The sequence below is a fragment of the Rousettus aegyptiacus genome, unplaced genomic scaffold (genome assembly GCF_014176215.1).
Source record: "Rousettus aegyptiacus isolate mRouAeg1 unplaced genomic scaffold, mRouAeg1.p scaffold_m13_p_6, whole genome shotgun sequence".
NCBI lineage: Eukaryota > Metazoa > Chordata > Mammalia > Chiroptera > Pteropodidae > Rousettus > Rousettus aegyptiacus.
Genome location: NW_023416309.1, coordinates 5,011,601 through 5,282,200, shown reverse-complemented (window position 1 = coordinate 5,282,200; position 270,600 = coordinate 5,011,601). Strand labels below are relative to the sequence as shown.

The 270,600-nt window shown below is 36.7% G+C and overlaps 1 protein-coding gene across 12 annotated transcripts; it reads left to right on the top strand.

Moving 5' to 3' along the window:
- The first annotated feature begins 35,818 nt into the window (after positions 1–35,818).
- On the top strand, positions 35,819–205,855 carry CCSER2 (coiled-coil serine rich protein 2). 12 transcript variants are annotated; one of them, XM_016130171.2, is made up of 13 exons: positions 35,819–36,022; positions 39,068–39,103; positions 71,606–73,061; positions 74,185–74,381; positions 113,660–113,750; positions 120,863–121,025; positions 133,217–133,412; positions 157,844–157,927; positions 163,255–163,341; positions 165,639–165,728; positions 189,052–189,136; positions 194,852–194,891; positions 201,064–201,265. In XM_016130171.2, the coding sequence occupies exons 3-13, from the start codon at positions 71,645–71,647 to the stop codon at positions 201,125–201,127; spliced, it is 2,514 nt and encodes an 837-aa protein (XP_015985657.1). In that variant the 5' UTR covers positions 35,819–36,022; positions 39,068–39,103; positions 71,606–71,644; the 3' UTR covers positions 201,128–201,265. The 12 variants fall into 12 exon arrangements, with proteins under 12 accessions (XP_015985657.1, XP_015985653.1, XP_015985658.1 ...); XM_016130167.2 differs by lacking the exons at positions 189,052–189,136; positions 194,852–194,891 and adding an exon at positions 40,694–40,789 and having other exon boundaries at positions 201,064–205,855; XM_016130172.2 differs by lacking the exon at positions 194,852–194,891 and having other exon boundaries at positions 201,064–201,306.
- Positions 205,856–270,600: the final 64,745 nt, after the last annotated feature.

Genomic DNA, 270,600 nt, shown 5'->3' with positions numbered 1-270,600 from the left:
CACAAAATGTGTTTTCTAAGATTTCCTCCCAGTCTAGGATCCATTGGTTTCAGAGTTTATTTAAGATCTTTGGCAAAGAAATATAAGGACAATAGAATAATACCCCCGTCCCATCCCACCTTCTTGTTTGGAAAGATGACTCTGCCTATTGATAAATGGACTTAAAGTCACAAATAAAGTAGTAAGTTGTTTCTGAGGTAAAGGAATAGACAATCATTGTCCTCCTCCCCAAAGTCCCCACTGGGAAAATTTTCCTGGGGAAAGGAAGGACTAAGTGCCGGATCGATTAGCAAAAAAATGGAAATATAAATTAATTATAGCCTAAAATATCTCTACATTTTTTCTTAAAATCAAGGAGATTTTGCAAATTTTCCACATAGATAAATAAATTCAACGTCAAGGTAGAATTTATTTGCCTTTCTCCTTACCATGAAATTGATGGCATTCTTCTGTTTTCCCTGTCAGAGATACTCCTAGTTCATTTCTCACAAATACGAGCTCACTAGCTCTCCTACCAAATTTCCTCCCATCTATACTCCCTATATCAGTAAATATCATCACTGTGTGTCCTGTCACATAAGCTAAATGAAGAGGGGAAAGCAAATATCTAATATGCTTATTTACCTGACAGGATAGGATGGCGTAGTGCTTAGTTTCTACCACAAGGTGGCAGTGCTATCTCAATGATAAATGCATCCTGGGCCTCCTGCACAGTTGGTAGGTGTCCTTCTGAAGAGCCTGGAAGTTCCGGGACAAGGCCAAGTGAGTGAATTTTTGATTCCTGCAGAATCTCAGACAAGATTTCTTTCCTCTTCTTGGTACAGAAGCCTCATGTCTAGCGATTTCCTACCTCAAATGATTTGATTCCACATCTCTCCCGGAGGGAACAGAATTGCATGCCGCTTGGCCAGAGGACCCCCAGATGGCCATATAGAGTTCCCCTTTTCTCTGACTACAGAATAGCCATTGAAAGTCTATCCAGAAGCAAACTTCCAAAGTCCTTCCATGCATAGGATTTGGGTTAGGGGGTCTGAATCTGGGTTTTGTTTCTGTCTAATCATGAGAAGTTGAGGTAGTCCCTGAATTTTTCTGACTTGGATTTTTCATCTGGAAAGTGGGGGTGATAACACCTTATGCTGATATGCATGTGGAAGTACATGCTAAACTGTGGGGTGCAGAATGGGAGGGCTTTCCAAGTACAGTGCCAGAAGAAGGAGTGTGAGCTTCAGCAGAAGTACAGTAAATGGCACTTGGTGATGGTAACGTTTCTAAGGTAACAAGTGCTGGAAAAGCCCTTGGTAGGAGCCAAAATCATAATCCCTAAATCTTCCCATTCCTGGTTGAGGTAACTTTCTGCTCCCCTCTTAAGCTGTTCCCTGGCCCTGACACCACCCACCTGTTATCCTTCCATCCATCCAGCTGCTCCTACAGTAGCCTCCACTGTCTCCATGCAAGGCGTCCTCAGCCCGGCTGCCCTTCCTTCTGCAGCTGTCAGAACACATGCGAGTCCTTCACTCTTTTAGGTGAGAGACAGACAGCATGGCAGCTTGGATAGCACTTAGGATTTGGTATTGGATAGACCTGGGCATGAATCTAAGATCTACTTTTTACTCTAATTGAGGCCAAGTTTGAGCAAGTGTCTTATCTCTGAATTTGTTCCACTCTCACCAAAGTGGACTCATCAAGGTGGATGTTTTAAAGCACATGGCACGGAGTAGGTGTTCAATAACAGATTCCCACCATTGGGGACCTTATCAGCTATTCCTTGTTATCCCCTGATTTTTTCATTAGTCACTCAAGAAAGGGTATATAGGAGAATTACAATTATATGCACCATGTGTCACATTTACTGTCTCATTTAATTCTCCACAACATTCTCAAAAGCATAGTCCTCAAACTTGTCTGCACCTTTGAATAGCCTGGGGCCTGATATCAGCCATTCATGGGTGCTTGTCAGAAACATGGACCCTCAGTCGTGCCCAAACATCCTGTATTCGAATGTGCTTTTTAACACCACCCACACCCTCACCCCAGGTTGGGAGTGATTTATATGCATGTTAAAGCTTGAGAAGCACAGGAGACCTTTACAGACCACCGATGTCTGTGTCCTTCCCACAGAGACTCTGGTGTGGTTGGTATGAAGGGCTGACTGGGCTGAAGACTTTTAAAACTTCCAAGGTGACTGATGTGCAGCCAGGATGAAGAACCACTGATTTAGGGAGTGTGGGAGGGTATTATAGACACTTCCATTTTATGAAGAGTGATTTAGCTGAGATTTACTCTGAGTCACTTCTGACGTCATTCTTTGTTGTTGTTTTGGGGGGGTATATAATATATATACTGCACATACATATATATGACATATATGCACATGCATTTCTTTCTATAAGTCCATTTCTTTGTTATTCACCCAAATCTTGTCCTATGGCTTGCTCTCATCTTTCTCTTACTAATCCCCCAAATCCCAAAGATCATAGAGGAGCAAGACAGCCTCGCTCAAGGCTTTTCATTTTATCACTATGAAACCATTTACAAGATAATAGGGTCACATCTTAATAAGTGATAGAGAGACTAAGTAAGACCTAAGGCAGTCAAACATACATGCTTAAGGTCATACAGTGTGTGAGGGAGCCTGGCTCCTGACTTTTGGCTAAGATTTTTGTGTTATCAGTGTGAGCAGTGCACATCCAGGTGGTAGAGAGCCGGGCTTATCAGATGGTAAGGTGCATACAAATCACCTGGGATCTTGTAAAGTGCAGACTCCTGTTCAGTAGGTCTGGGGTAGGGCCGGGACTGCATTTCTAACAAGCTCCCAGGAGAAGCTGATGCTGCAGAAGCTGTGGCATGTTTGGCCAGAGCAGCGCACTGTGATGCACGGGCCCACGGCCCTCCCTTCCCAGCAGCTGACTGCGGTGCTTATTCAGTTGCTCTCCTCTTGACAGATGATTCAGACCAATGTTTCAGCATCACTAGGCTGTGGGGACCCTTTGACCTCCATGCCAAGCCTCAGCCCACCACTGGGTGGCACCCTGGGAACACCCCCCAATGAGGTATCGGTTTGTTGAGCTCAAAAAAAAAAAAATGTGTTGAGCCTAATTATAAGTCAGGACAAGTTTAAACAAGACAGTCCAGGTCCTCATATGCAGCTTACATCCTCGTAACAATAAATAAGTAAGTGCATAAAATATACAATTACATATTATAATACGCACTCTGGAGGAGATAACACTTAAGACAGGAAGTGACTGGGAGAGGTGGTCAGGAAAGACTTCTCTGAGGAGGTGATCAATGTGAGTGAAGACTTAAAGGAAAAAAAAAGACAATTGGGTAGAGAGCTGTAGAAAAGCATTCCAGGCAAAGGGAACAGCCAGCGGGAAAGGGCTTGGCAGTTCAAGGAACATAAAGATTTGTGAGGATAGAGTGGATAGCATCAAGGAGAAGCCATAGGAAATGGAGGGGACACATCCAGCAGAGCTACGGGGTGGGGTAAGGTGGGGGATGGAGTGGATCAGAAGAGGGATTTGGTTTTATTTTAAGAGCAAATGAAAGCCTTTGAAAGGTTTAATCTGGAAAGTAACCAATCTGATTTCCATTTTTAACTGATTTCTCTGGCTACTCTGTGGGAACTACAGTGAATGGGTCAACGATGGAGATAGGAAGGTGAAATAGGGACTATTACCACAGTCCAGCCAAGAGCTACCATTACCTTGAACTACGGTGGTGGTGACAGCAGTGGTGGTAGTGAGAAGTGAACAGATATGGTATATGGTTTTGGAAGCAGATATGACAGAACTTGCTAGTGATTTCAATAAATTTGTCAGTTAAATGCTTTCAATTTCAGGTAACAGAAAATACAATGTTAACTCTTTTCAGAAAACAAAGACAACTTACAGACTTACACAAATGAAAAGTGTGATGGAAGTAGGCTTTAGGCAAGGTTTGGTCAGGGCTCTAGCCTCACTTTTCCATCATTCTCAGTCCTGCCCCATCTCTTCCCCATTTATCCATATGCAGACTTCATGTATGGTTACGAGAGACCTTCAAGAGCAAGATACATGCAGTGTTGCAAGATGGCTCCATTCACCTAGAAAGGAGGAGCGAGCAACATTTTCAACAATTATAAAACAAAAATCTTGATCTCAGGGTTGACTGAGCCATCTATGAACAAATCCTATTGCCAGAAATATGGATCAGATAGTTGTCTTCATACTCCTGCTGTACTTCTGTTGCCAATGGACTAATTAGCTTAGGTAGGAGTTACTGGAAATAATCAACATGGGGAAGGAGATGAAATTACCTTAGTTTGCTTGGACCAATGAAGGTATGGGTGTGGTCAGTCCTACCCAGATGGCATAGGTGCTATGTAGTTGGAGAGAACAGCATGGATGTTAAGGGGGAAAAAATTATAATTTCCATTGTGTGAACTACATGAGGAAAACATAAGGAAGACAATTAAGTTTCTGGAGGTGTCATGAGTTAATATGGGGAAGACAAACAGGCTTAGAGAGGAATAAATACAGATGCCCCTTAAACACTTAGTTATCTGAGTCCAGTGAGCATTTGAAAATATGAGCTGAAGCCGAAGGGAGTTGTTCTGAGTGGGGTCACCCACATTACATGGCATCCTCTAGGTGTGGGACAGAGTGACAAACTTCCAGCCACTGGCAAAGTTTCCCCTTAATAGACCAGGAATTAGCATGAGGGGAGAGGTGGCCTAGGATTCCGGTGGGTGGTTGAGGGCTAGGCCTCTCCAAATCAAAAAAAAAAAAAAGCCATGAGCTTCAGTATTCTGCTACTACTAAGGGAATAAAGAGAGGGTCTTAGTGAACATATGGATTGAAGAAAATTAGACTTAAAAATCTTTTCACATCTCTTATTTCTGTGATCCTTAGAACAACTAAAGGAGGGAATTAGGAAGATGATTTAGAGTTCCATTTTTTTAGATGAAAAAACTGAGATTGACACAAGTTAACTAATGAGATCAGAGCTGGTGATTTATCTCTATTCTCTTGATTCTAAATCTAGCCTCCAAATTCTGCAGATCCAAGCATCTATGATCAGATAAAACATTCCTAATGATGAGACACGTATGTGGCTCAAGACAGCACAGCTCAGATGCTGTGTATGATTTTATCTTCCCTGCTCAGGTGCTTGGGTTTTTTGAGGTGCTGTGAGAAGTGACTTAACAGGGTGGCAGCAGGTAAGATGGAAAGAAACCCTGGACTCCCAGTCAGAATAATACCCACTTCGGCGTTCCAGTTTTTCTGTGCTCTTCCTCCCTGACCATGGGTGATCACTGAATTTTTGGGAGTTTACATTTTTATCTAATAAGGGGTTTGAACTAGACCAGTTGTTCTAAAAGTTAAAAAAAACTGAAGCTTTTTTCTTTATTTTGTGTTCTTTCTTTTCTTCTATCTATCCATCTATCTATCTATCTATCTATCTATCTATCTATCTATTATCTATCTATCTATCTATCTATCTATCTATCTATCTATTATCTATCTATCTATCTATCTATCTATCTATCTATCTATCTATCTATAGAAAAAACCATACCAGAAGGTGTAAATGAACTAGAGAGACACCAACATAACTTGTCCCCTGGCCCATCATCCTGGAAGGTCTGAGGACTGCTCTGCTTTGCTTCTTGGAGTCTGTGGGTTGCTTCCTTTGCTAGGTAAGTCCTGGGGATTCCTAACTTCTCCTAGATTTAAAGCCCAGTGCTCCAGAAAAGTTTATTTACAGTCCCTGTCTCCATACTCGGCTGGTGCCACAAAGCAGCAGGTGTTTTCCATTCATAGTTCTGTTAGTGTATGAGCCCTGTGGATGGAGCACCTTGGTTGTTCTACCTGGCTGGGTTTCAGAGAAGGCTTTTGTGGAAGCTCAGGCATCAGAGAGCTATAGACACCATTGTTCGTCAATTGCTATTGGCAGACGCATTTGCCAAACCATTGCTCAGGTTAAACAGGAAATAATTAAAGGGTCTCTGGAGTTAGGAAAGACAAGAAGAATAAATACTCATAATTATGAGCAGCCCAGCCAAACACTGCTATGTGCTTTACATGTGTCATCTCATCTTATCCTCTGAACCGTACTAGGATCACAATGTTATGATCCTCTGCATTATTATCTACATTGTATATATGAGAAAACTGAGGTTCTAAATGATTAGGAAAACTGCCTTAAAACTCTCTATTAATAAGTGATAGAAACCCACAGAGCTATCCACATACAAATGCAACAATGGTTTTACCAGATTCTCTAAAATTGAGAAATAAAGGCATAGCATCCCAACACAACACGGAAATTTTTTCTCAGTGGTTACGTTCATTGGGGGTCCAATCACTCATTCTTTCAATAAGTGCCTGATACTTACCAAGCATCCAGCTTTTTTCTGGAAGGGGAAAATAAAGAGGTGAATAAGATGTAAACTTTTCCTTCTATAAGATCAAAGCCTAGCTGGGGAATAAAGAAAGTAATACATTACTATTTGTTACAAGTGCTATAATAGAGGCTGATTCAAAGTGCTATGAGATGTCAGCAGTCCTGATTGAATAAGAGTTTCTGAAAATCTTCTCCATAAAAGCAATAAGAAAAGTGCCCCTCCCCCACCCCCAATTTTCAAATCAATACTTTCATAGCCCTGGAAATTCATCAAAAGCTTGCAACAGTCTGGGAAATGTTTATTAAGGAAAAAGTTGATGAATCTCATGTTTAACAAAAAATTATAAGACATGCAAAGAAACGAGAAACTATGTCCCATGCCCCTCAAATAAGTAGTCAATAGAAACAGTGTTTGAGAAAGCTAACATATTGGACTTACTAGACAAAGACCTTAAATCAGGCATTTTAAACATGTTCAAAGAACTAAAGGAAACCATCTAAACAACTATAGAAAACTATGAGATTTATGTCTCACCAAATATAGAATATTGATAAAGAAAAAATATTAAAAGACTCAAATAAAAATTCTAGAGTTAAAAATCACAATAAGTGACATGAAAAAAAAAATGTACCAGAGGGAGGCAATATCAAATTTGAGCAGTCGGGGGGAAAAAAAAAGAATCAGTGAACTTGAAGATAGACCATTAGAGATTTTCCAGTGTGAAAAACAGGAGGGAGAAATGGATAGATTATCAAAAACCTATGGACATCATTAAGAATGCCAGCATGTACATAATGGAAATCCCAAAAATAATGAAGAGAGAAAGGGGCAGAAAGAGCATTCAAAGAAATAATGGCTAAAAACCTCACAAGAAAGCATTAATCTACATATGATCATCTTAATAGATGTATGAAACGCATTTAACAAAAACCAACATCATCTCATGATAAAAGCACTCAGCAAACTAGAAATAGAAGGAAATTTCCTTGAACTGATAAAGCATATCTATGAAAAATCCATAGTTAACATCATACTTAATGGTGAAAGGCTGAAAGCTTTTCATCTAGGGTCAGGAATAAGGCAAGGATGTCCACCCTCATCATTTCTCTTCAACATTGTACTGGAAGGCAATTAGGCAGTTTAAAATTAAATGTGTCCATATTAAATAGGGGAAAGCAAAACTATCTCTATTTGAAGATGAAATGATCTTGTATGTAAAAAATACTACAGAAGTCATAAACCGAAATAATACAAAAATTTTGCAGGATACAAGATCAAAATACAAGAGGCAATTATATTTCTTTACACTAACAATGAATAACCTGGAAATTAAATTTTAAAAATAATACCATTTATAATAGCATCATTTAAAAAATACTTAGGAAGAAATTTATCAAAAGAATTATAAGAGTTGTACACTAAAAACTATAAAATGTTTTTGAAAGTAATTGAAGAAGACACAAATAAATGGAAAGACATATAATAATCATGGATTGGAAGACTTAATATTGTTAAACTGGCAATAGTCTTCAAATTAGTCTAAAGATTCATTGCAATCCCTGTCAAAACTCTGGCTGGTTTTTGTTTTGCAGAAATTGACAATCTGATTCTAAAATTTATATAAAGTGCAATAGATCCAGAACAACCAAAATGATCTTGAAAAAGAACAACATTGGAAGGCTCACACTTCCCAACTTTAAAACTTACTAACTGTTACAGTATGCAAAACAGTGTGCTACCAATGTAAGGGTAAACAAATAGATCAGTAAACAGAATTGAGTTAAAAAATAAACCCTTAGAAATATGATCGACTAATTTTTAGCATGGATGCAAGACAATTCAACAGGAAAAAAAAAGTATCTTAAACAAATCGTGCTGGGACAACTGGATAGTCACATGTGAAAGAATGAAATTAAACCTCTACCACACTCCTAAAATTGTCTCAAAATGGACCATAGACCGAAATGTAAGAGCTAAAAAAATAAAACTCTAAGAAGAAAATGTAAGCATAAATCTTCATGACATTGGCTTAGGCAGTGATTTCTTAGATAGGACACCAAAAGCACAAACAACAACAAATATAAATACATAATATCTACAAAATTAAGCACTTTGGTGCTTCAAGGGACACTCAAGAAAATAAAAAGACAACCCATAGACTGGAAGAGACATCCTCAAATCATATAACTTATAAGAGACTAGTATTCAGAATATATAAATAACTCTTACAAATCAACAATAAAAGGACAAATAATCCAATTTGTTTAAATAGGCAAAGCATTTGTATAAATATTTCCCTAAAGAAGATATACAAGTGGCAAATTAGCCATAAAATGTTCATCATTAGTTATTAAAGAAAGTAATATCAAAATCATAATGAGATACCATTTCATGCCTACTAGGATGGCTATAATCAAAAAGATTGACAATAACAAATGTTGACAAAAATGTGACAATATTGGAATCCCCATACATTGCTGGTAGGAATGATAAACAATGCAGCACTTTGTAAAACAGTTTGGAAGTTCCTCAAAAAGTTAAACATGTAGTTACCATGTGACTCAACAATATCACTCCTAAGTAGATACCCAAGGGAACTGAAAACGTATTTTCACACAAAATCTTATATGCTAATGTTCATAGCAACATTATTCATAATAGCCAAAATACAAAAACCATCCAAATGGCACTTAATTGCTGAATGAGTAAACAAAATTTATTTGTGCAATTAAATATTATTCAGCCAAAAGAAGGAATGAAGTATGTATTTATGCTACAATATGGATGAATCTTGAAAACATTATGTTAAATGAAAGAAGCCATACACAAAAGACCACATTTTATATTATTTTGTTAAATGAAATATCCAGAATAGACAAATACATAGAGACAGAAAGTAGATTGGTGATTGCCAGGACTTGGTGAAAGGGTGGAATGGAGAGTAACTGCTAATGAGTATCAGGTTCTTAGAGGATATTGAAAATACTCTGGAATTAGATAGTGGAATTGATTGTACAACTTTGTGAGTATACTAAAAACCACTGAATTATATACTTTTAAAGGGTGAATTTTATGGGGTATGAATTATATCTCAATGTACGCCTTAACATATATCTCAGCTGCATGGTGTGTGAATTGAAAGTGCTAGAGGAGCTCAGAGGAAAGTTAAAATTTATAGAGAGGGTCCAGGAAGGCTTCCCTGAGGAGGTGACACAAGTGTTCCTCTTTCTTGCTCTCAAGGCTCTGAAATATTGTTGGCTTGCAATCATTTTCCAAAGCAATGCCTCACCAGGAGCAGTAAGGTCTCACTTTACACTCTGATACTGCTTCTTGTTGCCTTTCTTCCCTCTATACAAGCTTGACATCACATTCACAATGTCCTCCAAGCTTCATTTGTCCATCCATTCTTCAGTGGAAATTTCTTCTATGTCTGAATACACTTTTTCATAGTCATTTTAAAAATAATATCTAATAGACACCTTGCATGACAATTTTCACATCTTTCTCATATTCGAGGCTGGAGTAGGGTGGGAGAGAGTCTGCCCATGAGGATGTAGGGGAAGAGGATGCTAGGGACCACATGTCAGGGTGTAAGAGGCATTATCCTGTGACTTGTAGCATGATTTTGCTAAGCTCTATGCTTGCACTATGATTGTGTGCCATAGAAGAAGTGCTTATATGAAAACTGTGGCCTAATGCCAGGATCCATTAGGTTGTGTATTGATCAGAATGGGAGACAAAGAGAGAGAAACAATAAACAAATGGTGGTGGAACCATCCAAGGACACCATAGATGAAGAATAGATTTGGAAAGGGCTGGGAGGTGTGGAGTCCTAACTCTAGGTCCCGGAGCAGGAAGTGTCCATCTTTAGGTAAAAAAAAAAAAAAAGTGACTTTTCCTTATTCTCTGGACCTTAACACTGCCAAGTTTGAGAAAGTCATACCCTTTTAGTTGGGGTGTTTTTAAGACGAGAGAGGAGGCACTGATCTAAGGCCATTTGGACTGAATTAACAAATGAAAGAGGCCAATTCTTGAAAAAGCATAAGCTACCACAACTCCCTCATATGAAACAGACAATTTGAATAGCCCTACAACTATAAAGAGAATCGAATTTATAATTTTAAAACTCTCAGAAAAGGAATATCCAGACCCAAATCAAATGTTTAAAGAAGAAATAACACCAATTCTATGCAATCTTTTTAGAAAATAGAAGAGAAAGAAACATTTTTCAATTCATTTTATGAAACTCTTATTACCCTGATACCACAACCAAAGACAGGACATGAAAAGAAAACTACAGATCAATATACCTCATGAATACAGATGCAAATGCCCTTAACAGAATATCAGCAAAAAGAAATCAACAATATTTAAAACAGTTATACAACACGATCAAGAGTGTTTGTTCCCTGGGACACAAGGCCAGTTCAATACAAAAAAAGCTATCAATGTAACTTACCATATTAATAAAAATAGAGAATAAAAGTCACATGATCATATCAATAAAACATTTTATAAAATCCAACACGCCTTCATAATAAAAACTCTCAGAAAAATAAGAATAGAGGAGAAATTTCTTAACTTGATATAGAGCATCTATAAAAACTTACAGCTAATATTTTTATTAAAGGAGAAAAACTAAGATCAGGAGCAAAGCAGCAATGCCCACTTGCATTACTCTTTTTTAATGTAGTGCTGGAAGTTCTAGCCAGTGTGATCGAGGCACAAAAAGGAAGTAAACAGCATACAGAATGGAAAAGAAAAAATAAAACTACCTCTACTTTCACATGACAAGACTGTCTATGCAAAAAATCTCAACAAGTATACCAATAAATTCCTAGAACTGATAAGTGAGTTTGGCAAGGTTGCAGGATAAAAGAAAAATACACAGAAATCAATTCTATTTCCATATACTAGCAACTAACATGTGGAAACAAATTAAAATACACTATTACAATTGCTCATAGACAATTAATTACTTAGATGTAACTAACAAAACATATGAAGCACTTGTATGCTGATATACAATGCTGATGAAAGAAATCAAAGAAGATACATTGTGTTCATAAATTGGAAAACTCAGCACAGTAAAGATATTCTCTCAAATTGATATATAGGTATAACACAATTCCTATTAAAATCTTAGCAAAGATTTTTGCAGACATGGATTCACCAAAAATATATATAGAAAAGCAAAGAAACTTAAATTGTTAAAATCTTTGAAAAGGAAGAAATAGGGAAAAACTTTTACACAATTTCAAGACTCATTATAGAGCTGCAGTCATCAAGACTATATAGTATTATCAGAAGTATAGTCACTTAGAACAGTAGAACAGAGTAAAGAACCCAAAAAAGACCCATATCGATATGTCCAGCTGATTTTTGGCAAAGATGCAGAAGCAATTCAATGAAGGAAGGATAAGATTTTCAAGAAATGGTACAATTGAGCATCCATAGAATCAAATAAAGAAATGAAACTTGACCTAGGTCTTACACTGTATACATGGACATAGATGTAAAATGTAAAACTATGAAACTTTTAGAAAAAAAATACTTAGGAACAAATCTATGGGATATGAAGCCATGCACAATGTTCTTAGATATGAACATTTTTTTAAAACAGGAATATAATTTTATTTTCAAAAAGACAATTCATAAAAAGAAAACTTGATAAACGGGCTTCATCAAAATTAAAAACCTTTTCTCTGCAAAAGACTCTGTTGAGAGGAATGTTCCAAGAACACATTTGAAAGTTTCTAGGAGAAAAAACGGACACCTCACTTCAAGTGGATACAAATTGTCATTTGAAGCCCTTTGCAAACAACCAGTTATGACTCTTTCTACGATATTGCCATTCTGCCCCTATCCCTTACTTCTGTCTTCATGGTAATTAGAAGGTACTCATCTTGTGTTTTGCTAAAGTCCACATATCACTGTCTAAAGCAGTTCTTTAATTGGCCTGTCTAATGATCCCATAACAAATGCCTATATTGAGTCTGGCATGCCTTGTGCTTGGTGTGATTTTCTACACAATACACTCATTATAGGTGGATGAGAGAATGAATAAAAAATACTACATTTAAAGCATTTTTCTACAGAACCAGCTATCACAATTAGGAGAAAAACACATTTTCTATTTGAGAATCCTTGGATTTAAGTAGAGGAATCCATGGTATCTGCTTTATCTAAATCTTTTTTACAAGATGTAGATTTATTAACTACATATTTTTTTAGCTCTTTGCACTAACATTTTGAGTGAAAAATGCAGTCTGTGATGTCAAGGCAACAGCACTTCAGAACTCACTTATGCCATTTATATCTGAGTGTTAATAATCATAAATACTTTTTTATAAAACTATTTTCCCCTCTCTTGCCTTTATCGTACACTGCTCTGAAAATGTCTCAAATAATTCCAAAGACAGCAGCCCAGGGAGCAGTCACCAAGCATTCTCTTTCAACTTGGATGTTAACCCAGCAAGCAGCAGCTTCAGAGTTATGAACCTGTGATCAAGCCAAATGTGGTAGAAGCATCATTTACCCTTGTCTCATCGGAGATGAAGAAACTCTATTTTGTACATCATTCTCATTTTTTTCCATACTGCCTGCCCAGAGATCCAGCCCTACCCCGTTAAAAGGCCATCTATTCAATCCAAGAGACACAAAGTTGGCTTGTGCAAACCAAGCATAAAAGACACAAGAGCAATTTATTCTGGTTAATAAGTTTGGAGAAACATTAGAGGCCAATTGTATGGTGAGCACAAGAAGGGTTTCTCATCTGGAGAGTGTATAATGCTGTGGTAGATGCTGTCATTTGTTTGCATATCCAATAGCCGCTCACTTCACCTTTATTCCTTTAGAAAAAACTATCTGCTGCAGTTATCAGGCAGGTGGCCATGGGATTTAAGAGATAATGTTTTGCTTCCAGCCCTGACAGATGAACAGATTAAAATTTCTCTATACTACAAATTTTGGTAGGCAGCCTTTGAGATCTTCAAATAACTCTCACCTTCTGGCATTCAAACCCTCGTGTAATCTTCTCCTACACTGAATAGGGTTGATGTGTGACCCACAGTATATTATGGAAATGGCAGAATTTAAATTTTACTTCCAAAGTAAGTCATAAAAGATATTGTAGCTTTTATTTTGCTCTCTTGGATTATTCATTCTGGAGGAAGCCAGCTCTCACATCATGGAAACACTCAACAATCCTATGGTAAAATCCATGTGATCAGGGACTGAGGCCTCCTGTCAACAGCCAGCATAAATTTGCTGGCCACACGAGTGAGCCAACTTTGCTCGCATTCTCCAGTTTCAGCTTTATCTAAAAGGAAGCCCAGCTACTGTCTTGCCTTCAATTTTAATAGAGATTCTAATCCAGAACCACCCAACTAAATCTCTCCCAAATTCCTGGCCCACAGAAAATATGAGAGAGAATGTATTTTTACTATTGTTTTAAGCCACTGAATTTCAGGGTAATTCATTATTCAGTAATAGATAACTAATACACCAATACACTAACATACCAATCATGTTATTCCACTTCTTTTGTGTTGTATGTTGGTAGTCAGAAAGACACAGACTAAAACCCGCAGCCGTAAATGATAGCCCTTGATATAGTCTGTGTCTTGTTCTAACAGACTGGGCCAGTGGTGTGCTGGTAAGCTGTATTTCTAGAAAATTTTAGAAAGTCCTGATTTGTAGTATTTACTTAGTTCTATGGTATAAATATTCCTACCACAGTTAATCTCACGTTAACAACACAGGAAGAGGCGCATACAGTTGGCTCTCAAAAACCCCTATGAGTCAGCTCCATCCGGTGAACCACTGGATTGAACTAAGTAGAAGTAGATAGGATAAAGTCCTCTTGACCTCTGCCTCTGTTGCTAGGGACACCTTGAAAAGCAGCATAATATTTTCACAATAGTTTTAAGACCTAACAACCTCGGGTCTAACCGTCTCTGCTATTTTCTGGCTAAGTGGCCTCAATATATACTACTCACTAATAAGTGTCAAATTCATCATCTATAAAATGAGGATGACAATATCTACTTATAAGGGTTTGGAGAAGATTAAATTGAAATTAACAACAATAAAGTGAACAGTTATTGAGTGTTCAGTGTATACCAGGCTGGAGTCCAAACTTATTATATGTCATTGCTTAATTTTAATTATATACGTACAGCACTATATAGTGTCTAAAATGTAGTAGGAGATCAATAAGTGCTAGTTATCAGAATTGTTATTCTTATGACATTCCCAAGCAGTAAGATGAATGCTAAATCTGAAATTGTGGGAAATGGCCCATCTACTAAGTTCCAAACCAACTCAGTATCTTCCTCAGTTGGGCAAATGACATCAGTGAAGAGCTGTGGAGCTTAACTGTGGTGACTGACCAGAAGCCAGACCTAGGCTGACCACAAGACTTGTGAGCCAACCTGCAACCCAAGGAAGTGGAAAGAGGGGAGAGTAGTCAGGGGATCTAGAAAAGTGTTCTTCAGCACCATGGCCAGAAGCGGTTTCTCCAAAGGTTGGAATAAGGGAAAGCAGAGAGAAATTCCTGTCACTGATCTCAGTGCTGAATAATCCCATTGGCCCCAAATCTTCCCAGTAGCAGCATATACACTCAGTTTCCTCCCACAGGCCATGGGGAACACTGCCTAGCAAATCTGAGAATCTCTAGGGGAAAAAAAAAAGTCTCTTAAAATGAAATGAAAAAAACCCTGAACTGCCAAGACCTTCTGGCCTGATGCACCTACATATTTTTTTAAAAGGAGGAAGAAAAGAATGGACGTTGGTAGAATTTATACTCTATGTTCATCATTGGACTAGTTAGTACTTCATAAACATTTTGTTAGGTCCTCCAAACACTGTTTATTTCTCTACTGATGAAGAACCTGAAGCACAAGAAAATTTAAGTTAACTCTCTGAAGATAACCTAGCTAATTAGCAAAGGGGAAAGAATTTAATTCCAGGTGTCTCTTACTCCAAAGCCCCAGCTCAACTCTAAATGCTGCTTTTTCTAAAATATCAACAACACTGAAGACCTTTGACTTATCTAAGAAGAACTAAAGAACATTTGGATTAGGTATTAAATATTGCTGAATATTTATTATTATGATACTTTGTTTGAAGCCAAAGGATACTGTTTGTTACCTTTATATCCCACTTCTTCAGCCTTCAAGAGAGCTCCTTTGTGCTGGTAAGAGCCTGAAAATAGCTACTTTCCTATTCAGTGGGAGAAAGCAAGACCATCTCTGAAGACTTAGACTGGCAATGCTCTACAACAGTGACTTAAGCCAAAGAGTGTCAATGCTTGGCAGCAACCCAGGGATTTCCTGGTGTGTAGTTAGGAGGCCAGCAATCTATATAGAAGCTGTGCTGAGATGTAGTCAGTTCAGTAAGAACCACAATTTGGGCCAAAATAATAGGATGGTGGTTAAGTATCAACTCAGATTTTCTGCATTTGTATTAAGTTTGCACTAGCTGTATAATTTTGGGACATTTACATATCCATAACCTCAGTTTCCCCTATGTTAAATAGGTATAATAAGGTTGCTTGTATGCAATTGTATATGTTTTATGCTTGGCCTATGGAAAATATTCAGTAAATTGTTATTATTACCATTACTGTGCAGTGATTCAGTCACTGAAGGAAAAGTTGCAGATTTTCAACAATAAAAGGGAGACACTCCTTAACGTATCTCTGTAATCCCCAAAGCAGAGCTGGAAAGACAGGATGGACTTGGTCCCACTGCCCCAGGCCCTCCTCATTGGAGTGTCAGTGACATTCCTCTGCAGAGGAGCCCCACCCACAACCTGAACCATTCCCAGTTAAGACAAGAGAATATTATGGCCTCAAACTACCAGCTGTTCTATGGTTGAACTTCTTGTCAGATGCCACTGAATCTCAGCCACTCCTTCTCTTGTTCTTATCCATTTGACCAGATTTCTGACTGATGTCCTGGACACTGTCTGGTGTTGGATCTCCACCTGGATTTTGTGATCTTTCGCCCACAGTTTGGGGGAAGGAGCTTCCCATGCCCTAACATCAGAAAAATGATGACGTTATCTGTTTAATGGGTCAATTGTCACTGTGACTCCATCACCCAGATGAGCACTTTCCACACCCTTGCGGATCACCAGTTGCTTTCTAGAGAGATTCTCCAGTCTTACAATGACTTAATCTGTGGCTTTCTAATCTTCCCCACAATTTTGATATTGCCAAGGTGTCTGTAGATCTTGAAAATAGCTCACAGAGGATATCCTATACACACAAGTAGATTCTTGTAATTAAACAGTCCTGCTCTTCCATTCCTGACCCCTAATTCACACAAGATTGCAGCCAGATATCTGGTTTACCTTCTTAGGCCAAGAAAGGGTTCAGAAACTTTTCCATCCATTAGAGCTACCACCTTCCATTCTATACCACACTCCTTAGGAGAGAGGCAGTCTCTCTCCTTTTCCTGCTTGCTGTACCCCAGGTAAGCTCATGTACTATTCTTAATTTTAGTATTTCCGATTGCTGTGAGAATATAGGAAATAGCAACCACACGAGAAATGAAGTTTGACTTTGGGATATTACAAAATTCTTATAATAATTGGCCATGGGTTTTGGGTCTATATTGTTTAAAAAAATTATTCAGTGGACACTTGTTTAAAGATGGCAAAACAGTTTATTCAACACTATGGCAACAGGAGGGAGACAGCTGCAATAAGAGAGAGAGAAAGACGGAGAGACAGAGAGACAAAGAGACAGACTAAACTCGACTCCAAATACAAACAGGAACAAGTGGAATTTATGGCCAGGACAGGACAAAGGAGGGGATAGAATTTTACTAAGAAGAATTTGGTCAAGAATCAAGGGTTAGGAAGGAGAGAGCTTTGATCAACCATCAAGGTGAAGGAGGAGGAGCTTGGCTGAATATCAGTGTTTGTGTGTGGGGGGGGGAGTGGAATTCTATATAAACTGGCTTAGTAGGATTTTTTGTTAATATTAGGTTTAGCCAAGGATGAGACCTAGTCAAGGAGAGGGCTCGGATAAGCCTGACTTGAGTTTAGTTAAGGAGGAATCTTTGTCAGTATCAGTCAGAATTCTCCAGAGAAACAGAACCAATAGGATATGTATATAATATATTCTATAATATATAATATCTATCATATATTTATATATGGAAAGAGAAAGGGAGTAGTGAAAGAGAGGGAGGTAGAAAGGGAGAGAAGGTGGGATGGAAGGAAGAGGAAAAAAAGAGAAAAAGATTTTAAGGAATTGACTCATAATTGTAGAGGCTGACTGATCCAAAATTTATAGGGCAGACCAGCCAGCTGAAAACCCAAGTTGAATTTATATGTTATAGTCTTGGGGCAGAAACTCTTCTTCTCTGGGGAACCTCAGTCTTTTGCTCTTAATGCTTTCAACAGATGGAATGAGGTCCACCCACATTATGGAGGGTAATCTGCATTGTACTTAAAGTCAGCTGATTATACGTGTTAATCACATCTATAAAATACCTTCACAGCAACACCTATGTTAGCAAATAACTAGGTAATTGACACCATAGCTTAGCCACCTTGACATAAAATTAACCACCACAGGATCCAAAGAAAGTATGTGGAAGCCCAACTGGGCATGCTCAGTCTGCTTTGACTTCTGAGGGAGGCTTAGTAGTCTCCTGATTCCATTTTGAGAGGAGTAGTGCAGAGTACCTACCCCATCCCTCTATAATACTTCTCTTTAAAACCTAGAGATTAAAATGAGGCAGAAAATATTTGTTCCTTTACCTTAAATGGGCATCTCATACCCAGAGACTTACTCATCTGGGGACATCTGCCTCCCTCAAACCCTGGCTGTTGAACAATGATGTTTGGGGGCATTTCACATGGGTGCATTGCCAAGAAGGAGAAAACAAATAGTCACCTAAACCTGAAAGTAGGGTCTCAGTCCCAGAGAAACTGAAGCTTGGCAAAAACACTAACACCAATGTAGGCATCACAATGTTATTTGGAGATAAGAACAAGGAAGCATTAGGCCCCAGATCTAACAAACAGGGATGACTGAAGTGGAAAATCCTCCTCCCCATTGTGCCTTTGTCTCAGGAATGAGCTTTTAGACTTGGCAAGGTGGGGAGAAAACATATAGGGAGAAACCGCCACCATCCTCCCCTGAAATAGGAAATCGTGAGAAAGCATGCTGCTGCTCTGCTGAATTTAAAAAGCAATCCATGTAGTGAAAGCTAAGCTCTCAGAACCGTATTCACACTGCTGGATGCTGCTGCTACTTCGCCAAGAACCTCTGCTCCACTGGGATGGACTTTGCCTTGTTTTCACAGTGAAGCCCCTCTTGCCAAAGATTTTAAGTGGTCTTCAAAGAAGCAGAGGAATGCATATTGTTTCCCTATGTTCTGTGATGCATTTCCCTGGTAGTTATAAAGCGCGATGTTTGTCTTAGAAGCACAGCTCCTTCCATTTTACTTACAACATCCTGTTCTCTCAGGACCTGGCCATTAAAGGCTGAGCTGAGAGACGCCAGGTCTGGCTACCTCCCCGGTGACCGAGTTCCTGATTGAAACAGGCTCTGCTTGCAGGAATTCCTCCCTTCTCATTTACTCATGAGTATATTTTAAAAACATACTGTGTGTGTTCCTGCTGTCAGGTACTGCTCGAGATGCTGGGGATTCAGCAGTGACCTCATAGTCTCCGCCATCCTGGAGGGCCCATTCTTGCCAACCTCTGCTCCAGTCACCTCTGTCATCAGATATGGGCTCTTTATTGTTTCTATATATTTTTAACGTTTGTTAAATAACATCTCATGATAGAGACAGTTTCTAAAAACAGAAAATATACAAATGTATAAAAAAGAAAAATGATCACCTCTGCTTCCATACCCAGAAATAACAACTGGTAACATACTGGTGTATTTCTCATTTTTTTTCCCCCAATATGTATAATATTGGAAACATACCACACATCTTTATAATGGAAAGAATTGGCCATTAACTCCCTTTCCTTCAGAAGGTCTTAGAGAAAAAAGGCTCTTGGCTGAGAATGAAATGAAGGCATTGTTAGAAGGGTCATTTTATAGCCCCTCTAGGGGTAACCAAGGAAGCCTCCTCTGAGCATAATGTGGCTCCTTTAATTTTCAGGCCAGCCCAAGAAGAGGCAGGAAATAAGGCAAACATGACACAGCATAACAATGCAGCATACCGACTCACAGGAAAAAAGGAAGGTGTACCAATAATCATAAGGCTGTTCAGGAAAGCACGCCTTTCTCATTGTGGGTTTGGGCACTGTCTCTGACAACTAGCATTGCTGTTCATCCTTGGGACATGTGGGTGTTGATGCTTAATTTAAAAGGTGCATAATTTGAGGAAGCAGAAGAGCCCAAGGTCACACTGGTAGGGACGCGAAGGAAAGCTGGCCCCATGGCAGCATCCACCTGGACCACTGGAGGGCCAAGGCCCCTCTAGGCCAAGACTGCTTGGGGGAGTAGGTTGTGGGGTGGGTGTTCCCCATCATCCCTCAGAAGCCCAGGGAACTGCTTAAAAAGAAAGACCCAGACTTGGGGAAAGATACTGGAACCATATGAAGGGGTGGGTGAGGGAGCGGATCCTGTTCCTCAGATGGGGGCTGCATTGCTCAAAAGGAGGTTTATAGGAAGAGGCATCACCATAGTGGAGCAGGTGTGAGCAGGAGGCCCAGAGCAGGATTAGGTCGTGGTCATGCACGAGGGGCCTCCTCTGTGAGGGACTCATCTCCTCAGTTCTATCCCTTTGGATTCTGGGGAGAAGTGCTAATTACCACCTTTTACCTAGCGAATCTTCTTCCCCCATTGCCCCAAATCCCCTGAACGACATCAGGCAGCAGGCCCGGATCAGAGTAGGCAGGCAGATGCCATTGAGATGCCACTGAGAGAAGGCTTTGCTTCCTGGAAAAAATGGGAAATAGCTCTTTACCTGATACCATGGATGCCTTGTTTTTGTAGTTATTGTTTAATGGAAGAAACAAATGTTAGGACTTCAGGAAAGAAAGATTTAAAGCTATACAAGAAAGGAGATGTAGTCAAAACATACTCCCTATCTCTACAAAGAACATCACCAATGTAGACGTAATAAGGTAGCCCCTATTTAATGATTTAACCAAAAATAGTAATAGAACTACACTGGGAGAATAATGTAGGGGAAGGTGATGTAGAAGAGCTAAATCATAACCTATATGAAGTAAAGAGAGGATGTCTAAAATTAATAAATTATTATTAAAGGTGGTTGTCTAAGGAGAGCTGGGGTGTGGTCAGAGGTGGTACAGGTATTGCTTTATCGTCTTCATCCTCCTCCTCATCATCATTCTATTGGTACTCTTAGCCATATTTATGTATAACTTTGATAAAATCTTTTTAAATCTATGAAATTATTAAGAAAATGGAACTGGGCTTGCTTTGTATGGCTGGTGCTAGAAGAGCATATCCTGGGGACTGCAGAGGGACAGTGGGGGCGAAGGGCCTCTACCATATCTGCCTTGTCTTGGGTAATAAACAGCAACCAGGGCCTGGGTAGCCTGACAGAGACCAGCTATCCAGAAGGTTATAGCCAGGTAAGAGCTCCTGGTGCTGAGGAACCCCCTCCCACTCCATAAGGACCCCTCCTGAGAGGTATAGGTCAGAACTTCTGTGAAAGGAAGCTGGCTTTGAATGGGCAAGGCACGGTGTACCAGTCCCATCATCTGGGCTAGAACCCTGACTCTGTCACAGTCCAGTTGTGTGACCTTGGGGACACACAGTATTGGTTTATACCTCTGTAGAATGATATTAGTCTCATTTTAAGAAGTCATCCTAATTTTAAATTTAGGGTTTCTTTTCTTTAAAGCTTACTTTGATAAACATCCTCGTACAATTTTTTTTTGTGCAATTTAATTACACAAATAATTTTTATTCATTACAGGGAAAAAATAGACAATGCGGATAAATAAAAAAGAAAACAGAGTTACTTGTAGTATTACCCCCCCTAATGATAGCCATAATATATTATATGTATTTCAAGTCTTTTCTCTTTGTGTATATACATGCGCGCATGCACACACGCGCGCGCGCGCGCACACACACACACACACACCACTTTACAAAATGAATCTTGTGATACTATTTTTATATTTTTTAACCAGTTAAAAATAAGTCAAGAACACTTGAAAGAAAGAAAATTAACCACATAATTTTTAGTGGCTGCCTGTATTCTTTTATATGTTTGTATCATTCTTTATTAACACCCTCTGTCAATTACAAACAGCATTTATTATTTCAAATTATGTGTATGTGGTTAGGTGAAAAATTTGCACAGTCTACTCAGGTACAAAAGAGTACAGCTTTTAAATTCCTCTGATTACCATAAGATAGTCTCTGGGTATCCTTTGTCCTTTCTGGACATGGGGTCTAGCAGGCACCCAAAGAGGTCCCCCTCTTCTCCTGCAAACTCTCTGTCAGTCTCCTGACCAGACTATCTTTACAGTGCTTTTCAAACTTCAACATGCAGAGGAATCACCTGAAGAACTTGTTAAAAAAAGATTGCTGGGCACCACATCCAGCGAATCTGATTGCTGGGCTGGGGTTTGCATTTCTAACAAGCTCCCAGGTGAGGCAGATCCAAAGGCCATATCACAGCCTCTGCTTAGAAGTCACTTGGCTCTCACCAAAGTGGTCCTAAGGCTAGCTCACTGATTCTCAACTCAATTGCCTACCTTACATGTTACTGGGTGCTTAAGAGAACTTGCGGATTCCTTGCATTCCATGGAAAAATCTAGGTGGTATTAGGGGAGTGCTTCCTCTACCTTTCCCTCTGATAAACATTTCATGCTTCTTCTCATAAAATGATGTGGGAGCTCTCTGTGAGAGGCATAAATCTAAAGTACCAAACGGGAAGCTCCTTTTGCTTTAGGCTTTTGATCTGAAGGTGAAATTTTTCTGTCATCTTCCCCCATTTTAACATTAAAACCTAACGTGGAGAGAGGTAAACACAAGGTCACTGGCATCTGTTATCATTATGTATCTCTCTCATTTTGCCCTTTTCCTTCCAGAACCAGACGGGCTTTCTTTTACTTCCCAGTCTAGAAATTGGTTCCCTATTGTTAATGCTTCCTTCTTCCTGTGATAGACATTTGGCCACCTTCCCTGAGGATTGAATGGCAGGATGGCTTCTGGGGAACATAATTTAGAGAACATCTAAAAATACATAGCTTAATGTTTTCAAAATATTGTCCCTAATACATGTAGTAATTGTGTTATCTTTTTTCTTACATTTGCCAGACGTTGGTCTACTTGTTTATGCTCTTTATTTGGTTTTATTGATTAGTTCTACTCTCTTCTTATTCTCAAATGCAATAATTTTATTACTTTTATGATGTTCTTCATTTTTAAAGTTTTTTTTCTTATTTTTTGTAACATCTTGAATGGAAAGCTTAGTTTGTTTTATCATCTTTTAAATATATTTTAAATATATTTTTAAAAATATATGTCACACTCATATTAATATGAAATTTTATATAAATGGGATCATGTAATAAGTGCTGTTTTTATGGTGGACACCATCTATGTCACCCCTCAGTTGCATCATTCTTTTAAATTAGCACCACCCCTTGCATCTTTATTCTTATGTAATAAAACATTAGAGACTAGAAATTTATCTTTTCATATAGTTTGGCTATATCTCATTAGTTCAACATGTAACATTCTCACTGTCTTTGATTTCTACAAACATTAAAATTCTGCCATAATTTGCTCCATAAATTAAGTGAATTTAGATATAATGCAAATATTGATCTATTGAGATTGTTGCTTTATTTCTTCCCTACTCAGCCCTTTTCTTTCTTTTCGAATGCAGCAAGTTAAAATTCTTATGTTTTTTTAGTGGAAGAAGGATGTTAGATGTGAGTTTAGTTATTAAAATAAAGAGAATATGACCTCCATCTTGCTGGATTCTCCTGACCCATTGCCCCAGGTCAAATGGATACGAACCAGCTAAGCGATCCTGGGATTGTCGCATATGTCCTGGATTTCCAAATCACCCCTGTGAGTATTTAGGTTAGGGCAGCCACCTGCTAGCAGGTAACATTGATTGCAACCAAGACCTGAGTGGATTTGTGGGAGTCCCAGCTCTCAAGGCCTGACCCTCATCTGTTCATCTCATTAAACTCTCAATAACATAACCTTTTACATTTTACAATTGAATTTGTTAGATTCTTCAAAATGAATTATGGTGGGGTTTTACTATGGAGTGAAACATTTGAGTTCACTCTTACTCCCTACACTCCGAACACCCAACTCCCTGTCTCTAATGTTCATTCACCCACTGCTCCCCTTCTGGCTTGCTCACATCACACTGTGGGCCTGGTTCCTGGATTTTATGCATCCCACACCTTTGGCTCTTAATCTTGTCTGCCATTTCTTCCCTTAAGCTTTCTTATTTCAGCCAACAATTCTGATACTTTTTTAAATTGAATTTTATTATCCTTATTATCTAATTTTTATTTATTTCCTTCTCTGAATGGGTAGTTTATATACATGATACAGAACTAAAAAGCTACACAAGGTCATATAGTGGAAAAAAAAGTCTCCTTTCATTCCATATCTCTCAGTAATGAAATCCCCCTTCACAAAAGCAGTCACTGTTAACAATTTCTTGAATATCCTTCAAGAGATAGCGTTGAATGTAAAAATATTTGTCTATACACACAAACATTTCTTTTCCCCTTTTGTAGCCTACTATACATACTACTCTGTACCTGGCTTTTCTACCTTGACATCATGATTTGGAGAGAGCTCCATTTTAGCTCACAGAGCACTGCTCATTCTTAATGCCATTACACTTTTTTTTTTTTTTTTGGATTTTACTTTTGGAAAATGTCTTGGGTCATTCTGGGAACTTCCTAAACCTGCCCTCTGCTTTCCACACTGCAGCTTCCAGTAAGAGGTACACCCTACAGTCTACCCCACCCTCAGGGACTGGCACCATCCCTCAACTCTCCCCGGCTTTCCTGCCATTGGTGGAGAAGAATGAAGCAGTTCTAACCACAGCACTTTTATTTCTCCCACAGAACAGCTGAGCTGAGGAGAAAATGGCTCTTTCTGGAAGGGAATCTGTGGACCTTCAACAATGACATGCTGACGCCTGGCAAGAAGCCCAGAGTCACAAAACTTCCCCAGCCATAGCAGACAAATGGCATTTATACACGGAGGGCAAGGCTCAGCAATATGAAATCAGCAAGGCCTGCTTTATCTGCATGTTTCTCCTGTAAGATAAATAAGGGTTTATTTTTCATGAGGAACAATCAGCATCCTACTAAGGGACTAAAGCTGCAGGATATCTCAGTCTCCTTACCCCTTGATTATGAGGGTGATCATTGCAATATACTTTCTGAAAAGTTAGCTTTTTTCTTGCCAATTCAGCAAATGTTTTTGAATGCTCACTATAATACAAGGTTGTGTTCTAGGCATCACGAATATAACTGCATACAGGAAGGCATGGCTCCTATTCTCAGTCTAGCTTATGTTTGTTTGTTTGTTTGTTTTTCCTTCTCCAATCTTGCCTCTTATATGCTTTAAAAACTGCCTGTTGGCTGCTTCTTCCATAATATTTCCAGGAGAAACCAACTTGATGGGAAGGATAAAAAACTTTGCTCATTTTTTCTGCTAATTTTTTCTCCTGTCCCTTCCTGTAGAGATTTACACATATTAGGTATGCCAAGCAGATCCTCCTGGCTTTCCTGGCTTAGTGCCCTGGTGCTTAGGATAACGTAAAGGAGGAAATTTCAGGGAGAAGGAAAGAGACACTGTGCTGAAGTCATCCATGGTAAAAACTGTTCCTAATACACATTCTCCCTTTCTTCAGTAGCCATAGATTTTGTATGTGGGTACAGAATTGCAAAGAAGAAAGAACATATTTGCCAATCCGACCTCCCTGCAACTAAGTGTGGCCGTGAACTAAAGATTGACTGAGGAAATATAAGAGGAAGTATCCTGTGGCCACTTTCAAGAACCTTCCTTGACACAATGCAATAGCATGCCTTTTGCCCTTTCTTCATCCCAATGACTAAAGCACAGTTGCTGACACACCTTGGAGATGAGGGCCATATCATAGAAATGGTAGAGGGACTTTAAGAGAACTTGAGAGAACCAAGCCCCTATACCAACCTGGGACCACATAACTCCTGGCTTTTCCATGAGAGAGAAATACAGTTTAGTCTCATCGTAACTTCTGTCAGGTTGAATATTGCTGATTTTTTTTTTCATTTCTACCTCATCCTAAGTAATAAACTGCCTCCACTCAAAATTCTCAAGAAATAGATTTTAATGTTTATTTTAAAATCTCTGCTACTAGTAATGCCAATGGTTGATTCATAGAAGTTGATTTAAAAGCAATCAGCCATTCTCAGCCCCTGCCTTTACAATCTACATAGTAAATCCTCTAGCTTGAAACCTCAGCCCTAGTCAGTGGGTAAGCATGAGAAGGGGATGTGAGGTATGCATGAGGAGCAGGCAGGGGAATACAGAGCAGTTTGGAACTGTTATTTTGAGAGGTTGGATTCCAATATGCCCAGTTATTCAGGTCACTTTCTGGATACCCATGTGCTCATAGAACCTCAACCCAGCACCTGCCTGACCCACAGTGTCAGAAACAGTCTTCTTGTTTCTCCATCAAGAGCAAGTCACTTGCTCCTTGAAGGCACATATCTTCTTATGCCTGTTGGAAGAACTGGCTACTGGTCAGTGGGGATTCTCTCCGTGAGAATTCTCTCCATGATTGGTACCAAGTACCAGGGGAATTGGGAGCAGAATTGCCATAGGAGCCAGTTTGGAAGAGGTGGGAAAAGCAGCCCATAGATCATAAGCAATGCTTTCCTATCACTGGCATCAACAGTGGTGCATGGGCACATTTACCTAATGTAAAGGTCTGGAGCAATTAGTCTAGTTTCTGAGAGAAGGCTTTCTGGGTTGCTGGTTCCTGGCCTTCTGTACTCTTCTCAGCTCTAAAACAGATGAGTCTCTTGGAAGGGCGCGGCTCCTCGCAACTGACTTAGAGTGTCCATATTGCTTGGATAAGCTGCTTCTGAGCTCTATCCACTATACCAGACTAAGATGGACACTAGAGCACAATAAGTCACATCTGCAATGTTAACCTGCATGCTAATTTGCAATCCCTGCCCTTTCTACAATGTCCTCAGTGCCCCAAGCTGTGGACTCACCCATCATTCCCTTCTTTCTTAAAGAGAAAAGTAGAGAATAAAAGCAGCCATTGAAATATTGGGTCCTTTTACCCAGAAACAACTGAAGACTTCTTAAAAGATATCATTTAAAAAAAAAATCAGCTATGTTGAAGTTTTAAATGGATTAATATTTTAGCAATTTTTTTTACCTAAAAAATGAGCAGGTAAAGACTCAGAGGGGAAAGTCAGATTAGTTATGGCCAAATAAAGAAATTTAAATTTCTGTGTTGTTATGGGCTAAGTTGTATTTCCCCCAAATTAGTATGTTGAAATCCTAACCCCCAGTCTCTAAGAATATGATTGTATTGGACATAGGGTCTTTATAGTAGAAATCCAGTTAAAAGTAGGTCATTATGTTGGGCCCTAATGCAATATGAGTAGTGTCCTAATAATAAGAGAAGATTGGGACACAGACACAGAAGATCACGTGGAGACAGAGAGAAGATAGCCAGCCAGCTACAGGACAAGAAAAGAGGCCTCAGAAGAAACTAACCCTGTTGACACCTTGACCTTAGACTTCCAGCCTCCAGAGCTATAATAAAATATATTTCTATTGTTTAAGCCACACAGTCTGTGGTACTTTGTTATGGCAGTCCAAGTAGACTTAATACATTTGCATATTTGAATAATAGTATAAATAAATTTACATCTCCATAATATCTTTAATTTTTACATAAACTAGAGTTTACTATAATAATATCTAGTTATTTGGTACTTCTTATATGCCAGACATTGTTCTAAGGGCTTACATATATTAACTCATTTTTTTTTCAAAGCATCTTCATTTAATCCCCATTCAGATATGAACACTTAGGGTTCAGAGAAAGTACCTTGTCCGAAGCCTCACAAAGCACTACTGGCAAGTGGCAGAGCCAGGGTTCAGAGCCAGGTGGTTAGGCTCTATAGCCACACACTCCATCCATTTTACTTACTTCCTGGTAGTTTTCCATGTCAATACATGTATACCTACAGCATTTGTTTTAAGAAGTCCTTGGAATTCTGTGTTTTCTTCCAGGGTATAAAAACTAAAACCGCATTGGTATTTTTGCTGCTTTTGCATCCTGTCCATCCTCAGGAATAGTGACTCATCCAGAAAGAATTAAAGCATTTCCTGTCACCGCAGCAGGAACAGAGTGGCCATTGTGTTTCCCTCCTTAACTTACTAGACACTTTTGCATTGCTATCAGAGCTCCTTTTTGAGAAGCTTTGCCAGAAAGTATTTTAAGCCCTATAATGACAGAAAAGCAAAAGGAAGATTTGCAGAAGAGGTATTAGATGGATTTGAAGCTGGAACTCTAAGAAATGGCTGGGGGTAGGGGGCAGGAAAAAGACCTCTGGGTCCCAGGGTCCAGTGCCTGGTCTAGTCAATCCTTGAGTGTTTCCATCTGTGGTGTGTGGCCTGGAAAAGGTCAGGTCTAGTGTGAATGGGGGCAGAGGATTGTAGTAGGTTTTGTTGGAGTGTCCAGTAGGGATGTTAAACCAGAGGAGCTCTGTCCTGCACCCAGAGTCAAGTAGCCAGGTCAGGCTGCACAGTGGGGAAGAAAACTGCAGGAGAGAGCACTTCCCCTGTCTCTACTCTAAGACCCTGCCTGCCCAGTTTGGTGGGAGGGTCTAGTAAACCCTACTCCCACACTGAATTATCTGCCTGTAAAGGGCTTCCTCTTAATAATACCTTAGGAATCTGGCAAGTTTTCAGGAGATCAAATTAAGTAGTTTTTTTATCTCCTATTCCCAATATCTTTTTCTGTTTGCTTCAATTCTGGGAAATTTCCTCAACTTTATTTTCTATCCCTTTTATTGAGTTTTCATTGTGGCTTTATCTTTTTCATTTCCAAGGACTCTTTTGTGCTTTCAGAACATTTTTAAATAACATTTCTTTTTATTTAATAGATGCAATGTTCTTTCTTATTTCTCTGAACATATTATTTATAGTTTTAGGGGGACAGGAGTGTATAGGGGTATAGTTTTTTTCTCCCTGCAGAGTTTTTGGTTCCTTTAAGGTCTATTTTTTTGGCTTCTTTCAACTAAATTGTTCTCTAGCATCTGACAATTTTTGTGTTTTTTTTTGTTCCTTGTTAAGCAGGAAGGAGGGACTAATAGATTCTATAAAACTATAGTGAATTCTGTACCAAAAAAAAGAGAATATACCTTTTTGTTAAATGCACATGGAACACTCATAAAAATTAACCAAATATTAAGTCACCAAGAAAAATCTCAAGAAACTCATAAAATAGAAATAAACAAATAATATCTGATAATAATGCAAAAAAACCTAGAAATTAATGACACAATTTCTTAAAAATCTAAAATTTCCTTTATCCTGGTATTTTAGAAACACTCTACTAAACAACTCTTGAGTTAAATGGAAAATAAAAAATAAAATTGCAAAATTTCTTGAACATAATAATAATGAAAATGTGACCTAGAATTATGTGATACCACCAGAGCAGTTATCACAGGAAATCCTATAGCTATAAATACCTGGTGCAGTAAAAAATGAAAAGATAAATATAAATTTAACATCTAAGATGAAAAGCTAGAAAAAAAGATAATAAAATAAACCAAAAGAAAGAAGAAAGGAATTAATAAAGATAAAATTATAAATAATGATTTAGAAAACAGAAACGAGCAATACCAGAAAATTCAAAGCTATTTTTTTAAAACACAATAAAGCACACAAACTGTTAGTTAACTTAAGATTTAATAATAAAGAAAGCACAAATACACAAAAATAGAAATGTAAGGAAGAAATAGCATAAAAACAGAGACAACAATTTTTAAGAAAATACTTTATACAACTCTATGCAGATAAATGTGAAAACTTGGAAGAAATGGGTATGTTTTTAGGCAAATACAACTTACCAAAATTTGCCCTAAGAGAGACAGAAAGTCTAAAAAAACTAATTACTATAGAAAGAATGAAAAGGCTAGTGAGTATTTATAAAAACAAATACGTAAGATACACTAAAAGAATCACTAAGCCAAATGGTTTCACAAAGGAATTTTACATAATCTTTAAAGATCAGATGATTCCGTTGGTACTTAAACTATTTCGGAGCATTTAATTTTATAAAGCACATACAATATTAATTCCTCAACCTGGTAAAGACTGCCATGTTTTTATTACAATAAATTTCAAATTTATTTGAAATAAATCCTAAAGATTGTTATTCCAATACAAAGGAAACCACAGACCACTCTCACTTAAAAATTTCAATGCAAAAAATGAAAAACAAAACAAACTTAAAATAGAATCTAACAGCAATTTTAAAAGATGCATTGTGATCAAGTGAGGTCTATTTTAAGAATGCAAAGGAGTTCAATATTAGGAAATTCACTAATACGTCATCATTTTTGCAAGGAAAAGGTATTTGACAAGATTCAATGTCTATTTGTGCTTTTTTTTAAAAGCCAAAACACTCAGTAAACTGGAAATTGATATTATGTCCTTAACAAGATAAAAATATATATACTGTAGTTCAAAAGTCAGCATCTTTCTAGCTTTTCTGCTAAAGTAATGAATAACACTGTGATGTCCCTATGTCCTCTTCTATACAATGTAGAGTTGGAGGCATTATCCAGGGCTATATTTACAGAAGACATGATAATCTATCTGGCAAACTCAAAGAATTAATGGGAAGACTAGTACAAACAAGTTAATTTATTAAAGTACCAAAAACATCTAATCAAATTAGCATATAAAATCCAAAGTCCTTCATATATGCAAAGAAAAGATAGAAGACGTAATGGAAAAGAAGTCCCCATTTATTATAGTACACAAAATAGCAAGGTATAAATTTCACAGATATTTTCCAAAGATGGACAACTATAAAAGAAGATTCAACCTCATAGTGATGTTAGTTGTCACAAATATTTCTATGAGGTTGAATTCAAAGCAATTCCAATAAAAATACTATGGGTTTTTTTTTTGAGCCAGTTAAGTTGATTATAAAATGTATTTGATAGAGTAGAAAAGCAGAAACAGCCAGAAAAACCCCATAGAAAATAGAGCAATGCTAACCTTACCTGAGAGTTACCAGACATTAGAATATATTATACAGCTTCTATATTTAAAACATTTTGGGAATGGCCCATTAACATATAGAATAATCAATGGATCAGAATTTAAAAATCCAGAAATAGACATGATTGCATTTGAAAAGGTAATGCATGACCAAGGCGGCATCTAGAATCAGTGAGGAAATAATAGACTTAAAAAAATATTTTTTAAAAAATTAAGGAATAATTATTACACAAAATTATAGATTTTATTAGTATAGTCCAATGAATTTTGACAAATTTATATGAGTGGAACCACTAGGCTAATCAAAACATATAACATTTTCAGAACCCCAGGAAGTTTTCTCCTGCTACTTTTCATTCAACATCACCCCATGCCTACCCCCAAGGCAACCAACCATTCAACTATTGTTCTGGTTTCTAGCATCATAGTTGAATTTTTCCAGTTCTAAAACTTCATAAAAATGAAATCATATATTATGAGCCTGGCTTCTTCTATATGTATCAGTAGTTCATTTCTTTTTAATGGTGCTATTAAAATATTTTTTAAAATGGATCTAGTATTCCATTTATGAATATATAACAATTCGTTCATCTACTCACCTGTTCATAAATATGTGGTTATTTCCAGTTTTTGGCCTTTGTGAGTATTCTTGTCTGTCATTTTGTGGACATGTTTTTATTCCTCTGGAATAAATAGCTAAAAGGTCATAGAGCAGGGGTATGCTTAACTTATGAGAAATTGCCTGAATGGGCTTCACAATGGTTCTACCATTTTAAATTCTCACCAGCAGTGTATGAGAGCTCCTATTGCTCTACATTCTTTCCCAAAACTTGGTGTTATCAATCTTTAAAAAAATTTTAGCCATTAGAGTGAGTGGGAAATGTATCTCATTTTGATTTGCATTTCCCTGGTGACTAATGACGTTAAGCATCTTTTTATATGCTCAATCACAAACCCTCTTTTATGGAGTCTATTCAAGGCTGTTGTTTATTTAAAAATTTGAGTATCTTATCTTTTTATTATTGACTTGAGTGAGTTCTCTAATATTCTTAAAACAAGTTATTTTTTCAAATTCACAGATTTTTTTTCAGATTCACAATTATCTTATGAATATTGTTTCTCACTCTATGGCTTGCCTATTTAATTTCTCAACTAAGTCTTGATAAATAGATATTTTTTAATTTTGCAGAAGTCCAATTTACCAATTTATTCTTTTGTAATTAGTCTTTTCTGGGTTCTGCCAAAAAAAAAAAATTGCCTATCCTAAATTGTGACCATCTTCTCTTATGTTTTCTTTTACAATAAGTTTTGTTATGTTAACTTTCTTATTTAAGTTTTAGATAGATATCAAGTTTGATTTTTTTATTCCATGTAGATTTTTGGTTGTTCCAGCACCATTTGTTCAAAAAGATCTAGTTTCTAAATAAATGATGTTGAGATAACCAGATAGCTGTATGAAAAGGGAGAAAATTTTGTCCATTTTTTGAAACCAAACAACAGAAGATTTAGTCTTGTGATACCCATGACTTTTGACCTCCAGAATTATTTTTTCACTTCTAAATGCCAGTTTATTTTTTTATACTCGAATTTTTAAATAATAAATTTATTATTTCAGCCAAGATTTTTAAAGATATAATTTTGAAACATAACATTGTTTAAATTTAAGGTAAACAGTTGTGATAATTTGATACACTTATGCATCGCAAAATGACTACTATAATTATTAAGGTTAGTTAATACATCCTTTGCTTCACATAAGTACCATTTTGTTGTTGTTATCATGAGAATATTAAAGCTCTAATTTCATAGTGAATTTCAAGTATATAATAACAGTACATAGTCATCATACTGTATATTAAGTCTCCAGAAATTATTCATTTTATAAACTGAAAGTTTGTACCCTTTGACCAACATTTCACCATTTCCTCCACCACCTGGCAACCACCATTCCACTCTGTTTTTATAAATTTGACTGTTTTTAGATTCCACCTATATAAGTGAGACATACAGTATTTGTCTTTCTCTGTCTGACTTATTTCACTTAGCATAATGTCCTTGAGGTCTATCCATGTCATCACAAATGGCAGAATTTCCTTTTTTTTTTTATTAAATGGCTGAATAATATTCCATTGTGTGTATGTACCTCATCCTCCTTGTCCATTCATCCATCAATACACATGTTTCCATGTCGTGGCTATGATCAATAATGCCAGTTAACATTAGGGTGTAGATTTCTTTTCAAGCATTTCATTTCCTTTAACCAGATGTGGGATTCCTAGATAATACAATTGTTCTATTTTTATTTTTTATTTTCATTTTTATTTTTTTTTGTGTGTGAAAACTCCATACTGTTTTTCATAGTAGCTGCACCAATTTATATTTCTACCAAGAGTGCACAAGGGTTCTCTTTACTCTACATCCTTGCCAGCACTTGTTATCTCTTCTCTTTTAGATAAGAGCAATTCTTACAGGTGCGAAGTGATATCTTATTGTGCTTTTGATTTTTGTTTCCCTCATGACTAGTGATGTTGAGCAACTTTTTAAATATCATAAATTTGTATTATTTAAGTAAAAAATAAATAAATAATACGTACACACTTTCAGACATATACAAAAGGTTCCCAGGAATGTTAACTTCAAACTAATAAAACATGTTAAGGGTGTCTATAAGGTTAGAAAAATACACTGAAATGCTTTTGTGATTGTATTAAGTATGTATGAGAATTGTGAGACAAGTCTTTTTCTCATTTTGTCTATTATGTTTATACTGAAGACACTTTTTTTTACCTAACCAAAAAATGTACAGACTCATCTCCATACAGACATCTATAAATCAGAAGCCTCATCTTTTAGACATTCTGGATCTTGAAAGATCATCTGAATACTTGTCTCTTTGCTCTGATACCACTGAGCCCATCCAGAGAAATACAAACAGGGTTAATCAAACTGCAGACATTCCCACCACAGAATTTTACACCATCTGCTTCTAACTCTTCATCTTCTGTTCTACTCCTGCAGCTCATGGGGTTGGGGGCATGCCCTGAACTTCTCAGCTGTTATCTCATCTGCTTAGCCTGTGTTGAAGGTTGCCACAGTTGTAATATTTGTCCACAGGGTAGTCTGTGACGCTTGAATCTTTCTCTCTCATCAGTCCTTCAAGGGTACCTGGGAGATGGTCATCTCCTATCTGATTAGGATGATTGCAGCATAGATTGTTGAAGAGGTACTTTAGTGCAGTGGTTTTCAAGGTGTGGTTCCTGGGGTATCATTCCCCTGGGAACTTATTAGAAATGCAAATGTTGGGGTACCTTTCCTATTCCTGCTGAATCAGAAACTCTGGGGGTGGTACCTAGCAATTTGTGTTTTATTAAGCCCCTCAGGATATTCTGGTGCATGCTAAAACTTGTGAACCACTGCTCACTTTGGTCTGCCCTTTTATCCTTAACCTCAGTTATAAGCAGGCTTCAGAGCCTCAGAACATACATGTATATATTTAATATTAACCTTTTTCTATATAACACTTTGACGCAGCTGATAAAATTAATGTGACATGATAACAACCAAGGAAATTCTGAAATTTGGGACAAAGACAAAATAACAAAAAGAAAAATTAGAAGAAGCTGGGAACTATTCTTATACAGTAAGCACCCAGTAACCTTTGCAGAAGAGGAAGGGAAAGTTGACTTACTACTTAAGAGCTGCCAAAGAAAAGATAAAACATGATCACCTCAAGTGTTCAGGGAATCACAAGATAACCTAGCAATTTGGAGAAGCATAGGTCTTTCAGGTATTGGGAATTGAGAGATGTTTCTTTCCAGTTCCTCATATGGAGACTGTTGAGCATGTAGCTCAATTTCCATAGTTGAGCATGTAGCTCAATTTCCATAGATAAACTGTGGGGAGCCATTTCTCAAATCATCCCTCAGTTTAGCTCATGGCATAAACCCCAACGCCTGTGTTAGTAACTGCAGATCTTGAGGGACCTTCTTGAGGGGTGTTGAAGAGTTCAGTGTGGTGTTTGCCTTTCTAATGATCTGACTTAACCCAAAGGTAAATCGTAGTGTTTAGATCTAGTCTTTCGCAACATTTTAAACATGCACCTTATCGTTCCATCATCTCTAGGGGTTGATATTAAAAATAACACATTTTCCAAATATTAAAGTATATTATTAAATTAAATGTAGTTATGTAAATCAGGCATGTCCTCTCATCTCAATCTGGTAAGTCATACTCCCTTTCCCCTTAGAGTATCAGTGATTTGAAGACATGGAAGAAGTGGCTGTTTTCCAAGAAATCCTCCTTAAATGTTATTTCAGTCTAGCTGTTGATAAGTGTGGCCTCAAGGATTTTAGAGAGCAGTTAGTCTACCGGCCAGATGAGGGCATCCCCAGGGGTTTAAGACTCAGCCAGACCCTGGGGGCCTTCATGGTAAGGGCACTCAAAGCAGGCCCAGTCATCAAACAAGAAATGAGCGGGAGCTGTCCTGTAGGTGATAGAAGCCCCGAAGAGGGCCTGGTTCTTGGCAAAAGGCACCCAGATTGATGGCGCCATGGAGTTGCTCCAAATCTCAGCATTTGGGAGTGCTCCTTTCTTTCTTAAGGCTCAGCAAGATCTCCTCCTATTGTGGCATGGTAAGCAGGGTGTTTGGTTCAGACATACCCTAAAGCACTGGAAGGCAAGGAAAAGGGAAGGCCTTGCAAATACAAAAAGCTGGAGGTGTCCAAATCAACAAAAGAAGGGAGAGGAGCATATATCAGTTCCACAGCTCAAACTACTTCTCAATTTTCTGGGTTAGGAGGTGGAGTTGACATGATTGACTCAGGTCAACAGCAAATGTTAGTCCACACGGCTGCCTAGAGGTGGGGTCAGCCGCCGGACTGGCGTCACAAGTTGGCGGAGCAAACACCTGAGTCAGGAGGCAGAGAAGCAAGGTCAGGGAATGGGGGTGGGTGCCGAGGAGGGGGCGGAGCCTTGGAACGGCAAGCGGGCGGGCAGGGGCGGGGCCAGAGGTTGGCCGAGGCCGGAGTCAGGCAGCAGGGACGGGTCCGAAGGCGGGGTCTAGCCCCAGCGGGAGTGGGGGAGGCTCGCGCCTGCGCACAGGAGTCCCGGGGCGGGGCTGCGCGCGCGCGGTGCTTGGGCCCTGGAGGGCGGAGTCCAGGCGCGCGCCGGCCGAGGGAGGGGGCGGGGTGGCTCGGGAGGCCGGCGCTCCCTCAGGCAGCGGACGCGATGCAGAGTGCTGCGAGTCGGACGGCAAGGCCGCCAGGGATGTGACCCGTGGTTCCTCGCCTCAACAGCGGTCTTTGGGCCCGTAGGTCCTTGGGCGAGCCGCAGCTGGGCCGCGGCAGAGGAGACAGCGCAACCTCCGCAGGGTGAGAGCGTCGCTCGCGGCGGGGGTTGGCGGGGGAGCAGAGGCCGGTGTCGGGGTGGGGCGAGCCTCTGCGACAGCCCTGGCAGGGGGCGCGGTCCGGTTACTCAGGTCCAGGCGGGTTAAGACAGTAGCGTTCTTCGGCCTCTTGCCAGTAGGGTGACCCTCTTGAGACCCCCGCGAGACGCTTCAGGCGAGACAGTCTTGAAGCTGGGATGCTGGACGCCCCCCACCCTCAGGCCTGCAGACCGTATGACAGGCGCGCAGGAGTCGTCGGTGTCTGGGGCTGCCGCCTTTCTCTCAGGAGAAATCTCGGCGAGGCCGAGATATTCAGTGACTTCAGAGTCAGGATGCTGTGAGGATTGATAGGGGAAAGTACCGGGGTGCCCCAATGACAGGTTTTTAAAAATGTTTTTATTTTTTAAATTACTGAGCCAAAACAAAGGCACACCGTAAAACACATCTTGAGATGAAACTTTGGACCACACCGTTCAGGTGCTTCTCTTTCTCTCCTTTTTGGGAGCCTGCTATGTATACATATATATATATAAATATAATACACCGCCTTTTTTTGTGAGAGTAGAAGGAGAAATGACTGCTTTGAGATAGTCGTTGGTGGCTAAACTTGAGTTTGAATTTCAGTAATTGCAAATTCATCTTTGTAGGCTACCCAGCCAATTAGGCTTGCTGTTCCAAGACTAGGCCTTTTTTAGCAGTGTGGAAATGACTGATGCAGGGACTCTTAGTGGCCCCAGATTGGCTTGTGGATGTTTCACTACCATAGGTGAGATAAATCGAGTTTTCGACTTCTCACAATAGCTATTTGAACAGTTATTCTTTTTTTTTTTTCCTGAGTATTAAAATATAATGGAACCTATTTAGCCACTAAAATTTTTTTCTTATAGACAAGTTTAAAGAGTTTAGTGGTGGCGACAATTCTTTAACCAAAAACATTTTAAAGTTTTGTCCTGCAAAAGATAGGCACAAAACATGTCTTACCTGAAATCAATATATGATGAGGATTTAAACGTTTCTAAATATTTTGCCTGAAGTCAGTTTTCTTCTTTTAATTATAGCTCTTTAGTATTTTGTTGTTTTCTTTAGTGTTCACAACAATATTGATTTAAAATAATCTTTAGGTAGGGGAAAAAAACACTTTCTTAAATCTTTTAACTGTAATTCAAAATTTTACTTCAGTATTGTGTTAATATGCCATAGTAAGGAACTGCTAGAAGCCATACTGAAATCATGAACTCTGCATTTAAAAAACAAAACAAAACAAAACACAATTCTACCTTTCTACAGCTATACCTGCACTTTTTTGGTTATTGCCTTGACTCAGCTTTTTTGTTATGGTGGAAGAAGGGGACTTTGACTCTATGGTTAAAAGTTTGTGAGTGACTTTCCATAATCTATTTGATAGAAGTCCAAGTCCTTCACATTTCTGGTACTTGTGTACATTTCTAATTTCATCTTCTGCCATTTTGCCTTTTCTCTCTATACAAAGACTACTTAGATGTCTCTGAAGATGACATCTTCCTTTGTGGTTTTACACTGTACCCTCGGTTGAGAATTCTTCTCTAACTGGTAAACAACTTGCCTTTCAAGACTTAACCAAAATATCACCTCTGAATCTTGTCCAGACATTTTATCCTGCTACTCTTGACTGATCCAATAGTACATTGTACATTATGCAGTTAGCATTTGTCAGTTGGTAGTTAATGATTTGTTTATATGTCTGTCTCCATCAGACTTTTGAGCTTCTTAAGGGAAGGGACCTTTGCAACTCCAGCACATACTGTTGTGTGGATGGGTTTTCAAAAACTATTTATTGAATAAATTTTTGAGAAATGCTCTCATTTTGATTATAGCTTTAAGATAGGCAACATGTATTAATTACCTCTTTGAATATCAGAAAATTTAGAAAAGATGAATGCACAAACAAGGTACTTTTAAATTCCAAGAATGAAGTCAAAATTATTGTTGCTGGTTAGAAGTGAAACCTTGGTTATGACAAGAAACCAGGTGTTTTAATGCAAGAAGAAAAGGGCATGGCCAGTAAGGACTGCTGCTGCTTTGATCTTATGACTTTGGGGCAAAGTAGTTTGCCCAAGGTTATACAGGTAGAAAAGGACAGAGCTAGCATACAGTCCAGGTCTTTTGACCTGTATTTTACCTTTGCACCCAGTTTTCTAATTCTAAGTCTTAATAATTGTTTGACAATCTGGGGGGTTTTGAGAGGCTTAGGCATGTATTGGTACAGGGAATCTATTAAATTAATAGAATATTGAACTTGAAAGAATTAACAGATTATTTCGTTCTGCTTTTAAAATTTTACCCATTAAACAACTAAAGCTGGGAGGTTACTTAGAGTGGCCTTTATCTCATATCTGATTTAATGTTTGTGTATTTTTTATTACTCCATGATGCATTGGAAAGTTGACAATTTTCAGAGGGAGAGCAAATCTGCTTGCTGTTGAATACTTAGGTGCCACTCCTAGGGGCTTAGAGCCCTTGAGTAGCTGAGAAACCTGATAATTCATTTGGGGATATAGGAGAAACCTAAGCTTCACCATTCTGTTTGGTGGGATAGTTTTTAATCTCAGTGCTTGGAGACCCCTCTCCAAATGCCCCATAACAAGTGGCTTCTGCTCACCATATGGAGATCCCACATACAGTTACATTTTGATGGTAAAATGAGATTTTAATTTAACAGGGTTACAGCTGGCTAATAGCATGGCTAAAATTACATGTGTGGCTAGTTTGTATGTGACATGAGCCTATCTTGTTACTCAATGTAATACGTTTTTTGGGAAAAAATTGATAATTGTGTACTTACTGTGGTGGATCTGATTATAATTTTATGCTATAATTAAAGTATAAATGTAATGTTTAATATTTGCTTTCATAGTTGTTTTTGTACATTTAAATTATATAGTATTACAAGTTGAGTTGCTTATTTTTAATTATTGGACATCTGAGTTGCCTTGCCTTTTGCAAGTAATGCAGTTAATAAATAGCTGTCCTTCATTATGCTTCTTTCCTTTAGGCTAAAGTCCCAAGAAGGAGATCACAAAGTTAAAAGGTATGAAGGTTTTTGACATTTTCGAAATACATTGCCAAATTTATTTCTGAAAGATTATATTGATTTACACTGCCTTCTGCAGCTTGGTTTACCAGTTTTATTATACTTTTATAGGCTTTTGTTTTTAAAAGTTTGTTTTTTAAAAATATGTATAAGGGTACCTGCTGTCTAACATCACTATCTACAATAGGAAAGCAAATGCAGTATTTTTCGAGTTTTATTTTCTCCTTTGTATGATTTGTCCTTTGTGCATAAATTTACTGGAATCGTCTCACTAATTTTTATTAGCACATGACATCATAAATATGTTAATATCTTGAAATATGTTCTGATCTTTTTTATTATTTTTATTGTAGACTTTGCAGTTTTTTAAAATTTTTTTAATTGAAGACATTTTAATTTAAAAAAATCTTTCCCCCATTTCCTTCTCCCCTCTCCCTTCCCCCACCCTCTGCTGACTTCGTAGTTTTTAAAATTATTAAAATCATTGACTTTTAAACAAAATTTTGTGAGTTCGTCTTTTGATTGTGAGACTGAATAACTGTATGTCCACTATCTGAGGCACATTTTTATTAGGCTTCTAGAATTTGTTTTGTTATATGTATATATCTTCAGCAAATTACATATGCATTCGAGATTGAATTTATATGGATTTTATACTATAGAGAATCATATTCTTATAAATATCTGAGTTTCCACTGGTAAGCTGCTGCTGTTTTCTCAGATTTGAATAAGAAGCAAAACAAAACAAAACCTAGTTATTTTTTTAAGTAAATGAGTGCTTTTTAAAAATAAATTATAATAAATTTAGACAAACCAAAATTTTCATGAAAGCAATATTTTAGCTAGTTGGAGTTTTTGTTAGTTCAGGATTAACCAGAAGGCTATTTCTGATTTGACTCTTCCCATTAATCATTCTAAAATATGTGAAAGTAAGGCTTTGATTGTCTGATTCCTTTGGGGAGTGAGACATTTTACATAGATGAGATATCCCAGGATAATAGTTAATATTGATTGAGTGCAGGATACTGTGCTGTTATTTGGCATGGAGGTTCTTACTTAATCCTTTTAACAACCCCAGGAGAGGTAGGTTCTTTATTTATTCTTATTTTGCAAGTGAGAAAACTTAGAGAGGTAAGGTAGCTGCCAAAGGTAGCAGCTAGAAAGCAGTGGAACTGGAACTTAGTCTGCTTACTTTTTAAGGACTCTATTTGGAAAGTGTATTTTATCATCTTGTTTTTTTTCTGTTAAGGTTTTGAACTTTATCTCTTAGTCATTGGAATGATATTAGGTGCTTTAAAGCAAGAGGATGATATGATATGTTATACCTTTTAGGGAGATGGCTGATGTGGCAGTGTGGAAACATATTGAATTGTATTTCTGATCGGCAGTGTTTGAAACAAGTCACATGAGAAACAAAGCCTGAACTGCAAGGTGCATATGGAGATCAGGGGATATAATGGAAAGATACAGGACTTAGTAACTGACTTAAAAGAAAGTGGGAAGCTGGAGTGTTGATTTAGACAATATTGAATGGGGTAATGACAGATGAATATGTGCTCATAGTACTTTGTTATATTTCTTTCATAGTTTTGGCTGTGGTGTATTGCACCTAGTTTAGTGACACATCTACCTCCGCCACTGGATTATGTGCTTGTCAAGGATGGACTGAGTAGAAGGCACGAGGTAATACAGGAAGAGGGCAAGAGACTGAACTGCCTGTGGGAAACATTGGATCACCAAAATCAAAGAATGGATGGAGGAAGAGGAGCTCTAGAAAATGATAGCTGTCAAGGACTAGGGGGAGAGCCATCTGCATCAGATCAGGGGAAGAATATTAAGGAGAGAGCAGTATTAGCACAGAATGCCACATTTCAGGCTACAAACAGTTCTGATTGGTGTGGCCTAATGTGTGATGATGATGGGCAGTGGTTGTATACAATTGAGTTGTCTTTCCTTTATTCCAGACTGCCCTGCCTCCACTCGCCAGTACCTTTCTCATTTACCACCTGCCTCTTTTAGCCTCTAACATCTCCTTGCTATGGGTACTGATGCTGGGGCTTGACTCAGCCTAATGAGAGCAACCAATCAGAACCCTCCTTTCTTTTTAAGTGAATTGACCAATCAGGGTATGTTGGGTGTAATTTCTGAGTTTTCAGTTCTACTCTGCTAAGTCGATTGCTTTTGAATGCCCCCAGAGTTTCTTCTCTGACTTCAAGACTTCTAATTGGTTATTTTGAGATTTGGCACCACTGAGAAGCCAGGGGATTCTTAAAGCCTGGGTCCATGAAAGCTGAAATTTTCACCTGTTTACTTTTCCATGTTAATCAGTAGATGAGTTTAAATATGGTTGGGTCATTTTTGAGGATTGTTGGTTTTAACAATGCCCCAGGATCATCATTTCAAATATTTAAGAATTTCTGTTCTCTTTGTGTAATTCTATAGTTATCTAAGGTGTGTGGGCTTGTTTTAAGTTTTCTTGCTGAGTTCCTAACTTCATATGTCTGTTTTTCAAAGAATCACTTAGAAAAGGAATTTGTGCTTGATTTCTTCTGCTACTATTTTCTACAGAGCATCCTTACCCTTCACTCTGCCTTCTCCTTCCCAGTTTTCATCTGCTCAGTTTTTGTACTTGGTAAGTACAATGGGAAGGAAAAAGAAAAGAAAGTGGATAATTACTCCTCTTCTCCCTTTCTTTTTGTATCTGTCACCAGATTCCTCTCCCTAATCACTGCTCCTAGCTATACAGTTTGGCATGGCCTCCTACCTCATATTTTCAGTTTCATGTGTGGGAATGGAAGATGTAATACAGCTCTTTAGCTGAGGAATGCTGGATAGCTCAGGGTTTTGGTCCTTCTGTGATCTCTGTTTTGGTGTCTTCTTTGGTGTTTGGTACTGAAAGATCCAGGTGACATATCTTAGTAGGTGAGTAGGTGCTTTCAATTCCCTGGCTATCTACCTCTGTTTACAATGCAAAAAATCTAGGTCCTGTTTCTTTAAATTCACTCTCTGTCTCTGTCTCATATCTCTACCCCTGTACCAAGATATCAGAATCTTTGATGCCTGAGCCCTTAGTGAATACACTAGGGGCAACAAAGATAGCAGATACCAGAAGTTACTTTGAATTGTTGTTGTCATCTTATTAATGGTTGCAGCTTGAGTGCTTTGGGGAAATTCGAGAGCTTTCTCTGACCATTATGTCTTGGCAGCTAATGTTGGGGCTGGGAGTTACAATTTTTTCTGAAGATCATAGCTTAGAAAAGCAAGAACTCTTCCTCACAGCTATTTGAGTGTATAGAATGGATCTGATGATTTTTTGGCCTGAGTTAGTAAGCTAGGGAGTGAGGAGGCAGGGATGGCCTTTTTTAAAATTCTTCCTTTTATTTTTATTTAAAATTTTTTCTCAGGTTTATTTTCTTCATTTTAAGATAGTCTGGACTTGTCAACCCTTATTTATTATTGGCATCAGCTAGATTTTAGACTGCCTTTTTTTGTGGCCACTCTTTCCATCAGCGTCTTACCACGATTTTAGTTACATGCTGTAAATTCCCTCAACCCAAGCTTTGAGATCAGATACTGAGCCTGGAGTTTCCTTATTCCCTCATCCATCCATGCAAGAAATACCCACAGAGCACTTGCTAGTAATAGTGCACTGAGGAAAACATATTTTCTACCCTGTGAAACTTACATTTGAATGACAGCATATAGGAAGTAAATATATATGTAATGTCAGCAATTGTAGTGCTATGGAGAGAAACAAAGCAGAATAAGGGGGAAAGAAGACGTGAGGGGGATGCTGCTGTTTTATGTAAGATGGTCAGAGAGAGCTGCAGTGAGGAATGATATTTGAGGAGATAATGTGGAAGAAGTGAAATTGTCATCTAATTTGCACACATATTAGGGAAGAAAGCATTTGAAGATGGAGCAAGACTACAAATGTCCTTTTTGAGGAGTGGTAAGTAGCTCAGTAGCGGCATTGAAGGAAGTGATTGGTGGAAGACAAGTGGAAGTGGAGCGTGGGGGAATGGGAGAAGGGCACATAATAGATCATATGTGTTATAGGCCGGTAGGAGTTTGGCTTTTAACCTGAAGGTGGGAAGCCATTTATACATTTTGGGTTGTTTTAAATAGACCTCTCAGCTGTCGTTTAGAAAATGTCAGAGGCAGAGCATAAGGAAATCCTTTAGCATGCTCCAGCATTAGTCCTGAGTGGGAGACGATGGTGATTTTAGGTAAAGATTGGGAGACGTGCTCACATTCTGTAGACATTTTGAAGGCAGAGCTAACAGAATTTGTTGGTGGATTGGATATGGGCTACGGGTTTTGGCTGGAAGACTGGAGTTTCCATTTATTGAAATGGGAAAGCTGTAGAATAAGCAGATTTTTAGGAGGAAACAATTTCAGTTTGGGACATGTTAAAGTAGCATTCCAAGTAGTGATATTGTCTAGGCAGCTGGGTACACATGAGTCTGCAGTTCACGACAGAGGTCTGGGATGGAGATATAAATTTCCAGTATTAGGCATAGAGATTTTAGAATGGGTTAAGTTAGTTTGGGGAGTGAGTGTGGCTGGAGAAGTCTAAAGACTTCGCCTTGGGATTCTGTAATTTTTTTTGGAGGGGAGGACAGGGAGAAGGGAGAGTTAGAGCTAAAGCTAGCAAAGAAGACTAAGAAGCACCCCAGAGATGGAGGAGGAGAATTAACAGCGATTGAAGCCAAGCGAAATGTTTTAAGGAGGAAGAAATTTAACAGTTGCATCAGATGCTATTACTAAAATATGACTGTTAGATTAACAATATGAAAATCATTGGTAATCTTAACAAGTTCCTGGTGGAGTGGAGGAGCTGAAACTTGATTGGGGGTGGGTTTAAGAAATAATTGTCGGAGGGGAATTGTAGACAGCTAGTCCTTTTAAGGAGTTTGCTATAAGTCGAAGCTGAGAAAAGCAGGGTGATAGCTGGAGGGGCTGTGGAGTCAAGGATTTTTTTTTTTTTTTTAAGGTAGGCACTTTTCTAGTATATATGTATAAATAGAAAGTATTTGTTACTGTTGGAATGATCTGAGAGAGAAAAAATTACAAGAACCACTTCTTTGCAAAATAAAAGAAATTGGTTTTATCCTAATCTATAATTATCATATATATTATATACTAACCTATTTCTTTCAAGTGAAGATGTGAAGATGTTGGCTAGTGGGGAGAGGTGTTAAAGAACATCTCCACTCAATTTGGTGAATTTTCATCAGTTTAAAATTGTAGTTTTTATATGTCGGCAGCACATTTTTTATGAATTATTGGGAAGTGGGTTAAATGGTCTTTTTAGTCTTTTGCTAACCTATTTTTTTCTGGTAACTTTTATCTTTTTATTATCCTCAGCAGTTTTGCATAGTGCTTGCCCTATGGTAGATTATAATTTTTTATTTCATAATCTCTGACATTGTAGTTTTACTATAAGTACCTTTTTAAAAAAGAAAAAAATATTAAAAAATACTTTTTAATTGAACTATAAATGTAGAACTTTCAAGGGGAAAATTTGATGGCCACTCTTTTTCCTTTTTTTCTAATATACCTGGCCACACTTTTACTATAATTGCTTCTGATAATGGAGTTGCTATTTGAGATGAGTTTAGAAACTTATGCTGAAAGCTCATAATTACAGCTGTAGCACTTTGTGCCTCTTTCTGTGGTTCACTTGTGTTTGAGTAAGTGGTTGTCAATGTTTAGTGCTCGAGCATCACTGTAGTTGTTTCTTGATCTTCTTCATTAGTCTTCCTTCAGATTTTCTTCCCTTAGCCACTGATGCATGCTACAGACTTTGGATTTCTGAAACACAGATCCAATCAGGTTGTATTATTGCTTAAAAATCTTCTGTGGCTCCCTGTTGTCTGTAGAAATTAATTCGCCCTCTTTTGTTTTTGGCTTACCTCTTACCTATACTTGCCTTTGGGAATCTGGAGTGCTTCCTAGATGGTTCTAATGTACATCTCATGTTTCTTACCATGAGCTTTGGCCCTCACCTTCTGTCATGATTCCATGGTGATGAGAAACTCTTTGACATCTCTATGCTTTTGCACATACTATTCCTTTTTTCCATCAACTTCTTAGCCATCTTGTTAAAACACTTCATCTTATGAAAAGCTCAATATAGATGTCTCATTTTCTAGGAAAGCTATTAGGCATATTTTATGATGATTCCTGTACCTATCCTCCATTATATTCTCTGTTCTCTGTGTTTTTATAACATTTGCAGTTATTTAATTGTAGTATTTGCTGTATTTTCTTCTATTTGGTTTTGTGTGTAGTCCTACTTACCCCAACACAAACATATAATCACTCAATACATTTAGTTGAATGAGTAATTGAGTAAAGCAAATAATTACTCAACATTGACCTAGTTTTGATTGATCCATTTAATTGGGCTTTTACATCAATTTAATTTGTACAGAATATACAAATGAGCAATTCAGATGTCATGCTTAAAGACAATCATAACCCAAAGTGTCTTAGGAAATTGACATTTTATTAAACATTTGTTCTTATGAGCAAATAATGAGGTTTATTGATGATTTCATTATATATTTCAAGTGTCTATTTTTGTTTAAATATCTGAATATTTTTTTCTTCTGTAGTTTTATTATTTTCTCTGGTATTTCTATTTGGATATTGGCCTTAGATACTCCTCACCCTAAACATGTCTTGAACTTGTGCCCTAAACTTGATCATGACTTCTCTTTTAGTGCTTTCTGTATCACTGTCTTCTAAGTTACTTAGGTTCTTCTGCAGTATCTTTGTGTCACTTCTATATCTTATCATTACTGAGTTCTATTATAATTCAACAAATATTTTTTGGCCAATACTTGTGTTCCTGATTTGTTAGTACTAATGGTGAAAGGCTGAATAAGAGAGGGTCCCAGTCCACAAAGGATTATGATACAATGTGATAAGTATAATAATATAGTAATAGTGGACTATCTAGGGCACCCTAGAAGTAGAGAATATCTCTTTGTATCACTTAATTCTTACTTTGGCTGCTGCCAACCTCTTTCAGGCCCTCATTTAGATAATTTTAGGAAACTTAATAGTTTGCCCTGCCTTCTCTTGTCATTCCAGTTCATCATGGACACTGTCACTAGAGTAGTCACCTGAAAAAGACAAAAAAAGCTACATATCTTTGATCTTCCTGCTTACAGAATAAAGTCCAAAACAGAAAAAAATCTGGAATGCAAAGCCTTTGACCTAGGCTTCTTTCTTGTCTTCTGCTATATGAACTTTCCATGTCAGTGAACCTCTTCTACATTCTGTTCTAAACACACTTCACACTTTTCCTTTTTTTGCCTTGTTTGTTTGAGCCATTCCCCCTTTCAGCAATGTTTTTACTCTTGCTTCCTCTACTAACTGAAATTGTATCTATCCTTGGATTAGTTCCTGATTGGTAAACCCATTCTGAACCTTTTATATGATCATGACCATATTCTTAACATTCTCTCTTCTCGTCTTCATGACATCACTCTCTTCTGTTTCTCTTTCTTAACATATTCTTTTCAACTGTCTTTACTGACTCCTATTCCTTAACATTCATGTTTCCTGGAGTTTCAGGCTGACCTCATTTTGTCTTCATTTTGTTGTGCTTTTGTGATACATATTGTTTTTCATTATCACCTTTTTGTGTTCATTTCCTCAGCCTGTTTTCATCTTAAGTACTCCAGTCCTTAGGTTTGCTCCTTAGAATGCCCATCTGATTGCCCAGTAGAAAACCTGAAACTTAGAATGTCAGAAATTAAGCACATGGTCTTTTCCAGACCCATGAACTCACCTCATTTTTCTTCTTGATTGATGATGCTGCCAGTCACTCAGTTACCTAAATTAGAAACCCAGGAATCATCTTGGCTTCTATTCTCCTATATCACATTTTCCATTAGCTGCCAAGGTCCGCTGATGGAGCTGTTTCCTCTCCATTTCCTTTACTGTTTCCTTGACCCAGGCTCTAAAACCCTTAGTAGACCATTGGAAAAAGCCCCTTTAAACTAAGTCTTCTGCCTGGTCCTGGATATTCTATGGGAAATGCATGTTGGTTATATTAGAATATAATAGAAATGCCAAATGGAGTAGAAATGCCAAAGGCAAATAGTTTTGGGCCTGCCACACTAGAATAGTGCTTGAATTATAGACTAATCCTTGTGTATCTATTAAATCAATTTCCTAAATATTTTTATTAAATGACATTATTAAGAAATAGTTTATACTTTTTACAAGAAATTGCCTAAGGATTAAGAATATGATTTATAAGGATTAGAGGGGAAAAACAAGAAAAAATATATAGAAACAGAAGTCTGTCTGAGATAAGTGCCAGAAATGATCTTATAGGAGATTTTCTTAATGAGCTAGAAAAGAAATTAAAAGTTTGAAAGTGATGCTTGGAGTTTTGTGTCCAAATGCCAGTTAAAAGCAGTTAACTACAGGAAGATCTTGAGACTGAATAGACAAAAATGAGAGCTTTAGTGTGGGGAATTGTAAGCTGATATATTTGAGTAGTGCTTTGAAGAGATGTTGTTTAACTGTCAGTTAATACCCAGACTCCTGGTACCATTATGCATGTTCCTGGAAGATGCTGGCCTGATGTGCCAACACTACATTATGTGGTAACTTAATCAGTATATCTCCACATCATCTAATGTGTTTTGTAAGCACAAGCTATTTAGTGCAAAATCATTATTTTCTGAACCCAGATATAGCCATAGAAGTGCTCTTAGTTTCTTGAACTTTTTCTTGGTTTTAAGATAGTAGATTTTAGATAGACTTTGTCTTGCTTGTAACATTTAAAAAATTTGCAGAATAAAGTACTTTAAAACTTGAGTTCCTTATATTCTAAATGACTTAACACATTTCAAAATAATTAAATTTTATTTATTGCGAATATTTTGTAAAAATATTAAGTGTTTATATTAGCTTTTGATGTTGGCTATATTGATCTTTATTCATTTTCTGATGAATATAGAGTTTATGAGGCTGGCACTACATTCTCACTTGAATGTTTCCTTGGAAGATTTATTTGAACATTCTGTATGGCACTGTTTTGAAATTGAAATTGGGTATATCATTTTGGTTTATATTGTTCTGCCTAGGAGCTCCCCTGTGGCGGAGGAGGTGAGAAAGAAGAAAAAAGCTTTCATAGGGAGTTCATAAGATGGGCCAAGGTAGATGAGTGGCATTTTGAGCCTAGGGAGTAGTGTGTGGTCTGGTAAAGAGTCCTGAAAGACCGTATACTATGGTTGTGGATCCTTGGGAGGTTTGGTGTGAGTAGAAGGAAGTGTTTGTTGGGTTAGTGGTGGGAAAGAGCAGCTGCAAAGGAATACCAAAGCCAAATTTTAAAAGCATTTGTAATGTTAGTTGCATTTGCTTACTGTTTGTGTGTCTATGGACAGATTGTGATTTCTCCAAGTTTTAATTTCCTTAAATCTGCAAACTAAGAATAATAAAAATAATTACACTATAGGGTCGCTGTTGGATTTAAATGTGGTAATCTAGGTACTTGGCACACAACTGCTCAATAGGATTCTGCTGTTGTTAGTACGGTTATATGACATTTGTTCTTTGGAGGGTCACTGAAGGATTTAAATAGAAGAGCGACATGATCAGATTTACAATTTCAATTATTAACTCTGGGGTAAATATAAAGGATGGATTGAAGGGGAAGAAACAGAAGGTAGGGAATTAAGGACACATATTAGAATACTGGCTAGAGATGGTAAGATTCTAGATTAAGAAATAAGGTAGTGTTAGAGAAGATAGGATGGATTTCAGAATTATTGCAAATTGACATGCACATTGTATTTCATGAATTGGGAAGACCTAAAGGCAACTAGGAGAATGGACAGCAAGAATGTAGGTAGAGTACCCAGCTAAGTAGGAACATTATATTTTTCTGTTCAGAATAGGAGAGGGCTGAAGAGGGTGGTTAGAGGCACATGCTCATTATTGCCAAAGATCTAATGGCTGAGTTGGGCTGCCTGCCATTCTGCAGATGAGATGTGCAGCATTTGGGCAAACTCTAATTGAGTCCAGAGCAGTAACTTTGGGCAGCACACAGATTACGTGCCAAGTATCTGGGAGCTGTCATTGAGTCAGGAGAGAAACAGTCATAAATCACAAGTAGACTTGTACTGCGTATGAAATAGAGAAAGAGCTATTTCTTAAGGGGCTAAAACGACAAGTTGACAGTGATGCGTTTTATTTGGATTTGAATCTCTGGGATTCTGCCCTTTCTAGGTGCCAAGAAGATCAGGTCCTACTAGGGATTTACCTAAATTTTGTTAATCTTGCAAGCTCAGAAGTATCCTTTAAGCATTCGGTATTTGATAGTGTTACCATATAATCATTTTCAGCAAAGATACTTTTCTGCTTTATAGCTTTGTTTTTGCAGTACTTTATGTATATTCTCATTTAATCACATTCTCTTTGGCAAGTTTAATTGTAACATTTGAAAATCTCTCAGAATAAAATGATTAGTTTTTATTGGTTTACTAAGTAGAATATTCTTACCTTACATAATTTTACTTAAAGATTCTTTGAAAATAGAGAGCAAAGTTCTGTCTAGAATATTATGAAGTGCATGTTCTTGTCAGTGAAGTGTTCCTTGCGTTGTAATGACTAGTCACTAGTATAGGTTAAATATAAATGTACTTTGATTTGAAGGTGTGGTTGATTCTCAGGCCTTAGGCTGATACCTTTTGACTTTTTGTCAATTATATTTTATAAAATTGTAATTATTCGTGTCATGGAGGTAAACACAATTTTGGGATTTTGCATATTTATTGGCATTTTCAGTTCTTTATCAGCAACCTCTAGATGTTATGTCTCTTTTGATATGGAATTAGAGTAAGACTCATGTACTGCTAAACCTTTTAGTAGAACTTCAGTTATAACATATTTAGATTTTTTTCAGTAACTTTTCTTCACTCAATAGTGTTTATTGATTATCTTTTCTACATATTATGGTAGTCTTTAGAAATTTAAAAATCAAATATGTTGCGGTCTCTTCTTCTTGAGGAGCTCCCAGGTAAGGCAGCACATAGGAGGAGTACTTAACTGAGGCAGATGCCACACAAGCTTGTTAATTCTACAGTGAGATTTATTGTTATATATTATATGAAAAGTGAAAATATAAAATCAAAGAGCTGTCATCTAGCAGCCTGATATAGATCAGGACATAGGACATAGTACATTCAAGGGAACAGAGATACAGACATTGTACATTCATGTGAGACTGCAAATTGCAAGAAGTCTGTTGTTATAACCATCTCTTGTCATGCCATCTGTATAGAGCAATTGTGTATGCTTCTTGTCTCCCTAGTGGGGACACTGCTCTGGGTAACAGTAAAGACAAGATGGCTAGTTGTGGGGAAATACATATGAGATGGGTTGAAAAGAATTCAAGATAGCATAAATAAGAGAAGTCCAAGACGGACTTTTTAATTATATATATATTTTTTAAATTTAAAAATAATTCCATAGTCAGAAAAGTTATAAGAATAAGAGTAGTGCAAACAATATCTGATTAGCTTTATTCAGATTCATGTGTTGCTAATATTTTATGCCATTCGCTCTCTTTCTTGCATATGTATATGTATAGGCTTATATATATATCCATGGTCTCGGTGTCTATATATATATCCATGGTCTCGGTGTCTCTCTCTTTCCTTCCCTCTCTCTCTCCCTCCCTCCCTGCTTTACACACGCACACATGCCAAGCATTTGAGAATAAGTTGCATGCATCATGACACTTTACCCCTAAATGTATACTTCCATATGTGTTTCCTAAGAATATGGATTTTTTTTAATGTAACCACTGTACAGTATGGATTTGACTGAATTTAACATTGATACAATAATTTACCATTTGTATTCAGTTTTTTTTTTTCAATTGACCAAGTTTCCTTTACCCCTTCCACAGACTGCCTTTTAAAGAGCAGAGTCAATCATGAGATATTTTGGTAGAAATTTTGTATTAATGGTCCAAAAAAAATCATGGAGACTTAAAGTTGGATTCTCTTTTACTTCGCATCTGTGTCTCCCCTGGTCTTTCCATCTAAGAAAATGGTAGCACCATTTGATAAGTTTTTCAGGCCCAAAACCTGGAAGTCATTCTTGATTTCTGTCTTTACCTTTTCCCTCATTTCTTGCATTTAACCCATCACTAAGAGCTGTAGCTCCTATCTTCCCCCATGCATCTTGAATTCTTCTATTGCTTTCTATCCATCTACTTCAGCCTGCTTATTAGTCCATCATCATATCTAATCTTAGGTAGGATTCCTTCCAATCTAGCTTCTTAACTGATTTCCCTGCCTCCATGTTTTCTCTCCTCTAGTTCATTTTCCATCATAATAGTGAGAATGATCTTTTAGGAATGAAAATCAGATCATGCCACCTCCTGCTTATAATATTCAATGGCTTTTCATTGCTCCAGAGTCCTCATTGCATAGCCAGCTCCTCTTCTTTTAGATCACAACTTAAATATCTCCCTTTAAGGTGCCTTCTTGATGCCCAGTCTGCTATTTTCTCCTATAACATTTCATTTTTTTTCCTTCATAGGACTTATGTTTTATAATTATGTTTTTTTATTAATTTATTTATGTCTCCTACACTAGACTATAATTGCAAAAACCATAGGGGCCATGTCTGTTCTGTCAACCTTTGTATACATAGCATCTAGCACATTGCTAGGATCTTAGCAGGTAATTAAATATTTGAATACATGAATGAAAGGAAACCTAAGAGATTGTCTAGCCCCAGTGCTTACCCAATGTAGAATCTGCGGTATCTCTAGCAAGTGATTATCCAGCTTGTTTTTGAATGCTTTCAGAAATGGACAGCTTAGTGTTTTATGTGTAATCCCATTTCGTTGTTTAGTCTAATTCTTATATTTTGAAAAGTTTTTCTTACTTGGGGCTGAAAACTGCCTTTCTGTTTTTCTCCGTCCATTGAACCTAGTTGTGCCCCTCATTAACACCTTAAACTATTTGACAGCAACAATTATATATTCTCTGGATTTTTTAAATGCGTTACTTTTCATCATATGACATGGTTCTTCACACATTGTATATATGCATTTTGTCAGGGTAACTTTAAAAGTGGCGTAGTGAAGGATAAAGATGTTCATAAACTTTGGTCCAGTATTTCATAGTTAAATGATTTATAGCATATTAGTTCAATGTAATACATAGTAGTCATTAAAATAAATATAATGATAAAAATGTGGGAAATATTTATAAAATAATATTTTAAAATGTATAATATTAAATTGTATCCAGATAGTTATTATAGCAGACTAGGTATTTAGCAGTGATTTAGAAGGGTACCCGAAGTAATGAGAGCAGTTGTAATAATGTGGTGGAATTACAAGAAGTTTTTAAATAAAGATTATTTCATAGTTTAATTAAAGAAAGGATAAAATGTAATGCTTAGAACGACTAGACGTAAGTGAGAAACTACAGTAGTCTGCATTAACTCCCCTCATTTAGATACTGCATTTTTTTTAGTGTCGTTTAAGATAGCTTGTTTTTGTGGCCTTACCACACTGTTAACTCATTTGAACTTACCAACTAAAATTGCTAAAGTGAAACTAAGGCATAAAATTCGTTCCCTTGAGATTTAAAAACATTTCAGTTTTTCCTCAGTGATATATCCGATTGTCTTAGAGACCTGAGATAAACTGAATGACCTAGGGATTGTTCAGGGCATTCTTTGTTATCTAAATTATTTCCTGGAGGTACCAAAACCTCAGACTGCTAGTATAGTATTTGAATATTCTATACCAATACTACCATTCCTACTGTCCTGAAATAGGTTAATATTTTAAGATTATTTTCAATTAAAGCTAATAAGTGGTAATTATAACTAAAGTTTAGAAAGTTATTTCAGAGAAATAGCTGCTTAATATCACTAGCATATCTAAAAAACAAGCTTAAAAATAAATTCATTCTTAGTTTTTACAGAAAAATTTTTAGAATTGAATTGTAGTAATGTCCAAACTTAAAGATATTTATTTAGTACTTGGAAAGCTTTTTTCTCATAAATGTATTATTTTATACTTGTCAACCAAAAATAATAGAAAATAACACCATCGGATGTTAGTAATTAAATCCAGTAAATAAAATTGATTGAAATTATTCTCTTAATTGATATGTGAAGAAAATCACATTTTGTCAGATGAGTGTTAAAGAGACAAGTGGATATTTAGAGAGAATGAGTGGCTTGAGAGTAGAGTTTTTGTCTTGTTCTTTTTATCTAGTAATTTGCTGGAAATGGTTATTAAATGAATTCTAAAAAGATTTCTGGGCATATCTGTGTCAGAAAAGCTGGCTTTGTGATCAAAAAACTGTGAATGGCGATTCCCTTAACTTCTTTGACCTCAATTTTGTTTATGGTCTATAATATCCCAATTCTAAAATTCTAGTTCACTAAAATACATTATATGACAGAGTGGCATTTGCAAGGACATAAAGGTACACTTTTATTTTTATGTCTAATTTTATTTAAATAATTTTATAAGAAGCTAATTTTATGTTTATCTATTTTTCAAGGTGTATCTGTTTTCCTCAGGCATGTTTTTTTGATTCATAAATGGAATGAAGAAAGAGGCCTTTTTCCCCCTCTAACTGGGCAAGATTTGAAAAGACAGGAAGAGATTAAATACTTTGTTTTTTTTTGTTTGTGTGTACAACAGTACTGTCCCTTATGATAGCCCCTAGCCACATGTAACTATTTAAATTTAAATGAGTTAAATTTAAATAAAAATAAAAATTGAGTTCCTTAGTCATCCTAGCCAAATTCTAAGTGCTCAGTACCTACATGTGGCTAGCGGCCACTGTATTGGACAAGGCAAGTATAGAATATTTCCATTATTGCAGAAAGCTCTGCGGACAGCGCTAGAATAAGAGATTGTATTGGACAGGATTGCTCATGAGAATGAAGACAGACAAAATGGTGACTTGTCTCCTTTTAAGTCTAAAGAGGCTAAATCATGAAGGTGTGGTGAGGGAGAGGAGGTGTGTGAACATGACCCCAAAATAGAACAGTTCTTTGTACTTGCCAACAGGTAATCAGTATCTACTCAGGTCAGCTGGTTATGGCAGAAGCACTGGGGAAGCAGGAAGAATGAGGGGAACAGTTCTCTGGATGAGTGGCAACTAGTGTGCAAGAAGGTGTCTGTATATGCAAAAGTTGGTTTTTACATTTTAAGGAATGCAGAAAGAACTTCTTAGGCATTACATAAAAAATGTTTTATCCTTGGGTATTTTAATTTTATAATGTTCAGGACATTTTACATGCTACACACACATACATTACTGAAAGTGAAGTGTTATGGAAACACCCTCCACTAAGCATGATGCTATCTGCTATTTTCTATTCTGTTCTATTCTTATTGTTGTATGTGTAGAAAAGATATTGACTCATTATTAAGTAGGAAAAGACTGTTTTAGGACATTACTAGCTAGGTGCTAGGTATATCCTAAATATTATATTTCCAAATATAAAGTGATTCTGTGAAATGCTGCAAAATTAATTTTAAAACTCCAGCTGAACATTATAAAAACTGCTGTAACCATCTTAGGTTACAGACAAAATGTAAGCATTATAAGTTCTATATTGGTTTTCCTTATATGAGACACTTACAAAAGCAAAAATGTTTACATAATACAATTACATTTTAGAGTATTGTTTTAAGTTTTAAAAAACATTATAGTAAAGATTTTTACTCTAACTCCACTGAATGCAGCAAGCTTTGTTTCTTCGATCTGACGAATAAGACCATTACCCCACACAAATGGAGTCACTCCGTATGAAGAGACTGAGTTTGTCACCATTTTACAGTCTTTAATCTATTTTAATCTTTCATTGACGGCTTGATTATAGAATTTAGATAAAGCATTTTGAAGTAACTCAGATCATCTGTCCTCTTTTCTGGCATTTTCCCTTGTGGTGGTCCATTCCAGTATTTTGTAATTCACCCCAAATAAGATTATTCTTTTTACCTTCAGACAGTTTTGATTTTGATTTCTCAGTTATATTAATCAGAGTTTCCACTTGTGTTTTTCTCATTTAAACAATTATTGCATACATGTATTCGTATACTCTTTCAACGTTTCTTTGCCTTTTGTTTGTTCTTTGGTAAGTTTTAGATTTTTCTGAACTTCACCTCCTTCCTCTTTACAAAAATATCAGTCTTCCTTCATCTGTTCTTTTGTCTCACTAAAAGTATTCCAGTTCACACTTTCTTTATAGCTACTTTTTTCCTTATGTTTCTTAACTTCCTTTTAATGATGAAACTGACTGTATTCCAATTCAGTATCTGTCCTTTTAAGATTTCTTCCTCAAACTACTGTTCAAAACTACTCTCTGCGTCACCTGAATCAGCCAGTTCTACTTCTAGTGTTCTTATGTCATCTTCCTCTTTAGGATGTTGCTTTTCATTTTCCTCAGTGGATTTCTTAGCACCTCTGATTTCTTTAGGCGGTAAGAAGTATTGACTTAATGCACAAGAAACTTTAATTCTTTTTTGTTTGTAGTCGTCGTCTGATTTGCACGCCATGTGTTCCATTCTCTTGGCTTTAGCTATGTTTGCATAAGGAGTTATTTTAAGATACAATTCCTGTTCATGTAATTATTGTTAAAAAATGATTTTTTTTCTTACTGTGATATTCTTGACAAAAACTGTAGTTTTTTAAAATTGTAGTAGTTGTCATATGATATCACATTAGTTTAAGTGTATAACATAGTGATTCTACATTTATATACCTTACAGTGTAATCACCACAATATGTATAGTAACCATCTGTTATCACACAGTTATTACGATATTATTGACTATATTCCCTGTGATATATATTACATCCACATTGCTTATTCATTTGGTAACTGGAAGTTGGTACCTATTATTTTCCTTTACCTTTTCTCCCACTGCCTTCATCCATCAGTTTCTTCTCTGTATCTATGAGTCTGTTTCTGTTTTGGAAAATTGGCATTTTTATAGTTATTTTTAATTCTTAAAGAGGCCCTGGTAACTTTTTTTCCTTCTAATTTTGCATACTTGTGTTTGGTGACTACATTTTTTCTCTTATTAGAGTTGAAATGAGCATCTTCTTCAGTTTTCTTTTCTCAGCCCACACATTTTCTTTATATTCTTCTAAAAGTTTCTCCAAAGTATTGATTTCTTCTAACACTAGATTATTATTTGCTTTTTTTTTAATTGAAATTGATTTTACAGTTACTTAGAATAATTCTTAAACATTTCTCTTCCTGTTCTATACAAACTTTGAGAAGATACAGATTTTGATTTGTGCTCCACAAATAGTTCTTGAATAGTTTTATTGTTAAATTTGATTGTTTCCTTCCCCACCCATTACAAAACTAAACACATCCATTACATAATCTTTTCCTGCAGTTTGCCACCCCTAGGATCTCAGCTACCTGGTCCAGCACTAGAGAAGGTACTGGATAAAGAATGGGATAGTCTATTCTATTTTAGTCTTTTCATTTACAACAAAAACTTGCTTGTTCTAAAATAATAAGTTAATATTAGCTTAAGAAAATGAATTGGAGAGAGGCTATAGAGGGTAATAGTTAAATTTCAGTCCTGGCCCCCACCATTTACTAGCTGTGTGACGTTGGAAAAACTACTTAACTCTTTTACATTTAGTTTCCATGTTGGTAAAATAAAGGTTTATTTACTTCATAAAGTTGGGAAGCATAAATAGATTAATATACATGAAACCCTCCAATAGTGCCTAATACATGGTAAGAGCTATAAGTGTTAGCTGCTATTGCTGCTGCTGGTGCTGCTGCTACCACCACTATTTACCATATGCAGTGCCACTGACTCGGGTTCAATAGTCTTGGTTCTTTATTATCTATATGAACTTGGACAAGTTACTTAACCTCTGCAAACCTCAGTTTCTTCATCTCTGAAATGGGAATAAATGTACCTGTCCTGTATTGTAGTGAGGTTGAGATATGATCATTCTTATAAACTATGTAGTGTAGTGCTATGCATACTGTTGATAAAATTAGCTGTTATCATTAAGGTCCCTCATAGTTATATTGTCTGCTTTTTGTCTTCAGCAGGGACAATCAGATCTTTCTATCCTCCTGGTCCCATAAAAAGGAGAGTTTCTTGTCTAGGTCATGGAGGCACTGCAGAGCCTACCTTCCACAGGTGTTCCTGTCTCTTGGGATATCAGCCTGAGCCAGCCCCGGAACATTATTCATTTGTATAAATAGACTCCGTGCTAGATGCTGATAATTTTTAAATTTCATCTTTTAATTAAGCTACTGATTACATCATTTTGAAATTATTTGTGTTGTCCAAGTTCCCCATGCTTTTGCTGGTCGAATTTGCTCATAACTTTTAGTAAGACCTAGTCTTTGTCTTCTCCAGCCTCATTTAGCTGCAAGCACAATTCCCGCACGCTGCAGGTTCAACCACTCCTGAATGAGGTGGGTGGTTGTGGCCTGCAATTAATGTGTCTACTGTAGCTTCAGTGTTCAGTGTTCCCAGAGCCCTGAGTGATGTTCCTGTCACGCTGTTACCTTTTTCTCAACTTGGCTGTAAATCAGAACCTCTGCTTTGTTTTCCAGTCTCCCATTCCAGGTATCATAATGGGACTGGAAGCTTACCTTGATCTTATATCCTGTCTGATCTTGCTCCAGGTATCGTTCCCAACATTTCCTTTATTTTTAACTTTTTTTTTTTTTTTTTAGCTTTTCCCTCCACGTCTTAGAAACAGAAAAGAGGGTACAAAATTAGGAAAAATAAAACAAAACTATTGCCTTTATGTCCTCTTAAGTTACTATCTTTTTCTTTTTTGTCTTTGAAAGAATGGGTTGATTCCATTTCTTTATCTTTTTTTTTTTTTTTTTTTTACCCTTGAGCTCCCTATAGTCAGTTTTCTGTGGCATATATTGTCTCCTGAAACTACTCTGCACAGATGATCAAATTTGCAAACTACTAAGTCCAACCATTCTTTTCAGTTTTTAATTTTTCATGTGGAATCTGATACTGCTGCCTGTTATCATTTTCAAATTTTCTTGCATTTCTTTTCTTTCCTGTTGGATTATACATTCTCAGCTGTCTTCCCTCCCCTCCCCTCCCCTCCCCTCCCCTCCCTCCCTTCCCCTCCCCTCTCTTCCCATTCCTTCCCATTCCTTCCCATGTGTTTTTGATCCCCTTGGTAGTGTCCTTCAACTTTTTCTTCCCTTGTTCTACATCTTTCCCAGGTTACCTCATCTGTTTCTGGTGGAACATTTGACTTTTATTTCTGTGCTGACAATTCCTAAATCATCTTCTCCCATTTAGACTTTGTCCTTGTGTTTCAGACTCCTTTATGTGGCTAGTAAATACTCCAACCTGCATCCCCTGTAGGTACTTTAAAGTCACCTTGACATGATAAGTTCCTGACCTTTTCCTTCATATATAATGTTTGCCCTCAATTGAAGATACCACCCCTTTTTTCAGCCAGACAAGCCTGGAATCCCAAACCCTTCTTCTCTTTAATCTCCTACACCTAATCAGTCATTCATTCATCCATTTATTCATTAAATTTTTTGCCTATTATAACATTCTTAAGATTAAATATTGCTGATATCGTTTGTATTTGTAACTTTTCTCTAGCCTTTTTGCTATAATCTTTGCTATCTTTCTCATAACCTCCTTAACCTATCTCTCTTTCTCTTGTCCATCCTCCATATTGAAATCAGAGTGACTTTTTAAAATTGAGGTCAGATCATTGATGTTAAAACCCTTTGATTTCCTTACTGTTCATAGTAAACTCCAAATTTCTTTGTATGGCACATAAGGCCTCCCACAGGCTCTGTTTTCTCCAGTGTTCTTTTTCCTGCTCCATTTCTTTGAACCCTGTTCTCTACCCTTGTTTAATTTATGACAGTTTCTTGAATTTGCCCTGCTGGTTCTTTGCTTATGCTTATGCTCAGGATGTATTGCTTTTCACATTCAGTGTTTTTATTGTTATTTACTATCTGTCATTTGAGAGCCAGCTCAAGCATTGCCTCCTTTATGAAGTCATTTATGATATCCCCTTCTCCAATTAAGCATTTTCTTTTTTGTGACCCCATGTACTACCTCATACTCTCCCTTGTAGCAATTAAAGCAATTCATTGGCCTTTTATTGTCTATATGTTTTTTCTCTGTATTGGGGTGTCTTATTGTATCCATAGTCTGTAGCACAGAGTCTGGTTCATAATAGGCTTTCAATAAACATTTGATGACTGAATGAATAAATCATAAGTCATTACTGTAATGAGAACATTGCTTCCTTTCCCAGATCATGAGCTTCTCCTAGCAGGTATTATATCTTATCTTGTTTATTTTTCAGGATCTTGTCATAGATGCTGAATGTAAAAGTGTTGTAGTAATTAATCTGAGGTGCAGATATACAGTAGATTAAGCAGGGCTTCCCTGCAGAGAAGGAAGTTGAATTGTGTTGCCCCAAACACAATAAGATTATTCTTATATTCCAGGGTTCACATCTTAAGTAATGGTCAATTTATAGATGGAAACATTGCAGCTAACTTTAATTTCTTTGATGTTTACCAAATCAAGAAGATTCTGAGTGTCAGTATTCTGCAGATTGATTATATGTTAACTAGTTAGAGGATTTTTACTTTTTAAAAAGGTTAAAGTATGGGTGTCCTAGGTGCTATTAAAACCTGTGGAGTAATTATCTAAAATATTTTGTAATTAAATCAGACGAAGAGTCAGCATTTCAAGAACACAGACAGACTGTTATGTCCCATTTCTTTTTTAATTTAGTTTTTTTTAAAAAAAATGTTTTATGCCAAAAGTATTAGGCTTCTTCTAAAAAAAAAGAAAACTAAGAAGTTAGGTGTCATGGATATGGGCAGGGGTTGAGATTCCAAGTTTGAATAAATTATTAAGCAAGAAGGAAGCCATCAGGGAAGAAATTGGTTTGTTAATTGGGTTTAATAACACAGTGTGGTTGTGGAAGGGTAGGAAAAAAACTCAATATGAATTTGATGCCTGTTTTAACCTAGGAAAACAGGAGCTTATAAATAGAAGCTTATTAGCCAGTTCTATAGGACCTCAGATAGTGGTGGAAATATACTTCCTTTTAGTGTCAAGCTGTGTTAGGCTTTTTATGTGTTGATATTGTGGATTTGAGGTAAAACTCAGAGTTCTTAGCAAGACACTGTTAAGGCAAATGCTATTCATTCTTGCTTTCAGCCTTTATTCATAAAACACCAGTTATGTGCTAGGCTGTGTCCTAGGGTTGGAGTGAGGAAACAAATGAGTGAGTCATAGTCTGTGTTCTCAAAGAACTTGGCCTCCAGTGATGGGAACATAAACCTGGAGTGGTCTGAGGAACACTTCTTGGCTTGTTAAAGAGAAATAGGAGGACACAATCTAGCCTGATCACTTGGGTTCTACAAAGGTTGTGTGATGCTGTAAAGAATGTGTGAAGAATTAAGAGTCGTGCATTTCAGGCAGAAAAAACTCTATGTACAAACACATGTTGGTAGGACAGCATGATCTGTTGTGGGATCTGTGAGTCCCCAAACTCTTCAACAAATCAACCATGATGTAAGTAGTAGAATAGTCCATTGTCCATAGAAACCTTGAAAGTTCCCTGACCCCTCCTACTCCTTCCCGGTCGAACTTGGTTCTCAGGGTATGCCCTGATACCACCTTTTGATAACTATTTTTATTTTTAGCATATTTTATTGTCTGGTCTTTGCTGGACTTTTAGCTCTGTGAATACAGGTTCATATCTGTTTTAGTCACAGCTACATCCCCAGTACCTTTTACAGTGGCTGGCACATAATGAATGTTCAGTAAATACTTAGGCAACAAATAAATGGTATTATGGATAACACTGTAGTGTTATGGAAAGCATACAGTAATAGCTTTGTTGGAGAAGAGATTATGACTTAATGCATGTTTTTAGCTATGGCTTCTTTTCCTTTAATTTCAACCCAGATTTTTTTTCCTTTTCTTGCTAGATAGAGTTTAGCCTTCTAGACTTCATGGAGAACACACTTGTCTCTTAAATAGCTTACCTATGTTTCCCCTGCTTCCAGTGATTCAGAGGACATGTATAACTGCAAAATGGGACCTCTTGTGTGAGATAATGTTCAGTTAGCACATAGGTTGAAAATTTTGTAAAGTCAGAATTGCTCTTGAAAATCAAATGGTGACCTAAGGTTAACCTAATCCTTTTTTGTAGCTTTGCTTGAACATCATTTCAAGTTGTTGGCTTATTCAACAAAAAACTGTCTTCAGATAGGAATGTCACACTCTTGGTAAAGTAACATGCTCATGCTGACAGGCATGTATCACCTGAGATTTATTGAGGAAAAAGTTTCATACCTTCCCTGGTATGTTCAGTCTGTTTTGTTCACATTTACAAAAGCTTATGAGTTTAAAGTGAGTAGAGGAGCTTTATTTCCACAGGATTAGTTAATTTAGGCATTACTGTACTAATATTTTATGTGATTGAGACATTGACAGGGCACCTAGCTCTGAAGGATCTAGAACAAGGTGAATGTACAGAAATTTTGTGAGATCGGAAGACTGCAATCCAGCTATTCTTTTAGCTAGAAATCTCTAATCCATTTTTCAGTGAAATAACTCAGTCATTATAACAACTCTGAGAAAGATCCTGTGAATTTGAGGTGTTTTCTGAATCATCAAAAAAAGCTAACATTAAGTGTCACTGTAGGTCTAGCACCATGTGTATTATTGAATTCTAAATATTACTTACTATTTGGTTATCAGAACAATTTGTTCCCTGATTTCATCTGGTTGGTTTATTATTAAACATTTATTGTTAAGTAATATTTATGATTAATATTAAAATATGAGCTTTGTAATTTAATATAGTGTCTTGTATTAAATACTGTGCTTTTAAAACTTACATACAAGGGACTTGGGGATGTTATAAGACAGGCTTTGTGCCATGCTGGTATGAAACTGACAATGGATGTATCACATGGTGGCTTGGTTGGATACATTGTATTGTGACCTAGCTATTATGCAGGAAACATTTCGTTGTACTTAAAAAAAATATTTACTATCTCACTTGTGTAAATGACAAAGTAATGTTCTTTTGCATCATCTCTGAGCTTTGTATCAGGGTGGCACTCAGGTCAGTGATGCCAACTACTTGCTGATAGTGTTATCACAAAATCTCTCTTGGCAAATGTCAAAACAACAGGGCCAAATTGGCTTTATTGCATTAGTCTGTTAACCTGAAAATAGTGCAGCTTAAGATAAAAGCCATGATTAGGTACTATTATTTATACATAATTTATATATAAAAAAATGGATTTACAGAGACCATGTAATTTGTCCTAGGCCACACTCCTAGGAAGTGGTGAGCCTGTTTCTAATCTGGGCAACTCCACAACCCTCTTAACCCGTTACTCTTTACCACTCTCCAAGATAGTTTTCCTCTGGCTGGAACTTCCCCAGCCTTGATCAGAGCAGTTTTTGGTTTATGGTAATGCTAATTTAAGAGTCCTTTATCTTTTGTAGGAGGGGTTAAATGTAGAGATCCAGGCTTTGCAGGAGTGGGATGTGGGGGGAGGTGGAGGGGGTGAAGGAATATATGAGAATGAATGCTAAGTGGAGCAGGATAATGTAGAATGTGTGGCAGTTTATTATATATCTCTTTCTCTTATGGAAGCATCCTTATTTAGGGTTTACTTTTTTAAAAGACTCTTTCAAACATAATGAGAAGAGAAAACAGTATGGCAAACCGCCCAGTGTGTTATCACTCAGCCTGTAACAGTTATCAATATTTTTTTTAATCTAAACACCTTTTTTGAGGGAGAATAGATATTTTAATAGAGTATCTCAAAGCAAATTCCAGCATATAATTTCATGTTTTAAGACTGTGACATTTGGAGTGTAACTTAAAATACTTTTTTTTTTTTTTAAGTATGATCCTTATACTCTTATCACTCCCAAGAAAAACCGTGAAGTCCTTATTAATATGATTTAGTTTCCATTCCATGTTCAATTTCCCTGAATTGTCGCAAAAACAATTTTTTGTTACTGAGGGTTTGATTAAATTAAGATCCATAAACGGTCCACACATTGCATTCGGTTAATTTGTCTCTTAAACTTGTAACATTTCCTCCCCGTTTTTTTGTTGAGGAAAGAAATGGAATCCTTTTTGTAGAATTTTCAATTTTTGATTTGGTTATGTCCTTATGTTGTTTAACATGTTTTTCTGTTCTTTATCTTGCTTGTAAACTGCTACATCAATAGATTCAGATTCAGCTTATTTTGACAAGACTATTTCATACATGGTACTGTGTATTTATTTACTCTTATCCCTTAATGGGATGTTAATATTGATTCAGGTTCAGGTGTCTTTTTCACCTAATGGATTGATCTGGATTTATTAGTTTGTTAGGGGTTGCTTGGTAAACAATAGCATATATATCTGATTTTCTTATTTTGCAATTCCATCATTTTCCTGCATTTATTAGTTATGATTCTTCTGTGGAGAAGCCTTTCATCATCAATTATTTGATACCTTGAAATACAGTAAAGGTAGGAGGGTTTGCTGCCCCTTCCCCAGCAGTTTAAGGCTTTGCTTTATAGGATAGGAGGATGCAGGGAAATGAGCAGGGGTTTGTCCTGGTCCCCAGCATAGCCTCCAATCACCTTCTGCATGCTTGTGAGCTTGATGGGGAGCACTAGGTTGAGACCCACAGAGAAGAGCTTGCTATTCCACACTAACATGTTACTCCACACTTGGCTTTTAAGCATCCGTAAAAATGTAGCTTATTACTCTTTATGGTGGTCACTCTTTCTCTTGTACTTTTCCCTAAGTGAAACTGTTAAAATATCTTTGTCTCTCCTTGGAGGATCTTGGCTCCCTTTGGAATTTGGCTTACTCGGTTGCCTTATGATGTCAGCTCGCTCTCTGATGGGCTCAAGAAAAGTTAGGATTTTGAAGATTATCTGGCTCTTTCAGGTTGTTAGGTAGTAGCAAAATTCATTGCAGCTGTTTACATCCTAAGTGGAAGTGGAAGTCTTACCTTCCTATGTACACTTTAAGTATCTGGATTCTTTTATTTAAAGGATCTTATTAGATTCATCTATGTCGTTGCATGTAATCAGTGGTTAACTTTTTTAAAAAAATTATTATTGCTATGTTTGTTGTTTTATGTCAGAATTACTATTAAAATTTATTTTTGTATGATACTATATTTTCAGTACATATACATTTTGACAGAAATGTTTCATTTTGGGGTATTTATTGACTGTCATATATTGAACAAGCTTGGGGTTGTGTAATGTATACTGATGTATCAAACCCAGCCTATGATATCAGTGAATTTATAGCCTAGTAATTTTCAACCATATTAATGTTACCTAGTGACTGCTTACTCTGACGCTTGATCCCCCAAACCCAGTCCTCATTGCCTATTTAATTTAGGATCTTTGCTCTAGCAGGCCCTAAATAGACCAAAATGCTAAATAATTGCATGCTGTGATTTTTCAAGCACCTACTGTGTGTAAAATGTTTACGCTTAATTGTTATGCCTGTGTACTATTTTAAAAGGCAGAGTTACTACTCAGGTGTTAGGATTGGTCATTATTCAAGCAATTTAGCACTTACCATCTTTACATAGCCCTCGGCACCTTAATGTCATTTGCATGCCCCACACAATTATTTGAGTTTTACCTGAGCTAAATGATAAAATTTGGAGGGAGAGTTTTTGTGGTTTGGCCAGGGGTGCTTCTCTTTATCTGCTAGTATTCTCTTTGTCTTTTAAGTTTCAGGAATACGCCTGGAATCTACATTTAATAATATTATTTAATGTTCCTAAGCCACACATAGACTTAGAGCCTAACTTTGACAAGTTGCTTTGATCCACATGTGTCTGAACAAAAAGCTGTTGCTGGAGGACAAAAAGGTCACCTTGATAAAATAATGGGGCTTTGTTGAGATGGATGTGCTCTCTTTCAAACCATGAAGAATCTGTAATGAAGTCATCCTGTTTTAAACCTGTTCTTTCAGCTGCAGGTGTCATTTTTGCTTATTTATTTGATATAATCAAACCTTCGAATCAGCTTGTGCCACAGATGAAAGCCAGGAAAAACAGGGCAGAAAGGGATATGGGGGAAATGGTTGAGTGACACAAGGTGTTTTTTTTTTGTTTTTTGTTTTTTTAAATTAAGATAATAGTAATTTGAATGTGAGAGCAGGTTTTAAGAAGTGACTGGTTATGGGCATGTAGTCATCAGCATTGTTCAGTTAATTGATCTTGGAGTCAGTAGTGAATTTATGCATATGTAAATCCCTAAAAATAGGCAATTCATACTTTCTGAAAAAGCGATTTGAAAGCTAAAAAAGGAATGTGAGTAGGTGGTTCCTCAAATAAAGTTATGGATATGAAAGGAGTTTGAACAAGTGAAAGCTTGTTCGGTTTCTCTGCAAAATTTCTTTAATTAATACCTAGGTTCTTTGTATAGTCTTTATGCCTCTCTAACCTTGGCTATCCAGACCCTTCCTTTACTTTTGATCCTAGATATCAGTAAGCTTCTCATAATATTTCATTCCTTTGTCAGGAAGGCAATCTGCATGGACCCTAGAATCAGGTAGACTTGAACTTGAATCCTCTTCAGTCTTTTAGGAAATTGTGAATTTAGACAAGTATTTTAGTCTCTGAATCTTGGTTTGTCTACTTAACATGGAACAAAATCTATCACCTTATATTGTTTTGAAAATTAAACAACAAGGATAGAGCGGTAAGCATAGTACCTATTGCATAAATGCTCAGTAATGTTTGCGCCTTTTGCCTTCTTATCCAGCTCTGTTGATTTTTGTTTTTAAATTAAAAAACCCTTTGATTTATTATTTTTAAAAAGGAATTTATTAGTTTTGAAATTCTTTCAAATTCTTTCAAATTTACTAGTACTGTAAATGTGATATATTTTTTAAAATTATTCTTACAGAAGCTAGCTCTGAAAATAACAGACATTTCTAAGCCCTGTAATAGGTAGTATTCTTAGTTTAGCATTGAAGCTCGCAGGTAATATTGAAGTGTTTCAGAGAAGATTATATCATTAGATTTTGTAGCTAGCATGTACTTTATCAAATTATTATGAATCCATTATTTGTTTAGCAAAAGAGTATTTATTTATAATTAAATATATTGAGATAACATTGGTTAATGTTATATCAATTTAAGATAGAAAACTTTATAATTTGGTATCTCCGTACTCTTGAGTGCTTACCACCAAAAGTCTAGTTTCCTTCTGTTACCATATATTTGATCCCATTACCCAATTTGCCTGCCCTATCTAATCCCCTTTTCCCTCTGGTAACCACCGTTTTGTTATCCAAATCTGTGAGTTTATTTTTGTTTTGTTTTGTTATTTCGTTTGGTACTTTTTCATTTTATATTCCACATATGAATGAAATTATACAGTTTTGTCCTTTTCTGTCTGACTAATTCCACTCAGCATAGTACCTCAAGATCCATTTATGTATTCATAAAAGGCAATATTTCATCTTTCTTAGGACTGAGTAGTATTCCATTGTATATAAATACCACATCATCTTTACCCAATTATCAGTTGACGTATCAGGTAAAGTGCATCAAATGAGGCAGACTCACAACGTCTGTTTTATTTCATTTCAAAGTTATAAGCAAATGTAGGAGAAAATTTCATGAATATTTAAAGACAGAAGGTAATTCATCAACAAATGAAGTACAATAGTCATAATATAAGCAGATATGGAAACTTTACAGTTGAGCCCTCAGATTAGTTCAGACTTAAGACCATCGTCCAAGATGAGTGATACCATTTATGTTGCAATTATTTATACATTTAGAAAGTAAATATTTTTCATAGGAAACTGCATTCAGGCTCTAATCTTTTATTTTTTTCCAAGTGGTAGCACTGCAGACACTTTGTAGTAACAGTGTGTCTTTCTTGTGTGCTCTTTTTATTATTAATACTTAAGTTATTAATACTTAAGATGCTCGTGGGAATAATATACATTTCCTTTATTTTACACAGTAAAATAAAGGGAAAGAGTAGAATGTTCTGTCCTTGGTCTCCTTATGACAGTCAGGGAAATGTTAAAGCCTTTCTGACTCATAGACTGACTCACCAGAGGACAGAATCTTTAATGTGTGTTATTTGCAAAATGCCCCTAATATCTAATATCATTACCAGTTTCCTTATAGTTACCCTGAAAGTATTTGTAGGTGCAGGAGTGTGTTTTGTGGTAAAGACCATTATCAAAAATGGGGATGGTAGTCATTTGGCATGGATATTGTCACCGTCCTTTTTTCTGCTAATGGCAGATATTACTGTTTGATCATGGTGCTTTGTAATAGAGTCTACATTTGCCTTCAGAATCTTTTTCAACATATTGTTTAAGGCAGCTATACTACCAGTTAATCACAGGCCCACAAAACAAAGTTATTTTTCAATCTTGGCTTACTGTTTATTAAATTAATTTGCATGAGAGATTACGAATTTATTTAAAAGTTAAGGATCTATCAAGTTTGCGGTCCTATAAGCAGGCCCTAAAGTATATAGGACTCAGTTTATGCTCTCAACCAGTTTACTTTGTTATGGGTCAAATAGACATGCACACAATGTAATACAGACTGAGCTATATTATTGGTGTGAAGAGAATAGAGAAGGATGCAGTATTAATTTTAATTGGGAAGGTTCGTAGTATTGGGATTGTGGACATTGAGGGTAGGGCCTTCATGGTAGTCTTTATAAAAGTGTAAATTGTTGAAAATGTGGAATGGATGGAGTGACAAACATTACATTTTGGCTTGAATAGTACTGCAAAGATAGGGTACAGAATCAAATAGAGAAGCTTGATCTCTGTACAAGGGATTTTGGGTTTTATTTTCCTGTTCCTAGGCTACACATGGTTTTTAATCAGTAGAATTATATGATCAGAGCCTATGCTTTTAAGAGGATAACTGTTGACAGTTTGTGTTTTGATAATGGAGGAAGCCTTTGTAGTGATACAGAAAGAGATGATGAGGGTATAAGAACTAAAATTATGAAATGGAAAGTAGTGAATTTTAAAGACATCATTGGTAAGTGAAACATGCTAAATAGAGGTTGAGGTCTGGAGAAATCGAAATGGTAATTTATGAAGAAGTAATACCTATTGAATAAAAAAATCCTTTTTGTTTTTTGTCCAAACTTTTTCTATGTTTATGTCTTTAAAATATGTTTTATATAATAAATTTTAAATTTTTTTTTGGTTAGAGTCTTTTGGTATTGAATAAATGATTTTCATTTTAAAATGCAGGATTTTTTTTGTTAGAACTTTTTAAATGGAAAAATATGAGGATATTTATGTATTTAAAATGACTTAAAAATAAAGTCTTCCTTCTGTCTTCTCAGTTCTCTAATGGTGCCCACTATTAATATTTTGTTGTATTTACATATATCTTTATGTGATCTCTTTCTCCTCTATTCTTAGTTACTTTTATAAAATGGGATCTAGTGTACAGTTTCTCAAATTAGCAAAAATGAACATGTTTATGTATGTGTCCAAGAAGCAAAAGCAGATAAACTTGAAATTATGCTTTGTTATCAATGTTTTAGTGTTCTCTCTTAACTTAGAAATGATCTAGTGAGCCAATGATTATCAATTAATTCAATTTAATGTTAATCCAAGGTTTTAAAGTTACCTTTAAAGTTTTTGGAAGTTATCTGTAAGCTAACTTACTATAAAACATAGTTATTGTTGAAATAAAGTGTTTGTCAGAATAATTATTTAATTTAAACACAGGTTTACATTTTCATAATCTTTAACATTGTATGTGAGTAATACTGGCTTATTTGATCAGTAAGCCTATATACATTTCAGAAAAGTTACTCTAATGGCGTAAAAATGTACACAAATGAAAAATCAGAAGACAAACATATTTTATTAAACTAGTTTTGTTTGTCAGACATTTGCCTTAATTAGTGAACTTGGTTTTAAAACCTTTCTGACCTAGTTTCTATAAGAATAATTTTAAAAAGTTTATTTAACATATTTAGAAGATCAGTTTACTTATTTTCTGGCAATTTTGGTAATATTCAATTTATATAGGTGCACAATTATCCCTGTAAGCCAATCAGAACAGAGTTGTTTTAAGAGACTTTATAATACAATTTATTAGTACCCTGTGGAGAAAGGAAAGTATTATGTACTCAAAATGAGAGGTAAAGGCCTTTCTGAATTATAGACACATAGCCATGTAGTTTCTCAGAGCTTCCAATTCTACAGTTTCAGCCATGGCTAAAAAGTTAATACGGAAACACACAACTTGACCTGTCTAGGTACAAAAGAGCTATTCTCCTTCCTGTTGGCATGAATTTCTAAATTGATTTGAGCTCAGAATAGGTAAACAAAAGAGATAAATGAACATGTAGCTAATGAATTAGATTCTCCTTTTTCTCTCACCCAGCACAGACTAGATCTGTGTAAACCATTAGTTTGTTTACAGAGATCGCTAAATGGAAGTCCATAAAATCAAATTCTCAATCATTGTTATCACCAATGGGGAATAAGTTATTGACCATAAATAAACTAAAAAACAAAACAAAATTATAAAACAGGAAGTTAAAATAGAAAGACAGAGTTAGCAAAATTCGATTGTTCTTGATTCACTTCTGGAAGATAAACATGTCTGTGAGGTGTACTACTTTGGCAAAGAAATTACTCAGTTCTGTTAGGTGAATCCATTGAGTATCTTGGGATCTCCAAAACTGTTAAAGGATAAATTTTAGAAGAGAATAAAATCATGACTCCCATTTAGATATCAAATGAACTTATGTGAAAGATATTATTTATCTCATTATTAACAAGGTAGTCAGAGATGTTACAGCTGGTAAAAAGGAGAATGCAAAGAACAGGTCCATTTATAAATTTATAGATCAGAAATATTGAAGTAAATTTGCAGGTGGATGCAAAGCTGGCTTCTTCCACAGTGGTGGGGGAAAGTCAACTGAACTGGACAGAATTTATTTGCATGTCTGTAGATAAGAATTATTTGCATTACCATTAGTTCTCTGTGTGTTAATCACTGTCTTTACAGAGTTATGAAATAGTCCAGTGATAATTCCTGTAGGAGTGAAAGGCTGCAGCATTTCACTGGAAGGATCTCCAGTAATCTCTCTTACTCATTCCAAAGTTTTATACTTTCCTTTACAAAGTGATTTTTTTTTTTTTTTTTTTGCGCCTGTATTCCTAGAGAATTATTTCTTTTTTTTTTTTTTTGGCATTTTTTTCTGCTTAGCCTGGATATGTAATTGCATCTCTGGTTTGTTTTATTTTTCCTTCTCTTCCGTTGAGTTTTTTTCTCCTTTATTTTAGGAATATTTTCTATTATGTCCGTCTGCTTTTCTGTTCTATTTTTTTTTTAGTTATCCGGCTTCAGGGATACTAATCTTTCTGTCCAATCTCTGTCCTAAATCTTCTATCTAATTGCTTTACTATCTGCCTTTTTTTCTTCTCAGTACTCAGATTATCTTAAGATTTTTGTCATTGACATAAGTTTGATTTTCAGTTTTTGGTTCTTTTTTTTTTTTTCAAATTTATTGTTCTTAATTTCTTAGCTCTATGCATGATTATTCAATTTACCTGTTTTGTCTTTTCTTCTTTGAGCTTTTGTTTTATTAAATATATGTTTTTAGTAGGTTGTTTTCTGTTACAAAGAACTCATTGAGGGTTTTCTTATTTTCCTTTTTATGTATCTAGTTTTATGCTCTTGTGTGCATTGAACCTTTTTTGTGTGTTTGTTGTTTTGTATTTAAAATAAACTTGAGAAGTTGAGATTAATGGACTAGTCAACTTTCTTAATTCATTTTATTTCTCACCCTGACACTAACTATAGTGTCTTTTTATATTAATGGATGGAAATTCTTTTGAGGTCGTTGCTTAACATGACATCTGGTATTGTAGCTCTTAATTCCAGCAGAATTTTATTTTGTGTGCTGTTGTATTCTTTATATCCTTCCCATGATTCTAATAATGAAAGTTTAAAAATGTATTTTAGTTTTTATAAGATATATGTGCTTTTTAAAAAACCCAAATCACATGTTCATATTTTTTTAAAGGAGATAATATTACCCAAAGTGAAGAAATAATGTAATGGAAATTGGAAGATGTGCTATAGAAATGTTTTTTGTTTTTTCTTTTTATACAGTCTTTGGTAGTTTAATTTTATTATTTCTGGAGTTTGCTATCATCCATAGCCCAAGTTTATAAACGTGTTTATAAAAATGTTTTTTTATTTATTTTTAACACCAACTTACTCATTTAAGTAGTATATTCAGTATTTACTAAGAGTCCTGTAGAAGTCACGAGTAGCTTTTGGGCTTTGTTGCATTTGATTATATAAGAATACAAATTCCAATTATGTAATGATATATGTACTTATCCTTATTTAGGAATGTTTACTTTTTTGTCTCCTCAGATTCTGTCCAATTTTAAGAACAAATGCACCTTCTAGCTCATGGAAGAAAAAACACAAATCAAGACATTTTTGGGTTCCAAATTGCCGAAGTACGTAACAAAATCTGTAAGAAGTACACTGCAGCCAGTGCCAAATGGGACACCTGTTAATTTATTAGGAGCTTCCAAGAGTAGCATCGTCAAAAATTACATCAGAAATAATGGCTCTGATTGTCCATCATCCCATTCATTTAATTGGAGAACGGCAACTAAATACCAGCTTAGTGCACAAAGTGCTGAAGAGTCTAATGATACGGAAAGTTCATATGATAAAGTAATTGATCCTGAAAAACATGGGTGTACTCAAGGAATGTTTGATAAAAATGGAATAAAAGGAGGTTTGAAAAGTGTTTCTTTATTCACATCAAAGTTAGCAAAGCCGTCCACTATGTTTGCATCATCTACAGAGGAGTTAAAACAAAAGTCTTTGTCTGGACCACCTAATTTGGGTAAATTCACCAAAGGTACATTATTAGGAAGGACTTCATATTCTTCAGCCAGTGCTCCAAAATCACAATTGAATGGATTTTATGGAAATCGATCGACTGGTAGCATACAAAGGCCTAGAGCAAACTCCTGTGCCACCAGAAGCAGTTCTGGAGAAAGCTTAGCACAATCCCTAGACAACATTAAGTCTCTTACTTGTGAAAAAATGGTAAGGTCACAGAGTTTTTCACATTCCATTCAGAATTCATTCCTTCCACCTTCATCTATAACTAGATCACATTCCTTCAATAGAGCTGCAGATCTTATTAAGCCTTATCAGAACCAGCAGCTTCCCATTAGAGTGCCTCTGAGATCAAGTATGCTAACAAGAAATTCACGGCAGTCAGAAGTACTCAATGGGAATGAACGTTTAGGATATGGATTTAATAGACCTTATGCTGCTGGCGGGAAGAAATTGGCTTTACCAAGCAGCCCAGGTGTAACTTCTGCTCTGGGTTATAGGCTGGTTCATCCTTCTCTTCTGAAATCTAGCCAATCTCCATTTTCTGGAACTGTCACAGTTGATAGTAATAAAAATTCACCTGCTGTCACATATGTAGAAGAAGATGCTGCACTTTTGGCTAAGGAAAGAGCTACTGATAAGGACCAAGAACTAATTCAAAATGATAGTTATAGAACAGAAAATGGCCAGACCATGAAGCGTGATGCTAAAATTAGATACCTGAGTGATGATGTGGATGACATTTCCTTGTCGTCTTTGTCATCTTCTGATAAGAATGATATAAGTGAAGACTTTAGTGATGATTTTATAGATATAGAAGACTCCAACAGAACTAGAATAACTCCAGAGGAAATTTCACTCAAAGAAGAAAAGCATGAAAATGTACCACCAAAGGATATATTTGATTCCCCCAAGGAAAATGAAGAATCTTTCATTAAAACTGATGAGTGGATAGATATAAGTGTCTCTGGTAAATATTAATATCCTTAACTTTGTTATTTCCTAGATAATATAACTGAATTTACATTTAAGGATATCTTCTGATTAATTCCAAGATAAGTTATCTGCCTTATGATTTTTGCTCCTTGTCCCTTTTTTTTTTTTTTTTTTTTACTTTATGTGAAGCAACAGCAGTAAAAACAAACACACAAAAACCCATTCTTTTCCTAAGGTATCTTACTTTTGTTCTTTGACCATTATACATGGGCTTATTCCTACTTAAAAAACTGTTTCCCACTTCCCACAACCAGTGCCACGCCATTTTAAACTATCTTCCCTTAGGGTAGTAGTAGATCATTGCTCTTTGTTAAGAGTAAAGCTATACCAAAGGATAAATGAGCTAATATAGGTTATGTCTAATCTAATGAAATTTTTAGTTTTTTTAAAGGAGGACTTAGATTTCTTGTTTAGCAAACTTTCTAGCTAATACTTTCAGAGGAACTTTATTTTTTAATTGAAGAAAGTGAGATAGCACATGTTAGACATTTCCTCTTACACTTGGTTATTCTGGCACTAACTGCTGGAGAAAATTTATCCATGTGCCAATATAGCCTGAAAAAAGAACAAACTGAAGGGATTGGGTAGAGGCATGTGGTCCGGTCAGGGGACTAGGCCATGCCTAGAGATGTGCATAGCATAAACCCTTGATTCTCTGAGGGTCTTTTGATTAGGAGCAATTGCCAGGATGGACAGCTTTTTTCCTGCAACTTCGAGGTTAAATGATATACATGGAGTAAGGAGTTTCCTGGCTAGTACTTAAACATAAGTATCTTAGGAAATGTTAAAAGAATATTAGGCTTTATTTATATTTCTAGAAATGTAGCAGAAGTAAAAGATGGCTCAATGAATTTTCTTTGTCTATTGGGAAATATTTCAGTAGGTTATTTTTAAGATTTTACCTCTTGATTTTTTAAATTTTTTTTTTATTGGGACTATGTTTTAGCAGTTAGAAAATGCTACAGTTATTAATGCCTTTTTTGCTAACTTTTTTGCTATATCAAATTATTATAAAAATATTTTTACAACCTGAGAAATAATTATATTTTTGTGAGTTAATAACTTTTTTTCCTCTCTTTTTAAAAAATCAATTGAAGACAGGAGTGAATGTATGAAACATACTTCTGGGAATAACTTGATTTCACTAGATACAGACTACAGAGCTGGTTCTTCGTTTGAACTCTCTCCATCCGATAGCTCTGATGGAACATACATGTGGGATGAAGAGGGCTTGGAGCCCATCGGAAATGTCCATCCAGTTGGGAGCTATGAGTCCTCCGAAATGAACAGCATAGTATGTATGGATTTTTATACTCTTTTGGAAAAGTTTGTTTACCTTACTGTAGAGAGACTTGCAGTATTGATTAGATTATTTGTAAATTAATGAATTAGTTCTCCTAGTTTTAGAAATGGAAAATCATATCTTTTAAGGGTCTACAAAACATCTGATTTTAATACATAATAAAGCATATATTTGTGTCATATGACACTTGAGTTAAATATACTCTTGCATTTGTAATACGTATACATACAGACATACTGTATTCTTCCGGTTAAGGTAGGCTAGTGGTTCTCAAAGTAGGGGAAGGGCAATGTCGAGGTTTTTTTGGTTGTCATATTGAGGAGTTCTACTGGCAAATAGTGGGTAGACACCAGGAATGCTGCTTAATGTCCTAGAGTGCACAGGAGAGCACCCATAGCAAAAGAAGTATCTAGTCCATCTGATGTTAGTGGTGCTGTGGCTGAGAAACCCTTTACTAGGCTATACTGAGTCAACTCTCAGGAGCTTAACAAAATAAAAATTTATTCTTTATTCTTACCAACTCTGTTATAAGTATGGTCAGCTTTCTAGGGCAACTGCCCTCAATGTCTAAGCTGTTTTGACCTTGAGGTTTTACCATCTCCTTTTGAGGCCTTGTCACTGTGGTAGAGGAAGAGTGCTGATTTCACACATGCAATTACTTTCTTTGGCCTGCAGAGGGCACATGGCACTGTCACCCACAACCTATTGAACCAAGCTAATCTTATATGTAGTAAGCAGGCAGGAAGCAGGAATTATAATTTTCACATGTACCTAGCAACAAGGGAACCAGAGATGGATAAGCACTAAAAGAACTGCCATGCATTTATACATGCATATTTTAAGAAACGTTGCAAGTAATGTGGATGATATACTGTATGAGTGAAATGTAGTTGCTGTGTCTAAAGGGACTCATTGTACTCAGTATATAAAATGTGATTTCCCAGTAAGTGTATGTGGGAAATTTGGTAGTCTTTGTGAATGTATTAAATTCCAAGTGGATTTTAGGTGATGTAATTTTCTACACTCATATAAACCTGTGATTTGGGGCGGGGCGGGGAGGGCGGGGAACATTGTTACCATGGGCTTGTTAAGTTGCACAAACATAGAGGAGGCACACATTTAATTTAGAAAGAATATTCCATTAGAAAAAGGAAGATTACAGTTTAGGGCCTTATGTGCTTTCTTATTATTAGGACTTTTTAAAGCCAATGTTTGAAGTGGGAATGAACATTGTGTCCAGCAGGTGGCAGCAATAAGCGTTAATATTTGACATTTTTCAAAAGAGTCTACATCTTCAGTCCACCTTTCCTCTAACTTAATGATATGATAGCTTCTATGAGTTCAGAATGCACCTGGATTGTTCATTAGTCTTTTAAGATCTTAGATCTTTGGATCTAAGAGGAAAACTCAGAAAGGATGGAGAATTGGTGCAAAGTGTGTTAATATATGCTGATAGTGGATTCACTGTTTTTGCTCTGAAATTCTGTCAGTATTTTGCTTTTTATATTTTAAGTTAGGTGTGTATCTGTTTGTAAGTTTTTCCTGGTGAATTGGTGATCTCTGTCCCTCTATGCTTTATGTTTTAAAGCCTCTTTCTGATATCAGTGTATTTTAATATACCAATTTTATTTATATATTTTCTACGCTTTTATTGTCAGATTTTTGGATACGTAGCAAATAGGTTATTTTTAAAAATATGTCTTTTTATTTTAACTGATGGGTTTAGTCCCTTTATGTTTGCATTTATTGATATACTTGGACTTCATTGTGCTATCTTATTATTTTTATTTAAATTGGCTCACTTTTTCTGTTCTTTCCTTTTTTTCCTAAATAGTTTAGATATATTTAACTTAACCCCAAAAGAGCTTAAGTGCGTTCTCATTTTTCTTTGTCTGTCCATTGCCTCTCACCAGAGGCCTTTCCTGACCCTGTGTCCCTCTCCCTGCCTTTCCGCCCTGCAATTCCCCGAAACCACTACTAGAGTTCTCTACAACAGTGCTCATTCCAGTCCAGGTCAAGGTAAGGTGCTTTCACTGGAATGTATGTAAGTCATCTGTATCACTACTAACACAGTTTAGTTCAACTCACTATTTAGTTCAATTGACATTGTTTTCATAGCAAGACTTTTTCTTTGAAGTAAGTAGTATATTGATTGATACACATTGTGGTGCAAGCTCTTTATCTTGTCATGGACCTTAACAACACTCTAGAATGACTTCTTTGCATGCTTGGGTCTAGAAACTAGGCTTTTTTTTTTTAAATACAGTTTTGTTGACATGTAATTTACATACAATAAAATGCATGGCTTTTGCATACAACACAAGGGAATTTTGAAAATTTGTATATACTTGTTAAACGATCATCCATGTTTCCTTTGATTTCATTCATTCTTTCAACCTCCATGACAGCGATAATCGCTATTCCGGTTTTTATATCACTATGGGTTGGTTTGACCTATTCTTGAATAACATGAATAAAATAATAAACAGGTCTATTTCATGCCTGGCTTCTGTGAATCAATATTATGTATTTGCTAGTTATACTTTGTTTATTTTTTTTTGTTACATAATATTCCTTTGTGTGAGTGTACTTATTTTGCTTTTGAGGAGCGTTTAGGTTGTTTTCAGTTTTTGGCTATTGCTGCTGCTTTGAAGGTTTTGCTATATGTTTTTCGGTGAACATTTATGCATATTTGGTAAAATATGTAGGAGAGGAATCCATGGATTATAGATTATACTCCGTATAGATTTAGAACCTTTTCTAAAGTGGTTGTACTAGTGGTTGTACTAATTTACCATTTTTTTTCTTTATTGTTAGTTATACTCACTGATAGTAAATGAGCAGTCCAGAAATTCTACTTTCCAGTCAACACTTGGTGTGTTGTCTATTGAATTTTTGCTGTTCTGGTTGGGGTATAGTGTAGTTTTGCATTGAGTTTTTTGTCTTTTGTTTTGTACTCATTGAATACTTTCGAATATATTTATTTGCCATTAAGAAATCTTCTGTAACATGCCTTCTATTTGGCTGCATGTTCTATTTTTTTTCTTAATGGTTTGTAAAAATCGTTCATATATTTTGGACATAAATCTTCTGTATACAGACATACCTCAGAGATATGGCAGGTTAGGTTCCAGGCCTCTACAGTGAAGCAAGTTCTATTTTGTTTGCTGGTGGAGAGTCTTGTCTTCATTTTGCAAAAAAAAATGCAACATCTGTGAAGCACAGTAAAGCAAAGTGCAATAAAGTGAGGTATGCCTGTGTGTCTCACATGTATACATGTACACACATGTGAATATGTGTATATATGTATAATATATACATGAGGTTTGCTTTTTAAATCTCTTGATGTCTTTCGTTGAAGTAGAAGCTAACAATTTACCATTTTTTTTTATTGTTAGCTCTTTTTTGAACTGTGAATTTTTTGTTTATCCTAAAGACATGAAGATATGTTCCAGTGTTTTCTTATAAAATATTTACTTTTTAACCTTTCACATATAGAGCTACAAAGCCATCTAGAAAGTATTTCTGTATGTGGTGTGAGATAGAAGTCAAAATGAATTTTTTTCTGTTTTGGAAAAATCGTCCTTCCCCCACTCTATTGCAGGGTTATTTTTGTCAGAAGTCAGTGGCTGTATTTATGTATTTCTTGACTTTCTTTTAGTTCATTTTTCTTTTTGTTTATTCTTATGTCAATGTTATATTGTTTTAATTACTCAAGCTTTAAAACCTTTTCCAAGGTTTTCTTAGCTCGCCTTTTTCAATCTATTTAAATATTAGAATGAACTTATCAGTTTCTGCAGAAAACCTGAAGTATTTTTTTTAAATGAGATTGCATATAATTTATTGAACGATTTGGGTAAATTTAACATAGTTTCTATAGTGAGTCTTTCAGTGCATGAATATGGTATGTTCCTCTATTTTGGACTTCAGAAATATTTCTTGATAATGATTTATACTCTTCTGTAAAATTTAAACATACTTTATTTTAGATAGTTTGTTGTTTTAAGTGGTACTACTTTAAAATTTTAGTTTTTGTGTTTTTGTTGTGTATACAAATATACATGTGTTTTGTATTTTGACCTGTTTTTTCAGTGACCTCAGTAAATTTACTTTTATTAGTCTAATAATTTGCCTGTAGATATTTTTGGAATTTCTACATGTAATATCCAATCATATCATTTGCAGTCTTCATTCCCCCACCCTCCCTTTATTGCACTAGTTAGGACTTCTAACATAATGTTGATTGAAATGATGATAGAATTTCAGGAAAATTTTAATAGTTCACCTTCAGTTTCTGTTTGTGCTTGGGGATTAAGAAAGTTCTCTTTTTCTTTTGCTGAATTTCTGTTGCGAGTGAATATTAATTTTTACTAAATACTTTCTGTACATCTATTGAAGTTATCAGATTATTAGTCTTTTTTCTGTTACATATTTTCTGTTATGTGTGGTAGATTGCATTTCTTGATTTTCAGATATTAAACCACTTTTTCATTACTGGAATGAATTCACTTGGTTGTGATGTATTATCTTTTTAAATGTTGTTAGAATTGATTTCTTACTTAATGCCAGGGCTCAGTATTTATTGAGCAAGAGCTCAGTAAATGTTAGCTATTTATTTTTATTTTATTATCTTTTAGTTTTAATTATTTTACATTTATGACTTTAATGCATTTGAAGTTGACGTGAGACATAATTTCCTCTCATTAATATTTCTCCATAATATACTTGGGGAACTATACAGAAAAGACAATAAAGCAGGCCTGAGATTGCCTGCCGTTTGAAAGGCCAGTGCTTTCTGGTGAACAGTTCTCCTTCAGTCATATACAACTCTACCTAAGTGATAAGAATGACTCACTGTGCGTAAAGTGTACAAACAATGTAGTTTATGCTGAACACGTGCTTTCCTTCTGTAATTCTAGAGTTTTGGTATGTGCTAGGTATAAGTGCCCATGTAACCAGCCCCCAATTAAAAACACCAAATTTCCGAGGAATGTCTGTAATAGGCAATGCTTTTCCTGCATTGTCATAGCTTGTTGCTGAAGAAATTAAATCTGATCTGTGATTCCACTGGGAGAAGGCTCTCAGAAGCTTATACCTGATTTCCTTCAACTCTGCCCATGTACCTTTTCCTTTGCTTATTTTGTTTTGTGTCCTTTTGCTGGACCAAAGCTGTGAATATGAATGTTTGCCACATCCTATGATTCTTCCTTGTGAATCGCCTAAACCTAGAGGTAGTCTTGAGGACTCTGACATAGGTCCTGATTCCAAGTTACCTTTATTCACTTCATGACAGTATCTTTTTTTGTTCATCTTTTACATTTTATCATAACCTTTTGAAGAAGCTATGGACCAGTTTCTAACTACTGTTTCAGATTTGGATGAATTTCAGAGGAGTAAATCGGTATTGATAGATTGGGAACTACTTTACTAATTATTCTACTCTCAGTCTGGTATTCTTGATTTTTAGCCTTATACCTACTCAGGGTAACTGAATATTTTCAACTCCATAAACTTTTCATATCATTGATATTTAACTTTTTTGAAGATGAAATGCAGCAGTTTTTATCTCCTAGTAAATATCAGAATCATATTGTACATGTAGAGTTTTAGGTAAAAAACATTTTCCCTCTTGTTTTGAATCCTCTTTGCTGCAATGCAGTAAACAATAGGAGAGGTCTCATTGAAGAGGAACTACATGTCATCATGACTGATTTCCTAACACTAAAATATTTAGGAAGGAATAATTGTAAATCATCACATGGAGTGTTTTTATTTTTGGAAGGATTTTTATAGGAAGCCTAAAGTAGTGGAACCAGATGACCACTGAAACTGTCTAGCTTTATTTTTCTATTTTATCAGCTTTAACTCATCTTCACATAGTAGGCAAGTTTAACATCCTAATCATTTAAATAGAATCTTTTTCACTTTACAGTTTAGATTTAGACTCTTGCTTAAATGCGTTTGACACACCAATAAGTAGTTACGCCTTTAATTTTTCATGATGCTAACATATTTTATTACACATTTTCTTTCCTTTATTTTACTAAGGGAACAACTGGCTAGATTTGGCTTTCTACCTTGGTGACTGATTCCGCTAGACTTTATTGAGACTTTTGAATGTGTGCTGAATATAATATTCTTAGCAGTAGTTTTTTTGAAATGTGAGTTCCCTAGGTTATTTGTACTGAATTTTGAAATATTCTCTGGTCCAAAAATGTAGCAGAGGAATATCAAATCTGGCTTGTATTTGCCTCATTTAACATTTTTTTTTTTTAATTTAAGAGGAAATCCCAGGAATTTAAAAATTGTTGTCTAATTTTGTATCAGTGGTATTACTGTCATTTAATTTCTTCTGGGTCTTTTTACTTTAAAGGAAAGACTGGGGATGCTTTACTCTTTTTAAAGTATATCACATATATTTTCTCAGAGATGGTAGCAACTTTTCTCCATTCTGCTTGTTTTTCACTTCATTTAATAGTGTTTATACCACTTTCAGGTTGTTTTCCTTCAACTCTGGTGAGATAATGCTGCTGCTGCTTCAAATCTGTATCTGTGTTTAGGGGTCCTTTATCATATTGCTTCTCTTACCTGCATCCCCATGCAAAGGCCATTTGACATTATATTTCTGTAAATGCTCCCATTCTGAACCTTTGCCTATGTTGTTCTTTAGACTAGCATGCCCTCTTCCCATGATTCTTTTGCTTATCAAGTTTATTAATTTTCCAAGACTGTATTCAAACTTCTATGTCCCCTCCCTCTAAGGGTTAATTAACTGTTCAGTGATGAGACTCCATAGATCTTCTTAGATACTCCCTGGTTTTCTGCTTTCTTCTTTCTCTTATTTAGGTAAGGACTTCCTCTTTTCATCTTTTTTTTTTTCCACCTAATATGGACTTAGTATTATGTAGATAGGTATTAAGTAAATAGTTCCTTTCAGTTAGAATTAATCACTTCTTCCTTTATGCTTCTAACCATATTGCTTCCTTCTAGTTTTAGTACTTTATTTTGCATTGTAGTGTACTAGTTTTTATTTTCTCCCTGCATACATGGAAGTACTTTTGAAGGCAAGAACTGTACTGTGACTTATTTATCTTTCTTCCTATCCCAGGGTAGAACCTGTTGATATTTTGAAGCGCAATTAGGAACCTAGATAATTAAAGTGCCAGTGATGTGAATTATATATGGTTTTTAATTTAGTTTTGTAAAATTCTCCTTTTCTGATGTTTATGTCACTCCTCCCCCAGGTTTTATCATAGATCGAGCATCAGTATTAAGTTCCTGTTATTTATGGTTAAATTCTATTGTTTTAATTTAGAAGAAAGTCTCATTTTGGTCTGTTGACCATAAAGGTATTTTCATGACTGAACTTTTGTTTGACGTTATTCGTGTTTTTCCTTTCTTTCACTTTGTATTAATAGCCTTCTTATGATATTTTCTACAGAGGCTTCTGTAGAGACTTTATTTTTCCTCATTTATGCATATTTATGAAATAATGGTGAGAAGGGTGGGATACTCTACAAAGTACTGCAGAGACCAGTGTACTTGTACATATTAAACAGTGGTAGCATACAGTACAAATGACTCTATTTTTTCCTTGAGCCATTTGAGAGTTCATCCCCTACCTGATTTCCTGTCATTCTCAGATGCTTTAATGTATATTTCTTAGAAACAAGAGCACTCTCCTATGTAGCATAGTAAACTGTTGAAATCGTGAAATTAACATTAATATATTAGTACCATCTAATCATCAGAAGCCTGTCAAGTTTCTCCAGTTGACTAGTAAATACTTTCTGTAGCAAAGAGATCCAAGTTAGATTTTGATTGTCCTGGTTTTTAGTTTCTTGGACAGTGAGTGCTCCTTCTAGCTAGCTTCTGTATCCTTTTTTTCTATATCTGTCGTTCTTTGAGCAATCGCTTGTTTTCTTGTACAAGATGTTCTGGTTTCATCTTATACTTTATCTGCTCTAGACCTAGAAGCAGCCATTTCTCCAAGAGTCCTGGTTCTTTTTTAATGGAAAATGCTGTTCCAAAGCCAAATTCAGGAGCTATGTGTGCTCATTGCTGTTGAGAAGTTGCTACTTCAGTCTTCAGTGGACAGAACTAGGGAATATATATATGTATGTATATGTACATATGTGTGTGTCTACTCTCTCTTTTCCTTTCTCTCTTTCTGTATGAATACATATATAGACATACATACACACACACATATAGACATACGTACATTTATATCAGTATTTACATCGGCTATATGTATATATTGAAAACCATGGGTTCACACTCATACCTCTAATTCCAGTCCACTACCACAGGATTCATTCTAGTTTTCTCTCTTTCTGTATTTGTTATCTCCCATCTCTGATGGTGATACACTTGGCTTCTATTATCCTTAAAATATTTATATATTTGACCAACCTCCCTTTATGTAATCAATTTCCCTTCTTTGCCACCACTTCCTTTCTCCCATTGATGCCTCTTTCACCCTACTTAACTCTAAAACCCCTACAGTGAGCTACCACTATGCATGCATGGATAACATTCCTGCTCTGTTTGGGCTCTGACTTCTGACATCATGTTGTCCCCCCACATATATTTTACTTCAATTCTCGTACCCACACCAGGCCAACTCCCTGCCCCACATCTTCCCTCTCCACTCCTCAACATGAATATCATCATTACCCCTGATTTGCTCAAGTTCTGATATGCTAGACCAACTCGTACATGGATGCTGTTTTCGCATTACTTGGGTTCTAATTCCCCATGTTCAGCTGCCTCACCTTGCACAGTCTCAGACTCTTCATGCCTCATTGCCCACACACCATTCTGCCTGCCAATTTGAACTACTATTTATGGACATGTTCTTGGACATCTTAATCCTAATAATATAGATACATTGTCAACATTCCAAGACCTGTACATGTATATGTTTTATTATCAAAATGAATGACAAAAAGTTTTCATGAAAATTAGGAAAAATGTTTCTATGTGTAATAAGTTTTATAAGATCTGTAGTATTTCTATAATTAACATGGAAGCTTGGGACTAGAAATGTTGAGAGAGCTAAAAGCTTCATTTTTTTCAAAAATGATTAAAGTTAAAATTTGGTGTAAGCTACTCTGATTTTTTAGTAAATATGAATTAGATTATCATAATGGTCAGTTTATAATTATAATCACAGTACCTCGTTTTAGAAGGATTTATAAGAATGTGAGATAAGCTTAGTCCTAAAGATTTAAGAAGCATCTATTTCAAAACCGTTTCAAAGGGGAAACATTATTTACTTGGAAAAAAATATAGCAAGTTTATTATATATTACCATCTTTGTTGTGAGTTTGTAGAGATAAAGAACTACATAATTATTTTTTTTTAAAGAATCTCATTAAGGCATTCTGATTTTTGTTGTAGTTGTGTAAGCAGATTTACTTTAATGAAAAACATATATAAATCTGTTGGTGTATTAGTTTTCTCTTGTTGCTGTAACAAATCACCACAAACTTAGCAGCTTAAAACAACACAAATTTTATTATCTTACTGTTTAAAACTCAGTTCAAAATGGGTCCCTCAAGGCTAAAAACAAAGTAGGCAAGGCTGCATACATTCTTTTTGGATGCTCTAGAGGAGAATCTGGTCTTGCCCTTTCCACCTTCTGGAGGCTGCCCACATTGCCTGGCTGATAGTCTCCTTCCATATTCAGAGCCACTGGTGGGTTATGACCTTTTATCTCCCTCTGCCACTTAAGGGCCTTTCTGATTACATTGGCCCATCTGGATAATCCAGGATAGTATCTCTATTTTGAGGTCAGCCGATTAGCAACCTTAATTTTATCTGTAACCTTAATTCCTTTTTCTCATGTAATGTAACATATTAACAGGTTCTAGAGATCATGGTGGGTGGGTGGGGGAACATTGTTTTACCTAACGTAATTGGAGATATACTTTAAGTTTTTTAAAATAATGCTGTTATTAATTTTTAAAAATTACTCTTTTAAGGTTGACAAATTTAGCTCTAGTAAGTTGTAAATTTTATTTAAAAAAATAAAATAATGAATTGTAAGCACAATTTATCAAACTCAATTTTTAAATTTAAGTTAATTTAAAATAGTGGCATAGTTATTCAAATGCCTTTCACTAATGATTGTCACTGCGATAGCTAATCAGATTTTATTATCTGGAGATATTTGAATATTTTTACTCTTAATATTTAATATTTTATAATGACTGGAAATAACTTGTAGTGGCTTATATGTATGTACGTGTTTGTATTTTCTATAAGTTGACATGGAATTTAAAGAAGACTTTTTTTTAATTATTTTTTTTTTAGTTTTAAGTATATAATACATTGGTTAGACATCTATAGAGTTCATGAAATGATCCCCCCAATTGCTCCCTCCCTCCCCTGAGCCTCCACCTAGCCAACGTACTAATGATAACTGCATTCCCTATGCCTTGCTCCCTATCCCATGGCTATCCCTCCAAACCCCCTCTATTTTGTCCGACATCAAATTGTCCACTATATTTGTGAGTCTGTCTTTGATTAGTTTGTTCTTTTTATTCCTTAGATTCTGCATATAAGTGAAATCATAGTTTTTCTCTTTATCTGACTTAAATACCTTCTAGGTTCACCAAAAGAATATCTTTTTCTATCCCTTTCCTTTTCATATGTAGGGGTCTTGCTTTCTTATCCTTTCAGCCACTCACCTTTTGGTTGGAGCATGTAATTCTTTTCCATTTAAGGTACTTTCTGACAGGAATGTAGTTGTTACCATTCTTTATTCCTGTTTTCGATACATGTTTTTTCTTCTTAAAGAAGCTGCTCCAACACTTCCTATAATACTGGCTTGGTGGTAATAAATCCTTTTAGCGTATTTATGTCTGGGAAGCTCTTTATCTGTCCTTCAACTCTGAGTGATAGCTTTGCTGGATAAATTATTCTTGGATGTAGATCCTGAGTCTTCATCTTGTTGAATATTTTGTGCCAAGCCCTCTGTCCTGCATAGTTTCTTTTGAGAAATCAGCTGCCAGTCTTATGGGTGTTCCTTTGTAGGTAACTGTCTATCTTTTTCTCTTACTGCTTTTAATATTCTTTCTTTGTATTTAATGTTTGGAATTTTACTTATGATGTGTCTTGGTGTGGGCCTCTTTGGATCCCTGGTTTTTGGGATTCTCTGAGCTTCCTGGTGTTTTATGTCCATTTCCTTCACCAGATTCAGGAAGTTTTCTATCATTATTTCTTCAAACAGCTGCTCAACATCTTAATTTTCTTCAGTTACACCCATCAGACAAATATTTGGAGTCTTAATAGTGTCCCATATCCTCCTTAAATTATTTTTGTAGTCTTGACGTCTTTTTTCGTGCCATTCTGAGTGTCCTGATTGGTTTTACTGTCCTTTAGATAGGGTATTTGATCCTCTTCTTTAATCACTTTGTTTATTCTTTTGTTTATTTCATTTAATATACATCTCATCTCAGATAATGTATTCATTTCCATTTTTATTTTTTTTATCTTTGTTGAAGTTCTCTCTGAATTTATCTACACTTCCCAAAAGTTTATTAAGCATTTTTATAACCAGTGTTTTGAACTCTGAATCTGTTAGGATTACTTGACTCCATTATATCTCATATCTGGATCTCTGTTCTGTTCTTTCATATAGTTTCTGATTCTTTGTCTTCCCATTTTGGTTGGCTACCTTTCCTTGTCTGTTTCTATGTACTAAGCAAAGCTCTTAAGTTTCCCGGTCTTATTAGTGTGGATTTGTGAAGTAGGTGTCCAGTGGCACAGTCCTGAGAAGGGTTCAGCTACAGGTCAAATTTAGCCCCAGCCTGTGCCCCTCCAGGGTCACCTGTTAAGATTCAGCAAGCAATCCCCAGAAGGTGTGCTTATAGTGGCCTCAAAAGGCCACACCAGAAACCTAGGCTGCCTCCAGAGTGAATCTCAGCAAGGAGCACCTGATAGCTGAGGATACTCCTGGATGTGGCTTGGGGGGGTGGCGCGAGTTGGGGGAGATGGGGTTTCAGAGACTCCTCTGGGCAGAGCAATCTCTGTTATCCAGTTTGATGACCTCACAGCTATGATGGTACAGTGTCTGGCGCACTGGTAGTAGGGGAGGGCTCAACAGGGAACAATGGATACTGCAGGCACTTCGGTACTCACGAGTCTTGATTCTGCCCTCACTCCAGCAGTGTCTCCCTGTAAGTCTCTGGTGCGCAGCCAAATCAGCACTGGTGCTCAGAACGAGGAGGTTCATTGCCGTGAAAATCTGTTTGCGGATGTGGCCCCTTTAAGAGGTGTCTGCTGCTGCTGCAACTATGTCTTACTCAGCGGCTTGGGACTTCCTTACCCCGTCCTACCTTCTGCTATTGCAGGGTGTTTTCTTGGACCTCTCCCTAGTTGTATGGCTTGTTTCTGTAAATCCCAGGCAATTTTTCCTTGCTATTGCTCTTTGTTTTCGTCACAACTTTGATTTGGTTGCCAGAGAGATGAACAGAACCTCTATCATCTATGCCATTATTTTTCTCTCGAAAGATGACTCATTTTTAAGAAAGGCAGTTGAGAGCAAACAGGATGATGAAATCATTGGCCTTGTTTAGATTTTATATATTTTTAACTCTTTATTTCCAGGAAAAATTGTTTATAGACACTGATTTGAAAACAGTATCCAGTAGTCAAGTAAGTATAGCATTAGATTAGTACTCTAGAGTATAATGATATACTCTTTACTAACAATTTACATGATAAATAAACCTGTTTGATATTATTATCTTACATCAATAGCTGCTTAAAATACAGATCTAGATTCCTTCAACTGAGGGATAAAGTATGCTTTTCTTTTTCTTTTGTTTTATTCCTATGGGCTATTTTCACTCCTTTTATTATTTTAATTGACATTTCCATTGTGTTTTTGTCGAGATGTGACTATTCAATATGATTAAGTCTGGTTGCACTATGATTAAAATAAAAGGAAGATAGAACTACCTTATAATTCTCAGCTTTTATTTTCTTGGACATTGGACCTATATATATTCTGTAACTTTCAATTTATATATTAAGTCTGAATTTTCATTTTAGATATACTTATCACAATGGAGATTATATGCTACTTCCCCTCAATTCCCCCCTCCCCCCCCATTATTCAGTTTTGTGAGATTTTTGCATTTGCTTCCATTCACTTGGCCTTTTACTATTTGTCAAATCTGTAGTGTCTTTTATATACAGAAAAATTAGATGCTGTAGAATCAAGGACATAGATATCATTTAATCTTATCCACTCATTTTATAGAGATACTGAGGTACCAAAAGGTTAAGTCACACAATCACTTAAGAAACACAGGAATTTAAACTTGGAATAACTGGATCCTGGTTTATTGTCTCTGTTGTACCATATGCTACCACAGATTTATACTGAGTTTCTTCTTGAAGGTAAAGAAGTAGCTCTTTACTGCTGTTCTCTGTCTTCTGTTATCAAATGTCTGCCCTTTGGAAATGATTCATTTGTAATCTTAGTGGAGAATACCTATTTTGAAAATCAAAACATTTAGATTATTTACTTCCCCTCTTTTTTATATCTACATCAAACTATAGTAGACTGGGAGAATAAAAGAGAAAAGACTAATATATGGAGGACTTCCTTTTTATAATTTCTTTTTTTCGGTTCATTTGTTTGTTCACTTTGTATTTTCTAATTCCCACTGTGCCACCGCTACTCTAGTTACTGAGAAACATGTGAAGAGACATTGCTACTTCAGCAAAAACTCATGATCCAAATTAAGAGAGGAGACACTTAATTCTGACCGTTAAAGAAAGGTTCCACATGTGCTTCTAATTAACAAAGAGGTCAACTCCCTTCAAGTTCAGTTTGGGGAGGTTTGTATGGTACTTCAAGAAAAGCTTCTTTATGAATTTGAAATGAAAGATACATGTTTTTAAATTTTGCATTTGTTTAATTTCTATCTCCTGTTTATTTGGGATATATTAACAGGGGCCAACAAGCTACAGCTTGCAGGCTGCTCACCTGTTTTAGTAAACAAAATTTATTGGAACACAGCCATGCCCTTTAATTTACATGTAGTCAATGGCTGCTTTAATGTCACTGTAGGAGGACTGAGTAGTTGCAACAGAGACTGTATTGCCCACAAACATAAAATATTTACTTTTTGACCTTTAAGAAAAAGTTTGCTGACCCCCACATTAGAACACTGCACATAATTTTAAAGATTCAGAAATTTTTTAAATCAAATATCTGTGTAAACTTTTTGGGCATTCAATTTTCTCTTTGTTGTCATTCCTAGTACCATTTTTTCCTTTGGCCCCCAGTAGAAGGCATTCATCTGTGCATTCAACGTATTCAAGCAACTACTATTATGTTCAAGGCACTGAAGATACAGTGATCAAGACAAGTTACAGGTTCTGTTTTAGTGGTGCTTATATTCTGATGAGGCAGATGTAGTTGAACTCTTCATCTAACTCATTAACTAATTATCTTCAATTGATAAGTGGGGTAAGTGCTACAGAGGAGCATTACATGGTGTGAAAATATATTATTGGAAAACTTGGTCTGCTGTGGATGTTGGGTGAGGCTTTTTCAGGTAATGATGTATAGACTAAGTTGGCCCAGTGGGACAGTAGGTAAAAAGGGTACATGTCATTGGAAGAATGGTGTGTTTTTTAGTAAACGGCACGTGCGAAGGTCTTAGCAGAAGGTATATTTGAAGGTTCTAGTGTAGCCTGAGTACTGACAGGAGAGAGGAGTGACAGGAGAGGAGGCTGCTAGTATGAAGCTTTTATGGAGCTCAAAGGGTTTGGATCTTTATCCTAAAAATTGAAGGGAAGTTGTTGGAGGACTTTAGGCTAGAAAGGGACATAATATGATTTACAGTTTTAAAATGCTCTGTATGAACATTGAATTAGAAGAGCTAGACAGGATGCTGGAAACTATTGTTCCCAGGAATGGTGGTAGCTTGGGCTAAGGTGGTGGCAGGGTGGAGATCTAGGGGAGTGGGTAATTTTGAAAATGGGTTTGGAGGTACAGTTGACAAAATTCTGTTATTCATTAACTGTTGGGGAGAAAAGTGTCATCTCTTCACTTTTAGAAGAGTATTATTAGTTGCTTACATTTATTCTGCCTAAATTATCCTAAATTGTCAGTCTGATTTATTTCCTGTTGATTTTCCCATTCCTTGTGATGTTAAAGCTAAAGTCTTTTTTCCCCTCCTTACTCTCCGTGGTCTCTTCTCCCCTTATACTTGTCTATCTATTTGCTTTTAGTCTCCAGTTCCTACTATGTTGAATATAGTTAATATTTCATTATCTCTTTCATTACTCTTTCAGGTTTCTGTCATTAAATAAAAACACAATATAAATTTGTTGAAATGGGTGCCATTTCATTCAAAATAAATAAAAAAATACTTAAAGGTACTATTTAGTACTGTCCAATATTTTTCCATACACATTGTGACATAACCTATTTACAAAGTAAGTTTCTAAGGTACCACGTGTCATAATAGCAAGGTTCAAGTAACTAAAAATGTGATTTTTGCATAAATGTGATAGTGGAGGTGCAGCTTACAGAAAGTTGAGACCGTCACATAGGTAAATTAAAATTTCAAACTGATATTGATACTTTCAGATATGCTCCAATACAGAATACAGAACTTAAAGGCAGAGAAGGGATTTAATCCAGCTCATTTATTTTACAGAGACAGGACAGAATGAGATAAACTAAATTTTCTTTAATTCATATTTTTTGCCAAACTAATGAATCTTTCGTTTGCATTTATTAGCTTTTAGGTTTGTTATTATAAATTTTATGTTTGAAAAAAGTTTAAATTTATCAAATATAGTTGTGACCCTTTAAACAATAATTTTCTTTATTTTGTTTCTTATAGATTGTCTATTATAATAAGAAACTTAATTCTGTATTTATTGAGCTTCTGCTATGCCCCAGGTATAATGTTAAGTGCTGAAAATATTGATATAGATAAGACTGTTTTTGTCCTTAATGAATTTGAAGTGTAGTTTGATAGGTAGGTAGATATAGATTATTGTAGTATAGTTTTATAAGTGATATTATGCATGCCGTGATTTGTATGCCTGTTGTCTTGAAATAACACAGAAGGGAGGTTTAACTGTGTGTGTTTAAGAAGGCTTTGAAGACGAAGTGAATTTGAGTTGAGTTTCAAAGAATGAATAGAAAGTTGACCAGCTGGCCAAGGAAAATAGGTGAGCATTTTAGGCATAGGGAATAGCATGTATGCAGAGGTATTATAAAATGTGTGCTAGAGGAATATCAGCATTGTTAAGACTATGAAGTGTGAAGTGGAGAGTAGTTGGAGATAAAACTAAGGAATTAAGGTAGAAAGGAAGAAAAAACTTGTATCTTAAACTGAAAAGATAAATGGCGTTCGTTTACTTAGATTCTTTTAGTTCTCATCCCTTTCAGTGTGGTTGTGTTACTCATTTGTCATCCTGTTAGATTGCTAGTGTTTATATTTGAAATGTTTGCTAGTGTTTATGTTTCATTTTGATGCCCCCCCATATCATGGTTCATTTAAATAATAGATTGTCTTCATCTTACTTCATAGAGATCTTCCTCATTGTTATTTTTTTTTTTTACCACTGTATAAGTACTTCATTTTTGTAGATTACGTTACTTACTCACTTACTCTCCTAATGATGGGTGTTAAGCTTATTTCCAATGTTGTGCAGTTATATACTGCTTGCAGCAACTATCCTAGTGTATATTTATTGTTATAATTTAAATAAAAAATTTTCTATCACCTTACCTATCTCTATACTAGCTCCTATTCAATTATTTAGAAACTTCTGCATATGAAAGTATTACAGTCTGGTGGTTGTTACTTCTGCTGTTCTGTTTTCCTAGAACATTCCCATCGCCTTCCACTCTTATCCAAAACTTATGGTCAAATCTTTAATACTATAACTAATAAATCTATGAGGTTACCGTAATATATTCATACATTTCATCCTACGATGTTTTCATTACTACCAACTCCCCCCAAAAAAGTATAGTAAGATTTAAAATTCTACAGTGTAATGAAATGAAAAGGTGCTTCTTAAAAATATTTCTGAAATTCCATTTGCTGTAATATGCAATAAGTCTGATGCTCACTAAAATGATCACTCAATGATACAATGTCACTTGACTGGTTTAAGTATAGAAAATTTAAAAGAAAGAAATTCAGGCTACCGAAGGAATTTGGGCAATTAAATACGTTTTCCATCATCCAACAAGAGGACAAAGTCACGAGTACACTCATTTTTCCATTATCCAAGAGGACTGTACCAAATCACTAATGCACTTGGCATTTCGATTTATTAAACATTGTTATGATTTTGTTAAATAAACATTGGTTTAGTGGAGCACCAGGGTATCGATGGTGAGTCAAAAGACCACAAGGGAAATTGAGATAAAGAAGATTACTACTCACAGATGCTGGAGGAAGTATACCGCTCCCTTTGATGGGCTGTTTGAGAAGGTCAAAGCAGTAAACAGGCAGTGAGAGTGACAGGACCTGGGCACATGCTTTTATTAGAGTGCTTTAGGTTTTGTGGGCTAAGGCTGGATGGATCAATTCAAACCTGCAAGAGCCAAGAACATATTTTTGGTAAGCAACATGAGAGGTTTTATATACAAGTCTGACAAGGGGAATGGGCTGGGACGCAGGAAACTTACATTCATTTGTAACAACAGGCTATTATTTAGGGCTTGCACTTACATAGAGGTTAGTGTTAGTTTTAGGCCCTTGCAGGCTACTTGGCCAAAGGAAATGGATGCTAAGACAGCAATACCATGGAGTAGCTTAGCGAGACTCTTGAGAAACATACATGTTAGTTGAAATCTGCCACCCACCATTATAATCAGTGTGGCTAAAATTATTTATCTGAAACCTGTAAAAGCTAAATAAACTTTAAAAAGCTTGAAGTCTAGCCCAGAAAATTTTGACTTGGGCTTAATGCTGAGGTCCACAATATATTACAAGACTAGAAGGACAGGGAGAGTTTAGCTGCAGCCACCACAACTCCCAAACAAGATCACACAGATCCCTCTCTCCTTTCTTTTCAGGTGCTAATGTGCTTATGTATTGGCCTACCTCTTTCAGCCCACTGGGAAGTACTACAGAAAACAAGGAACAAATATTTAAACTATTAAAAGTATAGACAGTAGGGGAAAGGATTGGATTTAAAACAGAAGAAACAAGTAATTATACAATGGAAGGAAATGGAATATATTAGTTTTCTCTTGGTGCTTTACCAAATTATCATAAACTGAGTGTCTTAAAACAATACACATTTATTGTTCTATAGTTTTGTAGGTTAGAAGTCAGACACAGGTCTCGGTGGGCTAAAATCAAGGTGTCAGCAAGGCTGCATTTCTTGTGGAAGCTCTAGGGAAGAATCCATTTCCTTACCTTTTCCAAATACTAGCAGCTGCCCTTGAACCATGGTCCCCTATCCTCTATCTTTAAAGTGAGCAATACTGCATCTTCTCGGCCGTTCTCTTTTCTTCTCTTCTTTAGCCTTACTCTTCTACTCTAGGAAGTGTTTACATTGGACCCACCAAATAATGCAAGATGATAATCCTATTTTAAGGTTAGCTGACTGGCAACCAGAATTCCATCTGCAACCGTAATTCATTCCTTTTTTATGAAGTTACCTGACATTCACAAGTTTCAGGGATTATTTTTTTTTCAAAAAAATTATTTAATTTCTCCAGCATTTCTAATTTTATTGCAGTAGAATTTTTAAAATTGACAAATCATAATTTCAGCATAGAGATTCCAAAATGAAAAAGCAAGTAGCTCATTTCTTCCTCTGGAGCTCTTAGGTTTGTGATCTTATATGCTGAGTGTGTGTGTGTTTGTGTGTGTGTGTGTGTGTTTTTTTAAAGGTATTCTAGGTGTTAAGGTAGGTTTGTTTCTGGAAAGAATGGAGAAATATCTAAGGTAATTGTTTCTTGAGCGCAAAAGAGCAATTTATAAAGAATTAAGCTATAGCCGAAGTCTTCTTTTTTTCATTATTCACAGGGAATGCAATGGTGAACGGTTTTTTTTTTTTTTTAAGTAAAGATTTTGTTTTATAGAGTATACTTGGTAAAGAATTTGTGTAGACACATCAACAGAGCCCTTTTATTCTGTTCTTTGGGAACCAGCTCAATTTTAAGGAAATTTCTTTATAAAGATTGTATTGTGATATTTTATAAGCTTCTTTAAATTTGATCACTCTTACCACATATAGCCATTTGAGTTTTCTTTAGTGTTAGACTAACTGCCTGATCAACCTTTTTTTCCAGGGAGAATCCCATAGCAACATTATATCTTAACTTTCTCTGGGCAGGAATTTTTTGGTGTCAGGATGGGAATGGGACAACGAGGAAGAACACTGGGTTGGAAGTTACTGGACCTGTTAGTCTGTTTTTATTTATTTTCACTCAAATTAATATGTTTGAGTACCTACAAGGTAATAATTATAAACAAGATAATAACATTTTTGAACCCATCATAAGTGAGGAATTTGCTCCATTATCCTGTTTAAATCTGCAAGTTTTTTTTTTTTAATTTTATCCCCTCCATTGTTTCTGTGCCATTTTTGTAGAACTTCTGATAATTGGTTATTATATCTCATACAAGCCTCTTTTCTCTCCTATTTTCTGTTCATTCTTTTAACCTTTGTTCTTTGACTTTATTTTTCTTTGTCCTTTGTCTTTTTGACAGATTTCCTAGAGTTTATTTTCTGACCCTTTCTGTTAAGTTTTTAGACTAGGCAGTTAACTCTACGGAAAATTTTTAAACATACTCAAACCTAGAGAAAGAGTCATGGGGGTTCATTATACTAATTACTTAAACAGTGATAAAATTATGGCCTTGACTCATTTATATTCCTATTCACCCATTTCTTTCCCTCACTGGGATTAATTTGAGCAAGGCCTAGACATGATTATGATTTAAATGTCATATAAAATATTTATATGTAAATGTGTACTTGTATGTAGATGTTCCTAAATGTCCTCCTAATAGGTAAGTGCTGTTGGTAACACATAATTATAATTTTATTATTGTACCTGTAAAAAATTAATAGTAATATCTTAATATCCTTAACCCATTAAATGTTCACTTTCTGAGTAAACTCTTAGAGCAATTTAAGATTTATAAAATTATTACGAAGATAGTATAGAGAGTTTCTGTATACTGTGCATTTAGTTTCCCCTATTCTTTGCTATTACATTAATATGGTACATTTTTGCCTCATTAATGAAACAACATTGATATTTTATTACTTAAAGTCCATATTATTCAGATATTATCAGTTTTCCCCTCCTTTTTCTGTTCCAGGATCCCATTCGAAGTACAGTATAACAGTAGTCATGTCTCCTTAGACTCCTCTTGATTGTGACAGTTTCACAGACTTTCCGTGCTTTTGAGGGCCTTGGCAGTTTTGAGAAATACTAGTCAAGTTTTTTGTAGAAAATTGCCCAACTGAGATTTGTCTTATGATTTTCTTATGATTAGACTGGGGGAAGTAAAACCACAGAGGTAAAATGCATTCTCATTTTGTCATAACTAGGGTACATACTATTAATATGACTTACCACGTGATCTTAACCGTCATCATTTGATTTGAGATAATGTTTTGTTTGTCAGGTTCACCACAATAAAGTTGTTCTTTTTTCTCTCTTTTCATACTCTATTCTTTGGAAAAAATTACTATAAGCAGTTTATATTTAAGGAGTGGCTAGTTATACTCTACCAAGGTTGGAGTATCTCATAAATTTGGATTTCTACTGGGAGACTGAAAGGATTTGTTTCCTTTCATTGCTTTGCTTCACTTTGCTCTGCTCTTCTCTTTTTTATTTTCTTCCCCTCCCCTCCCCTCCCCTCCCTTCCCTTCCCCTCCCCTCCCCTCCCTTCCCTTCCCCTCCCCTCCCCTCCCCTCCCCTCCCCTCCCTCATTTCTTTATGTCAGTATGGGCTTATATATTTTATATTTTTGGTTCTTATCTATAAACCTATCGTTTTGTTGTTGTTGTTATTATTTTGTTTTTGAGCACTTCTTTTTTTCTTTCTGACACTACTGGATGCTTCAGGCTCATCTTGTATATTTCCTGCCTCAGTCATAGATTCAGCTATTTCTTCTGGCTCCCTTCATTGGAGAATGATATTAGAAACCAAAATTTGGATGTGAGATGTGCTTCTAGTTGCTGTCAGTTGAAAGAGCAGGACAGGTGTGGATATTAACCCTGTGTGTATGTGTATACATATATCTATAAATATTTCTGTATGTAACCACCTGTATTTTAAGCTTGACATGAATTTATATACTGATGTCTCCAACTCTGATCCATTACTACATTCATCATTCTTGCTTCTTCCCTGGGCTTGTTTTTAACCTCCCACTCACTCAGTAAGAAATTTGTTTCTTACCAGCAGCCATCTGTTTACTTAATTGCAATTCTAGAATACATGTATAGTCATTTCAGAATTGTTCATTTGATCCCCATAGGAAACATCATTATCTTGTAGAGTACAGTGCTCATTTAGAGTTCCTTTGCTTCAGTCTTGTAGATTCCATTCATTTTCAGAGTTACTTAGGTCACTACTTTATCACCCTCACCCACTTCAGTGAGGTGGTTTCATATATTTGTAATACATTTAAACTTTTGTCACATTTAAACTTCCAAAGACCCTAACCTCCTAAAAGAATTTTTTAAATTTTGCATGCTTTTAGGTTTAGTTTACGCTTTGTGCTGTAGGGTTTAGCGGATATTGACAAATGCTTAATGTCTTATATTCACTATTACATAATATAAAGAATAGTTTTGTCATCCTAAAATATTTCTTATATTTCATCTATTTATCTTTCCCCCCAGCGAACCCCTGGAAAACACTGATCAGTAGACTACTTCTATAGTGTTGTCTTTTCAAGCATGTTATATAATTGAAATCATATAGCATATAGCTTTTACATACTAGCTTCTTTCATTTTTAATATTCATCTATGTCTTTTTGTAGCTTGATATCTCATTTTTTAATTGATGAATAATATTATATTATATGGATGTACCACAGTTTGTTTATCCATTTAGCTATCAGAAGACATGTTGGTTGCTTGCAGTTTTTGGCCATTATGAATAAAGCTTCCATAAGTATTTACATGCAGGTATTTCTGTAGATAGATGTTTTTAACTAATTTGAGAAAATACCAAAAAATGAGATTGCTTAATCATATGGTAAGACTATGTTTAGCATTGTAAGAAACTGCCAAACTGTTTTGCAAAGTAGCTGTATCATTTTGCATGCCCACTAGCAGTAAGTGAGAATATCAGTTTCCCTGTATCCTCACTGACAATTGAATCTTTATCAGTATTTGGATTTCAGGCATTCTCATAGGTATACAATGGTACTCGTTGTTTTAAATTTGTCATTTCCTAATGACAAGTGATATTGAGCATCTTTCCATATGCTCATTTGTCATGTATATGTCATTGATAAAGTATCACTTTAGGTCTTTTGTTTATTTTAAAATTGATTTGTTATCTTTTTGTTGAATTTTAAGAGAGTTCTTTATATGTTTTGGATATAAGTCTTTTATCCGATATGCAATTTGTAAATATTTTCTCCCAGTCCACGCCTTGGCCTCTCATTCTCTTAAAAGTGTCTCTCACAGGGTAGAAGTTTTAATAAATTACAATTTATCAATTTTTTCTTTCCCAGATCCTGTTATTGGTGTAGTTAAAAAATCATCAGCAATCCCAAGGTCATGTGTTTTTCTACTTTTTTTCTTCAAGAAGTTTTACAGTCTTGTATTTTACATTTTGTTCTGTGATCCATTTTGAGTTAATTTTTGTATAACATCTGCGTTTGGGTTAATTTTTTGTATATACAGTTGACTCTTGAATTTTGAGGGGGTCAGGGCACTGACACCCCACACAGTTGAAAATCTGCATTATTACCTTCGACTCCCCCAAAACTTAACTACTAATAGTCCACTGTTGACTCAGAAGCTGTATTGGTAATATAAACAGTTGATTAACACCTATTTGGTACATTATTTGTATATATTGTGTTCTCAGAATAAAATAAACTAAGGAAAATGTTAAGGAAATCATAAGGAAGAGAAAATACATGGACAGTTTCTATTGAAAAAAATCCTCATATAAGTGGACTTACACAGTTCAAACTCATCCTGCTCAAGAGTCAACTGTAAGTTTGTCTTAAGAATTCCAACATGATTTGTTGAAAAGACTATTTTTTTTTCTTCATTGAATTGCCTGTGTTCCTTTGTCAGAATCAGTTGAATGTATTTGTGTGCGTTTACTTCTGAACTCTGTTCTGTTCTGTCAATCTAAGTGTCTGTTTTTTCACCAGTAACATGCCATCTTGATTATTGTCTTGTGTCTTACAGTAAGTCTTATATTGTGTAATAAGGAATTTAGCTGCATTTGTCTCCAGTTCCTGAGTGGGAACCTGTACATTTTCGGAATTTCCCAAGCAATAAGAGTATTTTTGTCTATGGTAGCCCTTATATTTTATGTTAATGAGGTGGCTCAGGCTGGGAGTAATTCACAATCCACACAAGAAAAACTAGATTTGTAATTAGAGGATTAGAGTGTTTAGTCATGTGATATTAGTCTGACCTTTAGGGAGCAGAGGAAATAGTAGGCTGTATCATGTGGCCAATGATTCAGTCAACCTTCTTATGTGATGAAACTAATAAAAACTCCGGACACTGAATCCCAGGTGAGCACTTAGAGTTAACAATAGTCTGTGCATATTGTTACTCCTCAGTGTGCCAAGGAGATGACCTATTCTGACTTCACAGGAAGAGAACGTGGAAGCTGCCTATTTGGGCCCATCTCAAACCTTGCCCTGTGTGTCTCTTCTTTTGGCTGGTCATGATTTATATCTTTCTTTTTGCTATAATAAAACTACAATCATAAAGTCTATTTCCTGAGTTCTGTGAGTGGTTATTGTGAATGATTGAACCCAAGGGAGTAGTGGGAATCTCTGAATTTGTAGGCAGTTTGTTAGAAATGCAGGGCATGGTAACCCCTGAGCTTTGGCTGGTGGTATCTGAATTAAGGTCAGATAAACATTGTGTCTGTAACTTGTGAAGTTTGTCCAAACTCTGGATGGTTCGTGTCAAAAGTAATTGTAGTTGTCATAAAAAGTGGAATTTGCTATATCAACCCTGGCTCACTGAAACATGTAGTTTGGGAAGAGAAAATATGAAAGGGCAAAGGATGAGGAATTTTTGATTCTTGGGTGGTTATCTAGTCACTCATGATAAGAAACTGCATCTGTGCTGTGATTCATTACTAAAGATAAAACTTATAGAATGGGATTTAGAAATAGTGGTAGATCCAACTCCCAATGAGATAGCTCACTGGATACATAAGGAAATTCAGAATAATAAAAAACAAACTAAACATATAATTCCTTGGTGGTTATTATGTGTAATAGCTAAAATGAAAGTAATAGAGAGTGCTGGGGCTGATTCTGGTGCTGGGCCAAGCTTAGATTTCAGTCAGTCTGAGCTATAACTAATAGCATTAAGGCCACCTGCAGTGGGAAAGATTATTCTAGGACAACAGACTTTGATTGCCAAAAAAGTAGTCTATCTGGGGAGAGGGCAAAACCAAGAAACTACTGAAATGAGGGATTATAGTGCCAAGGAGTGGTCTCATTTTGTGGATTGGGTATCATCAGTTCGCTGAAGACCCTATACTAAAATGAATTGTGAGAATGACTGATTTAGTCACAAAACTTTTGGTTTTAAGTGCTGCAGAATAGGAGAGAATGTTTGAGATGATACAGGACTCACAGTTCACTGTAGAAGAATCACAGATGTCATTATACAGCAGGGTATTCTTAAGGGAGCAGGTAGCTTGGTGGACTGGATAAAAGCTACTGTAAAGTTTGTTTACCTGAGAAGAGGGGACTCTTTCTCCTATAAATGCTGTGTGGAACACCCCAGATAAAGTGGTTGTACACTCTATGGCAAGACATGCTAGATTGGCTTTATGATGATTGGGATATTCATCTATGAACATGCCCCTTAACCAGGTCATGTTAACTGGTCTGATTAAGGGGGGGATACTCTTTTACATGGGCACCCCATGTAACCATACTGCTGTAAAACCAGGTAACTGAGAAACCTTGTCAGATTTGCTGCCATAGTTTTCCTTGTAGATATTAAAGATGCTTAAAAAAAAAAAAAATTAGAGTCTGTTGAAAGGGGAAAGACAGAAAGGGAAGGATTCATCCCATTAGGGATTGTTGTTTTTTAAGAAATGGGATGACTATATTGGACATTGATGAAGGTGAAGTAAAGGTGTTATTGTAGCACTATTTAAGATCAAGTGTACCAGTGGGAGCCAGTCTTGGTTCCAAAGAATTAAAGAGCCCCAAACAACTCTATTTATCCCAGTTTGGAGGAATTTAAGAAGCTGAAAGGCAAAGATGAAAATAAGAAACATGACCTAGAGTCATCTGGAACAATGGTTCAGATTAGTCAAGATGAAGATTAACAGAAGGGCCATGGTTCCTTGGCTCTTACCTCTTCCCCTCTGCAGATTTAAGGTCTTATGTATACAAATGGTAAAAGTGGTCACCAGGTATAGAAGAGACCTTTCTTGACACAGGAGTACCATGTGCTTTGGTATCAAAACCTGTCGATGGCCTAATTGGGGCCACTTTTAGACTGGAAGGATATAGTAATGCATGGGTTGATGGGATTAAGGTAAAAGTTCAGCTGAAAATTGGAATATTTAAACAGGCTTTATGTGAAGTGATTGGTCTCCTTTATCTGAGTGTTTCATGGAAGAAGCTATTATGTTATACTTAGTATTGTAAAACCAAACCTCTTGGTAAAGTCTTAAGGAGGCTACTATTAGGAATGCAAGGGTTGATGGGATTATTGTTTTATGAAGGTCTCAGAATAATTTCACCACCAACAATATAATTACTGAAAATAACTTTAGGATTTAAAAAAATAATTTTCTTCACTTGAAATTGTTTCTCTCTGAATGATTATCCCTGAAGTCGACATACAGTTGGGTTTGTGTATATCATTTTACTTTTGATTTTTAGAGATTCATTTTAGCACTATTTGTAATTGTAGAAGGTTGGAAGCAACTCAGACATCCAAATAATAGTCATATATATTATGTAAGAAAGAGCATATTGCACAGGCCAAGTAGGGGAAAGGGCATGAAGATGTAAATTTTTGTTCAAATTTCTAAAATTTATTTTTTATTACATTTTTTAAAGAAAAGTAAGCAAATGTATGTGTACGTGTGTGTGTATTTATATTATTTACTTCCCTCAGTGTCGAAGCATATTCATTATGCTTTTGCTATTATAAATAATTCATTGGTAAACATTCTTGTCATTTTGTATTTTGGGGATAGATACATAGAATTGTGTTAGTGGATCAAAGGTTAAATGTGCACTTAATTTTCTAAGATATTTGAGCAGTTTTTTTCAAAAGCACTTTTTTGAGGAGAGGGTGAAATTCACATAACATAAAATTAACCATTTTAAAGTTAACATTTCATTAAGTACATTTGCAATATTGTGCAACCGCTACCTCTGCCTAGAGGCAAAACATTTTCATCACCCCAAAGTAAATCTCAAACCCATTAAGTAGTTACTCTTCTTCCACCCCTCTCCAACCTCTGGAAACCACCAATTTGATTTTTGTATGGATTTACCTATTTTGGATAGTTCGTATGAATGAAATCTTACGGATATGTGATCTCTGTGTCTGGCTTCTTTTACTTATAATGGTTTTGAGTTTTATCCATATTGTAGTATGTATGTGGTAGTTCATTCCTGTTTAAAACTGAATGATATTTTATCAATGTATATTCCATTCATCCATTGTCTTCCTTTTGGCTATTGTGGATAGTGCTGCTATGAACACGTGTGTTTATGCATTTGTTTGTGTACCTGATTTAAACTTTTGAGGAGTATATACCTTGGAGTGAAATTGTTGAGTTAGGTGGTAATTCTGTGTTTAACTTTTTGAGAAACCACCAAACTGTTTTCCATAGCATTTATATTCTTGCCAGCAACCTATAAGGCCTCCAGTTTCTTTACATCTTTGACATCATTTGTGGTTTTCTGGTTTATGTTTTTTTTTTTTTTTTAATAGCCATTCTACTGGATGTTAAGTGGTATTTTATTGTAGTTCTGATTTACATTTTCCAGATAAACGATGATGTTGGGCATCTTTTCATATGCTTGTTGACTATTCGTATATCTTTTTCAGAGAAATGTCTATTCAAGTCCTTTGTACATTTTTTTTATTGGTAGTTTGTGATTTTATATATTCTGGATAATAGACTTATCAGATATATATGAATTGCAAATATTTTTCCCATTCTGTGGTTGTCCTTTCACTTTTATGATAATATCCTTTGATACAAAGTTTTTAATTTTGATGTCTAATTTATTTTTTCTTTCATTGATGTCATATCTAAGAATTCATTACCAAATCCAGTCAAAAAGATTTACCCTTATGTTATCTTATAAAAGTTTTATGGTTTTAGTTTTCATGTTTAGGTCACGTTTTTGTATATAGTGCGACATAAGAGTCCAACTTCATTATTTTGCATGTGGCTATCCACCTCTCAGCTCTTGAAGAGACGATTCTTATTGAATGAATATTGGCACCCTTGGGGAAAAAAATCAGTTAGTCATAGATGTATACATTTATTTCTGTTCCCTCAATTGTGATTTTTTGATTAGTATATCTGTCCTTTTGCCAGTAGCACATTATTTTAATTAGTTTAGTAATCTGTGGTTTTGAATACTTGACGCAAAGGTAAGTTTTAAAATCAAGAAGTGTGAGTTCTTCCAAATTTCTTGTTCTTTTTCAATACTATTTTTGGTATTTGGAGCCCCTTACACTTCCATGTGAATTTTAGGATCAACTTTGTCATTTCTGCAGCAAAGGCCATTCAAATTTTGAAAAAGATTACATTGAAAATATAGATCGTTTTGGATAGTAGCCATCTTAATATTATTAATTCTTCTAATCTATGAACACAAAATGTCTTTCTATTTAGCTAGGTCTTCTTTAGTTTCAGCAATGTTTTGTAGTTTTCAGTGTATAAGTCTTTTACCTCCTTTGTTAAATTTATTCTAGGTACAGTTGACCCTTGAACAACATGGAGTTTAAGGGTGTCAGCCACCTTCACAGTCCAAAATCCATGTAAAAATTAAGTCAACCCTCTTCATATACAGATTCCCAACTGCAGATCAAAATTACAGTTGACTCATGAACAACATGGATATGAACTGTGTGGGTCCACTTACAGATTTTTAAAACCCATGTATAAGTGGACTCACACAGTTTAAACCTGTGTTGTTCAAGGGTCAAATGTATTTTATTCTTTTGAATGCTATTGTAAATAGAATAGTTTTTTTCATTTCCTTTTTGGATTGTTTCTTTGGCATATAGGAAAAAAAACAGCTGATTTTTAAGTGTTGGTATTTTACCCTTCAACTCTGCTGAATGTATTATTAGCTCTAGTAGTTCTTTTGTGGATTCCTCGGGCTTTTCTCTTTCTCTAGGATGATGTCATCTGTGAAAAGATACAGTTTTACTTTCTTTCCTATTCATTTGCCTTTATTTCAATTTCTCATGCAATTATTCTGCTAGAACTTTTAGTACTTTTTTGAATAGCAATGATGAAAGAATACATGCTTGTTTTGTTCCTGGTTCAGGGAAAAACTTCCTTCACTATCGAATATGTTAGGTGTGGGTTTTTCATAAATGCCCTTTATCATGTTTAGAAGGTTCCATTGTATTCCTAGTTTTTGAGTATTTTTATTGTGAAAGGATGTTCAGTTTTATCTCATGCTTTTTCTGTATCAGTTGACATGATGATGTGTTTTTTTTTTTCTTAATGGGGTGTATTCCATTGATTGATTTTCATATATTGAACTATTGCACTCTTGGGATAAGTCCCACTTTTTTTTTGGTCTTTAATTTTTTTGATATGCTGATTGATTGAATTTGCTTGTATTTATTGGTGTTTTTACATTTGTGTTCATAAGGATATTGGTCTTAGTTTTGTAGGTTTTTGTCTGGCTTTCTTATCAGGTTAATTCTGGGCTTAAAGAATGAGGTAGGAAGTGTTCTTTTTCTTTCTTTTCTTCTTCTCCTTCTCCTTCTCCTTCTCCTTCTTCTTCTTCTTCTTCTTCTTCTTCTCCTTCTTCTTCTTCTTCCTCTTCCTCTTCCTCTTCCTCTTCCTCTTCCTCTTCCTCTCCTTCCTCCTCCCTTCTTTTCTTAATGAGCTTGGAAAAGACTGGTGTTAAATTCTTTCTTAAATGTTTGATAGAGCTCACCAATTAAACCATCTGATTTAGTAGTGTTCTTTATTGGGAGATACTTGAATACTGATTGATTGTGACTCTTGTTATTAGTTAAGATTTTCTGTATTTTTTTTGTTGTTGTTATTTTGGTTATTTTTATGCTTCTAGAAATTTGTCCATTTACCTTAATTAATTTGTGTACTGTTGTTCATAGTATTCTCTTAAAATCTTTTTTTTCTCAGTAAGGTTGGTAGTAATGTCCCGTTTCCCCTATGATTTTAGTTACTTGTATGTATGTGTGTGAGTGTGTTTCTTTGTTAGTATAGCTAAAGATTTGTCAGTTTTGTTCTTTTGTTCTTTTTGAAAAACCAAATTGCTTTACTCTCTTTTTTCTATATTCTATTTTTTTCCTGCACAAATCTTTATTTTTTTTCTTCTTCTAGCTTTGGAGAAGCTGCTACTGGTCTAGATATATAAGCTGTAAAGTTAGGTTATTGATTTCTAGATTTTTCTTCTCTTTTAACATAGGCATATGCTGTTATAAATTTTACCTGAGCACTGTTTTTGCTACATTGTATAAGTTTTGGTATGTTGTGTGTGTGTTTTTTTAAGTTTTCTAATTTCTCTTGTGATTTGTTCCTTTGATTTATTGGTCGTTTAAGAATATGTTATTCAATTTCCACATATGTGCATTTTCCAGATGTCTTTCTGTTATGATTTATAATTTCATTATGTTTGGACCAAGAATATTCTTCCTATGATTTTTGTCTTTTTAAAATTATTGAGAATCATTCTGTGAATAACATATAGTATATCTTGAATAATACTCCATGTACATATAAGAAAAATGTGTATTCTGCTTTTGTTTAATGAATTTTCATTATATATTTGTATATCTTTCAGGTCAAGTTGATTTATGGTATTGTTCAAGTCCTCTGTTTTCATAATGATCTTCTGTCCAGTATTCTATTATTGAAAATGTGGTATTGACTTTTTATATGTTGTCACAGAACTCTATTTCTCCCTTCAAATTTGCCAGTATTTGTTTTTTGTAACTTGCTCTGTTAATTGATGCATATGTGTCTATAATTGTTATATCTTCTTAATTCACTTCTTATCAATACATAATATTCTTTGTCTCTTGTAACAGTTTTTGACTGAAGTATTTTGTCTAATACTAGAGTAGCCACTCTGTCTTTTCGTTACTATCCACTTATGTTTACAGTGGTCACTAATAAGGAATGACTTAATTATATCATTTTACTGTTTGTTTTCTGTATGTTTTATACTTTTCTTATTTCTCATTTTCTCAATAATTGCTCTTTTGTGTTTAATCCATTTTATCTGTAATGTACCATTTTGATTCTCTTCTAATCTCCTTTTTATGTATATCTAAAATGTTTTATTTTTGGTCATCTGGAAATTACACCGAAAATCCTAAATTTATATCAGCCTAGTTTGAATTAATACCAGTTTAGCTTTAGTAGGAAACAAAAACTGCTTCTATGTAATGGTGTTCCCTTTATGTTATTATCACACAAATTATATCTTAATACATTATATGCTCATTAGCATGGATTTGTCTTTTAAATCATATAGGAATAAAAAAGTTATAAACCAAAAGTACAATTATACTAGGTTTTATTATTATCAAGTAGTTCTGGAGGGCTTTTTTTGTTGTTGTTGTTGTTGTTTTTTTGGTGGGGGTGGTTTGTTATGGCTTCAAGTTTTTTTCTGTTGTTCATTTATTTCTGCCTGAAGGATTCCCCTTAGCATTTTTTAATAAGGCACACTTACTAGTTACAAATGCTTTGGTTTTTTTTGTTTGTTTTTAATCTTGTTATTTCTTAATTTCTTCTTTATTTTTGAAGGATAGTTCTCCTAGACATTGAATTCTTGGTTGAGTTTTTTCTTTCAGCACTTTATGCCATTCCACAGCCTCTGACCTCATGCTTTGTGATGAGAAATTGGCTTTTAATCTTACTGTGGATCCCTTGCATGTAATAATACATTGCTTCTCTCTTGCTGCTTAAAGTATTTTCACTTTGATTTGGCTTCTGACAATTTGAAAATAATGTGTCTTGGTGTGGTTATCTGCATTTATCCTTTTTGTAATTCATTTTGCCACTTTAATATGTCAATTCATGTTTTTTTTTTTTTAATTTGAGAATTTCTCATCCATCTTTTTTCATATATTCTTAATTTTTATTCTCTCTTCCTCTTGAATTTCTCATCATACATATGTTGGACTGTGTTATGTGTCCTAGAAGTTTCTTGAGCTTTTTATTTTTCTTCATTTTTTTTCTTTCTTATCAGCCTGAATATTTAAAATTGACCAATCTCCAGATTTGCTGATTCTTTCTTCTCCATGCTGAAATCTGCTATTGAAACTCTCTAGTTATTTTTTTCCCCATGAAGACCAAATGAAGTAATAGAGTAATAGGCATGCTTACCATAGTACCTAGAATCAGGTAGGTATGAAATAAATGTAAGTTACAACTGTATAATTCCTCATTTCTTAAGAATTTTCAGTTAATTTTCCTTTCTTTCTAAATTTAAATTGTAGTAAAAAAAATTACATACAATTTACCATCTTAGCCATTTTAAAGTATACAGTTTAGTAGAATTATGTCCATATTTTGTGTAACAGATCTCTACTACTATTTTTTTTTTTTTATCATGTGTAACTGAAACTATATTTGTAAACAAAATCCTTTTCCCTCTACCCCCAACCCCGGCAGCCACCATTGTACTTTGAGTTTCACTACTCTAGGTACTTCATTTAAGTGCACTCATACAGTATTTGACTGGCCTTTTTCATTTAGCATAATGTCCTCAAGGTTTATCCATTTCGTTAACTGTGACAGGCTTTTCTTCTTTTCTTCTTCCAGTATATGGATATACCACATTTTATTTATTTATTCATTTGTTGATGGATATTTAGATTTTTACCTCATGACTTGTGAATAATACTGCAGTGAATATGCATGTGTAAATATCTCTTTGAGATCGTGCTTTCAATTATTTTGGATTTATAGCCAGCGGTTTAGTGAGTTTTCATTTAAGTTGTTATCCTTTCACCTCTAGAATTTCTTTTTTTTCCCTCCCTTTATGTTCTACTCTTCACTGATATTCTGTACTTGGTTAGATATCCTTTGCCTGTGGTTTTCTTTAGCTCTTGGAGCACATTTAACACAGTTGATTAAAGTCTTTGTCTATTAAGTTCAGTGCTTGGGCTTCCTCAGGGATCATTTCGGTTAATACTTTTTTTTTTCTGTGAGTGGATGATATTGTCTTTGCATGCCCCTAAGCTTTTGTTGAAAACTGGACGTTTTGAATATTTTAATGTGGCAACACTGGAAATCATGTTCACTGTCCTTAGGGTTTGTTTTTGTCATTTGCTATATGCCACAGCTGTTTGCTTTTTAGTGACTTTTCTAAACTACTTTTGTAAGTCTTCTTATTGTGTGTGGTTTATGAAGGCAGAGTTACTTTATGTGTGTATGTAGTATTTTATACAGAGATTTTCTTGAATGCCAGAAGCCGAAAAAAGAAAGAAGAGAAGAAGGGAGAGGAGAATGAGAGGAAGAGGGAGGAAGAGAAGAGAAAGAAGGAGAGAGGCAGGCTGAGAAAGAACAAAGAAATAAAAAGGAGAATTAAAAAAATCTCAGTCAAAATTTAAAGAAAACCTCTCATTGTCTTTGCATACTTGCTGTTGGGGTTCTCCTTCAATGCTTAGCCTGACCATTTACACTATATCTTAGCCTTCACTTGCTATGTATTCTGAGCTTAGAAATCAGCCAGAGTTGAATTAAGGTCTTTACTCAATGCATTTTACCTCAGTCATTTTTGTGGCTTTCTAAATTCCTCAGTATACATGACACTTTTGAATTACCTAATTTTCCTAAAAGCTCTCTCTCCAACCTTTTCTCTCAAGCTCTCAGCATACGTTTCAACTGTCATATTTTGGCCTATGGTGATTGTGGATTTTTGTTTGCCTTAAAGTGTATTTGAGTAATACCTGATGCTTTTCTGACCTGCATGGATTCCAGGTTAGGCAAAACAAAGACAAGATCTTTGTTTCAGTTATTCAGGTAACCCAGACAGGTTAGGGTAGAATAAGGTCTCTACTGCAACTCTTTGGAACCAGGGACCAGGGTCCCAAATTAGGATTAAGGTCTGCTATCTTGAAGTCTATAGTCAAGCTGGGGAGGGACATAGAAAATCCAGTCTCATTGATGTTGAGAATGCAAACTGTAAAGCAACTCTAGGAAATGGTTTAGCAGTTTCTTATAAAATTAAACATGTACTGACTTCATCACCCAGCAATCTCACTCCTAGGTATTTATCCTAGAGAAATGAAAGCTTATAGTCACACAAAAACCTGTACATGAATGCTCATAGTAGCTTTATTTAAGTAGCTAAAAACTGGAAAAGCCAAAATGTCCTTCAGTGAATAAATGGATACACAAACTGTAATATATCCATGCAATGGGTTACATACTATGTGATTCCATTTATATGACATTGTTAAAGATAAAACGATGGAGATGGACAACAGAACATTGTTTGCCAGGGGTTGTGGGTGGGTGGAGGATGTGACTATAACTGGATAGTACAATGGAATGTTTTTGAGTGAAGAAACTTCTGTGTCCTGATTGAGTTGTTGTTTATACAACTGTTGTCTATTTAACAATTCATAAACTATATGACAAGGAAAAATGAATTTTACTACATGATAATTAAAACTAATGATTGTGCCATTCATTTGTCGAAAACATTTAGACTTTCTCCAGTTTATTAGTGAAAAAAAGTTCTTGAAGGAAAAACTGGCCCAACATCTTGTAGTTCACTCTCTTTAAATGGAAAACATTCTCAGTGGCCAAGGGAGCTCTGTGGCAATTCTACTAATGTGTCTGCAGAGTTTTAATTCCAGTGAGTCTTGTGGGAGACTCTGGAAGCCAGTGAGATTTAAGTTTACATTATCATACACCCATCTAATGGTCGTGCTAGATGGTCTCCCAGTTAAAACAAGTGAATGTGGATGTTGACTCCCAACCACTATAGGCTTGCCAGTTAGAGAACCTGCCACAACAAACATGGAACAGAAAGTCTTTCCTATGTTAACCAATCCCCTTGCTGCATGGCTTCCTTTTTTCCCCTATAATAATGCCGTTCTTAGACTGTGCAGATGACTGGTGAAGAAAAAAACTATTAGATTAATTGTTTTCCTTCTCTCTTTTTCTGGTCACTTACTGAAAGGTCTTTTCATATCTCTGTTATAACTCTTCTCAAAATCTGATATTAGAGAAACAGAGACCTGTAAATATGAATAGGAGAAAGATTGTCTGACATAAAATAGAGTTCAGTCTTCTCACTCTGCACTGTTTCTCTTGTCATACTCACTATTGAATATCTTTCGGTTGTCTTCTTTATGGTGATGACTCCTCACACCACAAATCTCTTTGCCAACCTCCACAGCCCTCTATATTCAGTTATCTGCTGGACATGTCTTCCTGAAGATGCAGCAAGCATGTCAAAATATCAGGTTTTAAAAATAGGTATTAATTCTTTTATCTCCTACCAGATCTGGTCTTCTTTTTTTATACTTTATTTTAGTGGCTAGGAATCATCCATCTGTTTCTCAAGGCAGGAATCAAGGAGTCATTCATGGCTCCCTTCTTATTTCTCAGTTAACTTTGATTCTATAGAGCCTGACTTCTCATTATGTCTTATGACATTGATTAATATCAGGCCACCATCATATGTCATATGATTTCTGCAACAGCCACAAAACTGGTTTTTCTTTCCCACTTAAGTTTATTCTCTGCACTGCAGTCAGAATACTATTTCCTTAATGCAAATCTGAATTTGTCACTTCTTGAAACTCCTCAGTCATACCCCTTGTCATTGAAATAAAGTCCAAACTCTAATATGGCAAAATGGTTGTTCATGATATAGATATACTTTTCTCTTCCCCTCATACACTGTGTTCGAGTATTGTCTTAGCATGGGCTACTGTAACAAAATATGTAAACTGAGTGGCTTAACCAATAGACATTTATTTCTCACAGTCCTGGAGGCTGGAACTCTAAGATCAAGGTGCTGGCAGATTCATTTTCTTGTAGGGCCCTCTTTCTTTTTTGCAGACAGCTGCCTTATCAGCGTATCCTCAGGTGGCCTGGCGAGAAGGTGTGCTCTGATCTCTTCTTATAAAGACATAGTCTCATCATGGGGTCCTTACTGTCATGACCTTGTCTAAACCTAATTACCTCCTAAAGGCCCTGCCTCCTGATATTTTTATATTGGGGTTTAGGGCTTCAGTATATGAACTTGGTAGGGGAGGAGCACACATTCAGTGTTAATGAGCCACTCGCAGTTACTTGAATAGAGCATGTCAGCAAACTATGTCCTGTAAGCCAAATCTGACCAACCACCTGTTTTTTCACAGCTTGCAAACTATAAATGTGTTTTCTACATTCCAAGTGGTTACTCTTTAAATGGTTAGATAAGTACCTACATCATATACTTAATTTTGTCTGTAGGCCTGCAGTCTAAAGTACTTACTTCCCATCCTTTAAAAAGTTTTGCCAACACCTGGAATAGGTAATGCTTTATACTTTATGCAGAGGTATTCTCTTCATGTTCTGGAGGCCACATTTGCTTTTTCTTTCCATTGTCTCTGACTTGGCTTTGTTTTAGGTTGTCTCTGATTTGCCAAACTTAGATGTCCATCTATGTGCTCTCATGGTACTTGAGCAGTTACCATATTGTAAAGGAATTGTCCGTGGGAGACAGCCTTGGAGGGTTGTTGTGACTTTCTTAAATTAACATTTGTTAAGTAGAGCTCAGGGATGTTGGTTGGTGACCTCCACTTTAACAATAGACCGCAAGGGAAATTGAAATAGAGAAGTTTATTACAAGTCCTAGAGGAAATACATGGCACACCTTGAGGGGCTACTTAGGGAAGTACATAGCATACCTCAAAGGGCAATACAGGTGCAGACAGAGGCTGCATGTGCTTTTATTCGGGTTTGTGGCTGGAGTGTTTGGCGTTCCTGGGCTAAGGCTGGGTGGGTAAATTCAAAACAAAAAGAGCAGGATTGATTTTGGTCAGCTAGGAGTTCTCATCCAAAGGCTGCACAGGAGAAGGCTTTGGGAGTTGGGGGACACTGTTGCTTGCAAGAGCTGCTGGGGAAGTCATAATAGGAACTTCTATTTACTTGTGACTCCAGGGCTATTATCTAGGCATGTGCTCATAGGAAGGGCTAGTTTGAGTTCAAGGTCTCTGCAGGCTGCTTGGCCGAGCAAAATGGATGCCGATGCAGCAGTATCTTGGAGTAGTTTAGTTAAACTCTCAAAAAAGTTAAGGATTGTCTTTTTACTTGAGTATAACCTGTTCCCAGAATTGTGCCTTGCATATATTGATTTTTATCTCTATCGAATTATTGTAAATGTGTCTCATGGTTGCCACATGAAGAGGCAGGGTCAACTCCCTTCCTGCCACATTTGTTCAGATGTCAAGAACAGTGGTGCTGCACATGTTCCAAGAGAGTGTGAAAAGATTTATTACTCATATAATGAGATTTTCTAGGAGAGCAAGGAAGGTACCCAAACCAGTACAGAATGTAGAAGGGGCAGGTAGCTCTGGCTTTCATTGTGGTTAGGGGATAGGCTGGGTTGAGGATTCTTATTAACAGGTTAGATTTGTGTGGTTTGAACTTCTCTGTTGATGCCAAGGGAGGTAGACTTTTTCCAACATTAAATTTTGCTTATTATAAAAGTACTATATCCTTATTACAGAAAAAATAGATATGAAGAACATAAGTACATATTATCTCACATAATGGGAAATTATAACAATTCTTTGGTTTGTAGTCATCCAAATATTTAAATGTGTTTTCAGCATCAGAGATGGAGTCATGCATGCATATGTAGTTGGTCTCCCCCCACTCCCATTTTATAGAGCTTCTTTCCATGTTACTGAATAAATTTCTGAAACGACATATGTAATGATTTTTTGATGAGCATTAACTTGAGACATATGGATTGTTTTCCCTCCTCTGTAACTATTGCTAACTGCATTCCCCTTCCTTTTCCACTGTTTTTTTTTTAAAGTAACTTTTCAAAACGATATTATTCCCTCACTTTTACATTCATTAGAACAGGCTCATTTCCATTCCTTAAGACTGCTTTTTAAAACTTTTATTATAAATGAAACAGAAAACTGCACAAAGAGTTAGTTATTAGAAGTTGAACACCTTTTGGATGGACAGTGGTAGTAGTGCTCCTTTTGCCGATTGGTGAGTCTTAGCAAACCCTGCTCAGGACTTAGAAAATGAAGTTCTAGTATCTTTGATTCTTTGCTGTGTCCTTAGTTGTCAGATCTGGCCTGGGACACCTAGCATCATTTTGTTTCATATATACTCATATATACACAGTCAAATGTTTTTATAGAGGATATGATTTTGAGAGGTAAAATTACATCAATCATAATGCTTATTGTAGAAAATGAGAAAATACAGGTACTCTAAACAAAATAAGAAGAAAAACTCATAATTCTAAAATAGAGAGTTAACCAGTGTTTGGTTTCCTTCCAGCTTTTTTCTATGCATATTATAATTTTTTTTTTTTTTGGTAAAATGGATAATCCTGTACATGTAGTAATAGAGACCTATTTTTTTTTTCAATTGTCATCTAGGATTTTTCAGTAGAAGGAATTTATTTTTTCTTTTAAGATGTAAAATATCTTGTGTCATACTGATATTTTGCACTTATGTTAAAAAACATAGTTTTTATTTAATTTCATTATTTTTTACATTTTAATTTCTTTATTCCTAAGGTGAGAATCTACACACACCAATACAACTTCTTTCATTTATACCCATGTATAAACAACGATCTCAGACTAATAACTGTATTACCATCCATATTCGTAATCACTGAAAACAGGTTGAAGATTTTTTCCCTCACTTGAAATAGTTTTTCTCTGAGTGTTATGCTATCAACTTGATACACAGTCAAGATCCATTTATTTCAATTTACTTTTGAAATAAATATTTATTGAAATACTCTTTTTAAGAGCAAAAGATTAGAAACAACCCAGTTTTTTGTTTTGCCCTAACATCTTTCCATGTCCATAAATATATTTTTATCTTTTTAAAATAACATGATATTCTGTTGAGTATATCATACTTTTTGTTTAATCATTTTTCTATTCTTGAACATTTAGGCTATTTCTCATTTTTTGCCATTCTGAACAATGCTGCAGTAACCATACTTATACATTACATTTTCTGGATTTGTTTAGTTCTAAGTCATAAATTCTTAGGAAAGAATAGAATAATCACATTGTAAAAGCATTTTTTGGGTTATTTTTACATAAGTTGTTCAATCCCTAGAGATGGTAAAACACAACCTCCCACACCAAACAAATAAATTTTAGGAGATTCTTTACTATTTTTGATTATTCATGTTATCAGGGAAGTTGTTAAATACATGGACTCAGGAGGTAGACCACTTGTGTTCATATCCTATTTTTACCAGTTATTTAGGCTCTCTGCATTAATTTCATCACATAAAATATGGGAATTGCATTAGTCATGAAACCATAGGGTTATATTGAAGGTTAAATAAATATTTAATTTTGTAAGGTGCTTACAGCAATATCTTGTAGATAGTGAGCACTGTGTACGTTTTTCAAAATAAAATAAAAATCTGGTGAGGTGGAAGACACAGAAGGATGTTACACAAATAGCTTGATCAGGTAAACCAGTTGAATCGTCTTTTATTTAAGTAATTTTATTTCTAAAATCTATTCTTACAAGACAAACATTGAGTGGATTCAGATTATCATTTAGTCATATTTTTGGAATTAATGATTACATACATCCTTAAGCTAGGTTATAGCATTTTTTACTGCTTTTATTCACAGGATATTCTGAATAATCTTGAATCATGTGACCTTGAGGATGATGACCTTATGCTTGATGTGGATCTCCCTGAGGATGCACCTCTTGAAAATGGTAAGTAGTGACAATATTGAACCTCCAGAAACATACTTGATATGTGTTATTTATAAACTTCCCAGTGATGATGGAGGAAGCCTGTTCAGACTGAAAATCTATCTTAAGTGAGGTTAAATAGGTTCATCGCAAATTCATTTAAATGTCTAAAACCTGATTTTGTAGGTCTTAAATATAATTCTGTATGATCCAAATATTGTAAACCTGTACCACAAAGTAAATGGTAGACAGGATTTGACCTCTTGTCCTATATACATATGTAATTTTTTCTCCCTTTGTCTCATTTTGATTCTAAGAATAAATACATGTAGAAAACCGAATATCATTTGACTTGTGAAACCAGTAAAACTCATTTATTTGATAAATATTTTAAGAAGATAAACTCTGGGAAAATGGTGAATGAATCATTTTATCTTTTTTACTCCCAAATTCAGTCTGTCTTCTGTGGATCCCAGTAACTGCTAGAGTAGGACTTTAGATAATCCTTATGCAAGAGAGGCCTGGTTGCTCTTGTCCCCACTGAAAAGCATTTGTAGGATTTTCTATCTTAAGGACTGGTCAAGAACCAGAGACCAGCCTAAGAAAGCCCCCGGGACAAGGTTTAAAATAGGGCTCCTCTTAAGAAGAGGTATGGTTCCAGAGATCTGTGAATTCCCTTTTAGTCAACATTTGTTTGGTTTCTCAGCCTCCCAGAGACCAGGGATGAACTAAAAAGGGTGGTGAAGTCTTTTTTATACATAATGCTAGAAAAATGCAAGGATATTTCCAAGAGGGTATTGTGTTTGTTTTTAATGTGTCATGTGAGGTACTGCTTTTCATATTTGTTGTATCTATAAGGCTTTTTCTTTTCTTTTGCCTACTGCCAGGATGCTCTGTAACAATCTCAAAATCTCAATGTCTTTTAAAATGGAGGTTTATTTTTCTCATTCATGGATCTCTGAATTAGCTGGGTCAGCTTAGGCTATAGGATTGAGTTCATGTCTACTTTTTTCTTCATTCTGAGATCAGGACTACTTGAAGCAGGTTGCTGTCATTGCAGATGGCAGAAGGACAACAGGGTGAGCAGAAATATGCATGTATTTTATAATGTCTTCATGTAGAACCAGCACACTGTTAATTCTACACCAGTGGAACTGAGAGGTACACTATTTTCACAGTGAAAAGCTCAGCACCAAAACACATTGGATGTATAATTCTATTGAAGCAGAGAGTGAAGAGCTGAGAACACTATCTGCTCTACCACTGGGGGAGAGACTGTTGCACCTTCGTGTAGTTCTGCTGTCACTTGGGGTACTCCAGCAACTAGAACTGAGTTCCAGTCAACTGAGGAAGAAAAATCACTGAGAAGGAACAGAGAAAACAATAGAACTCCCAGAATTAGAATGGCCCAAGGAATAAAAATGAGAGCACTTAGAGTCAATTGCAGCACAATGCTTTCTGCATCTATTAAAGATTTCGCCACAGAACAGTTCAGTAGATGACAGAAAGCATAGCTGGTATTGAAATCTGAATTAGTGGCTCGAAAGATCAAGTAGAAAAATATTGTGGAACACAAAGGAAAATCATAAAGCATTGAAAATTATAGGAGAGAAAAATAATGAGACTTCATGATCCAGGAGACTTAATGTGAAGTTTTAAGGGCTGCTAGTAAGGAATGAGAGAGATTTACCTCCTTGGAGTAAATCACATCCTAAATAATGCATTTTACTTTGACAAATTTGTAACCACTTCTCTTTAGAAACCTTGTACCCTTTCTGAGCTAAAATAGGAAGTAGAGAAATAGAGTCAGTCTTAGAGCCTGCTTCATCTTTAGAATATAATAAGTTATCCACATATTAGATAAAAGTAGAATCAAAGGGAAATTTAAAGTGTTTGAGGTCATGGTTGGAGACTTCTGAAAAGTTGAGGGAATTCCTGAGATACATCCCACGTATATTACAGATTTTCGTAGAAGGCAAACAACTATTGACTATTTTGAACTAATGGACACCGAGGAAAGCAGAGCATGCATCTAAATATGTTTCCTCCAGGGCACCAAAGATAAAACTAATATTTAGGTTTGGTACTGCTGGGAAGTAGGGAATGACTTAGGCTTTTTAGAGCTCTGAGTTCCTGAACCCACCCACTGAAGTTTTTGATTGAGAGAGTAGGAATGTTAAAAGGTTTAAGGAATCTTTTGATATACTTTCAACTACTGGTTTTAGTTTCCTTTAGATTCTGGTTTTTGAGATTGTTATGCAAATTTGGGTAGAGTTTTTAGATGGCTCACTCTGAACCTTGATGGGTTTAGCCCACTAATTCTGCTGTTGTCATTAGAATTTTGGCCAATAAGAAGACTGGCACCTCATTGAGATCTTCAGTTTGGACTCAAGTTTCCTATGACTTCCTTATGAATAGGGGACTCTTCTATGATTTTGAGGAAGATGCCCTGAGGAGAATATTTATCTGGAAATCGCATTTGTTTGGTAAATCATTACCTATTAAGCCAACATGTGTGGTAGTGTAGAGGAGGAAAGAGTGTTTGTTGGTCAAATGTTTCTTGCACAGTTATGGGCTAGGATGTTGGAAATATCCATACCCGAGTAGTTTAGTGATAGTTAGGGGGAGGTTATGTAATAGTAGTAGGGTTCAAGGTTGGTATTGTAGTATCTGTATCAATAATTCACTTGCAAGGTTGTCTTTTAATATTTAGAGAAATTTATCTTTTGAGTTTTAAGGGTTAACCAGAAATTGGGTGCTTGATTCTCTACTCAGAACACTTTTATTAATCACTTACTTTATCTTTTTTATTTCTTAATGCACTATAAAACACTTATTTTTCAAATGCTCTGTTATTTACAGTATTTATAAATAAGTTGAGACTCCCTTCTTCCAGTGTTTGACTGTAGTAGAGTCATCTAGTTGTTATAATGAAAAACATCATTTTATTCTAAGTCTTACTCTGCCTTTTTCTAAGGTTCTCTCCAAGTACTATATAAGTCTGGCAATAAGGCTGTTTCTAGTATTTCTGCCTTAAGATCTTTCACCAAAAGTGAGTAGAAAGATAGGGTTATTTCTCTTTCAGAATCTATTCCTGAGTGTTGTCTAATAGCATTAGTCTATCCTTGAAGCCTGCAGTGGATTTATCTTTCCTTTACTTATAGAACTGAATAAGAGCCAAATCTATGTTCACAGAAAAGACTTTGTTGGCAGCCTCTGAGAGGCCTTTTCTAACCTCTTCTGGTTTTCTGTGCAATTGAGTTCAGGATACACTACCCTAAATTGAATATTGTAAGCTGAAAGAATTTAAGAAAATAGCAGAAGCAGTAAAGTCACTCTGACTCCCTCTCCCTTTCACCCTTGTTCCCTGAAATAGGTCAAAAAATCCTCATCAACCTTCAGGGGTTTTCCCTCCTTTGAAGGAGGTGTAACTTTAAGAGAAACTGAGCTTTCAAAGTTTCTGGCCAGCTTGGTTAGGGGAAAGGTCAAAGGGAGATATTGGGTGGAGAGAAATAGAGGAGCATGGAATGAGGGAAGAGGAGAAAGGACTTTAGGTTTGAATTGCAGTTTGAAGGGGATGTGAAACATAAATTGTTTTAATTGTTTTATATTTTTCTTTTACCTTAGGAAATCTCTTAAGGAAACAATTTTGGAATCTGTATGTATTTTGTTGGATCATTGGGTATTTGAGATTTGTTCTGGTTTTGTTCTAGTGTCTCTTAAATAAACAGTTTTGTTCTATCAAAAGCACAGTTGTATTGCTTTATTCTCTTGCTGAAGAATTTCTAATGATCACTCATTGTATATAGATTAAATTTTAGCATTTGGCACATTTTTAGTACAATACTCTTTTATGAAATTTCTATAATTGATACCTTATATGTGCTGTTTCCTCTGCTCTGGTTTTGAACCTTTTTGTGTTGAAAAGATGTTTGTTTACTTCCTGAATTTGACCCCACCAAGTTATGGTGCCTATTAAATTGTAGTTATTTCATGATATTTTTCCAAAGGCCACATTTTTGCTAAACTTTATATTACAGTATAGTCCTGTGAGGTTAGTAGTATTGTCCTTGACTGCTTTACTGTATTTTCTTGTGGAAATTTATTTATATTTTTTGTACTATTATGTTTAGTAATAACAAGTTCTTTTTTTTTTGTTTTTTTGTTTTTTGTTTTTAACACAAGTTTTTCTTCTTTCAAGACAATTTCAGTTAAAAACTTTCCTGATTAGATTGCAAAATCTCCAGCAAAACACATTTTTTTCCAGGATTTGTGATGTGTAATTTCTTCCTGCTATGTTCATAGCCAGTTGTTAGTTAACCTGTGTCATCCATTGCCTTCTTAGGACAAGGTACCAGAGAAATCATCTAGGTAACTTTTGGTGTCATATTTTGTTCCTTTATCAAATCAGAAGAAATGGGTATGTTGAATTTTAGACATAGGCATCCCCACATCCTCTACCTTTTGGTCAGCTATGTTAGATCCACTTTCTCTCTCCAGATGGTGAAATCCTGGTATTATCTTTTTGTCTCCTACTCATAATAATAATAATAATAATAATAATAATAATAATAATTTTAAAAAGCATACTAAAATCTGCTACCTTTTATGTTTCGAGCTGGCAACCTTTTTTAGGCCTTTATTCTCTAGTCCTAAACTCATAGAACCAAATCTGATGCGTAGTTTTAATCAGCATATTGGTTACAACTTTTTCAGACTAAGATGCTTTTAGGTGTGCCCCATCTAAGTATTACATATTCAGAGAGATTTATTTCCTTTCTTAAGTCTTATTTGTCCTGTTCCTCCATTGGCTCTGGAAACTGATTTTATCTCCATCTTGTAATTTTATTTGCTTTTCATTTTCTATATTTTTAAAATTCTGTCAGAGAACCCTTAACCTTTGCTAAGAAACCACCATTAATGTTATTTCACATTATCTCCTTAGTAACATTTTAAAATATATAAACACATAATTGATTGAACCCTCAGGTAGGAGTATAAGCAAAACCTTTCCTACAGAATCTTTTGGAGCAGTCATACCTCTGAGGAGTAAGTTTTCTCTGTCTCATTTTCTACCAGTAGTCTTTTATGGTCATGACAAATGTTCGTTTCTGGTGCTTATTCACAATTTTGCTCGTGTTTGAGTTTATATTTCAATAAAGTTTCTTTAACTTGAAGGCTGTGTGTAGTACCAGCAACCTTTAGCAAACACAAAAGCAGCACATTAATTTCTGCATTGTAATTTCCTTCAATATTTTACTCCATCTCCTGGCCTGTTTGCCTGGTTTGTTTGCTTCTTGTTATTCTGTGTGCACTGTGTTATCTTAATTACGTACCAAGTTCTTATTATGACAGAATTTCTTGTTTGGGGAGTGAGTAGAATTTATCTGCCTGAATTAAGAAAAAAATATTGATTCAGATCATTTAAAAGTGGATATAGATTTTCCCTCAGCTATATAGAGTTGTTCATACTGAAGTAGCATTTTAATGCCATGTAGAAATACTTAAGGAACTTAACAGAATCTATGAGTATACTAGAAATGTGAACTAAAATCAGTTTTAAGCCTTTTTAGGATTATTTTTAAATTTATTTTCTTTTGCAATCTCATTTGCTACTCATAATATTTTTGGGGGTATAATGGTTACTATGCCTCTACCTAACAGCCAGGTTTTCTATAATTGAACTCTAAAATATAGATCTTAACTTATCTCGATAAGATGACAAGAAATTGTTTAAAATAATTTCAAATGGTAAGGCTTACAAATTTTTTTCATTAAAAGTTTTTTTAAAAACAGTGTAAAATGTACAGTGTTTCCCCAAAATTGCCTCCTCTAATAAATTTAAACAAAATTTCAGTGTCTTTTAAAACCTGTTTAAATTATTATGCATTTAGAAGAGATATCTCACAGTGAATTCAGTGTATATGAGAACTGAGCATCTATATTTTAACTACATTATCTTTTCTTTTGAGTGGGGAAGTTTGTTTTTTATCTGGTGTACTATAATATGAAACACTTCATATTTCAAATTCACATTTTAGGTTAAGTGAAAACAATCATTTAAATAGTGAGCTTTTTTTTTTTTCAATTGGGGATTACATTGATTTCTAAAGGTTTTTTTTATCACAGGGAATTCTGAATATGCAGCGTTTGAACTTTCTCATGTAATAATTCTCAGACTAGAGAAAACTTTACTTTTCCTGGCCTGGGTTAGTGTTGAGTTGTATTTTTAGTAACAGTCCTAACTCAGTAGCTATGTAAGCACTGAGCGAAGATGGAGTCACAGGGTAAACTGGGCTTGCTTCCCACAGGGAGGGCTGGGACTCCAGCAGGAAGGAAGGCCTGTTTGTCAGTGCCTTGTGTGCAACTATGTCTGTGTAGGCAGCAGGCGACACAATGTCTCCCTTGTACAAAGTAACTCTCTTAGTGAGTGCTCAGATATGTGAGGAAAAAGTGTTTGGGTAAGTGAAAGAGAAGCTTGGGGTGTTTCAAAGAGATTCTTTTCGTGTTTTTGTGGCATTTAGATTTCGGGGAGTGTACTATTTGTTGCTGCAAAGTCCTGGCTTTGTTTTCAGTGGCATTTTAGACTTTTTGAACAAGCCCTGCTGCTGGCAGATCTCAGCCGCTTACTTTCTAAAACTGTGAGCTTAATTTAAAAACTATGATTTGTTCATGATAAAAAGTTAATTTGTGCTTCTTATAATCAGGGAAAATTAATTGTGACATTCATTTCTAGGAATGAGTTCTCTACTAGACTTAAAATCTTTTATCATTTTCATTCTGAATTCAGAACCAACTAGTAATAATGATGAAAACCACTTAAAACTGATTACTAGTGTTTAAAATGTATAATGTTGATTTAAATATAATTTGCTTGTTTTAAAACAGTGGAACTTCAAATGACTTTAATATGAAAGTTACTTCAGTTCGAATAACATAAACTTCAGTTTTACTAAAAGAACTGGTTATTTTTCTTATGGAAATCTTGGTTTTGTGATTAGATAATGCAAATGACTTATCTTTTTAGAATATTACTTTTATATTTTCAGCAGCATTTAATTATCAGGTTATAAGTAGTTAACTTTTATAGAATGTGTATACGTTTATAGTGTTTTGCTTTTGAATTTATCTAGTGGAGTGTGACAATATGAACCGCTTTGATCGATCAGACAGAAATGTTCGGCAGTCTCAGGAAGGATTTTGGAAAAGGCCACCCCAGAGGTGGAGTGGACAAGAACATTACCACCTTAGCCTTCCTGACCATTATCATCACCATGGCAAAAGTGACTTGAGCAGGTGGGTCTAATTTTCTATCTTCTGATTAATTTTGAGTCGTAATGTTCCCCCCTTGTCTTCTCAAAAAATATATATTTTTTAAGTCTGGTTTTTGTGGCACCAAAAATCATGTAAAGTTATATGTACTACTAACTGGAATAATATGTGTAATTTTTTCCCCCAAATCTTTTTTCGTTAACTTTATCATAAAAATGAGTATTATATTTATGTCTGCTATTTGAACTTTAACTTTTGGTATGATTTCTAGTTCTCACTTGAGAAGGATTAAATGTTGACTTTGTTAAAGTTTATTATTTTTTTAAATGTTTAAAATTGGTGCCAAGTGATGTCTTCTTTTGCTTATATTATAAATTCAGGTTTTAAAATTCTTTAAGTACTGTTAGAAACAAAAGAAGGTACTGTACAGTGGTGTAATTCTTTTCCTTTTTGAAATGTAGCGTAGTCTTTAATTTGATCAGACCTTAAGTTGAATGTGGCTCTGTAGTCATTCAAGCCTGGAATCAATCCTTGGCCTGGCATAAATTAGGTTTGTGAGCTAAGATAATTTATTTAACCCCTCTCTACTTCAGTTTACCATCTGTAGAACAGTTTATAATGCCTTTCTCTCACTGGTCAAAGATCAGGGATAAAGTAAAGTATCTGGAGCAGTATCTAAATTACATAGGCACCCAGTGGTAATTGTTAATTTTTTAACTTTCCTTCTCTCATCTTGTTCCATTGGGGATTTGAGGTCATTTTGGAACTAATTTACAATACAGATAATAAAATTGTGAGAAAGAGATAATGGAATGGAAACATATGGCCCCTTAGAGTTCGTGAAGTAAGAAAAAAAATTGGCTCTATGATTCCTTGCAGCCAAAGTAAAGAACAAAACTTGATCCTTTGTAAGAATTGCAGTGTACATGAGATAAAAGGCATGTTTCTCCTGAATTGATTGGCAGTGTTCAGATCTTAGCTTCCCAAAGTAGAAATAATGATAAATTCCTTAAGTCTGTTTCTTACTTACATTCTTCAATGCAAGCTACAGAGAACTCCCAAGTGAGAAAAGGCAGTTCTGCAGTGGTTCATGAAATGATGTGCAACTAAAGATTCTTCTGTTGGTATAATTTGATGCAAGGATAAAATTTAGAAGATCTGAAAGAATGCGTGCGGTACATATTCTTCCAGGCATTTTTTCAGCTTCTCTGTTTCTCATATCTGGGATTTTGATAAGGAATGGGCATCAGAGAGTAGGTATTACCAGACAAGAATCTAATGTAAATATAGTCTTCCCTCATCTTTAGTGGTTGGTTTAAAAGAGGGTAAACTTAAGGCCAACTTATGAAAATTCAGAAGTCTAACTAAAATGTGAACCATTGTTTACACTTCAGATAAGATTTATTCATTCACAGAAATTGAGAACCCATATGTTGAACTCTGTGCTCAATTCTCATGCTGGGATGAATTTGGTTATCACGTGAGAGTTGAAAGCTATGCATTGATAATAGCTTCTTGGAGCATTGTTTTGAGGACAATAAAAATAATTATGCAGTGTGTGAGCTCAGTTGGAATCACTGTAATACCAGTTAGGTAGAATATTCATCTGCCTTCTCCATCCCATACAAAGATGAGTAGTAGATCTTCCTGCTGCCAGGATGCTGAGTCTGTGGGGAGAGATAGGTATGTAGATAGTTACAGTATAGTATTAGTGCAATGCAATGACTGTTGCCTCAATAAAGTAATGTATATAGGATTCTAGAAGCATGCAGCGACTGGTTTCTGTTTGGATGTGATTTCTAACTCTAGATAGCAAAACTATCTATGCATTTTAAGATAAAGGGTGGCAAATTTCAGCTTAAAATATGATTATTAATCAGACTCTCCAAAATGAATGAATTACCTGGAGGTAGTAATCTCTGTCCCTGGAAATGATCAAGTTGAGGCTGATCAGAAAAGTTAAGCAACATTTTACAAAAACTATTCCTGGATGTCAATAAGTAAAGAGAGATTCTTAGATCAAATGAGTGTAAGAATGAACAAGTTAAAGTTAAATGAGTTTTTTTAAATAGTAGACTCCATAGTGCCTTTTATATATTAATACAGTATTATGATTTTGTAAAAGGTGGTAAAAGATAGAATATGTAACCATTTCCCAAAACATGATCACAGATCTCTCCTACACAATGTATTATGAGGAATCATCCACATTGCTAATTCTCAGTGAGAGAGAAATGCACAGCATTCTTAGGGGTTTCTAATCTGACTCATTCAGCGCAGAACTTCCCAACAAGTGAGCCGAAGCATACCACTATTTTTATAAATAGATTTGGATTAACCAGTTTATTGATCCCCTCAGGCTTTGATGTGGCTATGTGGGAGTTGGGAAATCTAGATCCCCTAGAGCCAATTATGGGGATGGATGGTAGAGAGAGAAATCTCATGCAAGACAAACCTTACTCCAGCATACCTTATAATTATCATTTTCTTTCTGCCTTGATTTTTAAAAATTTGGATGCACTGACCCCAGGGCCTTTTTAATATTGCATGTGTAAAAGTCCCTCTTCCCATTCTATGACTTCTTGAGTGTTGGTTCCCTTTCCTGTCTGTCCTTCAGTTCCCATCATTGTCATAGTTAATTATAGGATTATGTCTTATCCGTAACTCAGGAGACTGACTGGTGGTTCAGAACCAGTGATCTACTTTCTCTATACAGATATCGCTGAATTTACAATGGGGTTACATCCTGGTAAACTCATCATAAATTGAAAATATTGTAAGTTGAAAATGCATTTAATACACCTAACCTATTGAACATCAAAATGCTCAGAACTCATTAGTCTACAGTTGGGCAAAATCTAACATGATGAATAAACTATAGAGTATTGGTTTTTTATTCTCAAGATCACTTGGCTGATTGTAGCTGCAGCTTAACTGCTGCTACCAGCATCATGAGAGAGTTGCATCACATACTGCTAGCCGAGGGAGAGTTCAAAATTCAAAACTCGGAGTATGGTTTCTACTGAACATGTAGTGCTTTTGCACCATCAACAAAATGAAAAATTCTAAGTAGAACCATCCTAAATTGGAGACCATCTGTAATTTGATCATAATGCTGTGCTCTCTTTTCACCTGGCCTAACCTTTCACTCCTCTTTTCTCCCTAGATCTCCCTTTTCCCTATACCTTCCATTATGCTATATGGAATTCTCTCATATCATAACAAACTCACACATTGACTTATTTTCTTACATTTTACTGATTGTAACTGAAACCTAACTCTCCTAAATGTGCTAATTCCCCAGTAGCATTCTTAAATGAAGGATTCTTATTTTTTTGTTATTCTAGTACTTAACTGTTTAGAGGTGGGGTCTTATCTTTACTTCTCATTGTCACTTCTAAGTGAAATATTCTTTAGTCTTTTACCTTTGAGACTTTGGGCATTTGGCTGTATCCGTTTCTCCTTACTGTGTCTTACCCCTAGCTAACAAAATCTTATCTTAGCCTTTGGCTCACTTTCCCTCTTCATTGTAAGCTTTGCTACAAAATGAGTGCCTCTAAAGTTCTTGTGTGTGGTTCATATAACTCTCTGGCTCTTTAGTTCCTTACACTTTTTTGTATACAAGATCATGTCATTTAAGAATAGAAATAGTTTTACTCTCTTCTTTCTCATCTGAATACTTTTCCTTTCTCTTCTGCATAATTACTATGACTAGAATCTCCAGGACAGTGTCGAATAGGAGTGGTGAGAGCCACCATCTATGTCTTGTCTCTGATATTAGGAGAGCTTTCAGTCTTTTGCTGTTAAATATGATATTATCTGTGGGTTTTTCATAGATACTCTTTATCAGGTTGAGACAAGTTTCTTTTATTCATATTTTATTGAGTGTTTTTATTATGAGAGGGTGTTGGATTTTGTCAAATACTATTTCAGAGTCTGTTGAAATATTGCCTTTCCTTCTCTTTATGTCATGTATGACATTGGCTGATACAAACCTTGCATTTCTCATAAACTCTACTTGGTCATGGTATATAATTCTTTTATATGTTGCTAGATTCAATTTGTTAGTATTTTGTTGGGAATTTTTCTGTATATGTAACAAATATTGGTCTGTAGTTTCCTTGAGATGTTTCTTGTGTGACTTTAGTATTATAATCACATAGATTGAATGATGTTTCTTTCATTTCCATTTTTGGAAGAATTTGTGAAGAAATCCTGTTAATTCTTCATGGAATGTTTTGTAGAATTCACCATTGAAGTTATTTGGGCTTGGACTTTTCTTTGCGGCAAGTTTTTTCATTACTAACAATCTCTATGGATGTTCTATAGATGTCTGTTAGGTTTTGCTAGTTTGTAGAGTTGTTCAAGTCTTTTTTTCTTGCTGACCTTCTTCCTAGTCGTTCTGTCCATTAATGAGAAGAAGGTATTGAAGTCTCCAACTTCAGTATATCTTGTAGGAAAGGTCAGATAGCAACAACTCTCAGTTTTTGCTTATCTGGGAATGTTTTAATTTCTATTTAAATTTGAAGAATAGTTTTGCTGGATATAGAATCTTTGGTTGACAGTCTTCCTTTTTACATTTCGACCCCTAGGCTTTGTAATGAAAAGTCAGCTATTAATCTTATTGAGCATGTCTTCTACATAATAGGGCACTTTTTTCTTGCTGCATTCAGAATTCTCACTTTTTCTTTGGCTTTTGACTGTTTTAACTATGGTGTGTCTCTCTTATAGTTTATCATGGTTTGGAGTTTGTTAAGCTAATGATTAGCGATTTCCTTAAGTGCCTTGAACCAATAAGTCTTCAGCCATTGCTAAGGGGTTCGCTGTGTGTTCAGGGATGCCTTTAGGAACCTGGTAAACCATTTACAGTTCTACCTTTCCCTTCATTTTCTGTTTGCTCAGAGGCTCAAGGTTGGCCAAAGGTGAGAAATTAAGGCCTTCGCAGATATTTCTTTGGTGTGCACACAGCCCTATATATGTTTATGGCCTTCTCTATACCCAAGAATTCATTGGAGCATTCAAAGTCTCCTGTGGACATGTCATTCCTCAGGTTTTTCTTAGAAGTTTTTTGATCATCTTGTTTGTCCCAATTGGTATCACAATCTTAGGCAGCTGGAATTTTAAACAATCGTCACTGATTTTTTTTTCTCCATCAAATGTACTATAGATAAGGCTGTTTTCACAGAACAAGTTCTGAATCAGGTCAAATAAAACAACTGCTGAGAATGGGTCCTTTTTTAGGGAGGTACCAGTTAAGGTAAAATAGTAACAGTTATCTGGAAGTAGTGCTTTTTGGGGAGTTTCAAATTCAGTTTACCTCCCAGCCCATCCCCTAGTGATCACTAAATTTCGCTGCTACCATGTTTGGAAGGCTCTTGTTATTAAGCTTCCACAGAGCCTGGGAGATAGGAGATGGACATGGCAGTATAAAAATTAAAATGCCACAGAGCTTGTTTTCTCACCAAGATTTAGCTCTGTGTGTGTGTGTGCGTGTGTATTTTATAAAATAAGTGCTCCTTGGTTATTGCGAACATTTGGTTGATTTCCAGAGCTCTGCAAAATTTGATTTAGACAAATTTGCCAACGTCCTCAGTGCTTTTACAGAGGAGTGAGTTTGTGGAGATAGTTTGTGGAGATAGTTATTCTGCCATTCTGGAAGTACTTCCTTCTCTTCTGTCATTTTGTTTTTTGGTTTGTTTTAATAGACTTCATTTTTTTAGAGCAGTTTTAAGTTTACAAAAATATTGAGCAAAAGTACAGAGAATTCTCATATACTCCCTCACCATCTTTTATACAGCTTCTCCTATTATTAATATCTTGCATTAGTTGTTATAACTGATAAGTAAATATTGATATATTATTATTAACTAAAATTCATAGTTTACATTTGAGGTTCACTCTGCAAAGTCTTTGGGCTTTGACAAATGCATATTGACATATATCTGCTATTACTGTATCATCCAGAATAATTTTACTGTCCTTGAAATCCCATGTCCTCCACCTATTCATCTCTTCCTTCTCCTCTGCCGTTTACCCTAGCAACACTCCTGGTAAACACCAATTTTTCTATTGTCTCTATAGTTTTGCATTTTCAAGAATGCCATATAGTTGAAAACAATACATAGTGTTTCAGATTGGCTTTTTTTCACTTAGCAATTTAAGTGAATTCATTTAAGGTTCCTCCATGTCTTTTCATGGATTGATAACTTATTGCTTTTTATCATTCAGTAATAGTCCATTGTATGGATGAACTACAGTTTCTTTATCCATTCACCTATTGAAGGATATTGAATTGCTTCCAGAATTTGGAAATTATGAATATAGCTGCTCTAAACATTTCTGTGCATAGGTTTTAAACTCATTTTGGTAAAATCAAGAAGCACAATTGTTAGACCATGTAGTAAGAAGAGTAAATTTAGATTGGTGAGAAACTGCCAAAGTGTCTTGCAAAGTGGCTCTATATTTAACATTCCTTCCAGCAATGAATGAAAGCTGCTGTTGGCTGTGCATTCTCATCAGCATGTGTTGTGTTTTGGATTTTAACCATTCCAATAGGTGTGTAGTTATATCTTGCTTTAATTTGCAATTCCCTAATGTTATATAATTTTGAGCATTTTTTTTATATGCTTATTTGCCATATCTATATATTCCTTATTAGTAAGATGTCTGTTTAGATCTTGTGCTCATTTTTTTAATTAGGTTGTTTTCTTATTGATTTTTAAGAGTTCTTTGTATATTTTAGATACCATTCCTTTATTTTATATATATATATATATATATATATTTACAAATATTTTTTTCCAGTCTGCTTTGCCTTTTCATATTCCTAATGGTGTTTTTCATAAAGCAGACATTTTAATTTTATGCAGTCCAACTTGCCATTTTTTTCTTTTATGGAATGTATTTTTGTGTTGCATCTAACTTACTGCCAAATACAAGGTCACCTAGATTTTCTCCCTTGATATCCTGTAGTTTTGTATTTTACATTTAGGTCCTTGATCTTCAATGAGTTAATTTTTGTGAGGGGTGTATAAGGTCTTTTTTTTTTTTTTTTTTTTTTTTTTTTTTTTGCATATGGTTGTCTAGTTGTTCCAGTATCATTTCTTGAAAAGACTGTCCTCTCCCCTTTGAATTGCCTTTTCTTTTTGTCAAGGACTGTATGAATGTATTTCTCTATTTTGTTTCACTGAACTATCTATTCTTTGGTCAATACCATGCTGTCTTAATTACTGTCACTTTATATAATAAGTCTGACTTCTCTTCTTCAATAGTACATTGGTTATTTGGGGTCTTTTGCCTGCTCATGTAAACTTTAGAATCACTTTGTTGATATCCACAAAATATCTTGCTGAGATTTTAATTGAGATTGTGTTGCATCAGGCATCTAAAAAAATATAACCATGAACATAAAAATACACACATTCAACTTGTGATATACAGTTTCTATTAATGGTGAGAAAAGAAACACTAAAGGTTTTATAAAGTTAGATTGAGACTTGGATCAAGAAATAAGTGGCAACAAAAAATCAACTCATTTTCTCTCTCTTGCTCTCTCGCACTCACACACACACACCACACAAATCTCTACTTGCCTGTCTGACCTATGAATCATAAACCTGAGCACAAAATCACACATGGTAGTAATTAAGAACTTAGATGGAAGTGGAGAAGTATATGGATACAGCCACATAATTTGGGGAATCCCTTTAAAGCTACAATAAGTAATTGTGCAGCAATGTGATTATTAGGCATGTGGGTTGAATATCAGGTGCTGCTACTGTGTGTGGATTTATTTTAAATAGGTCAAAAAAGAAAAAGGGCTGATCTCTTAAAGGTTTCTTTTTGTGTTGTTATTTTGATCCTTTCTTTTTCTTACTGATTTTATTGGCTGTATTTACAGAATGATGTTAAATAATATTGGTGATTATGGACATTTCTTTCTCAAGCTTCTGTAACTCGTTTTTGCCTTCCTCCATACCTGAATTGGTTAAGTTCTTCACATCTGCTAGCCTGCCTAACCTGTGATTAGCCACATAGGCCACAAATGTACATAGGTTCTGCCTTTGCTGACACACCGCTAACCCTTCCAGTGTATTCCCCAAAGCAGCTTGCAGTTTTCTGTTGCTTTCACTGTCTTATTTTTCTACTGGAAATGCACAATTGTTAAAATTTGTATACAAGTACAAATTGATGTATGTTACCTTAATAAGAGATATCGTGTCTAGTAATTACTCTTTTGTCTCATGTTTATTTTTCTTCGCCTTCTTTATGTCTTCATCCCTGGATTTGTGTTTGCACTCTTGGAAAGTGGTTTAACCTCATTATAATTTAAAGATTCAGGTTCCTATATATGAACTGTATCATCTTTTCAGAATATGAAATCTCAAAATCTTCATTATCTTTCTGTTTTTTTATTCTCCTGTTTTAATAAGTGTCCTTTTATTTTTTGAAAATCACATCTGTTATATAGTTGCTTTCTGTTCCACCTTTGTCTTCTTCTGCCTCTTGGCCTTCTCATTTATACTCATTCCCCCCCGCCCCCAGCAGACTTCAGATGGTTCTCCAGTGAGGTGTTATGTTATTGTCAACTTATTGTCAGATGGTTTAGCAACAGATAGACAGGTATAAAGCGGTTGTGTCAATATATACCAGTTGGGGAATGTAGATGAAGATATATGGCATTATAGTATTCTTTTGACATTTATATTAGAAAACACTTTCAATATAAGAAGTTGTAAATTATCGATAATAACAATAATATAGAAATAAATGGTTTTTATTTAACATTTACTATCTATCAGGCATTGTTCCAAGCACTTTAATGTGTATTACCCCATTTAGTCTTTATACAAACCAACTTAATGTGGTGAGTACTCTTATTATCTTCATTTTATAGATCAGAAAAATGAAGCATAGATAAAGTAATTTACCCTGTGTGTTATATAGGTAATAAGTGACAGACTTAAGATTTAAACTCAGATAATCTGTGCAGGTAATAAAAAAATGAATAAGATATAGCCCTGTTTTCAAGGAATTTACATTTTAATTAGAGGTGATATGCATACATATGTCTTTATATTGTAAAATAAGTTAAGGATCATAAAGTATTTGTCTTATCTAGTTGAAGGGATCAAGAATGAATTTTGGAAGAAGTATTTCAGTACTAGGAGAAGATGTAAGTTTAGTTTGGATCTCATAGTGGAAGTATTTGAAGTGCAACCTAAGGCATATGAACTTTATTTGGTAGGCAGTGGAGAATATTGAAAGGTAAAGAAACTATAGTTCAAAGATATTAATTATTTTCAATAGCTAGTTACTGTCAGTGAGGAGTTAAACCTAAGTCTTAGACCAGAGCTGTCTCTTTAACACTGTAGTTTTTCTACATGATAATTCTTTTTCCCAGTATTCACTTAGTGATCAAGACTTGTTAATTCCTTTGAAATGTTTTTCATTCATTCATTAGTTTCTTGAATGTGGTTCTTGTTTATGTCAAGCTAATATAAGCCCTTAGTCCATATCAGATCTCATGCTGTAGACTTCAGGTTAGTCTCCTTCAGTCTTTTCTCTTGAAGAGGAATTTTCATTCAAAAGTCTAGTCAGCTCTCTGTTCTGCTTCTGTAAATATGCTTGCTACATGGGCTGTACTCGAAATTGTCTAAAGACTCACCTTCCCTTTTGTTTCCCTGTCTAAGCAACAAATGTTAACTGTACCTCCTAGCAACTCCTGTGCTTTGTAGCACTTTGTAACTGCTGGTAACTCGGGCCCTTTGTAATGTAATGTAACTACCTGCAACTATAGTAACTCCCACTACTTTGTAACAGTCTCAGGACAAATTAACCAATCGGCCCATGCCGAAAAGGGTTCTAATAAGGAATGTTGCAACTGAGCTGGGGGTGGGGAAGGGCAGATCTTTGGGGTGCTAGCTCCTCTGAGAGACTGACGTAATAAACCTGAGTTCTGCAACTCTCCGAGTGCTGCTTGGTTTCTTGCCAGTCTAATTTTGGATCTTTTCTGCAACACTCTAATATTTCTTTTACTCTTTGATAAAATAAAAGTAAACTTTAACTGGGAATTTTTGATGTGACTGTTTCCAGATAATACTAAAATATTGCTTTTTAATGTTATAACTAAAGAAGTTGAGACTGTCACAGATGGAAACTTAAAACAACAACATCATACTGGTTAAAATCCGTGCTCCGTATTCAGTGAAAACAACAGCAACAAAAATATACAAGCAAGCAAACATAAAAGCAGCTGTCTCTGATACAGGGGAAAAGAATATACAGTTTATGTTCTCACGGAGTTTCTAATTTGACATGTTTACAAACAGCACAATATATTATGACAATTAGTATAATAGGGCACAGTATAGAGCTGTATAGGGTCATCTGTGGAAGTAGCAAGCCCTGGTTTAAGAGATTAAGGAAGCTTTCCCTGAGGAAACGCCAACTAATTTAAGACGAAGAGGAATTATTCCTCAGATCAAGCATGCAGTGGGGTTCAGGATGGGTAGACTAGTCAAAAGTAGAGTGGTTGAGGACCAGGGGTTGGAGATAAGAGAGATTGTATTATGTTGGCAATCTCAGATAATTTGCAATGGATTAAGAAATCAGTCTGAGGGATGGATAAAATTGAAGAATAAATTGGATTCAGGCTCTTTGTGACCTTTAAACCATATTTAAGAGTCTCCTTGTACCTGAAAAACATGCCTTATACTTTGTGCCATTACTTTTTTTTCTTTTTCTAGAAAGCCTTCAACTTTCATTTCAGTCAAACTCAAACCTCATACTTTATAGTTCATCCCAAATTCTTCCTACCCAAGAAAATTTCTCAAAGTATGTCAACTTTTTTTCTCTAAAAACATAACTCTTATTATTTCTGCTATTCGGATGAGTCTATATTTTCATCTTACTATTTTGTTAACTTTTTATTACTATATATCTTTCACTACTCTGTGTATAGATTGATTGTCCACCTATTTAGTCATGGATGGTATATTTGTACTAATTAATCAGTATTTGAAATTTAATAATTCAACTATATTTTGAAGCAATAAAAGTAAAGCAGATTTTTATGTTAGTAAATTAGGGTCTTACCTATGGATCAACAATTTAAAAGTTTTTAAAGATCTTTTTTTGGTGAGGATTAAAATAAAAATCAGGGCCTGAAATAGTTTTATAGAAGTAATTTCAGAGAAAAATAATCTTGTGAAAATGAAGCTCTTACTGAATATTTGAGAATTTAGAGATTTGGGAATATTTGTTAAAAGCTAATAAAATTAATAGAAACCATATTTCTTGTTCAATATGGTTGAAATTTAATGCATTGTGCCTTTTTCAGATTTACTGCATCATAAATTTAACTTTAATCCTGACATATATAACATAGCCATTATATTGGAGAAAATACTTTTTTAGTGTGTTCTTGTCTCAAAAACCAGCTAGGATTGTGTGTAATTTGAATGTAGTACTTTTTAAATTGCTGTAGCTATGACTTCTAGTTAAAATACTGTGTTTTTCATGTCTGTGAAACATATTTTTTTCCTTGATCATAATTTATATTATTGTATGAAACTAAAGGGAAATTTAAATTTTTTAGAGTAGATTTTTAATGCAGGTCGAGATTAGGAAATATGGGGTATATGTATAAGACTTTTATAAAATCTTTTAAAATTTTTATTGGAAAAGATGAATTAACAATGTAAAAGTAAAAGTAGAAATAACAGTTCATTTGTCTTAATTGTCTGCTGGGACTTTTCAAGCAATAGGAGTCCAAGGGTGTGTCCAAATTGGGTATTACCATGAGTAGCAAAGTTATGGGGCTAAAAAAAGATGTGAAGTTTAAGAGGCCAATTAAAGTCAAAAGCTAAAAGGTAGATAATCAATGCAGAAAAAAGAAAATAAGTATAATTTTTTCATGGCAAGGCCTTTCCCCAGAGTCTTGTTTTTGTTCATGTTTCTAAGAAATAAGGTTTATTAAAACAATATATAAAATATGCTAATAGAGAGAGTGCAGAAGATAATAGTATTAATATTATCTGGATCTGATCAAATCTTTCTGTAGAAACAAATTAGTGTCTGAGGTAAATAAAAATTAAAGGCTTTGTGATAATGATAAATGACTTACAGTAATCACTGCAACAATTTTATTACCTTTATTTCTTTCTGAAATCGTATTGTGTATCTTTTCCCTCCAACTTCTCCTGCCCTTCTAGAGGCTCTCCCTATAGAGAATCTCCTTTGGGTCATTTTGAAAGCTATGGAGGGACCCCCTTTTTCCAGGCTCAGAAGATGTTTGTAGACGTACCCGAAAATACAGTGATATTGGATGAGATGACCCTCCGGCACATGGTCCAGGATTGCACTGCTGTAAAAACTCAGTTACTTAAACTGAAACGTCTGCTGCATCAGGTGAGTACATAATGACCATTTTTGGCTCTGATATTTTGAGTTGCAAGATGGATTAATTTTACTTTTTTTTTTAAAAAAGTTAATTTTTAGAATTCTATAGAAATAATGCTTGTAAATAGTACATAATAGAAATTTTTGTGGGAGGAAAGTAAATGGGATTCTGAATCATGGTCTCAATATAGTCCCCAACATTTATGATATTTAATAAGCCAATCTCTCTGCCTCTTTTTCCTCATTTTTGTAGTACCTAAGGTTATCTAGAAAACTGGAAATAGTAGTTATAAATTGAGAGATCTAATTCCCGAAACTTAGTAGGCATTCACTGATCAGTGACTGCTACTATAATTTCAGCTAAGTGGGAAATAAGAAACAGCATTTTTTAACTTACATGATCATAGTCATAATTTCACTTTTGTTTGAAATTTTCAAGTTTAATCTTTGTCAGTTCTTTTTGTTTGAGAAAATGTAGACTCATAACAATGATGAATCTGGCTTCTGATTCAATAATACTTTGAATAGTTTAGCTTTAACACAGGCAAGGTCAGATGCATAGCAGAAAACTAAGGAATAAAATACTAATTTGAAAATGTGGGTATCATTTGTTTAGTTTTAAAATCTAGATTTGTTTTTTGTAGACTAGCCAAATTTAGCTTAAGTTATGATTGGGAAAGAATATTCTGGCTTCTCTGCCCAATTTACATTCTGGGTTATCTTCCCTCAGGGTTGCATGTTTTAGGTTCTTAGGAGGAGGAACCAAAACTTAGAATTTCTGGTGGTGATCAAAACCAAATCATGATATATACTCATGAGGTGAAGGGTAGTTGAAGTTATTTGGTTATAGATCTTTGGGATAACTCTTCTCCATTCTTGTGGATGTTAAACTACTTATTGAAAAGAAACTTTGTTAAAGCTGGGAGCAAGAAAGTGGAGGATCCTTTTTGGATATGAAACTCTTGGACAACTCTTGTGGCAGAAAGAGATTGTATGTTTGAAATATACAGATGTCAAGCTTACAATTTAGTTTAACTGTAACTAGGAAATAGACTGGTTTATAATATTTCTCCCTTTACTAGACTAGAGAGAAGATTTTCTGATCAGGAACTCCAGAGTCAAAGGATAGAGAAGGTAGAGGTGGGAAATAGCTAAAATATATTAAATATCTTTTTTGAGTCAGTCACTGGGCTATACCACATACCCTCTTTTGTGTCTAAGTTTTTTGCCCTGAAACATGAAGCAGGATTAAATATTAGCTAATAAGACCAGACCACCTTGAGTACTGAGAGAGGTAGCATAATTCAGTAGAGAATAGATGAATTGGTAACCAATGATGCGTACCATAAAAATAGAAAACTGTTTTTTGAGATACTTTATGGGAAATCGAATTTCTTAATGTCTTTCTGTCTTTATGATCTCTGAAAGTACTATACACTGATCAAATTGACTTTCTTTATATAGTGACAACAGAATTATGAGAAGAAAATTGCAAAATCTTTTTAGGGCACCTTTAAAATTTCCTGGAATACTAACGGATGTTAAAAGCTCAATGAATCCAAGATTTCATGTCACTGCCTCTTAATTTTTTTCCTTTTTAATATTACTAAAATTTAAAAAGTTTAGTGTGATACATGGTTTAAAAAAATTCATATACTATCCAGAGGCGTAATGAAAAGATAATATTTCTGTCCCTCTCCTCACCTCAGCCAATCTTTGCTCATATGAATAGGTCGCTGTCTGAAGCTTTGCTAGAGCTGTTGTGTAGGGACTTCCTTTTGTTATATTCTGGGATTGGGTCCACTTATTTCCTGGATAACATATCTTTTTGTTTAGGTTTACTCTCTTCATTTTGCTAGGGTATATCCTTAATTTACTCCCTAAGAGAGGGCAAATGGATGGTAAATTTTTGTAGCTACTGCATTACTGAAAATTTCTCTTACCTATTTTCATTTGATTGATATTAATAATTTGATGGTGATGGAAGTGAGTTTTTTCCTTAATATCTGAATGCATTACTTTTCTAGGTCCAGTTTAGCCACTGAGAAAAGTCTGCATTCTGATCCATTTTACTTTGAATTTTCTTTGTTTTTAATCTCTTTGGGAGATTTTTGTCATCTTTTATTTCTATCACTTTAATCTTTATTTCTGGCATTCTGAAGTTCACAGGGATGTGCTGGGATTTGAGTTTTGTTGTAGTTGTTTGTTTTCCACTTGATGTATGGGTACATAGTGGGCTCTTTGGAGAGTCATGTACTGTGAAGTTTTCTTAAGTAATTTCAGTGGTTTTTGGTTTTTCTCTTTTTTTTTCTATATCTTTCTTGTATTCTTGGTAATCATAATCCAGAACTTCTGAATTGTTTCTCAGTCTTTTATTTTTTCTTTCAGATTTTCTTTTGAGTTTGATTATGAATTCTAGTATATTTCCTCAACTTCATATTCTAGCTCTCTGTTTCTGTTGAATTACTTGCTAATCATATTTTCAATATCCAAGAACTCTTTATTGTATACCATTCTTTATTTGTATTATTCAATTCTTGTTTTACCAGTAACTGTATTAAGTAGATTGTTTCTGTTATGTTTTGTTAAGATTTTTCAGGTTTCCTGCATTATCTCTTTCTAAAAATGGTCATTTTTGTTCTTTATGTTTATTTTGTTTTTTCTTTTAGAATTTTCACATATCTAGTGATTCTTTGTTGTTTATTAATATTTAGGAGTGAGGAACTGAAAAGTTGATTCAGCACTCTGTACATGAGCTAGCTTGTCAACCGGCTGGTTTTATTTTACAGCAGCGGTCCCCAATGTTTTTGGCACTAGGGACTGGTGCTCCTATGAGAATCTAATGCCTCATGATCTGAGGTGGAGCTGAGGAGGTGATGCTAGCGCTAGGGAGTGACTGCAAATAGAGCCAAAGCTTCGCTCACTCACCTGCTGCTTACTTCGTGCTGTGCAGCCTGGTTCCTAACAGGCCACAGACAGGTACCAGTCCACAGCCCGGGAGTTGGGGACCCTTGTTTTACAATAATTGATGGATGTTGATGGGTGCTCAGTATCTATACTAAGTGAAGGATTTTTCCATCTTAGTTTCTCCAGAGAAGAAACTTCTTGACTTTTTCTTTTTTTATTTGAAATAGAGATAGAAAACTGGGGGTCTGTTCTTGCCTTATGCAGACTTCTTTCTGAGCAAGTCCCACATTTTTTACCCTAATGAGTCATATGCTTAGTTGTTTATGTATCTAGCATTTTGACCCCCTTCAGGGTTTTGCAGGACAAGCTTTGTCCATGTTCTCCGTCTACACACACTTTAGTTGTGTCTTCCACCAGTCCTGCTAAATCACTTTTTAAAGTTTTTGTCTGCTATGTCCCCTCTCTAATTCTCTTCATCATTAACAGTTTATATGCTTTTAAAATTTTTTTACTATCATTTTAGTATAGATTTAAGAGTAAGAGAAGATAAACATATCTCTATTCAGAAGATCTCCCATTTAAAATATGGAAGAAATATTTTAAAAAGTACTTCAGTTGTGTGAATGCTTCTTCATGAAACTTCAGAGTGTCACAGCTCAAAATCTGACTTTATCCTTGCACACAACTAAGGTAGAATTTTATACTCATTTGCAAACATAAGAACTTAAGCACTGGCAACCAGTATCTGCTTGAGGCTACACATGAGGGGATCGATGTTATAGGGAGGAGTTATCTTTACTTCAGTAAACATGAAGCCTTATAAAATATGACTGAATACTAGGTAAAAAGGAAGTATGTCCACATAAAGTGGTAGTTATGTAATCTCTTTTGTTCTCTTACCTTGGTGTTCTCTCCTCCAAGTGGCTTACCCCAAGGCAGTATTCCGTAAACTCACCTAGAATTCTTGTCCTTGATTATTTTTAGCAAAGTTTAGTTAAGCTTTTTCTCTTATAAGATTGAATTAAATTTATATAAATAAAGAGAAATGACTTGAAATTATGAATAGCATAAAAATGATTTCTGCACCCTGATTCTTACTGGAAACAATAGAATTTTATAGAACTCATGAGAACTTAACATATAAATACACCAAATTTCTAATACCTAGTATGTTAAACTGATTTTAAGCAAACAATTTTGCAAGTACCTTACCTGCCTTAGTTGCTGATTGTCTCTTAATCCAGTGGCCTTTAATTGCTCTTTTTGTTTTCTTGATCCCTAGGACCCAATCAAGAAGCCCTGCTTGATAAGGATAAATGAGAAACCACTTTTATATTTTCCTAGACTTCCCTTTAGTGTCTGTTACCAGTTTGAAGGAATTATCTTTGGAACCAGTCTGGGTTTTCCAGAGAAAAAGACCCGCCCCCCCCCCCCGCCCCCCACACACACACAAGAGAGAGAGAGACAGACAGACAGACACACACACACACACACACACACACACACAGACAGAGACAGACAGACACTATATACCTCTTTCTCAAATTTTCTTGTCATCAGTTTTTCAATCATGTTTCTTCTAGGCCCCTAACCATCCAGTCAAACCATTGGCCACAACTCATGAATTGGTATATAACTGCACATCTGTCCATTTTTCTTTCTAAGCAAAGTGAACAACTAGATGCACTGTATGGTGTTTTGCCCACTGGGAGGATTTCCTTTCATTGCTGTTCTTCCACTGCTGTTCTTCCTTACAGAAAGGGACTATAGTCCTGCAGCCGTCTACTTTCAGATGTTATCTGTGTGTTGTATAGAATCATCTGTAAACTGGACCTGAGTCTTCTTTTCCTCTGTTATCTGATCATAGGGAACTCTCTCCTATGAGACCATAGTGCAGGCTGGGAGAAAGAAGACCTTGTAGTGGAAATGGAGACCATGGGCATTTGAGCCACTCATCATGTATCTTAATTATATCTTCAGAGCCTTCTTGGGCCTAATCACATTGATTCCACTTGCATTTGATGGTAGAATGTTGCTAGGCACACCTAATTTTATGGTTTTATGTGTCAGATAACACCCAGTTCATGATGGGCAGTTCAGTATTGTTAACTGGGTGGCCCAAGTAAGTATTTAGTCGACTCTGAGACCCAGTAGCAGGCCAGGAGCTGTGTCTCAAAAAGAGAGTAGGTATCTGCAGAGGATGGCAGTGCTTTGCTCCTGAAAGCCTACACTGAGATTCACCTATAAAGCTCTCTAAAATCTCCAGATAGCGTCCCTCTCTGCCACTGCCACTTCCAAGTACAATGGGAGGTGCTGCATCATATGACCCAAGTGGCAGAGGAACTGAACCTTTTGTTGAGCCTTCTAGGTTTTCAGAACTAGGTAAATGGGCCAGAATAACACACTCAAATGAGGAATATGTTGCCTCCAAAATTTAAAGAGGCCCACTAGGCTTTGTATTTCTTTGTGTTTGGAAGATCCAGATACAGCAACTTATCCTGCACCTTAGAAGAAATATCTCAATATGTCCATGGTCCCTACTCCTTCCATTTCTACAAACAGTTGTTTATATTCCTTTTTATGATCATGGCAGTAATGGTAAATTGATGATTAGACAGTGCTGTTCAAAGTAGCTTATACATGAAATGTTTGTTATTGATTCATGAGAGTTAAAGTAGCTCTTGTTAGAATAGAAATCAACATGTTTCACTCTTGTGCCACAAATTCTTACCACCAAAGAAAAAAATTGAGCCAAACTAAACTGTTTAGTGACTAGTTGATTGATAGTCTGGTGCAAGCTTTTATTGTGTTGCAAACAGGAAACAGTTTGTGAACCAGAACTAATCTGTGAGTAACACTGGTGTTGCTGTTCTTAACCCATAAAAGACAAGTCCAAAGGACAGAAAAGATATACAACTAAATATTATATCAGAGGTACCTGTATATAGTATGCAAGAGAGAAAAAATTGCTCTGGAAATGGAGATGAAGAAATTTGCTGTATGTCATTATAGAGAAGATATGAAACTGGAAGTTGAGTTTATCAAGTAAAGAATTTTGGGAAGATTGGGGAAATCAGTATGAGCAAAAGTGTAGGTTCTTAAAGTGTGAGCTGCACTTCTCACAGTGACTAAAGAAAAACTCATGGGCATCTAAAATATTCAAAGAGAAAGCCAGAAAAACCAGTGCTCATTTGATACACTTTGAGGTGACCATTAATACAGCTTCTTACCTTACAAAAACTTATTAATAGGAGAAAGCATTTTAGTTGTATTTATAATAGTATCTATATCTTCTTAACTGAAGAGGCCCTTTAAAAAAGATAATTCAACTTTTTGAAGAATGTTAACAAATTGTAGAAAGTGTGATAGAATTAGAGAAATGTCATATCAAAAACCCTGACGAAATTTCTGTTTTATGCCAGGATTATTAATTGTTGTTACAACCAATAGATGAATGGGCAGTGGGTTCCCAGACAGTTCATGTAGTGCCAAAGTCACACCATATAAATCACTTTATAGTTGCAAGAGAAAAAAACACATAATTGTTCATTGGAGAGATCAAACTGTCATTACCCTAATCCAGTGATCAGTTTTCCTATCACTAATGAGTTGGGGTAGCCAGATACTATGTATCTTCTGATGTGATACAGGGAATAATGTATACTATACATAATTATATATAATACACAGAATTATGTATAATATGTTCTAGCCAAAAACATTTATTTTTAATTCTGCAGATGATTACTTCTAGCTTCCTTTTTACATGATAAACAGATGAGAGAAGAATAAGAAGGAAAGAAACCACATTAATTTAGATTATTGGAAATTCTGTATGACAAATAGTGATGCTCTTTAGCTTGTTAGTGTCCTAGAAAGTTGGTGTGGAGAAGTGACAGTGATACATTAAAAGAAATATAGGAACCATTAGATGTAATATGAGATTCTGAATTAGATATTGGTTGGATAGATCAACTACAGAGGATATTTTGAGTCAATTGTGGAAATTTGAACATGGCCTATGTATTAGATGACATAGAAATTTACTGAAATGGAAAGATAGAGACTGTTGACTGAAGAAAGCAGGTTATAAAACAGTATATACATTATGATCGTGTATCTTTTTTTAAATTAAGTTTATTGGGGTAACTGGTTAATCAATTATATAATTTTCAGGTGTACATTATAATTTGACATCTGTGTATTCTATTATGTGTTTAGCACCCAAAGTCCAGTTTCCTTCAGCTACTATATATTTGATCCCCTTTACCCACTTCAGGTATCTTTTTTAAAAGTTAAATTTATTGAGGTGACATTGGTTAATAAAATTATAGAGGTTTCAAGTGTATAATTCTATAATACATCATCTGCATATTACATTGTGTGTTTACCGCCCAGAGTCAAATCTTCCATCACCATATATTTGACTCCCTTTATCCTTTTCTACCTCCCTCTCATCCTCTTTTCCTACTGGTAACCATTATAATGGCGTCTATGTCTGTGAATTTTTGTTTGTTTGTTCATTTATTGCTTTCAGTTTTATATTCTACATATGAGTAAAATCATATGGTTCTTGACTTTTCCTCTTATTTCTCTTGGCATGTTCATATATCTTTATAGTTATTTTATGTATTTATATCTTCAGAAAGATGTGCACTAAGGTGTTAATAGTGATGATACCTAGATGGTGAGAATTTACATTTTCTAATTCTAATTTTCTACAATATATATTTACTGTTTTGGAAAAAATAAAAGGTTTTTGGAAAAGTACATGTCCTATTCAAAGATTGGTTAATAATTGGATATGGTTAAAACGTTGGCTGTTAGAAAATAGTTAGGAATGATACATAGGCTTACAGCAGATTACAAAAGGCCTTCATGCTACAAGAGGAGCTTAGGAATTATTCTGTAGGCAGTAGTAAGCCAGTTAAGTGACGTGGTCAAATTGATGTTTTAAAAATATTGCTTGAAGGGATTTGTGGAAATGAATAGCAGAGGGAATGACTTAAGTAGTAATGTTAAGGAAGCTGTTGCCAACATCCAGGTTTTAGCTTGAAGTTGTTAAATTTAATTGCTTTGAAAATAGTTGAATTTTAGTGCTCTCTTTTCATGCATATGTTTTGTAGACTTGTGTATGTAAAACTTTGATATAGTGGTCATACATTGCATACTGGGCATTTTTCTAGCTTCTCTAATGCACATTACCTCTAGTCCTTGAAAAGTAGGTGATGGCTTCATCTATCTTGTGGTTGAAGAAGTTGAGGCTCAGAAAGCCAGTGATAAAAAAAAAAAAAGGACTTTTTACTCCAGTCTTTGTCACTCCAAAGCCTTTTGTACAGTGTGGTGTTCTAGGGGATACACTGAGGGACAACAGGGAGAGGGGAATGTGAAGGCAGTTTAGCACTCTCCTTACACCATCACCCTGTATCCCTTCAGACAAACCTAGAGCAATGGAATCTTTATTTTATTAAATAGGCATCAATTTAAGAGTTTCCTTGAACAAAGTTCTCATTGCACACAATAAAAATTTTAATTGTGAGCCATTTGGCCTTTGACCTATTTTTTGTTTTTGTTAGATGTTAGGTTACTTCACAATTTAAACAGCACTTTCATGTACTATATTTTCACAGCAATACTGTGGGATAGGGAGGACAGCAGTAATCCTATTTTAATAATCAGAAAAGTGAGACGCCAAGATTTAATTGCATTTCTCCAGGTCGTCCAGTTGCATACTAGTGCAGAATGTATTTTAAACACAGGGCTCTTGAAATATTTTAGCTTAATACCTCTTTAACCCATTTCCTATTTGCCCCAAGAATACTTACTCTCTGGCAGTGCTTGCGGCTGCAGCATTTACCCCCGAGGTAACTTGCAGATTACAGTCCTAACTTTACTCCCAAAGTTTGCCACTAAATATCTCACTTTTATTATTATTTTCGCATCGCTTTAGTATAGCGATAGTCTTTGGAAACAAATGACATTATTCTATTTATAGCATTCTGTTTTTAATAGTGGTATTTCCATTTACAAAATATAATAATATTGCTGAAATTGTCAAATTCTAGAAAACATAGCCTTCCTATACGTGATGCTAAATGAACACTGGCAGCAGGCTGCATTATTTTCTAAATGCAAAAAGGGTTAAAAATTTTTTTTTAATTTTTCAGTTACAGTTGACATACAATATTATATTAGTTTCAGGCGTACAACATAGTGATTAGACATTTGTGTAATGTAAAAATGATCATCCCAATGGTATCTGACATTATACGTAGTTACTACTGTTGTGGATTCAAATCTAAGAAAGACCCACGGAGCCAATTGAGATTACTCATGAGCCTTTATTAGCCAGCCAGCGACTGACTCTTTACCACATAGGGTTAGAGGAGATCAGCCTGGGGTCTTTGTTTGAGGCAGTTTATGAAGCCTCTGACTACATCTTAGAACAGAGAGAGTAAGGAAATTACAGAAAGCACAAGTTAACTGTTAATGTCCTTTATAAAGATAAATGTATCTGGGGAATTGCTAGATCAAACATAGCCTGGTAGACAGTCTTGTTATCTGTATCCTGGAATGTTGTGCCTCTTCTTGGGGCTTTGGTGCCTAGAGGAATCACCTCCTTGTTACTCATTTACTGGGAAGTCTTTACCCTTACATTCTCAAAAGAGGCAGCTCATAAAGCCTAAAACTACATCAAACAAGTAAGCAGATTATAGAAGCAGAAGTTGACCATTAACACAATACAAATACATCACCTCGTACTACATTCTGGTTAATAAGTGAGCAGATTACAGAAGCAGACACTGGCCATTTTTATATCTTATATAATACATTTTCTAAAACCACACCCAAGCAAGTAGGACAACTTCTGGTATCTAAAGATATTTCTTCCCTGTAGCTGACTTAGGTAGTTGGCTCACTTTGAAAATTTTCTACCCTTAACACTACAATATTATTGATTACATTCCCAATGCTGTAAGTTTAGTACTTCTTATATTGTATTGCTTAATTTAGAGAATTTTAAATAAGAACTTTGATCCTGATTTGAAGAAAATGAGGACATAAAGAAAAAATAATTTTTTTGTGGTATCTTGTGTCCTTACTTTAATTCCCTACATCTTACTTTAAACATTTGAAGCATAATATGCATATAGAAAAAGAATCATTCATAAATTTCTACCTTAGCGAATTTTTTAAAACTGAAAATGCTCATAGCCAGCACCCAGCAAGAAATAGAACATTACCAAAACCCCAGAACAGAAGCTTCTTCTAGTCACCACCTCACATTTCTCATAGTGACTGCCTGATTTCCGAAAACATAAATATGTTTACCTACATTTGAACTTTATGTAAACGAAATTATATATATGCTATTTTTTAATCTGGCTTCTTTTGCTCAGCGTCGTATTTGTGAGCCGTCTATGCTTTGCATTCATTCTCATTGTCATAATGAGTATTACATGATGTGAATATACCACAATTTACTTCATTTGTTCTATAGTTCATAGGCATTTTGGCAATTTCCAGTGTTTAGTTGTTTTGAATAGTGCTACCACAGTATCCACATATGTATACACATATGATGAACATATGTGTGTATTTTTGTTGTTGTATACCTGTGAGTAGAATAGCTGGGTCATAAGATGTGCAGATATTCAGCTTTAGTAGATATTGCATAATAGTTTTTCAAAGTGATCGTGCCCATCCATTTTCTTCCCTTTCATTTCTTTTCATTACTTTCCCTGTTCATTTTAATCATGTTATCACATTCAGTATCTATTTTGACCTCGGAGTAGGAAATGAAAAATCTAAGGTAGAATAAATAAGGAGAAAGGCATGATGATATCTCTTTCTGACATTTTCTTTGAGATTAAAAAGTATTTGATCCCTTTAATTCATGCACTGTCAACCTGTTTGGGGATAAAAATAAAGTATATAATAGTATTTAAAGAACTTTCAAGTCTGTTGTACAAATATTTTATTTCCACTCGCCTCTAGTGTTAAGAAACAACCAATAATTTCCCCTCATATAATTCTCTCTCGTTCCTTTCTCCTCTTTATATGTGTGTATGTGTGTAGTGGTGAGAGGATGGAATATTTAAAACAGTAGCAGCAGCATCTGGGTGAGTGCACTAAGAGTTAAGAAGCTAGTGAATAATTGCCACTAGTGGCAGAGAACCATAGAAAAGCCAGGGAACTTATGCTGCTTGTATCCCCAGACTTTTCTCATCACTCCAGAGGGGGAAAAATGTTTACGAAGTATACATAGAGCACATACAACAGAAAGGTACAATTTAATGAATAACGTTACCATCCAGGTTAAGAAATAGGACAGTTAAGAAGCTCTCTATGTTCTCCTTCCTGGCTGCAGTGCCTTCCCTTTCCATAATCTAGCATTTCCCTTTTTTTGTCTGTTTTAAACCACCTATGTTTGTATCCCTATGAATACTTGTTTTGCTTATTTTAGAACTTTATGGAAATAAAATTACATAAGTATTTCTCTGTGACTTCTTTCATTTCAGCATTTTCTTTAAGGTTCATTCACATTTATGTTTACTTCAACTCCATTAACTTTCATTTTTGTATTCTCTTGCAAGAAAAACAATAATTTCTTTGTCCATTTTATTCTTGATGTCCACTTGATTTTTTTCCAGAGTTTTTGTTTGTTTGTTTGTTTTTTGCTATGACAAATAATATTGATACGAACATTGTCCAGGTACACATGTGCAGAGATTCTTCTGGTGTAACTACTTAGGAGTGGAATTTATGAATCATGAGGCATGGGAATATTCTACTTTAGAAATACCAAACTATTTTCCAAAATTATTTAATCTGTTTTACTCCCCTCAAGTAGTAGATGTTATTTTCCTTTGTTCCACATCATCTTTGCAACATTTGGTATTATCCAACTTCTAAGTTTTTGTCATGTGATGAGAATATGGTCATATTTAATTGCAGCTATATTCTGCATTCCTTTATAAAACTTCAGTCATAAAGTTGAGTTTCTCTGTATGTTTATGGAATGTTTGTTGCCTGGTCATGTCTTCTGTCTATGTTTGCGCACACGCATGCATGTTTTTATCTTTGTGTGATTTAGAGTTTTGTGTATTCTAGAAGTAAGTATTTTTCTGGTTATATGTGTTGCAAATTTCTTCTGTGGCCTACTTTTTACTGTATGGTGTGAAATCCTTTGTTCTTTTAGAAGATCTCATTTAGGAAGTCCTTCCTTGGTCTGTGGTCACAAAAGTAATCTATTTTTTTAAAGTTAGGAGTTTAGACCTTTATAATTAAATTACAAATACCTCAGAATTGACTTTGCTATATGTAAGGTGTGAGAAAGAGATCTGCTTTCTTTTTTTTCCATGTGAATAATCTGTGGGTTCAGTACTAAAAGTATTAAAAGTGTGTTTCTTCTCTGATATGTAGTGCCTGCTCTTAAAAAACAAAACAAACAAACAAAAAAACAAATGCCCTTTTATGCTTCACTATCCTAGTGCCAAGTTGTGTAATCTGTTGCTTTTATATTAAGATTTGATAATATATCATGGTGTTCCCAATCTTGTTCTTCTAAGGTTTCTTAGCTATTCTTAGTCTTTTGCTTTTTCATAAAATGTTAGAATCATTTTATTGAGTCCAATGAAAAACTCTTTTGGGATTTTAAATGGAAAAGCATTGAACCAATAGAACAATTTCAGGAAAAATTAACATCTTAGAATATTTAGACTTAGTATCCAAAATGTGATTTATTGATTTAGTTTAAATAGACTACTTTTCCCCTTAAAAGCCTTGTATAATTTTGTTAGATCTATTTCTAGGACTTAAAGTTTTTGTTGCTATTGTAATACAATAGAATAGAATGTTGCTGGTATACAGAAATGTAATAGACTGATTTATCGAGTTTGCATACAGCAATCTTCATATCATTATTGTTAACACTAACAATTTATCATTAGATTTATTTGGAATTTTAAATTTAGGTAAGCATATAAGCAGTAATAATAGTTACATTTTCCCTTTCCGATGTTTGTGTTTCTTCCTTTGCTTTATACACTGGCTAGGAACTCCAATATAGTATTGGATTGATTACTCCTGTCTTGCTCCTGAACTTAACAGGAACACTTTCAGTGTTTGACTGCTACTATATCTATTTTGTGGATACTGTTATGAGATGAAGGAAATTATTTTATTTTCTTTCATCTTTTAATATAAAATTTTTTTTGGAAACATTCTCATTCTTACAAAAACATTTCAAGTACTTTCTTCACATTTCATGAAGTTTTTTCCTGAACCACACAAGAGTAAATTACCTGCTGAAGCACATAACCCCTCAGACATTGTATGTATTTCTTACTAATAAAGATTTTTCCCCTGTATAATCACAGCAAAGTCTCAAAATCAGGCAATCAACATTGATCGATTATTATCATCTAATATTCAGAGCCTGTTCAGGTTTTGCCATTTATCCCAGTAATATCCTTTATAGCAGAAGATCTAGTTCAGAATTACATATTGCTTTGTGAATGTATTATTCTCATTGGATCCAGTTAGATGGCACATGATTTTGGTTTGTTCCATTAGTGACATTAGCTTTGATCACTTGATAATGGTGTTGTCTGCTAGCTTTCTCAACTGTCAAATTACTCTTTTCCCCTATATAATTAGTATTTTGTAGAGAAGAATTTTGAAACTATATAAATATCCTATTTCTTGTCGAATTTCCAATTTATTCAGTAATTTAATATAGATTAGTATGCACTTGTAGTTTCTTACCAATCAGTTATAAATGGGAATATGATTTATTTTGATCTTAGACTGCCCAAGATTTGGCATTTGAGAACTCTTTCAGTTTGGCTTCTATGTTTTTGACTTGTGTACCCATCATTCTTTGATTCATTCTTTCCTTTTAGCAATACAAGATTTCCTAGGCTTATTTAGTATTTTCCCTAACCCAGCCTGGAAACAGCCATTTTTTTCAAGGAGCCCACTGGAAAATGGTATTTAGAAGCCAAGATCTGAGGGCCAGGTGTGCTTATTGCTATTGGGGTTTCAGTGCCCTTAAGCCCCTTTAAAATGAGCTTGTGTTTGTGGGTGTTTATATGCACACTGTGACTATATTTCTAATCTATCTATGTTGAAAACAATTCATATTCATACCTTTAATTCCAATCTAAATACATCATTTCTCTTTTATCATATTTATAACTCCCTTCTCTGACAGTGAGAAAATTGGTTTCTATTTTCCATAATATATTTACTCATTTGACCAATCCTTCTGTGTGTAACCAACTTTCTACCACTACCGTTACCTCCTCTCCTTTATAGTTGCCTTCCTCACCCCACTAAGATTATGAATCTGTGTGCATGGTGGCTTCCCACCGTCTGTGTACACCTTCCTCACCCTGTTTGGGCTCTGACACCCTGTATCAGTATCCCTCTCTATTCAGATGCCTTCTCACTCTGCTTGAGCTTGACATCACTTGTCAGTTGATGTCCACACATGGATGCCTTCTTCTCTTTACTTGGGCCTGATACCCAAGTAAGATAGAAAGAAGACACAATTCTTACCCCATACTTAGTGTATTGTACTTAAAGCTGCACATTAGAATTGGTTAGTGGGTTTTGAAATAAATTTTGTTCATTGTAACTGTAATTTTGTTCCTAATAAAGTAAAATACTATAGTAACTCTAAGGGAGTATCACATATAATAAGAACAAATTTTTTGTGTGAAACTGGTTTGACATGTGATATTTATATCCATCTGTCCATCCATTCATCCTCATTTAGATATAACCATACACATTCATGTATATGTGTGTATATATGTGTGTGTGTGTACTTGGTTGTAATATAAAATGTATTTTTTATTGTGAGTCATGATCCAAAAACAAACAACTAAACCTGTTGTAGTAGATAAATAGTATTATACTCAAGACTCCAAGGATAGTAAATCATAGATTTAAATTAGAAATAAATAATCACTGCATTTATGAAATATTGAATCATCAATAAATTTACCCAGTTTTTTGTGGCATTTTATAAAGAAAGCTTCAAAGCTTTGTGTAAAAGATTTAAAGAAAATTTTTATGTTCTGCAGAAGGCTAAATATTGTAAAAATAGATATTAATGTACTAACCAAGACAGCTACCTTATAGTCTAGGAGGACATACAAGTATTAAATAATGATAAGAATGAAGTGTTACAAAGGGCAAAGATAAGATACTATCTGAGTATATGATTGGAACTTATGATTCTTTCCAGTACTGTTTATAGTTATAATAGAATTTCAGGCAAAATCACAGTAGCCAGTTCATCAATATGACTCCAAAATTATTAACACCAAAAACTAAGGTTTGTATACGGTGAGAAAGACAATAGGGAAAGGGGCAGGGGTGAGGGCAGGAAGCCCTTTAGAGCAAGATATAGTATTGACTCCAATAGAAACAGAAGATATAGAAAACCCAGAAATATGTGCTTACCTACAAAAGATAAAAATTGGACATAGGTTTTTAAAGTAAATGTTAAGAAGATCTCAGTAGTATAGAAGTAATTATTTAGTTTTTTTTTTGTTTTATACAATAGTAAATTCAAATGTTTGAAGAGTTGAGTATTTTTATTAAATGTAAAAAAATTAGAAGAAATTTACAATTAATAGTTTTAAGTGTCAAAAGAAACCCGTGAAGAAGGATATTCTGATTCAGATATGCACAGATTAAATACTTAGGTTTAATTTAAAAATCTAAACCAAAGAAATTTGTAAATAATATTTGCTTAGATTACTTAGAGCCTATGCATACAAAACAACATTAGTCAACTTGAATGCATGGTAGATTTTTCTGTTTTAAAAATGTCTTCGTCCCAACCATCTGTTGGCATCACCTTATCTTTGAAGCATTTATTGAATACTAGACTTCATAAATCTGTATTTTTTAAATCCTCTCATATGCAGCTTAAATTATTAGATTTTTAAATCCCATAGGTGAATGACGGCATTACTCTTAATTTATTCTTAGTGCAGTCTAGATTCTGTGTGATGTGATATAATTTTTCATCCATGTATTTTTATTTTTAAAAAAGTGACCTTTCAAAAGAAAATGAAAACCAATCTCTCTTTCTCTACTTCCTTTCCTAGGATGCCTCTTGTGATTGTGTTGTAGCCTATCTGAAACACAGGCAGCTTTGTTGACATCACTGATGATGCTTGTCAGCAGAGATTGGTCAACACTGCCAAAATTTTTTGTTAGTCATTTCAAGTATTCATGTCCATTTCAGCTGCTCTGGAACTCATAGGAAAATCTCAGTTTTTGCAAACTCATGGAAGAACCACCTGGGTAAGATGGAGTTTATTATAGGGGTTTTCCAACAAGTTTATATGTAGGAGAGTTATAATATTAGAACAAAATTTTATTTTTATGCTATGTCAAAAAAAGTGGAAGATGGTTTGCTTACATTAGTCACCTGTTTCTCTTAGAATAGAGGAAGACTTATCTATCTTTTTAATCTTAATAAAACACTGTGACATAGTTAGTTAAGATTAATTGCATTCAGAGTTCAAAAATCTTAACTAGAATTTATATAGAAATTGCCGAGGCATTTCATTCAGCGAATCAGCCCAGAATTCTTGGACAATCAATTAGCTATGAATTGCTAATTTTTTTGTGCAGTGATGGGTTGTAGTTTTATGTGTTATTTCTGAATTTATTATGTAAAATGCTTACGACATTGCTCAGCACTGGTCAGTAGCTGGTAGCTCCTTAGTATGTGTACTGTGAAGCATTGACATTGCATGCATGATTATTCAATGTATTTTTTAAAATAGAAGGTTTTGTTTCCATTTTGTACCCCCCCCCCAATAAAAAATAAAAAAACAATGGTTAAAGAAACTTTTTTCAAAATATTTTCTAATTTTCGCTTGGATACTTTTCATCTTAGTCGAGGTTTAATAGAGAGTACTACCATTGGTCAGTGTCAAAGTTATTTGGAGGGGATATGGTCTTATTAATTGATCCAGTTAGAGGTTATATTCATAATCTTTAAGCTCTGGTACTTTGATGGAAATAATAACTTTTTCTGTTAAAAATGAGACTTTATTTTTTATTTTTTTGAGGCATAGAAGTAACTCAAACATTAATAACTCCTAGTTGTCTTTGGCTGTATTATAAATTGATTTTATTTAGACTAATTTTTTTCAGCTTTCAAAAATATTGGCTTGGTGTTATGGGGCTTTCATTTTTTTAATTGCTTTCTAATCTTAGTACAGTAATAATAAGGAATAATACTTATATGATATAAACTCGTTGGAATGTGTTGATATTTTCTTTGTATCCTAAAGCAGAGGAAAGGAAAAAAACTTTTCCTCAGAGGGCCACATAGTAAATATTTTAGCCCTTTCAGACAAGAGGCATATTTAAGGCATATCTACATAAAATACTTACAAAATCATATATAATGTACCCATTTAGAAATGTAAAAATTATTCTTAGCTCATGGACTATAATGAAAATAGGCAGCTGGCTAGATTTATCCAGTGTAGTGTAGTTTGTTAAAGCCTTTGCTTATACTCTGGCTTAGAGCATGGTCAATTTTTGTGACTGTTATGTTTGTTTGAATAGAATGTGTATTGTATTCTCTTTATATATTTTAGGTAGCAGTATGTCTGTTATATTTAGCTTTTAAATTGTTTATATTTTATTTATCCTTGTTAAATTATTGTCTTTTATCTATTGAGTTTTAAGAATAATGTTAATTTCCTGCTATAATTATGGATTTTTCTCAATTTCTGCTTTTAAAGCTGTCAATTTTTGTTTTAGTATCTTCAGGCTGTTTTATTAGGACAGTGGTCCTCCTTATCTATGGGTTTACTTTCCTTGATTTCAGTTATCTGTCAGCCATGGTCCAAAAATATTAAATGGAAAGTTCCAGATATTTTAAGAGACCACATTCACATGGTCTCTTTTATTACAGTATGTTATAATTCTTCTATTTTATTATTAGTTATTATAGTTAATCTCTTACTGTGCCTAATGTATAAATTAAACTTTATCACAGGTAGGTATGTATAGGAAAAGACATTATATAGAGAGTTTTATACTATTTGCAGTTTTAGGCATCCACTGGGGGGTCTTGGAACCTATCCCTTGTGGATAAGGAGGAACTACTGTGTATAAATTTTTGTGATTGGTACATCTTAGTGGATTGTTTGTCTCATCACTAATTAAAGTCTTTGCTTATACTTATTAATACTTTTCATCTTTAATACTACTTTGCCTCTTGTGTTATAATAATAATGCTATATCAGTTATATTTCTTTTTTTTTATGACGAAATTTATCTGGAGGTTCTCTTTTTGCTTGCTTTTAGTTTTTTTAGTCATGTCTTATATTAGTTTTCTAGGATCACCATAACAAAGTACCACAAGCTGAGTGGCATATAACAACAGAAATTTATGCTCTCACACTTCTGGAGGTTAGAAATATGAAATCAAGGTGTTATTAGGACCGTGTACTCCTCTGAAGGCTCTGAGAGAGGAATCTTCCTTATCTCTTAATATCTGGTAGTTGCTGGTGATCCAGAGCGTTCTTTGGCTTGTAGATACATTAACTCGAATCTCTGCCTCCATCTTTATATGACCTATGTGTCTGTGGGTTCAAATTTCTCTTATAAAAATACCAGTAATATTGCATTTAGGCCCCACCCTAACCCAGTATGACCACAATTTGATTACATCTTCAAAGACCTATTTCCAAAACAAATCACATTCACAAATTCTGGATTAGCATGAATTTCTAGGAAGATACTATTCTACCTAGTACAGTTCCATTGAGGCATAATTTACACACTAAAATTCAGACATTTTTGTTGTACAGTTCTGTGAGCTTTGACAAATGCATGCATTTGTGCAGATTTTATAGTCATACCCCCAAATTTCTTTAAAAAAAAAATAGTCAATTTCTATAGTGATTGCTGGCTCCTAGCAGCTGCTGATTTGTTTATTGTCTCTGTAGTTTTACCTTTTCAAGACTCACATAAGTGGAATCATATATAGCCTTTTGAGTTTGGCTTTTTTTCACTTATCATAATTCATTTCAAATTTATTTATGCTATTCTTTGTATTTGTAGTTTGTTCTGTTTATTGCTGAATAGTATTCCATTGTAGCATGTACCACAATTTGTTTATCCATTTATATTTGTGCCACTTTCCAGTTTTTGGCAACTATGAATAAAACGGTGTAAACACTCATGCACTCATACATTTTCACGTATGCATGTTTTTATTTCTCTTGGGTAAATACGTGGAAATGAGATTGCTGAGTAGTATGGTAAGTAATATATTTAACTTTTTAAGAAACTGCCAAACTGTTTTTCAAAGTGGCTACATAATTTTGAATTCCCACTAATAATTAATGAAACTTCCAATTGTTCTGTGTCCTTGCTCACACTTGGTATTGACAGTAGTTTTCAAAAGCCTTTCTCTTGGGTGTATGGTAGTATCTCACTGTGGTTTTAATTTGTATTTGCCTAAGGACTAATGATATTGAGCTTTTCTTTCATATGCCTGTTTTCCATTTATCTTCTTTGGTTAAGTGTCTGTTCTTTTGTCCACTAACAGAATTGTTCTCTGTTTTAATATGGATTGTTGATAAGGCTTTATATATTTATACATAAATCCTTTATGAGGTATGTAAATGATGAAACAAATGAATATTGAAAAATGGAATTAGATTTTTTGGCAGCAGTATATAATGTGAGTTAATGAAATCAGTTAAAAATCCTAGACCTTCACATTCTCATTATTTTGTTGTTGCTATTATTTAAAAAATAGCAGCTGCTATCTGTTAGTTAAGCACTATGCTCAGTGTTACCTAAATTATTAGAAATATTTTCTCCCAGTCCATGGCTTCTCTTTTCATTCTGTTAATCATTTTATAAAGAACAGAAGTTCTCTTGGAGTCAAATTTATCAGTTTTTTATGATAATGTTTTTGGTACCGTATCTAAGGAATCTTTGCCCATCCTGAGGTCACAAAAATTTTCTGTATTTATTTGGAGAAGTTTTATAGTTTTAAGTTTAACATTTAGGTCTACAGTCTGTTTTGAGACTTTTTGTAGATGATGTGAGGTATGAGAAACATTAATTTTATTGCATGTGGATGTTCTAGCACCATTTGTTGAAAAGACTATCCTTTCTCTATTGAATTACCTTTGTACTTTTGTCACATATGCCTTTGAGCATATATGTGTAGGTCCGTTTCTGGACTCCATTCTGTACAGTGTTGTCCTTTTGCTAGTATCACACTCTTGATTACTATAGCTTTATAGTGAGTCTTAAAATGAAGTAGTGTGACTCCTCCAACTTTTTCTTTTCAAAATTGTTTGACTCTTTTTTGTTTTTGTTTTTGTTACGCCTAACTACATAAATTTTAGAAGCAGCTTTTCTATTTTTATAAAAAAATCTGGGATTTGGTTGGGAGGGCACTGATCTATAGTGAATTTGGAAGAGAGTGATATCTCAACAAGATCGCGTCTTCCAGTCCATTAACAATATGTCCTCCATTTACTTAGGTTATGTCTGATTTCTTTCATCTATTTTTGTTTTTAATATAGTTTGTCTATATTTCGTTAGATTTGTACCTAAATATATATGAATGGTAGTCTCTTTTTTTTTTAATTTCAATTTTCAGTTGTTCTTTGCCAAAGAAATAGTAGATTTTTGCATATTGACATTGTATCTCGTGACTTTCCTAAATCAGGTATTAATTGTAGTAGTATTATTATAGATATTTTGGAGTTTTTTATACCAAAAATTGTATTGATTGGCTAGAAAATATTTTATTCCTTTCCTTCCTATTTGTCTTTTTTTTTTTTCCTCACCTAATTTCAGTGGGTAGAAACTCTAGTACAATATTAAAATAAGTAGGAGTGCCTTGTTCTGTGTTTTAGGGATCATTCAGTCATTCACTGTTAAATATGATGTTAATTGTAGGATTTTTTAGATGGACTTGATCAGATTGAGCAAGTTCTATTCCTACTTTGTTGCTGAGGTTTTATCATGAATGGATGTTGAATTTTGTGAGTAACTTTATCTGCATCTATTGGTATAATCATATAGATCTTTTATCTCTTGATATGGTTGATTACATTGTTTTTTGACAGTAGAACCTACTTTACATTCCCAGGATCAACCCCACTAGTTCATGTCTTTTCCTCTTCTTGTGTTGTTGAATTTGATTCACAGGACTTTTGTGTATGTATGTGTGTTAAGGACTTTTGTGTCTGTGTTCATGAAGGATATTGATCTATATAGCCTTTGGTAAAGGTAAATGCTGGCCTCATTAATTGATTGGAGTAATTTTATAATTAATTAGATTTATTTTTTCTCCAAAAAATTGTGTAGAACTGATATTATTCCTTTAAATTATGAAAGAATTTTCCAGGAAAATCTCTGTCCTTCAGTATTTCTTCTGTGGAAGTTTTAAACTATGCACTCATTTTATTAATAATCGCAGATCTACTCAAGTAGTCTATTTCATCGTGGATGAGTTTAGGCAGTTTGTGATTTTTGAATAATTTCTTCATTTTATGTAAGTTGTCAAGTTGATATGCTTAGTGTCACTCATAGTACAATTTTTCTTATTTGCTTTTAATACCTGAGATATCTGTAATGATATTCCTACTTTCATTCCTGATTTATGTCTTCTGTGTCCTGATATGTGATTTGTGCCTTCTCTCTTTAGCTCTGGCAGTTTTAGTAGAGGCTTTGTAATTGTCATAAAACTTGTATTTGGTATCATTGATTTCTCTCTCTTTCCTGATTTTCAGTTTCATTAATTTCTGCTCCATTATTTTCTTCTTTCTGCTTGTCCTGGGTTTATTTTGCTCCAGTTTTGGATTTGACATTTTTGTTTTAATGTAAGCATCTCACGATAATTTTCCCTCTAAGCATTTGCTTTAGTTGCATTCCATAAATTTTGATTTGTGGTGTCTTCATTTTTCTTCAACTCAAAATATTTATCTTGAGGCCTTTTCTGTTCACCTAGAGATGATTTAGAAGTTTGATATTTACTTTTTAAGTATATAAAGATTATTCTTTTGTTATTGATTTAGTTAAAGTCCTTTGTTCAGAGAGCACACTTTGTTTATTTTCTATTTTAAATTGAGCTTTTCAAATAATGAAGGTTCATGTCTTTCAACAAATTTGAAGTTTGTTTATCTATTATTTCTTCAAATATTTTTTTCTGCTCCACGCTGTTCTGTGACTTAGATGACATGAATGTTAGATCTGTTGTTGTTGTCCCAAAGCTTTCTTAGCAGGCTGTTTTTGTTGTTATTTGTGTTTGCCAATTTTTTTCTTTTCATTATTCAGATTGGATGATTTCTGTTGACCTATCTTCAAGTTCACTCTGTCATCTTAAATGCTGGCATTTAGTCCATTTGTTATATTTTAAAATTTGGTTATTAAATCTTTAGTTCTAAAATTTTCATTTGTTTCCACTTCATATTTTGTTTCTTTGCTGAAACTTCCTCTTTCTGTTCCCTTAAAGAATTTCCCCTTAGTTTTGGAAAATTTTTATAATAACTCTATTAAAATCTCTTCCAATTAATTTCAACTTCTTTGTTATTTTGGCATTGATGTCTGTTGCTTGTCCTTTTCTATGTGAGTTAAAATTTTCCTTGTTTGTATGTTGAATACTTGGATCTTTTTTAAAGGTTATGGAGAGTATTAATTTTTTTTTTTTTTTTTCTTAACAAGCCAACAGTCTAGTTCAGTTCAGGCCACTAGTTCCAGCTAGCCACCTTTAGAAATATCAGTTCTGTTTCCAAAGCCTTTGCCATACTCTTCAGATCTGTTCTGAATGTACTATACTTTCTAGAGGCTAATTTGGGACTTGAGCAATGGTCTTAGTTTATTTTTCAGAATCTTCAATATGCTATTTAGAATTGAATCCAAACAAGTGCTCCTGAAGGGTAAACCTAGAAATTCACATACAAATATTTCCTGTTCTGCTGCGCACTTCTCACAACTACACCCAGGTTCAAGGCAAAGTGATATGTGCTTGTATTGCGTCCCATTCCTTGGAGTTCCTGATTTGCAATGGGCAGGAAAATGTTATACATGTTTGGGAACAAGTCAATTTCACAATTCCTCTTTTCTCAAATATATACTTGTATGTAGTACTGGCCCTGGTTTTGTATGTCAAGGTATTTACAGCAGAGATAAACTTTGCACTGACATGGATCTTGTAAAATATCTTCTTTTTAAACATTTTTAAGGTTTTCTGAGAACTTTGTTATTCATTAAGACATTACCTCATCTATGCTGGAAATTTGGCAAAAACTTAATCTTCACTGTCAGTCAGTTTTACCTATTGAACTTTTCCACATACACATTCCTAGGCCCCATCCCTAGAGATTCTGATTTAGTAAGTATACATTACAATAAATAAAGAAGAAGGTAACCTACATGATATGTCTTCTCTTTTAGTACTTTTATTTCAGTGCAGGGCATTTCCATGCTCTGGGAGATTTTCTTCAGGACAGATATGTGTGAGGAAGACTGCAATAGTATTACTTCTTAAAAGTTATCAATTCAGTGAGTGTCCCAAGGCAGCTAGGTACCATCTGAATAAATTGTCCAAAGCAAATTTGTACTGTCTCGATCAAGGGCTCAGTCTCTCAGCATCTTCTCAGGCATATTCTTCACTGGTTCATCTTTCTTGAAGTTGTCTGTGAATTGTTGAACATGCCATTTCTTAGCTAGTGGTTCCTAAACCAATTTGACAAGGATTAGGACTTAATACTATCCTGTCATTTTCTTAATCGCAATTAAGAACAAAAAGTTTTAATTTTTAAAAAATATTTTTATTGAGATATGGCATACATCTAGTAAACTGGTTAAAGTGTACCCGTCTTAAGTATACAGCTCGAACCTTGCATATGTATGTACCCATGTAATCACCATACATTCAAGACAGAATATTTCCATCATCCTAGTTGGTTCTTTTATGCTACTTTCAAATCAGTAACCTCTTTCCCAAGTCAACTACAGTTCTTCTGATTTCTAGTACCACATATTAGTTTTACCTGCTCTCAGATTTCATGTGAAGAGACATACAATATGTATGTATACTCAGTTGTCTAATATTTTGTGGCCAAGCCTTGTCGAGTTATGTATTACTGTTCCTGACTCCTTTATACCTAGAACACAGATTTAATTTGACTTTTATTTTACATTTTTAGTAGTTGAGATAATCTTTAAATGCTTTAGGAAACATGTCATATTTCTTTTCCCACTCTAAAATTTTCAGTGGCTTTCTGCTTCACCCACTCATATAGTGTGTTACTTATTTCCACAAAGTATTCTTGCCCTCTTTTTTTCTCTTCCACATTTCCTTTGTAAGTGCATAGAGATGAAAAGATTTCTAAAATCTTATTTTCTGTTTGTTCTTTGCCATGCTAGCATCTGGTCTGTGATGAATTCAGATTTAACTGGATGTCTGTAGTTATTGTATTAATTCATAGTTTTCTTCTTTCTGACAGCATGATGGAAGTGGTTCATTACATGATATCCAACTATCATTGCCATCTAGTCCAGAACCAGAAGATGGTGATCAAGTATATAAGGTATGACTAGGTAGCCATGCTGAATTTTTTTTAAAAAAAATTTTTATTATCAAAATTATAAAGCAATGACTTAAAATATTTAATAATAAATTATTAATATCGCTAATTTTGCTGTCTTGAGTTTTAACAGCTTTGCTTTTTAACTTTTACTGCCTGATTAAGTTAAAATGATATCCCTGTGAGACTTCGATTTGTTTTTCAGTTGAATAATCATTTGTCTCTGTATTACTACTGGTACAAGACTCTTTTTTGTAAGTCATTGAAATTTTTAATTTTTTTAAAATTGTGAATAACAGTTTTAAAAATACAACTGGTGCTAAAAATTAAATGGTCAGTAGGTACTTCTCATATATCACATATCACAACATTGACAAAATATACTGAAAATGAGATTAATTTATCTTTTTCATGTTTAAAAATATAGAATGCAGATACATTTTAGTGAATGTTTGAAAGTCTATTTTTTATATTCTCATCTTTAGGTCTATTTTTAGTTGAAGAAAGCTCTTTTGCAACTATTTCTGAAGCACGTATTTATTTCTTAAGTACACCCGAGTATTTTTTATTTATTTTATATTCCCAAGTAAAATAATTGTTTGCTTTTACACTCTGTTTTCAGGGTATACTAGACAGTGTTTGTTAGTCGTCTTCAGTGACAATGTCAAAATATCAGTGACTTACAATAAGAAAAGTTTATTTCTCGCTTGTTACTTCTCAATACTTTACATATCAGCTGTAGATTAGTTGGAAGTTAGCTTCATATATCTTATTCGTTTTGGGATCCAGGCTGAAGATATCCTGAGACATAGTGCTTTTGTACTTGAGGAAAAAGAGGATTGGCAGAACAACATGTGGATTCTGCTTGTGTGTAGCATATGTTACTTCAAAATAAGTCAGGTGGCCAAACCTATTATTAGGGGTCTGAGAAGCTTAAGTTTCTCACAGGATATGGAGTGACTTACTGGGAACAAGATAGTATATAAAACATTCAAAAGAATGTAAGATAGTAGCCACATCTTGTTAATCTGATCTTGTGTTTTCAACATATTACTTGCGTGCTCTTGCACAAACTTCTTCCCATCTCTGGACTTCATTCAGTCCTATTGTGAGTATAATAATATTCTAAATCAGCTGGTCTGCAGCAAACATGTCTTAAAAAAAAAACTTACATATACACTCAGTTAAGAACCATTGACTTAGATAATCTCTGATTATCAATTCAGTTTTGCTACTGACATTTTAAAAGCAAAGTTGATCGCTTTTCCTGCATTCTTTTTTTCACGAAGTTTTTATATGTGAAGAAATTCTTTTCAAAGAAAAAATTTTACTTCCAACGTTTTTTACATAATTAGTATCTTCATTTTTTTCATGTTTCTTTCTAGTTTGTCTATACATTTAATGTTACATGATAGATATATCATAATACAGAATTTATTTCTTGTCCATTTTCTTCTAAGCAGATTGATTCCTAGTCTTTCTTCCTCTTTTTTCAAGGTGAGATGCCATAGCTGATTTGTTTTTTTTCCAATACACTAGACCCTTGCACTTTCATCAGCAGATCCCCAACTATGTCTGCTTCTCATCCAAAATGGTTTAGCAGTTCAATTTCAAATGATACAAATATGGTGATTTGTGTCATAACAAATTTAGTGTCTGAAATCTCCACTGGACCTGTCATGTTTCTAATCTGTCCTTTATCTCAGGAGAACTTCCTCTCCCATTGCCCTGATGAACTGTTCTGGACAAACTCACCTCAAGCCCCATTCTCAGCCACTCTTCTCAATTTCTGCTGGTAGCCTTTTGTTCATCAAACACAATCTTCTGCTACCTGCCTTTATGCCTTCTGCCTTATCTGTATCGTTTGTCATTCTCCTTCAGTTTGTTCCAGTTACAGGGGGAAAGTGGCCATGATGCTATGGAAGAAGACCCTTTCTTCTTGTGTTTTTGACTCTACTGTTGACATTTAGGACCTAACTACATCCACCTCTCTTATCTGTCTTCAGTGTGCTCTATCTACTTTTTCATGCTCAGTTTATGAATTTCTATATCTTACCTATCTTAAATTTAGTAAATCAAATAAACCTTTCCTTGAGTCTCCTTAAACTCCTTTCCAGTAAACATGGAAACCTGGAAAGTGAAAATAGATGCTGATTGTCATGGTGTAGACATTTGGGGTGACCTTTTCCTTAAAAGCTTTGTCCCTTAGTTTTTGTGTCACTTCTCTCTTAAATCTTTTATACCAATGATCCCCAACCTTTTTGGCACCAGGGACCAGTGTTCCTGTGAGAACAAAATGCCTGATGATCTGAGAGGTGGAGCTGAGGTAGTGATGCTACTAGCACTGGGCAGCAACTGCAAATACAAATGAAGCCTCACTCACTTCCTGCTGTGTGGCCTGATTCTTAACAGGTCATAGATCAGTACTGGTCCATGTGGACCCCTCGCTGCCTTTAGCATTTTGTCTCATTTCCTTTGTAGGTCCCTTCTCTTTTATAGAATGTAGATTTATGTCTTTAGTTCAGTCTTCTTTTAACTTTTTACTGTCATTATTTCATGTATGTCATGTGTATTGATAGCATATAAAATCTCTTTCATACTTGGTAATCCAGTTGCCAACTGGATTTTTACTGTATGTCCCACCCACAGATACTCACAAATATTCCTATTTGGATATATTTCTCCTTTATTCTTCAGTTCTTTGGTGGCACAGCCAGTCACCGAATCTCCCAAGCTAAAATATAGATATCACTCTTTGCTCCTCTGTGCCCTTTTCGATCTCCTAATTTTGATTCTTCTCGTCTTCCTCCTCTCCTCCTATTATCACTTCTTGGGTCATGCTCCTGCTCTCATCTGGAATATTACATCTTTATAATGAGGTCTATAGCCTGATTTTGTTGTTGTCAAATTTGTTTTCCAAACAGCTGTCAAAGTCACATCAAATGCAAATTTATCTGTCACTTCCTGACTTTAGGCCATGCTTGATTTTCACGGTACTCTGTGATCTGGCCTTTGCCTAGTTATTAAACACATTGCTCGTAGTTCTCCAGGTGTACTATGTTTGTCCTTGCCTCTGTATACTTAGAATCCCTTACCTTAAAATCCAAAGCCTGCCACACTTGTGTGTCTTCTGAACTTTTTCTCATTCTTTAAGACTCCCTGGACTTACGCATTCCCTGTTATATTCTTCTTTGCTTATCTTCGTATGTAAAATCCTTAGAGCAGTGCCTGTCATAAAATAAGCATTACATACATGTTGGTTATTCATGTTATGACTACATTGTATTTTGATTTCCTCCAACAGCGGCAGAACCTAGCAGTGACTGAATGATAATTTTATATAGTTTTTCATCAAGTTGCTACGTTGTATTTCAGTTGTTCCATTATAGGACAATTACAAATTTGTGAATTTTTAGATAATACATTGTTGTAAGTTTTCTCATACTTAGGATTGTATCTTTGGCATAGATTCCTAGAAGTGGATAACTGAATCAAAGACTGCAAGTATTTTTATGACTCATGTATATAGCCATATATTTGTCCAGAAAGGTCAGTTGTGGTGTCTGATAATGAACAATATTTTTTCTTCCAATCTTGTTAATCATACTGAGTATTTCTCCCCCACATTTAATACCTGTAAAATCATACCTTCAGTATTTTAATTTACATTTCTTCAACAAGTCCAGTAGACCATTTTTTCCAATTATATGTATATTTGCGAGAACTGGCTATTTGTCTTTTGGGGCCTAGAAAATGATCTTATATTTTAGAAGAGGTTCTTAATATAGTTGAAATAGAAATCCTTTGTCATGTTTGCTTAGGTTTTCACTAGCTTTTAACTTCAATGTTAATTGTATAGATGCTTTAAAATTTTATGTAATTAAATGCATTTATCATTTCCTAATAGCTTCGTTTGCAACATAGCTTAAAAACGTATCCTTTATTATCTGCAGTCTATCTTTTTTTGTCTTGATTTATGAATTTTCAGAGTTCTTGAACTCTTTAAATTGAACTGGAAATAATTTTTATATATAATAAATAGTCTTTCCCGATTGCAGTATATGTAATGGCATTAAAAAAAAAATCTTTGCTTCCCCATCGTTTGTGATGCTTATTTAATGTTAACCCCGTTGTATAATGTCTGTTTCTGAACCGTTGTTAGAGAGTCAGCAATTTTTTTGATCTCAACATATCTGAAGGAATTGGCATACTTTGCTCAGTAATGACATAATTATTTGCTTAAATATTTTTCTCTCTAGAAAGATAAATAAAGATAATTAATTCTTACTCATGGGCAAGAATTTCTCTAGACTAGACTATATACCTAGGTAAGCTCATATTTAACTCATAAATAACACAAAAATATTTTCCTAGGTGGTTATATGAAATTAAATTCATGCCAGCAATGTAAAAGAGTTTCCTTTACTATATATCCTTTACTATATATTTCATGCTTTAAAATTCTTCTTCTGGTAGGTACAAAATGACATATCATTTAGTTGTATATTTGTGTTTCTTGATTGAAATGAAGTTCATCATCTTACGTTTGTTGGACTTCACTGTTCTCTCTTATATAAAAATGCCTATTCATAAAATAAAAATGTGCTATCTGTAGGATGATGATACTTTATAGTTGGAAATATAACTGGGTTTCCTGCTTAATTTACAGTAGGCTTCCATTAAATACTATTAGGAATTTCTTATAGATTAAATTTTGATAGGATATTTTTTCTTTGATTCAGGCAGCTCTCAGTAAAATGACTCATGAAAAAATATCTTCCATGTTACCCTTCAAGCACATTTATCTTCTAATTTCTGAACCAGCCATAAAGTGACTCTTCCTTTAATTACACTGTTCCCTCCACTTGTTGTGCTCTTCATTTTCAGTGGCAGGCAACTCTTGCACATCCCTTGAAATCTAGCTGGACTTACTGTTTTGTATGTAATTTATTTTCCTGTGCGGCCTATGTCCTAGTTTTCTTATCTGTAAAATGAGGATAATATAGTACCTGCCTTGGGGTTATAGTCAGGATCAAATGCTTAGATACCTAAAAGTACTTAGTTTTTGGCACTTGCTAAGTACTCAGTAAATGTTGCACGTTGCCGCTGTTATTGTTCATCGTTTACACGTCAGACTCCATTAGACTATAAATTCAGAGAAGACCAAAATGGGTTGTTTTTATAAGTTAATAGCTGACATATTTAAGAATTTTTCTCTGAAATAAATAAATTGTTCATTGTTCAGTTTTCATCATTGATTTAACATTCTTCATTAGGGTATTTTAATAACAGTTAAATGCTTCATGTTAAATTTTTTTTAAATGTTTCAGAATGAAGATCTGTTAAATGAAATAAAACAACTTAAAGAGGAAATAAAGAAAAAAGATGAAAAAATCCAACTGTTAGAACATCAGCTTGTAAGTATTATAGCATAGTAGGTAAAGTGGAGGTTTTTTAAATTGGAAAACATATTTTTTAGTAAACTGTAACCAGAATTGAAATTTGACTTTATTTTTGGCTTTTAGAGTTGCACTGTTGTATTATTTTAGATTATATACTCTCTAAAAGTATGGATTTAATGGTCAGTCTAAGTAGTAAGTATTCAAGGTGAAAAGAAAATCTTTGTCCATCCATTTTTGGTGGTATCTGTTTTGGGCTTTTGAAATTCACCAATTTACATTCATTTTATTGGTGAAGGTAGATATCTTTTCTTCATGTATATTTAAAGAATGAGTACTACTGGCGAGTTAAGAACAGGGCATTTTTTTCTCTCAGAGTGAATGAAACTGGGTATCAGACTTAGGTAACTGTTCAGCTGTTTGTTAGAGTGAAGGCTGTTCTAAGAAAATGTTTTTTCCCCATGGATAATGATGGGTGATCCCTCAGAGCAGAATCTTTGTAATTTTATAATTGTTACAGTTTCAGGTGTTAGTCCTGTATCATAACAAAATGTGCATCGTCTTGAAGTTATTTATAATATAGTTTGTAATAATATAAAAGGCCAAGATAACATGAATATAATGGCATACAAATACCAACAGGCCAAGGAAAATCTTTGTTGACAGTTGAAAGCATATCACCAAAAACTAGGTTATCCAAAGTATGAAAATTCATTTATTTACCAGATCTTAACCCTTCATAGATTGCACATAGACACAAAAAGGAAGTATTTCCATAATAGTTTAGGGAAATACTTAAAATTTTGCAGTTGTAGTCCGTATATACCATGTATTGCTGTGTATGTTCTACATACACACTACTGTATATATTTATATGCATAAATATAGTAGTCAAGATTGAATAAATAATGTGCTTACATTAAGATAAATATTTTATCTTTTCTTTACATACCTCCTGTATATGTTAAAAGTTAAGTTCTATTATAGTGTATTCCAAGAGACTCTCATTTGACCCTTGAACAACATGGGCTTGAACTGTGTGGGTCCGCTTACATGCAGGTTTTTAAAATAAGTACATATAGAATTATAAATATATTTTCTCTTCTTTATGATACTCTTAATAACATTTTCTTTTCTCTAACTCACTTTATTGTAAAAATACAGTCTATAATACATATAACCTACAAAATATGTGTTAATCGATTATGTTATTATTAAGGCAGTAGACTATTAAGTTTTGGGGGAGTCAGAAGTTATATGCAGATTTTCAGCTGTGCACCTAAAGCCGGCATGGTTCAAGGGTCAGCTGCATATTTAATTTTATTTCAACAACTGTCTCATTTCTTCAGAATGGGAAATAGTACTACAGAGATTTGGGGTTTTCATTAGATTTTATTTTGTATATGTGACTTGGAATGATCTTGTTGCAATTAAGATATTGGATATTGGTAAATATGTTTAAAGTAGAAACTTATAATTTTGTCGTGATGCAGTCATCAAGAATTTGTTTTATAGGTTTCCTCTAAGAAAGTATATTTACCTCCCTTGGGGTTGTTTAACAAATAATATGGTTCTATTTCAGCTTTACACTAAGGAGAAATTCTCTTTATCAGTCTTTTTACTTTTTTTAAAAAAATGATATTTATTTGAGAGACTAAAGTTTATGTATAGGTACATTATTTTGTGCTGTGTAATTAACTGAATGAGTATGCTTTGAGTAGAATCATGTAGAGAATTCATTTGTGAACTGAGATGCTCAGATGAATCTTGTCAAAGGGCAGAGATCCTTCAAAATATTCCAGTCTATTGAAGTCAACACATCATTAAAAGAGCTTATAAGCACTGGACATGTGAAGAGACAGTCTTTCTTGTGGACTAATGGTATTTAATATCTAGTATAGTCCCATTAAAAACGAATTTAAGAAACTGTGTTTCAGTGACTGTAGTACCATAATAGTTTAGGGAAATACTTAAAATTTTGCAGTTGTATTCCATATATACCATATATTGCTGTATGTTTTACATACACACTACTGTATATATTTATATGCATAAATCTTAGGTAACATGTTTTATGGATAACATAAGAGATTGTCAAAGGTGTTTTTGACTATGCAAAATTTCAGCTTTCTGGCTCCATAACCCAATCTCTAAATAAAAGGGGAGACTACCTAATAGACCTTGATGTTTGCCTTTTTTTGTTTGTTTGTTTTTTGTTTTGCTTTTACCCATAAGAAAGACTCTAATTACTTTGTTTATATATGTTCAAGTGTATGAAGAATTACACCAATGTGAAAGTTTGTGTTTTTGTTCAGGCAACTCGGTGTAACTGCCACCAAAAATCTAAAGAGGAAAAATGCACGTATGCTGATAAATACACCCAAACACCGTGGAGAAGAATTCCTGTAAGTAGCATATGCCCTTAACCTCTCTTCTTATTATATACTATATTGATGTTTTATTCCATTCTTTTTACTCTAATCTCTAATAATTTGAATCTGTTATGGCTGTTAATTTTTTTAAGTAAGTTGCTTTCTAAAGCTTCCCTTTTATGTCATATAAAAATGAATGTGCATTTAATAGCTTTTCCATTGTGCACACTGTAACCCATTTTGTTTGAGTGTCTAGTCTCCTCTCATTAGATGTGTTTATGGAAGTATTTCTCCATGCCCTAAAAGAAACAGAAGCCCAAAATGCAATCTCCCCTCTTTAGCAACATGTGACTCTTTGAAAATAAATGAGTGTATTCTTTTTTTGGTTGAAACTTTTGAAATATATTCTATTATGATTATTCAAATAAATGTTAGCACTGTTTGGAAGTATAAATACATTAGGATATAGACAGTAAAAGTTATGTTTTGGTCACAGTTAGGGAATAGTTTATTTTGAACAGTAGAAAGTAGCCATGCAGGCTGTACTTTTTTGTTGTTTTTCAAAAACGTTATATTTCAAAACACTAAGATACACTGACCATGCTTTAATCTGAGTTTTTCTGAACTCAGTTCACGATGTGCCTGAGCCAGAGAACCATCATATGGCTATCAGTAATTATCCTATTGTATAGTGCCAAGTAATAGGTGTTTCTTGTTAAGAAAATGCTGAATAAGCCAGCCTTGACTCACCTTTTGCCTCATTTTAGCAGTGGAATCCTAGTAACACAGATGAACATAGAACCATAATAATCAAAAATCTAGCTTTTAAAACTTAGGTATGGGCCTCTACATTTTATGAAATACTTATTTCTTTTTATCGAATTAGTAATTTTCTGTGTGTTCTGTATAAATACGTTAATAATTAATTTAATGAACAAAGGTTTGGTGAGCCTCTCCCGTCTTAGTTATTAGGCTTCTGAAGTAGAAGTGGAGAATCAGGGAAGGAAATGCGCAGATGAATAAGGATTCCTCCATTAGCAAGTGCTTATTAAAGGAACTGGTGATGTGATATAAAATATAGAAAGTTCTGTAAGGTTCAAAGATTGGGAAAGTCTTGTTGGAAGAATCAAGGAACTTGGTGAAGAAGGTGACGGTAGGGTTTGTATCATAGAAAGCAAAAGAGATGAAGTAATATTTCTTTAAAGTCAAAGGATGTGGAAACTTATCTGTTTGGAAATAACTGCAAAATGAGAGATCATGCCTCTTGCATCTAGATGGAGGTCTGGGCTTTCTAAGTTTCTCCAGTTTCCTCACAGGGATATTTGTGCATTCCGACATTATTACTAAGTAGGTAGATGATTTCATTAAGTGTTAGTAGTTCCATTTTGCCATCCTTCTAGGAGTCTTTACTAGAAGTCCCCAGCCTTTTTGGCACCAGGGACCAATGCACCTATGAGAATCTAACGCCTGATAAACTGAAGTGGAGCTGAGGCGGTTATGCTAGTGCTGGAGAGCAGCTGCAAATACAGATGAAGTTTTTTTTGCTCACCCTTCTCATCTCCTGCTGTGCGGCCCGGGTCCTAACAGGCTGTGGACCAGTGGTTGGGGACCCCCCCTTTATATCATCTCTGGCTCTCTCAACTTCACTTTTCTGGAAACTGGCTATTAGTAAGCCTACTCACCAGACAAAAGTAAATGGTGCTGCAGAACACTCCAAGACATTTCTTAATATGTTCTTGAGTTAGTTTTACTGTGATCTTGGTGAAGTGAATGAAGGTCAAATTTTCAACCTACCACTCCTAACAAACTCAGACTTTAGGCTTCCTTGTTATTTTTTATTATAGGAATAACCTGGCTTAATACTTCTGTTTCATAGATAAGGAAACAAAATCCAGGGAGATTAAATGACATATTAAAGTTTTGATAATTAATCAGTGGCTGAAATAGTATTATTAACTTCAGACTGCTGTTAGTCCACGGTTCCATTCCTCAAAAGTACACTGAGGAGCCTTGAAGAACTGAGAGAGGCTTTGCAGATTGGAATGGGAGAAATATCCTTGGCAAAAGGAATAATGCAATTAAAGGCAAAGAAGTAGGAAGATACAGTTGGGTAATAATAAGTACATATTATTTTGGCTGAAACGCAGACATTTGTTTAGGGAAATAGTTGAAGTTAGTGTTAAAGTTCATTTAAAGGTGGAATTCAAAATTTTATCCAGGAATTACTAGTAAAGTCGTTTTACTAAGTTGTACTTATTTAAAGAAATTGTCACATTTATTTAATTAAATGTTAAATATTAACATTGAATATTGAGTTATTCTCTGGTTTTTATGTTCTTTGGACTTTGTTGGATTCATTAAAAATAATAAATTATTTTGGAAACTATTCACTATAACAAAGATTTTCTTTTAAGAAGTTACACTTGACTTTACATGTTCTTTTTTGATCAGGAACCCAACATATTTAAACAAGACGTTTTAGTAATAGGGTGGGGAGATGTCGTGGGACCCTTCTTTGTCAACATCTAGTTTGTTAGGTGGTGACTTGAGGAATCAAAACATGTTTTATTAAAAAATCCCCAAATTTAATGTAAATTTTTTTGATCTGGCTAAGCCTTTGGGAAGATTGAAAGCTACAATCTGAGTTTATAAAGTTCTTCACCATTCCCTGTAATATCTTGGGACATTTAAATGCCCTTCTTGATACTCTCATAGTTGAGGATTGTAGAATCTAACTTAGAGATTTGTGAGACATATGGAAATATTTCCTCTGAACGTTTCCTGGAATTGGAGAAAGAAATCTGGCTGCAAAGGAAGGCAGAGAAAGATGGTGAAGTGAGAAAGATACTGCCTCTAATACTTGTTGGCAGCCATTCAGGATGTGGAAATATGAAAAAAATAATAATGTAGACATCTCAATCAGCACCTGACAGAAGGAGGAGAATGGTAGACCACTAACAGCAACAGAGCAATGAACATTTGAGTCTGTCGAGCCCAATAAAAGTTTTCATAAATGTGTCCAAAGAATTTTAAAGTAGAGAACCAACAGGAAAGGAGAGAATGGAAATAAGTAATAGAATAGGAAAAAGGAAGAAAAGCAGATATTCACTTACTCATTCACAGATATTTGTGTGCCTACTCTGTTCTAGACACTGTCCTAGTCTGAGAGTGTAAACATGAAAAAGATACATACAGTCCCAGGCCTCAGGATGTTTATAGAAACTCAGGTGCACCTAAATTGTATTAATCTCACTTTTTTCCTACATGTGAAGAAGCTAAGATTAAGAAGTGACTTGTGAAAGTACCTAAGCAACTTATATACAGCAGTCTTATACCAGAAGCCAGATTTTCTAATTTGTAGGTAACTTCCTAGCTTCCTCCCTTTGAAGTGGCTATAGGAGGTAAGATGAGTAGAAGGAATAGAGAGAACAACAGAGATAGAGCTTTGAGAACGGAGGACAGAGGCTTGAGCTCAGTGAGAAGACATGAAAAGGACTTTTTTCCCAAAGAGAGAAACAGCTGCTCAGGTTTTTGCTATGTGGTAGATTTTAGTAGTCCATTGTGATAATCCATAGAACTATATCTGTGGGATTTAAAATTCATGGGAGAAAGTATTTATGGTTGAAAAGGCATAGTTTCCATATGAATAGAAAAGAGAAATTCTCCACAACCAAGTTAGGTTCAATCCAGTGTTACTATGAAGAAATCTATGGACATAGTAGATTGCATAAGTAATTTTCTCAATATAAAGAATTATAAAATTAACACCTTTTACGGAAATGAAAAAATATTTAGTGCTGAGACTTTATGAATAACTTAAACCAGAAAATATATATGCTTAAAAGAGAAACACACAAAAGTCCCTTTTTATCAAGAAGTAACTGCATCCATTCTATAGCAAAAGCAAAGAAGCAAAACAATTTAAGAAAATTCTAAATTATTTAAATCATACTAACCACTGACAACCATTGTTAACATTTCATATATGGTCTTCCACATTTTTTTGTAATGTCCATATATGTGTTTGTACAGATCTTACTGTCATATCTATCTAGGTAAAATTTTGTTGTACATGCTGGTTAGGTGGTGGCGGTAGTTGCTATTATTACTATTTTGTTTGTTTGTTTTTTGCTAAACCTAGATGGAAAAAAATGCATTATTTTTAATAAAAAATGAATTCCCTTAGTGGATGTTTTTTTTTCTTAAGTTCTTGAAATACATTACCACATTTTTTTTCCTGAAAGGATTATACACTTTGTACTACCATTAGCTAAGTTATGATCAGAAAATTACTTAATGGGCATGATGTTAAATTGAATGATTCAGGTGTTTGATATTATCAGGTTATAAGAGCCTACAATATTTACCTGTACAAAAGAGAAATGCCTGCTGCCTTGACAGGACAGACCATCTCAGCCAGAATGGTTCCCCTTGATCCCCACATCATCACTTCAGGTGGTACTGAGAGGCCACTCCCAACTATTTGGGTTATGACTGTTTCTGTTTTGTAATGTTTTCTTACCTTACAAATTCTGTCTTTCCTCTTCCTTATCCAGGAACCATTTTATTAGGCTCTTTTTATCATATACCCAACCTCAGTTTCTATGTATTCATTATATATTTTGATCCTTAGAATTCTGCGAGTGTCTTTCTGCCTGTAGTAGTGTTTGGCTTTCATGCTACAGGTACTTTTGGTATTGTAGCTTTACTGATAGAGATTCAAACTGTTTTGGGTTTAGTTTGGATGTTATTTGTGAAATTGAACCCTAGCAAAGGGATAATAGTTAATCACCTGCTGGGTGCTGTTAATTTAGGGTATGACAAAGGTGTCTGCTGGTATAGGGAGCTGCCTAAGACATGCTGTAGGCATATTACAGGACACTTTTAAAGTATAGTTTGTGTTCAAGAACTGTGTTTACAATATTGAGCACAAATATGAAGAACCTGTTACTTTTTTAAATAAGGGGTATGCAAGGCTATGTTTTGCTTGGGAAAAGAATAGCATAGTGCGGTAAACTGCCCAGGGCCATGCATTATAAAAAGAAAAGAGATATAGGACTGTTCTAGAATTGAGAATGAGAGACTAGACTGCAGCAGCACTCTTCCACAGAACTTTTTGTGCTGTCCAGTGCAGTAGCCATAAGCTACATGTGACTATTAAATACTTAAAAATGTGACTAGTATAACTGCAAAAGAGAATTTTTAATTTTACTTAATTAATTTAAATGTGTATAGCCATATATGGCTAGTGAATACCATATTGAACAATACAGCTCTAGGGCTAATGATGTCTACTTAGATGGATATAGGAAAGCCACCTAAAACAGTAAGTAAAGGGGAAGTGAGTGAAGACAGTTTTTAGAAGAAATGAAGAAAAATGAAGAAAATGCAGGTCAAATTTAGGTAGAAGGGAAAAAGAGGGAAAAGAATTAGGAATGAGCTGGATGAAAAGATAGTATGGTCAGAGGAGAGTGGATAAATCTGCTTCTGACTAATATTCTCATTTGAGGGATAGAATACCCCGGTAAAATGCTGAAACAGATAACATGGAAAGAAGAATAACAATGTGGCAGGTGCCTAATTATTCTTACAAAAATAGTTGAAGAGACTAGGAATACTACAGGGAGATGGTGATTATGTGAAAAATCAACGTTCATTTTAAATATATAAACTTATAAAACTTTATTTTAAAGATAGTATAAGCATAGTCTTATAAAACATTTAACATCAATATTTGAAGATTTAAAATAGTTACTTCCCTCTCTCTCTCTCTATCTCCCTCTCTTAAGTTTTCATATGTACTTTTTATAGAGCATTTGTTTGGATATCTTTAATTGAAACCCCAAAATTAAAAAATTTCTAGACTCACACCGTCAAATCTCTGATTATTTATCGTCTTGAATCTGAAAGAAGGTATTGCAAACAGGACCCAGAGGGATCCACCTGTCCTGTCATTTAATGGCATGGCCAGCATTACTCTGAAGATTGGTTGCAAGAATAAACACTGTTATATCAGTATCAGTGAGAAAGCTGCCTATCAGTTAAAACTCAGAGTTTGCACAATTTGATCTGATGCTAGTTTTCTCTCATTTCAAGAACTAATTCTATTATACATAGCAAAGGGGTAAGGAACTATGATTTTATATGAATTTTAAATTGCTCTGTTGAAATTAATACTAGTACTAAAGCAAAGCTTAATCCATTTTATAGCATATGTAAATAGATATGCATATAATCTATATAAATTCAGCAATTGGAATATGGTCAGCATTATCAACAACCCTTTGTGCTCAGAATTAGGTTCTCATGCCTCAGATTTAATGGTTATGCATTAATTTCAAAATATCATAGTCAAGTATCTTCCTATTATAACCATTTATAAAATAGAAAAGATAAAGTTAGAAAACTTTATCATATACTTATCACAAAGACCATATCAACTGTTTGTAATTCCCAAAGGAAGAAGAGTTTACTTAGCAATCAATATGTGTAGCAGCAAAGAACTCTGTTTCTGTTTCTTTGCTCTTTCTCTCTCTCGCTCTTTCTCTCTCTCTCCCTCCCTCCCTCTTTCTCCCTCCCTTTCTCCCTTTTCCTTTCTCTCTCCCTCTCCCTCCCCCTCCCCTTTCCCCACTCCTTGCCCCCCTCCCTCTCTCTCTTTTTTTCCCCCTGGGAGATAAGTTTAAATGTTAAATGTAAGGAACAACATAACCCAAAGATTTGTCTTAAGAGTGCTCTCTTTTATACCATATGTCTTCCTGTTTTGGAAGAGGGCAGTATTATTAATTAATTTTTACATGAGATTAGTGTCCTTATTTTAAGTTTAGATGTGCCGTTTTCTCCTAATTGGAGAGATGTTAAGTTACTATTCATATATATTTCCAGAGAGAATTAAGGGATTTATTTCTTTGCCAAGGTCGGTCTGTCTTTCTTTTTCTTTCTTTCTTTCTTTCTTCTTTCTTTCTTTCTTTCTTCTTTCTTTCTTTCTTTCTTTCTTTCTTTCTTTCTTTCTTTCTTTCTTCTTTCTTTCTTCTCTTCTTCTTCTTCTTCTTCTTCTTCTTCTTTCTTTCTTTCTTTCTTTCTTTCTTTCTATTTATTTATATTCACTATTACTTTTATTTAAAATGTGCCACTAGAAGTATTTTAAGTACATACACACATACTTTGGTATTTAAACAAGTAATATTTATGATGTAGTCATAAAATTCTTTTTAATTGTTCAATGTTTAGTTAGTATTAGACATTGACCACTGAATACAGCCTGAGTTTCAGTTAGCTAAGCTTACAGGAGCCATCTGTGTTGCTGAAACATTATATTCTAGCATACATGTATTTCTGCAACACTTCAAGAATTCTATTACATGTGTCTTTTACACTGATTTCTATAAAGAGTAATGCTATAACTTTCATAGATAAAACTAAAACCCAGTAACTGAGAAATAGAATTGTTTTTTAAGGCTAGGAGCAAATTAAATGTGGATTTTACAGCATTTGATTTATCCGGTCATGAATTTAAGGGTATCTAAATCTGTATCCTCAAATACCAAATATCAGAACTGTAGAAGGCATTTTTGAAAACATTTAAATAAGCAGTTTTTTTTTTTCAGTACAATTAGAAAACAAAAGTATACCACCAAAGTTTTCTACTGCTGAGATCCATTTCATTTGTGTAATTGCAATTGAACTTACTGACTCATACATCAAGAGTGCAGGCAGTACATAGCATTAGGATTTAATATTAGACAGCAGTCACTGAGACATAGATGATCTTGTTAGCCTTCTAAGAAACATCATGATCAAATTAGTCTTTCAGAAGAAATTAATTAGCTTCCCTAAGAGATAATAAAAGAGGTAACCAAGTTGTTCCTCTTTTAGTCTGTGCTAGCAGAGTGATAATTTATTAGACCTTATTTCCTGGAACATCTAACTTTCCTTTTTCTTAGGTAATTACAAAAACATTTCTTCACATGTTTTAGAAAATTACTATTTTTTAAATGTCAAATGTAACTGAAGTGTTTTTTTTTTCACTATAGAATGTCCCTTTAGTAGTATGCTCTGAGAGTTCCTTTAAAAAGCTATATTAATATTTCTGATAGAGCAAGAATATTAATACCATTTCTTTTTACCCAGTCCTAAAATTTCTAAACAAATATAGCAGTCCTCATCATTCAGAACAGTGAAAGGTCAATGACCTTCAGCCAAAGCCCACCAGAAACACACGTGTGAAACAGGTTAGGTAGATTACTTGTGGCCAAGAAGGAGCCATCTTTAAAAAGTGTGTCAGAAGGAAGCTTTTATAGCAGCGGTCTCCAACCTTTCTGGTACCAGGGACTGGTGCTCCTATGAGAATCTAATGCCCGATGATCTGAAGTGGAGCTGAGGCAGTGATGCTAGTGCTGGGAAGCAGCTGCAAATACAAATGAAGCTTCCCTTGCCCGCTGCTCACCTCCTGCTGGTTGGCCTGGTTCCTCACAGGCCACAGACCCATACTGGTCTGCAGCCCTGCTGTTGGGGACTGCTGTTTTATAGAATTTTGAGCTTTTCTTGGGTGATTAGGGGGAAGGACTAAGGAAGCAGGGGTTTGCTCAGATTAAATGCTATCAGAAAGTGGATAAGTCTAGGGTATTTTGTGAATAGTTACAATGACTTTGTTTTTATTCTGTACTTAGACAAAACTATGAAGCAGTTTTGTTTTGTTTCATGTTATTTCATGTTATCATGGTCTCAGAGTAACGTTGAATTCTGTGAGATTGTTTATGAGATCAGTTCTGGAGACTGAGGGCTGCTTGTTATCTCTCAGAAGGAAATACACCTGGCATAAATTATATAAAATTTTACTAACCCAATGAGATTTCTTCTGTACAGATGAAAAACTAACATTTGGATTGTTAACTTTATGTTTTCAAATTACTTACTGTACTTTGTCATGTTTCAGTGTTCTTTGGTGGTGGCGATGGTAAAAGTAATGATTACATGAGAATATTGTGAAGTAAGAGAGAAATTTGGAGAGTTACACTTGGATCACATTATGGAGACTTAGATGTTAAACCGAGAACTTTCTATTTAATTCTGTGGCCAGAAGGTTCTAGCAGGCTTAACCATATTTTGCTGCAGGAAAAGTAATGTGAGAGGAAACACTGAGTCTCTTGAGGCAGGAGCTGTGTCCCGTTTCTCTGTGTGTGCTTAGCACATGATTCCAGCAGGAATGAATTAATCCCATTGAGCACAGAAGGAAGGTAGAGAAGGTTATTATAATAGCCTAGGCAAGAGTTGATGAGGACTAACCTATGATAGTTGATCTCTCATGGAGATGCAGAGAAGGTCACTGAGGCAGAATCTTGATAAGTGATTGGATGAGAAGGGTGTGAGAGGGAAGGTGATGAATATGTTATCAAACCGGGATGACAGGAAAGATGGCATATCAGTCATAAAAATTGGAAAACCTGGAGAAAGGATATTATTAGAGAAGGAAACTGCTGAAGGTTTTAGGTATATATTTTCATCTCTTGAGTTTGAGATTCTGGCAGAACAAAAGGTAGAGGAGTTTGAATATGTAGGATTGGAACTCGAAAGGTGCAGGAAAGTTAGGTAAAAACATAGGTTGAAAGTGTGTGGAAGACAGAAATCTTTAGCAATAAAGCTTTATCCACTAGGAAAGCTCAGTGCTACAATGCCAAGTGCTACAGACCCCTTTGGGAGCAAATAAGACCCTTCCAGGAAGCTTCTTAAGCTCTCATAGAAGAGGGGAAAAATATGTAAACTAATCTTTATGAATCATAAAGTTTTTGTCTCTTCATTGTTAAGCTAAAAGTTTCCCTTTCTCTAACCTCAAGTGGTAAATAACTTTCATCTGTTCCCATCGCTGATTTAAGGAAAAGCAGCTCTTCGAGGGAAGAGCTTCAGTTGTTCTGGAGGACTTGGCTCACAGCTCCTTGTCTTATCCCTTAGTTAAAGTTCACAGAAATGTTTTTTTTTTATTTTTATTTTTTAATGTGAAGACTTGGACTCTATAGGCTTTAACTTGAAAGAAATGAACAGTTTCCTCTAAAACCCTGAGTCCAGACACTCTTGATTTTTTATATTTTGTTCCTTTATATTTTTATTTATTTTTTGCCCTACCAGTTTAAGGTATAATTAGAATATTATCCATGTGGTTAAACTATTTGTCAGATATAAGTTTTCCTAAAAAGTGTGTTCCCCCCTTGGATGGGACATATGATCATATACTGTTTAATGTTGAAAATAAATTCTGAGAAATGCATCATTAGGCAATTCATGATTGTACAAAATCAGAGTGCACTTACACAAACCTAGATGGTATAGCCTACTACACACCTTGGCTATATGGCATATAGCCTGTTGCTTCTAGGCTATAAGTCTGTGCAGCTCGTTATTACAAAGAACACAAAATTAAATCCAGCACAAGAAAAAACAATGTAATCAAGAGATGTGGTAAACATAAGATGTACGAGGCTGCTGGCATAACATGGCATACTAAACTTTTTTTTGTAGAAAGAGTACACTAAAATTAAACAATAAAAAAGTATAGTATAGTAAATACATAAACCAGTAACATAGTCATTTATTATCATTATCAAGCATTATGTATAGTATGTATAGTAGTTTCATTTACACCAGCATCACTACCAACACATGGGTTATACATTGTGCTCCAACTTTATGATTGCTGTGACATCGCTAGGTGATAGGAATTTTTCAGCTCCATTGTAATCTTATGGGATCACTGGTCATATATGCAGTGGGTCATTTACTGGAAGGAACATCATTGTACACCACATGACTATTCAGGTGCAAACCTACTGCTTTTGTTTGCATACACACCTACTGTGGTTTCTTTAGCAGAAAGCATCTCATATCTACCACTTCATCTTAAAAGTCATCAGAAAATTTAAAGTAGACTCAAATGAGCAAAAGTCTCTTTTCTGGCCAAAGCTTAGGGATCTTCATGGCTTCTATTAAGAAAGAATTTTATATACTGTTCTGCCCTCTAGATTAGTGCAAAAATCGAAATGTAATGTGAGCTGCATGTATAATTTAAATGTTCTAGTATCTAAAGTTAAGTAAAAAGAAATATGCAAAATTAGTTTTAATAAAATATTTTATTTCACCCAGTAGTACCATTTGAATGTATAATTAGTATAAATAAAATACTGAGATATTACATTCCAATTTTTGTTTTTATCATCTGGGGTGTATTTGACATTCATAGCACTTTTTAACTTAGACTATCCATATAGCCCTCATGTGCCTACTAGCAGTCATATTGGACAGTGCAGCTACTGTATGGAGGTCATTGGGTTAGACTTTAAACCTGAACTAAACGGCAAGAATTGACTCCCCCCCCCCCCAAAAAAAAATAACCTAGTAAATTCCTTCAGCTTTTAAAACAGAGCTCCATTCATTCATTCATTCAGCAAACTTCGTCTAGTTTTTTTCTATATTTCAATCCTATATTTCAGTGCTAACAACTTGATACTAAATCAAAGACATTACCTGATTCTTAGTTTATGATATTCATGGATGGACAGCAGAGGGTAAACCAGAGATAGCAGGACAGTGGGCCCTGTTTATGGACCAGAGGATGCTAGACTTGTCTTTCAGATATGGGGACTAGACCTTTTGCCTCTTAAATCTGTCTTCAAACTGCCATAACTTCTGGCAGTCTTCAGTTGAGGAGCTAGTGTATTCCATCACTCACTGCTGGAACAGATTCATTCATCTGGGAACTTTTTCATTCTTTCTTTGTGTTGTCTTTTTGCTCAAGCTCTGGTCTCACACTCTTCCTTTCCATCTTACAAATCCTGAATCTTCTAAGTTTCTAAGTATGCTCTTCCCTACAAATTCTCTTTTTTGGTAGGAACACCTCCAGTAGAAATGGAATCATGGGGAGCCAATGCATGCTGTTTCTTAGTGCTCTGCTTAGTGTTGCTAAGATGTCTGGTGTCTCTGAACTTGCCTGGTCGCATGGTTTAGTTAGCCTTATCACATTTTATAGCTAGTTCAGTTTTTGTTTGTTTGTTTGTTTGTTTTACTGTTGAAAGGAATACATAATCTTTCTTCTTTTCATACGCAGGGAAATTGTCTTTAATTTATAGAGATGAGAAGGTCCTTAACCATGTTTTTTTGTCTCCCAAAGAAAATATGACCCTACCAATATAGTGAGCATTTCAAATAATTTTCTGTATTACTCCGATGTGCATTATGGTATTATTACTCTTATTTTTTTTACCTTTTATTTTAAAATACTTACAGATTTACAAAAAGTTGCAAAAATAGTACAGAAAGATCCTTCATAGCTATCACCCAATATCCAAATCACAATGGTTACCTATGGTTATAGCACAATATCAAAACCAGGAAATTGACATTAGTGTATGCATAGTTCTATGCTATGCCATTTTATCATTTGTGTAGATTCATATAACAAATACCACATTTAAGGTACAGAATTATCACACCATTACAAAGTTCTCCCTTGTGTGCTGCCTTTTAATAATCAAAACCATTCCTTCCTTCCCCTACCATTCCTAACTCCTGTCAACCAGTAATCTGTTTTCCATATCTATAATATTGTCAAGAATTTTATATAAATGGTAAATAATGTGTGAGCTTTTGAGATTGGCTTTTTTACACCCAGCATAACATCCTAGAGATTCATCCAAGTAGTTATGTTTGTCAGTGATTTGTTCCTTTTTATTGCTGAGTGGGATTCCATGACATGGATAGTCCATTGTTTGTTTAACCACATCTGTTAAAGAGACATTTTAATAGTTTCCAGTTTTGAGCTATTAAAAGTAAAGCTACCGTGAATATTATGAAGATCTTTTATAGATATAAATTTTTATTTCTCTGGGTTAAATGCCAGGTAGTATGATTTCTGGGTCATATAATAGCTGTATGTTTTATTTTTAAAGAATCTTCCAAACTGTTTACCAGAGCAGCAATGCCATTTTAGATTCTCGTTAATATTGTATGAGTGATCCATTTTCTCTACGTCTTCACCAGCATTTAGTATTCATTGTTTTTTGTTTTAGCTATTCTGGTAGGTGTGTAATTGCGGTTTTAATATATATTTCCCTAATGGCTAATTATGGTGACATCTTTTCATGTGTTTATTTGCCATCTTTGTTGAAATGTCTCTAAATGTCTCCCCCCCCGCCCCCGTATTTTCTAATTAGATTGTTTATTTTTCCACTGTTACATTTTGATTTATTTGTATATTCTCAATGAGTCCTTTGTCTACTTTGCAGGTATTTTCCCTCAATAGCTTTCTTTCATCCTTTTCAAAGTCTTTCACAGAACAAAATATTTTAATTTTGATGAGGTCCACTTTATTGTTTTTTTCTTTTATGAATTGTGCTTTTTGTGTAATGTCTAAACTCTTCACGCAGGCAAAAACATTGAAAATTTTGTTTTCTTCTAAAATGTTTATAGTTTCACATTTCATATTTAAATCTATGACCCATTTTATAGTAGACTATTGGTTACCAGAATGTAAGGAGAATGGGGTAGGTAGATGGAGTTAAAAGGGTCAAATATGTGGTGACAGAAAGAAATCTATGAGCTGTGAACACAGAATGCAATATATATATATATATGACTTACTGTTGAATTATATACTTGACACTTAATGGATTTTGTTAATGTCACAATGCAAAGTAAAATAAAATAATGTTTAAAAAATTTGTGATCCATTTTGAGTTAATTTTTATATAATATATGAGGTTTAGGTCAAGGTTCATTATTTTCCTACAAATATCCAGTTATTTTGTACCATTTGTTTAAAAGACTGTTCTTTCACTATTGACTTACTTTTGTATCTTTATAAAATATCAGTTGATAATTATTTGTGTGGATCTGCTTCTGGATTCTCTGTTACAGTGATCTATTTGTCTGCTCCTACACCAATACCACCTGTCTTGATTGCTGTAGCTATTTAATAAATCTTAAATTGGGTAGAGTGATTCCTTCTATTTTATTATTCTTTCTCAAAATTTTTAACGTATTTCTAGTTCTTTTACCTTTCCACATAATTTTTGAATAAGCTTGTCTATATCAAAAAAAATTTTGCCAGGATTTTGACAGAAAATGTGTTATACCTAACTGTCATTTGGGGGAAAATTGACATCTTTAATGTCTTGAGTATTCGAATTCATGAATGAGGTATATCTCTCCATCAATTTAAATTTACATTGATTTCCTTATTCACCATTTTCTAGTTTTCAGAATACACATTCTCTACATGCTTTCTTAGGCTTATTAAACATTTAACTTTTTTGAGTGATTATAAATTACATTGTATTTCTGTTTCAATGTGTTAATTGCTGGTATTTAGAAATACAATTGATTTTTGTACATGGATCTTTTTCCTGTGAATGTTTAAAAATCATTTATTCTGAGAGTTTTTCTGTAGATTGGGGTTTTCTACATGGACCAACATGTCATCTGCAAATAAGAATAGTTTTCTTACTTTTGATCTACATGTCTTTTATTTCCTTTTCTTGTATTATGCCACTGTTGAATAAGAATGGTGAGAATAGGCATTCTTGCCATCTTCCTGCTCTAAGAAAAAAACATTCACCATTTAGTAAAGGTTAACCATAAACATTTGAGATATGCTTTTTACCAAGTTGAAGAACTTAACCTTTATTACTAGTTTGCTGAGTTTTTATCATGAATATGTGTGTTAGATTTTGTTAAATGCTTTTGCTATACTAATATATGTGAACAAGTGATTTTTGTATTTTAGCATATTGATTGCGTTGATTGATTTTTGAAAATTAATTGTTCTTGTTGACTTCAACCCCACTTGGTCGTGGTGTATAATTTTTTAAATATATTTCTGAATTTTATTTAAGTAGTATTTTGTTAAGGATTGTTTATATCTGTATTCATGAAGGATAATGGTGTGTGTGTGTGGTGCTTTGGTTCTGTGTTTGAGTAATTCCATCCTCATAAATGAGTGGGAATGTGTTATTACATCTTCTGCTTTCTGGAAAAGATTTTGTAAAATTGGTGTTAATTTTTAAATGTTTGGTAAAATTCTCCAATGAAACCATCTAGCCCTGTAGATTTCTTTTGGGGAGTTTTTACATTGGTATAGAACTGTTCAAATGTTCTGTTTCATCTTGGGTGAGTTTTGATAGTTTGTGGTTTTGAGGAATTATTACATTTCTTCTGAGTTGAATTTATGACTGTAAAGTTGTTCATCGCATTCCATTATCATCTTCTTAATGACTAGAGTATCCATGTTGATATCCTGTTTCATTCATGATTTTGATAATTTGGGTCTTATCTGTTTTTCTTTATCACTCTTAGTTGTTTCTCAATTTTTTTTGGTGTAAATCCTTCCAGTCTTTTTAATATATTTGATTTTACATACTTTTTAGAAAATAAAGCTGCAGCACAGAGCACTTGCTGTTCTGTAACCTTTTTTTTACTATATTCCGGACATTTCCTCATACTACTCAGCATCTTTCTGCTCTGTCACAGAACGGTTGCTACAATGCACAAGTGTTATTGAACCTTCTTTTGAGCGGTGTGCAATGCATTTGTTTCTCGCTTTTTCCTGCTTTAAACCGTGCTGAGTCAAACAGCTTTGCAGATAAACCTTTGCCACACATTTGTAACTATTAGAATACATTCTTAGAAAGCAAGTAGTAACTGAGCCAAAGGGATGTACATTTTTAAATTTTTTGGTACCGTACCAAATTCTGTCTAGAAAGTTTGTACCAGTTGGTGTAACATATAAGAGTGTTCCCACCCTTTCCACTTCCCAGTAATTTTTGACTCAACTATGAAATATCATTTATTTTTAAAGTGAATAAAATTATAAATATCATCAATTTGCTTTTATCTTTGGACAAAATCCTTCCTTTTCTCTGTATTTGTAAGCATCAGTATGTAGGGGCCCAGACCTTTTGGCATGTCTCTTGTACATACTTGCCTTTGGCCTAGAGAACTGTGCTGGATATTCTTTTTTTCTTTTTTCTACTTTAAAAAATATGTATTTAATTAGTTTCATGTATACAGTACATTGGTTAGATATCTATATAGTTTATAAAACAATCTCCCCAGTTGCTCCCTCCCTCCCCTGACCCTTCACCTAGCAAATGTATAACACCCTCCCCTCTGTCCGTCACCAAATTGTCCACTATATTTGTGAGTCTGTTTTTGGTTAGTTTGTTCTTTTTATTCCTTAGATTCCACATATAAGGGAAGTCATATTTTATTCCTCTTTCTCTGACTTAAATACCTTCTAGGTCCATCTAAGCAATATCTTTTTTCATCCCCTTCTTTTAGTGTGTGTGTATCTTTTAATCTGAAGTGAGTCTCGTATAGGCGGCATGTAAGGGTCTTGTTTTCCTATCCATTCATCCACTCTGTCTTTTAGCTAGAGCACTTAATTCTTTTCCATTTGAGATACTTATTATAGGAATGTAGTTGTTACCATTCTTTATTCCTGTTTTTGATACATGTTTTTTCTTCTTAAAGAAGTCCCTCCAACATTTCCTGTAATACTGGCTTGGTAGTGATAAATTCTTTTAGCTTATTTTTGTCTGGGAAGCTCTTTTATCTGTCATTCAACTCTAAATGATAGCTTTGCTGTGTAAAGTATTCTTGGTTGTAGATCCTGGGTCTTCATCACGTCAGATATTTTGTGCCAAGCCCTTCTGTCCTGCATAGTTTCTTTTGAGAAATCAGCTGCCAGTCTTATGAGTGTTCCCTTGTAGGTAACTATCTACTTTTCTCTTGCTGCTTTTAATATTCTTTGTATTTAACCTTTGGCATTTTAATTATGATGCGTCGGTGTGGGCCTCTTTGGATCCCTGGTCTTTGGGATTCTCTGAGCTTCCTGGGGTTGTATGTCCATTTCCTTCACCAGGTTAGAAAAGTTTTCCATCATTATTTCTTCAAACAGCTGTTCAACATCTTGTTTTCCTTCAAGTACACTGATCAGATGAATATGCTCCTTAAATTCTTTTTACAGTCTTGGCATCTTTTTCCTTGCCATTCTGATTGAGTGTCCTTGGCTTTTCCATCTTCTAGGATAGGTCATTTGATCCTTTTCTTTATTTACTTTGTTTATTCCATTTAATATACTTCTCATCTCAGATACTGTGTTCTTCATTTCAGACTGGTTCCCTTTTATAATTTCCATTTCCATTTTTATGTTTTTTATCTCTTTGTTGAATTTATCTACACTTCCCAAAAGTTCATTAAGCATCTTTATAACCAGTGTTTTGAACTCTATATCTGTTAGATTACTTGACTCCATTATATCTGGATCTCTTTTCTGTTCTCTCACATGGTTTCTGCTTCTTTGTTTTTTCATTTGGCTGCCTTTCCATGTCTGTTTCTATGTATTAAAGCTCTCAAGTCTTCCGGTCTTATTAATGTGTATTTATGAAGTATGTTACCAGTGGCACAGACCTGAGAGGGGTTCAGCTGCAGGCCAAATTTAGCCAAAGCCTCTGCCTCTCTGGGGTCTCCTGTTAAGATTCAGCAAGCAATCCAAAGATGCTGTGCTTAATAGTTGCCTCAAAAGGCCACGCCAGAAACCGAGGCCAGCTGCATCTAATGTGAGTTTAGGAGCTGCTCAGCAAGGAGCACCTGACTCACTGAGGATATACCTGGGTGTGGCTTAGATAGGGCCATGAGTTGGGGGAGGCCAGGTTTCAGGGAGTCTTCTGGGGGGAGCTACCTCCGTTATCCAGTTTGATGAGGTGTTGGCTATGGTGGCCCTATGTCGAGGGCACTGTGAGAGGGGAGGGCACAACCACCCTTCTAGAGAGCGAGTCTCCCTTTGGCCTTCACTCCAGCAATGTCTCCTGTCAGTTCCTGGTGCCCCTTGCATGCAGCCAAATCAGCACTGGTGCTCAGAGCGAGCAGGTCCGTCACCAAGAAAATCCGCTTGTGGACCTGGCCTCTTTAAGAGACATCTGCCACTGCTGCTGCAGCCTTCATCTCACTTGAGACTGGGCAGCCTAGCGTCCTCACGCTGTCCTACCTTCTACCGTTGCAGGGTTATTTCTTGGACTTCTCTCTAGTTGAATGGCTTGTTCATGTAGATCCCAGGTGATTTTTCCTTGCTACTGCTCCTTGTTTCCTTCACAACTTTGATTTGGTTGCCAGAGAGATGCACAGAGCCTCTATCATGTACGCTATTTTTATTTCCTGTTCTGTTTGTCAGTTTCATTGACCAAAGAACCAAAATTCGTTTCCTTAATTACCTTTATTTTTCTGTGTTCAATTTCAGTAGTTTTCACTCTATTTATTTCTGGTTACTTTTGGCTTGTTATTTTCCAAGTTTCTTAAGGTGGAAATTTAGCTTAATGATTCGAGATTTTTTTTTCTCTTTGTGTCCTTGCTTTAACTGTGTCCTGTAACTTTTGATATTACGTATTTTTTTTAATTTAGTTTTAATTTCCCTTGTGTCTTCTCTTTTTGACCCATGAATTATGTTGTTTAGTATCAAGTTTCTGGAAATTTTCCTATCTTCTTTCTGTTGCTGATTTCTAATTTAATTCCATTGTGGTCAGAAAATACATTCTGTATTCAATTCTTTAAGTTTATTGTAGTTTGTTTTATGACCTAGATCATGATTTGTTTTGATAAATGTACTGTGGACTCTTGAAAAGACTATGTAGTTTACTGTTCTTGGTTGGAGTATTTTATAAATATTGATGAGATTCTGATTGTTGATGGTGTCCTTGAGCTCTTCTTAATCATTGATGATTTTGTCTAGTTTTCTTAGTTGTTGAGAGAAGGGTATTGGAGTCTCCAGCTGTAATTGTGGATTTGGCTGTTCTTTTAGTTATGTCACTTTTGCTTCATGTGTAGTTCTGTAGTCTGGTACGTATACATTTAGGATTTCTATCTCTGTTTGATATATTGACCCTTTTATTATTTTAAAAGATCTCTTTTTATACCTGGTAATTTGCTCTGAATTCTTTACTTGATAGTGACATGGCTACTCTTGCTTCCTTTTGATTTATTTGCATGGTATATGTTTTTCCCTATTTAACTTAAAATATCTTTATAGTTACATCTCGTGAATTTCACACACCATGCATATAATTGGATTTTGACTTTTTTAATCCACTCTGTCAATCTGTCTTTTAATTGGTATCTAGACAGCCTTTATATTTAATGTCGTTGATATATTGGGGCTTAAGTCTACCATTCTGTTTATTTTTGTTTCACCTCTTCTTTGTTTTTATTTTATTTTTCTTTTTTGCTGTATGTTACTTATACGTCTTTTAGAATTTCATTTTGATTTACATATAGTATTTTGAGTGTACCTTTTTTTATGGAAATGTTATGATTGTTCTAGATATTATGTATTGGCAAATGTTCAGAAATAACAGAGGTAAAACCAGTGAATCACCAAAATAGTAAAATTAGTAAAAGTTTATTGTGAAAACACCAAAAAGACAGTTCCAAAATTGGGAATATTCAACCCAAAACATGGATTGAGACTCAAGGGTACATTGTTATAAAGCAGCCCAACCTTGGGAAACAGTTCAGGTTTTACTTATGATTTCCAAAGGCATGAACCCATGCCTTTGGAAATGAACCCATGTCAAGCTAATCTTGCCAAATAAGCTAAGTTAAACTTTGTTTATATCATTAAACTGGCTTTGTCTACTTAGGGAATTTTTAAGGCTAGTTCCATTTTTTTATCTTACCAATATATATAAATTTATGTAGTTTACTAAGTATAGAAATCCTACTTCCCTTTAAGTCCTTTCTTTTCCTCCGTTTATAAATGTCTTAAATATTTCCTATACATATTTTAACCATATAAGACAGCATTAGAGCCAGATGAGGGCAGAATCTTAGGCTTCCCAATTGGTTTTTTTCTGGTGTGAAGGCAGCTGGGGATGCAGTTTTTCACATGGCATTTAGCAAATTATTGTGTACAAATTTTGTGTATTACTCTGCTGCCTCTTTCCTCATAGCACCTTTGGCAGATTGCAGGTTTTACCTGAGACCTTTTTTGTTTTTTTTTTATGTCTGCGCTCATTGGCAATTCTGGGTTCAGGCTTCACTGTCACCTAGTCCAGGATGTATTAGGCAAAAAGAAAACCCAAGAATTCTCTACTATGTTTTTCCTTAGATTTCAAGGTCCATAGCTGGTCTGTTTTCTTAGCTCCACCTTTTAGAGTTTTATATTTGTTTTATATATAATATCCAGGATTTTTGGCTGTACTTTGCAGGAGAAAAAGGGAAAAGTATATCTATTCCATCTTATGCTGGTACTGGCAGTCCCACTTCTATTAAATTTAACAGTATTAAATTCACAGTATGTTGTTTCTACTCTGTGTAAGTCACTTAGCAAGAAGCTGTAGTTGACATGAAGAAAAGTAAGGAGGCTATTATTCTAAGAGTGGTTATTTTTAATAGAAGAATTAGAAAATATTCAAATCAGCATAATGAACAGAGGAAGAAAAATTCCCTGAGACAAATATTCACCAAGAGATGTGGATGCTTATTAACAAGATTGTTAATTTAGGTAGGATCAGTAGAAGCTTTTAGGAAATGGGTTTGAAGTTAGAAAAGTGGAAGGAGGCATTTTAAGTGGCAGAAATAAAATGAATAGCATTCTTTGCCTTTCTAGGTATAAACTCAAATTAAAACTATTTAATGAGCTTAATCAATGGGTGGCCCTTTGTAGCAGCAGGCAAAGCTCTAATGTATTTATTTCACAAGGTTGTCTTTCTCTTTTTCTCATGATTAGGCCTATCTCAGAGATCATCTTTTATTGGTCTTGGGGGAGTGAAGATGGGTATCATTGTTTTTTAAGATTCTTAGGTACTTACAATATGTATCCAGGCCTAGATAAACACAGTAACTTAATTCAGTTTAGATCAGTAAACAGTTATTCAGTGTTGGCTGTGTGCTGGGGACTGGTAGGCAGAGAAGGTGGGACATTTAACATCTTTTAAAACTCCCGCCAGATTCTAGGCATTATGACAGATACTTTTACTTAAATTATTTCAAAGACCTAACAATTTATTAGGAGGGGCAATTTAATACAAAGCTGATTTTTTAAAACGCCATATAAATGGTTATAAAATTAAAGGATAACAGTGACTCTAGATGAGTGGGAATAAGGACAGGTATGCGATAAACTGAATTATAAAAATGAAAATTAATAAGTTTCTTAGAGACAAACCATTCTGTCTTAATCCAGTCAGGCAACTCTAACAGAATAACATAGATTGGGTGGTTTATAAACAATAAAATTTATTTTTCACAGTTCTGGAGGCTGGGAAGTCGAAGATCAAGATGCCAGCAGATTCAGGGTCTGGTGAGGGCCAACTTCCTGGTTCATAGACCAGCAAGCTTCTCACAGGAAGCTCTCTGGGATTTCTGAGAGCATTAAATTTCATTGATGAGCACTCCACGCTTATGACCTGGTCTCTTCTTTAAAGGCCCCACCTTTAAACCGTCACACAGGGCAATAATTTTAGAGGGACATAGATATTCATTCAGCCTGTAGCATATTCCAACCCTGAATCTTACAAATGAAGAAACTGAGGTTCACAGGAGATCAGTGGCTTTCTCAGAGCTACAGGGCTTATGGAAGATCCAAGGAAAAACAGTTCCCCTGACTCCCAGTGAGTACTATTTCCACAAATCTCCAGAGAGAACTTATTTCTCTGACTGCTAGTTGGCCTTACAAAATCCCTGTCTGAAAGTTTCTTTACTCAGTGCAATGGGTAGAAATTTGACCCTGGTAAAACTAATAGGGAAGGAAGTGTGTACTCCTTCTTGGTTAAGGACTTAATTTGTGTAAAGCTTTTGAACCTAAACATTTTGAAATAGCAAATTGAGTTTTATCTGATAATATGTATGGAGAGTACCTGAATCATCACCCATTAAATTTTTCCAAGCTATTTTCTCAAGCATCTATGGCTAAATTAGTGGAGAAAGTGTAATAATTTCAAAAGATAGGATCTTTATTTACTAGGATATTCTAAAGGTCATTAATTCTATTTAGTTTCTCATAACTATGTTTTCCCTTCATCAACATAAAAAATGGATTTTTTGTTTTTGTTTTATAGTGGGCTATGTAGGATTACTCCTGAAGTATCTGATTATACTGAACCAAGCCAAGGAATGTTGTTGATACAGAGGTGGCAGACAGTTTATTTGGATGTTCATGAAATCTGTAAACACCAACAAACTACATTAGTAATATTCTAATACATCATTTCTCTGTCAGGTTAACTGGTCTGAAAAATTATGCATACTTTTGTAGAATAAACTGGGTATGATGTTTTATGGGCTCATTTTCTTTGGGGATAGTGAGTGTTTCAAGTTTTATGTGTGGGTAAGTTTCAGTCACTGTGAAGAGGCTAGGAATAGAGAGACACGATACCCACCCAATCTGGTTATATTTGTGTGAAACTGAACAAATACTTTCTTGAAGACCCAGTTTTATCTGGAAAGTGAAGACATTGAAGTAAATGACGTTCCATATGTATTTTAATTCTGATAATCTGTGATTAAAACTGGGAGGGGGGAATGGGAGGTAGATGGGGTAAAGGGGATCAAATATGTGGTGACAGAAAGAAATCTAACTATGAGGGGTGAACATACAGTGTGCGTATGTGTGTGTGTATACACTTACTGAAAATGTACAGCTGAAACTTACAATAAAAATATATAAATAAATGGATTTTAAAAATAATAATAAAATAAAATAAGTAAAACTAAGAAGCCACTAGTTATTCAAATTAAAAAGCATGCATATATAATTTGTGACCTATATGTCACATTCTTGATATAGTACTCATTCTCAACAGTATCCTAAATATTTTTAATGCTGCATTGGTTCTCCAATCTTCAGCTAATGTTTTTTATGTTACTATTCTGAAAACCTCTGATTTAAGAAGAAATATAAATTTTGTATGGTAATTTTTTATTGCCTGATTTATAATTGATGCAGTGTCTGTGTGTGTAATACTTGAAGTCTATCTTTCCTTTTATATGCTTTTATTTTTTGCAAAAGACTGGAACCTGCTACTTTAAAAAAGAGATTTGTAATGACAAATATATACCAGAAAGAATACTTTGTTTCTTATGTATTAACTACAAATGTTACAGGAAAATATTTTTTCTTAAAATATATGAAAAATAAATAACGTTTGGAATTATGTTGTATTTTTTTAGTAATTTGAACTGCCTATATTTTAAAAAATGAAATCTACCTTCTCATTAACACTATTGTTGTATTACTATTTTTTTTTAAAGTGTGACTTTGGTTTCTCTATTTTTCGGTTCCCTTTTTTATTATACCTCCCTACCCCCATCTCTCTCTACACAGGGTGGGTATTCTGCTCCCTCCTTCTCTCCTTGGCAGGGCTCCTTCCAGGGGATCCCACGGACTGTCCCGCCGCACCGCAGACAGAGTGAGTCTGTGCCTCTCACTCCTATCCTGCTCTGCTTCCCTTTCCTGGTATTTCCCTGCTGCATGATCTGTCCTTCCTCAGCCCCTTCTCCCCTTTGAGAGTGATCTGCAGGCATGTGCTAAAGGAGCACTCCCTGGGCTCTCCTCTCAATTAACACTTCCTTTGCATGTAAATAGACTTCCACTTAGAGCCTTAGGAAAACTCTCGGAAGTTAATGTCATTCTAAAGCTGTTAAACCTATTGCCAGTGACCTTTGATCTACTGACATGCATCTGTCTTTAATGCATTTTCTTTTCTCATGACTTGAGATATGTGAATAAAGATCTAGTTACGTTAAAGATACACGTACTATCAGCAGTGGTATAATGGACAGATGCATACTGTTTATGGAACCATTGCACATTTCTTTAAATATTTCCTAATTAAAAGGCTTTGATTTCATTGTCTTCTAGAAGAAAAATCTTTTAAATCATGTTTCAAAGGTGTTTTTTAACAACTAATATGTACTAGTAATTTATCAGCTGCTATATAAGTACAGAAGAATGGCTTTTGAATATGCATGGTTTACTAACATTTCTAATGATTTAGTAATCGTTTGACTTTCAAAAAACTTTGATTACATTAAATTTGCTTCCAAAAACATTATTTTATATTATGTACTTAAGTACATATGGTAAGTTGGTTATATTTTATCTTTTTTGAAAAGTCACCCAAAAAAGCTACTTTGAGAAAAAGATGTAAATATTGTCAGAGTCACTTTCACGCCTTCTCCATGATTTGTGATTCATATCTCTTGTTTTCACAAATTATCCTTAACTATGTGAAATATCAAAGGTCCAAAGTGAGAAATTTTAAGCAATTAAAATTAAGAAATGTGATTTATTCAAATAAAAATTTATTTTTTGAATTAATCAAAATTATTAGGTACGAATATAAACTTGAGACAGGGGTTGAAGTTTATGTTTTGCCTATTATGCCTCTCCCTTTTGTACTGTTTGTTTTAAAGAAAAATAGAACAGAGTTTATATAGGCTTTTATATCAAGTTATTTAGTAGCAAGTTAATTGTTTAGTGGAAGCAGTGAGAAGAGAAATTTCTTCTTCTCCATGTCCTTTTCTAGCCCCTACAACCTCTGTATACCCTCCTTTTTACTTCTCTTGTCTTCAATAGGTTGATTTCTTTTCTCCTCTATTTAAAGATTCCTAGCATATAAGATATTGCTAGTGAACTAATCTGAATTTCAAGTGTGGTTATAATAAATGATAATGTGTTTTAGGCTTGTACCCAGTAAACAGCATGGTTTGACAGACTTACTCAGATTAACACACCTACCTTGAATATACTGAAACCCCCTTTTAAGCCTTTGTTCTTTACTTCCAACATTTTTCTCCCCCATTCTCCTTCCCCTCAGCTAGCTGTAATATGGGATTGAAGTTTAAGGTTAACTGTTCTGTATTGCAGATAGTTTTAGATTTATTTTTAAAACAGGTTTCTCAGAAATATCCATTCCATTAGTTTCTTATTTGTATAGCTTTAGAATTTTCTTGTCCCTCCATTGAGTCGTTGGCTCTCCATTTTCAAATGCTTCTTCCTTCTTTCCTCTTGGATTCAAAGCTGTGTTTTTCATTTTCAACTATAAAACAGCACTGCCATGCAACACTACTATCAAGATCTGTCTTTCTAGCTTTTCTAGATCAAACCTTCTTACTCAGCATCTCCAAGTTAGTAAAGGAAGTTTCGAATGTGTTAGCCACCTTGAAGATATATATATATACATTGGAGTCTTCCTGGCTATGTTCTCATGGCTTATGCAGCTAAGAAAACTGCCCCTATTTGTAGAAGGTGATGACTAGAAGACTTTTTCATAGCTTTTTAACAGCTCTTTCTGAGTTTGAAAGGTTCCTTTAGAAGAGAAGTATGTTCTAAACTACTACACTATTTTAGATTTACCCTGAGAATAGCTGAAGCAGTTTACCAATAAAATCATCATCATTATTATTATTTAGTGATATAGAGAAAGAGAAGGGTATGAAATTACAAGAGTAAATCTAGCAGTTTTGAAAACTAAACATAGTCAGTAAAATAATATTTGTCTCCATGTTTAGTTAGTATGTGATTCCTGGTGCTGATTTTTGGAGAGTTTAATTCTGTAAGTGATGGTAGTTTTTGAGAGAGTTATCCTATAATATAACACATTTTATTAATATTTTCTTTCATATGCCTTCTTAAACATCAACTTTTTTTCCTAAGTGTAGAAGACAAGTAGGCTTGGCCATTAGTCTTCAGTAAGGCAATTTGTTATTGGCTTTTTTATTATTATTATTATTCTGTTAAAAAGATAGCCTGCTCTAAATATGTAGAGAATGAAATAGTTAATGTTTACATGGAATATTTAGCTCTGGTCACTCCAGAAGCTACATTGGCCAACGATGCTCTTACTGAATTTAAGAATAACTCTAAAAAAATACACGTAAATGGAAAATCCTAGTCCTTAAGTATTTTTTTTTCTTTCTCAGGACATTTTGACTCAAATTTATTTTCTTGAGTATATTACTCATCAAAACTTGAGGATGCTTGTCTTCCGATTTCAAATTAAATTTTTCTCCGGGTTAGCAGAAAATATCTACATGTGGACATAACAGGGATCTTTCTGTCATGAATAGGCACTTCAGATTTAGTCCGAACTGACTAAACTGGAATTGGCTTAGTCTTTCTAAATTCTAATTGTGTAAAGTTAGAAATGATAACTTTTCTCATAGTAGAAAAATTTAATAAAAATAATTACTTTTTCAAGTGAAAAGCCTTAATGGTAATCTCAAATAACATTTCTTGCTAGAGCATATGCTTCTAGGAATACTTGACTTTTCTAAAGGTATATTTTGAAATATACTGATTTATTATTTATGCTAAAATGACTTTAAACTTTTGCTCTTTAACACCTTGATTGAAAGAATTTAGAAATCTTATCACCCTTTACCTTCTATGTGCAATTACTTACATGGGAAGAAGAAAATGGTTTTGAAATACCTAAAAGAATAGGTATTTCTTACGAGCCCAGCATTTTTTTGATGTAGTGTTGCTTGATTTCTAAGTTTATATTAAACTAATTGTATTCACTAGAATTACAGTAAGAATGATGATTATATTATCTTATATCCTCCTCTTAAAACTTTCAGATGATGTTTCACAAACTTTTAAATTCATTTTACATTACAACCCAGTATGTAGTTACTGAATGAAATGTTTACAACTATGTTTGCAACAAAAATATTTACAACTATATTTACAACCCAACACATTTATGTGTATATTTAAAATTCAGATAAAATATTCATAAAACAGTACTTTCTTTTAGTATGTATAATGCTCTCATATTTGCTTCTCAACTTTTTTTTCACATATCATCATGTGAATATTTTTCGTATAGTAAATATTTCTTGAAAATATTTTAATGGCTTCACAATATTACATTTTGTGGATATTTTCTAATTTAATTTTGCTGTTGGACATTAATATTGTTTCAATTTCTGCCTATTAAATAGAGATGTTATTGCAGTTCAGGTCATTCTTGTACATAGCTTAGTGTCAACATCTCTCTTTACTTAAGTAGATTCCTAAAAGGATGTTACTTAATTAAAAGGTGTGTGCTTTCTAGAGACACTTGATGTGTATTGTTGAACTGTCAAACATGCTCATTAGGTATCCATTAAAGTGGCTCAGTCTGGCTCCACCAAGTGACTGTAATTAATTTTATATATAAGGAGCACATTCGCTTCAGTGCTTTAATGAAAAATTAGCTCTAAGAGTGACTTTTCATAAAAGTAAAATGATTTTCAGTGAAATGGAATCTAGGATAACTCAGTAAAAACTGAACAAAATTTTATAGCAAGCCATCTTTTTCGGAGTGTGATTAATATACAATATGGTACTGTGTCCATTTTTACAGCTAATTCAAGTAGTGTTTAGTCAAATGACTAGAAATGTACATAAAAATCAGGTCCAAGAAGCCATCCTTTAAACCTAGACATGAGTTATTTTCTCTCTCAACACCTTGCAATTATGAGAAACACTCCAGTTACTGTCTTCTGTATAAGCCTTTTATAACAACCTGCTCTGCAGATAGTGGGATTCTTTGGTCAGCTGTATTTGTTGCTATACTTACTGCCTGCAGTATCCTACTCTGGATAAATACACCATGCATATTGTCATACCAGTGGAAATGTCTAGTATGCTATTAGTTTTATTTTCTGAACTACTCTATCTCAGAGGTAGATGCCGATGGGTTCCGTGTCTTAGAGATACATAGACCCAAGAAAATTAAGCATCTCATACTGATTATGCCTATGTAGTAAATGCTTACTTAAGTCACAGTCACCTACTGTGATAGTTAGTAAAAGCAGTTAACTGATCAACTTAGAAGAGCCATCGAACTCCTTATTTCAGACTTCATGTATTTATAATTTATATTTATCAAGTATCTTTTCTAAGTTCTCTGAGATCAAGAGGCACCCTCTGAGATCTAGAGAAATAAGAGCATTCCTAGTTCCCAAGAAACATTAGAAGCTGTGATTGGGTTCATGTGAATTATAGAGCAGAATTTGTTTAATCTACAGTAAGTAGTTCTTCCTCATCTTCAGGAATATTTCCAAGACTCCCAGTGGATGCCTGAAACCACAGATAGCACCAAACCCTATGTATACTGTTTTTCTTCCTTTCAGCTTAAGGAGGAAGCACTTTACAGCTTCTCTTTGGCACATACCCATTGCCAGCATCACTACTCTTGTGCTTTGGGGCCACTATTAAGTAAATTAAGAGTTACTTGAACACAAGCACTATGGTACCATGACAGTCGATCTGATAACCAATACTAAGTGACTACCTAGCAGGTAGCATATAAAGCGTTGATATGCTGGACAAAGGGATAATTCATGTCCTGAGTAGTATGGAGCGAGATGGCACAAGATTTCAATGTGCTACTTACAGCAGCACACAATTTAAAACTTATGAATTGTTTATTTCTGGAATTTTTCATTTAATATTTTCAGACCATGGTTGATTGCAGGTAACTGAGACCACAGGTAACTATGGAAAGTGAAACTGCGGATAAGGTGGGGGGGGACCACTGTCATTATGCAAGGGTTCCAGTTATGTCTTGCACCTCTACAATGATGTGTGGAGCCTCACTTATAATTTAGAACATAATATTTAAGAGGTACATGAAGATCAGATTATACTTTTATTGCTCTTTAATGCAGCAACAGTCATAAAAGTAAACTAACAAATATTGAGTTGTATTGAAAATGTGGAAGACTCTGAAATTATTAAAAATAATTTCTACTTCATAAGGCATTACATTTAGCTAAATGTCGTTATATCTTTGGAGTATGAATATTAAGTTGTGCCAGAATTCTTCTGTAATTAATTTGGTAAAATTCTTCAAGTGATTCCTTTTAAGTGGGAGAAGTTTTATAGATACAGTACTATGGATATGAATATTTGTATTAACTTCCAAGAAAGTATAACACTTTAGCAAGAAAGTATAAATCTATTAAAATATGTTTTCATAAATAATGATGTCTAGAAAAACACAACAAAAGCCAAGCAGATACTGTTGGCTGCTACCCAGTCATGGCGATTCCTTGGTGTTTTGTGTAGTCTCTGACACCATTGTCCTGTCTTTTTCTTGTCTCTGCTCTCCCATTATGCCATTGGCAAGGAGTTGAGAAGTTAGTCCATTACTTCTCTGACAAAGCGTGGTACAGTACAATTTCACATTTTTTCCTACCACCTTCCTCAGTCACGTTTTTGTTTTTGTTTTAGTTTGCATGATGCATGTCAGAGCCTGCATGAAATTACAGGCATGTTACAGATGGTGCCATTATCACCCTTTTTTTAACCTTTAAAATGTATTTAATAATAATACCAAGAAAACAATTTTAGGTAATTCCTGTTTCTGTTGTGCAGTAGCATTATTATACTTGACAATATTTACTGCTTTCTACCTTATACACTTTGGCATATTTTACTTCATCAGAACTTGATGTTTCTAGCTGCCATTGTATTGTTGGTGATTCTAGAACAAGAATGTTTACCGAAACTGATAGTGTTTTTTCTTATGGTAACGCTAGAAATCTTTGAAGTGGTATGAAATGGTGAAGGTGAAGTTTTTCTTAGTAATGAATGCTAATTTGCCTTTTCTTGTGTTCAGTGTATTTCTTCAAGTAGGTCACTTGGAACCATTTTTTCCCAAACAGAGTTGCTCTAACTTGGTGTCTGAGTTATGCTGTGTAGGATAGATCAATAAGAAGGAAATAGGGCATTATCCTGGAAAGATGGTACTTGAGTGTTGGTACTGGATATGCCTGTTGAGTTTTTAAAATAGTCATCTGGCTGTATTGCATATTCTGAAAGTCTGTGAACTCATTATAATTAAGTAGCACAGAATAATAAAATTTTTAGCACTGCATTTAAAACTCTCTTTTGATTCAAATTCTGGCTTTGCCATTTGCTAAAGTTTGTGAATTTGGACATGTTACTTAAGTTCATTTAACCTCAACTTACTCATTTACTAAAAGAAGACATTACCTTTCGCCTAGGGTCTTATGATAGTTAGAGATCATACATGCAGACTTAGAGTTTGGCTATCTACCTTTGGAAAGAAGAGAAACCCTCTTCTATCAGAGCCCAGACTATAACATTTCTCAAGTATTTGTAATGTGTCAGGCATACTAAGCACTTGTATGCATGTTACTATTTATAATGATTTGGTTAGGTATAGATACTGCTATTATCCTCATTTTATAAATTATGAAATTTCATTTCAGAGTAGTAAGATAATTTATCCAGTATCTCACCAATAATAAGTGATAGACCTAGGACTCAAACCCAAATCAGTCTGACTCCACTTTGAGAGAATTGTACAGCTAGCTTCTTCATATGGCTGTATGAAGTTGTACTAGCTCCTTCATATAGCCAAATGTAAATTTTCAATAAACTTTAAAGTTCCTTGCATGGTCTAGCTCTGGTTTATCTCTAAAAAAAACACTTAAGAAGTCTTTTGTGTCACATCAGATATGCCTGCTATGGATTTAAAAGATTTAAATATGACTGACATTATCGAAATAGGTACTTGGAGCCTAGAAACCTCTTATTCTGTAGTAACTAATTTATTATTACACTGCTGTGGAACTTGCCTTTCTTTTTTTTAAGACCCAGTTCCAAAAAGACCATAGCTGAAATTAATCATTTTTATAATTTTTAATAATCATAGCTAGTATTTATTGAGCAATTTTGATGTGCTAGGAGGTTCTCTACTAAGTATTTACATGTAAAATGTATTTAATTATTATATTTAGAAATGGAAAATAGCTCAATACTTGTTAAAACAGTTTCACAGCTCATTTTATCCAGAAATGTCTACTCTCCAATAAAAAGAATATGTGGCTTTGCTGGTAGGCCATTATGAGAGGTGCTGTATCTTTCTAAACATGAATCATTAAGCTAACCCCAAACTTATTTAGAGAAAGAATTTTTTTCTATTATAAGATTTTTTTCATTAGTGTTTTTTTATACTTGTTTTTATTTATTAGTACTACATCATTGACCTAATAGTAAAGTATCATTTTGATAATTTATTACCAAAGAAGCAATTCTGAAATATACCACTCACTAATATTCATTTATTTATCATGTTATAGATAGTGCCATTTCCATCTTTCTTTCAACCTTTAAAATATATTTAATAATAATACCAAGAAAAAAATATATATATATAATTGCTACTATGTACCAAATACTGGACATAACAACTTCAACAGTCAAAGATGAATAAAGCGTGGTACACGCCTGTAAGGAGCCGTAGTCTCTGGTTATCTTTGTAAGCAGCCCAAAATAATCACTGAAGATGCCTATCAATTGCTGGCACTCTTTACCTTGATAGTTGTAACCATTGCATCTGATGATTCTCAGAATAGTGTGCTGAAGTATATGTATCTAACTAAAGTAAGACTCGAAGTTACTTATTCCAGTTAGAAACACTTGACTCCTTATATCTGGGGATGGATCCACATTTTAAAGCTTTTGCAAGGATGGAAGAGTACTCAAGTTCTACTTATCTGTGACTATAAGAGTTTCTTGAAGTCCCCTCAGCAGTGGGGGCGTGGATTCCTTTTGCCCTGAGATTATGGGCCGCTTCCTCAGAGGCCATTAATTAATTAATTAATTTTGATACACAGCAGTTCCTCATCTTGCATCTCCAAAAGCCAGAAACGTGGATGGAACTCATCTTAAATTCCTCCCAAACAACCTTTGTGTGTCCCAAACTTCAATATTTCTTTCAATTCTTTCTAGTTTTTATTTTAGTTATCCTAATTTTAGACCCCCATGATTTATCACCTGGGCTGTTAGCAGTATCATATTACCTGGCTATTCTGTTTACAATGTCATCCCCTCCCCTTACATTCATCACTGATCCTACCAGAGTGACATTCTAAAATACACATCAGATCTTAATGATTCTGCTGCTTAAAATTCATCAGCGTCTCTCATTATCTGCAGCACAAATCAGACCTGCTTAGTCTGACGTGAGTTCCTTTATAGGCTGGCCATTGCCTACACTTTCCACCAGCATTGTGCTCTCCAAATTCAGTCTAACAAATTGAAGTTACTAAAACATACTGTGTTTTTTGTTGTTGTTGTTGTTGTTGTTGTTTTGTTGTTGTTTTTGTTTCATTTTGTTTTGTTTTGTTTTGCCTCTGTGCTCTGTACTGGTTACCTAAACTGAGTGTTCTAACCTTTTTGTCTTGGCAAACTCCTACTCGTCTTCAGATGTTTGTGATTCCCAGATGCCCTCTGCAACCTCTATCTAATTTGGCATGTTTTCTTCTTATTCCCTTATGTTGTTTATGCTTGAGACATGGTCTCATTTGTTTATCTATCTCTCTCACTAGGCCTCTCAATCACAAGAATACCATATTATCTTATACCTAGTGCAGCGTATGATACATCATAGACATTTGTAAAAATGTATGGTCTTTGATATCCCTTCCTATTGTCCTTATCCATGAAAACATGGGTTCTTTCTTTTTATATTTAGAATTCATTCTAAAGATGTCTGAGGGCATAGAAACAGTAGTGAATGTGGGCAAGATGAATTGTTAACATTTTGCCTTTATATTAATACAGTTGAATATTTAGAGTTTGGAGAAATTGTACTTCAAGCAACAAGCTATCAAAGCACATCTCTGCTTTGTTTGCTGGATGTTAAGAGGCATCTTGTTGTTCACCTTGCCAGTGGGTAATTAATGACAATCCAGTCCTTTGTGGGTGATCAGTTCTACCTAATCCTTCACCTCTCAGGAGCAAGTCGATTTCTTGGTTCTTGGTCTAGTCATTTCTTTGCTCTTCAAAAGATTTTTCTTTACAGTAGTAGAATTTCCAAACTAGTTTTCAAATAAATAATAAAACAATACATTAACTTTAAAATAGGGAAAATATATCATACCACTAAAATATACCTTTAGTAAAAATATAAAAAACATCATTCATCATTTAGGAAGCACTGATTTATTTAATGTAATTATGTGGTAGTTTAGACTTTTTGATTTTTAATATGATTGTTCAATCTAACTCCTCAGTTAGACTCAAAATTTTGTTATTTTTAAAAACCTGATTATTTTCTAGTTCTTTTATATTTGATGTGGAAGTTCATTGCATTAATACAAGCAGCACATCTTCCTATCTGCTGTGTTTTTAGTTCTCTGATAAGCAATGGTCAATTGAGTAATATAAGTAATCAGAACAATGCAAATGGATAGTTTATATACAGTTCACAGTGTACCTTTTCTGGAGATTTGGTTACTTTAATCAGTTTATTACTTTGTCATAATTAGAAAATCATAACTTATGATTTGAGCTTATAGCACATATTTATACCTGTTTTTCTTATTGGCAATAAAAATTTTAATAAAGTAATTTTTTAAATCGTCACTGATATTTTCAAAGGTCTTAAATTGCTGTAAATCTTTAACATGAGACTGCAATATCTTACTGTTTTTGAAGGTGAAAAGAGAAAACAGATACCCATTTAATCAACCATTTGATGCCCCATCTTTCTTTCCCCTCCTTGGTTGCTTTTGTTTTTCCTTTGGTAGATTTAGGTTTGCTTAATAGGGTCCTGCTCTATATTTTTACTTATTTTCTAAAGTGTATGAGCACTTTGGCATGGTCATTCTTTTCCTAAGGGAAACCAAGGAGAGTTTTGAATTAATTATATGGTATTTTTAGTACTTTCATTTTTGAAAGACAGTCCATCCATTTCTATGGTGATTTATTGTGAAAATGCCCACTGACTTTAAAGTCTAGAACATTTAGCTTGAAGTAAAAACCGAGATGGCTTATTTATTTTGAACACTCTAAAATAAGAGTTTAATGTAGTATACTCTCTGAATTAATTGTGAGTAGTCATTGTCTTGATTTTATTATTTTTTAAATAGCAAGTCAGCCCTCTACCATCATGGCCAGCCATTACCCCATGAGTCAGTGAATTTTGTTCTCAGTCTCTGGTAATCCTGCCATAATCTAATCCCTAATTGCTGACCCTGGCAGCTGTCGCTCAGTGCTGGTCAAGGAGGTGAAGTGGCAGATGATACAGTATAAATAGATTCACCCCCTTCTTTTAGAGAGATTAGATACTGTGTAAATTTGTTTATGGATTAGCATAGTTTTAAAAAAGTTATTTTATTAGTAAAAATGGTCCTTTAAAGTACATGTTTCAAAATCCTTGGCCAAACTTATTGACATTTTCAGCCCACGTTATTAAATTGAAAGTGTGTGTGTGTGTGTGTGTACATTTATAGCAACCACCCCTTTATCAGGATATAACCAATAGGCTATACCCTATATAAACTCTTTGGGCCACTGAAAGATAACTTTAAGATTCATATTTCTTTACTGAATGCACAAAAATAATGGAACGTGCATTTCCTCTGATATCTATGGAATATACCTACACAATGAGCTCCCAAAAAGTGTGTGCAAGGCACATTGGTCTTAAGAACCTTGCTATTGTAGGCTTTTGAGCTTTAGTTCAAGTTACAGGCAATTTCAAATTTGTTCTACTATCAGCCATCATTCAAAAGGCTGATCATTTTTAATTATATTAAGTGGATGTTTACTCTTGAGCAAGATAAATTTGTTTTCTATATATCAGCCATAACAGATCCTTAGTTGATCCCTCATATGGCAGTGAGACAGAACAAATAAGCTGGGAAGACATTTTTTTCTGAAACTTTTCAACAAGAATATTAAAGGTAGGTTAGCATTAGCTAAATGTATGGACCTATTTTTGTTTAATTAGAATTCTACATCAATTGAGAATATAATCTTTAATCCTCGTTTATCTGCTGGTAATTTTAATTCTTGATAGAGGTAATTTGACACTTTCATATTAATACTTCCTATAGTTAAGTGTGATTAAGTGATACATAACTCTATTTAAAAAAAAAAAAACCTTAAAAATTGGTAATAGTTCGAAGATCACAGTGACTATCTGTGTGCTTAATGGATATTAAATCAAAGTTCTATAGAAACTATTCTCATATGTAATATTTTAAATACATTAATAAATCAGTTAAGGAAGGTACCTTTTTTTGACAATAAATCAGTATTTCAAGATTTTTCTTTTCTCCTATTTGATTTTGGATCTTGTTTAGTGTTAATGCCTGTATCATTTTTGTTTGCATTATCACTCTTGTATGTGTCTCATGAATTCACTTGAATATTGCAATTTGTTTTTTAATTTAAAAGAACCCCACATGTTTCTCATATTAAAAAATAATAAGCACCAATACAGCCTAATTAGAACTTATATTAATTTTGGGTGACATTTCTAAAATAAATTGTTTCTAATGTTGTTTTTAATTTTAATAGCCTCAAGTACTACAGCCTTCCAGCAGCCTTCCCAGACCAACAGACCACGCCCAGGGAAAACTAATAAAACCCCAACCTATCGAGGCCCACATTGAATACACAATCCAGGGCATACGTCAGGGTGTTGCACATCTGGATGAAAGCATTACACATGGATTGCAACAAGAACACAGCTGTGGTCCAGAAGACCAGCCTTTTTTGTCAAGCCCGCAATTCACTAAGGATGTGGCTAAGAGTACACCTTCAGAAGAAAACTTGAACATGACCGTGGATTCTCAAGAGCCTTATCATTTGGCAAATAATCAGATTAATGACATGCAGTTTGTTATACCCACTTCTCTTCAAACACTTACCCAGTCAAGTACAGTAGACCAGGCTAAGAGAGTTGGAAGAAATCAGTCTTCATCAGAGGACTACCCATCTCAGCCCAAATCCTTGCAGCTTTTTAAGCCATCCATCTTGAATTCTTTGGTACCTCCTTCAGTTTCTGAATCATCTCCAAGTAGAAGTCCCACTTGTAAGAACTCACCAATAATTACACCATGTAATTCAGCAAAACTTCAACTAACATCTAGTCAAACAAATCTTGCAAATAATACAAATCCAAAAGCATCTAAGCTCCGTCCCCCTTCTGGCTCTTTCAAACAAAAACAAATAAGCACCCCCAGACTAGAGCCTCAAAACTTTCCGGCCAAGACAAGCATCCCAAGGCCACTAACAAAAAGAAAAGAAATCATGCAGAATCCAAATGGTAATTTGAATTCTGGGGATTGTTTGGCCTCTAATCGATATTCTCGTCTTCCTAAACCAAAGATACATTAAATACATAGCCATCACCTGCCAATTTGCTTTTTTAAAAAAAACCATCTGTTCTGTAATAGCTTTACCTGCAGTTTGCTGCCATGATGGAGGTTCCATTGAAAGCATGCAAATCTTAAAAATTAAAATGTGGAAGCTTCTACTAGTTTGGGCTCTTCCATTTTATATCCTGGTTGAAGTACATTGTATTTGAGTATATTTGTCTCAGGTAAATGCAGAAGTTTGCTTACCCATCTCAGGCCTACAGAAGGCTATAATCATGTTATCTATCCTCTGCACATCAGAAAATTCATAATATTACACTCAGCAGGCAAGAAATATGCTTTGCTGATTTAACCCTTTTAAGGTCTATTAATTGTGGTTCTCAGAGCCTCACCCTTTTTCACTTGCCCCTCCTGTAAATATGGTTATTATTTTAACTAAAGATTTGGTGGTAATGGAAGACAGTAGTCTGTAAGTCTATAAGCAGAGTTCTGGCCAGTGATTTATATATATAAAAGGTCTATGCAATGGCTCTGTGATGAATAAAGATCAGGCTTTTAATAGGAAGTCTGTGTAAGTTTTATTTTTCCTTGCTAGAATTAGCAAGCAAGCTATTCTCAATATTTATTTACCAGACAAATTCTCCAGGCTAAAATGTTTCATATTATATATAAACCAGTTATATGTTACTTTAACATCTTGTTTTATACACACACACACCATTGTGTTTGTTTTTGCTACTGGATAACTTTTGGAAAGCTTGAGATACATCTTGAAACCTGTTCCTAAAGATGTATTCATTTATAACGGATGTTGGTGCTAGAGTTTTGCTGGCAATTCAGCTTTGAACCCTGTAGGCTTATGGAACCCTGATAGCTGTTTTAAAGTTCCACAGCATATATTTTAAATTAAGTCTTTACTGTAATATGTATATTTATTGACTCTGCTAATATCTGTGGACTGGAATAATGGACTTGAAATGTTTGCATAAAACTTTAATGGGATATAAATATTCCATATATGGGGATTTAAAACTATTTTCTGTAGCAAAACAAGTAAAATATTTTGAGAATAATTATAAAGTAAGATTATCTTGAGAAAGCTAGGATTCGTAATAGTTTCGTTTTGCTTAGTTTCCATATTTCCCTTTTATGTTGGTATATGTTTGAATGACAATGCCTTGAAAAGTAGATTTGGGGAGAAAAATAGAATTAGAAAGGGGAAATTGTGTTTTATTAAAAGATATTAGAAGATATTTCAGTGGCAATATGCTTATTTAATGTGCTAAGAAGGTAGCTGTGGAACCACCAAGGGACCAGATGTACTGACCTAATCATGCTGTGGACTGCTCTTCAGGTGGTTCAGTAAATTTGCCCTCTTCTTCACACAAATCATGTCATCTTTAGATTGTTCACCTGTTGCTGCCTGTATTAGAGTTAATGTCTTAGCCTTTTAAAATGTAAATTTTTATTGTGATCAGCTGACCAAAAATGTATCAAAAGGGATTATGGCCAAAAAGTCACTCAGATTTCTAGGGATTCCTTTTAAAAATATACATTGGTAAAAATTGCCTCTTTCTTGAGAAATAACAGTAAGTATGTTAGTGGAAATTTTGGAAGAGGCATTTACTACCAATTTGATGCAGCCTTCCCTTTCCATTTGAGTAAACTTGCCATTCACTGGTTACAAACCATTCTTGGTTTTGATAACAGGTGAGCATCACCAATCTAGAATCGTACTCTCATTTGACAGCACTTCTGTATTATGTATATATAATACTGATGAATTAGGCTTTTGGTTGATTTGTAAGTTGATTATAGACTCTTCAGGCACATCATGAGAAGGCAGGATTCTTTGGAAAAGACAGTAATGCGGGGGGAAAATAGAAGGCAGCAGGAAAAGAGGAATACCAAATATGAAATTGGTTGACTCCTTAAAAGAAGCCATAGGCATGAGCCTACAGGAGATGAGCAGGGCTGTTGAGGACAGAACATTGTGGATCTCACTCATTTAAGGTCACCAGGAGTCAGAGTGGACTCAACAGCATGTTACTCCTACACACAGACTCTTGTGAAATGTTATTTACAAGTAGGCCTTTATCTTTAAGGGAAAAGTTTTAATTTTTTCTTTATTTTCAGCCCCCTAGTCTGAAGGAAATGCCTTTGTCTATTATATAAAAATGATGACTTCTGCAATTTGTTTGTTCTAATCTTTTCCTGCTCAATTTTTTCTCCCTGACAAATTGCAGAAATAGGAGCCTATAAGTTCAACCTCTCTGTACCTTTGTTGAGCCTTAATCTTGGCAGAAATTTAATCAATATAATTATGAAGCATAATGTATTTAAGAGAAAAAATCTAGGATGCTTGCACAAAACAACAAAGTACTTGGCCTGCAGTTTTCTTTGAAAGCTGCAAGAATATTATGCTAGGCTTCTCCTTAGTAAATGTTAAATCAGAAATGAGGTGAGGATGTAGCTCACCTAAATAATCAGAGACCACTCCTCAGATTTGGCTTAATCTTTGTTTACTGCTTCTATAGGTCAGCTCTGCCAAATCCCCCTCCACAGGAACTCAGATCACTTTTTTCCTGAGTTCTTGTGATTTCAGTGAAAATGGTGGCAGTGTTGAATTCCAAGTCCTGAGGAAGAAGTTTCCTGGGGGTTGGTTAAATTTCACATTTGTGAAAGAAAATTACTAAGAGTATGTAGAATTATACATTGGCTGTTAACGGGACGCATATTGATTTCTTCAAAGTTGGCCTAAGGAATTTTTATCAGTACAGGTGCAGATGATTTTAAGGCATTAAAGAATTACATAGCTATATCATTTAGAATGTTTCTAAAGACTGAGACCCTCTAGCATTTTTGTTTTGGAGTCTCGTTTTGTTTTGTGCAATATTTTCAGGCATATAGACTATTCATTGTATTTATTAGATATTAGGGAACTTACTAAGTACTTTACCAAGTAAAAACCTGAATATAAAAGAATATACCAGATTTGCACTTTAAATGAGCTTAATTGCTTGGATTTGTGCCTGAAATATCAAAATGCCTCCTATTGGGTGTGGCTTTTTAAAAAATAATTTCCCTATAATTGTTGCTGTTTGAAGTACAGCCTATCACTGAATTATATCCTTAGCATATCACTTTTCCCATTAAAGCACTGTTTTTTTAATGTTTTATTGTCCCCTTAAGTATTTTACTCAAGAGTAACATATTCAAAGAGAACATGATCCTCCTATAGCTATCATTTCTAAATATTCTTGTAGCATAGATGGTGTTAATGGACACAAAGGTACACTTTGTGAGCAGAGTTGTTATGATGGTTTCTTGGTCTCTAGGGTTATTGAAGATGTAATTTGGAATCACCAAATTAGGTGATTAGACTTGCAATGACGATCAGTAAGACTGCAGCACAGTTTCAGTTTACTTTCAATCTTATGCATTAGTTTTCGTGTTTATAAATTAGTTGGGGTGGTTGGTTATGTTTGCATGCTTATGCACACACTTGAAAAATTATAGCTGTAGTACAAATACCTGATGTTCCTCCTTGGGGATGATGGCCTTGCTATTTTTCTTAATTCTGATTCTTGAATTATATTTTCTGGGTTTCTTTCATACCTTCAATTTTTCTGCTGCAGTAATTTAAAAGAATACATTTAGATAAATGATTATGATGGGCACCAGTCTACAACTGTGCTACTGATTAAAACATACATCAAATGTTTTAACCTTGTTGGTGAAAAAGTATCCACTTTCTCATTGGTAAAGCATTGCCATAACAAAATAATACTGACCCTAAGAATATAAAGTCTCTAAGTCATTACTAACTAAAAAACACCACAATTTTAAAATCTGCAGTATTGTTTTCCTATTGATGAAAAAAAAGTTCAGAGTAAATACTGTATATTTAGAATTTGCTTGTAAAACGTATGTAAAGTCTCTTTACTGAAAATGTTGGCATAATAAATAAAAGTTCATAATTATAATCATTTTCTTGTCTGTCTCAACATTGACTTCACAGTATACTTTTTCTTGGATGTATTTTTTTCACAAAGATCTAAAATACTGTTCATTTCTTTGATTTTTTTTTTTTTTGCAAACTTTATCATTTTACATAGTCTCTTCTACACATTGGTCACACCTAAGTCCTGATTGAGTAGGAGTTGGACAACAGTTGTGTTTTCACAGAGTAAGTTATCTAATACTTCAGTTTAGATTTTAATAAAATAAACGCTTTATCTTAGAAAAATATTGGGAATGGATAAATGTTACTTAAAAAATATTAGCACCTTGAATTAGAATGCTACATAAAAGGGGGCAACATTGTAATTTTATTTTATTGTTTTTAAACATCACATGTGCAAAACAGCATGAAGCAAGAAGTATTTAATGCATTTTTATGTAGTGTTCAGGAACAAAAGGAATAGAGAATTTAGAATTTTTCAATTTAACTATATGATAATATATAACAATGTGAAAAGTTGATGCACTGATATATCATGTTATTAATCCAAGATGGCTACATAAATGCTGGAAAAAGAGAAGGAAATTTCATTAGTAATAAATTTGATAACGACATTTGCCACTGCTTAAGGTACCTCTATCAGTTTTAAGGCCCTCAAGTTATTAGCAAGTATTTTCTTAAACTAACTTGAAATTTTTCCTTTTTAGGCTGTTATCAAGTGTAGTCATTTCAGTTATTTCTCATTATGTTGTTTGTTTGACATTTTCCACTCTGAAAAAAAATTTTTTTCCTCACAGAAAAGACAAGTACAAGCTAATTCTGGCTTCTTCTGTTAATTAAGTTTTAGTAATTTTGATTGAATGTCTTATGTAGTCCAGTCAGTTACAGAGATTAAGACACATTGCCCCGGCTTTTTGGAGTTTAAGGACACACGGTGATTTTTAACTTCATTTTATCCAGTTCAGGAGTGCCTTTGCATGTCCTGTTCATCTTGTTTTGAACATTCCAGTAAAGCTTGCTCCCTCATTTTTCATTTTATTCTCATTTAATTCCCTTGCTTTGGTTCTCATCTTTGCTTCTATATTATGTTAATTCTTGGTTACATGCCTTCATTTCCCTTTGTAAACCTGGCCTTTTATAATCTGATTTTATTCATGAACTTCTTTAGCCATATTAGATATTCTTACTATGCTTTTTTTTTTCCTTAGGTGCTTAATCAGGATTTAATTTTGAGGTTTCTCAGCTATCATAAGCCACCTTCCCATTTAGACCTCAGCCCAGAAGACCTCACTTTCTGAAGTCTACTTTTAACATTCAATTTATGTCCTCTATTTTTCTTCCATCCCATTCTCTTGTACAGGCATAAAACATAATATGATCTAGTTCATATTTTCGGTTACCTGCCATTTTTTGTTTTTTGCTCTGTATTCGCAGAAGAAATTTAGGTCATCTTGAAAAGCCTTTTCCTCATTTGTGAATTCCCCCCAAACAACCCTCAAATTACCGTCTATCCTATTAAAAAAAAAAAAAAAGTTCCTTATAGGAATTTCTCTGATTTTTCAACCATAAAAGGGGTATTGCTATTTTCCAGATTCCGAAACGACCCACTATTTAATCTACACACAAATTCATTCAGATACACATCCATTTTGAGTTTGATGCTTGCTTTAACATTTTAAGTGATTATGGTTTTCTGAGAAAGTACATTTCAAATGTTAATATGATGAAGTGAAAGGTAACTTTTTTCTTAAAATAAAAATTGTTGAAATGCCTACTGTGTGCTAAACCCTAGGTTTAATTTTGTGGTAAGGGTCGAGTGAGACTGAGTCCCTTTCTTGGAAGCCATCAAGATATCCCAGCAGGACAGGCAGAATTTTAAGAGGGCTAAGGGTCCAGTAAAGAGATGTTTGCAATCACATGTGAACATACCTCCAAAACCATTCTTTGGCAAATGTGCATTTGTGCTAGAATTTAAAATAAATAAACAAACAAATAAATAGAAGGTTCATTATCATGTAATCTGTAGTAGGTAATGATGCATTCAACCAACTTGAGACATTTTAAAGCATATGATCAGTTCAAAATACTTTTGAGTTACAGGGAATTTTCATGACAAATTTTAGCTGAGGCTTTACACTTCTGTATTATAAATTAAAGGTACTTCAAGTGTAAATATGAAATGTAGTGAAAGGCAAATGTAGTGAATTATGAATGCAAGTTGTTTCTTAAATTGTGTTCCAGGCTAATACTAAGATGCAAACACATGCACTCCCAATTCCTTGCTACTTCAATCAGGTTCAAAGATCCAGGGCTAGACAGAGCTAAGAGGAAGTGTTCCTCTAAGAAAAGGCTTGGGCCCAACCTGGGCAGTTTATTTCAGCCCACCTCCCACATCGCCCAGATCTGCCTTTCGGAGCTCCCTAAGAATTTAAGAGAGAAGCAGAGGAGACTATGGACTTCTATTTGATAATATTGCAAAAAGTATTAAGGTGCAGAGTGGACCAACCACAGATAACAATAAAATGAAAAATTGACCTTTCTAGTGGAAAGATACCAAATCAATAGTGCTCTTAAAGAACAGCCATATTATAACAATATTTACTCAAAATATAACAGGAAAAAAGCAAAATGACAAAATATAGTACAATCCCAATATGTATAAGTTCCTATATAAAAACGAGGTGGTAAGAACAGTCATGATTACTGGTGGTTTTATTTTTTATCTTCGCCCTACACATTTTCAATTTTTTTTTTTTTAATAATGAGACTGTGCTCTTAGAGAAGAGTTATTTTTATTTTAAGTAGCAGAGTCGTATCTATTGTCTAGGCAACATTTCTAAGGTACCTGGCACATAGATGTTCAATAATTGGTCCCCCTTCCACCACCCCATTCCCTAACACTATTTTGAGCCTAACACAGAAGTCTTATGTGAAGAGAGAGTTGGGTCACCTTGTTCTTGTGGATTTCTAACTTTAATCATGGCTATCACCACAATCTTATAGTCCTCATTTAAGTTTTGGACCCAGAACCTTCCCTGAGCCCGCCAACATGGCTATAACATAGTAAAATGAAGGGGAGATAAAATTGTAAAGCTACAGGAAACTTTGGGCCAGTCAGGCTTCCTCTAGGCCCCTGGACCTGGTTTGCTTTTGAACTAATTCATTTTTTAAGACTCTGTTTTTGTCCAGTCTTCGCTGACCCCCCAAGTTTGCACAGCAACTAGAAGCAGCCCCGTCAGTCGCATCCCTTCCCACCCTGGAGGGAGCCCCTCTTGGACTGATGTCCACACCTCTCTGTCTGGTCACAGGCACATTTGTTACATGAGTGGACAAATATAAGGTCAAGACAGGACCTGCATGAAGTGTGACCATGAATTTAAAAATCCCCTCCTTTCCTTAACCATTTGAGCCGAAGGTGAGAAAGGTGAGGAAAGGAGCAGGGCATTTGATTCTTTAAATTTTTTCTTATTGACTCACAAATTAAAACATTTGAAATGGAGGCTATTTAGAACACGATATCTAAGAACAGAATATAACAGCATGTAATGACATACCCAAATTGGCCTCAGCAAAATGTTACTTTATGGTCTGCACCCCACCAGACTTGTCTGGAGTGAGGACGTGTGTCTAGGGGCTATTTGACACAAACTGGAAATGTTATTGAAATCCATGGCATGCAGAATTGTCGCATTTTTTTGTTAGCTTCATTTACCATGTGTAGCCACTCTACAAAATGAGTGAAACCCTAGAGAGGAAGGTACTCAAAAGAAATGGGATGAGACAGATAGTGATGATCCTTTGAGACAGAGCCAGAAGAAGAAAACAGCAAGAGCTTGGGAGGCCTTGTCCCCCAGCCTCTGTGGGCCCCTTTGTCCTGGCGATCCTCGGTGCCCAGTCAATATACTGGTCATTATCTCTTACAGCTGATCCCTTTCATCTTCCTGCTGAAATCTGCCTGTCCCTCTCCCCTTCCCATGGTTGCCAGTACCCTGTGCTCCACCACACTTCTCAGAAGGCAGGAATACATGTGTCCTAGGCTGCCTCCATCTCTCTCCAGGGGCTCCAGGCACAGCAGTCTCTGCTAGTAGGGACAGCCACTGAGTTAGTGAGCAGCAGTCTTTGTTCACAATGTCCTGTTACAGCACATTTAAAGTCACTCATGCGAAGATACAACTAATGGCAGGTTACCTGATGCCAGAACTAGCACTACTGCACCATTGTTTTACTCCTTTTTGCATTCAGGTAATTGAGGCTGGGAACACATTACTCCATGCATCAGAGAAAGGTCCACCAAAAAGGACAAAATTTTCCCCAAACTTGAAAAGTTTACATCCTTAGCATGCACTAGCTAGACCTGGAAATAATCATCCTAACCTACACCAACCTAACCTTAACCTAACCTTCTCCATTTAGGATTTTCTAATTAGTCATCAGTTTCATCTATACACTCCTAAATGGTAGCATACGAGAGAAAATCTGTATAGATTGATTAACCCTTGCCTGGGTCCTGCCGCATTGTTAGGCTGTGGGATGCCTTCGTATTTTGACTGGACCTTCATGCCTAGCATAAAGGACTGTATCATGCAATTGGATAGATTTCAAAAGTATGGTTAAATAATGCTAGAAACCAGAACAGACAAACCTCAGAGCTTTGCCCTTGCCACCCTTTGGTTGCAGACTTGAGGACTCCTCTGGTTTGTTCAGTTACAGCCCTGCTGGCCTCCTGACTCCAATTCTTAGATTAACTGAAGAACAGTCCACCCAATTCTGCTCGTTTTGAGCCAAGAAAGGAGACCCCAGCCTTTAATTATACCATTTATTGTTTCCTTAACACTAAGCTTTCACTCTGGTTTGAGGTCAGTAGATAAGTTTACCTGAGTCCCATTGCCCAGCATTCTGCAGCACAGGGCTGGTGGGAGCGTCCCTGCTCAACGACACCACACACAGCTGCGAGAACTAGGAGAGGCAAGGGCCCCTGCAGGCTGGTGGAAACCCACGCTATTTCCCCCTGTTATCAATATATTCTTCTCTTTCTTTATTTAATGCAAGTTAAAAAATTTTATTTAAATTTATTGGGGTGACATTTTTCAGGTAACATTTATTTTTCTGTAGCTGGTGGCCAAACCTCACACTTTTCTAATAGTTTCTAACTGCAAATGAAATTATTCGACCAATGATTATTTTTCACCACCTAAGAAAATGGCAAATTTTCTCTTTTTTTTTCCTGACTAAGCTCCCCCATGCTTAACTATTCTGTTCTTCTACCACTCAACAATTGTAAATCAAATGTGACATGTTCAGAGCAATAAAGACAAGTGCCTTTACACCTTGTGCATTCAATGTCTGGTTCTCTGCTGAGCCTGAGCAGAGAGAAGAGACTTGTGCTCACAGTAAGATGAGCTGTGCGGATCCTGGAACGGGTGGCTCTGCAGTGTGACCTTTAGCTGGAGGAGGTGGGAGTAAGGAGTTGCTCCTTCTCCTCCTCTGCCTGAAGTGAGCAAGAAGACACAACACTCTTTCAGCCCCTTTGCATCCATGTTGCCTATACTTTCTCACTCCAGCTTCTCGATATTCTCAAGATTTTACCCAGCTTCCTTCAGTTTTTTGTAATATATGTTAAATAGGCATCTTTAAATAAGGAAGGTATCATTCCCCTGCCTGTTCCTCTCCCCTATACTTGACATTCACTGATAGGGAGTTAAGTTGGTTGATGTTTCAAAGCTGTGTACCCTCATTTTACTTTTTAAAAAAATAATTACTTTATCAAGGCTTATTTTACATATCATGTAATTCGCTGTTCCAAGCACATGATTCAATGATTTTTAGTTAAATTTGCCAGGTTGTGCAATCTTCTTTTAATGTTAATCCCTGCCCGCTTTCCCCCCCAGCCACCCCAAAAGTCCCAGACATCATTAAACTATTTTCTGTTTCTATAAATTTGCCTTTCCTAGACTTTTTGTATACATGAAGTCATACAAAATGTAGTCTCTTGCATATGGTTTCTTCCATCTAGCATAATGATTTGAGGTTTGTACAAGTGTTAGCAGGAATCCAGTTCATTTCCTTTTATTGCTACATAATATCCCTTTGTATTACATACAGCAGTCTGTCAGTGCCATCAGCAGTCGAGGCATTTACACTGTTTCCAATTTTTGGCTGCTGTGAATAATGCCACTCATGACTCTCATGTTTGGACATATGTTTTTCTATCTCTTGGGGAGATGCCTTAGAATGGAATTTTGGGGTCATATGATGAGTTTATGTTTAACTTTGTAAGAAACTGCCAAACTGGTTTTCCACCATTACAACACCATTTTAACCAGTGATATAGGAGGGTTCCCATTTATCCACAGCCTTGACAACATTTGCTATTGTCTTTCTTATTATAGCTGTTCTACTGGGCGTGAAATGGGATCTCTTGGTTTTGCTTTGTAGTTTCTTAATGACAACATGCTGAGCATCTTTTCATGTGTTTATTCACCATTCATAGATTTTCTTTGGTAAAATGTTTATTCTAATATTTTATACTCCCCCCCTTTTTTTTTGTGGGCTTGCTTGTCTCATTATTGAGGTATAAGGATTATTTTTATTTTCTAGATACAAGTTATTTAGTCCTTTATCAGATATGTGTTTCACAGATATTTTCTTTCAGTCAGTTGCTTATCTTCATTTTATCAATGTTTTTTGAAGCACAAAGGTTTAACATTTTAATGAGGTCAACTTTATCAATTTTTTTTTTAATGTTAGTATGGTTTTGGTGTCATAGCTAAGAAATCTTTGCCTAACCCAAGGTCTTGAAGATTTTCCCCTATGTTGGCTTCTATAAATTTTGTTTTAGCTTTTACATTTAAGTCTGTGATCCTTTTTGAGTTCATTCTTGTGTAGGGTGTAAGTTGAGAGTTTAAGTTTATCTTTTTGCATGTGAATATCCAATTGTCTCAGCACCATTTGTTAAAAAGGCTATTCTTAACACAATGGATTGTCTTGGCATGTTTGTTGAAAATAAGTTGTACATAAATAAAATAATCTTTTTCTGAACCGTTAGTTCTGTTCTGTGCATCCATGTGTATGTCCATATACCAAGACTATACTATCTTTATAACTGTAGCTTTATAGTAAGTTTTGAAATTAGGAAGTTAAAGTCCTCCGACTTTGTTATTTTTCAGAATTATTTTGGCTATTCGTGGTATTTAAATTTCTATATAAATTTTAGGATCCTTTTGTCAAGTTCTTCAAAAGCATGCTGGAATTTTGATAGAGATTGCATGGAATCTATTCAATTTGGGAAGAATAGTCATCTTAACCTCAGTCTTCCAAATGAAAAATTTCTTCAAGTATTCAGATCTTCTTTAATTTTCTTCTGCAATATTTTGTAATTTCCAGTATATAAGTCTTAAATTTCTTTTGTTAAATTTGTTCCTAAGTATTTTATTCTTTTGGATGCTATTGTGAAAGGAATTGTATCCTTAATTTCTTTTCAAATCGTTCATTGTTCATATATAGAAATACAATTAACTTTTGTATATTGGTCTGGTATCCTGTAACTGAGTGCACTTCTATATTAGTTCTAATAGTGCTTTTGTGGATTCCATGGAATTTTCTACATATAGGCTCATGTCACCTGCAAATAAAGACAGTTTTACTTTTTCCTTTCTGATATAGATGCTTTTTTCTCTTCTCCTTTTACTTGTTTGATTGCACAGCCCTCTTGAGGCTGATGCTGTGAATACTGAAATATACTTGAGAGACTCCTTATGGCCACAAACCCCTGCTGTGGCCTTCAGCTGTGGGGGAGGGTGGGGCAGAGTCAATACAGCCTTCCAACTTTAGGGGGCAGGGAGGGTAAAGCCCATGCTCATTTGTCAGAGGCCTGTCACACAAGCCATGCGGCCAGGAAGCACATAAAGGGTGTAGGGGCCTCTGGATCCCCTAGTAGGACCCCTTAGTTCTGAGAGCCCTGCTGAAGATGTTAAAGGTCTTATTCTTATCTCATTCTTCCAAACGCACATTGCAGCAGCGGCCAACTGCCTGGGCACTGAATGGTGACCCTAAATTATTTTAATAAAATTCATCTTATATTTTCCCTTCTCAATGAGGGAAATAGTAGGAATCTTAGGAATAAGGCAGTTGTTGGGAAGCTGGGTGTGACAGACTGGAGAGTTTATGGTTTTGAGATATGTTCCCAAAATAGAGTGTAGCACCTCATGTCTGAGTGTGTGTGTGTGTGTGTGTGTGTGTGTGTGTGTGTATGTATATGTATGTATGTATGTATGTACGTGTATATGTGTGTGTGTGTGTGTGTGTGTGTGTGTATCTCACAGGAAAAGGTATAGAGATTGGGATGGGAGAGGAATTACTTTTCATGGAAACCAAGGAAATATAGGGAAGGTTAAGCTGCCTTCACTGGGGTGAATTACAATGCCCAACTGAGGTATAATTTAAAGAAAGAATATTCAGTTCTATAATTTGAATTTTGTTTTCCAAATCTGAACTTCTTTTGCTGCATTATACACCAAAAAATTAAATTCAACAAAATCATCTTTGTTATTAACTACTGCAGAAGATACGAGTCTCAGAGGAAATGCTGAATTTGGATTTTCTACAGTTCCATTGGTGCAGACGTTGCTGGAGAAATATCATTATTCTGGCCTATAGGTTGGTGTGGAATGAGGAAGCTTGGTCACATAATAAGAGCTAGTGTTTGCTGAAGGGTTTCTATTTGCCAAGAACAGAGTTAAATAATTTATAAATGCAACCATTATAAATAAAAGACCCACCTTGTTCGGTGCCAATGCAGGGTGCAATGGAAAATACAAAACACCCAGAAGCCAAAAGTAAGTTCACAATAGTGTACATTCTTCACTTGCTTTGTTTAAAAACTGTGGTGGAATCCAAATACTTAGTCTATACAGGAACATTCATGAAGAGGTCTGTTCACCCATCCAGCCCACTGCTCTGAGGCATCTTTCTTCTCTGTTCACCCAACACATTGCCTCTCCACATCAAGGCCCTTACCCACAGAGCAGTAGGGCCAGGAGTCAATCCTACAACTTCACACACAGGAGAACCTGTGGCCTAAAGGGAGGCTCCATTTCAAACATCCTAGATACTCACAGGCACAGTAGTACGAACCTTGGCGTCTAAGTAAGCACTGTGCCAAATACTCCGATGGGTTCTTTATGTGTTAATTACAATGATAATAGCTAATAACATATGATGTTCTGTGTACTCCATTGTTCCAAGCACTTTATATACTAGCCTTTAATTCTCACAACAGTTCTATGAAGCAGGCACCAGTATCTCCATTTTACAGAGAAGAAGCAGAGGCTCAAAGAAGGTAAATAACCTGCTTGCAATCTCACAGCTATTTAATAGCAAAATAAAATTTGAGACCAGGCTATCTGGTTTCAGCATCCATGCAATTAATCTCAAGGCTATTACCCCTCCTCAAAGGATATTTCGTCTCAGTTCATTTTCACAATAGCTTTTCTTTTCTCACTCGATAAAATAGACTAAGGGTGTTAAAGATCACTTGCTCAAAGTTACATAGCTATTAAATAACAGAATAGGCCTTGGCGAGGGTGGGTGAGGCTGAAGCCAATATATTCTATTATATAATGCTGCCATCTAGTGGTAAAATGTGGAAATCTCCTTAGATTTACATACCCTGCCCATTTTCAAAAGACTTCAGAATTTCTTAAGACTTCAGAGGAAAGAAACCCTGCAAAATCCCAAAAAGATTAAAATAAGAGTGAAAGGACTATAAGTAGATAATTATGGAGATATAGTTGAGGCAATATCTTTCAACTGAGAACAGACTTGGATCTGAGTTTCTTGGCAGCCAAGGCAAACAAGGAGACTTACACGTTCCATCGCTCTCATTGCTCAAAAAAACATAAATTAGTTCATCACAAGAGTTTTTCTGGTCCTAGACGTCATTATTAATTCAGCAACAACAGTGCTAAAAATGCTGGAGGTGCCCTCTATGTGGACATTCATTTACCTAGAAAAGATAACTTAAAGTCTCAATGGAACAGATGTGCCAGTTTATACAGAAGCCTTAGTTCAGCCTCTTCCTTCTCTCCATGGGCAATTGCCCCCAGAATAGGAATGCTATGTTAAGGCCTTAGAAAGCTCTATTCACCAAGTCTTTCAGGCCTAGGCTCCCACATGTACAGTGCTTTGTCCATGTTATGTTTTGAAAGCATCACTGAGGAGCCGTCACCCTGCTTTGGACTTTGGAGAATGACAATGATGGTGCTCAGTTATGTCGTGATCTCCCAGAGATAGACTCTCAACCTACATGGTCCGATAAAATAGCCATAAGCCACATGTGGCTGCTGAGCATCTGAAATGTGACTAGTTTGTGTTGAGATGTCCTGTAAATGTAAAATCCACATTGGATTTCATATTTAAAAAGGTAAAATAGCTCATTAATAATTTCTATACCCATTACATTTTGAAATAAATAATTTCATATTGAGATAAATATAATCTTATTAAAATTAATTTCAATTATTTCTTTTTAAAATTTAAATATGTCCTCTAAAAATTTTTACAAATTAGGGTGGTAAAAAACTTACATATGTGGCTGGTATTCTATTTGTTAGACAGCACTGGTCCAGACCATTCACCCTCCTTTTCCTGGTGCCTGCCAGAGGGCACATGGACTAGGTACCATAGCCTCCGTGTGCAATGCCCAGGATACCTAAGCGTCTTCAGTGCCATCAAGGGGAGGAACCTTGCTCTGCTCTTCCAAATACAGGCTGGATCCAGAGGGGATTTTCAGGACCCTGATGTGAACCACATCAAAACACAGGGGTAGAGTTAGAGAATTTGGCTAAAATGTCCAGTAGTCCCAAACAATATTGTTCTGCCAATTTGGACACCTGATTGTCTATATAGTCTGAGAGGAGGGTATTGCCAATAGTGGGCAGAGAGGAGAAAGGGGAAAGCAAGTTTGTTTTTCCAACCAGAATGAACAACCCCATGTACCTGAAGTGGGTGCTCTTTTGAAAGGGTCTTGCCTCCCCACATGTATGTTGCTCAGGGCTCTGCGGGGTCTAGATCTGGGAGCAAGGATTTGGACTCTAATTTGCTATTACATCAGTTATGACTTTCAGAGGCCAACTTCCTCAAATTTCCTTTGGCATTCGAAATGGCTCGAGGCAGATTAGAACAGAAGGTTTTTGTAAACTATCAAATCCTGAGTGCATACAATACAGACATTTTCAGCCATGCAGGAACCACAAACCCCCAATCACATAACCGAGCTCATTGTTACTGTGATTTCATTTTTTTCTACATCATGTATTACAAGATTAAGAATCAATTTCCTAAAAGTTTTAATGATCTTTCTCTGACTGAGCCAATTATATCAATAATGAACTCTCATGGTCACATCAAGTGATTGTCAGCTGATCCCATAGCACCATGCTCCACATAATTACTAAATGAAGAAAAATTCCTTGAGAGTCGTTGGAGGATAACAGAGCACAGCAAAATCCAATAGATGGCATGAAGCTCTTCTGTGTATCCTGGATAGACCAGCCAAAATGTGAAGGCTTGGATGGGCTTCTTCAAAGTGTCCGGTTTGCTCCTAATCCATCTAAAGTCACACTCCAACTCTTGGTAAGATTAGGCAGGACTGGTATCCACCCAGGTGTGTGTGCCTCCCACGAGTCGCCCCTTCTTAAACATGAGTTGCCACATCAGAGGTACTGGAGACTGAGGAGCCAGATGTGCATGAGGCCTTTTCCTGGAAAGGTGGCCACGAGAGGCACACAAAGGGCAGGGTCTGGACCTTTGGTAAGTCTGAGTTTCTGTGGGTAGAGTTGAAAGCCTCTCCTAGCCGTGAGAGCAGAGGACCCCAACCCCTGGGCTGCAAACCAGTACTGGCCTGTGGCCTGTTAGGAACTGGACCACATAGCAGAAGGTGAGCAGTGGGTGAGCAAGAGAAACTTCATCTGTATTTGTAGCTGCTCCCCAGTACTAGCATCACTACCTCAGGTCCACCTCAGATCATCAGGCCTTAGATTCTCATAGGGGCACCAGTCCGTGGTGCTTAAAAGGTTGGGACCCTTCTGTAGAGGACACAGCTTCAGAGCCTCCCAGGGTGACTGGCTCTTGGTGGGCTCTCCATAAGTCCTGCTGAATGAATGGGTGAATGAAGCTGAATAAACTGTGCTCTATCTTGTTACCTGTTACTCCATGCCATTTCTTTGGAACTGCCTCCGAGTCTTCAGGGCAACCCTAGAGGTGCCTTGCACCTTGATCAGGCTTGAGCTCTCATGGGAGGCAAAGTTCCTGGGCCACAAGGTGCTGTTAGAGTAGGCAGATAGACAGATATGAACAGGAAGGTGAGAAACCCATAGGGCAAGGTGTGGTCTCCATGATCCTTGATAGGCCCTTAGAGGAGCTCAAAGCCCACAACATCAAAGCCAGACATAGGTGGTCTTTCCCACGAAGACACATGCGCAGATCAGGCCCTGGTCACCTTTGACCTAATTCTTCCATCATTGCGCAGCTATTATAATAAACTAGCATGGCGGTCAGTGCTATATCCACAATACATCTGATGCTGAGACAGTTCCAAAAAACCCAGACATGACAAGAACAGGGACCTCTCCCCAATTCCAAGAGAAATCACACTCTTTCTACAGAGACCATCCAGGTTCATGAATATTCCACCCTTAAGTTAGATCCATAGGTAAAAAAAAACCCAAATCCACAATAAGTTGGTGCAACCCCCTCTTGAGTTTGCCTGCTCTCCCAGGTCTGAGAGTATACTTTCACTTTTAAGAGTGTACTTTTGTTTCCAATAAACTTGAGTTGTTGATTCATCACCTCTGCTGCCTGTCCCTAAATTCTTTCTGGTGATATTGACAAGAACCCGGTCACCTGTCTGGTACATCGTTATATGAGCCCGCAAGGGAGAGAGGACCCTTGGGGCTCGGGCGTGGGTTTATGGCACCCAGCAGCCCTTCCTTCAGGTAGTGGCTATCTCATAGGAGATCCCATTCCGTCGAGGGCCTTCCAAATTGAGTAAGACCTGTCGAGGAGCTCCAGGGCCCTCCTTTCCTCCTCTCCAGCCCCTAGGTGTCGCTTCCTCCTGAGGTCCATTTCCACACACCCCCACCCACCCCTCTCGCCTCTCGCCTCTTGCCTCCCGCCATCCCTGAGCCTGGACCCGCCCGGTTCCAAAACCTGCGTTTCCAGGTAGGGCCACACGGGGGCGCGCGGCTCCCGCTCTGCAGCAGCTTCATCCTCAGAACAGAGAGACAAAGGCGGCCACGCTGGTTTCCAGGAACGTCTCCTGTTAGAGTCGCAAGAGTCCTGGGCCCCCTTCCAGGATGCCTGTCTGAGGGTGGGACCTTCCTTGAACATCTGAAGGGCGATGCTGTTGCTCTTGGAAGGATTTTATTTCCAAGCACGCCTAGGACTACCCAGCGGATACCGCTTGGCTGCCTGACCGGCCGCGTAGCCTGTGTTCCAGCCCCGTTGTCTATGAATGGTGATGAGAGCGCCCTCCCTGAAGGCTGTTAAGAGAAGGAAGATTCTGAGAGTTACCAGGGCACGCTTAATCTTTCTCAAGTGCTGAGGAGATTGTAGAGGGCCTGTTCCATAACAGATGGTGCTGGAGCGTGGGGGCCTTCGGGGACAGGCTGGCAGCAGGGCAGAAGGCGGGGTGCTGAGGAGGTCTGAAAACCCCAGGGATCCTCTGGAGTCTCTGCTACTGCCCCGCCCCTAAGTCACCCCAACTCCGCATGGGCCTGTCTGTCTGGAGTCAGCAAGGCCCTGGCCAGCGCCCCCAGCTGGGGAGCTTCCACTGGAAAATGAAGGGCTGGCTTCTAAGTTGTCAACTAAATCAAGGGTTCCTGAGCCTCAGTCCTGTGTTAGCGATGCAGGAAACCTGCCTCCAGGCTCTCACAGGAGAGGCTGGAGCTCCCAGGCTCTACCCAGGTACAGACCAGGCAACAGAGGGTCTGGTGTGCTGGTTGGAAGAGGGGCCTGCATAGTAAGGCTCTAGCACCCCGCACTTACTGACAGCCAGGCACTCTATGCCTCGTGTGGTACTCAATCCCATCGCCACCTGGGGACATAGGTCCTTGGAGTCTTGGGTTTACAGGTGAGGAAAGGGAAGCATAGTCAGCTTAAGAAATCTTCCCATAGCTACCCAACTTTAGGGGTACAGGGCTCCTCCAAGACCCAGAGGCACTCAGGGTCTCGCAAGTCAGCAGGCAGCTTCTCAGGTTTCCTATCTGAGCTTAGCATCCTTGTATAACACTACCTAGGCCTTCCAGTGTTGGGAGTGAGGGGGGAAGAAATGAGGTTTTTGTAAGGCATGTAGGGCAGGTCCAGGCCCAGAGCGGGTATTCAGTTGCCCGCTGGCTCGCTGGACAACCAGGTGGGGGCTGCTATTTTCTGAGGCGATGCCAGCTACTCTGAGACTAGGGATTCTACCCTTAGTGAGGTGGAGTGTGGGGATGAGGAAGATGACACAAATCCCTACCTTTATAAAGCTTACATTCTGGTGGGAAAGACAGAAAATAAGTAAGATAAATGAGATAAGATAAACACACCTTTAAATGATGACGTGTGCTATAGATAGATAAAAGCAGGACAGGAGAGGAGTTTGTGTATGAATGTATTAGTGTGGGATTGTTTTTGATTGGGCAGCCAAGGCAGGCCTCACTGAGACAGTGTCATTTTACTTGGTCACCAGGGATGGGCAGTGGTGAGCCAGTGACCCCACCCTCAGACCTGTGACTACAAGGCTGGAGAAGCACAGTTTATAAGCCCTGGTGCCAATGAGGTGCATATCGAGGGCCCCGAGTGCTCAGCTCTGGCATCTGCAGAAAAATGATGGGTCATAGTTTCACAGGCTCCAGAGTCTGCAGTTTTGTAAAACAAATCCTAGAATGTGGAGACAAGAAACTGTACACAAAGTGAATGCTTTCACGACAAATAGCTAATTACAATTGTAATACGTTTGTACGATATGCATAATTTAAAACTTTGGGTAGCAGACAGAAATACCTGAATTTGACCTTCAAAAAGTGTTTTATTTAAAAGCATTAGAAGTTCTGCCAGCTAATGTGCTGAGGAGGCAGTTGCAAGGCCCCCAGACACATGTTTGTGTCCCCAAGGTCCAGCAGAGGGCACTTACGGATAGGCCTGCAAGGGGTCACCCCATGGTGGCTCTGAATGTTAGGGCTTCCTGTCAGCATGACTCTCACCATCTCCTGGCAGGTGGATACCCTGGCCCTATGAGCATGAGCACCCTTCTTTCTGCGATTAGAGCCAGGAGTGCAGGTCCTGGCACAGTCCTCTGCTGACTGCCCAGAGGGTGACCATCCCGTCCTGATTTGGCCTGGCTCTAGGACTGAAAGTTCCACCACCATGGAGGTCTCCTCAGTCCTGGGAAAACCTGGAAGATTGGTCCTCTTGTTGCCCACTGACCTTCTGGGACTAGTTGTCCTCCACTGGACTCTGCCCACTTTCCATCTGTGACTGATGGACAACCACTGAGGGCCTGCCAGTTGGTGCTGCATTTGGCTGGACTCAGTCGAACTTAGGCCCCGGGCTCTAGGGTTCCTCAAACATCACTCTAGACCAGAGCTATAGATATGGGATTTTGAATTCTGTAGTCCAACAGACTGAGATCAAACTTGTTCTGGGGCCTTAAGCAAGTTACTTGACCTCTCTGAGCCTCAATATTCTAGAAATAATAACAAGAATAAAGTGCCCAGAAAGGAGAGTTTCAGGAAATGTTGTGGGTCTCCCTCCCCTGCCCCTCTTTGAAGGCCTCTGGGCCACTGCACGAATGGGCTATCTCTTTTGCAGGTAACTGTCACGCCTCCAGCTCCCTTCTCTGCTCTGGCATCACCTCATTCAGGAAGCAGATCTCTAGCCCTCACTGTGATGGGTGACCAGCAGCTGTGCTTGTCCTGCCTCCACTCCCTACACAGCAGTCAGGCTGCCAGGCTCTGGCCTGCTTTTCAAGCCTGTGAGCTCCATGAGCTCTGCCTGTCATGTGGGCTCTTTAGCATCCACATTGTGAGGTTTCTGTGGCATTTTCCTCTAACTATAAGATCTGAAACTCCCTAGATTTTTCTCTTTCTGGCTGACATTGAAGGCCTCCCCCACCTCACCACCTGCAGTTCTGGAATCAGTGCCCCGACCCTGGTTTTTAGGGGTGAGATCCAGCTTTTCCATATAGCTCCAGGTCTGGTGGGCTCTGCACTACCCAGAAGGCCCCTCCTCCACACCAACTGCCTGTTTCACCTGTCTGGGGGCTCATGAGCACTGCAGGGCCTGTGTGTGTTGTTGGATGTGGGCAGATCTAAGCTTCTAGATTGTGCAATGAGTAGATGGAGCCTTGGGGTTTTTACACATATTTCTGTATGCATGTGTGATTTGTCTTAGTGTGTATGTGTTTCTATGTATGAGTTTATGCATGTGTATATGTGTTTCTGCATGTATGTATATGCTTCTATGTGTGTGTGTTTTTACATGTGAATATGTATGCACATGTTGCCATGTGAGTGTGAGAGTGTGCATATTTCTCTGTTTCTCTGTGTTAATGTGTATGCATGTGTTTGTGTAAGAGTATGCATGCATGTGTGTTTCTCTGTGTAAGAGTGTGTGTTTCTCTATGTGTTCCTGTATGTTAGTGCGTATACATCTGTGTTCTGTGTGTGCGTACCTGTTTGCATGGCCATGAGCCCAGCAGCAAGGGTGCAGTTTGTCAGGCTCTGTTCCTCATTTTGCCAGAGGTCAGGACCCTCTGATTCCTCAGCCTCGGTAGTCCCCATTTACTGCGTTTACCTGAGGACTAAGTAGAGTCTCGGGGGGAGGGGGGGGCACGTCCAGTCCTGGACCTGAGGCTGCCATCTGCTTTCTCCTCCCTCAGACTGTAGTGTGAGGGGCACAGGCTGGGCCACAGAGCCAGCACTCAGGCTGAGCTGACCCACTTCTTTGGGCACCAGAACCCACCGCTGGAAGCAAAGGGAGAGTAAAAAATACTAAACACCCAAGGGAGAGGCTGGACTGGGCCAAGCAGGACAAAGGGGCATGAATCTGCCTTGGCCTCTAAGCCTGGCATGGGGGCATCTCAGTCTCACGCGGCAGCTTCTGGATTCCTTCCCTGGCCCCTGGGCATCATGGCTGCCCTGCCTCTCAGAGCTCAGCCCCCAGCCAGGGACAGCCCTTACCTTGCTTTCTCTTGGCTATACGACAGGGGCAGACCCCATCTGGGCAGCCAGAGTGCCAGCGTGAGGAGACAATGCTGTCTCGACCTCTCTGGCGGGCCTGCCTTCCTGTTCTTTAGCTCGGAATGGGGTACGAGATTGCTGACTGGCTACTTCCTCTGCCAAAGGGTGCTATGAGCCCCTGCCTAGCTCAAAATTAGAGGGGCTGTCTGTAGGTGGAAGACATAGAGAAGCTCTTTTCCCCTGTGCTGTCGTGTGTCAGGAATTCTGCTGGGGCCACTCCTCTGGGCTCTCCCAGGCCACCAGCTTTCAGCTTGGACTGGCTTCAGCAGAGGAGGGGCCCAGGTGCAGGACCAGAGCTGGCCTTGGGGTCAGGGGTCTGGGCTGCAGGGACTAGAACCAGCAGGGCATGCCTGTGCCTGGTCACTCTGTCCTCAATGGGCACAGTGGCTTTGCTCCCCTGCAGATGGGCTCTCTGTGTAGGGGGGTAGGCCTAACTGGGGTTCATCTTGGACTCCCCTCCTACCAGAGGAGGTTGTGGAAAGGGAATGGGGTTTCCCCAGCCTCAGTGTGGGAACCCCAAAGGAGGGCTCTGCTTGTGACCAGCCAGGAGAGGGCCGCCCCTAGGAGAAGGGGTGCAAGACACTGCCACAGAGTGACTTGTATATCAGGGACCATGTCTATAGACTGATATTATTATCCCATTTTACAGAGAAGGGAGTTGAGGCCCCTGGAAAGAAAAAATACGTGATCCTTATCACATGGCTGGGAGCAGTGAGCTGAGGTTGGAAATTAGGTCCAAATGACTCCAAAGTCCTTTTTCCTTCATACTCTAGGCCACTTCTGCCATGTGGAGGGCCAGTGGGCTCCTGACCTCTTAGGGCAAAGGCTGGGCTCTTGATTCTGCATCCTCTGCGTCCAGGCCTAGCTTTCTACATGTCAAATCCGTCTTCACCTCTAGGTGTCGCCCTCCTCCACATCTGCTCTTGGTTTAGCTATGCAATCCCTTTGGTTGGCCTTTGTTCAGGTAGAAGGGCCTGGCCTCCCTCTCATAGAGTCCCAGGGTCCCAAAATGCTGCTAGCACCCCAGGGAGTTGCATGTCTGGGGTGTGAAGGATGGGAGGAGCAGGACAGTAGAGCCCACGGAGGGGAGGGGTGTGGGCAGCACAGTGACACCTCCAGGCCCTCATCCCCAGAGCCCCACAGGCCTTTCGTACCCCACACAAGCTCAGGTGAAGTCCCATCTGTCAGGTTGGGCACAAGAGCTGGTCTCTGGTGGAGCAGCCCCACTGCTCAGGCTTCACTGATGAGCAAATTCCAACTTCTCATTATTCTGGTCCGTCTTTTGGCTCTTGTTTGCCAGCTCTGTAGCTCCTGCCCACTGGGAGGGAAAGCCCCTGGTCATTCTGGTCACTGCCCCATCTGTCCCTGCTCATAGGGTGCCCTCCTGGCTCCTTGCTGAGCTCCACAGCAGCCAGCCAACATGTACTCTACCCTCACGGACTTGCTGTACAGAAATAGTTACTTCTCTGCAACAAAGTTCTGCATGGCTCACAGCCGCTATTTCCACAAGAGAGCTGGCACTTTGACAATCTGAGAGGTAAGTCAGTCACTTTTCATTTAAATGCAGTCAGTCACTTTGGGTGAACGCCTCCGTTGGTTGGCTTGAGAAGAAGCTCTTCTTTCTCCTTTGTTTCTGGGTAGGGGTGACTGTGGTGGAATGGCATCTGGTCTCAGAGCACCTTCTGTCATGCGTGCCTCTCCACCCCCTCCTCCCCCCACCGCCCTGCCACCTCACCTGAGGAGTCGCTGGTCCAGCCAGGATCAGGTAGCCTTGTGCAATCTGCACTTGGCTTTCCACCATCTTCTCCGCTTTGCCTCCTTTTCATCCTAGCCACATGGCCTCTTCCACCAGCCTGCTTATGAGGATGAGCACAAGTGCTCCAAACAGGTGTCACTTGAAGGGTGTGGTGCTGGGTCCTAACAAAAGGAAGGCCTTCTTCTGCACTGTTTGATGTTTTAACTAGTAAAAACCCAAACTGCTAGCAGTCATCTCTCACCAAAAAAATCCAAGCTAACAGTGACACCAATGGCATAAAATTGTGCCTCACTGGGTGCCCTGTCTGCAGGCAACATCTTCCTAATTCTCAGTGGCTCACAGAAGCAGGTGCTATAAGTGTTGTTGACTATATCCCTTGCTGAGCAGGGCGAGAGCAGGTTATGGTCAAACCCAGACTCACTAGACTGCAAGCCCAGGCTTTCCACAGAATCCCCTGGGATTTCGGGGAAGACCGTAATTAGAGGAACCTCCAACAATAAATTGAGCCGGTGTTAGCAAGGAGGCCGTGCACTGAGGGATAATCGAGGCAGCTCCACGGACACCCTGCCTCCTCTTGGTCATAGTCCTGGCCCATCCCAGACCCTGGAGGAGAACAAGGTAGTGTTATAGAGATAAAACTGAAAAGTGAGCAGAAAGTAGGGGAAGAAGTAAAAGAGCCCAAAGAGGACCATCCTTCTGCCCTTTGTGGGGAGGTCCAGTTGTTCCTTCTGGGCGTTGGGGGTTTATGCTGTGTGACCATCTTGTCCATTTGGGCTGCTGGAACAAAACACCACAAGCTGGGTGGCTTACAAGCAACAGGTATTTATTTCTCACAGTTCTGGAGGCTGGAGGTCTGAGATTAGGGTGCCAGCATGGTTGGGTTCTGGTGAGAGCCACTTCCTCACTGAATGCTGTCTTCTCACTGTAACTTCACTAGGCAGAAGGGGTGCAGGAGCTTTCTGGGGTCTTTTTTAAAAGGCACTGATCCTGCTCACAGGAACTTCATCCACACGGCCTGATCACCTCTCACAGGCCACCTCCAAATGCCATCACATTGGGGATTAGGATTTTAACATAAAATTCCGAGAGGACACAAACATTCCATCATTAGCAGTGACAGAGCTGGGATTCATCCCTGTCCATTTGTGAGGAGGTTGCCTGGGGCATGGTCTTTCCCTGAGTTCCTGGCTTAGGTGCATCACTGGGACCTAAGGACCAGCCTTGAGACAAGTCTGCAGTCAGAACGGATGGATCAAGCAAGCCTAGATCCCCATTTAGTTAGGCCTATCCATGCCTCCTGAGTACAGACTCAGCTCTGAACCTTCCCCCACAACTCACCGGCTGGGGTAGACAGACTCTGTTGAGTGGATGTGTGCAGAGTCCCAGAGCTGATTGTGGGTCTCTGTTGCCTCCCACATCTTAATACACAACCCGTGCTGTCTGTGCCCACCCCTACCCTGCCACAACCCATTGTGATAAAGTTTGTTTCCTCCATCTGAGTTTTTGAGCTCAACTCCTGTCAAAAGTGCCCCAATTAAAGAGTTGATTTTCTGCATTGTCCCCCATTTTAAGCTCCTGTGTTCTTATGAAAGTATTTAGTGCAAACTGACCACTTAGAAATTCAAGGATCTCACCCATAAAAAGCCTGAGATGCTACTGTAGGTAGATTGACGTATTGGTCTTGATTCTTCACCAGTCTGTTCTAGGAGCCTACATCCATCATGCCTCAGGCTGTGCAGAGTGCACTTCCTGGCCCTGACTGGCTGGTGGAATGTTACAGGCATGAGGTTAGCAGAGGCTTTGTAATGTGCTTGCAGATTGGCTTTGCCCTCCTGCACTCTGGGCATGGAACATGAGACCAATTTTGCCCGGCAGCTGCTGCCCTTTATTCTGGGCCCCAGAACACATGGAATAAGCCTGAGCACAAAGTTAGGGAGATCACAGCTGAAGCAGAGCTTCACTGCTGAGCCCAGCCTTGACCAGCCACCCTCTGTGGCTCACATTCTAGCATAAGAGTAAATGCTGATTGTCATATGCCATTGGGAGTTTGTAGTGGTTGTCCAGCCCAACTCACTGACCAGTGTCATGTCCTTTTGTGGGTCAGGCCCGAATGAGTTATAGCTCAAATCCATGATGTAAAGAACATCACAGATTCAATAATATTTTTAAGCTATACAAGCCAGACTTCTATAGGGTTTCCTAGGAGAGGACTTTTTGTTGTGTGTGTGTATGTGTGGTGTGTGTTTTGGGGGGAGAGGACACAGTCCCCAGTTAGGGCTCAGGCAGGCAAATGGCCTGCGCACCAGTGTGAGGGTGGGGTAGGTTCCTACCCAGCATCACCCTGGGATGGAATTCCTCGTGGACTCTATAGAGCTCAGCTTGATACTACAACATTCCTAGTCATCTTGCAGTCCAGCAGTCTTCCACTTATGGAACAGCTGACACCCGTAGATAGATTCTGATTTTGTTTTCTTCCCTCTGTTGAGTGGAGGTAGGGCAGTTGTCTCTTCTTCATTCTGGAGCCATGGAAGGTGCTGTTGCACTTAGGTCAGTGTTTCTAAGCATTGCAAACTTCCTGGTCCTCCTGTAATTTAAGCACAACGTCATGTTCTAAAGGTCCTGGTTTGCCTTAGTTTATATACCAGATAAGTGGTTTTCTTTCTAAGAATCATGAAGCTCTGTGGATGGGACCTGAGAGCCCAGGACAGGTATTCCACAGTAATTACCCGTCAGCCAGGGAAAGCGATTACATGAGCAGTGGGCCGAGGTATGGTGGGCAGGCCACATCCTCTGCATTTTCTCCATTAGAACTCAGAGAAAGTGGAGGTGAGGCAGGTTTGAAAGGTTCCACCCTCTGGTTTGAAGAATAGGTAGACATCCGTTGGCCGCATGTGGGATCTTAAAAGCTGGCCTTTGCCCATCACTGTGGCTTTCCCTTCCTCCTTCATTGCCAACCTGGGCATGGTGGGTGACTGGGAAAATTTCTGGCCGTCTTTGAACTCCTTCCCTCTCAACCCCTTCTCCACCCAGCACCACACATATCTTTCCTGAACATTCCTTTATGCAAAGCCAAAAAATACCAGGGGTTGCCAGAAAATGTACCCCCTTGCAGAGGCCCCATAGGCTTCACAGCTTTTGACATCCAAGCTTCTTTTCTGAAATGTTGTTTCTAAAACTGAAAAACAGAAGCAGAGTTTCAGCAGCTACTCCAAATCTTCTTGGAGTGATGAAAGAATGAGAGAGAACTGCCCTGAGACATCTGACAGAACATTTCTGTTTCCAGTTTACCCAAATAACAAGATAGTTTCATTTATAATGAGATAAACAGAGAGAGACGCTCGAAAAGGCTTAGTGTCATTATGGAGCTATTTCTACGTTAACAGCAATGAGAAGAGAATGCAGAAATGGCTGTCACAGATTGAAAGGGGTGATGTTAAATATGCCTGTTGCAATGTAGCCAGTGTGGAAGTTCCTATTTCAATAAGGATGATGAACAGTGTGTGACTTGCATGTTTCCTGGAAGAGGTTGTGTTTGTGTACCTTTGAGCCTCAACCCCTGGAGTCTTTCAAGCAATCCCTTTGGTCTTCTCTCATTAGGCATTTGGCCCTCTAGATATAGGGACAAGAGTTCCAAGCGATGACCCAAGGAGTGTCCTTAGAAAGATGCAAACCTGCGGTCGTTGGCCTGGGCACCAGCAGGCCAGGGAGGGGACTAAAAGGGCTGGACACAGGACTTGACATTAAAACAGGGAAACTGACTCTAAGCTGGGCAAGGGCTGAAGCCTGAGACTGATTCAAGCAGATGATGGAAAACTAGATCCAAACCGGTTTAAGCAGAGGGCATTCATCTGTGGCTTGATCTGGGCATAAAGGACACCATACCAGTACCATTTCTAGTTTTTGCTTCTTTGTGCTCCATTCTCCTCCACACCAGGTCTTGTCTCAGGCTCCCTGTTGTGGTTGGGCTCCTGCCCCTGGCAGTGCAGCCATATCCTATCCGGCTCTGGGGAGAGGGAGAGCCTGTTTCTAGGGTCTTCAGTAAAAGTGTCATTGCCTATCTTTGACTCCGGGTCATGTGCTCATCCTTAGAGCAACCCTCGTGCCAGTCAAAATGCTTGCTCTGCTCCACCAGGCCTGGCCCATGGATTTTACCTGCATCACATGAACCCCAAATGTTGGTTTTCCATGAGTCACTGAGAGAAGACTGGTGCATCATACTGATAATGCTTGATGTCAAGGAGACCGGTTTGATGAGGCAAGGGTAGGCCCCAGCCCACTGGGAGCTTTCAGGGAGGCAATCAGCATAGATCCAAAAGTGAGGGATTCCCTTCTACATAGCTCTTAGGCCGTCCTCTTTCCTGCTTGCATTGCTACTACCTTATTTTGTGTCTTCATTTTACTTTTTTCCCATCTGAATCATTGTTGTCTGAGAAACCTTTGAGGAACACAAAACCTGAGCATACCACTCCTCTTCAAATAACCCAGTGGCTCCACTCCTATAGGATGAGGCACAAGGTCTTGAGTGTGGTGACAGAGCCTTCCCTGGTTAGGCCTCTGCCCCTTCAACCAATCCAGGTCCCCTGAACATCATGCTTTTCCCATGCTGCCCTTTTGGCATGCATCTGCCAGAGGTGTCCAGCCACCCTTCCCTCCCGACAGCTAGAACACTCCTCTGTACTCCTCAGGACTCAAGTCGTGTCTCCTGTCTGTGATGCCTCCCTCAGCTCTCCCGGGCATTTGTCCACACTCTGGCTTTCTCTTTGCTCTTTATTAGTTTCAACAGCTACCTCCTTGCCTCATGTCCCCAGGAGCCTGGCGCTCCTTAAGGACTGTGCTATAAAATATTCTTTATATGTTTTATTATGAAACAATTGAAACATAGGATAACCACAGAAAATAACAAATATGTATTCATAACCCAGATTTGATAGGTATTAATGGCTTACCACATTTGTTTTATTTTTCTCTTTGAAGAAATAAATATTACAAAGTACAACTAAAGCCCCACTCCCTCATTCCCTTCTGCTCCCAGGCTTCTGTAGTGGATGGAATTTCTATTCAACATTACACTCTTGAGAAGTCTTCATGTTGATTGGTGTAAATATGCTTTGTTCATTTGTACCACAATGGTGTGCTTTCGATGTTAAGAATAAACCATAATTAACCTACAGCCATGCCACCCTGAACATGCCCGATCTCATCTGATCTCAGACCTGTTTAGTACTTGGATAGGAGACCATCTAGGAATACCAGGTACTGTAGGCATTTAAAAATAAATAAATAAATAAATAAATAAATAAATAAATAAATAAACCATAATTTACTTACCCTTTCCCCTTCTGATGAGTGGATTTGGTTTTGATTTTTCAACATTATAAACATGCCGCAGGGGTGTTCACATGTGTGTCTTCTAGGCTCATGGGTTTCAGCAGATAACCTAGTGGTGGCATTGTTGGCTCACACGTATGTTTGGCGTGCGCATCCTTAATTTCCATAGGTGTTACCTGAGTTCTCACCATGGCGTTGTACCTATTTTCATGCCCCAGAGGAATTTCACTTCTGGGCTGCCCGCAAACCTCACCAACACTTACTGTTATAAGACTTTTAATGTTTTGTCACTTTGACTTGAAGAAAATGATATTCTGTTTTATTTGCATTTCCCCATAACTGATGAGGCTGACCCTCTTTTCATATGTTCATTGGTCATTCAATTTTTCTCTTCTGTGAGTTGCTGGTTTTCCCAACAGCTCGTCTGTCGCTCTGTGTCTTGGAGCTGACTCCTTTGTCTGGTATCTGTAACCATGTCTTGTTTATTTGTACATCCCTAAATCTCTCCCAGTGTAGACACAGGGCTAGACCTTGGCCAGTGTTTTTTGGAAAGAGGGAAGGAAGGAGCTGAGCCACTGGAACCAGGGAGGCTGACTCTGTGAGGGGGGTGGCCTACATGAGCACAGGGCCTGTTAGGAGATATGTCTGCCTAGAAACAAAGCTCTAGAGACTAGAACTGAGAGACTAAGAAGGAGGTGATGGCTAGACAGCAAGAAAGGAAGTCAAGGCCCCGAGAAGAGATCTGAACCAAGGGTCACAGGCTGTGCTTTAAAGAAAGCCTCTGTGGAAGAGTAGATTGAGGAGGAGAAGTGGGGAAGCGGCTAAGCAGGAGCAGCCTACACCCATGAGGAATGAGGAGATCCTGGCCTCCAGGAGGCCAGGACAGGTTGGGTGTAGAGGCTGCCCAGTCCAGTGACTTTCTCAACTTCACCTTCCATGAAGAGTCTCTGGGTCTTGCTCACTCTGATGACAACAGTTATTCCAGAGTCCTTCCTAAGCTCTTTGGGAGGCAGTAAGAAGTGTGCTGAGACAAGCCAGGATCTCAATTCCCTTCCCAAGGTGAACCCATTTGTAACAATCCTCAGAACTCACGTTCGGACATTTTATTTCCAATTCCTTCCTATTACACTATTGTTCTGAGTCATTAAACAGGCTCTCAGGATCTCTCCATTTGAACATTCACTTGAGGGAGGGCAGCTTCTGGGTGCTCTGTGAGATGGTGAGCAAACAGCTCTGTATTCAACCTGGGAGAAGTGGGGAATGAAGTCCTGAGTCCAAGTCATGTCCTTGCTTAGCAAAGACCCACTTGCAGCTACTGTGCAACCAGAATTCAGCTATCATGTACATGGAAATTATTCTTCAAATAAATAAAGTTTGAAATCAGCTTTGAGAGGGCAGGAACGGTGGCTGACATTGCCCGATGTCCCAGCATCTACATTGCACTTGGCTCACAGGAGGCCCCAGTGAATGAAGAGACTGGAATAGTCAACACTCCAAAGACAGCAATTCTCCCTGAGTTTGTCTATAAATAAAATTCCAGTTAAAATATTATCAGGGTTTTATTTATTTTTTAACATTTAATCAAATTATTCCTAAAGTTGATTTAATGTAATGAACATGGAACAGCCAGGAAAATCCTGAGATAAAAATTTTCCAGATATTAAACTTCCTTCAGTATTAAACCTATTACAAAGAGACAATAAGTGAAAGAATATGGATATATTAATGATATAGCCATTAACGGATATATTAATGGACAATATTAAATGCAGAAATCTACTCAGGTGATATCAGAATTTAGTTCATAATAAAAGTGGCATTTCAAAACAGTGGAAAATGATTATCAAACTGATGTTACGATCTCCGGCAAAACATTCGGAAAACTAGAGCAGCTGATGCTCGGCCTCACCGTGCACGAGAATGAGCTCCGGGTCCTGGACGAGGGGATGTCTTCTAGAGTGTGTTTCTAGTTCCCAACAGACCAGGCTACCTTACCTCCAGCCCTCTCAAAATGAGGTTTGAGGACTATCCCCACTTCCTTGGACTTGTCATGAAGAGTCATTGCTCCTGACAGATGTGGATCCATAAGTCCATACCTCCCTTTCTGCTCAGGAGGTTTCAGTCCTGTGTGGTATGAGGGATGTTGGGGGGCTGATCAAAGAAAAAATATATGACCATGAGAGACAGTAATACACAGTGAGCTTTGTCGGGTGATGCTTGGATAGGTTTGTATGTGGGGAAAAGTGTTCTGGGCAACAGGAGTCTGTGTAGATGTTATGGCAGCTCAGGGTCACTACTCGGAGGGGAGGAGGGCCAGGGAACTCTCCTGGGAGAGAGGGGAATCAGAGAAGGGCTTATTGTCTGGTGAAGTGCTCAGTGGCATAATGGAGAATATGGGCTTTGAGCCCAGAAGGGCCTTAGCAGCTTGGAGCCTTATGACTCTCAGGCCCCATCTTATTAATATGTAACAGCTGTTAGGTGAGGTGGGGTATACATAGCAGGCAGTCTCTAAAAGGCTAAAAATATGCTTGTTTAAACAATTTTTAAAATAATTGGATGTATTGAAATTTGAGTTTTGGTGCTGGCAGGCTTTTGAGCTAAGGGGTCTTGGCCTGAAGTGAAGAAAATAAATAATCTAGAGGCCAATATATACAGCCCATCTTTGGCTCATTTGTCTAACAGGTCTCCCTCAGCAACCTAAGTGGCAGTGGCTGGTTGGACCACCTCCTCCCTTGCTAGAATTGCTGTATATGAGTAAGCCCTGTGAGGCCTTAAGGTTTGGATTTTTTTAAAGTTCCCCAGGTGATTGTGTCGTTTTAGCTTCGTTGGAAACCGCGGCCACAGGTCGATGGCCCTCAGACCTTGCTGCATATTAGACTATCCAAGGTGGAAGTGAGAGTGGTGCTAGAGATGGAGCTTTCAGAACCGATTAAAACCTGGACTCTGCTCCCAGAAATTCTAATTTAGTTTCGAGGTCAGGCAGGGCACAGGTAGTTCTTTAGCTCTCAGGTAGCGAAGGCTGAGAACCATTGCCTGAGGAGGGGAACTGGCATGGGCTTCTACCACGAGGGTCACGAAGCCCGCAGTGCAGGGAATGACAGCAGCCAGTTCCTGGCTGCTGACCCATTACACCTGCCAGGCGTCGTGCTGCTTGCATTGTCTCATGTGTCCTTGTATCATTTTATACAGGAAACTGCTTCACATAGCCTCTTCCCACTCTCCCCCGCTCCTTTCTCCATGTCACTCAGGCTTTCCCAAGAGTTTCCCTTGATTGGCAGCCACACTGTGCAGAGCTGAGACCCCTTCAGTCATCATGTCTGCATAGTCCCTGTTCCTTCCATGGTGTTTGAAAAAACTTGCCCTTTGCGTGAGCACACCTCTCCTCAGCTTTTTGGGGAGGGTGATCAGGAAGTGTTTTTGCCCATGGGCTCTGTTCCAAGTGGGAAGTGCCACTGGAGGAACCTGAGGATGTGGGAAGGAAGCGCAGGCCATAGACTTAGCTTTAAACCCTGAGGACAGAGTGGTCAGTGAGGCAATAGGAGGATACCATGTAGACTTTGGGAGGAGTTAGGAGCACTGGCCAGGGTTACGTACCAAGGCTGCCCATGCTCCCTCTGCTCACAGGCTTTAGTGTCAGGCAGGCTGAGTAGATCACTTTCTTATTACAACCTTGACTCTCAAGGCAATAGCCAGAGGTTGCTGGCTATGTAGTCTTGGGCAAGCTATTGCACTTTCTGTGACTCACTTTCCTTACTCCTTCCAATTGAGCTCTCCTAATGATCATCATGATTATGATCAAGATAACAGTCAGCCCATTTTGCACATTGCTGTGCCAGGCACTCTGCCAAATGCTTTCACATATCACTAAATACACAAAGCAAATTTATAAGGTCAGGACTTGTATCACCTCCATTTTACAGATGAGTAAACTGAGGCATAGAGAGGCTAAGCAACTTGCCCAAGGAAACAGAGAACAAGAGGCAGAGCTAGATTCAACCCCACAGGCTAACCCTCCCCAAGATGCTTGAGCAATTGGGCTTCCTCATCCTAACCCATCACCCCCCATTTGCTCTCCTCCTTTTGGTACAAGTGACTTTCATGGGGTCCTCTGTAAGGCCTCCCTCTGGTTCTGGTCTATCCTTCTGTTAATATGAAGGTTAGTATTCTATTAATACAGAAGTTAATATTCCATTGGGAGACAGAAACCACATTAGTGATTCGAGCAGAGAGCATATAATTCTGTACTAGATATAAAATTGTTAACTCCATAACTGAAAGGGTTAACAGAGGATTGATGCTAAAGTATTAGAAGAAGTGACTGCAGGAAGCTGCACCCACACCTAGGACTGGAGGAAGAGGAAAGAGAATGAAATTATTAACACAAAGCTTGGAGAGGAAGCCGCATGGGGCTGGGACTCACCTGCTGGGGAGAGTGGGCACTGGCTGGTGCTGCAGTGGGTGGGGGGAGGGTAAAGTTCAGGGTTCAGGAGGCAAAAAGGAAGGAGAAAGAGCTGCTCCCATCCCCCAGCCTCTCAGTCTCCCACCATCATCAGTCTCCCTCCCGTGGCACCTACTTTCAATATATAATGAGATCAGCTGGCAAAGCTGGAATGTGGTTTTCTGGGTTCTGACTTTAGCATCACAGAGCTGAAATGGATGGGTGGGTTTGGAGCTGAAAGACAATTACTTAATAACTGGCAAATCTTCCCATGGCCAAGGATGAGCTCTTGTCTCTCATACCTCTCAGCACATGTCCCTTACCCACTTCCTCTCGCAGGCCAGGTGGGCCCTGCTCAGCTTTCTGGCAACCCTTCAATGCCTCAGTTTTCCACATAGCCATTGCTACATTTCCATGGGGTATAGATGGCCAGGTGTCAAGGTTTCTCTCCAAACAAAACTGAGAAATGAACATAATATGACCTCTGCATGTAGGGCATGGGACTCAGCCTTGTCCACATCCCTCTCCTGACTGCCCCGGAAACCGTATTCCACTGAGTCCTGGGTGGTTAGCAAGCACCTTCCCAGAGATATTTGGTGTGTTTTTCTCCTCTCCCTCCTCAGCCTGTCCAGCTCCTCCCTGTCACATGTGTTCACCCAAGCATGACACCGACACCTCGACACCTCGAGTGGAGTGTGACCTTTACAGAAAGGAATAATTTGATTTCTCGGGAAGGGAGTGAACATAAGGTAGACTTTAGCAATATCAAAGCAGCACATCAATTAAATATCTACCTAAGAGTTCTCTCTGGGTTTCCGTATTCCAAAAGGTTCACAATAAAATTAACTCCAAAGTTACTGAACTGAGAAATGTACAATTACAGTCTTGTTGGTGGAATAAAATAGAAAGAGATGTTTAGGCATTTAATTAGCATTCAACAACAGGACATAGTATGTTAAATAGACATCAATTACAGCAGAGCACTAATTGACATTTGATAAGCATTCTAACTGATAACCAATGTTTGCTCTGCCAAATTTAATGGCTCGATGGGCTGTATTTGACAGCTAGGAGGGGCCTTATAAAAGCCCTACAAATGCCTGGCTGCCTCCAGGAGGCAGGGACTGTCTCTAGAACATCCTTCTACTCCTTGGGAAATAGTTCCAAGAATTACGATTACTTTCTGGTCTTGGGTTTTCCTCCAATGTTGCCTCTGGGAAAAGACACAATCAATCCTCCCTGTGGAACCAGGCTTTTCCTGCCTTAGAGGGAGATAATCGTCCCATTCTCTGTCTTCTCTTCTCAGCCTGCTGAGCTCCAAATTGGAGCCCAACTTTTGTGGACTTTATGAAAATTTATTTGAATGCAAAACCTGGCTCAACCACTTTAAAGCTGTGGGCCCCGAGCAATTAGGCCAACTGCTCTGGACTTAAGTTTCCTTCTCTGTGTTCCAGTGTTGGGACTATTGGGAGGAAAATGCGGGCCACATTCTTAGCACAGAGCAGAAACTCAATATATTTTGGTTCCTCTTCTTTTTCCTCTCTTTCCCTTCTTGTCTCCTGTTCCTTCTGTGCTATGGCTTTGTTCCACAGTGTTGGACTGTGGTCCTGAAGCCATCTTCCTTTATGCTCCATTTGAGCTGAGACAAAGCTTTGACTAGCACCTGAGAAATAGTGTTGCTTGAACTCAGGATTTAAATGCTGGTTCTACTCATTAGCTATGTGACATTGAGTCAGTTACTTCACTTCTCTATTTTTTTGGTTTTCTCATATGTGTTGTGGGGATAATAACAGTACTTAACTTATAAAGTTGATAGAAGGACTTTGATAAAATTTGTATTTATAAAGTGCTCAATATATATTGGCTATTGTAATAATCATCAGACTAGTTGTCTAGGGTGAAGCCACTGAACTTGATCTTCAATCAGGTAATTGTCCTCCCCACCCCCACCCCAGGAACCAACTCTTGAGTGTATTCAGGCTTCTATAGTTCCTTGTTCCTAGGTGGCAAAATGCCAGTGGACTCATTTCATCCTTTTTACCTCCTTTCTCTTGAGGACTGCCAGATCCATTCAAATATACTCTGGCTGATGTCAGGTGGCAGCTGCATGTTCATTAAAAGAGTATATTTGTGTGTGTGTGTGTGTGTGTGTGTGTGTGTGTGTGTGCATGTACTTGCATATTGGCACACACAGTGATTAAGAGTTAGTGAGTCCTAGTTCCCTTAGAATGTAAGAAAAATATGACTCTTTCATTGCTACCAGTTGCCATTTTATTCTAAAATATCATTTGGGAACTTAAATTGCCCACAGAACTAGGTCAATTCAATGAAAGCTAATTTATAGAATGGCTAATTTGTCAAAAGCCAGTTCACCAAAAGTTATTTTGCTGAAAATGAATTCGCCGAATCATTAGATCACTGAATGACCAGTTAATTCGCTAAAAACTGCCAAAACCTAAACCATGTTTAGAATGGGTGGCTGCAGATGCTTTGCAATCAGATCAAGAAGAACATGTAAGGAAGACTCAGAAGCAAAGGTGAAGGTTAGGCAAAGATCTTCAAAAATAAAGAAGATAGAAACCTGGACTTAAGAGAAAGCTCCACCGTTAACAGTTAAGTTCCTTCCATTTAAGAAGTACACTGCCTTTGTCCAGTGAAACATGCCAGGATTTCATATTCAGTTGATCTGGGCAGACTGCTCTGTGGTTAAATGGCTGAAGAAAGCCGTGGTGAAATTAAAACAAAAATTAATTCTCAATAATTGGTGACTCGATCATTTACAAGTTGGTTTTGGCAAACTGATTTTCAGTGAATCAGTCCATTTTATTCCACAGCATGACCTTAGCCCTCAGCTATGCTGAGACTGAAGTGAGAATGGCCAATTAGGAGATGCCAGCTATCTGCTGGTAGAAAACAAGGGCCTGAAGGTATTTAGCCTAGCTCGCTGTATCTCGGCTACAGCTACTACTGGGGCAGGGGAACCTGGAGGTGGGAAGCAGGGTCCAACAGCCCGAGCCTCTGGGTGGTGGCAGGGCTGCCGATTAAGTCAATAGTGGTTCTCTGTTCCTGCGGCACAGTTGGAGGATTGCTGGACCCAGACACTGCCAAGACTGAGACATGCAGAAGCTGGGCCAGAGGCAATAGACAGGGCTCTGGGGAAGGACCCTCTTCAGCCCCAGACCTTCTATCTGGAGCAAAACAGACCTCAGGAGACCCCCCAGCACACCAGGCTGAGCTAGGCACCCTAGGCTCCTTGGATGTAGGCTCACTTATCGAGTAAAAAAAAAAATCTATCATGTGCCCATAATGGTAAAAAGAAATACTATTAACTCAATATATTGAGCATTTACTATGTCCCAGTACCATGCTAAGGACTTGTGTGCATTACCTCATTTAATCATGTGAACAACTCTACAAAAGAGTTGTCATTTACAAAGAACGAAATCTCAGAGAGATAAAGAAGTATGCATAAGATCACAGAGCTAACAAGAGCCAGAGATTTTCTTCACATCAATCTCTGTCTGGTCCCAGATCTATGCTCTTGACTCAAACCTCACCTTTCCTTCTTCCATGGATCAAACATTTCACTGGGTTCTGGGAACAGGCCAAGCACACACCCGTTCTCTGCTTCACAGAGCTGGTGGGTTAGTCATCAGACCTCATCCTGTGATAGTGTGTACTTCCAGGAATTCATAGGCCTTGGATAAAAGGGGCTGGGCTCTGGGAAGGATTGAGCCTGAAATGGTCCCCAGCAGGCAGAGCTGTTCCCCAACATCCTACCTTCCCAGCCTTATACTTCCACAACTCACTGAGGACTTCTTTTTTAGAAAGCATTCTCCTAGCACTTGCTGAGTACTGCTAGACAGAGTTAGGCTTGGCTGAGGAACCATGATTGGCTAATGCAAGGGTCCCAACCCCTGGGTTGCAGAACAGTACAGGTCTGTGGCCTGTTAGGAACCAGGGCTGCACAGCACAAGGTGAATGGCAGGCCAGCGAGCAATGCTTTATCTGTATTTGCACCTGCTCCCTAGCGCTAGCATCACTGTCTCAGCTCCACCTCAGATCATCAGGCATTAGATTCTCATAGGAGCTCTGGTCTCTGGTGCCAAAAAGTTGGGAGACTGCTGGGCTAAAGGACTAGCTGAAGGCAAGAGGATTATAAGATGGGTAGTGAAAACAAAATTTTCATCACTAGATATGGTGTCATATCTAGTCGAGAAATGAGAATTGTAGTGTCTATACACATTCTTCCTTACCTTGATATGTATATATTTTATATATTATCTTTCTCTCTTTTTTTCTCCTTAGTAGTATATATTATGTGTGTTAGTTGAAGTTGACTTTATAATATAGTTTTCAGTTACCCAGGAGAGCAAAAGGGAACTCTGACTACATGATATGAAAAATAAAAACCATCCAAACATGGACATGGGAACTTGGGGGGCTTTGTGTCATCCCTTTTGGGAATAGGAATAGCTTAACTTTGTGCTAGTTGCAGTTTTAGGTAGAAGCAAGTTATTGTTTGGAAGTTAAAATATGGTTATTTTCTCTTCAGTTTCATAGATATAATGGTCTATATTAACTAATTGTATTCTTTATCTAATTTGCTTTTTCTGTATTTTTTCACATTTAATTGATTTATTTAAATTATTTTCAAATATATAGTGCATTGGTTAGACATCTATACAGTTCGTAAAATGATCCCCCCAATTGCTCCCTCCCCCTCCTGACCTAGCCAACGTACTAATGCTAACTACATTCCCTATGCCGTGCTCTCCATCCTTGTGACCATCCATTGGCTACTAATTTGTACTTCTTTAACCCTTCACCTCATTCTCTCAGCCACCTAAATCCCCTCCCCTTGGTCTGTCATCAAATTGTCCACTATATTTGTGAGTCTATTTTTGATTAGTTTGTTCTTTTTATTCCTTAGGTTCCACATATAAGTGAAATCAGATGGTATTTATCTTTCTCTGTCTGACTTAAATACCTTCTAGGTCTATCAAAGCAATGTCTTTTTCCATCCCCTTCCTTTTCCTATGTAGGGGTCTTGTTTTCTTATCCTTTCAGCTACTCTATCTTTTCGTTGAAGCACTTAATTCTTTCCTATTTAAGGTAATTATTGATAAAAATGTAGTTACCATTCTTTATTCCGGTTTTTGATACATGCTTTTTCTTCTTAAAGAAGTCCCTCCAACATTTCCTATAAAACTGGCTTGATAGTGATAAATTCCTTTGGCTTGCTTTTGTCTGGGAAGCTCTTCATCTGTCCTTCAACTCTAAAAGATAGCTTTGCTGTGTAAAGTATTCTTGGTTGAAGATCCTGGGTCTTCAAATATTTTGTGCCAAGCCCTTCTGTCCTGCATAGTTCTTTTGAGAAATCAGCTGCCAGTCTTATGGGTAGTCCCTTGTAGGTAACTATCTGCTTTTCTCTTGCTGTTTTTAATATTCTTTCTTTGTATTTAACTTTTGGCATTTTAATTATGATGTGTTGGTGTGGGCCTCTTTGGATCCCTGGTTTTGGGGATTCTCTGAGCTTCCCGAGGTTGTATGTCCATTTCCTTCACCAGGTTAGAAAATTTTTCCATCATTATTTCTTCAAACAGCTGTTCAAAATCTTGTTTTCCTTCAAGTACACTGACTAAACGAATATTTGGACCCTTAACAGTGTCCCATATGCTCCTTAAATTCTTTTTACAGTCTTGGCATCTTTTTCCTTGCCATTCTGATTGAGTGTCCTTGGCTTTTCCATCTTCTAGATAGGTCATTTGATCCTTTTCTTTATTCACTTTGTTTATTCCATTTAATATACTTCTTATCTCAGATACTGTGTTCTTCATTTCAAACTGGTTCCCTTTTGTAATTTCCATTTCCATTTTTATGTTTTTTATCCCTTTGTCGAAGTTCTCATTGAATTTATCTACACTTTCCAAAAGTTCATTGAGCACCTTTATAACAAGTGTTTTGAACTCTGAATCTGTTAGATTACTTGACTCCATTATATCTAGATCTCTGTTCTGTTCTCTTATATGGTTTCTGCTTCTTTGTCTCCTCATTTTGGCTGCCCACCCGTGTCTGTTTCTAGGTACTAAGCAAAGCTCCTAAGTCTCCCGGTCTTATTAGTGTAGAATTTGTGAAGTAGGTGTCTAGTGGCACAGTCCTGAGAGGGGTTCAGCTGCAGGCCAAATATAGCAAGCAATCCACAGATGTTGTGCTTATAGTTGCCTCAAAAAGCCACACCAGAAACCTAGGCCAGCTGCCTCCAGTGTGAGTCTAGGAGCTACTCAGCAAGGAGCACCTGATTTGCTGAGGACACACCTGGATGTGGCTTGGGTGGGGCCATGAGTTGTGGGGAAGCAGAGTTTTAGGGAATTCTTTGGGCGGAGCAACCTCTGTTATCCAGTTTGATGACATTGCAGCTATGGCGGTGCCTTGTCCACACACTGGGAAGAGGGAAGAGGGCTCAACAGGGAACAATGGATACTGCTGGCACTTCTTTACATACTGAGTCTCTTCTTGGCCTTCACTCTGACAGTGTCTCCCTGTAAGTCTCTAGTGCCTGCTGCATGCAGCCGAATCAGCACTGGTGCTCAGAGTGAGCAGGCCTGTCACTGTGAAAGTCCACTCGCAGGCATGACCCCTTTAAGAGGTGTCTGCCACTGCCACTGCCACAGTCTTGGTCTCACTCAGCCGCTGGAGACTGGGCAGCCCCACGTCCTTGCCCCGTCCTACCTTCTGCCATTGCAGGGTCATTTTTTGGATTTCTCCAAATTTGTATGGCTTGTTCATCAAGATCCCAGGCATTTTTTCCTTGCTGCTGTGCCTCATTTCCATCACAGTTTTGATTTGGTCGCCAGAGGGATGAATAGAGCTTCTATCATGTACTCCATTTGTTTTCCTCTCCACTGTTTCTATAATTTTATGTAGGCCATGTTAGATGTTGAACTCTACCATTTAGTCCATCATTCATAGAATGTTAATACGTGATTATTATAGAACTAGAGAAGGAATGGGGATTGTTTAGTATGCCTAGATATTATTTACTTTTAAAATTTTGCTGCTTACTTTATGAATAGTATATTGTTGATATTGGTAAATTTTCTGTGCATACTTGAAAATAATGGTATATTTAACAGTTTAGTATATAGTGTTTCATATATGTCAATTAGATAAAGTGTACTAAATAAGTTTAAATAGTCTCTGTTTCTGAATTTTGTCTACTTATTCTTTCATTTATGGAGAGAGGTATATTAAAATTTTTTTCACACTGAATTTGTGTATTCATTTTTTCCCTTTTAGATTTTCCAATTACTGAATTATATATTTTGAATCTATTCAATTAGGTGCATACAATTTTAGACTTTTTAAAAAGATTTTATTTCAGTTTTACTGATTGTCAACTCTTTTATTATTATAAAATATCTCAAATTATCACTTATAATGTATTGTAACATATATTTTGTCTGATATTATTATGGTGACGCCAGCTTTCTTTTAGTTAGTGTCTGTGTGGCACACTTTCTTTTCTTTTACTTTCATCATTTCTATAACCATATATTTTGGGTATGTCTCTTTTGAGAAGCATATAATAGTTGATTTTTAATCCATATGATAATCTTTACCTTTTGATTGGAGTATTTAACTTATTTTTAATATAATTGTTGACATATTTGGGTTTAAATATTTCAACTTAATGGCTTTTTTTTTTCTATTGGTTCCAACAATTCTACATTTCCTTCTCTTTCTTTGCTTTCTTATAGATTCATCAAGTACTTTTTATTTATTCCCATCTCTATTCATTAGATGGCTTTATATTCTTTAAAGTTTTTAAATGGTTACCTTAGACATTAGAGTAGGCACCTTTTATTAAACTCTAATGAATGATCTATCACACCTCGATAATTCAGGTGCTTTAGAATACTTTAACTTAATGTATCTCTGTCTTTTGTACTGTTTTCTTCATGTATCTTAATTGCATGACATCATTATTATCATTTCATTCAGTTAACATTCATCTAGATCTGTATATATATGTGTATATCCTTTCTAATTCTTTTTATTTCTATCTGGAAATCCATACATTCATCTAGAATTATTTTTCTTCTGTCTGAAAAACTTCCTTTAGTGTTTCATTTAATGTAGATCTGTTTTGTTTTTGATTATCTAAAAAAAAGTCTGTATTTTGCCTTTATTTTGAAGGATTTTTATGCTGGTGTAAAATTCATAGTTGTTAGTTATTTTCCTTTAGCACTTTGCCCACATTATTCTATTATTGCAGACATTCTCCTCCTTGTCTCCATTTGGTAGCAGCAATCCTATTTCCCTTTGGTAATCAAGATCAGGTAACCCAGTCTGTGTAGTTTGTTCCCCTACTACTTGCTGATTTAATGGCACGAAGAGATCAAAATTGCCATGTGGGAATCTCAACTCCCAGTGTCTCTGGTAGAATAATTTTCCCTTAGTAATTATGAGCTTGAAACTAGCAGAAACATAATGTCATATTTACACTCATACGCTCGGGTTATACCAGTATCTGATCCTAATAATGTGTCTTCAGGCAAGAATGACTGGTGTGTGTGTGTGGGGGGGGGGTGAGTTTTAATGAGAATGAGACTATTCTTGCAATTAGAATCCTTTTGATCCCAGTTAAAGTCAAGGGTCTAAGCAAGGCCAAGCTAGATGCTCATTGTGCACTTAGGGGACAAGGGAGACATCTCCTGGTAAAGGATGACTCAGAAGGATTTGGGAATTCCAGGTCTTCAGATTCATCGAGGTCTACCCAAATGACTCCATTCTTAGGGCCCATCCCAGTTATTACCCTAACTTAACCACAGAGGCCTGCTGAGGGTGTGAATTGAACTTACATTGTGATTCTGGCTCTTCAAGCTACTTATGCTTTGAATTAGAAAACTGAAAGAGACTGTTGCTTACAACACAATAGTTATGCAGCCTTAAGGTGGATGAAATGGAAAGCTATTTGCAAGACTGAAGAGAGCAGGGTCATAATCAATATGAAAAATCTTAGGGTTAAAGACTGTGAGCAACAGTTATGCTAACAATGAGCTAATATCATTTTTTTAAGGAGTGCTTTCATATATTGTTAAGTGTAGTAGGCAGAATCATGGCACTCAAATATACCCATGCCCTAATCCCCTGAACAAATGAATAGGTTGCTCTATGTGGCAAAAAACCTTTGCAAATGTGATTAATGGACCTTGAAATGGAGAGCTATGCCTGGATCATCCATGTGGGCTCAATCTAATGCATCCTTAAAAGCAAAGAACCTTTCCTGGGTGCAGAGAACCAGAAAGATGGCAGTGTGAGAAGAACTTGGTTTGTCATTGCTGTCTTTGAAGATGGAGGAAGAGATGACAAACCAAGAAATGCGGATTGCTTCTAGAAGATGGAAAAGGCAAAGAAGGTTATTATCTCTTAGACCCTCCAGATAGAAACACAATCTGACCAAAACCTTGAGTCCAATGAGACCCATTTCTCACTTATGACCTCCATCACTGTAAGATAATAAGTTTGTGTAGTTTAAGTTACCAAGTTTGTGCTAATTTGTTATGGCAGCAATATAAAACTAATATAATAAGGAAAAGACAAATAACTCAATAGAAAGCCAGGCAAAGAATATGAACAATTCACAGAATTAGCCAATTAACATTTGAAGAGATGCTTAATCTTTCTAATGAAGCAGATAAATGCAAATGAAAACACAGAGACACCATTCTTCACTCATTAAATTGGCAAATGTTAAAACAATTGATAACTCATCTTAATACTTAGAAATAAGCAGCTTTTAACACTGTTGGTGGGAATGTGAATTTCTATAACTTTTGGGAAAGTAATATGGTGACATTTAACAAGATAAATAACACAAATCCTTTGGCTTAGTAAAACCGATTTTAACTATCATTCTTACAGAAATAATACAGTCTATTTTTTGTGTGTAAATATACAAGACAATTTATTATGGTGTCAAAAAACTGGAACTAATCTGAAGTTTTATTTTGGGGAATGGTTAAATAAATTTTGATAATCCATAATACAAATACAAAATATTATACATAAAATAAAATTAACTAAATCTCTATGCAGAAGTTCAAAAGGTAGTCCATGGTATACTATTGACTGTAAAAAGCAGGTTGCAAAATAATTTCCACAGATTTAATTTATGAATCCATTGAGATTAAAAAAATACAACAGAGCATAAAATAATCTTAGCATACATATGTTTACATACATTTTTGTTTGTGTAGAAAAGACTTGGAAGAAACACACCAAGTAATTAACATTGTTTATCTCCAGATATGGCACTGAGGGTGAAGGGGCATGTAGAAGCGTGAGAGAAATAACTTTTTGTCATACAACTCTATTGCCAACTTTTCATAATGAACACATAAAACTTACAAAATTAAACATTTCTAATACAATATTTTAAAAAGGGAAGAGACTTGGCATTATTGGACTTACGCATTTGCCCATCAGAAGATAAATGACCCTTTCGGCTGGTGCTTGTGGTACCACCCACTGGCCAACTGTCCACTTTTTGCCATAGCACATCTTTATTGTTGGCACAGCAGTGTACCTTTATACAGCTACCTCATAATTTTGTAGCATTTTGTTCCTCTTTTATAAAAATGAGGGAAAGATAGGAAGAAAATGAAAATGCAGATAAGAAGTGTAAGTTTCATCAATTTAAAACAGTAGAACCAAAGATGGAAATTGTTAGCTATGTCCAAAATATTAAATCTCTTACTTGATTCAGATACTCACAGGACTTGAGCCAGTTGACTATGAGTTTGGTTATGAAGGAAAATAACAAAATTAAGGAAAAGAAGCAAAGATCTTGCATTTTTGAGACAGTAACTGAGGGTTATATAATATATTTAGTTTTCTTCTTTAAGATGAAATGACCTCTAAAACATACTTAAAATATGTAGGTTTATTGCAAGTTTTTCTCACATTATACTTTTTTAAGGTATATGTTTGATGTGTGCAATAATAATTTGAAATATTATTCTTACTGCTTTCCCCTGCCATTTCTTTGTACATATTTCCTGATCCCAACCTCTAGTCAATCAAGACACTCATGTAGTCTTTAGAATGAGTAAGGTAAGTAGGAAGAAAAACAGCAAGAAATAGTCCAATTATAATTATTTAATTTATAAAACAGGCCTTTAAGATTCAAAAGAACAAACCCAAGTGAAGCAGTGTACGGAATTTATATCACAGTGACAGGACTGGAAAAGAAGTGGAGGAAGGAGAAGGACATCACTCTTGTGCCACCTTGGAGCTGAGAGAAGAGTGGCCTAGTTTGTAGAGGAGGGAACTAGCAAAGGGTGTTTCAATGGGGATCTGTGTGACCCAGGCAGGGAGCTATGACAGCTTTTGGTTTTTGACTTGAGCAGTAATGAGTATGCACTAAAAAACAAACAAATAAAAAAACTCAAAAGACAAAACAAAACAAAATAAAAACGCTTTGTTTATTTGTCAAGAAGGAAATGAAGTGTGACTAAGGTATTCAATGACATTATTTATTTTTTAGTATTATTTGTATTTTTTAAATCTTACTCCCTATGACTGTTAGTGACCAGGTGACGCTTGGCCTACCTATCGCCCACCTTCTCTCAGCCCCACTCCTAACTGATTTTAGTCAGGAGTGGACCGAAAAACCCAAATCTGCTCAACTTGTAATTTACAGTAGGACTCTGAGACTCTGCTTAGTGCTGAGTGCTGGGAGGAGGCTCCATGGAGAGCTGGGGTGGCTGTGTGCATAGAGAGAAAGAGCTGAGGAGAAAGGAGACTGAAGCAGGGCTGCTGGGAGATAAAGGGTGCAGAGATGAATGAGATCTACTCATGTAGCCTGGATAGACAGAGAAGGGAGTCTACATCTAGACTTTTCCATTTCTGCTTCCCTCCTGAGACTGGACTGCATCTATCAACTTTTGCAATGAAAAGTGAGGATATTAGGATACTTATACCTCTTCTCACCTCTCTCTCCTCCATCACTATTTTTATTATTTCAATTGTTTTATTTTAAACTTTTTGTTTTGAAATAATTTTAGTTTTGTTAAAGAGTTAGAAGAATGGTACAGGGTGTTATTTTATACCCTTCACCAGCTTCCCCTAATGTCACCATCTATATTATGGTGATACACTAGTCAAAACTAAGAAGTGAACTTTGGTATAATAGTATTACCAGGGTACCCACTCATCCAGGTTCTCCGGAGGCATTCCTGGGTTTAGCACTGAAAGCATTGCATCCCAGGAAAGCTCCCAGTTCTGGACAAACTGGAACTGTTCTAATTTTAAAACTGAAAGACCCATGGCCAGAGTGCCCCTTCAGGGCAGTTTGTTGCCTTGTTAGCTAAAGTACAGACTTTGTTTGGATTCCCCCAGTTTTTCTACTAATATCCTTTTCCTGTTCCAGGATCCAATACAAGATATCTCTTTGCATTTAGTTGTCACATCTTCCCAGTCTCCTCCAATGTGTGACTATTTTCAGTCTTTCCTTGTTTCTCATGAGCTTGACACTTTTGAAGAGTACTGGTTAAGTATTTTGTAGAAAGTTCTTGAATTTGGGTTTGTCTGACATTATCTCATGATTACTTGGGGTTATGAGTACAGTAGAGTGAGGGATGAGTGGCCTTCTTATCACATCTTATCAGGGGTACATAATATCAACATGACTTACTACTAGTGATGTTCAATTTCATCACTTGGTTAAGGTAATGTCAGCCGGTTTTCTTCACTGTAAAATTATTATTTTTTCCTTTACATAGGCTATTCTTTAGAACTGTCAGTAAGTCCAGCCCACACTACAGAGGGAATTAAGTTCTACCTCCTAAAGGTAGGAGTACCGAAGAATTTCTGGACATATGTTAAAACCACCATAGTAATATTTTGGTGGAGATACTTTGAAGCTATGCAAATGTTTCTGTTTCTCTTGAAAATTTTGCCCATGAATTTTAGCATGTACCCCTGGGTCTTGTTTATAAGCCAATTGTTACTGTGGTGTTCTAGAGGTGGTTTTCTATACTTTTATTATTTTAATTGTCAGTTTATAATATTGGTACTTTATCCAGAGTGTGCCTTCTGCCCTTTAATCCTATGAACTTCATCTAAAGTTTTGCTTATTCTGTCAGAACTCTGTTGAATACCTGAGGGCACCCATTGCTCACCTCTGGAGTTCTCCCTGTGCTGCTCTGTCCTGCTCAGCTCTCTGTCTTATGAAGTCCAGCTGCCTTGGTCTCCCTGGATTCTTATTTATGTCTCCTCAATTCAGATAGCCTGGTAGGCTCTGCCTGAGCTGTCCCTTGAAGCTTTTCCAAGTCAGTAGGCTTACCTTGTGGGATCACCATCCTTCATAGCAAGATATTCAGTGTCTTGAAAACCATTGTTCCATACATTTTATCTATCTATTTATTTATGGTTATTTTAGGCAGATTTTAAATCTAGTCTGTTATTCCATCTGTTCCAGAAGCAGAAGGAACCATGTTTGAACTTGAACAAAATTCTGGATAAGGAATGAAGTTCAAGTACATTGCCCCCACCACTCCTCAAGCACCAGGCACAGACAGACACTTTCTTAGCTAACTAAAATCTGTCCATCAGATATCAGTCAATATGTCACCTCCTCAGGAACTTCTTGGACCCCTGAGTTTGAGTTTGGCCTTCTGCTGCTGTGTCCCCAGAGCTCCCAGTGGCCCCTTAGTGGGTCAAGGCTCTAGTCACCATCTGCCCCAGCCTGAGCTTCTGGGCTCATCGCTTCCATTTTCACTGGGGAAAGACTGGTCTAATGAATGAATGAATAGATGAATGAGTGAATAAAACACAGCTTCTTGGTCAGCTGAGCCCTGGGCAGACTGGGCAGGAGACAGTTTTGGGAAGGAAATAAGTCTGGCCAAGTAACCCTGGACTGGGATCCAGAGTCCCTGGGCTGGTTGACAAGTGTGGAGTTGTACCTGTGAAGACAAACTGAGTGGAATTTTATGGAGATAACTTTGCCTTTTTCTTATTTGGCATGTTTTCAAATGATAGTGGCACAGTTCAGTGAGGTCAGAGTTGTGGCTCATGAAAAAGATCAGCCTTCCTGGCCATCTTCTCTATTGGGGCAGGAAAGTGGGATGATTTTCAATGTCCAGGAGAATATTGGGAAATGCATTGCTGCTGATGATAAAGCCAGGCTTTTGAGGGTAAAGGGAACAAGAATGGAGATGGGAAGAGGTCCGAGTGCTGTGAATTGGGGAAAATAAAGAAGAGAAAGATGAGAGAGGTTTCTTTCTAGGCAGAGACATTGGAATCTTGTATTATTTGTGATATAGAAGAAAAAGTGTGGCTTTTGTGTTAGACACACCTGAATGTAAATTAAAGAACATTTAAGCTAATTGCTTCACTTTTGGGAGTCTCAGTTTTGCCAACTGTTGATTGGGTTATCTGGATAAGGAAAGACCAAAGTAAACACCATGTGAATTATTTTCCTCTCCCCACCTATTTCCACCTCTCTCTCTCCTTTACAGAAGATAGGAAAAGAAAGGGGCTGGGTGTATCTGATTTTAGTTACTAAAGGAAATGATGACCTGGTACCAAATTCTCTCTACCAGCCCATCTGGAGCTTAAGGGTGTGGTTGGATGAGCTGAGGCCTCCCTGTATCTGGCTGGTTGAAAAGACTCAACTCAGAGTGGGTATTAACATGAGTAGTTTTATTTTTCCCCAGTCTTCTTTTACCCATGCCCTGTTGAATCTTTTCCCGATCCTTAACAGTATCTTGGTAAGATTCCGTAAACTTAAGGTCTCTTTTGAATATTAAAATTTATTCCAAATGTATACCTTTAATATCAACCTTGATTTAAATTTCATCTCCGTGGAATATAGGAGATGTTTTTAGCAGGGGCACTGGTCACTCATTCTCAGGCAACGGGAAGAATGTCACGTAACAGTATCCCTTTATGATGAGAGGGCAAGGATGGGCTCCCATGAAGCAGTTAGAGGGACTGCACATTTCTTATCACCTTCAGCTGCTGGTGACTGCTCAAGAGTGAAGAAGGGGCTTGGTTGGCAAGGCTGTGAGTCTGAAGAGAACACTGTTGTCTTGCTCTCACTCCTCATCCCTAGACATGTGCTCACCATCTGGGCATCTGGGAATATCACTTGAGAGCTATTGGAATCATCTGGACCCCTGAGTTATAACCAGATAGTTGAGATATCCTTCCTGAGTCACATCTTCTGCTGAACCTCTTGAGTAGAAGGGTATGTGGTTCACAGCTCCATGTCCCTTTTTCCTGTGTTCTTGTGAGTGGGAGTCTAGTGAGCACTCCTGGGAGGCCATTTGGTCCCCTTTTCTCCCACTTCCAAGTACCCACACTTGTTCCAGAATCAAAGTCACTCATTCTGGCTGTACTGGGGCTCCTGTCATAGTCTGATCCAAGCGCCAATCTTTTCCTTCATTATTCCTGAGATGGTGTCCACTTATGTGATTACCACTCCAAGTAGGCTGGACCTGTGGATCAGTCCAGATGCTTGGCCTCTGGGGTCCAGAGTGAGTACAGCAGTGGTATGGTGCATGAGACTAAAGAGGGTCATCCAAGGGCAGGGAAGAGAGTACAATTCTGGGTACCAGATGGCACCTAGAGGTGTTAGAAAAGACAAGAAACCTCAAGAAAATAAAAAGGTGCTGTTCTCATTCCATGCCCCAAGCTGTCTCTGAGACAAGCTGGTAGGGATCAACTTCCTCTATCTTCTTATTAGAGATACAGCAAGGGATCCCTTCCACTCTTGGAGGAGGGTTCCCAGCCTGTGGGCTAGTCTCCCATCATGACTGAGTTCTCGTTTCCCCCTGGACTGACTGACAGATGCCTATCCTGCCCAGATATGCAATGACTTCTTTCTAGGTTACTGCTCGGCTGCTCTCTACACTTTTAATTTTATTCTCATTACCTACACCAGACATAAAACAATCTCATTTTTTATATCATTGAACTGAACATGCTCAGAAACACTGATTGCCACTGAAAGAAGGACCACTCCCTCTTACTACCTGCCAACCAACTTTAATCTTAGTTATGCAGTACATTCTGGTTTAAGACATTGTAGATTTGGTTAAATATTCTACCAAATTCAGAACTGACTGAAACTTCTCCTCCTGTCCTCACCTCCGGAGTGAAATAAGTTCTCAGTGTGTGTTTCTGTGTTGTCCTGGCTTCGGATGAGGGCTGCAAGATGGGTCTCAGGCAGGTACCCAGAAGGCTAGGTGCAGCAAGATACCACCATGGAGCTGTTTAGTGGATGTGGACAGCTGATAGCTGCCCCTGCTTCAACTCGGCCACAGGCATTCCAGTCATCAAATTGTTGGACTTCATCCACTTTGGCCACCATAGATACCAGCAACCTGACCTTGTGCCACTCAGGAGCCAAGACCTGGTGGTAGGTCTTGATGATCACACCTGGGCCACATGCCCACTCTATAGGCAAGAAGGTGGCGAAAGGAAGTACTACTCTGCTCTCCTCCACCCTGTGGCTTTGTAGGAGAGCTTTCTGCCTCACTCTTGGGATTCCCCAAGAGAGAACAGATGTTTAGATTCTGAGTAGCCAAAATCAGTAATATTTTCTGGAGCCAGAGAGGGCTTGAGCTAGCTTTTCCCCCGACCCCTGTCACTCTCAGCTCCTGCAGAGTTGGGAAAAAACACAATTTCTGCACCCTAGGGACAGGGATGCAGATGATAGCTGGGGATTATGAAATGGCGTGCCTGCTAGAAGTCACTGTGGGGTGGGGGAATGCTCCTACCCCTGAGTAAAGAGTGGGCTGGGGATGAGGTTGGGCATAGCTAAGTCTCAGAGGTCAGTAGTACAATAATGAAAACCTTGCATCTGCATATGGAGACAGGCCACGTTTGTGCAGCCAGCATAGATCATGAAGTCACCAGCTGCAGATACTCAGCCATGGCATCTGCAAGGACAGAGGCCAGAAATCTCCCAGCCGATTTCTCATCGGAGGCCTTCATGCCACATCTCCCTTCTATCTATTCTGTGGGCACTCTGATACCCTGCCAACAAAGATATTTTCTGGTTATTTAGCCAAATAACCAGCTTATTTGTTTTAGACCAAGAATCCTGAGAAATACGTTGCCTAAACATGCCGTTACCACCTCTACTCTCTGGGGCTTTCATGTTGCTGTAAAGTGATTATGTTTTAGAATTTCAGGCAGGAAGTAGGGCAGCCTCCTGCCCTTTGCTTTCAGGTTCTCCCTCAACAAAACTCAGTCCTCTCAGTCCTTTCACAGGTTGTACCTATTCTTGGTCTTACCACTTCCAAACCCTGTTGTTGGCTCTCACCCCCATCTGGATCCTTCTTCACACTCATATCTTCCACTTGAACTTCAACTCCATGCTGCATTCTCAGAACTCTGGTTCCTAATCATCTAAGTCAGATACTGTGTCTGGAATTCCCAATTCCTTTGAAATTCAAAGGAAAACCTTTTAAGCACCCAGCTCTTAGAATTGAGCTCAAAGGTAAGAATTTAACTCTTTGTTCTGGTCTTAATCTCCCCTCCCTCTTTCTCCTGATGCAGTGCTGGGAAAAAGCCAAGGTTCCCAGAAAGTTGGGGAAAGGGTTAAGGGTCAGGACACCAGGGAACGGCAGCCTTGTTATATCTAATAATATTATACCACTACATTTTACTTTTTAAGTTAGGTCACATTTTATTAATTACCTCTTGAGGACTTATTAAATTTTGAAGATTATGGTATGAAATTATTAAAATGACTTTATAAATTATACTGCATTTTGGAGTTCAGATATTAAACTCAATCAAAGACACTCAACCCCAGATGGAGATGCATGTGCAGTGAAGTCAGCTGGAGATCTTACATGCCTCTGTGGAGGTAATGCAGAGAAACCCAGTGTTCCTGTTCCTCCACACCCTCCCTGCAACCTTCAAACCAGCAAATTCTTTGGCTGCTGCTGTCCATTAATCCTTACTCCTGTTCACTGGACATTTCTCCTCTCCTCTTCCCTAGGGTGACCCTCAGGGAATGTGCAGAAGTGGATTCAACTTACCCAGCCACAGTGAAGCCATAAAGGAGAAGAGCAGAGCCCCTGCAGGGGGAGAGGGGGGACTGGGGGTGGCCTGAGGACCCATAGGAAATTCTATACCTGCCTCCTGTGCCCTCAAGCCACAAATGGCAGAGGCCAGAATGATTTTCTGGAAGGAGGCGAGCAGCTTTTGATGATGTCCTTCTAGATTTCCTGGTCAATCTAAGGGCACTCAGGAGTGTTATATCCTAGACAGTGTGAGCCTTGCTTGGGCCTTAATGGCTATGGGAGGCCCTGGAGCCAAGGGTCGGGTGAGCAGACCCGGGCAGCAAGCCTGATGTGACTGAAAAGGCAAGTGGGGTAGCTTTCTAATGACAGTGTCCAAAGGGCTGGTCCTAGCTGTGGGTGGTCCAGGCCTAACTTGACCAGATTCTAATCCTGCTCTCCTCCTGGCCCTGGTGGGCGGGCACAAAGGTGGGTACTTAGGGCTGTGAACTCCATGGAATATGTGATAATGGAGCAGGCAGGGGCCACTGTGGTGGGTGGCTTGGCTCATGAGGAACAAGAGGACTGGGTAGGTGGGCAGGTTGGCGAGGCTCCATCCAGTACCAGGAATCCAGATAGGACACTGATTTACAAGGAACAGAGTGCAGGAAGTGAGAAGAGGTCCATGTGTCAGGGTGCAGCCAACCCTAGAGGGCCAGGTTCCCCGACTTTCCTACTCACCTGAGGAGCGGAGTGCATAGCTGGCCAGCCCAGAGTCTCTCCTCTTTGCATTATAGGGACCCCTCTGTTTGGAAGTCATTCAAAAGATGGAAACAAAAGTCAAATGCTGGGCTGGGCCAGGCTGGCTAAAGTCGATCAGTACCTGAAAGAGGGAGGGTGAAGCCTAAGAAAAAAGAAGACAGGAAAGAACTTTCAGGAGGGCATACAGTCACTGCTGCAGCCCTGTCTTTATTTAGCTCAGCCTTTATATAAGTTTTTGGATACAATAGCAAAGTACAAGGTATATCATTCGAATGCTGATATTCACACAAGATCATATAACATCCTTGTTATCTGGGTTGTAAAACATCCCCTTATCTTAAAAGGATTTCTTTAGAAGGCAAACCTCCCCTCCAGGGTCAGTGATGTTTAACTTAACCATTTGCTTCCTTTAACCATTGATAACACAGTCTCAGAAGTTGCTTTATGGCTCCAAGCAGTCTCAGCAACTGCTTTCTGGCTCCTAAACTACGTGACACCTTCAGTGCCTAGTAATGGCTCCCAACAGTCAAACCCCCTCCTCCCCCTCTCATCCTGGTGCCCCTAAGAAGGTTGAGGCCCCTAAGGACTGTCACTGGAAAGAGCCAAACAAAATCTTCTTGTCAAGTCCTATGCTCATTAAGAATTATTGCAAGTAAAAGTAAGTGAGTCAAGCCCATTTAAATGAAAAGTGAGGTGGGGTATATTTTAAATGCCTCTCTGGCAACTTCTCTTAGGATAAAGCCGTTTTTCTCATTGTGTCAAATCTGACTCTAAGGCTGAACCCTGAGGCCCAGAGTTCTGGGAAGTAGGAAGTGTGGGTTTCCAGGACAAGGACACCCACTGAATGGGCAAGGAGGATAAGATGCAGGGTGTTCAGTTCCCCCATGGCGGTGAGGATGGGGGGGTTTGGGGGAAAATCCTGCTGAGACCCTAAGGAACTCAGCTCCAGCAATTCTTGGCCTGATGGGTAGGGGCAATGATAGTGGGGTAGAACAGAAAGGAACTCGGGGCTGCTCAGGGGCAGCCAAAAGAACAGGAGCTTGTGCCTTCAGTATAGTTAAAATTCTGGAGCCAGGTGACTTCAGGCCCACCTGAGCTGGCTGTGCCAGAGGGACACAATGGCAACATGGGATGCTTAGGCAGGATCCCCATAGCCTTGTGTGGGTTTATGGGAGGACACTGAGAGCCTGCTTTCCTGAGCTGGGAACACATAATGTAGCAAAGAGGTAAAAGTCTCGTGGAGCCAAAAATTATATCAGCTGAGGATGTCAAGAGCCAGCAAGCCATTTAACACTCACAGAAGAAGCAGAGGAGGACCAGGAAGACAGCTGAAGACTTAACATTTATACCCATCTCTCAATTTATATGGTATTTTTTAATGCAGATTTTTTTTTAAATAATATGCAGTAAATATCCCCTTCTCCTACCTCATTTAGGCTGACTTTTTATACGCAGTTTCCATTATTGCAGTCTCATTTTATGTGATTCTTTCTTTTTCAATTCCATTATTGGTGATTACTCTTTCTAAAAAACAATAACTTAATTCAGCAGTGTACAAAAAACTAATACTAACACACAATTATTAATGATCTTCCTGTTCATTAGATGGCAAATAAAAAAGCATGGGTGACTACTGATGTTTTTCAGGATTGGTTTTACAAATGTTTTGCTGGAGAAGCTGAAAATTATATGAAGGGAAAATGTCTTCCTTTAAAAATGCTTTTACTTTTTTTTTTTTTAGATAATGTACCTAGTCATTAATGTAAGTTAGAACATTCAAATATAAAAGGTGTATATTTGCCACCAAATACAATTTCCTTGATCCAACCTTTAGAACAAGGCATTATTTCCACTTTTAAGATTAATTATATTAATCTTTTAAGTTTTGATGATATTTTTAATATACTTGAAAATAATGAATTACTTACAGTTATAGAAGCCTGGAGTAAATATGCAATTTGAAGTTGTAGCAATAATATTGTTTTAGCTTTGAGTGATATAAAGCTGTCAACTTTAAATACTTGTTGGAAAGCAATATGGCCAGAAGAGATTGAACCAGGGAATATGGTTCCAACAACTGAAGAGGAATTAACTGGTATTATTAATTTATTAAATAAATTTCAGGAAGAAGGCTCTTACAATTTGAATGTAGACGATATTAACAAATTACATGTTGATCACAAATTAATTGATAGTGAATTAATTCACTTACTATCTGAAGTCCATCCTGCCAATGAATATGGCAGTTACCTAGAAAGAGTTTCAGAAGATATTTACGAAGCTCTTCAATTGGCCACAAAGTTGGAAATTGTTAGATATTGATCCAAACAACCAACGAGGCTTAAAATTTTGAAAAGATTTAAAAAATATTACAGTTAGTATTAAAGAATTCATGACAACGTAGCAAAAGATGGGGTTGGAAAAGATTATCTAAAAAATAAATATAAACAATGAAACCAAAGTTGTACTTCCAAATATTTTGAGCGATGTAGGTAATGACTTTGTGCCAACTAAAAAAAAATTAGATCGCTTTAAATTAAAGACACCGGCAGTGAATAAAATTTTTTTTTTCCTGAATTTTTATTAGCATGTTTTTTTGTGAAAATATGTGGAATAAAAATTTTTATGACATATTGACCTATTTCTTTAGTATTATTTTTGTACTGGTGAATTCTTTTTACGTAGTTTTCTTTCATGTAAAAAAAAATAAACATGGATTGGATAATCCACATAAATTGAGGGATGGATGTATTTGTAAGATTTAACTTGAAAAAGACTCTTTTATCTCAATAAAGATTGACTTAGTTTTGATTGGCAAATATAACTCTCCACTGCCTGACACCTGCACAGGTATGGGGACCCAGGGAGAGCTGCTTGATTAACAAAAAGTGAGATTTTAAAGAAGATGAGGATAAAGATGGAAAATAAGCAGGCAATTTTATTTTCAAATCTGAGTTGTAGAGAGTAATTTTTGACGCTGCTATACAAGCAAAGGCAAATTGTCACTTTACAATAAAGGTAAAGTGTTATTTCATGGACTCTATGGGCAGAAATGCGGTTGGGCTAAAGGAAGGTCCAGGAACCAGGAGCTGAAAAGACCATAAGAAGAGCCTCTCTCCTCTGCCTTCTTTCACCTATCAACTTTATTTCCTCTGCAGTTGACCTTCATTTGCTTGTAGGCCCATAAAATGTCAAATATTGATCGTCTATGCTTCCAGATTACTTCTCCATTAGGAGAGTCTTCTCCTAATTCTGAATTTTCAGAGACAGAATCTCATCAGCTTAGCTTAACTACAGGATCTGTAGCAGATGCCACCAACTGTGGCCCCAGCTCCATGTTCAGCTGGTGAGTACACTGGGGAAGTGGGGCCAAACTTTCCTGGCCATTGTCTGTCCGGATTAATTGGTCCTATGTAATACTGGTGGTTAAATATTTTAACTGTCATCCTTGTATGACCCTGAGCATAGTGGCATAGTTGTGTGTGTGTGTGTGTGTGTGTGTGTGTGTGTGTGTGTTAATCTGCATACAAGTATCTCACCAGGGTTCACTTCAGTGGGGTAAGAGGCATTTCATGGGATTATGGCAAGCTCAGACTTGAACTTTCTGAATGTTGATGCAATAGCCATGAGAACCAGGGAGATATGGAAGCCTGGGTGGGGCTACTGAGAGTGTAGTGTTGATGCATAACTATTTAGCCACATTCCCCATTTGGCGGCTGGTGTTTGGGTCCCTGCCCACTGACTTTGTCTCACAAGACCCTCACCTACATAGACACAGGTGACCCTGTGTCTGACAAAAACTTGGCACTTGGGAGTGGCCCCTGGAGGCCTGTTGTGTTTGACTCCTCTGTGCCTGGGATGCCCTCCCTGCTTCTGGTCTAGTCTCAGACAAGCTGCAGAAGTGCCTTCTTTCTGGATTGTACATGGGCTGGTGGAAAGAGCAGAGGCTGGGGTTCCAGAGGCCTGGGTTTGAACTTTAACTCTAAACTTAAATGTGTGGTTTAGAGATAGTCACCAAGTCTCACTAAGCCTCAGTTTTTCAATTTGTACAAAAGGTTCACCAATATTCTCCTCATCCTATCACTATGAGAATCAAGTGAGATGGCAGGTTAGAATGTTCTAGCACTCCAACTGTCACTTGGTTCTTTGCTTCCTGCTAGTTTCCTGTCTCCTGGCTAGGAAGAGACACCTTTGTCATTTAGACAGAGAAATGGAAAAATATCTCTACGTGCTCATGGTTGAGGGAGAAGAATATATTTCACTAAATTCCTTATAATTCCAACTTCTTACTGATAATAATGGAGTTTGCTTATTGCTTCTCAGATTCATGGTTCAGAATTAGCTCTGTAGATCCTAGCCTCCATAGCCACCCTGCTGTCCCCTGCTCTCCTCTTGGGGTCAGGTTGACATGCCCCTGGAGTCAGCTATGCCTGTATATCCTGAAGATCACTTAGAGTACAGGTAGGCTGAGGGTATCCCTGAAGGAAAAGCTGAAATTCAGGCCTGAGGATGAGAAGACTTAAATTGCATTGTTTCGAAAACACCAGGCCTAGCCGGAATTCAAATACCTGAAAGGAAGCCCAAAGAATCAGAAAGAGGAGATTGCTCTGTCCTCTTTAGAGCTACTTCCAGCTGAAAGAGGCTTTCAGTTCTCCTTTACTAGCCACCTGAAACATCAAACACCCAGAAACCAGTTTTACTGCATCAGAAAATGATTCATTTTCTAAAGTTAATGATCTGGAACAATAGATTGGCCTTGGTCAAAAAATCAATTTTTATTATTTGGAGAAGGGGCTGGATAAAGTCTCCTTTTCACTATAAGGCTTACAGATGACTATCCTTAAATTACAATTGTTCAAGGACAAAGCTTCATTTGGATTGTGGTTTGGGCACATCGGCAATTTTTCCTTTCATTAATTCTTAAAGCTTAAATCCATACTTGGTGATGACTTGTGTAACTCTCACTTAAAATAAATCAACTAGATTTGATTTCTACCTACAGAAGAGTGGCCAGGTGCTCTTGGATACAGTTCTGAGTGGATAGTTATTAAGATGTTTGTTTGTTTTGTTCATTGCTGCCTGGAACTTGTCGGGTTGACTCCGGAAACTAGCAGCAGTGGTGGCTCTAGCACTGGTAAGGCACTTAGAACCAGGAGTCTCATAAGCCATGGTTCACTGGGCTTATATTTGGGGTGAGAAGAAGGAAGCGCAGGGTGGCTTCCACTTAACAGAGGAAGAGAGAGAAGTCCTGGGGAAGGTGACAGATTGGCTGGAGACTGCAAAGATGGAAACTTCTCATCCCGACACTTTGGTTGTCGCCTCCCACCCACCTACCCAGCACTTGCTTCTGATTGAAGAACCTTATTCATTCTCTTTCCCCCAGAGCAAGATGTCCCACTGGCATTCCTGATGCCTTCTGCCTTATCAGGGCTCAAAGACCCTTGGGGTCTATCTCCTACCTTCACTCCCAAGCCCAGTCCCCTCACGCCATAGACCTTCATGAACAGACCAATCATAGATTGGGGCTCTGCTGCCTCTGCCCCTCTGCCTGGCTGTCCCTACTCTTTGGCTTTAAGCTTGAAGCAATCATCAGCTTGTGAAGACTTTGTACCTTCCTCCCATCTGGGCAATGTGAGTGATCCCCTCTGGTGTCCCCACAGCCCCACTAGGAACCTATACCAGAGAGATTGTCATGAGGCCACAGCTAGGTCTCCCTGCAAGGCTTCAAGCCTCTTGAGGGCAGCTCTGACTTCTCCCAGAGCTCAGAGCAATACCTGGCACACTCCCGGGAGGTGCTCCATCAATGTTCAGGGACACAGCAAATGAATTTTTCTGAGATGCTTCCCTGGAGCTCTCAGAAAACACTGACCTTGAACCTTCTGAATTTAAAATTTCTTCTTGTCTGTGCTATTCATTCTGTCTCAGATTGTGGGCTACTGTGTGTGATTATAGCTGATCTCCCTGGTCAAATATAAGTGCTGTCCTTCCTGTAAGAAGCTCTGTCCTTGGAACAACAGTTTAGTACCTAAGAACAGTGCCTCTTTTCTTTGAATCTCCTCAGAAAGATGTGCACCCCATATGTGTGTGTAATCTGAATAGCCCCCAGCATGCAGTTACAATAAGATAACTTCAATGTTAATAATCCAAATGTTGGTGGTTGATTGCTCCCACAGTGAAGGCAGAATCTTACTTCTGAATTTGCTTAGAGATCTTGGAGTCCCTGAAGAATGTCAGATATGATCTCTACCAGTCCCCTCATTTTCTTCTGCTCTGCTCCCCTTGTTGGGTTCTATCTGGCTGCTGCTTGAGAGAGACTTTATCTCTCCTTCTTGGCTTTGTAGAGCCCTGATTTCCCTCTGGCTGCTGCCTCCCAATGCTCTCCAAATGAAGCTCTCTAGTATTTACTCTTCCTGGATCAAAGTGGCCCTGTGCCAGGAAGAAGTGGAACCACATTCTGTGTGGCCCTTTCGCCTGATCGGGCAGCCTAGCTTGTGTCTGGAGCCTCATGGGTCCTCATGAAAGCAACTCTTGGTTTTTACAGGTGGTCTCTTTGTCTCTGCGGGACAAGTTAGAAAAAAAAATCCATCCAATTTTCATTTCTTCATCTCTACTTCTTGCTTTTGCCTTGAGACACATGTACAATTCATGCAAATACATTCTAGGGTAGGGAAGGGCTTCTGCTGAGAGGAGAGAGAGCTGGCTTGATCCTGAATCTGGTTTGTGTGTGGCAGGGACCCAGCTATGCGTGGTTTATGCCTGTGGCTTTTGATCCTCGGAAGCCAATTCCATGGATCTTTAGAATTTTATTATTTAAACCTTTTGTTCTTCCTATTGCCTGAGACCCATGGATATGATCATTAGATACAAAGAGGTTGTTACAGAGAAAAATGCTAGTTCGAGTTTGCAAGTGCCAGGGAGGGAGGAAGGCCAAAGGCTGGGTCACACTGAAGAGACTAAGCTACTTGGGATCTGAACTGTGTGAGATCAGTCCTGAAGTGAGGGGAATGTTGCGAATGAGCAGTGGTCCCATATTCCTCAAGTCAACCCCAACTTGTGGCCACCCTGTCACCTGGGACCTGGTGTCCTATCTGTGTGTCCGCTAAGGTTTCCCATAGGTTTCACTTGACAATATCCAGAATGGCTTGTTTCTTCTGTCACTTTGGCCATTGGACCTGTAACTTCAATTCTGTCTCTGGGCTTCCTTGCCTCTGTGTCTCCTCCTTTATCACCACTGGGGCCCCATTGTCTTAGCTGACCTCTAGTTCCAGTGGGAAGGAGGCTTGCCTGTTTTGGAGATATTCTTTATATCTGCACCTCTTTTTATTATTTATGTACATTATCTCATTCTTCATAAAAACTGTAGGAGACATAAGAGAAGTGAAATAACCTGCCCAAGGAACACCTCTGGTGAGAGGTAGTGTGAAGATGCTGGTTGACCTGAGAGCAAAGGCTGCATGCCACCACCCTCCTCTCCTCCTCTTTCTGATCAGTGATTACCTACCCCTTTTACTTAATGAAGCACAAATATACTTTCTGTTGTGGTGCACCTAGATTGTGAGATGTTGGTCAGGAGCAAAGTTGGTCCCTTTCATGAGATGATCACACATTTAGAAAGATATCTGCTATAGGAGTTGGGAGGGAGGTAATGAGAGATCCCAATCAAAAAAGAAATTTAAATAAGAGGAAATTTTTTGATTAGGTAACACAGTTGGGAATTTTATCTTGTTAAGTATTTGTGTTTAGAAATAGTTTGTGTACTATGCTTTTTTTAGGGGTAGAATTAGAATGTATTGATTCAGCCGAATCAGACAAGTATATCAAGGTCAACGATATACTAAGAGAGCCAGTCACAAAAAAGTGAAAGAGACTACCTTTTAATTTTATTATTTAAATTTTTATTATGAAAAATTTAATACTTACACAAAAACAATGAGAAGAAATTCTTATTCTCTATGTATCTATTAGTTCTATAATTATCAACCATGGCCAACCTTGTTTCTTCTGTTTCTCCTGGATTCTGTTGAAGCAAATCCCTGATAAATGATACAGACTTTTAAGAAATAATCAAAATATAATTATTACATCTAAGAATTTAATAATAATTCCTTCAACATCAATATCCAGTCAATGTTCAAACTTCTCTGAATGTTTAATAAATGTGACTTTTTAAATAGTTTATTTGAGTCAGGATCCAAATAAAGTCCACATTTTAAGATTAGCTAATATCTTTTACAACCTGTCTCTTTCATTGCATTTTGTTGTTGTCATTTCTCCTGTAGTTACCCACTGTCAGTTTGGATGATGAGATTGATTGCATGTTCCTGTCCCTTTTTTATATTGCCTGCAAATAGATTTAGGTTCAGAGGAGATTTGTTGGCAAAGCTGCTTCCGAGGTAGAGTTGTGACTTCTATTAGGAGGCATGGAGTGTCTGGTTGTTTCTTTTTCATGAATAGGGCCATGATGATTATAGCCTAATTCATTAGGACTGCAGCATGGAGTCATTTTAATTTTATCATTTTTATTCATTTGTAAGCTGGAAACATCTACAAAGAAAAACTTCACTTCATTGGCTATTGGATTGCTCAGAAATATGGTTTGTATAGGAAAGAGAATATATGCTTGATTATCTCTCTTTACTTAAAAATATTCAAAACAGTGGACTGATTCTGTAATATTCTCCAAAGGTGACCAATGTAGTTTCTTCCTTCAGTTGAGCATCATCATAGAACTTGTTTCAATCCATTGTAGCTGTTATCTTTACTGATGCTCAAATTGTCCTATTTTTGCCTGAAAGAATATATTCAAATTAGGTTCTGAGTCCGACTGACAGGACCCACTAGTCGCTAATAGCTCCCTTACTTTCTGGTCTAACAAGATGTAACAGACTCATCTTGTTCATGTTGTTGTCTGGAATCCACATTTCTCCTTAGAACCCTGGCTCCTTTCAAAGGGTAATGATATTTGGAGACTACCATCTGAGTGCTAGGGATGCTCATTGCTCTTTGGTTAGTTATTGTTTCTTGTCTTCTTTAGTAAACAGAGCTAAGAAATGTGGATTTGTTTTTAAATAAAATATATTATGAATTCATGCTACTACTTCCAATTCTAATTCAGATTTGTTGAGTTTTTACTTAACCGAATCAATCTGATATCCGTATTTCCTTTCTTCTCCTTTCTCTTATGCTGAAAATTCTAACATAATCTTTTACATTTTTCCACAATATGCACAACAACAGAGGCTGAGTTTTTAATTTTCTGGCATTCATAAGAAAGAGGAGAACTGATTTGTGGTTTGCGGGGGGTAGGTGGTCTGTAGAGAGTGTAATGACTCCATATATATTTTTACAAGTTTGATTTGAGGATAAAGAGAAGAAGCACACTGGATCTGAGATAGTGAATGCTTTTAGCAGTTCCTATTTGTGATTTATCCTGCTGGTTGGGTTGCTGAATCCATGTGTCCTAGCTATCAGCTCCACTATACAAGGAAGCTCTGTCCTGGGAGCAGTAGAGCTCATGCTACTGGTGACTTTAGTGAGTATGGTGGTAGATTGACTGCCTCAATTAATCTTTTGTCTCTTGTTTCCACCCAAGGGAATTGAACTTATCCTCTTCAGAAAAAGAATAAATAGGATGAAACTCCTTTAACCATCATACAGACATATTATCTGTTTTACACTGTCAGCTTGTTTCTACCAAAACTTTCTCCTTGCTGCCTCCCTGGGGTTAATTCCCATTTACACATGTACCATATGTCTTTGAGTCCAATTTTCATGGTATTAGAACAGCTGAATGTTAAAGTGGGCTTGGGAAAACACACAGTTCTCTTCCCATGCGCCAAGCTTTATCTCTGTTTATGACCTTCTCAAGTTTTCTTTGAAGGAGGAAGAGGAAAGACATTAATTTTGCCTGGTTTTCCTAGGGGGCAGGGTCATCATTCACTAATGAGTTATATGCAGAGTGGGAAAATCCCTATTGGCACTTGCAGATTACAATCCATAAAATTACTCTATGTTGCTGGAGGATCTTGATCATGCTCCACGTAGTGACCAGACAATGATAAGGTACCAAGATTTGCCTTGTGACATAGGAAAGAATTGAAAGAGTGGCTTGGGCTCAACCTTAAGCCAAATCTTGGAATCAGATTTATTAGAGCTTTACTCTATGGGTTCTTGACACTGTGCCTGCCAATAACAAAGTGAGATTTTGGTTCTTGTTTTCTACTGTCATTTGTGGGACTTCAGGATTCTTGGAGTTGGGCAATACTTACACATCCCCTACTTCTTGAACATGATATTATTTAATAGCTTCAAATATCATCCTTGTTTTAACATAAAAATATGCAAGTTTTGCATCCTAAGGGAATTATCCAATCCACATCGAATCTACTTTATGAGTTAGGACATAATGAGCTGTGGAGGTGGCACTGGTTTGTCAGCGTGGTAGTTTGGAGTGGGATAGATGGAGATTGATTCTGACACCATCACTTACTAGCTGTGTTACCTTGGGTAAACCAGCTGACCTCATCAAGTTCCAGTTCTTTATCTATAAATAGAAATGATAATACCTGCTTCATAAGGTCCTGAGAGTTCGGTGAGTCAATGGCATGGTACAGTGCATACTCAGCAAATTGAGTTTCCTTCCTGATCTGGATTACCACCTGTATTATTGGATAAAATAATAAAATTACTGAATAAAATAGTTTCCATCTGTGAGCCCACCCGTAGCACACTAACCTTGCTCTGGAAGACACAGATGAAGGCACCATCAATTTTATCCCTTCATCTTTAAAAGTTTCTGGCAGCTTCGAGAGGGGAGTTATTCCTCCCCCTTTCTTTGCTTTGAAGCCATTTTCTACCCTGCTTTTTCTCTCTTCTTCCATCTCCCCTTGGCTTCCTTTTTCTGACTGTGTTATCTTTTTCCCTTCTTTTACTCTCTTCTTCCTCCACTGAAGTTGAACATAACTGTATGACACATAATGATTTGGCTCTTGATTAAAGCAATAGTGCCACAAGCCCTGGGAACGTTCAGTACCAGGGGCTTTGTGGAATTTCCAAGATGAAATTTGAGAAATTTCTTTGCTATCTTTCTTTGTTAGAGACAGTGAATTTGGCAGTGTCACAGTGCGATATATACAAAAAGACTACATTTCACAACAAATCCACTCAGTTTGTGGCTTATGTTTCAGACTCCCTTTGCTCTGTGTGCAGGGACAGTGGCTGGAAGCTTGGAAAGGTTGCTGCCTACATTCTTAAGCCTCATTTGTCCTTCTTGCAAGAAGGCATTTTTTTTTCTTACCCATTCTTCTTGGGCAAAAATAGACCTATCAATATATGAACTGAGAAATGAAGTCAAATTCATATTTTCCCAAACTCAAAGAGCAGAAATATTTTTTTCAGTCTCTTTCCACTCATATGCATAAGTAAGATATTCCAAGCCTTGGCCTTCACACCTGCATTGGGAGGTCTTTTCAAATACAAAGTTAGGGACATTCAAATCTAAGCTCCATTTTTATCTCATCTATAGAAATGTCAGACCACTCCATTTATCCACCAATCCATCCACCCACCCATTCATTCATCCATCCATCCATCCATCCATCCATCCATCCATCCATCCATCCATCCATTTATTTACAGAAGCACTCATTTATACATTGAACAAATATGTACTATGAATATATGTTGTACAGGACGCTATCCTAGGCACTGAAAGTTAATACAGAATAAAATTCATAGTAATTCTTCTTTCAAGGAGTTTTAATCTGAAAAGAAAGTAGAATACAAGTGTGCTTGTCTCTATAATGAGACAGACCATGACAACTGTCACAGTGCTGTACAAGCAAAAGATAGGAGTAAATCAAAGGAGAGATTACTTCTGTTTGGAGACAGGATTTAGTAGTGCGCCATAAAATAAGTACCCCACAAGTTTGAAGAACTAGGTAGAATTTCAACAGGTGAAAAAGTAATGAAAGAGGAAATAGATTTGTAAACGCAAATAGTGAGACAGCATTGGGCATATTTAAACATGGCATATGATGCTAGGCAGTGGAGGGTATTGTGTTCGACTAGAAATGCAGGTTGGGATCTGATCATGGGGAATTGTAAGCATTCAGCCAGGGGTATTTTACCTGTAGTGAGAATCAGTCCACATCAACAGGTTATATAACATGTCATATTCCTTTATATCTGTTAATCAGATTTAATTCCCAACTTGTCAGGTTGGCAGGAGACCAAGTAGCAATTACAATTAGACGACCTTCTCCTCCTCCTCCTCCTCCTCCTCCTCGTCCTCCTCCTCCTCCTCCTCCTCCTCCTCCTCCTCCTCCTCCTCTTCTTCTTCTTCTTCTTCTTCTTCTTCTTCTTCTTCTTCTTCTTCTTCTTCTTCTTCTTCTTCTTCTTCATAGTTTCATCAAAGATTTCAAGCTTGTTTGGTGTTAGCAAAATTAGGAGAGAATACAGGCTCATCTTTCCTTTGAGGGTCTCATCGTTCAAGCTACCAAATGCAGTAGTGGAGCTCTTATCTCTGTCTCCAGATGGAAATGCTTCATCTCTATTGGCTTCTGCTTCTATCCTGAAAGTACTTTTCATCCTTTCCTCTTACACAACCAATTAAAGATGAATTCTCTTCAATTAGTCTAAAACATACACACACAAACACACTCACACATCCCATAAAGATGCAAACACACATAAACTTACTCACATGCACACACATGCACTCACAGACTCATACAAAACTCCTAAGCTGCCCCTAGAATAGAGAGGTAGAGAGGTGAGGGTGAGAACAGCTCAGGGTTTCAGAAAAACAACTGGGCTCTTTCCTAGCGTGGGGATTGGGAAAGGAGATACAGGCACTAGTTAGCTTCTTTCTTAATAACTTCTTTAAAGCTATTTCATGAGATAAAGAAGACCATCTGGAAACTTTGAGTGGAAAAGTAAGTGCCAGTCTTTCAGAGCACCCACCTGGTATCACTTGTTTCCTGGTTTGCAGTGGCAGGAGAAGCAGTTTCCCCTAGTGCCTGGTACAAGGTCTGGCCCGCAGTCTCCACTCAGTATGTGCTTATTCAATGAAATTGTGTGTAAAGAAATGGCAAACATAGTAATAGTTCAGAAGACAGTCACTGAATTAGTGACATGACCATGCAAATGGAAACAAATTTCCCAACATGAAATTTCAGAGAGGTAACAGGATTTGACTAGAAATGAGCAGTGAGTCACAATCTCTGGGGAGCCCCCTTTGAGATGGGGCTATGGAGGCACTCTGGGACTGCCTACCAGAGTATTCTCTCTATTCTTACTTACTTCTCAGCATGGAGTCTGCGCTGAGCTTTGAATGACTTAGACTTGGAACTGGGGAGCGGGGAGGGACCAGAGTTAGTAAAAAAAATATGGAAAGGAAGAACGTGACTTCTCTTCAGGGAGAGGTGTTCTGGACCTTGCCACCTAATTTCCAGGACCAGACAGTTTTAGGAGTAATGAAGCAAGAGGAGGGTGGGACCAAGGCAGGGCTTGAAGCTGGGCAGGCGGAGTTAGGAGGAGCCAGTTCAGACTCAGCACCACCTCCCTCCAGTCCTGATACTTAGGGAACTTAGGGTCCAGGAGGGGCGGGCTCTGCAGGCAATAGCATTGCTGAGGTTTATGAACATTAACAAGAAGGATTATCACTAAACAAAGTTGATAGTGAAGCTAAAGGGGCAAATATTTTTTAATCTGCCATCATCTGATTATCTGGCTTTCAGAAAAGCTTCCATGACTTTGGATCTGCTCAGGGGCTTTTCTCTCCTCACTCCCCATTTAATTTTTTCCTCTCTCTTTCCCTCTCTCTCTCCCTCCCGCCCTCCCACCCCCCTTCCTATCTTCCCTTCCCTCCCTTCTTCCTTCCTTCCTTCCTTTCCTTCCTTCCTTCCTTCCTTCCCTTCCCTTCCTTCCTTTCATCCTTTCTTCCTTTCTTCTTTCCTTCCTTTCTTCTTTCCTTCCTCTTCCTCCTCCTCTCTTCCCTTCCTCTGCTGCACCTGTTTTTTCTTCTCTCTCTCTGTCTCATAATTGTTTTAGAAGCCCCTTTTTTTATTCCCAGAACTCCTCAGCCAGGTATCCAGCCCCAGAAATACATAAAATTTACATAACTTGGGATCTCAGAAACACAATGGTAAGCCTAGTGGTAGAGTTGGAAATTATTCTAAAAAGAGATAAATTTCCTGGGCAGGATTTGACCAAGGTCCTCTTCTGCTGCCCACCTCCTTGGGGTGGGGGAAGAATGAAGGTTCTGGGATTGGTGACTGGCTGGATTACAGGTTTGTCTATCTGTACTTTGTTCGTTAAGAATTTCTCTTATGTATCGTTTTACTTAATCTGTCCAACAAATCACCAAATGAGGTGTTTTTAAAGACTTTCTCCCTGACTTTTTATTATGCTAACCTTTAAACTATAGAGAATTTAACAAAATACTATACTGAACATCAATATCTCTCTCATCTAGAGTCAACAATTGTTAACATTTTATTGAATATGCCTCTCGCTCTATCTACCCCTCCCCCAACCAATTTCATAGGAAATTGCAGGCATCATAAAACTTCACCTCTAAATACTTCAGCATATATCTCTTAAAAATCAGGACCTTCTAAAAATTAATAAGGACCTTCTCCCACATAGCCGCTATACTATTTTCACACCTGAGAAAATGAATAATATCTCAATATCATTTAAAACTCAGCCCTTTCCCAAATGTCCCCAGTTGTTCCCAAAATGTCTTCTCTGATCTTTTTGTTATTTTTTTAAAAACCGAGATCTAATTAAGTTTCTTTCATTGAAACATCCTGTTTTTTTTTTTTTTTTTTTTTTTTTTTTTTTTGGTAAGAATGTGGAAAACAAGGTCTCCCCAACCTTCCTCTGGGAGTGAACAAACTTGCCTCCTGGCTACAGCTGTCAGATTCCAAGTGTACCCCTCTCCTGTGTATCAGAAGGCCCCAGAAGATCTGGTTTTCACAGGCTGGTCTTGTTTCCAAAGTGGATTTTAAATACCAACCCAAGATTGTCAGCCTTTAATTTTGCCAAATGTAAGCATTAAAAAAAGTTTATCATCTGTTATCAACATCACTTAACATAAAGAATAACAACATTTTAATGCCCAGATCAAGGACGCAGTTTTAGGATAGGGAATGGTTCTACGGGAGTCCAGTTATCATGGGGCTGTGGACTCACAGGCTCCGGAGGGAGAAGACTGTGCCCACCAGATGGCTGAGCCTGCAGGGAGGGCCTCTGAAGACTAGGAGATGATTTGGTGGCAGCAGCCATGGAGAGGGGGCTGAAGACATAAGTGATTTTCACATTAACTACCGTCATTCTATATTCTCTCCATCCTTCGAAGGTGCACATGTCCCCCCATCAGTGCCCCCACCAACATTTTGTTATAACAGTTTTCAAACAGACGATGAAATACTTTCACAGTGAACATTCATATTCCCAACACTTATATTCTGCCACTGCCATTTTGTCAATTTCATTTAACCCAAGCCCAACCCTCTCTGAGATTTGGCTTAGTTCCCTGTAATCAGTTCCTCGGTTGCGGGGAAAGTTTGTCTTGGTGGTAGGGTGGCCTGCCCTTCTCATTTCATCACCCCTTGTCTGAGAGGGGCTGTGTGATGGCATGTTGGCTTCTCCCTCCACGCGGAATCTGATCGCCAGCTCCTATTTCATTTACACCCTCTCCCCAGTGGGTTGAGTGAAGGCTTATTTGGTTTGCAGGACAGAGCAGGATGAAAGCCTCCAGCTATGTCCCACAGGGCAGGTCTTCTTCCTGGGTTCCCCATGGCTGAGACACCCATGGTGGTTACCTTCCTGCGCTGGTCCTAGCACGCAGCTCCATCTTACCATAGGCCTGGCTCAGGTCAGACACCTGTGGCACCTGGTGGTCCTTGCTTTAATTGGTTGATCATTGAATTCTGAGGTCCAGAATGGACAGTATTTGGGAGAGGAAGAGATTTTAGATAAGCAGAGACATGATTTTCTGTCATGACTATGCCTCTTGACTTCATGTTTAGGGCAGCTCATCCCACAGGAAGGCAGGCACACCCTCCCTTATGGGACTGCTTATGTTCCACCTAGGTCATTGGGGTGATGCTACCTTGGAAGACAGTCCTACGTTCTGACAGGCCATCTTTTGCCTGGATGTATGGGACGTGTCTGGGGCTTTTGCTTGTTTTTGTCTCCCAGCAAATGCTGAGAGTGCCACTGGACCTGTCACTGTGATGAAGGCTGCCATTCCCTGTTTGTACACATAGATTTATCACTCACAGCTACTGCTTGGAGTATGTGGGGAGAAAACATAGGGACCAGCAGGCATCAGGGCCCAAGGAGGGGTGAGCAGAGACTAGTCTGGGGACCCACTGTGAGTGTACACAGAAGGGAACCAATAAGTGCAATGCAGGTTTCCTTCCCTGCTCCTAGGTGGAGGCCTGGAGGCTCAAATCACAACTGTCTGTCTGCAGAGGGCAGGCCTCCCCTGAGGATACAGTGGGATTGGCTTTCTCCCTAGGAGATTCCCTGGTCCCCTTGATGCATGGGTACAACACCTCACAGGATTCCATGTGGAAACTGGATCCATGAGATCAGGGACCTTTTTTCTAGGGCACCATGCACCCCTCAATGAACTCTTGGAGGGCTTGGTGGGTGCCAGGGTTTCCAGAAGTCTCTCTGCCCAGGAGGCAGTGTCCACCAGGCAGGGAGACTCACATGGCCAGCCTGCAGGGCAGCTTCCAGGACACCCGCTGTGCTCACAGAAGCTAACCAGAATAAAACACCTTTCCACATGGAAGAAACTATACACACACACACACACACACACACGCACACCAATATACACCATATACCACTCACTGTACACACACCATATACCACTCACTGTATACACCATACACTATACATGCCACACACCCCACACACTACACACTATACACTACACTATACACACTATACACCTACCACACACTATACACTACACACACACTACACACTACATACACATACACGTCACATACTACATATATACCACACACTACAAACCTACTACACACTACACACACACCGCATACTATACACATAGCATACAATATACATCATATAACACTCTATACACACACTATGCACACATACCACATACACACCACACAACTACACACATACCCATATCAC

What these genes read in the sequence shown, in the direction of transcription:
- CCSER2 (XM_016130168.2), top strand. Translation starts at nt 71,645, where the DNA reads ATGGAAGAAAAAACACAAATCAAGACATTTTTGGGTTCCAAATTGCCG. An exon ending in GGCAAAAGTGACTTGAGCAG is followed by an intron (nt 121,026 to 133,216) that starts GTGGGTCTAATT and finishes CTGCCCTTCTAG; the next exon opens with AGGCTCTCCCTATAGAGAAT. An exon ending in ATGGTGATCAAGTATATAAG is followed by an intron (nt 157,928 to 163,254) that starts GTATGACTAGGT and finishes TAAATGTTTCAG; the next exon opens with AATGAAGATCTGTTAAATGA.